This window comes from Meles meles, chromosome 14, assembly GCF_922984935.1.
Source record: "Meles meles chromosome 14, mMelMel3.1 paternal haplotype, whole genome shotgun sequence".
Lineage (NCBI taxonomy): Eukaryota > Metazoa > Chordata > Mammalia > Carnivora > Mustelidae > Meles > Meles meles.
Window position 1 is genome coordinate 53596436 of NC_060079.1, and position 272389 is coordinate 53868824.

The 272389-nt window shown below is 39.5% G+C and overlaps 2 protein-coding genes across 11 annotated transcripts; both read right to left on the minus strand.

The window, feature by feature from the left end:
- Positions 1-19831: 19831 nt before the first annotated feature.
- On the minus strand, positions 19832-214993 carry TBC1D4 (TBC1 domain family member 4). 7 transcript variants are annotated; one of them, XM_045978308.1, is made up of 22 exons: positions 213856-214993; positions 92112-92699; positions 90517-90606; positions 86561-86665; positions 78505-78637; positions 74570-74661; positions 74176-74286; positions 68495-68614; positions 62905-62979; positions 60916-61142; positions 58657-58821; positions 53624-53647; positions 46419-46576; positions 44033-44242; positions 42330-42332; positions 40955-41113; positions 36640-36798; positions 33834-34078; positions 29726-29885; positions 27188-27357; positions 24192-24368; positions 19832-22177 (listed from the first exon to the last, which is right to left on the minus strand). In XM_045978308.1, the coding sequence occupies exons 1-22, from the start codon at positions 214369-214371 to the stop codon at positions 21944-21946; spliced, it is 3921 nt and encodes a 1306-aa protein (XP_045834264.1). In that variant the 5' UTR covers positions 214372-214993; the 3' UTR covers positions 19832-21943. The 7 variants fall into 7 exon arrangements, with proteins under 7 accessions (XP_045834264.1, XP_045834259.1, XP_045834265.1 ...); XM_045978303.1 differs by lacking the exon at positions 58657-58821; XM_045978309.1 differs by lacking the exon at positions 42330-42332.
- A 25992-nt stretch (positions 214994-240985) lies between these two features.
- On the minus strand, positions 240986-260166 carry COMMD6 (COMM domain containing 6). 4 transcript variants are annotated; one of them, XM_045978478.1, is made up of 4 exons: positions 259221-260021; positions 259120-259131; positions 246100-246173; positions 240986-241314 (listed from the first exon to the last, which is right to left on the minus strand). In XM_045978478.1, exons 1-4 carry the CDS (start codon positions 259393-259395, stop codon positions 241264-241266), a joined length of 312 nt encoding a protein of 103 aa, XP_045834434.1. In that variant the 5' UTR covers positions 259396-260021; the 3' UTR covers positions 240986-241263. The 4 variants fall into 4 exon arrangements, with proteins under 4 accessions (XP_045834434.1, XP_045834436.1, XP_045834435.1 ...); XM_045978480.1 differs by having other exon boundaries at positions 246100-246252; positions 259221-259569; XM_045978479.1 differs by lacking the exon at positions 246100-246173 and having other exon boundaries at positions 259221-260166.
- Positions 260167-272389: the final 12223 nt, after the last annotated feature.

The window sequence follows — 272389 nt, forward strand, 5'->3', positions numbered from 1 at the left end:
ATCCTGTACGATGGAAAAGAACCTCTGAACTGGGCAGAAGGAGAGTTTTTAGAAAAAGCCAGAAATATTCTGAACCTCTGCTCTTTTGAGTGAAGTGCCGGGGCTACAGTGTGGGGAGGACAGGAGAACCTCTTTTAAATAAAAGGATTCAAAAGGAGAGAGAACCTGAGTGATGGTTCTCAGTTATCATTTGAGAAAATAGCAAGCCACAGAGAGATTCCCCACCTATACAGTGAAGAGTAGAATAGCGGAGGGCTTATCTAATCCTGGAAGAGTTAGAGATAATGCTTTGAATTTTATAAGACCTACAAATTCAAAACTTAAGTAGGATCTAGTTTTTAATGAGAGAGATTGAGCCAAAAGGGCTAGAGTGAAGCTAAAACAAGAGGAGGGTCCTGCAGAAGGATGCAGCTAGAACAGTCCTGTTAAGGACCAGCTAGCATAAGCTCATGCCAGAAGACTGCTGGCTGAAAGGAGCTGAGGAGAGCCCAGCCAAGATCTTTCTCATCTTAAAATGCATTCAAAACCCCACATTTCTGGGCGCCTGGGTGGCTCAGTGGGTTAAGCCGCTGCCTTCGGCTCAGGTCATGATCTCAGGGTCCTTGGGATCGAGTCCCGCGTCGGGCTCTCTGCTCAGCAGCGAGCCTGCTTCCCTCTCTCTCTCTCTGCCTGCCTCTCTGTCTACTTGTGGTCTCTCTCTGTCAAATAAATAAATAAAATCTTAAAAAAAAAAAACAACCCACATTTCCTGTGCTGAAGCCCAGAGGAAGAGGTCATAAGCTGGCACAGGACAGAGTCAGCACAGAGAAGAGGCAACCCTTCTCCCTCCACCACTGTGCTCTGTGTTGTCACCATAGAGTATAGCCATGGGGAAAAGGGAATAAAACCGAAAATGTTCTAACTGCAACTGGATTAAGTCTGAGGTGGCTGAGAAATCACTGAATATGACAGAAGTTCCCAGCAGGTTACCAGATTGAATTTTATGCTATGCTCAGATTGGGAGTTCAGAGCCCCAGAATAAAAGTTTATAGATAATAAAGTTATATTTTTGCACACTCAAGTTGGTGACTATAAAATATGTACCACTGCTGGGATAGGAAAGTCCCGGGACTGTCTAGAAGCCTAAGATTTTCCTACAGATAGAGATGGAGTTTCTTGCAGAAAAAGTAAGACTGAACTAAAGAGAAGGAACAATAGCCAATGGAAAAAAATTCTCCAGGAACTAGGAAATTGTCCTAGTTCAATCATCCCCCAAAACTGTATTAGAGGGGCGCCTGGGTGGCTCAGTGGATTAAGCCGCTGCCTTCGGCTCAGGTCATGATCTCAGGGTCCTGGGATCGAGCCCCGCATCAGGCTCTCTGCTCCGCAGGGAGCCTGCTTCCTCCTCTCCTCTGCCTGCCTCCCTGCCTACTTGTGATCTCTCTCTCTGTCAAATAAATAAATAAAATCTTTAAAAAAAAAAAAACTGTATTAGACATGGGCCTATGCTCATTGCATGGTTGTGAGCTTACTACAAAATGTCTGCAGCATAAAATCTAAGTAACAGCTGATGATTTTCATAGCATAGTTTCTTTCCTATGCATTTTAGCCACCACATCACAAACAAATGAGTTACAGAAAACAGACAGTCCAAGATTTTAATATATCGATTAAGTTTCAATCAGAAGAGTAAATCATTTATAAGTTCAATAACTGTTCACTGAGGGTCTTATGTGCTCAATGCTGATCTAGGCATTGGGAAAGAGCAGTAACAAATGAATTAACATTGCTCTCCTGATGTTTATGCTTTAGAAGGAGAGATAGGCATAATCCCCTAAAAACCAAACAAATATGTTATGTGATAGGTCCTATAAGAAAAACAGAGCAAGGTAAAGGGACACAGAGAGTAACATATGTTAGGTGAGTATTCAGGGAAGGCTTCCCAGATAAAGTGACTTTTGAACAGAGTCATGAATCAAGTGAAGGAACAAATTATTGGCTATTGGGAAAAGAGTGTTCTAGACAGAGGGAATAATAGGTCTGTGAAGGTGTGGGTGCGCTAGGTGTGGGTGTGGTAGGACTGTTTGAGGAACAGCAAGAAAGCCACTGGGGAAGAGCCGATGGTAGAAGGTTAAGGACAGAAAGGAAGGTGGGAGCAACGTTATATAGGTAAAGGACTTTTGGCCCTTATTCTGATGATATGAGAATCCACTGGAGAGATGTTGAAGAGAAACATGGAATAATCTGAAGTACTGGGGTGCCTGGGTGGCTCAGTGGGTTAAGCCTCTGCCTTGGCTCAGGTCATGATCTCAGGGTCTTGGGATCAAGTCCCGCATCGGGCTCTCTGCTCAGTGGGGAGCCTGTTTCCCCTCTCTCTCTGCCTGCCTTTCTGCCTACTTGTGATCTCTGTCTGTCAATAAAGAAAGATATTTATAAAAAATAATAATAATAATCTGAAGTACTGCTATACTGAAAATTGACTGTAAAAGTTACAAAAGGGAAACAAGGAGACTAGGTTATACAAGAGATCGGGTGGAATTAGTACAATAATGAGTTCCTAAGAAACTGTCATATTTAGGACACATTAGAAAGATAGAGTCAGGCAGAATTTGCTGATAGATTGAACATAAGATATGAAGGAAAGAGAGGAGTTAAAAATAACTCCTTATTTTTTTTTGGCCTAGAATTATCATTTATCAAAGACTAGGGAATAAACGGTTTAGCGGAAGAAACAGTAATTTGGAAATGTTCAGTAGACATTGGATATTCAAGTCTAGAATTCAGTAAACAGGTTAGGGCTAAACCTAATGCGTTTGTGGAAGTCATCAGCATATGGATGATATTTAAAGCCATACTTCTTTATGAGTTCCCCAAGAGTGTTTTTGTCTTGAGGACTCCCATATCTATGAAAAAAAAATGTTGTCAATTTGCTGCCTAAAATCCAAACTCATAGAATAAATTTTTTTTTCCATCCTTTACATCTGTCAAAGAAGGATCTCAGCCAGATAGGAAAAAATTATTTCTATCATGATAGATGGTACACCATCTAGGTTAGGTCAAAAACCTACATTTATAAAAGTTTTAAGACAAGAAATTATATGAGGATTTTGAGAAACAAGACAGAGGATCATAGGGGAAGGGAAGGAAAAATGAAACAAGATGAAACCAGAGAGGGAGACAAACCATAAGAGATTCTTAAACTCAGGAAACTGAGGGTTGCTGGAGGGGAGAGGAACAGGAAGGATGGGGTGGCTGGGTGATGGACATTGGGGAGGGCATGTGCTATGGTGAGAACAAAAAATAAAATTAAATTAAAAAAATAAAACAAGAGATTGACATTTCCCTTCTTATTGCTTTGTTCCATTGCACAATACATGTTGAAAATATGTATGCTTAGTTTTCTTAAGTGGACTTTATAAAAAGTGTCACAGATATAACTGTTAAAATCATTCAGTAAAAATCATTCAGTAAAATCAACTGATTAACCACTGTCAGTTAAAAGAATTATTACAATAAATAGTAGGCAACAGATTAAAAAATCATGGGTTCTTGGCTAAGGCCGTTTGTTCAAGTCATGGAAGCATTTATAAAATTTATTGTACTGTTAGTTCCTATTCAAGATTTTCTTGAAACAAAGAGAATATTTGCCAAATACTTAATAAACAAAGACAAAAAGGGGCAATGTGATTTATGATTTTTATAGATATCATATTGCATAGGAATGAGCTAAACTTGAAACACCAAAGAAAAAGATTATTTGTGACTTACCTAGACAAATATAAAAATTTATATTAAAATTAATTTTTTTCATAATACATACAAGTAATAATTTCACATATCTGTCAAACAAGAATCAACATGTAGGACATGTTAATTATAATTAGCACTGTTATTGAGTGTTATTGTGATTGGCTGTGAGAAGTATAAGAAAAATGTGAAGAACGGGGCGCCTGGGTGGCTCAGTGGGTTAAGCCGCTGCCTTCGGCTCAGGTCATGATCTCAGGATCCTGGGATCGAGTCCCGCATCGGGCTCTCTGCTCAGCGGAGAGCCTGCTTCCCTTCCTCTCTCTCTGCCTGCCTCTCTTGTGATTTCTCTCTGTCAAATAAATAAAATCTTTACAAAACAAAAAAAAAAAACTTGCTTGAGAAAAATGTGAAGAACACTTTGCTGGTATTGATAAACTTAGAATTGCTTTTCAATTTATGCCATATCCCTTTGAATTCAATGTTAACAAATACTGAATTGACACAGGAGTCAGTGAATTTACTTAAGTTGGACCAATGTAATTTCAAAACTCATTTGTGGCTTCAAAGTCAAATCGATGCTTTAAAAAAAATGAATCCATTTTGTCAATATGAAGAGGAATATAAGAGAACAATTACTTTTCCAGTTTTAATGTAATTATTGGAAAACTTATAAGTATTTTTGAAAAGCTTAGATATGTGAAACTACTTTTCAACTATAAATTTTACCAAATCTGAATGCAGATCAAGTATTCCCAATGAAAAGTCTATAGTTAATATCCAAATTGAGATGAGCTCTAAATGTAAAATACATACCAGATGTCAAAGACTTGGTAAGAAAAACAGAATGTAAAATATTTCATTAATACTTTTTACATGGTTGAAATTATAACATTTTGGCTATACTGGATTAAATAAAATATATTAGTGAAATGAATTTTACTCGTTTCTTTTTTTAATAGGGTTACCAGAAAATTTAAAATAACATTATACAGCCTACATTTGTTTCTATGGGTCAGTACCAGTCTGGGATAATGGAAGCAGTGAAAGTGCTTTCATATTGGAGGGTGCTGGTCAGAGAGAATGCTGCTATGTAGTCCATACTTACTGGATGCAAAATATCTAAATAAGAACACCTCCATTCTTTGGTATATTTTACAGGTGTTATATAAGAAGTCCATTTTTTTTTCTTTTAATACAATAAGACATTCATTTCCTGCTGAAGACCTTAAGCAGAAAGAAGTTCTTCCCACCCAAAAGATCAAACTCATCTGCTGACATTAGAGTTGATAAACTTGGCAGAGAGGTTGCAGAGAACAAAGAACACAGATATTGACTATTTGGATTAAAGAGTCAAAGAGCATATCCCCAATACTTTACAGTTAAGCACGCAACCAGCCTTTACAAAGCATTTCATAAAGAAATCAATGTACTTGGGGGCGCCTGGGTGGCTCAGTGGTTAAAGCCTCTGCCTTTGGCTCAGGTCATGATCCCGGGGTCCTGGAATCGAGGCCCGCATCCGGCTCTCTGCTCAGCGGAGAGCCTGCTTCCCCCCTCTCTCTGCCTGCCTCTCTACCTACTTGTGATCTCTCTGTCAAATAAATAAATAAAATCTTAAAAAAAAAAAGAAAGAAATCAATGTACTTGAAATAGATTTAATATGTAGATATTATACCTTGAACAAGTACATGAGTCAAGACCAACTTCTGTGAGTGCTGAAGCAGCCAGTCCAGCATAGATAGTGATGAATCTGCAGAATGCATCTATTAAGCCAGAAAGAAAAAGAGGCTGGCCAGACCAGTTATTCTTTCTGTTAGGCACCGTGAGTATTGCAAGCATTGACTTAATGAAAAAGAATTGGAAGCTAATGTTAAAGTTCACTATAAACTGTTCATGGTACATATTTTATGCATTTATTATCGATAAGGTAAAATGCAAAAAGGAAAAAGTCTGAATCAGTTAACTTTGAGTTCTTGAACTCACAACTTTTTATCATAATCACAAAAATCTACTTTAAACAACCCATCCAGAGACATTTATAGAAAGATACAGGGACTCAGTGGACCTGTCAAAACTAGATGCTGGTGCCATTAACAAGAAATCCCAAATGCATGATACCTGCTCAACAATTCGGCTTGCAGCCTGTTTCCATCTGAATATGCTACAGCTTGTCCTGATACCTTCACAAATCAGGAAGGTGCCAACATCATCCCATCAACCCCTGGATTCTATCTCCCAATTCTGAAAAAGAATACATAAAAGAGATAACCTGGAAGATGCAGTGTGAGAAGAGACCATGGAGAGAACGTGACACTGGTTGGCTGGTGAGTGGGACCCAGGCTTTGAGGCTCCTCACTTCTCCCAGGCTTGGAACGTACAGTCTGTCTCCACGTTAGGAGCCGCTAAATCGACGCAGCTCTGAGCGCACAGTAGGTCGCCGCGACCATTTCCTTATACAACCGAACTAGGTTAAGGCCTCTCTGTAAATTCGTAAGATTCTGGCCGGAAGGATGGATGGAATTCCAAGGATGGCATTCTCTGTTCTGACGGCACTCAAGCCAAGCCTCCTTTATCAGTTCCCTTGCTGTTAAACCCGCCGCCTTCCATGTCTTTCTCCAGTGTCTCCTTTCCCGCTTCGTACAAGGGCCAGGTTCAAATTCCACCCGAAGAGTTCCTGAGCCTGCTAAACCAGTATATAGTCATAGAGCACACCCCCCACTCATCTGCAGTTTCACTCTCGCAGTTTCGTTAACCGCGTGAACCACCGTTCGGAAGGCGATGATCTTCTTGGCGAATCATCAGAAGGTCAACAGTAGACTAACGCGACGTCATGGCGCTGCGTCATTTACCTTAAAACGTCGGCTCAGCACGTAAGTGTGTTATTATCTGGCATTGTTCCAAGAAGGGTGAGCGCGATATAATAAAATATTCTGAGAGAGACTACATTACATTATATAACTTTTATTATAGTATATTGTTATCATGGTTCGGTGTTACTATTCGTTACTCTTGTTAATATCTCACTCTCTGTAGGTGCAGGCCTCCGATGGGGGTTTTGGAACGAATCACCTGGGGATAAGGGGGGATTACTGTGACTAATATCTTCAATAGATTTTTTTAAAAGACTTATAGTTATTTATTTGACAGAGATCACAAGTAGGCAGAGAGGCAGGCAGAGACAGAGAGAGGGAAGCAGGCTCCCTGCTGAGCAGAGAGCCCGAGGCGGGGCTCGATCCCAGGACCCAGGGAACACGACCTGAGCCGAAGGCAGAGGCTTTAACCCACTGAGTCACCCAGGCGCCCCTTTTCAATAGATTTTTAAAGAGAAATGGCCTGTGAATGAGGTAGTGGCCTGTGAATTAAATGCCAGCCTTGATGTTATTGCAGGTGTGTTACTTTACCTCTCTGCAATTTTTCTTTTCTTTTCTCATTTTTTTTTCAATGTGAATAGGAAATTTTGGTTCTCAGGCGAAGGATCCTATCAGAATCCTCTAAGAAGTTTTTCTAAATATACATTCCCATTTTGGGGGGATTCTTCCCTGGCATGACTGAGGGGAGATTAGGGGTGGTCAGGAAAAGAGAGTTTGTCATATGGCTTTTGAAAAACAAAACAAAACAAAACAAAACAAAACAGCAACAACAAAACTCCAGGCTGAGTTCCATACACTGCTTGACTTGTGCACCCTATCCCCCACCACTGTCCCCAGCCAACTAAAACAATCCCTGATACTATGACTCATTGAATCATGAAATAATCTAATGGATATGGCATAATACAAGACATGTCTCACCCACTGAATTCTGTGACATTTGACTGCAAATAGCCTATGGAGGATAATGAAGTTCCTATGACTGAACACTCCCACGACCCTCCTTCCCCTCTCCTGTCCTCCCCCGCAAAAAAAAAAAAAAAAAAAAAAAAAAAGAACGAAAATTACCACCCTCCCTTTAATTTATTCAAATCAGTTTCACATGCAAACCAGAGCCAAATTAGAAAATTAAACCTAGCAGACAGAAGTGCACTAAACATTTGCAGAATAAGCACATGGAAAGTACAAAAATCAGTTTTTATTATGAAATTTGTAAAAGCAACTTGCTTCCAATTTGGAATCTTCTTCCTAATGAAATCATTTTTCTCATCCTCCCAGCTGTGCAGTCCCCACTGTTACAACTCAGTTCTGTGGAAGTCAGAGGGGCAGATGAGCTGCTCTCTTACCATATTGAATGGATGTCGGGGATTTTTAATTTTAGTCAGCTATTCTGCATATGTTGTCTGTCTCAAATGTTTCGACATCAGTTAGCTTATATGACAGGGTAACTGATGAATGACAAATCAACCAATAAATGATTTGAAGTGTTCCTTTATTCTGCTTTGCATTTAAAGAGTTAAGTGTTGCTCTAGTAGATTATTTTGTTCTAAGGATGTATTTTGAGATGAAATCAACTGCTAGCAATTGCATTTCTATATAATAATATGTGAAAGAGATTGCCTGAAAGACTTAGCTAGCCTTCCTGAAAAGATGTCAGTGCTTGAGCTATCTTCTTAGAAAATTTTAGGTTGACAGTAAAATGATATGTAAACACAAGTGGAGGTAACACTTTTGTTCTCTTTCTGCAATATATGTTTTAAAAATATTTTCCATTTATATGCTTTATGAAAAAATAATAAATTCCAATTGGAGGGTGAAATACAGTTAAAACGTATATTCAGAGTGCCATTAAAAAAAAAAAAAAAAACCAGAGCAAATGTCACTAAGTTGTACGCATGGCTTGTCACCAGCACCTGCATTTCAGAAAGTAAGCAAGTAGTGCAGGTGACTACATATTTTTATAAACTCACCTAAAATTGAGTGTGAATGAAACAGATAAAATCTGTAGACAGTGTAATGTTTTGTTTTCAAAGATATTGAAGCATATGTAGTTGGCATATGTAGTTGATATCTTTTTCTCTAAAGTTATGGAATTTTTTGCTTTATATTTCTTTATTATACTAACTTCTAATATTGTTCAAAAATATGTACTTTTGAGAAAAAATAAAAATGGAGTTAAGTTTTGCAATCTTATTCAAAGAGGGTTATTTTTAACACTCTCTGTGGACTTTAAGAGTATCTATGTATAGTTATTTACAGGTATGTGTATGCATATGCACGTGTGTGTGAGAAGAAATTTTAGGATAGCATTTATTCAAAAAACTCCTGCATCTTAAATGAAAGTAACAAGGCATCTTGGATCAAATTTTCCTTTTTCAGAGAAGAGTCACTTGACTGACCCCACTTACATAAAAGTAAGGGTAGCAGGCACCTAGTGCCTGGAGAAAGATACAGCAGAATTTTCTGGAGCTTGACAAAGTCCTGCCTTCTCTGCATCTCTTGATCTTCAGAGTCAGCATTTGTGGAAAAGGTGGACAAATTTACATTAAAGGTCTTCGAGCCTCCTGGGAGGAAAGAAAACTGAGAGTCATAGTTTCCCTTTTGAAGTTCAATGTTAGTAGAGTATTTGGGATGGTCCTGACAATGGCCTTATGGCAGGAAATGACCACAGGGGCTCCAGGAGGGTAAGGGAATTATGGGGCAATCCATTCTCTGAAGGAGAGGGCCTGAGGTTTAGGGAAAGGATGCAGTGGGTGGCTGAGCCCAGAAGAGCCTTGAGACCCAACCTCTTACGTGAATACAGGTAAATGCAAAAGAGGTAACCTTGGGATTCTGAGCATGGCGCTCCACGTGGCATATGTGGATATCTGAAACAGCCAACAGATTGCTGCCTCAATGCACCAAGAGGACAGAGACACATGAGATAGTACTCCCAGAACAGGGTGCCCCAGAGAGAGAACTCAATAAAGGATCAGGGAAGCAAGGCAAGCAAGAAAGCATAGGACCCAATCAATGAAAGCAATGACTACTGAAGACGCAGACCACCACTGAACCGGTCAGATTGTGCACATACACTTCTAGATTGAATAAGCCCCTGAAGTTCTTTAACAATTTGGGGTAGAATAGTCCTCAAGTAAGCCATGGAACTTTCTTTTAAAATAAAATCATGGAATCCCCAAAAATCTTTGAAAAAGGGATGTGACTGTATTTGTAACCCACTCTAGCAAAGTGACTATACCAGTACCTTATAAAAATATATATTTACTTTAAAACAGAGACACTTATGAAAAAAAAATTGTTATAAATTGCTCACATTCTCTTAGATTTATTAAATGTTGATTCAGATAGCCATTCATTCATTCAGTAAGCATTTATCAAACTCCTAATATGTGCCGGGCACTGTGCATACTTGTTGGGAAATGCATTTCCTAGCTTTCAAGGGTTTCATAGTTGAATAGGCAAGAATCATGCATTACAACACAATTTGGTAAGTACTATCATTGAGAAATAAACAAAGAATCATGGAAAGCCAGATTAATATTATATAGAAGTGGTTTTATTTCCTATCTTTATTTCCTGACCACTGTCTAATCTCCCTTCTTTTCTGCTTTGCCTGTGTGCAGGAAAGCCACAGAAGGAAAGAAAGCCAAGTAGACCATTCAGCATGTCAAGTGGTCAAGTCGGGTGAAAGTGATCACATCGTTAGAAGGTCAGTGGTGAATTACTCAAAAAACATTTTTAAAAATACTTCAATCTTTGCATTTCAGTAAGTTAGGACTCAAAATGAAGGTGCCTTTTGATAGACTTTGATAAATGAATGTTACTAATCTTTTAGAGTATTATACAAATGGCAGCTATTGGTATTCTGCATGAATGTTACTAATCTTTTAGAGTATTATACAAATGGCAGCTGTTGGTATTCCGCATTTGGATCTCTGTCACCTTCCCATTGGATTCAGAGCAAAGAGAATAACCTACTCCCTGCTTTTGGAAACATTGTCTGTTTCTCAAGACAAAGGTAGGAATGGCCATGCCTCACTCAGAGGATCCCACTTGCCCCCTGCTGTGCAGCCTTGACCCCCTTATCCCTGGTTAATGTATGTCACATCCATGAAAAAGGCTCTATCTATGGAGGTAAGGATTAAGAGAGATCATCCTTGAAAAAGACGAAGGGAATTTTTTTTTTCTTTACTTCATGTTATAACCACCCACTTTTCTCTCTGTCAGCTGCCACTCTGGGTTGTCCTCTCTGGCTTCTCTGATTCAATATGGTACTGAGGATGAGGAAGAGAAAGTCATCTGCAATTCCCTTGATTCTATCCTTACAAGAGATACTTCTACTCCTCTTCATTATTCTCAACTTCTTTTCCAAGGAGGCATTACAGAGACTTACAAATGGGAAGTTGGGCTTCAGAAACTTTAAGCTTTACAAGCAGATGATATATTTTTTGAATGTCACTTGATGGATACATTCACTTACCTAAATCTACCTGGTTGTAATTGTGGCTGCCCACTCAATTTCCCTTTAAAAACTCTCAAATGCGTGTGGCAATAATTGTAGGTCCACTGGCAGCTGGATCTGTTTTTACAAAGTGAAGGAGTCGCCTTCTAAAACCTATAAACTGTCACGGTCTGTCATCACTGCCAGGATGCGGCCATTATTTAAATTAGACTGTGAATGATTTTTTTTCCTCTGTGCTGGCTTTTCAGATGGTGATATGTCATAGGCAAGCCACAATAAAGTGGCCTGAAGCATTCTCAGCCCATTAGTCCTGCCTATAATTTGCTTTCAGGAAAGCATACAAATGATATAAAAAAAAGATCTTGTCAGTGCTTATGCCTGCCAGAAAAAAAAAATCCAAGGAAATGTTTTTGACATAACACCTGAATAAGAGTTGGGCATTATGACTGCTGCAGGTAGAAAAAAATAAACAAGTCTCATTTATTACTGGCTATGATATATCCTTGGTGAGAAGTCTCTCTTCAAATCAGGAGAAAAGTAATCATTCACATTTGTTTAGTGTTCAAGAATTCATAAAACTTTAAAGAGACACAATTTATTTAATTTTCCTGCAATAATGCTGTGCATTGGAAGAGCATGTGGTCTCATCAGTATTCTCATTTTATATTTGAGGAAACCAAGACTTGGGAAATTTTTGATGACTCACCCAGGTTACAGCAGAGTTAGTAAATGACAGAAAAATCTAAACCCAGGGCTTCTACCTTCAGAGTTCCTCCCCACTAAAGCCTGCTGTTGAGTGTTTTCTTGCTTTAACCTCTCTTTTGCATAATGAATTCATTTTCAAGTGTTTCAAAAACATGAACAGTCAAGTTCAAGAGGCAGAATCTTAGTGCAGTGGTTCTCACACTTCTCAAGCTGCTCATTAGAATTACTGGGGATATTTTAAAAATTCCGACTCCTAAACTACACCCCAGTCCAAATTAATCAGAATGTCTGGATGTGGGACCAAATGTCAGTTTTATTTTTTGGTTGGTGGTTTTTTGTTTTTGTTTTTGTTTTTTTAAACTCTCAAGAGATTAGAATGTGTAACCAAACGCACTGTTCCCAAAAATCTGTGGGCTTAGAATCTCTTGAGAAGCTTGTCAAACAACAGGTAGCCCATCCTACATGGAAGATGTGGTTCATTAAACAAAGGGAGAACTCAAGTGCCCATAGTCCCTGACTTATGATGGTTCAACTTAGGAGTTTTCGATTTTACAGTAGTGTGAAAGCAATACACATCTGCTAGAAACAACACTATGAATTTTGAATTTAGATCTTTTCCTGGGCTAGTAATAGGTGATATGATCCTCTCTTGACACAGGGCAGGGCCAGCAGCCTCAGCTCCCAGTCAGCCACATGATCACAAGGGCCAGCAACCAATATGCTTCTGTCCCTGTATAGCCGCTCTGTTTTTCACTTTCAGTACAGGGTTCAATACATTACATGAGATACTCAACACTATTTTTAAACATAGGCTTTGTACTAGATGATGTTGCTCAACTGTAGGCGAATGTAAATGATCTGAACATATTTAAGTTAGGCTAAGCTGAGCTATGAGATTTGGTAGGTTAGGTGTATTAAATGTATTTTTGATACAGTAACAAGTGAGTCAGCCATGAACAGAAACCCAAACCCCTTGGAGTATTTTGAATTCAGTTTGGATTCTAGATCTCATCAAAAATTAGGGAGAACGAAGGGTGAAAAAATGTGATGAAAACTTAAAAGAAATTATATTATTTTTGCCTTAAGGAAAAAAGATGAAAAGTAATTTTATATCAGTCTTCAATATTTGAAAGGCTCTTATATATAAGAAGATGATCTGTTTTTCCTCATCTCCATTGAGAACAGAAGAAGAGGAAATGTGTTTAAACAGCAGTATTAAAAATATAGGTTTGATATAAAACAATTTCTTGACAATAAAGAGAATTAAGTTTTAGGGATCTTACAAAGGGAGACTTAAGTAGTTTCCCTGAAGGCATTTCTAAATAAGCTAGATTTTCCTATATTGGAAATATTTTACCTGGAAGCAGAGTGGTGAACTATGTAATTTCTTCAAGTAGCTTGCTGTACTGTGAAGTCCTTTCCAAAGAAAGCAAAGATCAATGCAAACAAATTGAAACAACAGTGTCATCTAGTGGAATGCTCTGCAATTACATTTAATATACCTATCTATGATTGAATAAATCCCTATATACTTTTAAGTATTGAAACTAATTAATTTTCCTTTAAACCTAGATGCAAAACTGTTTCAAGATTATATTTTTCCATTCATGCCTTAGCCACATACACTTCAGGGAAAAACAAGCCTAAAATCATCAGGTCAATTGATGACTAAGCCCTCCAGAGGAAACTGGCAGATTATAAGTACTTCGATAGTCACAGTTTAAAGACTAAACCCAACAGAATTGGAACACTTTAATTAAATCCTTAACATCCTTAAATCCCAATGCACGTCTTGGATTTTCCAGATTTGAAGTACAAATTTCTGTTTCTGAGATAAAGGGTATTACTGATATGTAATCATCAGAAAGCTAAAATAACGTACAGGCCCTGTGGCTGTCCTCCCATTCGTCCCTTCTAGGTGATTTCTCTCAAACAAGGCCATTCCATTGTTTTAGGTGGTCTTCCTTACCATAGATCCAAAACTCCTGCTTTATTTTTTTTTCTTTTTTTAATGATTTCACCCATTTATTTGACAGACAGAAATCACATGTAGGCAGAGAGGTGGGGGGTGGGGGGTGGAAGCAGGCTCCCTGCTGAGCAGAGAGCCCAGTGTGGGCTCCATCCCACGACCCTGGGATCGTGACCTGACCCCAAGGCAGAGGCCTCAATCCTCCGAGCCACCCAGGTGCCCCCAAAACTCCTGCTTTATTGTTAGTCAGAAAAATAGGTTCATAAGGCTGGGTTACATGGTCTCCCTGTTTGCTTCAATAATGCTATCTTATTACATCTAGCATGATAGGTGTCCCTCTATATTATACTGGTTCTTCTTGTCTATATTCTCCATTTGACTGTGTTCTCAGCACTTAGCATACTGGCTGGAATATAGTGGTTTTTTTAATAAATGTCTTTAATAAATTTAATTTTAATAAATTTAATAAATGTCTTTTGAGTGAATAAAAAAAGGAATCTTGCAACTTACCCCTCAGGTGTGTATGCTATTTATGATTGTATAAATAAAAACATGGAGCACTGAGTATTATATGCAAACAATGAATCATGGAACACTACACCAAAAACTAATGATGTACTGTATGGTGAACTAACATGATGTAATTTAAAAAAATTTTTAAATTAAAAAAAAAAAAACATGCTTCTTCCCACTGACAAGAAGACAGATACAGCCAACACCCATAATGAAGAGGAAAGGACTTACTCATCTATTTCTTTTTAACAAGGCTAACCACACAGTTTCAACTTGACTTAGTACGACATAGCAAAAGGGGGAAAAGGCTGGGGGGGAGAAGAAAAAAAAAAGCTAGCAAAAAATATTTACTTGGTTCATTAGTTGTGTGGTATATTAAAAAAAAAAAAAACAAAAAACAAAAACCAACTATGAGATGAAGATGAATTATGGTAGTTAAATTGAAAAACAGAACTAGAATTCTCTTTCCATGTACCTTACTTAATTTATCTAGAGCTTTGGAAAATCAATTACCCCAGAAATCTTATAGCTAAACGGAGCCTTAGAGGTCTGGTATAAGCCCATCATTTGAAAGATAAGAAAATTAAGCTTTAATGAGTTTGGTCAGTGGCCTCAGGTCAACAAGCAATTAAGTAGGGGAGCCAGGACTCAGGCAGGCCCACATGTTGACAAACTTGTGCTCCTCACACTGGGGAATACGTCTCCTTGCCCACTCAGTGCGCCCCCTGAGGAGCCATACCAGGTTAAATGTTGTGTGTAATATTATTTAATTTATTGTCTCTCAAACTCATTTGCCCATAGAATCTTTTGGAAGCTTTAACATTCTCCAGGAATAAGTTTTAGAGAATTCTGAGGTAGTCTACCTATCCCTGCTACAGAGCCCTAACAACTGGGTCTCACCAATGCTACCAACAATTCATGTGGTTATCAATCAAAAAAACGCAGTGGTGAACCCAGTTCTTCCATGTAACTTGCCATATACACAAATAAGCGTGGGCTGATGACAACCTAGCTCAAAAATATGCCTACAAAAGCGTGAGAGTTTGCTCCTGCTGAGTGTGCCTGTCACAAAGTTATCCTGCATGGTAAAAAAGTGCACAGCTGTCATCCCTTCCAACAGTCCTTCCAACAGAAGATTGGTATAGTCTGTCAGGAAGTGGTGTTTTGTTTGCGATGGGGAGTCTATCTTGAAAGCAAGGGACTATGCTCTTAATAACTCCTCTGCCTACTTCCTCCAAGCTCAGGAAGAGCAGAGGAATAGAAAAATACAGTTACAAGCAAGCATATTTTCCAAGTGTGCACTAGTATTATGTCTTGCAATCCTGTCTTAGAAACAGCATGTAAAATGTATTCTTTTGACACTTCAAATTTGAGACAGTGTATCCAAGGGCATACATGATTGATAATAAGCTTAGCTTCAGGAGAATGGGGAAGAAAATCAAGCATATTAATTTCACTTGGGTTACTGGTACATCCCTTCCTGCCTTGTCCTGTGACTTTAAATATAAGTACTATTAAATTTACCAATGAATGATCTCATTACTAAGCTTTAAAGACTTATTAAACAACCAATGGTGATCTCTAAGTACCAGATTTGCCCCAGAATGGCTAAATTAGGGAATAGAGAGGACTCAGAGTAATTATTGACTAGATAAAATAGGACATAAATATATAAGGAAAATTGAATATGCCCAAGTTAGTGAAAGTCAACAAAGGAAATGCCCTCATTTCATTTTGTAAAGCCCCATGAGACACCCCTGAACATAGAGCATTAGCTGTATATTTAACTGAAGTTATTATTTCTGAACAATATCATTATATTAAAAATAGCATTAGTGAATTTGCAAATTAACTCAGTGTGAGAAGGGAAACAATATCAGACCACATGAGACTTTTACTTTATAAAAGAAAACGCAAATATTAGCAGTATTTTAGTATCTCTTAGAAAAAATATTCTCCTATGTTTGCAGAAGCAGTATTATTATTAAGAAAACCAATTTGCCCAACATCACATCTGTACAATCTAGGGTTTTTTCCATATAATCCAAAAAATTCACCCAAAAGATATCATTTACTCCAGTGAGTTTGCTCTAGTTCGGGCCTCAAAAACAAGAATATGATTTCTTCAGTACACAAACCACAGATTGATTTCTCATGGGTGGACTCAAAAAACTAGGCTCTGAGATTGATGTTTAAAATCAGAATCCCAAATAGATATTTGTATACATATCCCATTATTTTTCTAAGTCAAAAGGTCGAAGTAACCCAAGTATACACTGACAGATGAATGGATAAACAAAATCTGGTATACACATACAATACAATATTATTAAGCGTTAAGAAGGAAGCAAATTCTGATACATGCTATAACATGGATGATCCTCAATGACATTATGCTAAGCAAAATAAGCAGTATGATTCTATATATGTGAGGTACTAAAGTAGTCAAATTCATTCAATTCATTCAGATACCATTTAAAAGCAGAATGGTAGTTATCCCTGGCTGGGAGGAGGGGGGATTGGGAAGTTACTAATAGGACAGAGGTTCAGTTTTGCAAGATAAAAAGAGTTCATGGATGGATAGACAAGGTGAATATACTTAATGCCACTGAACTGTACACTTAAAATGATTAAGATAGCAAATTTTATTTTATGTGTATTTTACCACAATTTTTGAAAATTCAGAATTCTTGTTTCTAATTTTTAGAGCAACAGTACCATCACAGGGACTTAAATATTTGCTCTTTTTTAATTAGACTAGCCCCTATGACAGAGAAAAAAAAAAAACTAAATCATAAATGGAAGCCTGCTTTGAAGGCATACATTAAAAATAACAACAAGGGTGGTACAATGAATTGGACGTTTGAGACGTCTGTCCAACGCAGGTGACACAACAGTCTCACAAGGACAGATTTGTCAGAGGGACCAGAGCACTTGGATTCTGGAGGCCAGGACTTCCTGCATTCATTTTAACAATGAGGACAGACCTTGGCTAGGGTTCCCTCCACGGGATCTACCAAAGCTGCCTTGTTTTCTTTTCTCCTGTCTTTCCAAGACTAATTAATTCTCTTCTGATTACTCTAGCTGTTCTTCAGCGATGCAAATATATTTAATTAGATCACAGCTGAAGCTCGCAGATCCTGGTGCTATTCTATCTAAAGTGACCTTACAGATGAGAGTAAGATTGGTTGATTTTAAAGAATCTCATGATTCTTTAAAGAATCCTTTTTTTTTTTTTTTGGAGGTAACTGATGCTGTGATACTACTCCCTGGGCGGTAGTGAGGGTGGTCAGTTTGTCTTATTACACAGACCGAGAGGTATTCTGGAGGAGTAAGCTCGTTGGAAGGCAGGAAGAAAGGAACACTCTCGAGCTCTCTGGAAAAGGAGCAACCTGTCCAAAGCGAAAAGGAGGTAGACTTGAACCATTTGACTAGAGGAGGGGACAGGAGGGGGCCAGAGGCAGGAGACAAAGCTAGATGGGTTATCAAGGGCAAGCCCATAGAAGGCCAAATGTGCCATCTTAAAGACTGGATAATCCTGGGAAGAAAGAAGAGCCTGTGAACGGTTCTAAGCTGAAGATAAACTCAGGTGAGATTTATGTTTTTGGAAGGCCCCTCTGCCTGAGGTGAGGGGCAGGCCAGGTAGGAGAGGATAACCCACACTTGAGTAGGCGCACTTTGGCGTGCCCTTTGGTGCTGCTCATCCTGAAGTGGGGTTTGAGGTAAAACAAATCTAGTCCCATAATGGGGAACACCAAGAAAATGACACTGTATTACTTGGGTAGATGGGAGAATAGGCTTGCAGAGCAACCGGCGTGTCACTCCAAAAAGCCCCACTGACCATCACTGCTGTTGCTTTTTCCCTATGTCCCCAGCTGATTTCCTGTCTATCCTAGATTCTTTCCCTCTTTGACCCCACTTTCTGCTTCCATTTCTAAGTTAACAAAACCAAACAAAAACCAAGTAGTTCGATATCTGTGACATAGGACTGTCTGTCCCCAAAATGGGAAATTATCTCCGTTTAACCCACCAGAGCAAGGAGCTGAATGGAAGTAGCTGCAAGGAGCAGAAGTTGGAAAATGGGCAAATATTTTGCAGATAAAACTAGCAGGTTTCAGTGACTAACCCTGTCAGAGAGACAGAAGTCTGCACTGACTTGCTTCCCCAAAGGCCACTGCTCTAGATCGGGCTTTTACTATTTTTATTTATTTCTTTATTGATTTTGGCCTAGACTTTATGGAAATCACCAAACTGCAGTCTCCCATTTCCTAGTTTCTGTCCTATGTAGAAACTGGGTTTAAATTAGAGCAAATCCGATTGTGTCTCTCTCCAGGTTACTGGACTTTACTGGACTTTAACAGCTCCCCTTTCTCTCTAGGTAGAGGGCAAACTCTGTCACAAGGTCTACTAAGATCTTCAGGATAGAGTCTGTGTTTGTCAGGAGACTTGTCCCTTCCTCTCCCCATGGGAGCACTAACTGTACTTGAGGATTAATGAGTTGTGATTTCAGAAATATACCATCCTCTCTCATCCATCCCCTAATACAACTTACTCACCTTCTACTGGCTCTTCTAGATTCAGGTCAAGCATCACTTCCTCCACTTTTGACACCCATTTCTAGTGCTGCCAGTCCCTCCAGTCCAGGCTGAGTGAAGTAATTCTCTTCTGGATTACTTTGCGTACCTGTAACAGTATAAATTCTCTTGCTTCCTAATTATCCCCTTGCCACTAGTCTGCAAGCACATCAAGGACAAGGACTGTATCTTCTCCACCTCTCAATACTCAGCATCTAGCTTGGCTTACAAAAACTATTTGTTGAACGAATAAATAAAAGTGGTGGAACCAAGACTCAGATCTAAAACTTCCCACCTTAAATCCAGTGCTTTTCTCAATATATCACAGCCAGTAAGAGTGACACGTTATGGTAGAGGACCAAATACTTCAGCTGACAGATTTCCTATTCTTAATCTAGCACAGTGGAAAATTGGTGAGATGGTCATAAAATGGGGAAGTAAACACGTATATTCAGACACCATACTATGTAAGCCTACACCGACACTCAAAGTGTTTACTACCTGTAATGCAAATATCTCATAAAAGCTTTAGTCCTAGAGTTAGCAAGAAGATCCAGTATCCTTATGTTGGATTATAAACAAACTTGAGAATATTCTAAAGATATATATTATATGTAAACACATTCACATCATATCCATCAATAAGTATTTTTAATTATTTGGAAGCTAAGCCAATTTTTAAAAAATTATATTTTTTATCCTCTTTCTCTTCCTTGCTATCTATGAGGGGGCATAGAAAACAAAAGGAATAGAATGCAAATCTGTCAGTGTGGTGGGTCTTTTTCTTTTTACATTCAGCAGCAAAAGGCCCCACTGGGAAAGAAGTTAAAAATTGGTAACTAACAATAGACTTTCATAAATATTTCTATAAATTATCTTTGTTCTCTGATTCTTTAAAAGGAATTATCACTGAAGCAATTTTAAGTAGCAGTAATCCAGCCCATGCAGATTTTGTAAAGAACCCTAACCAAGAGCATCTTCTTTCCTATTACACACAAAAACCAAAACACCAAGGAAACCGTAGCAATATATTTATTGGAAATGAACTAGACATTACATTAATTGGATGAAGATGTAACAATGTGTAAGCATAACTGGTGCAACATTTAAAAAATCACAAAAGAAAAAGAAAATTCATTTTCAGAAGAAATACTGTATCCGAGACACTTTAATCTGTGAACACCATGACCCAACTCACGATGCCAACTTTGAATATCCAGAATCAAATTTACTTGAAACCAAACTGAAAGGTAGTTTCTTTCCCCAACTTAAAAATTCTTTGGCTACCACCTGTACAGCACACGCATAAGGTAATCTTCAGACCAGACAATAACCAGATATCTGTCATATTCCTCATAGGAAAAAACCTCTCCTACAAGTAGAGAAATTTGAGGGAATCCAAGCAACAAATCAGTTGGTGACCCCAACTTAATAGGGGACCTAGAATCTGCATTTCCTAAAGCTAGAAATTACATTAACTTTACTAATATGATTTTATTTTCTTTTTAAAAAAACTGCCTGGGTTAGAGGGCATGCTGATTTGTAACAAGGATCATTACATTTATACCATTTATGCTGAGTAATAGGGTAGAGGCAGGGGTTCAGATGCTTATCATCTGCCCCTCAAGATTCTCCCAAACCTTAAGAGCTTTGCCCTTCTATCCTCAATACACTGTAGCTAGTATATAAAAAACTCCCTCTGAAGAAAATTATCCCAAGTAATCCATCTGGGATAAGTACTGCAAAAAGCAGTGATGATAAATATTGTTTAAAGGCAAAAATGCTGCGTCATCCTTCCGAGGCACCATCACAGAATCATCTCTGAAATGGAGAACTGCATGGGTACTCTGAAAATTACTCTTCTTCCATACACCAGCATGCATGAGTGTCCTCTGATAAGCTATGGGCTGAGCAAGCTGGGAATTCAAACACAGATGTAGATCTTAGAAGGGCTTGGTGCCACTTTCCACTTCTCTCCAATGGATTTCAACAGTTTATTCTCAAACATTTCACAGTTCTCACAAACTTTCACATACGAGGGAAAGATGATTGAGAGCTTATTAAATTCAGTCAGCTGCCCCCCCCCAAAAAAGTGGTATCTTAACACAGCATATTATCTTTAGAAAACCAATCATAATTTCCCTATCTTTCATTTAAGGTAGAGAGAACTGAATTAGGAACTCCTGTAAGTGGGAAAATGACAAATCCTTGCCACCAACTATGGCACCAAGTAAAAGGGAGTCCATTAATGACTATAAGGAGTAATTTAAATAAGAAGTAGAAAGTTGATCTAGACAATTTTTGTCCTAAATTAAATTGTGGAGGCCTTATATTTTTAGTCTGAGTAACAGTGCTGGTCTAATTTGCTGGGAAATGAGCAACACTCTCTTTCACCCTGAGCTGGGTGCGTGGCCTCCACTACAATGTCTTGCTTTCTCCTTACACATGTCCAAAGTTAATGCCTAACCTGACTCAAAATGCATGTAGACACAACATGCTAGTTGGCACAAAGCAGGCAGGGGAGGAAGGCCCCCACCTTCCTGAAAAACCCATAGGAGCATGATTGGCAATTAGTCATTTTCGTCAGATATACATAATGTCAGTAGATTTTAAGACAGATATATATAAAGTTACACAACTGTTTCTACCTCTCCGCTGTTGAGTGAAACAAGCTGTTCTTTGGAGAAAAAAATACATTCATTTTTTTCAAGTATATTTCAATATAGAAAGATGCTCTAGTTTGTTTTACTACAAAGACAAAATGATTTCATCTATGTCCAAGGGGAATTTCATTTTAACTTCCCTTTGGTGTGGATTTCATGAAGTTTTGATTTAAAAAATTACTTTAAATATACATCTACTCCCTTGATCTGAAAGCATGAACTCTTTACGTCCATTGTATGTCTGTATGTACATAGTCAACAACAAAAAACCAGTCTACATATGTACAGTGGCTTAGGATTGGCATACTTTCACGAGAGCAAGGTCCTCCCTCCAGGACTAGGGCTCAGCACCAGACTCCAGTGGTTCCGCCAGCTCCAGTATCCAGCGTTGGGCCGGCCGCACGCAGACGCTCTCCTTCTTCACCATTCTAAGAGCATGTTCTGCTGACGTGGTGCTTCTTCAGTTATGGCTTGTTTCCTGTCTTGGCTTTGTTGTTAGGGTTGCAGTTGAGGTCTCTTAGCAGTGGTTCACAATTGGCAAGTGCATCGGCTGGCAGCAGCTTCCGGATTTGATCCACTGTCTTTTGATAAGCCATTTTTTCTTGTTCCAGAGTCCGGATTAAAGACTTCATTTTGGTCTCTCTGGTTAGAAGGTTTTCCAGATTGGATTCCAAGGTCTGGATTTTAGCATGAGCTATCTGTTTGGGGGAAAGGAAAAAAAAAAGGCAAATATTTCCAAGTCAAACATCTGAAGACACTGATTCCTCATCAGAACAGCCACCAGCCTTACCTATATTAGCTAATCATATTGTATTTCGTAGTAAAACAGTATGTGAAGCAAACATTTGGAACCATCTGTGACATGGAGATTTCCCAGTTTCGCAAAAATATAACTGGAGTACTGACAAAATATGTCTCGTTTCACTGAGTGCAACAAAGCCACAATTTTAAATCAGTATCCCACAGTGGTGGGGGCCTCACTGTAATCCCCTGTAGTGAGTGGATCTGGCTGAAGGAGAAACAGGAAACATTTCTGATGCTGCCCAGTGCTGAAAGAGGCTTTCCACCCACTGACTAGAAATACAGCGTTTTCAAAACACATAACTTGGGAGAATCCTATCAGTTTCAATGGGTGTCAGGGGTTCCACATAACTTGGGAACCCATACGTGATGATGACATTTAACTGTCAATGAAAAAGTTTGTAACTATTAATAAGTCATTATGACATAAAGCAGGTGCAAACCCATGTTCCCTAATAAGGAAGGGCTCAATTAATCACCACTGAAGGAAGCATCAAACAATAAGGGACAATGCCCAACTGTTTTTCTTTTTGAAAAGAGTTGACTCTTTGTTTGAACAGACATACAGTCCTCTGTGGGCAGGAGCTAATGTAAAGATGAAGTGTTCCTATCCTTGGGGAGCAATTACTCTGGAGACCCCTCATTTCGAAGCCTTTCTCTCCTAGCCATTCTGGTCAGGGGACTCACCACATCGAAGCAGACTTTTAGTATTCTGCAGTTTGGGAACAGGTGTCAGGCTGGGAGCTGCAACTCAGAACTCATCCCCCCACCTCCCAGAAGGTTCCCTTTCTAACCTCCCCTCCACTGATTACTCTTAAGCCCAGTCCCTTGGAGTTTCCGTACACAACTCACATCATACAAGCTGCAGGTGCAGAATATTAGATTGTACTAACTTGCTTATTGCATTTATAAATGTGCATTTATAAATAAATGCACAGTATTTTTTTTTAAGATTTTTATTTATTTATTTGACAGAGATCACAAGTAGGCAGAGAGGCAGGCAGAGAGAGAGGAGGAAGCAGGCTCCCTGCTAAGCAGAGAGCCGGATGCGGGGCTCGATCCCAGGACCCTAAGATCATGACCTGAGCCGAAGGCAGAGGCTTTAACCCACTGAGCCACCCAGGTGCGCCATAAATACGTAGTATTTTATATTCCCAAGTAATTGTAAACTCCTTGATGGCAGGGACTATGTGTTACATGTTTTTATTCGATTCTCTCAAAAATGCCTCCCTTTCTTTCTGTTTCAGTGAGTTTTACTCTAGACAATTCGCACTGTCCCCAGATTTCTGCAAGTGATTTCTAGCTAGTCCCCATATCTTCTCTCCCCATGCGAATCTGTGCTTATCAAGGTTTCCAGATTGATCTTTCTAACGTACAGCTCAAAAGTTCTGAGAGATTTCCCTCTCAACAGGACTAAAGCCATGCTCTTCTGCTTGACACCGAAAGTTATCTACAGTTCTGCCTCCATCACACTTATCCCACTTTCCCCAGCATAAATCTTAAACTGACCCCAAGCTTCCTCTGCTGCTCTGCCCCAACCCCCCACTCATTTCTCTCCCCAGTCCTTCAGAGTCCAGCTTAAGCCCCGGGTCCTCCAGAGCTTGCCCAGTTTTGCCTGTTCAACCCCTCCACCCCTGAACTTAGCTAACACATGTAACACCCCATAGGTATTTAACGAGATTCTGCTTAGAATTGCCATTTAAAGTTTTGTGAGTGTACATTTTCTCTCCCAAGTGAGATGTAGATTGATATGTGCATTTGTAGCCCCAGAACACGTGCACACGGTCTGACACACAGATCCTCTGTCGGCAATGGTTCACGCCACGTCACGTCTCTGTCATTCCTGGTAGAGTTCTGTGTATTCACGGGAGGCAGTCAGGAGTTTTTCTGAGCAAATCTTTATCTCTTTACCTGTAACTTCTCCAGGAGGTCCATGTTTTGTCTTTTCAGTTGGCTGTTGGCCCTCTCCAGCTTCTCCACAGGTTCACTCTCCTCACAGGCATATGAGGACTCCTGCAGCTCATCCTGCAGCACGTGATACTCCACCTCATAGGCATGTAACTGTTTAGAAATATCCATCTCAAACACCTGCCATGAAAACGCCGTGGGTTAGTCCGGCCTTTAGTCTGTATGCCAAAATACAGCCTACGGATTGGTGTGTTCCCTATAGATTTCCATATAATAATGAAGAAGGGTATGGCATACCAAAAGGAAGAAAAACAGGTTTGACTATATATGGACAAACAGTATTTCCACACAACGGAAACATTCTCATAATGAGGCCTAGATCACTAGAATAAGTTAATGCTCAAGGGTATTTTGCAACCAAAATATACATCATCTGGCAACTTTCTAAAAATGTAGCATATCAGGTAAATACCATTACTTACTGAGTAGTCCTTATCTGTGTTAGAAATAATCTTTGCTGATTAGCAAGCAAAATTGCATAGGGTATCTCTAGGATAAAGAAACCAAAAACACGTCTAATAATTCATCAAAAGGGCAGATAGGACTTCTACTAAATATTTTTGTCCTTTTGCTAATCCATGCGAGCTTCTTAGGAATAACATATTCTACCACACAGAGAATCTTCTGAGTACTGTGCAGAGCTGTAGGGTTTAATCAGGGCTGCCCCTCTCTCCCAAATTGCCACCAAGCAGAAAGACAGTTTGCTTAGAAGTTAGTGGACAGGTAATACTGCCTTAGTCTAAACTTGCAAGGGAAGGAGAGGCAGCAGCTGCCATTTAAGCAATCATGTGTACACTAACACTATGGGGAGAAAAGAGACCACAACAAGCCTGACTTACTTATTAATCCTACTACTATCAGAGGTGCTCAAATCTGAGAATTTAATTGAATTGTCTAGAGAAGCTAGTCATCCCTCTCAAACAAACATTACTTTTTACGTATCTAGTGGGAAACCATGGGCATAATGGACTGTGACCAACCACTAAAACTTATAGCATGGATCTATATTTATTGGTATGGAAAAATACCCAGTACTCCGTATATATTTTAATAAAACACCAAGTTAATAATAGCATGTATACTATGATTTCACTTAATATTTTTAATAAGCAAAGAGAGATGTGTTTAGTAGGCTTTCTTTTTTTTTTTTTTTTTGCTTTTATTTTTTCCTTTATGCTTTTCTACATTATTGGCATTTTTCAGTGACCATATTTTAAATAAAGCTCATTGAGGTCTCCTTTAATATCAACAGTTAATTCCATATTAAATCTGCTATAATTGTTAGAAAAATCTCTCTTATATCAAGTCCAAATCTAACGGCCTATAAATTCTATCCATTCATCCTAGCAGTAATCTCTAAAGCCAGGTGATTCCCTCCTTAATTTTAGAAGAGACGTGATCTGCCTTCCAATCAGTTTACCACTTCTCTAAAAGCACAATCTCTGACTGCTTGCCAGCCCAAAAAGCTATTTCTGAAGAATTAATAAACAAGTAGATAGGTAAATAAAAGCTCCAGTTTTCAGCTTACAGAGCATTTTAACAAATAAAAACTATTCATAAGTAGTTACAGAATAATCTGCTTGTGACTTAGATTCTATAAAAAGAAACTTCTATATGTCACAGAATAAGAGTTCATGCTATGGTGTGAAATATAGTATATAAAATTCTTCAACCTAATTGGTTAAATTTGCTCCTAAAAACAATATGGGAAAGGTAAGAGGATTATCCTTGTTATTCTCAGTTTGTCAGGGAGGAAGCTGAGACTTAAAGAGCTTGGAACTTGCCCAAAGTCACACAGCTAACAGGTAGCAAGGCACCAGAATACGATGTCAAATTCCCTTTCTCTTGCTCTAAACTCTTTCATCTGCTATCCCCAGTGCCTCTAGGAAAGTGGCAAATTTTATCAATGCTCCTAAAGTAGTCATGTAAGAATCTTAAGCTTGTTCATGTCATCTGAGTAACATCAGTATATAACTACCACTTAACCGAGTCCCTATGAAGAGCCAGGAACTAGATACATGGTGTACTGATGATTCTCCATTTGTTTCCCGGATCCGTTCTCTGCCCTCATCTAGTCTGCTGGACCTGGGAGACAGACCCTTGTGACCCACATCCCCCTTTCACACCTTCAGGTTGGGTATGGCCCAGAAGAGCAGCCAGCAGGAGATCAGAAAGAGAAGGAGAAAGGGGTTGATCTTTCTTCCTTGTTCCTTCCTTTCCTAGCTCACCAAAAGCACAAAACCCTCCAAAATCCCCTCCTGCATAGTTCTGGGACTCCCTGGGCCTCGTAACACTGTTAGATCCTTCCTCTGTTACTAGTTCCTGGACATGTAGGTATCCACATTTGGTTCTCTTAAGCCTGCCCAACCTCTAAAAAATGACGCCTTTGTTTGAACCATTGAAGACAGACTCTTTCCTGCGCTTCAGCCTCACAAAACCTCTGGAGGAGTAGTGTCCTATTTGGAAGGTAAGAACACTAGAGTTCAGAAGATTAGGGAGATGTGTATAAGCCCATCAACTAATAAAAGAGTTAGAACATGATACAAACCCAATATTAATTCCAAAGCCTGAGCTCTTGCCACGTGTTCTCCTTCTATATTTTAAGACAGAATTAGTATTGCAAAGGTCAGTGGGTCTCATTTTTGTTTATTAGGACTTCCTAATTCTGTTGGCTCTGCCTTCAGTCTTACCTTGGTATAAACTGAAAGACTCACCAAACATTCCTTATGTAGCACTGAACCACTTTTCCTGTGTATAGCCACTCAGACAATGTCACAATGTAGAAATTCCATGGTAATCTCATTTCCAAATAAAATATATCTGAGCAAATAAAAACTCTATCAAACAAAACTAAGTCTTCATGCTACTGCATTTAATACATAATTAATGGAGAAACTGCTGTGTGATTTTATATCTTATTGTTATCGTTTTAATCATACCTGGGTAATAATTTTTTCCATTTCAGATGTATTCATATCAGGTAGTGTGGTTTTGAGAAATTCGACAATACTTTCAAAGTTTTCACATTCCATTATAAGTGTCTCCTGGCTGCTCAGCAGACTGAGTGCAACCTTAAATATAACTTCAGTTCCCTGAAGAAAAATAATATCTAAAAAAAGAGATACAATTTCATGATCAAAATTATGCACCCACTATTGTTAAAAGTGTACTCTTTGTGCTAATGGCTTTTTGAATTTCTTGTGGTTGCTGTTGTTTTTAATTACTGCAGTGGAACCATGGAATATTCTGCAAAAAAATAATGGGTTGAGATCACCTAGATTTAAAAAAATAATAATAATATGACTGAAACAAATAAATAGATGTTTAAGTATTTTTCTTACTTATTTGGTAATCTCAGATAAGGCCAAGGTTAAGAGAAAAAAAGGTTAATTATATAGCTATTTGTCTATGTATTTATAATTTTAGTGACAAATTTAATGGAGACTAGGTAAACCTAAAGATGCTTATTCAACTGATACTTTGATTTTTCTTCACAAGGAGAATACAAAAACAAATCAACATAACCAATTAGTACAATTAAACTCTCATTACGATAATAAAAAATAAATGAACCAGTTAATATGCAGTTAAACCTATATCAGCAGGAAATTTAAAAAAACTTGAAAGAAAAATCAAAAGCAATCTATAACCTAAATCAGAAGTTAAAGAGAAAAATAGAAAAGCTACCCTGACTCTGAACTCCATTTCCTAACAAGTACAAATAGTCAATAATTTTGAAATTACCAAATGTTTCTATATGAAAGTTTCAATATTTGCCACTCTAGAATCAGTAATAAGTAAAAGTGAGTCTTTAAAAACTAGGAAACTGTGAACTTCTGCTCATGCATCTTTGCCTGTACTAAATTCAAAGAAAAGGACTGAGCAGCTACTGCGGAGCTGATGGCATCAGTTATAGTCTTACTGCAAAAAACAGAATAGTGCAGGTTTGTTTCTTGAATTCTAATATCATGCTCCAAAGCGTAAGTCAAAGAGAAATGCTTTCCAACATCGCTTTATCATTTTGATTTGATAAATTATTCTAAGAAAAAAATATATATGCTGAGAATAAATATATTTTATGTGTATATTATAAATGAAAGGATTTTAAAAGACCCAAGAATAGGAACCCAACTCCACCCAAAACTTAACTAAAGAGAAGCAATTGAGTATTTCGATAAAGAAGAGAAATTTGGTGAACATCTGATTCTGTGCAGCTTGATTTTGCTCTTTTGCTGCACTTTGTCTACAGATTATATTACACTAATACAGTGTTTAACTTTTTAAACCATAACCCCCATTAAGAAAGGCACCATTCATTGCATTCTGGTATATATAAACATATTACACACATATCTTCAAAACTGAAGCTTCTCCAAACATTTTTCCTTACTATTTGTTATATATACTATATATTTGTTTTATACACACACACACAGATATTTTCATTGTATTCCATTCTAGCTCTTTTTTTTTTTTTTTTTTTTTTAAGGCTGGTGATGACCTACAGTCAGGCCAATACTCACAATTTGACAAAAAGCTCCAATTTAACAAAGGCACAGTTACAAATATTGACTGCTTTCACCATGGATACCAGATAAGCAGGATGTAAAAACTGTGGGAGCCCTTTCTGAGGTCACAGAGATCCTAAACATCTTTAAGAACAAACCTCTAGTAAAGAGTTTTTTGGTTTTTTTTTAATTATTTTTGTTTTAAAATAATGGACTTAGATAAACCTAACCAACGACTTGTGAATAGATTTAAGGACCCCCAAAGGGTTCATAAACCACATCATAGTCTCTTTTTTATTCCTGGTGCCTAACACCGTGATGAAGCCAAATGGGAACTCAGTAACTTGCCCCAGGCCTAACTGCCTGTGCCTAGTGGTTTTTCCGTGAGCCACCCAGTCTTAGAGATTGGTGCCGCCACTGCACTGGATGGAAGGAGAGTCACTTAAGCAGTAAAACGGGAATTTCAGTTATCCTACTAACAAAAGTCAGATTTTTTTAAAAAGTCATTAGAAATCACACTGATACAGGTGCTTCCACTGACCCAACCAGAGAACATGTTGCTCTCTCTTTTGAATTAGTGTTGAAGGAGACAATAGGAAAAGAATAACAAAAATGAAAACTGAGCTAAGAGGGATGTGTATAAAAATCTGGAAAATTATACATAGTAAGTCCTTAGTTTAGATTTTTGAAAAAGTGTCTTCTGCTTTTGGGGTATAAATGAAAATAAGAGCTCCATCACAGCTCCCCAAATACAGGGCCCAATTCTTCTTTCCCTTTTAATGTCAATTTCATTTAAGACCAATATGGTTTTAAATTACTCTCCGAATAGAGCCAGACACATTTATTAAATTCCATTAGCAATTTGCTGTTCTGTGTAACACACGATAAAATAATTGGGCCACCACATGGCAAGAAGAATATTCCTTGGGATAAATAACACTGTTCCATTTGATCACAGGCATCTCTTACCAAAAACTCTGGCTACAAATCCTAGTGGAAACTGAGAGGCAAACAATGTGAGGAACCAGGGGGCAGCATAAAGACTGGGGCTGATTTCATTTTCTTCAAGATGATTGTAGAGATCTCTGTGATAATCATGAAGGAGCCTGGACAGCTGGTACATTTGAATCTAAAGTTAATTTGGAGAAGAAAAATAAAATATTATGCATTTATCTGTGCAAAAAAATAAACTAAATTTTATTACCTTAATATTTAATAACAAATTCACACATATTTAGTACATGAAAGTAGTATTATTTTATTTTTATTATGTAAAAGTCGATATTAAAGTCCAAATTCACTTAACGGAGGTCAGAAAGCGAGTCAGTAAGAGTCCATCTAAGACGACTGAGCAAGTTTGATATGGTCATCTTCTCTCGTGTAGGAAGGCATTGCTTTTGGAATTTAATCAGAACTGTCCTGGCCTAGGACTCTCATGGGAGGTCCATTCTAATTTCAGACCAATTCCAGAAAAGCTTCCATTCAAAAGGATCTACCACATCTAGTTCAGACGCAGAGGTTGTCTATCGGGGCTGGACCCAGCATCTGATTTATGATGGAGCTCTGGCTTAAACCCCACCAGGCACCTGTGGTGCTAGGACACTGCCTGGCTTAGAATGTAATGGGGCCAGAAGCTTGAGACAGGATTTCCAGTATCCAAGGTATTCCAGCAGCATATGTCTCTATGACAAAGGGGATTAAAGCAAAAAGTACAGTCCGGCTGTCTCTAGTATTAAAAGAAATTATTTCACTTGACTATGGCTTATTGGTATTTCAAAAAAAAATTATGAAGGCAGCATATGGCAATAAATAATAAACATATTTGTGAATTGTGCTTTAATTTACATTTTCATCCACAGAGTAACATACTGAGTAGTGGTTCCTTGATCAGTTCTATCAGTTTGACATTTTGGTTTGAAATGTACATGGTATTTTATTATAACTAACACAACTTCTTTCACTAGACGATATCATCAAAATACCACCTTTAAATAGTTAGCTTTACAAAATGCATTAAAGTAACCAATTATATTGTGAGTTGAGCTGTTGTTTCCAGAGCACAAAACTAAAAAAGTACTGTGCATAAATACGGCAAATTATTTGTTTGATCTTTATCTGTAACACATACCTGTGGAAACTAAGTTCCACACACACTGTAAAAGGAAAGAAAGTGCACAGGAAGTCACAATTACAAAACAAGAAGCTTAGCTTCAGTTAGACATAAAGGCTTAAAAGAATGTGATTATTATCTCTATCATGTTGGAAAAATCATATATTTCCCTTAGGCCTAAATTTACAATTAAGAAAGTAGACATACTGGGCTCTGTCAACAAAAGAATTAGTATTTTGGTAGCATAAAAATCAAAGAAGTCTAATTAGCAGAATAAAGAGAAACATTATAAATCGCATTCTGTTCTTGTTCATGGAGGATTGTGACACAGAAGGTATACTTCAATGTTTTGGTTTTTTTTTTTAAAGAACTTTTTCCTTTTCTACATTCTAAACTAGGGGTTTGGAACATTTCTTCCATCAAAGTAGATTTATATTAAATCTCTTTTTGGCAAACAAAACCACAAAGGAAACTCTAATGATAAAATGCCTCTGCTAAAAATAAATAATTCTTGAGTTTTACAGTGTAGATAACACGGCAAATCTTCTGTTGGAGGAGGCAGAACCGGAGGCGGGAGATGTGGAGAGAGATGAGAAGGGCAGAGAAGACGGGGAAAGGGGAGAGCAAAGACTCGAGATAAAAGACACAATGTTTTTACACTCAATACGAAAAACAGCAACCACAAAACATGAGGAGACAAAGTTAAAAGAGACCTCAACCCCCTCATGTCACACATAAGGGAACCGAGGCCAAGACCCAGCAGTACCTAAGCTCGCACCACGCAGATGGTCAGAAATCCCATCAAGTGATCCAAGCCCACTGCTGCTTCCACTTCTGGAAGTCATAGTGATTGGATAAAAACCCTTTCTGCTCCTGAAAGTGGAAAAGTGTTGTACCTCACTCTATGGAGCAAAAAGCTCTATCCTCCTGGAATAAGGCCCCCAGTCTTGCAGCCTCTACAAATGCTCTCAAAGATGAAAACAACTTCACTGTCATTATTACAGACATTAAATATTCCTTGGTAGATGCATACCATATAATTAGATTAATCCAATTTAAATTTTTTTATAGAAAATTGATGAGTTTTTAAATTCAAAAATCACTGCATTTTGGGGCGCCTGGGTGGCTCAGTCAGTTAAGCATCTGCCTTTCAGCTTAGGTCAGGATCTCAGTGTCCTGAGATGAGCTCAGCAGGGAGTCTGCTTCTCCCTCTCATTCTCTTCTGTGCTCTCTTTCTCTCTCACACAAACAAATACAAATTTAAGAAAAAAAGGAAAACCACTGCATTTTTAAAGTGATAATTACATCTATCTTTCTATTTATGGACCTAAATCGAACATGACTCACAGGTACTTTCCATCCTTTAAAATTTTTAATATGAGATATCAAACTTATTTCTGGAAATCAGAGCTACTTATTTCTTTACAAGGGCATCAATGCTTCCTATCCAACATGAGGTATAGATGAACATTAGAAATAAAATAAAAAATAAAGACTTCCATTGTCATTATTTGACTTGTGAAATGTTAACAGACCTATGAAGAGTCATCAGCTAGGAATCAAATCACTATATTTACATATCCTGATGAAAACCCTTCATACGAACTCATGCCTGGAAACCCAAAGCTGAGAGGAAAGCCCTGCCTATCTCCCTAGCAAAAATTTCATCTTAAAGAAGAAAAAGGGACCACTTCCTCTCCACTGATCTTCTCAAGAAAATACCACTTAACTATAATATTCAAGAGGTGAAAACCCACTCCTTTTCTGTCTATAGACTGGTACCTAAAATATGAAATGTAAAAACTGATCCTTGGGAGCCAAGGAAGAGAGCTTTTTTTAAATATTTTTTAAATATTTTACTTCTTATCTACAGCATAATATTATAATGAACCAAGCATCTTGCCTATCCCATTTGAAAGGAGGAGAACTGACATTCCTCTCTTTAAAGTCTTCCTTTATATTTTCACTACTAAAAGCTTTCCTTTGGAAGGTAGTGGCTGTTTGTGATATCATATCTATAGATAAAACCTAAACAGCTTGTTAGAAACCAATACATTAAGAAAAGTGGACTTTAACCTAGAAGGGAGGGGCACCTGGGTGGCTCAGTGGGTTAAAGCCTCTGCCCTTGGCTCAGGTCATGATCCCAGGGTCCTGGGATCAAGCCCCGCATCAGGCTCTCTACTCGGTGGGGAGCCTACTTGCCCCTCTCTCTCTGCCTGTCTCTCTGACTACTTGTGATCTCTGTCTGTCAAATAAAAATTTTTAAAAAAATATTTAAAAAAAAAAATGAATGAATAAACTAGAAGGGAGAGCTGTGTATACAGAGAGTCTGAAATCGGACGAAGATCGCAGCAGCAGCAGCGAATGCCCCACTTACATGACTAAAATGTGGTAACGGTGCTTCCTCAGTGTATGCGAAGGAAAGCAGACTGAAGAGAGCCACCGACTCTAGACTCTAGACACCTTTTCCTCTAGAAGAGCCTATCTGACATTAAGATAAAGGAGGGGAGACATTGTAAGTCCAGGAAGAACCATGACACAGCTATCTGCAATGGATGCGTTCACAGTAAAAGAAAAACCATTATATTTTTACATTGACCAAAAGATTTACGATCTTTCAGTTGACAGGTTGCGGAAAAGTGCAGTAAGAGGACTTGATTCTTTCTCCATCTCCACTTGCTGACTGAGGGGGGAGAGACGTAAATACCCACCCACTACCTTTCTAGAAATTGCTTATTTATTCACTTCAGGAGCTTCATGGAAGGGTTTTTCTGCAGAGACATTGTCATACACTTATAGGTTTAACCAAAGAGCAAATCACACATTAAAGCTGTTAACCTAAAACACGTTCTCTCCATTTATACGAATTCCAAGACAGTGAGTGCAAATCTCTTTCAGTCTTAACCATGAGGTAGGAGAGGGCTCCTACCGCCACGATTGCTCACAACAGCTCCCCGTGTGCCTCACCTGCAGTGACATCATGTCAGGCCTGTACTGCTTGCGGAAGCCCTGGTCATACATGAGGAATTTCAGCATTTCAAAGGCTTGCTCTTCGCTCATGTGCAGAAGCAGCACTCCAGCCACAAAGCTGATTCCCTGACAGTAACCCACTTCTTGGTCCAGCAGTGAGTAGGCTTTCAAGAGGTTGAAGAGTGAGAGCTGCCCTGCCCCAAGCTGTGCTGAAAAATAGGGGTGAGTAGGGAACGTTCTTCCTGCAGAGGAAGAGAAAAGAAATAGTTTTGAGATATCCGGAAGCTTGGGAGACAAAAGTGAAATTGCAATGCCGTGATTTCCAGGAAGAAACAAACATTCTTTTCTAGACCTGTGAGAGCTGCTTGGAGTACCCATCCACACATAAAAGGGAAGCAAACATTTGATGCTAACGAGCACGTCTTTCTAAAAAACATCATCAACAAATTCACAAAGAACCCAGGGCATGTCCAGGAGCGATCCCGGGAAAACAGAACATAAAATCTATTCTGGCTATAAATCAAGGCAAATTCTAAGTTCCCATAAAGTCCACCCTCGGGGAGCCTGGGTGGCTCAGTCAGTTAAGCGGCTGTCGTGCTCCTGATTTCAGCTCACATCCTAATCTCACGGTTGGGAGATGGAGCCCTGCGCCTCTCCCCCCCTCCCTCTGCACCACACCCACCTCTGCCCTGCTTGCACTCTCTCTCTCTCTCTCTCTAAAACAGAAAGGAAAAGAAAGAAAAGACCACTCTGACTGAAATCAGAATCTTATTAAAGGTCTCATATTATTTAAAAGGAAATCCTAGTAGTCCATAAGCAGATTTCGTCCTGCTTTCCTGTCCTATGACACTGCAGGAACTTTCTGAAATTGTTTTGTTTCATATTCAGTCTGTCTTTCATGAAATACTCCTCTTCTCAAATATCCTTTGTTCTCTTAAACCACCTCCATGAGCCATGTAGACCTCTTTCCTTTTTTCAATATATTAAAAAAGAGCAAGTAAAGCAGAAGGTCAAGCTGATTTCAAATAAATTCCCCTCTAAAATTCACCTCTGAGCATAAAATTACCATAGAGACAGCCCAGCAAGCAAACAAAATCAGTCCTGGATCACTGACAAGCCGGTACTAAACACTGAAACAAAGCCATCTTCCTCACCAAAGCTGTGTACACTGGCACGGGGCTTTCCTTCTGCCGCAGAAATGAAGGGGCTATCAGCTTGCTTGTGAAATGACTACTCTTGTCAGTGAGTACTTGTAAGAATGCCAGAGCTTTAAATGTTTTCCACCACATATGCTAAAAAGTGATCATGTTTTATTTTTTTCCCCAAGAACTGATAAGATTAATTCTGCAGAGCAAGAGGAAGACAGGAGAAAATAAGAACAGCCTAAGGAGACACAGATGGCTACAAGGAGAGTTAAATCAACGATTTTTTTTAAGTTACCATTTTATTTCATTACTTAAAATTGTTGTTAAAGACAACTACAAATGTACTCTCTATCCAAAACATTAATTCTAGTTCCTTTTTTTTTTTTCCTGACCAGCCTTCCTTATAATCTGATCTTCTTATCTCCTTCTCTTTATTAGGAGTCTTGACTGGCCCTAAATGAACCATCCCACTTTCTTTTCTGGTCATCAACTTCTAGTCACAGAACCAGAGATCTGCCGGCATCCATAGGGATTGCCCATTTAAATGAGAGGATTGAGACGCAGAAGTAGAGTAATTTGCCTAAAACCACAGCTCAGTCGTAAAATCAGACAAGACTGAAGTCTTTAGTTTCTCTGTAAAATTCCCCTTTTCAAAAATTATTGACTCAAAAAATATTAACTGAATCGGGTCCTTTCCCAGCAAAGTTGTTTATCATCCAAAGGGAATAGAGATCCAATTTTAGTATACGTGCAGCCGAAGCAAGCACGGGAACAGAGATCCAAACTAGGTTTTGGCCAGTGATTTTTTTTTACGTGCCCTAATAAAAGGTGACCCCCAAATATAAGGTAATCCCTTATTTTCCCAAATGGACTCAGGTAACATATTTGGCCACTTTAAATACATTAACTTCTGGGGATACAGATGAAATAGTCAAATGCCAACATACAATATTTAGTTCAATCAATTAGGTATTTTTAAATAATAAACTATATAGTATGCTAGAGAAAAACTAAAGACAATGTAATTTTTAAAAGCATACCATTTTTACTTACCATTAGTTATTTGAAATTCAGCATTTAAAAAGATAGCTTTACGATGCTGTCAATTCTCACAAGTACCCATTCACATAATATTAGGACGGTTCATTTTTTGTTTTCATCCTAAAGGGGTGTATTCATGGTTCCACAACATAGCCACTAATTGTATTGCTTTTTAAAGTGATATCCAAAGGCTTGTGTAATTTTTTGGTACCCCTTTTAATCTATTCTAGCCTATTTTAAAACCAGTGTTGATTGAGGAAAATAAATGTGTATCTCAAACAAAAGTCAGTTGTTCAAAATAGAGGAACTGATAGTATCCAATAACATGATCTTTATAATGATTCAGATATAACACCCTTTTCGGGGGGCAGGTTTGGGGATGAAAACTTCATTCTGTATTCGACACATATGGTATCTTCAACCAGACACAAAGCCAGCTTGCCCTCAAGAAAGGGCAATGTCAGCAGCTCTGCATAATTCAACACATCTTCTTCAGCAACACCAGAAAAAAACAAAACGATAAACAACAACAACAATAAAAAAAAAAAAAACAAGCAAAATCCCCCAAAAAAATCAACAAAACTAGTTCTGTACAATAATCAATGGAGCAGACATACCCAAATCCACAAGAATAGCGTGCTGCTGAGCAGTGAGCTGCTTGAGAAGTTCTTTATAAGATACGTCAGGAGGTTGTTGTTTATTGGGCAATCTGTGCCTTAGACGATACTGTAAAGCTAGGAACTGCCAAATTTCTCCTCGTCGACTTTTGGGAACACCTGCAAAGATTAAAAAAAGCAAGGTCTTGAACTCTGGGGTGAAGTTGTTCAAATGCAGAGGAAGAACTATGCAGGGCTTGAAAACAGGCTGCTGCGATGGCCTGCAGGCCACCCTCTGACCCACAGCATCATGTCCTGACAGAAGCGCGCTTTGACAAGTTTCATTCCATAACTGCCGATGTCTTGTGAAAGAAAACCCTCAGATAATAGTAACGGCAATGTTAACCTCAGCCAACAGTGCTTGGGCACCTAATACAACACTCATTGAGGGCGCCTTGCTACTCAGCGTTGTTCCCATGCTCAGAAAACCACCCAGTGAGACAGGCACTTACTAATCTCCCCACTTTCCAGATGGCCAAGCAGAGGCAGAAAGAAGCTAAGCAACTTGCCCAAGTTTGCGCAGCTGGTAAGTGGAAGTTTAGAACTGGAATTCCCCGAGTCTGGCTTCGGAGACCAAATTCTGCAATCATGAGACGTATCGCTGCCTAGTCCCATCTTTCATTTGGTTTGAAGCTAATAACAAATGTCAGTACTTACAATTTCTAAATGTTTGACATCAACAAGTAACCATGTAAAAGAGAATAAAATAGCATTTTTATATGGTCATACAGGAATGAACTAATAAGAATGGTCAGTACAGTATGAACGCATGACTGGAGTGCTCCAGAACACCCTCTGACAAGACAACATCCGGCCTGTATCATGAAACATGAACTCCATTATGCTTGAGAATCAAAGGGTATCACAAGCATCTCAGAGTATGCCAAAATTTTGTTGTGTTTTTGTTTGTTTTTTCTTTTATATATTTGAGAGAGAGAGAGCATGAGAGCAGGAGGGGCAGAGGGAAAGGGAGAAAGAATCCTGAGCAGACGCCATGCTGAGCGGGGAGACTGGTGCGGGGCTTGATCTCACCACCCGGAGATGATGACCTACGTTGAAACCTTAACCAGTTAGTTAAGGATCCAACTGACTCACCCAGGTGCACCCCCCCACCAAAAAACCTTTTGTTTATGCCAAAGAAAATGAAGTAGGCCCTGGGAGGGACAGAATTCAATTCTGTATAATACAGATATCCTACTTCACAAAGTATTTTGAGTTCAGGTAAACTGGATGGGGAATAGGTTTCTGAGTTCCCAGCTGATTAAGGAAGGTTTAATGGCACTGGTATTTTTGAACTTCAGTACCATTATTTGCATAAGCCAAAAGTATTATTGTCCAAAAAGGTATAACTCAGGCTCACTGACATAATTTATAAGGCCCTCCACAATACACTTCCAAACTTGTTCCTACTGTTGCCTTATGGACTTCCAAGTTTCCCCACTTGATTGCACAGTGTTTTCCTATTCCTCTTTTATGGCTGAGTCTGAATGCCATTCGTCTACTGCAGATCCTTCTCATATCTCTAGGAGTAATCACTCCCTTCTCACATATTCTTTGACACATCTAACATCACCATATTGGATTATCTCTACACTGCATGTTTGTCTGTTTTCCCTACTACCATGGTGAGCTTCTTGAGAATAGCAAGCAAATGTTCATCTCTGGATGATGAAAACCAAAAACATACCTTGCTATTTAAACATGTGTTAGGGGCGCCTGGGTGGCTCAGTGGGTTAAAGCCTCTGCCTTCGTCTCAGGTCATGATCTCAAGGTCCTGGGATTGACCCCTGCATCGGGGTCTCTGCTCAGTGGGGAGCCTGCTTCCCCCCTCTCTCTGCCTGCCTCTCTGCCTACTTGTGATCTCTGTCAAATAAATAAATAAAATCTTTAAAAACAAATTAATAAATAAATAAGCATGTGTTAGACGAATGAGTGAATGAATGATCACATGTCATTTTTTGGATAACTTTCATTAACCCATTAATGGAATCTCTAATATGTGAGTGGGCTGTTTTATTATCCATCCAATAACAATGTGGCAAGAAGGCAATTCACTTTAGCTAAAAAAGTATTTGTTGAACATCTAACATGTAGCAAAGTATAGAGAATGGTACTAAGGATACTGGGAGATGAATAAATCCATTCTCAGGAATGGATTCTCATTCGTTCATTCATTCAATGACTCATTCAGTAAATAACTTGTGCAAGATGCTTCTTAGGTGCTAGGCAGGCAGTGGTGGGGTGAGAAAAATATTAAACAAATATATACATAAACATAAAATTACAAATTATGATAAGCACAATTAAAGGGAAAGAAACATGAGAAAAAATAATAAAGTGAAACTAATTTGTTTTGGCGGAAGAGAAAAAGGGGCACATTACTTCTGAAGAAATGGTATTTGAACTGAGAACGAAAAGATAACAGGCTCCAGGCTGGGAATGTGGGCAGCAATCCCTTTGGGAAGAGGAATGTTAGGGTGCCTGGGGTGGCTCAGTCAGTTGTCTGCCTTCAGCTCAAGTCATGATTCTGGGATCCTGGGATTGAGCCCTGAGGGGGGCTCCCTGCCCAGGGGAGAGCCTGCTTATTCCTCTCCCTCTGCCCTTCCCCACTGCTTGAGATTCTCTCTCTCCCTCTCCCTCTGCTGCTCCCCCTGCTTATGCTCACTCTCTGTCAAATTAATAAATAAAATTGTTTTTATAAAGAAATTAATTATTTTAAAAAAGGAGAGGAATGTTTGAACACCCTCAGATGGGCAAGGATTGGGAAGAGAAAGGAAGAGTAAGAAGGATGAGGGGTGGAAAAAGGGATGATGGGAAATGGGGAGCAAGTAGAGCCGCAGGAAGAAGGAATGTAGGGAGAACTGGAGCATTCCATGCAAGAAACACCCTGGGACATACACTGGGACCCAGAGTAGTTCAGCCTCTCTGGAGCACAAGATACAATGAGCATCGAGCCTGCCTGAGATCTTTCCCTCCTCTCTCTGTCCCTCCCACTGCTCACGCACACACGCTCTCTCTCTCAAATAAATAAATAAATAAATATCTTTTTTAAAAAGTTTAAAATGTATTCTATATGAAATTGAAAGATGAGCACCCCAAAACGTCTGTGGAAGTCATTCCAAAGAACGCTGTGATCAACATCTCACACACATTCTATTAACCACTGTTTTATCCCAAATAATACGGTCAATGAAAATCTGTATAACTTCCATATCTTCAAGGGGAAAAAACCCATATATGAGGCTTGTAAATGTGGCATCTTACCAAATTATTTCCGAATTCAATTTAAACTTAATGATGCAACAGTTTCACACACTGATCATAAGCTTTTAAAAAAAGACTCATTATCAGATTTCTTTGGCTACTTTTGGATTTTTATTTTACACTCATCAGTTCATGCAGGCCATGGAGATTCTCATTTTAATATCTGGATCACAGAAATGCTAGTTTTAATTTTAAATCTGAGATGTTTAAATATCAGTCAGTTTATATGGTAGAGAAGCAATGCAGTATAATGGCTGATGAAAAGCAAGCTTTCCAAAATAAACGAACATATACATGGAAGAAAAACTGACTGATTAATAAAAATGTAAATCTGCTTATGTATATATATACATATAGGTGAAAATATACATATATAATACATTTACACATAAATATAAACATTTCTGACCAAATGATGGAAGTGGGTCAAGTTTATAAATCTAAATTATTTTTATGGATGTAATCCAAGGTATGTACCAATGCATTCACTCCTTCTTGGTAAACAACAACACAGGGCTAGCAAGCTGGTTGAAGAAGTCTGGACAATCTCTAGGAATGGTGTCTCCTAACTCCTCAGGGACAGTCTCTCCATTAAGCATAGTTTTCTTCCCAGTTGAGCCACTGACTACAGTCAAAAGCAAATTACTTCCCATTTTTTATAGGCAAAGCATATATGCCTGAGCTACACAATCAAAAAATCTCTAAATGTTTTATTTATAAAAGATTATCACATGGGCCCCTGAGTGGCTCAGTCACTTAAGTATTGGCCTTCAGCTCAAATCATGATCCCAGGGTCCTGGGATCGAGTCCCACATCCAGCTCCCTGCTCAGTGGGGAGTCTGCTTCTGCCTCTGCCCCTCACCCACTGCTTGTGCTTGCTCGCTCTCATTCTCTCTCCCAAACATATAAAATCTTAAAGAAAAAAAAATTATTACAACGATCCACCTGAAACTAATGTAACATCGTGCATCAACTGTAGTCAAAAAAAAAAAAAAAAAAGGATCCAGAATACCTTCTTTAAGAGAAACGTGAATATCTTCCATATCACATCTGATTTTAGCTCTGCAGTTCAACAGCTTCTTATCCCAGGTTATTAAGACCTCCTTCTGACACACACCAACTTCTTCATAGTCCAGTTTAACTTTTCTGGACTGGAGTTCATCTCTGCTTGCTAAGAAAAACAGAACAATTTATGTCAAATCCGTGCAGTCTTAAAACACAGGAAATTTTAACATTTTGTTTTATTTGTAAAATCATACCAAACGACTTTCAGGAATCATCCACTAACATCTGATCAAAAAGTAAACTTAAAAAAAAAAATTGAGGATACCTGAAAGGTTCCCAAATTTGAGTCATTTCATGTAAAAAAGTAACAGGAATAACCTCCTAAGGAGGTTTCACTCTGTATCTTACAGATGAGAACTCTGCTAAGCATAAAAAACGTTTGCTAGGCTATAAACTGCAATTTCTTTGACAAATGTGATAACCTCAGAAGTAACAACCTGTATCATTTTTAACACCATTAATATTTTATATATGACATATAGGAGAAAACAATGCCTCATGCTAACATTAATTAGAGATATATTTGACCATAAAACCCAACAAATTTTTATAACTATTTCCAGAGTTACCAATACTGCCTCTAAAAACACTAAGCCATGTGTCCCTGTGTTCATATTTAATAACCTTAAAGAGGAAACTTCATTTCGCTGAAATCAACACTATTTCCATTTTTTAAAATAGTACAGAATTCTCTCTCATTTGTTAGCCTAAAAGATAAGTCCAGAGCTCATTTTAAAAAAAGGCCTCTAATAGCAACTACTATCTTAATGTGTTCTTTATCTTTAATAATTGATTCCAAAAGGGAAAACGAAAAAAAAACATTTAGCTATTTTTTCTTCTCTTTCCTTAGGATCACTTTGAACAGGAGTCTCTCATCAACATATACTCATTCAAGCTCCCCGTGCTCAACCCCTTACCTTCTGCAACACAAATCTTTGTCAAGCATCCAAAGTCCTCGACAGCACAAAAACAATAGCAGAATGAGTATTACCCTTTACTTAGTGTGTTTGAAACCATTTCAAAGAATTTAAGTATCTTACAATACCGCTATTCAAGTAAGGCATAAAAGTTTCTACTTAGAAGTCCAGACATAATCAAAAGTAAGTTTCATTACAAAAATACTCCTCCTGGATACCACTAGATGGCTTTCTAGCAGAGTTTAGCTTTGTTTCTCAATATTTGCTTTATACTTCTCTATGATAATCAAATAATTTTTTTTCAAGAAGTGGGTTTATTAAAGCACATGATTAATATAACCCTATATGCAACTTTACTAATGAATTTTTTTTTACAGTGGACACATTTCCTTTTTCCCCTGCAACCTTCTCTAGATCATTATTCATTTAAAATAATAATCAAGATCTATGGGCCAACTGCAGGCCCTGAGGATAAAATGCTGAGGAAGAGCAGTCAATGTCTGTCCTCACCTGGTTAACTAGGCAAACAACAAAGAACCATCGATAAATGATTACTCACTGAATAGAATTTTAATCAGCTCAACTATTTTTTGTCTTTGTTACTTAAGAAATCCAGAACTAATAAGGGTTTCTTACCATATCTGCTAAATGTCATCTCTTGTCTTATCCTGAATAGGAATGCAATCCCTCTCAAAATCTATAAGAAAAGCTTGAGTGGGCATACCATTTATCACAACAACCTTTTAAAAGCTATATCAGTAACGATTAATTGGGTTTTTTTTTTAAGATTTTATTTATTTATTTGACAGACAGAGATCACAAGTAGGCAGAGAGGCAGGCAGAGAGAGAGGAGGAAGCAGGCTCCCTGCTGAGCAGAGAGCCCGATGTGGGGCTCGATCCCAGGACCCTGGGATCATGACCTGAGCCGAAGGCAGAGGCTTTAACCCACTGAGCCACCCAGGCGCCCCTAATTGGGGTTTTGATTTTAAAGAAAAGAAGATTCATTTGCTGGGGTTATTTAAAACCTCATATACTTTCCATCCTGCCAAGAAAACAACAATGAATAAAATACAGTGTTTCCTGGCAAACTAAATATTATTCAATTTAAAAACCAAATTGAACAGTAAGTGTAATAAGAAGAATCTTAAGATAGGTGATGAACACAGAAATGTGAATACCTGCACAAAAAAAGCTTTTTGGAAGATAACACAATAAAATCAAGCCGGAGAAAAACCTAGATTATACATTTCCCAATAATCTTGTAAGTCAAAGGGCCCACTTAAGCTAAATCATTCATTTTACAAATGTGAAAAACAAGGTCCTTTTTAGGTTAAGTGAACTGCCAAACATAATAACATGAATACATTTTTGGAGTCTGGGTACTATCTGCACATCTCTTATGTGTGGTTTGTATAGGCGTACATAACATTCTTTCAAAGTCTGGAGAACACATTCTAAAGCACTTGCTAGTCATAAACTAAGCCGTAAAGCATGAGAAATGGCACAGTAGGTATTGTAAATTATCCAATTATAAATTTAATAAAGATTTGAATATGATTTGTTAAATAGAAAATGTATAAAGCCAACAACAAAAAACAGGAACTTTGACTTGATAACAGGTAATTAGATAGTTGAACTGGTACAAAACAGAATTTATTTGAAATAGGCACATTTCTTCTATTATAAATATAATCAGCCTAAAATTTGAATCAATTTCAAAAAGAAGGGAATGTATTTTTTCACGTTTAAGGGTTTTTCTCCTAAGTTATGCACAACAACATGAAACTTGCAGTCATATCAAATACATTGACTCCACAGTACCCACATTCTCTACCATCCAATTACTATTTACCCATTTATCTATTTCCCATTACTCTAAAGGTGTCTGACATTTTGTCTAGTAAACAAAAATATAAATATTTTAAGGTGAACATTCCCACATCATAGCAACCTCACAAAATAATACTAAATGATTACAGCCAGTAAAATCCTAGTAAAAAAGTGTATTTACATTCTGAAAACGAGAGGGGGAGGCTGGGATTGGTTTTAACCTAAACCCTTCCGTTATCTATAGTATCATATTATTTAGTCCTGTTTGAATGGCTAACCTTCAAGTTTCTGGTTTTCCTTCTCCATTCGAAGCAACAAGATTTGTTGATGTATGGCTTTTTTCCACAAACTCCTCAGTTCTTCTGATTTCTTTCTTTCTTCAGCCTTCTCTGAGTCATCTTCCCCAGACATGAATATAACCAGCGGTTCCTCCTCCATGGTTGGAGCAAGAGGGGACAGTGGCAGCAGCTCGTTCCTGTCCAGTCCATCTGCAGAGAAGAAAACAGTGAGAGGCATTCCTGACTCGTAACCCGGACTACGGAAGCTTTGTCTAGAACTGGTGTTCTCTCATCCTATCTTCCACCTTTAAAGCTTTTTACAAAACCACTTTCCCAGTAACTGCATTTCTGGAACTAACGATTTAAGTAAATTCACTAGACTAAATTCCCCTGCCAGATTTCCCTCTCTCAGTGAAACGAAAGCACATGTAATTTCGCCACTTCTTCTTTCCATGCCAAATGACCTATAAGATAGGTGTTCTGAAGTGAACTGGCATTCCCCAGAGTCCAACACTTCTGCAATTTATCTCTGTACATTCTCTGACTGTGCAAAGCAAAAGAATTACATGAGCAGGTAACAGCAATCTCCTAAAGGTCTCCATCTACCATCAGAGACCAGCAGGAGGAGAGCCGCTGAGCAACACTGGGCATGTCTTGGCTCGGCACCTCTGCTCACTCCTGCAACATTCTCTTACCCAATCATGGACCTCACTCTCTCCCTCTGTTCCAGGCCATCTTTTGCACTCCTGCCAATTATTTTCCTATTACCAAACATGACTGTGTCTCTTAAAACATTTCAATGGTTGCTTGTATCCGAAAGCACAAAATCTAAATTACTGCAAATAGCATATAGACAGCTTCGGACTCTGGCCTCATGGAAACTTTCTGGCCTCTGTTTCTATCTCCCATCCCCTGCTCCCATCATGCTGAATTTCTCACGATTCTCTGACCTGCAAAGTTCTCTCCAATAACATCAGACCTTTGCTAGTCCCTTTTTCTGAAACATGCATCTCCCAGCAATGAGTTTAAATATAAATATCCAATATTTCTATGTAGATTTCTCTGGCCACCCTAGGCAGAGTTCATTTTTTCTCTAGGAATGTGAGTTATTTTGTTTTTTTTCTTTACTGACTGACTTCTGCCCCTACCCTTATTTATTTCCTTAATAAATACTTTTTAAAAATTTTACTCCTTTTCTAGTTTCTTGAATTGAATACTTAGTATATTTGACTTTTGTCTTTCCTGATTTTAGAAATGCCCTCTCAATACGCGCAATGTTGATGTATATGGCTCTGAGAGTATTTTATTTCTTCCAGTTACTGGTAGTTTTCAGTCTCCAAGACCATGAGATATTTTAGTTGTCTTCTAATTCTTGATTTCTTTTTTTTTTTTTGCACTGTAATCAGAGAATATAGTATGAATATTTATGACTGTGTCACTAAATTGCCTTTGTAGCCAAGTACATAATTAATTTTTAGGAATGTTCTATGTGTGCTAAGAATGAGTGAACTTACCCTATAGGGGGCAAAGCTCTGTATAAATATTAGATCAAGCTTGTTTAATTGTATTTCTCAAATATTATCTATATTTACCTTCTCTATATTTAATTTGCAGAGAGGAATAAGTTAAAATCTCCCATGAGAGCTACTGATTCACTTCTCCCAAACATTGTGTAAAATTCTATTTTCTGGCTTTCAGGGCTGTATAATTATGCATGTTCTCATTATTGTTGTATCTTTGATTATTGCTGTATTCACTTTGCCCTTTTGGATGTCTTTGCTTTAATTACTAATAGGTCTACTCTTTCAGTTGATATTTGCCTAGTGTATCTGTATCCATTCTCAATCATTCAACATTTCTATATCACTTTGTTTTATATGTGATTCTTACAAAAGTGTAGGTTACTTTTTTTTTTTAAGATTTTATTTATTTATTTGACAGACAGAGATCACAAGTAGGCAGAGAGGCAGGCAGAGAGAGAGGAATGGAAGCAGGCTCCCTGCTGGGCAAAGAGCCCCAAGTGGGGCTCGATCCCAGGACCCTGGGATCTTGACCTGAGCTGAAGGCAGAGGCTTTAACCCACTGAGCCACCCAGGCGCCCCAAGTGTAGGTTACTTTTCTAATAATGAAAAAATCTATGCTTTTGTAGCACTATCATAGTGCTTAGTCTGGGAAACGTACTCATTCACTCATTCACTGAACAAGCATTAACTGAATGTCTAATATGTTCTAATGATAACTGAGAAGTTTACCACTGTAACAGATACAGAAACAAGTTATTTCTCTACTGTAATCATTTAAATCTCTTTGTACCCAAAGCACTGCATTCCATCCCCTAGTTTATGATACCGGGAAGGCGTAATTGTTTCGTGAGTACCACACAGACCCTGCTGCATTGCTGAGGGAGATTTGTTCATGGGAGAAGCAACCCTGAGGAAAATGCGCTGCCGCCAGGAGATTCGACGAGGGGTGACAGGGGTTCCTCCAGCGTTTAGGGACTCATTGCTGCAAGTAGACGAGGTCCTTTTTCTCCCTTCTCCATCACTGTGGAAAGCAAATAAATACATAACTTGTAAGGAGAACTGCATAAGATGGATTTCACCACAATATGGGAGCAAAAGCCATTCACAAGTTCTGTCATGGGCAAGCACAAGCCTCAGGCAACATGGCGCAATGCGTCACCAGGCACACTGGTCACCCAGGCCTCCATATCCTAGGAAGAATGCAATCCAAGCCACAGCGCAGTCATGAGCAGCTCACCGGTTTCTACTCATTCCATAGAAGCCAACCATTTCAAGTCCTAACCTGAGGAATAGAAGTATGTATACAGAGGAGCAAAGGTTGTTTAAGTAATTAACTCATGCTTTGCTAAAAAATTTGAAAGTGTATTCTAAGCAATGGAAACATTCCATAGAAGGCTCATAAAGGGCTTTCCTTATACTCTTATGGAAAAGGCTGATAAAGATAGCTTCTCATAGCCTGTGGCTCTTAAGATCTGTCTACAAATTGTTAGCCACCAATATCTGGACCATGGCAGAAAGGAACCTGAATAAACATGGAACAGTCAACCTTGGGATTATTATCAGGTGATTTATCAATAAAAAACTGTGGTCAATAAGATTGGCTAGGTTAAGATAAAAAATATGCAACATTTCTTCATAGCAGGACTTCACAGAGACTGTATTATGCTGGTATGCATTAGGACACTCCAAGAGAGAAGTAATATACAGACACACCCTCACTTGTTTAAATTACTTGACCCCATAATCACCTTCTCCAATTTTGGGGGAGTTTGAGGGTGTGGCATCTTTCTACATCAGTGCTTTATGAAACAAACATGTGGAAATGCTGATCTCTAAAAATGTCATTTCCTAGGAAAGAACATTCTAAGTTATGCTTATGCTAGGCCTATCTGCAATAAAAGGTCATTATGGCTCAAACTCACTTCTGAGACCATTTCTGTTAGCAGCTGGAACACCGTGTAATAACTGTGACTGTTAGTGGTGGTAATATTAAGTTTCAAAGCCTCTGAGCTTTCCTGAGAAAATGATGAATATAATAATATTGACAGGTGGTGATACCACCAAGTGAAGATATGGGACCTTTTTTTTTAAGATTTTATTTATTTATTTGAAAGAGAGACAGTGAGAGAGAGCATGAGAGGCGAGAAGGTCAGAGGGAGAAGCAGACTCCCCATAGAGCTGGGAGCCCCATACAGGACTCGATCCTGGGACTCCAGGATTGTGACCTGAGCTGAAGGCAGGTGCTTAACCAACGGAGCCACCCAGGCACCCCAGATATGGGACTTTGATGGAGTCAAGAAGACTCAGTACTTAGAAAGGAAATGGAGATGGAAAAACCACAACCCTGCCTCAGTAGTGCTGAGGCCATCAACAGCCAGAAGAGCAATTCTGCACCTGCCTGTCATCATTGTTCTTATTTTATGTCCTCACGGACATCAGGTAATTCAGTTCTCTCTAATCTTGATCTATCTCCCTGGAAATATTCCTTCTGATTCGCTAAACTAAGGTGAAGTAAGAGACATATGCCCGGGCTGCTGCACAATTAGCAAGTGTCATGATTTGTTCTGATACTTCACGAAGTAGCTGATGCGTACATCTGGATACAGTCAAACCCCCTGTGTCATGTATCCTAGCTAAATCTATGACCCCACTACGTGTCTATGGTCCAAACTCCCTGCAATACTGAATAAGTATGTTCACCTTTACTTCCACTTTGGAAAGTTGTTGTATATAAGACTTGAATAACAGAATGCTTATAAAAGATAGACATTTCTTTGTAAATTTGCATATGACATTTGTTTTTTTCTTCATGGACTTTATGGACTGATTTTCGCTCCTCAAAATTCATATGCTAAAGTCCTAATTCCTAGTATACCTTACAAAGTGACTATATTTGGAGATTGTCCTTTAAGGAGATAATTTAATTAATTAATTTGTTTATTTATTTATTTTTATTTAATTAACATATAAGGTATTATTTGTTTCAGGGGTACAGGTCTGTGACTCATCAGTCTTACACAATTCATAGCACTCACCATAGCATAAACCCTCCCCAATGTCCATCACCCAGCTGTTCCCTCCCTCCCACCTCCATCCCCTCCAGCAACTCTCAGTTAGTTTCCTGAGAGTAAAAGTCTCCTATGGTTTGTCTCACTCCCCGGTCCCATCTTGTTTCATTTTTTCCCTTCCCTTCCCCCCACAAACACCCCCTGCCCCGTCCTGCCTTTCAAATTCCTCATATCAGAGAGATCATACGATAACCATCTTTCTCTGATTGACTTATTTCGCTTAGCATAATACCCTCTAGTTCCATCCTCGTTGTTGCAAATGGCAAGATTTCAGGTTTTTGGATGGCTATATAGTACTCCATTTTATATATATACCACATCTTCTTTATCCATTCATCTGTCAATGATAACATCTAGGCTCTTCACTTTGGAAACTTAATTGAAGTATTTCCCTTTTGGAAACTGTGAATCAAATGTTCTGTAAATAACAGTTATAGGGCACCTGGGTGGCTCAGTGGGTTAAAGTCTCTGCCTTCGGCTCAGGTCATAATCCCAGGGTCCTGGGATCGAGCCCCACATTGGGCTCTCTGCTCAGCAGGGAGCCTGCTTCCTCCTCTCTGCCTGCTTCTCTGCCTACTTGTGATCTCTGTAAATCAAATAAATAAATAAAAATTTTAATAAATAAATAAATAAATAACAGTTATATTCTGATAAATACCCCTGATGTACTCTGTATCATCATTCTGGTAACACTATCTTACTAGCAGTTAGTTACTAAATGTCCAGTATTCAAAATGTATTTCTAGCTCCTGGTACAGTTACTGGAAAACAATAGTGAGCACTTAACAAATTTCCATTGCATAAGTTAATATTGTAAAACCAGATGAAACATTAACTCAGAAGTTTAAGTAAAATGGACAAAAAAAGTCATATTGGCTAGGCTAACATGTCAGGAATACCATTTGAAAACCCTGTGTTGGTAGCGTGACTTTTAAGTCTTTCTGGCAAAAAGTTCTAATGGCTCTCTTTCCCAAACATACACACTGAGCCCTGGATGGCACTGGTAAGTATTAACAATGATAGCCGTGTTAGGAACCAACTTAAGGCATTTTTCTTCCAAGTAAGTGTGACTCCTGTCCTACAGGAGCATCTAAAAGCTAAATGAAAGACTTCTGAAGAAGTACCTATTTGAATATGCCTCATGGGGTAAATGTTCAGTAATTCCTCTTTCCTTCTTAGCAGCTCTAACAAAGAGAACTAGAGTAAACTAAACCAAAGGATTGTTAAATTTTTATATTTTAATGCTGGAATTAAAACATCTTTTAAAAATTGCCTTCCAAAAAAAAAAAAAAAAAAATCACAGGGCACCTGGGTGGCTCAGTGGGTTAAAGCCTCTGCCTTCGGTTCAGGTCATGATCCCAGGGTTCTGGGTTCAAGCCCTGCATCGGGTTCTCTGCTCGGCGGAAGCCTGCTTCTCCCTCTTTCTCTCTGCCTGCTTCTCTGCCTACTTGTGATTTCTGTCTGTCAAATAAACAAAAATCTTTAAAAAATAAAATAAAATAAATCACCTTCCAATTCACTGTTGATTACCCATCAAATGTCTGATAGTACTAAACATAAAACAGAAAAGTACCCCTATCAACTTCATTATTGTCTCTAAAATATGTGCTTTTGGGGGACTGGGTCAGAAAACAGGTCCATAAAGTACCCCTCCCATTAGCCCATTACAAAGTTGAAAGTTTCATAACATCTAAAATTTTATATCTTATAATCTAAATAGATTGCCAAATGACACATTTTTCTTCTTAGGTCTGGAATTTAATGGTCAGAATTTATAAGCCAAAAATTAGCAGTCAAAATATAAGATAATGATATACTTAAAAGAACTTACATAACAGATCCTTGATCCTTTATCTTGTACTAAAAAAGGGCATCCTGAAAAAGCAGGCTGGTGGCTGAGAGAAGGCAAAAGCCACCCTGCTTCACCTCATTAGAGAAACCCTGTCTCCAGAAGTCAGAGTCCAGATAAGGCTTTCAAAGTACGCAGCTCACCGCAGCTCGCCTTTTGATTTACATGTGCTCAGCAATCTGACTTTCCTAAGGTGGCAACTGCATTGTCCTAAGCATTTTACAAATATGAACTCACTTTATCCTCACAATGGGGTATGTGTTACTTCTGTTCCCATTTTTAGTGAGGAAGCTAAGGTCTGAGTATCTTGCCCCCAGCTGCGTGGGCAGTAAGTGGAGGAGCCAGGATTCAAATCCGGGCAGTCCAGAAGCCAGACACTTGGGCACTGCAGCTTATCATGCCAGTGTAAATACTCTGCATTAGTTCACACAAAGCACGATCAGACCATAAAAGTAAAGCTGTCCGGACCCCAGGGACCCTGTGTGCTCTAGTGAAAAAGAAGTCAGTCTCTAGCATGAAGTCTTTTGATCAGTATGCCTTTTTCCATCTTTTCAGGGAATAAAGTCATAACTTCAAAGAATTAGGTTTTCATTTATGCAGATGTCTCATTTCTTCTTTGCTTTTGAAATACCTCCATTCCAAAATGCAAATACTTCTTAAAATAACGGGATCAAATAAAAAACACATTAATATGGTAGACTAGACTTATATTAGTGTATGAATTATCTTTACATTTTTTTAAAATGATAAATTACAACAATTTCCTATTTTTTTATATAGCCTTTTCCCTCCTGTTTTCGCATTTTGGAACACCAACATGCACATTATGAAACTGCTTCCCAAGAGACATATTCAGAAAAAGTATTTTGTGCCAGAATTACCTGTACTAAAAATGTGTGATATTAAAATGAATAACTAGAAAGGGAAGAAAATGTGGAGAACTCCCACATATTTTTGTATTGGTGTATTCTATATATACGTCCTATTACCAGTCAGCAATTAATCAAGCAATTAATTAACCCAAAAGGCACCAATGAGAGCTTTACAAGGAGAAGAAACATCCTATCTTACATGTTATCACCCTGTAGGCTGGGAGGAATTTCCAAGTCCTTCTGGACACAGCATGAATCCAGAGCTATGGATATAATATGAACCCTCCCACAAAGCTTCAAGATAACTTTTTAATACATCTTTGGCCAAGAAGTTAGAAGCTTCACCACATCAACTGTTAAATTAACATTATACTTCTGTATTCATACGGAATTTTTAAAGCATACTTCTATGCTTTAATAACAATTAATTCACTGGATATTCTATATAAAATGAAGATGTTTTCGTGACCACTCACAGGGACTCTACTTTAAGGTTGCAGTCACATTTTACTCCCCCTGCCCTGACCCCCCCCCCCCCCCAGGGCAATACAGATACATTTTTCACAAAGGTCCTGGGCAAGGACCTCTTTACAAAGGGGTTATTCTGCTGAGCAGCAAACTGCCCCCCCCATCCTCCTGCCCTCTAACCCCCACTGAAAACTATCAGCATTATCAAGTCCAAAAAATGACTAGTACTGATTAAAGCTACATGGAAATTACAACGTTTTACAACTCAAGATAGAATCAAGACTTGATTAGCGTGATAGCAACTATGTGCCAGAAATCTGAAAAAGCCTTCTCTCTGTAAATACCTCAGGAAAAACTCATGGAACAACACCGTGATGAAACTTCAGCTTTTCCCACAGGATCCATAGTATAATTTAACTCATAGTCCCATCAGGTACACTAATAGGTTACCTAAGTCCTGGCTTTCAACTGGGGACAATCCTATCATTCTATGGAAAATATTTACTAATTAAATAAAATTGATATTGAAATATTCTAGTGGAAAACAATATGTAGCATCTAAGCTATGAATCAGAGATAGATTAATCAGCAGAGCAATGTGTAAAACAAACAAAAAGAATGAGAAAAACAAAGAGTTTTATTTCCTAAACTCTACATTGAATGCTAATTTTTAAAAGATCAAATTCTTTGCATTGGAATTTTAAGTATCTCTGCGTAGCAAGCTCATTTGCTTACTCACATCCCTAAAACCTAAAATTAAGAAAATAATATCAAGCAAGATACAAAACATCCCTGGGGTTCAATTTAACCCTATGTAAAGTAAGGAAATTACAGGCCAAATGATTTCTAAGGTAATAAACAGACCTACTTCTATGCCTATTGTAGAATCTACAAAGACACACAGTAAAACTAACATTTTCATTAGGCTTTAAAAAGTAGATTAAAAAGTATTATTTAAAGGTCTTACACCCAACCAGTAAAAAGTGCCTGTCAGTGAAAAGTCTCAGTCTTATCAATGTGGCCAAAATAATTTTCTTTTTTCTCCTTTCTCTTTTCTCCTTCTTTTTCATTCTAGTTCAGCCTTTAATGTGTGTTTTCACTCCAGCTGGAAAGAAATCTAAATGTTAGTGGCTCCAAACAGATGGGTATGTCTGTTTCACTGGATTCCTGATATAAGCTAAGTATAGAAACTAGAACAAAGCAAAAAATAATCATCTTCAATTAAGTTTTTCAGTGTTTACCAAAAAAACATGCGGATCAAGAGGAAGAAATGTCACTACAGATGTGGTCAGACTTCCATAATAAGGAAGTAGGTATTTTCCTTTGTCCGGATCTGTGGGAGGTCTGGCCCCCAGCAGTATCTCAAGGTAACCAATGAGTGAAGAATTAAGGTGAACTGAAATAGATTAACAATTCTCTTTGGGAGGATCTTTTAGGATGCTCATTTCTGCATCTTCTCAGGATTTAAAATAAATATCTTAGGTATACATATGTACCTCCAAATGAGCAAATTCATGTTTATTAATTCAAAATTCAAATTGGGCTTTGACTGAAGGCCACAGCACTGTACTAAGGAATTGTCAACATGGAATAGAGTAGAAACAGGATTTCTGTTTACAATCAACATTTTATATGATCATTTATGATCTCTGATTACACCAGGCATCACATTTTCCCTACTACATAACCATCAGAGTACTGGAATGTTGACATGCACTCAGGAGACAGCCAAAACTGCTTTTTAAAAGGAGTGATATTCAGTTGGGAGAAATTTTGAATGTTTATAAGAACATATTTAGACCTCAAATCACCTTGATTCTGAAGTGGTGTCCTGTCTAGTACAACAGGAAAAGAAGAAACAACATTAGCACACATAGAGAGATATATGTACAATACAGGATTTAGAATAAAAAGGCATTCCCATTAGTCATCAGTAAGGCATAGATAAGGCAATAATGAACCATGAGTTATGATAATACTATTTTTATCAGTGAACACAAGAGAACTACATGGAACCAAAACTGTACCACAAAGTACTTCTACAGCAAAAATCTTATTTTCTCACTGAAAAGTCTTATAAGTGAAGAGCAATAATGACGATCATTTTACTTTTGACCAATGAACTTCAATATAAATATTTTTTCAGTTACAGGCTTAAAAGCTAAGAAGCAATAAGGAGTGACAAAGATGATTGCTGATAGAAAGGATATTTCTGATAAATAAATATTATATAAATATACTATATCATTACAATTATAGTTTAGTCACTAAACGATGAAATAACATTAAATTTTTTAAAATTAATTCAAAGATAAATCAAAACACGCTTATTCCTCTTCCTTAATCATTTCAGTGCTGTGCAGATAAACCTACTTATCAATAAACCATGATAGTAAAAATATCTTGGCTCCGTTTTCTCAGCCTGCTTAAAAACAGTAATCTGACATGTTTTTAATAATTCAGGATAGAGGTCCTAGAGAAAGATGCCTAATCTGAGTTTCAAATTTCAAATTAATAGGCTTTTTAAAAAGTAGTATGGGTTAGCCTATATGTTAACCTGCTCTATGCTTTATTTGACTACGCATATTTAGAAATACAACTAATAAAATATGAGATACTCAAGTGAAAAGAAAATTATAATTTATGGTATTCTGAACATCCTCCCTTTAATATTCTGAATATTTCCAAATACTACAGTAATTACGTATGCATAATGTTCTCTCTGAAAGTAGTGATGAGAAATGTAGATTCAGAAATCACTGGGTTAGGGGCGCCTGGGTGGCTCAGTGGGTTAAGCCTCTGCCTTCGGCTTAGGTCATGATCTCAGGGTCCTGGGATTGAGCCCCACATCAGGCTCTCTGCTCAGCAGGGAGCCTGCTTCCCTGTCTCTCTCTGCCTGCCTCTCTGCCTACTTGTGATTTCTGTCTGTCAAAAAAATAAATAAAATCTTAAAAAAAAAAAAAAAAGAAATCACTGGGTTCAAACCACGCTCTTGACTATGCTTATTCTTAGGATATATAAGTATTCAGAGGGAAGGGACATGATATATGCAACTATTCACAAGTGGCTTAGAATAAAGATATATGTATGCATCTATTTACATACATACATACATGCATATATCTATTTACATATATACATTACATGTTTCTATATTTATATATATGTAAATGAACAGAGGAAATAATAAAGAAAATGTGGCAGTTTCTTTTTTTTTTTTTTTAAAGATTTTATTTTTTTATTTAACAGACAGAGATCACAAGTAGGCAGAGAGGCAGGCAGAGAGAGAGAGGAGGAAGCAGGCTCCCTGCGGAGCAGAGAGCCTGATGCGGGGCTCGATCCCAGGACCCTGGGATCATGACCTGACCCGAAGGCAGAGGCTTTAACCCACTGAACCACCCAGGCGCCCCGAAAATGTGGCAATTTATAAAAGTTGATGAATCTAGGTAAAACATTTGTAGGAGTTCTCCATAATATTTTTCAGATTTCTTGCAAATCTAAAATTATTTCCAAGTACAAAGTGAAAAAACACCCTCTCAAAAAAAAAGAAAAAAGAAAAAACACCCTCTCCAAGACTGTAACTAGTAAATTTATGTCCAAGTAAATTACTAGTTGAAATAAACCTATTAGAAATTTGTCCAACAATTTTACTATTGTGGATGTAGTCCTCAATAATGGATAGATATGCACAACTAATAATATACAGGATTACTATTTTTTAAAGATTTTATTTTGTTAAGTAATCTCTATACCCAACATGAAGCTCAAATTTACAACCCCAAGATCAAGAATAACACACTCTAAAAACTGAGCCAGCCAGATGCCCCAGCAGTACTCTTTGAATAACCAAAAACTAAGGCGCCTGGGTGTCTCAGTCGGCCAAGTGTCTGACTCTTGATTTTGGTTCAGGTCATGATCTCGGGGTTGTGATATCAAGCCCCATGTCGGGCTCTGTGGTGGGCACGGAGCTTGCTTTAGGATTCTCTCCGCCCCTCTCCTTCTGCTCTTCTCACTGCTCAAGCTCTCTCTAAATAAAAAAAATAAAATAAAATAAAATAAAATAAAAACAATCCATATGTCCAATGGCAAAAAACAAACAAATAAATTGTAACATTAGATGGAATACTATACAGCAATAAAAAATTAATGAAGTGCACATAAAAATCGGAATGAATCTCAGAAACTAATGTGCAATAAAAGAAACCAGAATCATTCCATTTATATAAAGTTCAAAACCAGGCAAATATGAACTATGTGGTCAGGAGGAGGGGAAGGAATTCAGTAGGAAATGGCAAGGAACTGTGGGAGTGCTGATAGCATTCCAGTTATTGATGGAGGGGGCACGGCAGGATTCACTCTGTGATAATCCAATGAGCTGTATTCTCATGACTGGTGTACTTTTCTATGAAAATAAAAATTTTAAGTCTCTTTTTGGCCTACTGATTCTAGGCTTGTCAAATTACAAAAATAAATAAAAAGTGTACAGAAGCAAAAGAAAAATGTACAAAAATGTGCTCTCTGGTTTTTAGATTTTCTCAGAGCCAAGAAAATATAACAAAGTACAGAAAACAGGATTATTTCTAATGATCCTACAAATTTAAAATTTTCCCAAGCGGGGCGCCTGGGTGGCTCAGTGGGTTAAGCCTCTGCCTTCGGTTCAGGTCATGGTCTTGGGGTCCTGGGATCGAGGCCTACATCAGGCTCTCTGCTCAGCGGGGAGCCTGTTTCCCCCTCTCTCTCCTGCCTCTCTGCCAACTTGGGATCTCTGCCTGTCAAATAAAGAAATAAAATCCTTAAAAAAATTAATTTAAAAAAATAAATAAAATGAAATTTTCCTACAGGTTTTAATATCACTTCAAGTAAGATAGCTACAAAAAGTAAAAATTTATAACGTAAAACTAACATATACTTGCCTCTGACTTCAATATCCCTCATTAGAATGAGGTACAGAGGACAAAGAAGTGATAAACAAGAAAAATGCCTACACTTACGCAAAACCACTAAAGATGAATATGTAATACTCTACACTATAAATAAACACTATAAATAATCTAAGAAAAAGTCACTGTTTGGGTATTCTGCATCCTGTTCACAGCTAACATTTGATCTTCTCAATGGCTTTTCCTAATTTTCACTTTCAGGCAGGCTTCTGTTTCCAGAAGAAAACTCGGACTGTCCAGATGCTCACTTGAACTAACAGAATAAGAAACTGCCCACGTGTTTCACTGAGAGTGTTGTATTCCTATTCATCGGCAGTGCTATAGAGATAAGGCAAACTGACATTTTTATACATGTATATTGTTGGTTCTCTCAATTCATGGCATATTCCATATATATTAGACTGCTTTTGTAGCCAATTTTGTTTAACTCTTCTTCCATAAGGTTGTCCCTGAAAAACCTCTTATTATTGTTTTTAATATTTATTTTTTTAAAGTAATCGCTATACCCAACGTGGGGCTCAAACTCATGACCCCAAGAGTCACACACTCTACTGACTAAGCCAGTCAGGCTCCCCTGTGGAAAAAAAACCCTTAAAATCGGTTCTTCAGGTTAACTTCCTTCACTAGAAACTCAATGTATGAACATGACTTTGTACCAATTCAGAAGAAATTCAGATTCAAATTGTTTTAAATCCAATATTAACTATCTTTCTTGGAGTGAAAACAGTTGGCACACGTAGACAGAAGATACTACTCAGAGATAATTCCAGGATTAGTCTAATGTAACCAGTTACTGAAGGTTACACAGTTAAATGCTAACTTTTAGGATATCTTAAGTCTGAAAAAAATGAGGCCAAAAGAATATCCAAGAAAATCTCAGTGGCACACAGGCTGATTGGTAACAGTCATTCCTCTCCTTGACTGCAAGAAGTGCCAAATAGCAAATGACTAGAACACCCAAATGTCTATCAGCAAGGGAGTGGGTAAACTGTGGTGTATGAAATGGAATACTTGAGATGGAAAAAAAAAAAAAAAAGAATGAGTCAATTGACACATAAAAACCAGAATGAATATCACAAACTTCTAAGCCAGCAACAGTTAATCCCTTCGAAAGAAATCCCAACTTAATGGACCACTTTCCAGAGGCTGTCAATATCCCACTAATAATTTGGATAATAGTAAGGTTTCATAACTTTAAATTTTTAAAAAAGACAATTCCCCCAAAATCACTCAATCTAATTTTGTGTAGCTAAAAGCACAAAGAAGATTTAAGAGGTTATTATATTTTCAATATTGGAAATGAACCAAAATCAAATATCTACAAGATTCAAGAAATCCTTCCTGCTCTCTGAAAGTTGTCATGAACAGGGTAGCACACGCATAATGTAATTACACCCAGTTTCAGAGAAGTAAGTCTGTGTCACTGAAAACTCAAAGAAATGCCTAGGATATATTCTATGTACTTAAAGATATATTGTATCCATCACTTAAGTACACTTGTTTAAATCAGTGGCTTTCAGATTCCATATCATATGCCCAGAGAGGCTAAGAAAAAAAGCACAACTGGGGCAGATTTGCTTAGTCTGTGTTAGCACCAAGGCTTGTTGTAAACAACACAAAGCTGAGACTCTGGAGCATACGGGGTAGAATCACACAGACAGTAGAAAAAGAGATGATTCAAAAAGTAAGATGATCATGTTGTTAAAAGCTTCAAAACACTGGTTTTAAAAGTTTGCTTGATAAAAGTCATCAGAATTAAAACTGACATATTAGAGATGGATTAGAACAAGCACAGCATACGGATGCACCAACGTCACTCCAAAATTCATCAGCCACTTTTTAGTAACATATCAGTATATCACTGCAGAAAACTTTGCTTTGCAAACAGAGGACACTGATCTCACCTGATTTCATTTTCATACTGTGGGGACAGTCTACCTGAATTCTGGTAAAAGCTTTTCAGGAAAGAGGGGGCAGTGAAGGAAGGGGCAGAGAAGGAAGTGTGTAGACTTGGAAGGCTGGAGGAAGAGATACTCTCCTTGGGCATGCGCCGCACTGAAGGAAGAATGCTGAGAAAACACCAAATTTGTCTTAATTTAGATTTCGACAAAATCTTCATTCACTATGAAAAAGCATATAAACTGGCTCTTGCTATCGATTTAAGCTTTTCTTTCAAAGGTCAGGACTGGAAAGAGGGGAGCATGCAGTTGTCTCTTTCAATGACCGTGACCTAGCTCACTCTTCACAAACTAACCTCCTCACTCAGCATGACCAACCAGACGTGTTGGTCTCTGAAAAATTCAAGATTTTAGGACAAACGGTGTTTGTTTTTACATGCAAAAGATACTTCAAGGGAAAAAAGTAGGAAAGCAGAAATAATTACAGGAAACACGTTCCTGTGAAAGATTATCAGTAGTTCAAAGACTTAGCTATTTTAAAGATATAAACCCTTCAAAAAATTTAGGAACAACATGTTTGGTTGTTGAAAGCCATCATAATACCTCTGGCTTAACAAACATTAATGTCCATGTGTTCCCTGTAGCCTGTGGGACTGTGTCCACAGTTTGCCCTGAATCCTTGAACCTCTTCCACTGACAGCTATTTTCAAAAGATTCCTTTCCTAGCAAGTTTTCACAATAGCACAAATAGCATCTTTTCATATTACAAGAATTATTTGAGCATCTACATTATAAGATGTAAGGAGAAATAGAGAAATCACTTATAATAAGTTTAAAATAATGTTTTAAGTTCTTGGTAACATTTCCTGCAAAAAACAGACTTATTGCTTTGTATAAATATAAATTTTAGTGGTCATTTTTAAAAAAACCCTTGATAGACACATGAATACTTAATCTTTTTTTAGAAAAGAAACTCTGAGAAAAATTAATTCTGTTAATCTCTTTTATTTTCATATATCTGAAATATCTATCTTATTTCTAAGTATCAAATCAGTCAAAAAACAACACTGAAGATAAAATAGTATCCTTAAAAGAAATGTGGGTAAATTTGATAACAACTAATTAATTAATTAATATAATTATTATATGTAGTTATAACTAATACAATTAATTAAGTAGTAATAAGTAATCAACAATTCATCTTCCCTTTTACTTAGAGTTCTGGATTTTCCTTCAACTGGGATGACTATCAGATTGTTTCCTGGATCAAACTCGCAGGCAAAGAAGGAAAACAAAATTAATTCTAGGATACCAATTCTGATATGTGCAACACAGGAAGAAGCAAAACCATGCTGCAATTCTGGATTTACGCCCTTTATTATATCTTACCAAATGCCAAACAATTCTGTTTAATTATTTCTTAAATACCATATCAGATCATTTCTAATGAACACTTCCTGTCAGTTATGAAATGTATATTCTTCTTTACAGACATCCTTTTGTTCTAGATAAAATTTCTATAATTTTCATTTGGGGCTTTAATTCATTATGAAATATAGCTAAATTTCATCACAGGTAGGAAGGTAAATTTGGTAATTTTTTTAACCCTTGTATTTTATTATAGGCTAACAGGACATTCTCCCGCTATGTAGGTGATTTTCAAATTTGCTGACTCTCTTTCATTAAAGCCACCATCAAGAGTCATTTATGGTTTGTCTCCCTCCCAATCCCATCTTGTTTCATTTATTCTTCTCCTATCCCCCTAAAAAGACACTGAGTAACATGTGTTGTCACCAAGTTTTTCAGAGAAAACAATTGCATAATATCTTGTTTTCCCCATTTTTCTGGGGAGGGGAGTGTCTTCACCCGAAATGTTTTAATTCTTCTCTTGGGGTGTACTTTAAATCTTGTCCTGTTTCCTTCAGTAATGAAGGTTTTTTATAATTCAATTCATTTTTCTGGTCTTTCTAAAACCAAAATGTTGACTCTATACTGATCAGAACAAGTGACAGAAGAACTGTATTTCAGGGCACCTGGGTGGCTCAGCGGGTTAAGCCTCTACCTTCGGCTCAGGTCATGATCTCAGGGTCCTGGGATCAAGCCACACAATTGGGCTCTCTGCTCAGCAGGGAGCCTGCTTTCCCCTCTCTCTGCCTGCCTCTCTGCCTACTTGTGATTTCTCTCTCTGTCAAATAAATAAATAAAATCTTAAAAAAAAAAAAAAAAAATTGTATTTCATCTTCCAGAAAGGAGGTTTGGACTCACCTGCACTGTTCGCTGGAGCTCTGCCTCAGAAGAGGGGAGCGGACACCGTGAGCTCTCCCATCCTGCAAATTCAGCTTTCTCTTTGTGCTTGAAGGTGGGTGGCTGAACGTGTGTGCCCGTCTTCGAAACTGTGGGGAGTCAGAATCCTCTTCGGGGAACGTTTGCCACGCTGAGGACAATGGGGAGGCTGGTGGTGTTCCCGGTGGAGAGTCTCCTGGTGAATAATCCTGAAAAGCAAGTTGAAGTGAAGTCTTTTTTTCCTACATGGGTCATGGCAGATCTGCTTCAACACACAGAGCTCAAAAGTGACAGGGCGCCTCTTCTTCCTCCTGAGTCATGACAAAACTTTTTTTTTTCTTCACTCAATCCATGCTGAAGGCTAATCAGTATCACCACAACCCATTTCTTCTGATAAGCAGCTGTAACCCAGCATCCGTAAAGATAGGCAGAAAGTGAAAGGAATGATAAGACAAGGTATTCTTTCCCCCTAACACTGTGTGGTAAAACGCTATGGCTACTGTACTTTTCTCACTGTTGCCAGAAAGATGAAAAGGCATCATGACCAAAAGAGGGTGGAGTCTGTGTTTACAAATCTACTGATTTCCGTGACATATCGGCTGCATGTTTCCTGTACTGTCAAAACAATATCACAGTGCTTGAGCGTCCAAGTTCCATGGCAAAGCCTTCAGGAAAGTAAAATAAAGCCTGTTAAGTATCTTCCCTCACTGTGGATGTTTCTCTCCAATGACATGTTCCCTGAGGTAAAATTTTTTAAAAGACATGAAAAACAGGAAATGAATGAAAACTGAGCTATGCCGGGATGCCTCTCATATTGCATGGGGAGACATCATAAATCTCTCAATTTAGACAGGTATGCTCTTTATGCTTTCCAAAACAGGCACCGCTGTAGAAATGTTGAGCTTGATAAACATGGCTTGGGGTTAACAGATTCAGAGCGAGACTGAGTCCTCAATTCTGTCGACACAAAGTTCAGCAAAAATATTTTAGTGTTTTCCATAAGAAAACTGGTTGCATAGACCTCAGGTTACATATTGCGTGATCCAGGAAGCAGGAAATCAAACCTACTGAGAACTGTCTATGAGATAAAGAGGAGCCTAATGCGACCATTAATATGGCGGGGCTTGGGGGGAGTTAGAAATGGAGGAAAGTAATGTGGAGATAGAACAAACCATAAAAAGATCGCTCTACCAGTGCTGTAATTACAGGGCTTTTTTTTCGGTGGCTTTGAATCAACAGTTGCCCAAACAACGGTCCTCCTAAGCCTACTATCTCCAAACAGTAAAAAGCCTGATAGAGCTCCAGGAGCCTGGAAGAGGGTGTGTTCTGTCCTAACACGAGAAAGGAGCAGCTAAGCAGAGAGCAACATACTTTCCTGACCCTTTTTATTTAAAACAATAGTATTTTTAATTTAGTTTAGCATCAATTCAATACCTTAAATTTAATTTTAAAGATTTTATTTATTTGACACAGAGAGAGAGATGATCACAAGTAGGCAGAGAGGCAGGCAGAGGGAGAGGGGGAAGCGGGCTCCCTGCTGAGCAGAAAGCCCATTGTGGGACTCAATCCCAGGACCCTGAGACCATGACCTGAGCTGAAGGCAGAGGCTTAATCCTCTGAGCCACCCAAGCGCCCACCTTAAATTTAATTTTCATAATAACGAGTATTTGTTAAAAGTCAGGGTGGCCTTCACACGATCTGCCTTCGGCTCGGGTCGTGATCTCAGGGTCCTGGGATTGAGGCCTGCGTCGTTGGGCTTTCTGCTCAGCAGGGAGCCTGCTTCCCCTCTCTCTGACTGACTCTCTGCCTACTTGTGATCTCTGTCTGTCAAATAAATAAATAAATAAATCTTTAAAAAAAAAAAGAAGTCATACAGGACTCAACACAAAATGACAGAGTTATATTACCCTATCAATGTCGTGTTTTGTCAAGCAGCAAGTAGTACTAAAAATGAGAACCGAGATGGGATACCTTCTCCGAAGCAAGGCTGTTGGACCGTTCGAAGCTGTCCATACTTCCAAGCCGACCTCTCATTCTGTTAGCTCCCTGAATGAAGAGAATAGAATTCAGTTGTTCATATGGTTTAAATTTTTACTTTAAAACTATAAAAGGCAGTCGCCTCCTTAGGTTAGCATTAAATGTATACTTCTGCGGTTCGCTCAAATTTGTCCGCAGTATTCACAGCCATGCCTGCAAGGTAAACAGAACCACGCGTTACCTACTTGCACTGCTTCTAAATCAGTCATTAGATAACTAGATACTCAGACCAAGCTTTTCGATGGTACTCTGGTTATAAGGTTAAACATCCTTCATCCGTAGGATCAGGAGAACAGAGTAAGATCAGAGAGTACCCCATTCGCTTCATGTCTCATACAGATAAACACAATCATGGAAGGCAGAGCATACAAACCACAACCGTTATAAAGAAAATGATTTAATACATGCAACAGAAGCTAGATGGCAAACATCATCCCTCATGTTGTAAGATTATAACAAACAGGTTTTTCAAAACTGTGTCATGAAATGCATAGATTTCGTTTCTTTCATTCTTCCATAATGCAAACTACAGCAAGAAAGTATTTCTCTCTAGAAGACTACACATCAGTCTGCTTCAATACTGGTTCTTGATTTCCTTTTTACGGTTGTTTGGTATGAAATTCATGGATGATCTGACAAAGAGGAACCAAAGCAATCATCTCATCTACTATATACTTTACTGTTATTACAACTCCTATCTTGTACAATCTGTTTTTCATGTAGTCAACAAGTTTCTGAGCAATCACAAATTTATTACAAAAGTCACCCACAGAACTCAGTGTGGTCAAACATCACATAATCCATCAATTGCAAAATTTTTCCTTCTTCGTTGAGTTTCCCATTCTAGAAACTGGTCTTTCTGCCCTACTCTAGACAGGTTGTAATTTAGACTTGCCCAGTATTTTTCTTTACTATCAACCTAGACATCTCCTTTAATACTACCCTATGTCGAAATTTGTGTCTTTGATCCCATGTCTTCCTTTTTTTTTTTTTTTTTTTTGTTTACTTCCTCATTTTGGTATAGAGTACATACTCCAGGTGCCTCCTGAGAAAGGGAGACTGGGGTATTTTCTCTTTCTGCAATTCCTACCACTCGGCTTTTAGATCTTTAGACTGATTCTTCAAGTTTTTCCTTTGTCCTATTTTCCATTTCTTTGTCATTTTGCTTTACTTTCTGGAATAGTTTTTCAACTCTTGCATCCCAGACTTCAATTGAATTTTTCTTTTTATGTCTACTACCAGAAAGTTCTTTCTTCTTCACCCAATTGACAGTTGATTCAATTGTTCACTCCAGTGACTGCTGTTGTCTCTCAATTGACTATTTTATATTGATGGTATCCCACACCAAGTTTTATAGAAGCAATCTTTATTTTTAGCTCTGTATATTAATTATGGTTTTCTATTTCTGATGGCACCATAAATAACAACTATACCAACAGTAAAATTAATAGCTGCATCAAATATTAATGAGTTCCTACAGTCTGCTATATACCGTGTTAAGCATTTTATAATGCATTATCTCATTTAATCCTCACAAAAATTCTATGAGGTAGGTATAGTTACATAGCTCAACTTTACCATTAATGAGACGGAAATTCTGATAGATTATGTTGCCAAAGTTTACACAGCTAGTTAAGGACAGGGCAGCAATTTGAACCCAGGAAGTTCAGCTTAACAGTGAAGCTCTTGAATTGGTACCCACATCTCCTAGAAACAGAGCTTTGTGAAAAGTGGAATTACTGATAAAACTAAGTAGCTGATGCTGGTAATTTTGCAAATGTCCTAGAACCTGGTCAAGGTTCTTTCAATTCTTCAGTTTTATGCAGAACAGAGATAGTTCCAGAATAAACTATATTTGTGGCTGCCTGCTTATCTTAAAACAGGTTATTTGGTCACAATCAAGTAACAAGTTGGACAGGTATCAAATCCTTGCCGTTATTAGAAAAGCACTTAAATCACACATTTTACTCATAGTAGTGTTTTTTTTTTAAAGATTTTATTTATTTATTTGACACAGAGAGAGATCACAAGTAGGCAGAGAGGCAGGCAGAGAGAGAGGAGGAAGCAGGCTCCCTGCGGAGCAGAGAGCCCTATGCGGGGCTTGATCCCAGGACCCTGAGATCATGACCTGAGCTGAAGGCAGCGGCTTAATCCACTGAGCCACCCAGGCGCCCTCATAGTAGTGTTTTATCTGTATGTTTGTGTGTGTGTATGTGCACAAAGAAAAACAAACTTTAAAATTATCCTCTACCACAGTCGTTAATTCACACATTTCATCAAGGAAGGAAAACGGATAGTAAGTACTCTGAGAGAAGCACAAAATGAGGGCTATTTTTGTACGATGCATGCTTTATACTGTAAATATCCCCCATTTGGAAATACATATCAATAAACATATAAGTAAAAATTTCCTTCTGGAGAACTCTGACTTCAGAAAAAGCAAGACAAACAAACAGAATACAAGACTGTCTTTTCACCTTTGAGCAGATAGCTTTTGCAGTTTAACTATATGATGATTTGGTAATACATGTGTCAAGCCTTTTCCCTTGGACCCACTTTTTAATGTTAATGAGCCGAGCTTCTAAGCATTTTTAAAAACACACCCTATTTCATAAACAATCATAGTTAGTTAAATAAACTGTCTAGACATTTTAAAATCGCAGCAATTAGGAGCCACACTCTATGATTGGAGTGTCAATTTTCTACTACGTAACTCAGAAAGAAAGAGCTAAACTAACCAGTTTTAGAAGTACACAAACCTCTTTTCTACGTAACCTTTAACACAACATGGGTAGCTGCCAACCTTCCCCTTAAGTCCGTTCTGTTGCACATGGCGCAAGCAAGATCTTGTTAGGTCACATAATTTATGGCACTTGGCAGCACTGTGCGACACCAGCCGCAGTCTCTGCCTTGACCAAAATAGACGGGCTGTGCCCTTGCTGAGATCACAGACGCTCAAGGCCAGGAGAGCGGCACTTCAAAGTCAGCCCTGCAGTGCTGTGCAAAACGCCAAGGTACTAAATGGGGGTAAGGAGAGTAACACTCTAAGTCCCCTTCGGTCATTGTGTAAAGGACAGAGTTTCCAGAGCTCACCACATATCATCTACAGTGGGATATTTTCTCAACAGACTGACATTTCATCCTCATAGTAACATGACGTAAGCACGTTATCAATATACACATCTCACAAATGGGAAAACTGGCAGGAAAGGTAAATAATTTGTCTGAGATCATAAATAGAAAGTCTACATCAATATAAAATCGAGATCATAAATATAAAGCCAGGTCTTGAATTCAGGTCCCCTGACCACCTACTTAAATGGCCTTTCCACTAAAATTCTCACTGAATACTATGGAAGAGAGGGGAGGGAGGGAAGGGAGAAGGGAAGGAAAGGGAGAGAAAGAAGGAACATGTAATTTATAAATACTGAAAAAAAAAAAAAGGATAAGAAAGTTTTATGAAATGTTGTGTTCACACACTTCTGATTCATCTCCTAGAATTTTCTTTTCCTCCATTCCGTCTTCTGCTGACAACAGTATTGATAACTGATCATGGTCGCTATAAGGCTTTTGCTAGAATCAGAAGAATTTCAATCATTAAGAGGAATACCCATTAAAGTAATTTGAGTTCTGGCAAAGAAATAAAAAATAAGTGCACCCTTTATCAGAAGGTACCGTCCTAATGTTCTATTGCACTTAACTTTCTGACCCTTTGGATCCTGACCCTTTGGAAGACAACAGGCTCACTATTTTGTAGACCATACCTCCATGCGGGTTTGCTGATGCCACCTCAGGATCTGATTCAAGTCCCTGCCCCTTTGGCAAGAATAGCACAGAAGTTCTGTATTCTCTGTATCAAGTGGCACCAGATTTCAATGTGTCCCGTTGCTGAGGACGTTCTACTGGATCGCTTGAATAAGGTGGTGTCCACCAGGCTTCTCTACTGTAAAGTTACTACTTTTGTCTTTGCAATTAATAAATATTAATTAAATCTAGTAAATATCCTGATCATGATCAAATTTCTAAGGTATGCATTCATTTTTCATATCAGAGTAAGTCCATCATTTCCCATTTTCCATAACAGTCCTTTGCTATCTTTATTTTGATGTTTACAGGTGAATGGTGAGAGCCCTTCAAGGTCTTTATGACATACCGCCGTCTTTCTTTGAGCATTCCCTTCCTAGCTACAACACCAGCATGCTCCGGGCTTACCCTGCACTTTCCCCTGCAGTCCTGGAATCAGACATTTCTCCCAGGATTCTAGTTCCTTCTTGTAGAATGATATACAGAAACCAAAATCTGGGTGTTTGGTGTCCCCAACCAGGCTTAATTTAATCTCTAGTATTTGCATAAAAGCTGTTTCCAGTTCCTATCAGTGAACAGAGCCAGGGACCCTAACACACACACACACACACACACACACACACACACACGTTAACATATATTTTAAAATAAATTAAAATATATTAACGATATTAAAAATAAATTCAAAAGTACAGAGACAGATAACCAGGATCATATACTGTTACCTCTGAGTTGAATCCAACAACATAGCATTTATTCTCATTTCTTCCCTCTTCATATTTGCAATTCCCTTTTCCCAGATCCTTAATACAGTTCCATATTTGACCAGTCCCCTGGGTGCAAAATTCTCCACAACTGTCACCTCACTGATGCTTTTCATCCTACTCGGGTTCCAAGCCCTGACCTCAAGGCCGCCATCCACACACACAATGCCATCCTCACCCTGCTCAAGGACTCGAACTCCTTATAACAGGCAACTTGAAAGCCTTCTCTCCTCCACTCACGCTGGCTGTGACACCCTGGACTGGGCCATCCTTCTGCAGGACGGGTTTCCTCGTTGGCTCTAGCTCTGACTTCCTGAACCAGGTTGCCCTCCTACATGGATATCCTCCCCACCACATTCTGGTTTCCACATGCTGCACCTCATGAGCCTCTGTATCCCCACTCTGAGCCATGTGGGTCCCCCACCCTCCAGCTCTAAGACATCTACCTCGCCTGGACTCATCTAAGAGCTTTAGGACTGAATTATTCAGGAAGAGAAAAATGAAGAGAAGAGAAATCACTTTTGATAGTAAAATAAAACACATAATAAAATAAATGGAATACATAAATTCTTATTAATATTATTTTAGTATTTCCTGTCAGCTCTTAATAATAGCAAAATGAAACTTACTTTATATGACAAATAAGTTCATATAATATTGGACATCAATATTCTATTTCCCCTTTTTTATATATATATCTCTACTACTAAGTCTCTTCTCAAACTTAGGTATTAGAGGCATCAGAATAAATCATGAGATTACTTAAAGTCAGTTAACTAAAAAATAAAAATAAAAAAAATAAAAATAAAGTCAGTTAACTACATTGAAGTTATCTTCAATGTAGTTTGTTGTTGTGTTTTTTTTTTAAAGGAAATTTTCCAGAGTCATTGAGCGTGAAGTAAAACAGCAAACACAGACATTAATATCTAATTGAAAGAGTCTCAGTTTAATCTTACCCTTGAGAAGATATTTTCCAGGGAGCTAGTTAAAGATCTCTTCGCTTTATTTTTCAGAATGTCAAGTTTAAACCTTCCACTGCTTGTTGCATTTTCCGGGATTGTACTATTTGAAATAGTCTATAGAAAGAAAAACAGATAAATTTTAGTTTAGAAATGCTCAAGGTTAAATGAGGCTTTAAATAGGGGCTTGACTAAGCCATTAAGAAGCACAAGAATTCTTCTGTAGCTCTATTAAGGAGTAATAATTTAGGTTCCACACTGTGAGCATACAGATTATAAGGGCAGGGGTTCACTTTTTAATATTATAAGTAATAAAAAACCACAGAAGATCTTTCCTTTATGCCTTTCTTTCTGCTAATATATTCCTATTGCATTTAACAAAAATTAAACTTGAGATGTCAATTTTTACTGCTATTCTGATTAACAACTATAATCATCCCTCTCCAAGCTGCACATTTTATATCCAAATTACCAAGGAAAACACAGAAAATCACTCTCAAAGAACACAGCATCTTCTAGTAAAACTGAATCTTGCTAATGCTTCTGTGACAATCCCATTTTCATTTGTGAGTGAGTCATTTATCTTTCAAATCAACAAGTACTCATTGATAGTACTAAGCTGAATGAAAATCTACAATACGTCCACTATACTAGGTTCTCTCTCTGTTTTTTTCTGTTGCACTAACAAGCTACTATGTTGGCAGTGCTAGAAAATTTCCAAGAGAGATACTTCATTATTTGTTTAAGAACAGAATATATATCATTAAACAGTAACACAAAGCAACATGTATCAAATCTGGAAGCATAAAAATTGGTTGTGGGTCTCAGTGGTCAGTAATAAAAAAAAATAGACAAGATTCTACAGGAAGAAAAAAAAAAAAATGGGGATAGAGAAGTTCCCAGCACAGGAGATGATGTTAGCAAAACCATGAAGACCAATGCTCATGGGGCAGGGAGTCAGTGCAGGTGTTTGGCTAAAACTAAGGAAAGGAGGTCAAGGTTAACTTGGAAAAGTGAGGCTGGAGATGAAATTTTAAATAGGAAGAAATCACTGATCAGAATTTATAAGCAGAGGGGCATCACTGTACAAGTAATATTTGGGGGGAGATTTATCTGAAAGGACTATTCAAAAATCACCTAAAGGACAGAAAAGCAGAAACTGAAAGACAGGTGAGAGAATTTAGCACAGTCCACACAGAAGGTAATAAAAGGTCCACATCAGAATTGGCTAACAGGGGGCGCCTGGGTGGCTCAGTGGTTTGGGCTGCTGCCTTCGGCTCGGGTCATGATCTCAGGGTCCTGGGATCGAGTCCCGCGTCGGGCTCTCTGCTTGGCAGGGAGCCTGCTTCCTCCTCTCTCTCTCTGCCTGCCTCTCTCCTTACTTGTGATCTCTATCTGTCAAATAAATAAATAAAATCTTTAAAAAAAAAAAAAAAAAAAAAAAAAAAAAAGAATTGGCTAACAGACCTAAGCTACTGATAAAAAGAAATACAACCCCCATTAAGAAAGGAAAGAAAACAATGAATGTGGATGTAGAATGGACTGGGCTCAGGTGTGGATAAAGGACTGAGAGGACATTCTTCTCAGGCTTTCAGGCAAAGAACATGACTAAAATAGGGAAATTGTATTGGGTACTTAGCACAGTGCCTGACATAGTAGCTTCTCAGTTAATACGAATAAATGAAAGGAAGAAAGGAAGGAGGGAGGGACATAGTGAGGGAAAGAGTTAGACTGAACTTAACTACTAGCAAGAAAACAATTTGTTAAGTCTCCTGTTCTGGCAAATAATCCAATCAAGAAATGGGCAGAAGATATGAACAGACATTTCTGTAAAGACGACATCCAGATGGCCAACAGACACATGAAAAAGTTCTCTACGTCACTCGGCATCAGGGAAATACAAATCAAAACCACCATGAAATACCACCTCACACCAGTCAGAATGGCTAAAATTAACAAGTCAGGAAACGACAGATGTTGGCGAGGATACAAAGAAAGGGGAACCCTCCTACACTGTTGGTGGGAATGCAAGCTGGGGCAGCCACTCTGGAAAACAGCATGGGAGGTTCCTCAAAAAGTTGAAACTAGAGCTACACTATGACCCAGCATTCGCACTACTGGGTATTTACCCTAAAGATACAAATGTAGTGATCCAAAGGGGCACGTGAACCCAAATGTTTATAGCAGAGATGTCCACAATAGCCAAACTACGGAAAGAATCTAGATGTCCATCAACAGATGAATGGATAAAGAAGATGATGTGGTGTGTGTGTGTATACACACACACACACCACACACACACACACACACACACACAGGAATACTATGCAGCCATCAAAAGAAATGAAATTTGCCATTTGCAATGAGGTAGATGGAACTAGAGAGTATTATGCTGAGCGAAATAAGTCAATTAGAGAAAGACAACTATCCCATGATCTCTCTGATATGAGGAATTTGAGAGGCAGAGTGGGGGCTTATGGGGGGTAGAGAAGGAAAAAATGAAACAAGATGGGATCAGGAGGGAGACAAACCATAAGAGAGTCTTAATCTCACAAGACAAACCGAGAGTTGCTGGGGGGTGACAGAGTAGGGAGAAGGTGGCTGGATTATAGACATTGGGGAGGGTATGTGCTATGGTGAGTGCTGTGAAATGTGTAAGCCTGATGATTCACAGACCTGTACCCCCGGGGCAAATAATACATTATATGTTAATAAAAATAATTTTTTTAAAAAAGACCACATCCCCACATTTTCAATAAATCAATTTCAATAAATCAGCCAACTTGTACTATACATTTAAAAAAAAAAAAATGTCTCCTATTCTGGGATCTTTAGTGCCCTCCATCACCAAGAATTTGCATATTCCTGCTTACACGCTGCTTTGGGCATCTAGTCAACATCACTATCACCACCAGTGACTAAAATCAGCAAGTCCATTAATAGATTTCAGTCTTTATGTTTCTTGACCTTCCTGTGTCACTGGACATGGCTTGATGTTCTAACTTGAACTTTTCCCCTACCTTGGTCACCCACCATAGCAAATCTCTTCTAGTCTCTTTCTACCCTATCATCCTCTTTTAGTCTTTTTTTGCTGGTACCATTTTAATTCGCTCGTTGCGTGAAATGCAAGGGTTCCTCAGTACCTCCACTTTGACTTCAAATCTATGCCAAAGCTCATTGTCTTCCATATTTACATCAACTCAAATACCTCTGTGAGCACCAAGTCCATTTTCTAATTAAATCTCAAACACATTCCTTTTGGGGGGGGGGGGTGGAGAGAGAGAGAGCACACATGGATGGGGGTAGGGCAGAAGGAGAGGGAGATAAAATCTTAAGCAGGATCTATGTCCAGCACAGAGCCTGATGCAGGGCTCGATCTCACCTCCCTGAGGTCATGAGATCATGACCGGAGCCGAAATCAAGAGTCAGACACTTAACTGCCTGAGCCACCCAGTCGTCCCTCAAACACACTTCTAACCCTTAACTCGTATTTCTTATTTCCACCCCTTGTCCCACACTTGTTACTGTATTTCCAGCTCAATTTCATCCACTTACCCCACATCTGACACTCTTAAGTGTCTCCCAGCAATCCCCTTTCCCTTCCTTGACACATGTTCCCGGGTCACACACAAAGTCCTGATGATCCTGCCTCCAAATAGCTCATCTCATTCCCCTCCCCACATCTCCTGTAGTGCTCTAGCTCAGCTTCTCTCCAAGACAAAATAAATTTTTAAAGACAGAATCATTCAATCTATTCATGTACCAGTGTTCTGTCTGTCTGGCGCATACTTGTATCATTATACCAATCCCACCATATCTCCATATTTTACTTTATTTGATTACATGTTGATTTTTCCTCCTCAACAATTCGATGGCAGAAAAGAGCGGTCATTATTCAACATCATTGCCTAGGGCACAGTATGCAACTTGATAAAAGTTTGTGCAATAATTACATGAATCACTTCTCGTATATTCTATTACAAAATTCTCCTGATTTGGAAATGTGACTTCAGCGCTAACACTGTCAACCCCCTCACCCATCAACCTGTCCCACAAATCAGCCATCACTATGACAACAGTATTATCTTTTATTTTTTTTTTAAGATTTTATTTATTTATTTGTCAGAGAGAGAGAGAGAGAGAGAGAGAGATCACAAGCAAGGGGAGCACCAGAGGGAGAAGCAGGCTCCCCGGTAAGCAAGGAGCCCGATGTGGGACTCAATCCCAGGACCCTGGGATCATGACCTGAACTGAAGGCAGACGCTCAACAGACTGAGCCACTCAGGCACCCCAGATTCATCTCCTTAAATTACAAATCTGATCTCATGCTCTTACCTTCAATGCCAAAGTCAGCCTTAGCACTTGAATTTCTTCATCATCTCGCCACTGCCTATCCTTCCAGCCATTATTTCCCCATCAATCCCAAGGGCATCCTAAAAACCCAGTAAGTATTCTGAAGGCCTGCATGGCGTATGTTCTGGTCAGTTACTGCATAACTTTGTGCTCAATGTCCCTTTCTTAAAAAACAATTCCTCGACTTTTTCCATTAACAAACTATCTTCCCGGGGAGCCTGGGTGGCTCAGTGGGTTAAGCCTCTGCCTTCGGCTCAGGTCATGATCCCAGGGTCCTGGGATTGAGCCCCACATCAGTTTTCCCACTCCGCAGGGAGCCTGCTTCCTCCTCTCTCTGCCTCTCTGCCTACTTGTGATCTCTGTCTGTCAGATAAATAAAATCTTTAAAACAAACAAACAAAAACAAACTATCTTCCCTAAAACTTTGGTCTCCTGTATCCCCACAAAAAAATTTCTTCCTCTTGAATTCTTGAATTCTTCCCTCCATCCTTACTCTGTATTCTGACCCTAAAGCAAGCACATAGCTACTTTTGAGCTCACTGCACAGTCTCTTAAGAAGCCCGACTGTTGCCTCTATTCTACGTGTCCATTTATCGATTTGCATTATTCCCCTTCCCAATATTTGAGCTCCTCCCTGGAGGACTCGTTCATCTCTTTTTGGTTCACCGTTATCACACAGCTTGGCTCAAAGAAGGTTCTCTCAAGGAGCTGGTTCGATGAATACAATTCAGGAATCACTAAAGTGATGTGTGCCTTCTTCTGAATAGAGTGAAATACAGTCTAACCTGACTGTGTGTTACTGAGAAGTAACAATGTCATCATCTCCTTACAAGGCTGTTGTTGGTGTCATGGGTTATCTAGATGCAGCTGGAAACACATTCTCAACCACGTGCATAAAAATACCAGACCTTCGTTTGCATCTAAAATGGCTATTTCCAAAATACTACTGCTTCTTGGGGTGTTTGCTATTTACCCTTCAAGGTTGTGTAAACTTGTAATGAAATAAAATGTTAGTATGAATTTGAAATAAAATGGATCAATATAACCAAAAGAGCATGTTCATTCTAAATCATGAACATTTGTTATTACCGTTTTTATACCAAGAACGCATTTTTTCACATTTTAAAACCCATCATTATTTTATGTCAATGTTAAAACCTCCTATAAAACTCCTAAGATGCTGAAAAATAAATCTGGCTGATAGAATTTTGGCCCTAAAAGTGAGAACACAAAGAAAAGAAACTCCTTTCACCTCTTCTGTGATACTTGGACCAAATATATAAACAAGACAAAAATAGGTCAAGGAAAAAAAAGCATCTCCTCACCGATGGGCCTTCTCCAATGTGAATGTGTGTCTTCTGCTTGGCTTCACACAGCTGCCTCAGATGTAAAATCACAAGTTCATTCTCCTCCTGGTCGCTGATGGGCTTCATTTTCTGTCCAACAGACAAACCAAGAGCACACGATGCAACACGGCTTCTCTCATTTTATTGTGTTCCCACTTGGTTTTATGTGTCTGGCAGACAGACATAAACAAAACTAAGTGTTTCACTGCTCTCAGAAGCAAGAATTACAGTGGCATTCTAGTTACTATCACATATAGTGCAATAGGATATTTATCTTTAGCTTCAGAGAGAGGAGTGAAAAAAAAAACCCTATAAAAACAGAATCCAATTCTCGTTTCTTATATCTTATTTGGGAGAATATAAATCATGCTACCTGAACTCGCTCAAAGATGTCCGCTTGCTCGTTATCTGTCAGTGATGAGAGATGCCTCTGTATGACCAGCTTGGCTCTCGGAGGGTAGAGACCTACGGAAAATGATGGGGATAAGTATTAAACAGAGCGTAACTGCAGAAATCAAAATGCATATATCATGCATGACAGCTTGTCCCTTTGCCAGCAGGCTCTGAGGTTAAATGTTCTCATGGAGAGGTGTTCCAGAAGAAGACCTTGAAGACCTTGGAACACACCTCAAAACACTACCATGAAATGATGAAGGCTAGATGGAACCCTTACCAAAATCAACGGCCCCCTGTCAGTCATCATGAAGTCAGAATTATTAACCAGAAGTTTCTAAAGGATACCAAATCACCACCATAACCAGGTGCCATATAGTATACGAACAAACACAGACACCACAGAAACTCATCGGTGAATACTAGCATTGCCCAAAATGTCTAAACTTAAACCATGATATAATACCAATTTAGTATTAATAATATTAAAAGGCAGAGCCACAGCATCAACAGCAATCTCTCCTCCTCATGCAGGTCTTGTTCCATGGTAACAAAATTTTGGGAATAGCAATAGTACCTAGTGATATAATTAGTTCTGTTATTCCACCATGAAATCATTATCTCTTTCAATCATGTTATTTTTGTATCTTTCACATCTTACACATAATTTATATCAAGTCCTTGGGCAAAAACATTTTCCATGAAAACATTTTTTTTTCACTTTTTTTTATTCATTTATAAGAGAAACAGAGAGAGCACAAGCAGGGGGAGAGGCAGAGGGAGAGGGAGAAGCAGACTCCCCCCTGAGCTGGGAGGCTAACATGGGGTTCTATCCCAGGACCCGGAGATCCAAGGACCCAGAGATCATGATAAGCCAAAGGTAGACAGAGAGTCAACCAACTGAGGCACTGAGGCGCCCCATAATTTTTTTTAAAAGAAAAGAGCTGGGGCGCCTGGGTGGCTCAGTGGTTTAGGCCTCTGCCTTCGGCTCAGGTCATGATCTCAGGGTCCTGGGATCGAGCCCCACATCGGGCTCTCTGCTCAGTGGGGAGCCTGTTTCTCCCTCTCTCTGCCTGCCTCTCTGCCTACTTGTGACCTCTCTCTGTCAAATAAATAAATAAATACTTAAAAAAAAAAAGAAAAGAGCTATTTTCCTCTGAGTAAGATAACAACACAAAATAACTGTGTTTATTTGCTTTATATTTTATTACCCAAGAGAAATTCTACATTTTTAAATATTTAAATATTATAGATAGAGCTAAATTTGCCCTTGACAGGTAGTAGAATCAGTGAGCAAAGCATAAGAAACAAGAAATTTGTGTAGATTCAAAGTATCATCCCTAAAATGTTTGTTGGCTTCAGGTGAAAGAGTAGTAATTTTACAGTGGAAATTTGCTGAGAGCACCTGGACCAAGTGATAAGGACAACAGGACCAGGAATAAACTCCTCAATATCATGAGCCCCTGACAGGAGGTGCTAGAAAGAGGCCGTGCCATTTCTATAGTGCGCTTGCTGGGAGGAGCGCCCTCAGTCCCAATGTAAGAAGACATCTAACAGGCTGAACTGAGGGACATCCAGCAAAGTAATCATGTAACCAGTCAAAGTTACCAAAGTAACCAGTCAAAGTCACGGAGGACAAAGAAAGACAGGGCAGGAGCCGCAGACTGCAGGAGACCAAGGTAAGGCAACAACCACACACAAGCTAGAATCCTGACTGGGATCAGAACGGAAAAGGACACGAATAAAATAACCGGTGAAGAGCAAATGAAATGTTTAGTTGGGATAATAACACTGTACCAATGTTAATTTCCTGTTCTGCACATTGCACTGGGCTATGTATGTTAAGAACTGGGGAGGATGGGGGTCAAACATTTGGAAACTCTGTGACTTTCCTGTAAATCTAAAAATAGACCATATTAAGTTTCTTTTAAATAGAAATGCAGGGTATTATTTTATGTATTTTTCCAAATATAACAAAGTGTGTGTTATTCAGCAAGTTATCATTTCACTCAATTATGTAATTTTGAGATGTATCCAAGTCGATAAACAATGGGAATTCGTTCTTATTAACTGTTCTGTTGTATGAACATACTTTAGTTATGCTATTGATATACATTTGAATTATTTCCAATTTTCCCTTATTTAAAAAGAATACAACTTTGAAAATGTCACCTTCTAAACATATATGAGTTTCTCCTATCAAGACAGGAAAGTGGTGGATAATTTTAGGTTAATAAATTTCTATCAACTGTACCCCAAAATGGCTATCCCAAGTCACAGTGCATTCAGCCTCACATAAATGTATCAATATCTCCACAATTTCACCAACAGTTAATCTGATAACTATCTTATTGTTGTTTCCATTTTCATGTCTCTAACATCTAAAGAGGTTGAAAAATCTTCTCATTTTTATTATTGGACCTTTTCATTTCCTTTTCATATGAGTGTTTTTAAATAGAAATTGTGTCATTTCCCACTGGTAGTTTCATCTTTCTCTTTCAAACAGTAAGAGTTCTAATACATTCTGGTTACCAATCTGCTATCTCCTCATTTAACTTCCTTGGAAGTTATGCAAAAATTGTTGTTATGTAAAAAATGTAAATTCTGATGAGGTCAAATCTGTCAATGACTTCTTTTAACAGCTTTTGCATTTTTGTATCTTCATAAAGGTTTCCTTGTTTAAGGACACCAGGATATTCTTATTTTCTTTTAATGATTTTAATATTTTGTTTACAGTGAGGGGTTTGATCCACCTAGAGAGTATCTTGAGCAGGAAAAGTGGAAGGAATCTTTCTCTCTTTGGATAACAAATTGATCCAACGCTATTCCTGAGCAATTCAGCCTTCTGCCACAGATTTATAATGTTCTCTTCACTGTACATCAAAGAATTTTCCATTTTTGTAAAGGTACAAATGCAAAAATAATATGCATTAGATAAATTATAAATTTTAAAATCTGAATATTACATTTAAGTACTCCTTGATCACATAGCTGAACGGATATTCAACAAACACTGCTATTCATCATCAGTTCTGCACTGTGCCTATGATCGTGCTGTCTACTGAACAGAAATCACAATTTGCATTTACACTGATGGGACCGTCCTCTGCCACGTTCTGGCACCTGCACTCTTCCCATCTATCGTAACAGCTGTCATCCTGAATTGCATGAACTGGCTTCCACTCTGGGCAGCAGGCTTCTGAAGGCAGAGCCCACAGCTCAACCATTTCTGTATCGCATAGTACCACAATGCTTGGCACATAGCAGATGCTTAACAAGAGTTTATCGAACTACGTTTCTTCTCCCGTGAAGTAGTTTCCAACCTTTTTTGTTAATAAGAGATAATGAGGAGAAAGGGGATGTGAGTCCCAGAGTCAATTCGTCCTCATTTCCCCTCCCCAGAACACTTCTTTAAAGAAAAAAAACCTGCTTTATGGTATCACACCCATGATCTCTCTCACTTTCAAATGTCCCTCAAAAGCCACACAAGGTTCATTCCAGTTCTACATTTTTAGGGAAAAGGAACACACCATCAAGTGAGAGGGGAATAAAAAGAGACTTCAGTAAATAGTTGACATTCTGGGATGCTTTTGCCTCTCTTCACCCGTTCGACAAATATTTGGTCAGTTCCCACTGAGTACACAGCAGTCTTAAGAACTGTGGGAAACACGACTCCCTTCCTTGAGTCTGCCTTCAGAGAAAAAGAATTAAAAATGAAAAAGAGAAAGAAAGAGGAGGCAAAAAGGCAAGCACCTCAGAGAGACTGCGGACGCAAATTTGACCAGAGGTGAGAAATGATTCTTTGGGCTCTGGTTTCACCTGGAAACCAAGACCCATCTGCCCACAGTAACGACTTTCTCATTTCCCAGATGCCAAAGCGAACTCCTCTTTTGCCCCCACCCAGTTCTACCGTACCTTCAATCCTTTCACAGAGCTTATGCAGAGAGTGCATAGGGCAGGCCTCGCATAGCTTAATCTGGGTCTTGGCACTCTGCAGGGCAGCCGCGGTGCTGAAGGCCTGTCTCAGAGTCAGCATTACCTCATCCACCTACAAGAAGGAACATAACGCAGGTCTCTAAAAAGTGTGGCTTCACAGGAACACATTAAAAGCCCAGCAGCAATAATGAGACTTTGTGGATGCAAACTAAATAATCAATAACAGAATTTGGTGACTTCAGAGCAAGGAGAGAGAAAATATCAGCTGTAAAGTTTGACCTTCAATTATACCATCCCTGAAAGCTGGATAGAGGAAGACCATTTTCGTGTGTAGAACACTGAGTACTTAGAGGCTAGTTTTAGATCTCACCAAGTGCGACACAATCACTGATGGTCTGACTGATAGTCAGATGGATCTTTGTTCCATTAAGTAGTGCATCCGATTTCTTTGGAAGTTCTGTCTGCGATATATAAGGAGCAACAGAATAGGTTTAATGTCCACTTTTGGTAATAGGTATCCTATTTACTTTATCCTTCTGGATCACTTTCAGAGTCAAAACAAAACATGGGTTTAAGCCAAGTTCTGTGGTGGAGGGGAATGAGTCCAATGTAACGAATGCTAAGGAAGTCAGTGAAGGTTGTCGGTCTTACCTCTCTGTCTGCTAATTTGTCATCATTTCCCTTCTGATGTGTGAAACTAAGAAGTTCTGACATTATGCTGTCCCACAGCTGGGTCTCACCACTAGGTCAGCAGTTTGAAAACTACCAGCTGGTTTCTCCCTAGCCTTTCCACTGACTCAATCAAGAAGTGTGAATCTAGCATTCTAGTTTCCTGCTTGCTTCTCTGGGGTCAACTATCAGCTCACCCTGCTGCACTGCTTACCCGACTTCAGGCCATGTCTCTGTGATGCCACCATCACTTGTAAGCTGTGGTTTTCCCAGGCTGCAGAACCGAGATCAAAGTCTCAAACCTTAATGCGGAGCTGTGGGGTACCAAGGGCCTCACCCCAGCTAGCTTTGATATTGAAAACCACCTTTTAAAAGTCTTTCTTTCCCCTCCCCCTTCAGCCTGGTTTAAGAATAAACTATTATTTAAAGGATTTAATCTATGTATGCATGTGAGGGGATGAGTTATCCACTTAGCTTTCACATGGATTTGTTATTTAGTAATACTACCTTGTAAAAGACCTCCAATGAAAATACTGAACTTTCACATTTTCTTCTCTATTTCTAGATGAAATAAGAGGCCATTTTAATGGTGTCTAATACGTGGCTACCAATTTCTTTCAGACACAAATAGTACTAAATTCTTTATTTGACTTTTTTTTTCCCCATTTTATTTATTTTTTCAGCGTAACAGTATTCATTCTTTTTGCACAACACCCAGTGCTCCATGCAAAACGTGCCCTCCCCATTACCCACCACCTGTTCCCCCAACCTCCCACCCCTGACCCTTCAAAACCCTCAGGTTGTTTTTCAGAGTCCATAGTCTCTTATGGTTCGCCTCCCCTTCCAAATTTTTTTTTTAATAAACATATAATGTATTTTTTTTATCCCCAGGGGTAAAGGTCTGTGAATCGCCAGGTTTACACACTTCACAGCACTCACGATAGCACTTACCCTCCCCAATGTCCATAGCCCCCTCCCCCTCTCCCAATCCCACCTCCCCCCAGCAACCCCCAGTTTGTTTTGTGAGATTAAGAGTCATTTATGGTTTGTCTCCCTCCCAATCCCATCTTGTTTCATTTATTCTTCTCCTATCCCCCTACCCCCCCATGTTGCTTCTCCATGTCCTCATATCAGGGAGATCATATGATAGTTGTCTTTCTCCGATTGACTTATTTCACTAAGCATGATACGCTCTAGTTCCATCCACGTCGTCGCAAATGGCATGATTTCATTTCTTTTGATGGCTGCATAGTATTCCATTGTGTATATATACCACATCTTCTTTATCCATTCATCTGTTGATGGACATCTAGGTTCTTTCCATAGTTTGGCTATTGTAGACATTGCTGCTATAAACATTCGGGTACACGTGCCCCTTCGGATCACTGTTTGTATCTTTAGGGTAAATACCCAGTAGTGCAATTGCTGGGTCATAGGGTAGTTCTATTTTCAACATTTTGAGGAACCTCCATGCTGTTTTCCAGAGTGGTTGCACCAGCTTGCATTCCCACCAACAGTGGAGGAGGGTTCCCCTTTCTCCACATCCTCTCCAGCATCTGTCATTTCCTGACTTGTTAATTTTAGCCATCCTGACTGGTGTGAGGTGATATCTCATTGTGGTTTTGATTTGTATTTCCCTGATGCCAAGTGACGTGGAGCACTTTTTCATGTGTCTGTTGGCCATCTGGATGTCTTCTTTGCAGAAATGTCTGTTCATGTCCTCTGCCCATTTCTTGATTGGATTGTTTGTTCTTTGGGTGTTGAGTTTGCTAAGTTCCTTATAGATTTTGGATACTAGCCCTTTATCTGATATGTCGTTTGCAAATATCTTCTCCCATTCTGTCAGTTGTCTTTTGGTTTTGTTAACTGTTTCCTTTGCTGTGCAAAAGCTTTTGATCTTGATGAAATCCCAATAGTTCATTTTTGCCCTTGCTTCCCTTGCCTTTGCCGTTGTTCCTAGGAAGATGTTGCTACGGCTGAGGTCGAAGAGGTTGCTGCCTGCATTCTCCTCAAGGATTTTGATGGATTCCTTTCTCACATTGAGGTCCTTCATCCATTTGGAGTCTATTTTCATGTGTGGTGTAAGGAAGTGGTCCAGTTTCATTTTTCTGCATGTGGCTGTCCAATTTTCCCAGCACCATTTATTGAAGAGGTTGTCTTTTTTCCATTGGACATTCTTTCCTGCTTTGTCGAAGATTAGTTGACCATAGAGTTGAGGGTCGATTTCTGGGCTCTCTATTCTGTTCCACTGATCTATGTGTCTGTTTTTGTGCCAGTACCATGCTGTCTTGATGATGACAGCTTTGTAATAGAGCTTGAAGTCCGGAATTGTGATGCCACCAACTTTGGCTTTCTTTTTCAATATTCCTTTGGCTATTCGAGGTCTTTTCTGGTTCCATATAAATTTGAGGATTATTTGTTCCATTTCTTTGAAAAAAATGGATGGTATTTTGATAGGGATTGCATTAAATGTGTAGATTGCTTTAGGTAGCATGGACATTTTCACAATATTTATTCTTCCAATCCAGGAGCATGGAACATTTTTCCATTTTTTTGTGTCTTCCTCAATTTCTTTCATGAGTACTTTATAATTTTCTGTGTATACATTCTTAGTCTCTTTGGTTAGGTTTATTCCTAGGTATCTTATAGTTTTGGGTACAATTGTAAATGGGATTGACTCCTTAATTTCTCTTTCTTCAGTCTTGTTGTTGGAAAAGCATTTGACAAAGTACAGCATCCCTTCCTGATCAAAACTCTTCAAAGTGTGGGGATAGAGGGCACATACCTCAATATTATCAAAGCCATCTATGAAAAACCCACCGCAAATATCATTCTCAATGGAGAAAAACTGAAAGCTTTTCCGTTAAGGTCAGGAACACGGCAGGGATGTCCATTATCACCACTGCTATTCAACATAGTACTAGAAGTCCTAGCCTCAGCAATCAGACAACAAAAAGAAATTAAAGGCATCCAAATTGGTAAAGAAGAAGTCAAACTATCACTCTTCGCAGATGATATGATACTATATGTGGAAAACCCAAAAGACTCCACTCCAAAACTGCTAGAACTTGTACAGGAATTCAGTAAAGTGTCAGGATATAAAATCAATGCACAGAAATCAGTTGCATTTCTGTACACCAACAACAAGACTGAAGAAAGAGAAATTTATTTGACTTTTAAAATATTAAATGTATTGCTTTTTAGATACATCAGGTTTTTTTTTAGACGGCCTATAAATTCTATCACAGGATCAGACCAACTAAAAGTTCAAATGCAGTATGAGTAACTTGTTTCATTCTAGATACAACAACAACAACAAAATCATAGGTCATGTTAAAAGGCTAAAAGTAAAGGAATGCACAAAGATAAATCAATCATATGTAAACAGAAGGTACGTATTCCTAGCATTACCATAAGGCAAAATTAAATTTCCAGTAAATCTCTACTTGAGATGGGACAGAAAAAGCCAATTTATGATATTAAGGTAAAAATCCATAATGAAGATAATGCTCAGGGGCGCCTGGGTGGCTCAGTGGGTTAAAGCCTCTGCCTTCGGCTCAGGTCATGATCCCAGGGTCCTGGGATCGAGTCCCGCATTGGGCTCTCTGCTCAGCAGGGAGCCTGCTTCCCCCTCTTTCTTTGCCTGCCTCTCTGCCTACTTGTGATCTCTGTCAAAGAAATAAATAAAATCTTAAAAAAAAAAAAAAAAGATAGTGCTTATAAGCACTTATGCACCAAACTTAGGTATTTTATGGCATTTAGGAATAAGCCTAAGAATCACAGAATGTGTAAGGACTTCACAGGATTACCTAGTTTAATTCTCTGGGAAAAAAATGTAAACTATTAAACCCTATAGAAATAGTGTGTCTCAGAAGCCTGAGTCATCTCTTTTCATACTTTTCTTGGATACCAATGTCTGCATCTGTGGGGTTTTATTTTTTCTTTGTCAATCAGCAGCAACTTCCATTTTTCCCCCACACCTTTTAAACCAATTTTGCAGAATGCAAAAGTGGTGTTTTCCACAAATCTCAAGGCTTATTTAAACCAGATGAAGTCAACTGCCAACAGCTATTTTACAAAGGAAGGAAGGAAGTCATACCGAGCATCTAAACTTGGAGTGTAACTCTTCAGGACTCATGAAAACACTACACTGTTCATCAATTCACAGCAATTGTTACAAAGATGTAAAAGAAAATGCTAGTGTATATTCTTTTTGTGCAGAGAAGATAAGTCAGCACGTGTGGTTTTCCAATACTTTGTCTTATACAACTGCCAAGCCACATCAGTCAAATACCCCTTAGACCTGTAATATTTAATTAACTGTTTTTCTCTGTTCCATATGACAGCTGCTTGGACCATCCCTTTTTCTACAGGAAATCTCATTAATTTTTCTTCTAGCCTGCACTTCTGATGCTCTGCTCTTCAATTAAGATGCTTACTGAAAAAACAAGAATCTAGAAGTTTTAAAAGATTCTAGGGAAGGCCTGCTGTCCTTCAATAACAGTGCCAAAAGGGAGAGTCTAACGGAGCCTCCGTGTGAGAGGAAGACATTCTCAGCCAGGCTGGTCTGTTGCCTTAGTCAGTGGAAAATACAACACGTTCCCAGACCTTCTACTCTGACTCCCTGTTTCAAAAACTCATTCCACATGTATGAGGAAGGAAAAAAAAAAAAAAAAAACCCTAAAACTACAAACAAAACAAAAGCTATAAATGAGGTTGCGAATAAGAAGGTTTTATGTAGTTTTCCTCTTAATGCAGGCTACACAGTAATGAGATTCACGGGCACCTAGACAGCCCTTGCCTGAAGTTAAGAGCAACACACTCCCTCACTCAAAATACACTTACCAAGCACCTGCTACTCTAGAAACGCTCCTGACCTTGTGGGATTCACAGTCTAGTGAACTAGAAAGCTATGTAAACAAGAAAGAGTGGGGATTCAGAGGAACTGCTAGAGACCTACAGGTACAATATGTGGCCAGAGCAGTGACAACAGAGCAACTAAAAAAAGTAAATTCCTGGGGCGCCTGGGTGGCTCAGCGGGTTAAGCCTCTGCCTTCGGCTCAGGTCATGATCTCAGGGTCCTGGGATCGAGTCCCGCATCAGGCTCTCTGCTCAGTGGGGAGCCTGTTTCTCCCTCTCTCTCTGCCTGCCTCTCTGCCTACTGCGACCTCTCTCTGTCAAATAAATAAATAAAATATTAAAAAAAAAAAAGTAAATTCCTACCAAAAAAAAAAAAAAAATCATCCAAAAAGGCTTCACTAGGATGTGTACAAATACACGGTAGAAAAGAAGAAGGGGATTCAAGTCACAAGAAAGCAAGGCCAGGCCTGCCTCACACAGTGCATGAAGCAGTAGAAGAAAGAATGTGAAAAACAGGTGATGAAAACACGGCATTGTCTCCTTGTTTCGCAGCAGGACAGCCCCTGAGACCCACGTGGCCACTTTCTCTGCCTGACGATCTAAACGTGGGAGCCCCAGCGCTGGTCTCTCTGACACAGTGGACTCCTTACTCTGTGCAACCAAGAACCTCGCATGAACCACTTGCGGCTCCGGTAGCGAACGAAAGGAAAGCTACACCACAGCGATCGTCACACCAGCCTCACTGTCCGGCCTAGGGACCAGCTGAGGAGATGGGGCCAGCCTGTGTGAGGACGCGGTCGTGAAAGGGAGAGGCATCCCCCTGGGACAATCTAGATTTGTCTCTTAACAAGAAGGCATAAAATGGTTCCTGGAAATTTTGTGAGAAATAAAGCTACAGCACGACGTGGAAAGTGGACAGATGACAGGTGAAGCTAGTGGCAGGGAGACTAATGAGCACACCAGCGTGGGAGTCTAAGTAGGGACGATGAATGCCCAGAATCAGGTAGAGAGGGAAAGGAGGAGAAACGGATAAGAAAACTTTGTCTTTGTGTTAATACACACGTGGATACAGAAGGTGAAAGAGAATGTGTTACGATATCTACATTGGGAAGCTGGGTAAATGGAGATGCCGAGATAAAACACGGAATACAGGATAAGTTTCAGAAAGGGATACAGAACGTGGAATAATCAGCCTTATCAAAGACAGTGGATGAAGGAAGGAGGGAGCGAGGCGTGAGCGGGCAGCAGGACAGCAGATTCTCCTGACCTTACTTTCTAACTACGTCTCACTTGGTTGGCACTTTCTAGTGCTAGGTCACTGGTTCTCTTGGGCTCTCTCCCCCTGCCTGTGCTCACTGCTCTATGACTTCAGCTGTCATTTACATAATAGCAACTCTCAAACTTCTATCTCGAATCCTGAATTGAAACTACGATACCAAGAACACCTGGATCTCAACATGTGGACTTTTCCTAGGTACAGCCAATTATCTAGCATGAGAATGAAAGACAAATGGAATTCTCTGGTAGAAACTTAGTGATGGGAGAGCTATATTCCCCAGAGAAAACAGGCTGCGACCCAGAGGGCCATAGTCAGAAAGTGCCTTCGAATCAATTCACTCCCATTTCGTCACCCATTTCGTCATTATTCCGACACTTCTGTATTCTTTCCACGTGGCGAATATGGAAGGCCAGAATTGAGCAGAAATGATGGCACCAAAGGAATGAGAGTGCTGCCTGGCTTGTTGTCTATGTCTAAGTGGTGTGTGTTTCCCCAGGAGAAATGTTTGCAGGAGGATTATATGCCCGAGGAAATGTTTTTCTTCAAAGCATGCCCACGGAGCTAAGGGTTGGTATTAAAATGGTTAGGAGAGAGAATATAAGTGGAAGAAGAAGTAAAAAATTTTAAGGGAAGATATTAAAATATGTTTAGTCACTCACGGGCACTTCTAAGTTTGCCTTAAATATTTCTTCAATTTCAACTGCTGTCATAAAGGGGCACGTGGAGGGAGTGAGGGAGGGTGCTGGAAAGAAGAATGGACTTTCAAATTCCGAAGAAAGAAAATGAAGGCTAAAATAAGACCATTAAAAAATAATTTTAAAAAAAATGAGAACAGTGGCTAATGAAATAAGGAAAGAAAACAAAATCCCTCTCCGGTCTGCTGATGAAAGAACTTCCTCCTCTAAGATGTTATAATAATTCAGGGAATAAGAGATCAGCGGGTCCTCCCTATCATCTTACATGAGCAATGGAAAAAATAACAGCTCTTCTCCTATTATTAGTCTTTTCCTACCTATTAAAAATAGTCCTGATAACATGACCGGATTCCTTAAAGTCAAGAAAGTATCTGCACTTAAAAATTACCAGGACAATTTGTTTTTCTTGTCTTACTGCTGCTTCAAAGAGCAGGAACCTGTTTCTGGATGCCCTCTTCTTTTTCCACGGGTAGCAGTTCTGCGAGGCCGGAGGCGTGGGCAGGCACACGCAGACGACAATCACGCCACTTACCAGAGACTCGCTGGCACACTGGAACACGTAACAGATATACTGGCCCAGTCCGGGCTCTGCTGACTCCCGACAGATGAAGCCAAAATGATCAACGTGCTTTATACCCTGCAAGGGGGAAGGAAGTACAGTGTTTACTGCAATAGGTCCTTCTAATCAGACTATGGAAATCGGCATCAGTCCTGCTACACTTTCACGCTTCCATGAATTTCTCCTTCTCAGCCTGGTGACAGGGGGACATAATGTCATAGCAAACTTAGGCGGTGGTCTTTTGACACGTAAAATAAAGGGAAACAGCAACTCAGATTGTTTGTTTCCCGCACACCGTGACTTTGGGCCACAGGAAGAAAAATGTGATGGCATAATTCATTGTCTCTTGTAATAAAATGGCTACTGAGTGTTTGTAAGTAATGGGGCTCTCAATTTATCCGTCTTGTTGGAACAAGCAGTCTGATGGGTTATCATAAAGCCTGCTCTTGTCTATATGAAGCTCAGAATCAGAATCAGAAAAACTACCACTAACGATGCTCTAATTAAATGGGAGGCAACCAACTCCTTAAAATGCGCATTCAACATACTAGAGTATCAGTCTTTATGGAGACATTTAAGGAGCCAAAGACATTAGAAAACTAATACATTAAAGAAATGACAGCAGATGTCAATTATCCAAATGAACAAATCACCGTACTTCCTGAACGTCAGCTAAAGAACCTCAGCTATACTTACTAAAAAATTCTGAATCATCTGTGAACTTCGGCCAGGCTGAATACATACATACCATTTAGTAGACGGCACCTTGTCATTTTAATAGCAAGCACAGTGCTTTAAAAAGCCAGGTAGACCAAAAAAAAAAAAATTAAAGTTGTCTTGGAATCACCTAAATCCCAGTGAAAAGAAAATAGGCTTTGGAGTCAGACAGATTTGTGCTTCATTCTTAGTTCAACCCATCTACAAGATATGAGCCATCGTGCTGGGTAACGATTTCTGAGGCTTCATTCTCATTAGAAACTAGCAGTAATGGCAACAACCTTGGCAATTTTTCAAATTTACAACTAAGAATTATCTATTATCGTTACTGGCACATAACTTCGATAAACAGTAACCACTACTCCTATAATGTGCTCAGTCGATCCAATGGATATGAATAAAGGAAATCGGTTCTGACCAAAAGTAAAAAGTCAGTAAGGAGGAGCAAGGTTGCCCTTCATGAGCTGAAAGTAAGCTCCATCTGGTACAATGCCTTAGTGACGATAAAAATCTCTTTTACTAGCTGAGTACTAAATGGGAAAAATTCGTAGGACCTCATTAGGTCAGGGAGTCCTCAAGCAGTGGCAAAGTTTCCAGGAAAGAAAACCACTCCCTGATTCCTCATGCTGCCAGGGACACAGTCCTGTAGATTTTGCATAAAGAAATGTTTATTGGCATGCATGTGTTAAAAAGCAGGCCTGCTGCTGGATGTGGTCATATTATATCAGTTCAAATCTGTGGGAAGAAGTAGTAAGAGCAGGACAGTGAGCAGCAGAGGTTAATTTGACAATTACTCTGATCAAAGGCCTCAACACAAATGTTTAATTCTTTTTCTGAACCAGAAGGTTAGGATACAAAGCTTTTTTTTTTTTTTTTTCAAGTTTTTATTTAAAGTTTAGTTAGTTAACATATATGGTAAAATTGGTTTCAGGAGTAAAATTCAATGATTCATCACTTACATACAACACCCAGTGCTCATCACAACTGCCCTCCTGAATCCCCACCCCCATTTAGCCCATCCCCCCACCCATCCACCTTCCAGCAACCCTCAGTTTGTTCTCTATCATTAAGAGTCTCTTATGGTTTTCTTCCCTTTCTCTTTTTTTTCACCCTTCCCCAATGTTCATCAGTTTTTTTCTTAAATTCCATGTATGAATGAAATCATAAGGTATTTATCTTTCTCGGATTAACTTATTTCACTTAGCCTAATACACTCTAGCTCTATCCATGTCATTGGAAATGGCAAGATTTCATTCTTTTTCATGGCTGAGTAATATTCCTGTGTGTGTGTCTCTGTGTGTGTGTACATGTGTGTATACCACACCTTCTTTATTCATTCATCAGTTGATGGCATTTGGGTGCTTTCCATAGTTTGGCTATTGTAGATAATGCTGCTATAAACATTGGGATGCATGTGCCCCTCCAAATTAGTATTTTGTACCTGTTGAGTAAATACCTAGTAGTGCAATTGCTGCATCATACGGTAGTTCTATTTTTAACTTTTTGAGAAACCTCCATAGTGTTTTCCACAGTGGCTGCACCAGTTTACATTCCCACCAGCAAGGCTCCTTTCTCCACATCCCCACTTTAAAAAAAGAGGGAAAAAAGCAAAAATCGTGTTTGAATTGCCAGTTTTATATATTAGGCTTGGTTGGTTCTTTTCTTCTTTTTTCCCCACTACTTTGTTTTTCCCCCTTTGGATGTTCAATGAGCATGGCTGTTTCCTCACTGGGAGGTTTGAGGAATGTGTGGGTGAGGGGCACAGCTTCTTAGGATGACTCTTTGCGGTGTGGGGGGCAGGAACTACACTGTTTGCACATCACTTTCTCCTCTGTACTTGGCACAAGGTCCCACACATAGAAATGTTCATTCAACATTTATTGAACACCTAAGTACTAAGCTCTATCTTAACATTTTATTCTGATGCCCTACAGGATGAATGCCCTACAGAAACACCACAAAATAAGATGCCTGCCCTCACAAAGCTTATGATCTTGCGAGGACTCCCCAACAAACAGGTAATTGCAGGAAGACTCAATAATTACTTTTTCAGTTCAAGTGAATATAATTTTTCTACACAACTTTTGGTCCCTTATATAGGAATTTAGAAAATTGTCATTTATCATTCCTATAATCAGATGCTGTGCCTCTCTTAGTTATTACAGTAGAAAGTTTTTATCTTTATGACATAATTTTATGATACCATTAATAGAACAAATACTAAAATATCAGAAGGGAAAAGGCATTAGCTGAGGCTGAGGTGAACAATTACAAGAGGTACAAAAGTTCATCATTTCTGAAAGGCAGAACATCTGAATATTATACCTAGGGCAACCCTAACTCTGAAATTTAAAAATAAATAGTCAGACTTCATTTTTCAACATCAAATAAAGAAGATGACTTTAGCAAGATTTAGGTCCCTAAAGGTGCCTTTAAGTCACTCTGCTAGGAAAGAAGTTAATCCTTCTCTATTCCAGAGACTTCCACAGAAGCATCCTTGCATTCTTAACTTTCCCATATTTAGATTTAGATATTCTCTCTACTCCCAACAACTTCAAAAATCCTTCTATGCTTACAATATGTTTAGGCGGCTCTAACTTTGGGATAGATATTCTAAATATCTGTGGTACTTAGAGGACACTGCTTTATGCCTACTATGACCTTGTAGATGTTTAGCTGTATCAATACTTTCAAAGCACTCAAATACACAGCTTGTGAATTAAAAATAAACCAAAGAACAAAAATATACCAACACTTTCTTTTCAGATTTTAGCATTTACATTAAAAGAAGTGGAAAGTGCTAGTTCTCCTTTTATTACCAATTTTGGCAAAAAGAGCAAACATGACTCAGTGATACCCACAAGTCCCACTGCCCAAGACTGAGGAACACTAACTGTGATGTATTTTCAAAAGAACTCACCACCACAAAAATTCCACCAGAGGAGAGAATGTGTTGAAGTGATGTTACGAGCAGAAAGAGTGATAAAAAGGAGGACCAGCTATTATGATACTGAGGGACCTGGACAGGATTTTGTTACCAGCAGAGACACAAACAAAGCAGCACTTTTCCTTAAGACAAATCCACTCAAAAAATGAAAATGGAAAAAAAAAATTAAAATTTGAAGGAGTTTAAGTGTAGTTGTTTTGTGGCTAATTTAAAAACAAGATTAAGTCAAGATTTCGTCAAACACATGACATACTTTAATACGTACCTGAGAACAAGAAGAGATATCTTTAAAATTCTTTTCAAGCACCACTGATTTAGTGTCTGGACTGATAAGGTTAATCTCAAACCGCCCAACCTTAAAATAAAAACATTCCAGTTAATTTCAACTCGCAAGGACCTAAGGTCTTACTTTACGATTATATATCCAACTAATAATACAGATTCAATTGCTATACATGTTCTTCAATATCCAATGTGCTTCAACACCCAAACCAACCAGTATTTCAACTCCAACTATCAGCAGCCTCCACATATTTCCTCCTTTTGTCTAAAAATCATGAAAATGAAGTTGATCTTAATTTATAAGATATAAGAAACCATTCTGTTCATTAAACACGATCGTCTTTTTAAAAACATGCTCCCTTTCTTCAAGATCTCTAAAAACACCAATTATTTAACCATAACTTATAATCATACTTCCTCCCAAATGGTCAACAAAAACATAATATTTGCAGTTGAGCAGATTAAACTTTTTGAAAATCCACAGCCAGGGAAATTAACATCAATCACTGTGGCAAGCTAAGAAAATGAATACATCTGAGAGCCTCAAAAAGAGAGGAAGCTCAGTCAGTGTATCACCCAAGAAAAGCCTATGGATACTTTCATTACATGCCTAGAGTTATCAAAAGCAAAACAGGACAAAACAAAAGAACTCACAGACTTCTGATAAGCAAGTATTACACACCAGGACTGTTTATCAAGGTACGCTGTGGAATTTCCTACTCAAGTCTCTTTACCACAGGATAAAAGGACGGTCCCTCATTTTTTTCCCCCCAAGAAAACTCAGACTTTACAAGCTGAGGACTTAAAGAACCTCTCCCGGGCATTGTTTTGACTTAAGTTCTTTAAGGTGGAACCTGACATTTTCTGTATCTTGCACAAACTCAAAAACTACTTTTTTAATTAAGATGTCTCTTTTAAACCTACAATACAGCTTGTACGCCATTATTTTAGCAACGGATCCTGTAAGTTGTCGGGCTCAGGGTGTTTCTTTAACTTTCTTCTTTTTGTGGAACAGCATCTGAAAATACACCTTGGAGTCTATAGTCTTTTCCTTCTATAAAGAAAACTTTCTCTTTCTCCTCCATGTCTATCACACTTTCCCAGATTATTCACGTCTTTAAATCCTCTGCAAGGCACATCTATTTACACATCTAGACACAACGCACATCTATTTAATAATCAACCTAAGGCGAATGCTGGTGATAGGGTAATCTATTTAATCGCTTCTTTCTCCATCTCTCCGTGCCCTGTTCCCCCACTTGCTAAAAATCCACTTTCTGGGTCTGCCTCTGGGCCCTTCCCTACTTTCCTTTGCTCTTCTCTCCATCTGCCTTCCCTGCTCGCCCTGGCCAGGGTTATGAGGTAGGGGGGCTGGACCCGTGCAGAGCGCGGGATGGGATGGGGAGGGGAGGGGCCGGCGCCGCCTGCATCTGACTAGCGATCCCTGCGCGCATGGAAACCACCCCCGCCAGCGCCCCGCCAGCGCCCCGCCAGCGCCCCGCCAGCGCCCCGCCAGCGCCCCGCCAGCGCCCCGCCAGCGCCCCGCCAGCGCCCCGCCAGCGCCCCGCCTGGCAGCACCTGGAACAGCATGGTCCTATTCTTCTCCGAATCCGAGGGCTGTACGTGACTCGGCGCGCTGGCGTGTCTTCTTCGCAGCAGTGGTTTTTGGCTGTTCTCGTGAACTTTCCTTTGCAAGACTCCGGTGACGCTGCTGCACCGAGACCGGAACTCCTGCTGTTCATCAAAGCCAGAATCTTCCAAAATCCGCTCTGGGAAGCCAGCTCGAGAGCTGGGCAGCCCGGGCTGGCTGGCTGTGGCCGGTAAGGTTGGCAGGATGTCAGGGACGCCATCCCCTTCCTCCGACAGGACGTCAGGGGCTGGGCCGGGGGCGGTGGCCTCGAAGACCCCTGGCTCATCACCCGCGTCCGCACCGCGCTGCTCGCCCTGGATCTTCAGGCGCTGCTGCTCGTGCAGGCTGAACTTCTCGATGCAGTCATCGATGAGGCTGGAAGGGGCCTTCTTGTGGGTCACCGTCACCTTCCCGCAGTACAGGACTTCGAACTTCTGAGAGTTGTAAAAGGCATCCTCGTTGTCTTTGCTGGCTTTGGCATCCTCTTTCATGGCAGCTTTCGATAACTGCCTTATGCTGCTGATCACATCGGGGACCTGGAAAAGAATTGAAATTCCACATTTCAGTTGACTGTTTAGAGATAATTTAGAGATAAATATTTAGAGATAATTTAGAGATAAACTTGCTGCTATCACACAGAATGCATTCTCGTCCTAAATGATAACATACAGAAAGTAAGAGTCAACCCCGTATAGGATAAAGGATAAACTTAAGTTACACTGTCAGACATAAATGACTTAAAGGTAAGATAGAAATTTAATGTAAGTATTATACTTCCCCATTTTAAATGCACTGGTTTCCCGAAAACAAAACTGTGAGGCTAAATAGGTCACTGCCAACCTTTAATAAATCATAATACATCCTTTCAGTACTTCGAAGAGCTGTTATAAGGAGTCAGAGGTCTTTAAAAAAAATTTAAGATTAAAATAAGTGTATGCTAACACATATCAACCAGGACTGAAAAAAATAAACACAAAAAATAAATAAAAGTTATTATAAGTGTCAGCTGAAAGGAACCAAAATTTCAACAACAAGGATAAAATAAACTTTCTAGATAAGGAAAATAAGATCCAGACACTCGTCATCTGCATTAGCCTTCAGAAAAAAATGCAAATGCAAACCACAGTAAGATACCATTACACACCTTTTAGAATGGCTAACATTAAGAAGACAAAGGCCTGCTGGGATATGGAGCAACTGGAACTTCCGTACATGGTATATGCAGAGATATGAAATGGCAAAACCACTTTAGAAATCTTTTGGGAGTTTTTCAGGAGATGAGCATAGATCTATCTCATGACCCAGTAATTCCACCCCTAGATATTTGCTAACAGCCCTGAAAACATATGTCCACACAAAAGCTAGTCCACAAATATTCACAGAAGCCTGAGTCACAATACTCAAAACAACCAACCCAAACGTTCATCAACACGTGAATACTCACTCACTAACCATCAGGGAAATGCAGATCAAAACCACAATGAGATATATCATCTAACCAAATGGTTATCATCAAAAAAGACCAGAAGTAAGTACTGGCAAAGATGTGGAGAAAAGGGAATCCCCATGTCGTGTCAGTGGGAACATAAACTGGTGCACTTAGTATGGGAAACAGTATGGCATTAACTCAAAATATTAAAAATAGAACTATGATATGATCCAGCAATTCCACTTCTGGATACATATCCAAAGGAAACAAAATTACTATCTCAAAAAAGGTATCTGGTCCCGCCTATTCACTGCAATATTGTTAACAATAGCCAAGACATGGAAACAACCTCAGTGTCCCTCCACAATGAACAGATAAAAAATATACAGATACACATAAGTGTACAATGCAATATTATTTAGTCATAAAAAAGGAAACCTGCTTTTTGCAACAACATGAATAGACCACAAGAGCATCATGCTAATTGAAATAAGTCAGAGAAAGGCCAATACTGCGTGACCTCAATTATACGTGGAATTTTTAAAAATTGAACTCGTAGATCGAGAAAACAGATCGGTGGTTGTCAGGGGCAAAGGAGGTGAGGGGGCTTCTAGAAATGGTCAAAAGGTACAAACTTCTAGTTATAAGTTAAGTTCTGGGAACTTCGTATACAGCGTGGTGTCTTTAATTAATAATACTACCTTGTTATTAGTTACTAAGCAAGTAGAAGTGAATTAACTGAAAGTTGCTAAGCAAGTAGATCTTAAAAGCTCTCATCACAAGAAAAATACCTGTAACTATGTGAGGTGAGTGATGTTAAACCGATTTTGTTAATCATTTCCCAATATGTACATGTATCAAATCATTATATTGTACACCTTGACCTAATACAACCTTGAATGTCAATTCTATCTCAATAAAACTGAAGGAAAAAGCAGACAGACAAAATGTGGTACATTCATACAATAGAATACAAATAATCATTTCTCACTTGGTTTGCTACATGAACATTTTAACTGGTGTCCCTTGCCTCCTTCAATCTACTCTCAAAAGCCAGAAGGAGCTTTTTTAAACTGAAGTAGAATCCTTCTTAAATGTCATGTTACAGGTAAATCCTCCAAGCCGCCCATTTCATTAAGAATAAAAGATCCTTACAATATCGTAAGGACCCATGCCATCTGCATTTGACATGTGTATATTAAATAAGCACCATGGGCCCATGTCCTCTATATGACCTCCAGTCAACCTTGATTTTCATCCTGTCATCCTAACTCCACTTCCTACGACTTTACTCCTAAACTCCTTCTCACTCTGTTGCAGCTACACTGGCCTCCTAACTATTCCTGGAACATGCCCCCACTCTCCTCCCTCAAGGGCTCTGAGCTCCACGCTCCTCTCCCCGTTCACTGCACGGCTCATTCCCTCATCTCATTCAATCCATGTTCTAAGGCCACCTTGTAAAGCAGCAAGCACTCTCCACCCAAAACACACACATAGCCAACATGCCCTGGGTTTTTCCCTACTTCATAACTCTCTACCAGCACTTACCTCTTTTAACATCTTGTATAATTTATTTGCCAGAAAGTAGGCCCTAGGAGGGCAGAGATTTCTGTCTTTTGTGTTTTGTTTTGTTTTCATTTTTTCCTTGTATCACAGAACCTAGAATGATTCCTGGTACAAAGTACATGCTTACGTTGGCCAAAGGGAAAAAAAAATTGGGGGAGGGGGGTAATTCTTATTTTTGGAAAAAAGATTATATTCAGGGTTGTTGTACATTTAGGCATATACGGTATATCTTCAAATCTTCTAGCATCAATTCTGAAGTGGGAACTTCTCTTTCTCGTAATTCTTTGAGATATACTGCCGGAACACTCACAGTTCAAAATCATAAGAATTTTAGCTTGCTGGTCGAGTACTTCATATGAAAGAATAAAGTCCAAATGCTGTAGTTTCAATGACTACCCTGAACACCTGACCTGTCTCGGGAAAGAAGTCAGATGTTTTGACTAACCCATGACCAGCAACCTTAGCCCTCTGTCACTTATTTATTTATTTAGCCTTAGTATCTGACAAGGGCCAAAGCTAAGGAGGGTGAGCTACATATGCAACCCTGCAAAAAGCAAAATGATTCTGGGGCTCTTGGGTGGCTCAGCTGGTTAACCGTCTGCCTTCAACTCTGGTTCTGATCCCAGGGTCCTGAGATCAAACTCTGTATCTGGCTCTCTGCTCAGCAGGGAGTCCACTTCTCAGTCTCCCTCTGCCTGCCACTCCCGCTGCTTGTTCTTCTTCTCTCTCTCTCTCTCTGTCAAATAAATAAGTAAAATCTTTAAAAAAAGGCAAATGATTCTAGTGGCTGTTAGGCAAAACCCTAAGATACCTGAATGCCTTCCCCTCGCTACCATATTTCATGAAATACTAATCTAATTTTGCAACCCAAGTGTTCCTAAATTTCCAAAGTGTCTCTGTAGACTGAAGAAGCATTCATTATCTGTAGGATTTTTTATGAACCTGCAGAATTTTGCTCTTGTTACAAATATGCAAACTATTATTAGAGTTATATTCTATCATCGAGACTACAAAGTTAATTCAACCTTCTGTGTGTCAGTTCCTCTGTATTCCACGTTTGTATGCTTTTCCTACCATTAGACTGAGAGCTCTCCTACATGAGGAACTGATTAGGCGTTGAATTTCTAGAGTCTTACTGACACCTCCCGTGACCACAGGCAAAGGCTTAGTACCTCAGTGTAATTCAGTTAATGACCCAGTTTACATAAGCAAAACTTATCATCTTGCCTCAGCTGGGTTGGTCATTTCATCTTCTAATAATCCGAGTTGTTAATTGTGCCATGACACCCTCCCTCAGGTCACGACCATCAATAGCTTTCAGTGACCAGGGATGCAGAGGGGTTCCACCTGCAGAACCGCAAGCTCCAGCTCTGTTTCTGAGTCTCATTACGGGGAAAGCACACATAAACATTATATGACCCCTGCCCCCACACCCGGAGCCCACACCAGGAGAGAGACACTGATAAAGTAAGGTCAGTAAAATATCCATCATGGGGAAGTGAGTTATTAGAGAAACATGAGAACCTATGAGGCATTTCATTTGAGGGGCCAGTCAGAAGCAGCACAAGAAAAACAAAACTCGGTCCAGTACTTACACATACACGTGATATTTTGGGAAAATGGCACTGTCCCCTAGGACAGTGTTAACTGACACATTTATATATACATTTCTATGTTTTTGAATGAATTTGAGTCTTTATATGTATTGCATCTTTCAACATCTCTTTTCTCCCCCTCTACTATTAGACTATAAACTCTTTTTTAAAAAAAAAAGATTTTATCTATTTATTTATTTGACAAAGAAAAAGAGAGAGAGAGAACACGAGAGAACAAGCAGGGGGAGCAACAGGCAGAGAAGAGGCAGACTCTCTGCTGAGCAAGGAGCCCGATGAGATGCAGGGCTTGATCCCAGGAACCCTGGAATCTTGACGTGAGCCAAAGGCGGATGCTTACCAGACTGAACCCCCCAGGCGCCCCCATACCACGAACTCTTAAGTGGAGGACTGAGTGGTGGTGATTTTGTCCTTATTAGAGCTCTTCCATGTGACTGCTGGGAAAGTATTCTATTCTCAGAAGAAACTGAGTGACTCTTGCAGGAAACAGAAGTATAAATGGCAGGTTTGATACAGGTTTAGAAAATTCCTGTTACTAACTTGAGATCTGGCATCCCCCAAAGACGGAAAGCCATACATTTCCACTCTGCTCAGTGCTCACCCAGCCAGGAAGTGAGTGTTCGTGTCAGGAATGTCTCTCCAGATGCCACGGAGCACCTCAAACTACACCCTGTAGGTACAGAATCTAGTTATTCACACTCTAGCTAGGCATAATGCCTTGGCTCAGAATCTGATTATGCCGCATGGTAATGCCAACTAAAGGCAAAGTTTTTGTTGTTGTTTTTAACAATATTATTTACTTACTTACTTACTTACTTACTTATCAGAGAGAGAGCACAAGCAGGGGGAGCAGCAGGCAGAAGGAGAGGGAGAAGCTGACTCCCTGTTGAGCAGAGAGCCCAATGTAGGACTCGATCCCAGGGGACTGGGATCATGACCTGAGCTGGAGGCAGATGCCTAACCTGCTGAGCCACCCAGGCATCCCTAAAGGCAAGGTTTTTATTCTGTAGCAGCACATAATCTTGAACACAAAACAACAACGATGAAAAAGACTCTACCAAATAAAAAATGAGAGGTTTGTGTTCCGTCCCCAGCTCTGCCAGCAATTTGTGCTATTCTGCATCCTAGAGCTTCATCACCAGTCAAAGGTGGGAGAGGGGGCTAGGGAGATGGTCAATAAGACCTCATCTAGACCCAAATTTCTGTGAGTTTATTTTTGCACCAACGTCAATACAGGAGCAAGGAGATGGAAAACTCACGCTGCTGTTAAACCAGAAATAGTGTAAGTCATTGAAATGATCCATTTTCATTAATGTACAATAGTCAATTCAACAAACAATAAATGAAAGGGCTTTTTTCAAATGTCTCATGATATTAAGAGAAAGCACAGTGCCACCTTAAGCCAGTATGCTGTTGTTACACCTTCAGTGACCTCACTGAGGAATTCAGATTCAAGTATCAAAAAGCAGACAACAGCAATTCCTCACTCTAGAGGCGGAAAAAAATTGCCGCTAGATCCCTGGATGTCAGCTGTGGTCTCTCATTAATTATCATAATTAATCATAATTATCAAATATCATCATTCAAGAAATCCAAGCATAGTATAAAAATTACACTCCACCTGACTTCAAAGGTAAACGAATTCTACAAGGACCACAAGTGATGTTTAGAGGTCTAAGTACACTCCAAAGAAAAATCTGGATAGTAAAAAAGCACTAGGGAAAAATACCTTTGGTCAGGAAGCCAGCTGAACGACGTTCTCCAAGAGCAGGGAGTATGCCAAACTGATGAAGTCCTGAGTAATTAGCTTTTTATCACACTTAAGAGGTTCTCTGTCTTTTTAAAGAAGCCAGCAATAATTCTGTTGTATTTGTTAAAGTCCGCGCTATCTCTATGCAGCCAATTATGAAAGTTCCCAGGAATAACCGTTATTGCTTCAAAAGTAAAGTATTTCCTGCCTCTGCAATCAGGAAACACACTGATTGTTCAGGACTAAAGAGCAGAAGTTTTAGCCTTCTTTAAAAAGAAATATTTAAGTTTAATAACCACTGTCTTTCTGACGCTGCTTAATCACAAGGGTCTCAGGCTTGTTAATGATGAAGAAAAGAAAAGATTACAGTATGATATCCTTTTTCCACAAAACATTGGCGACCCTCAGTAAACATTTAAAAATGGATAAAAATATGAACATGAAAATGAGCTTAAAAAATAAAGCAAAAAAATAACTGGGTAAATTCTTTCACAATCGATAGGAGCTTAACTCCTTGACTCATTATTGATTATTTTGTAATAGTTATAGTAGGCACAGAAAAATTTAGATAAGTACAAAAAAGAGGGTTAAGTACAAAAAAGAATTTTTTAAAAGTTGAGAAAAAACACTACCAAACATTTCAAGTAAACCGAAAAGGCTGCCTAATGAAAAGAACTAACGATTTAAACTAGTCTCAGTCCAAGAGAGACAGTATAGAAAAGAAACACATTTGCTTTGAAAGTAAGACATGCCTTTAGGAAGAGAGCAGATTTCCCTTTGTTTTATTTACAGTATTAAGGGGCACCCGGCTGGCTCAGTGGGAAGTGCATGCAACGCTTGACCTCAGGGTTGTGAGTTCAAGTCCCACGCTGGATAAAGAGGTTACTTAAATAAATAAAACAAGATCCGCTCCGCATTTTGAGAAAAAAACTAATTTGGTCATTTAATGTTATAATTTCCATTTGGCTTTCAAAATTCCCTCTTCAACCAATAGAAAGTGATCAGAAGATATGTCCATGCCATGAAATCACTTGTGTTAAAGAAACACTACCCATTACCTGAGGGCACAGGAGGTTTTTCCAGGACCCGTTACTTTCGAAGCATGGTCTGTGTTGTCATTTCTTTAAGGTGACATTGTCTGACTATCTCAATAAGAAATAAAACTGATTTTTTAAAACCATCTTAATTTTATCTGAAAGTACTTCAGCAATTCTTTGTATTTGGTTAAAAATATAAATTATTATTTTAAGGGAAATTTTGCACAGTAAAAAGAGGTCTGATTATCACTAGGTCTAGATTCAAAATCACTTGAGTAATGCAGGATTTTAAAATCACATAATCCTAAAACTAAAGGTCCCCTAACGGAATCACTGATCCCCACTATCTTGTTTTATAGAGGTGGAAACAAACTATTTACAACAAAAGTTACACGAATAAAGAACAACAGGACGAGATTACAGAATGGAGACTATTTAGAGCCAAAGAAAGCAGAATATCTCTGTGACTTAACACGACAGTCATCCAAGTTGTTTGGTTTCTGAGCCACATGGGCTCGAGTCAAGATAGTTTCCTCTCAGACCAGACTTTACTTCTTAGATATTCTTAGCCACTCTGCTCCAAACTCCTTTCTGGCTCAGCTTTTCTCTAACTGCAATTTCTTGGTGGTCTCCGAGTTAGCTGAAGCATCAAAGAGGGATTTTCTGCTAAATTCTCCCCTCCCATTCTGTCTCCCTGCTCCCGTCACTGAACACCGCTGTGGGAAGACAGGGTTTGTGCTTTTATGACCGTTCCAAATTTACAAATGTCCTCAATAGTGGCTGAGTTTGTGCTGGAGGGAAACAGCATGATAAGACAGAAGATGGGGTAGGGGGTAAGAATTGAGATGGTGAAGGATTGGCAAGGGCAGTCCTTTTCAAATTCCCTTTCAAAAAGTTAAATCATGGGACGCGTGGGTAGCTCAGTTGATTGAGCGTCTGCCTTCCGCCCAGGTCATGATCCCAGAGTCCTGGGACTGAGTCCCACATTGGTCTTCTTGCTCAGCAGGGAGCCTGCTTCTCACTCTGCCTGCTGACTCCCCTGCTTGTGCTCTCTGTCTCTCTGGCAAATAAATACATAAAATTAAAAAAAAAAAAAAGTTAAGTCATTACTGAAATGTAGATTTGTGCCTAGCGTGGTATATTAGAAAGTACATAACATGAAGTTAGGGGCCTTGAGTTTAAAGCCCCATTCCAATATCTATTATTATCTGTAGTAAAGACACTATACATCTTTCTCAGCATTTGGTTTTCCACTCATCTGTAAAATAGGAATCACAATGTTGATTTCAGAGATAAAGTGGGAAAATTCAATGTGAAAATGTGCCTGATCCTGCCCTTGGACAATGAAAGCATTCTATGATGTTTAATTACATCTACAATGCCAGCAGCATTTATACTGTAAAGAGACGAAGAAGTGGGGAGCTGCTGATAAATTGTGTGTATATACACATACACACATACACACACACACTCACACACACACACATTGCCTTCATGAAATTTAAATTGCAGTGGAGGGATATAATAAATAAGTAAAATATAAAGGTTTCTAGATAGTGAAAACGGCCAAGGAGGAAAACGGTGCAGGGAAAGGGGACAAAAAAAACTTGGAGCGGGAGGCAGAATAGTTGTAATTTCAGAGAAAGGACTCTCTATAAAATAGTTGAGTAAAAACCTGAAGTCAGCAAGGAGGTGAGCCATACCGATATCAAGGGGACGGACATTCCAGGCAGACAGAACACCAAGTACAAAGGCCCTGAAGAACAAATGTGCCTGGCGTGTTCAGGGAACGGAGAGGAGCCAGTGCGGCTGGATGGGAGGGAGATTATCAAAGAGGCCACTGTGGGGAACAGGAGGCATGTCAATCATGCAGGGCCCTGAAAGGACTTTGGCTTCCGCACTTGGTGAGACAGAAAGCCACTGTGGGGTGCTGAGTTAGAGGTTTAAAGGCTCCCATTGCTCTTATATGGAGAAGAGCTGGCCAGGTTGTTGATCAGGAGCCACTGTCTCCATCCAGGCTGAGCTAACAGTGGTTCACAGTGGAGGGACAGCAAGGGAAGTGGTGAGAAAATGGAAGTTTCTGGATATAATTTAAAAGGCACAGTCAAGATGATTTGTTGATGGATCTAATGTGGCATGTAGAGAAGGAAAGGAGACACAAATGAATTTTATGGGTTTTGGCCACAGGAACCAGAAAAAGAGAGCGGCAGTGAAACAGGCTGTGGGTGGGGGATGCTTCGGAGAGCAGGAGCTTCGTTTTAGACATGTGAGTTTTGAGCAGCTTATAGGCATCGAAGGGGAGATATATACGTGAATGTACATGTCCAAAGCTCAGGGAAGAGGACAAAGCAGATAAAGAAAAACTGGAAGACAGTGAGTCTAGATGTCAGAGCCAGGCATAGAGAGCTGGGCAAAGAGAGTATCTCTAGGGACCAAGCCCAGAGGCACACAGTGTTTACAGTCTGGGAAATGCAAAGATGTGAGCAAAGGAAAATACAAGACCCAGGGTCAAAACCAGGTGAGAAGGGTATCCCGAGCCAAGTAAGAAAAGTTTCTAAGAAGAAGGGAGTGAGCAACATTAAGAGGATAGGTGACTTTGACAATAAGTTTCTGGGGAGGACTTAGGGCAAAGTTCTTACTGGAGTAGGTTCCAAAGAAAACTCCAGGAACAGAATCCAAAACACTAGGTGCAGGAAACCTATCAGGGCAGCAGCTGGAGGTACAATAAGGGAGTCAAAAGAAGTTTTCTCATAGATGTAAGAAATGACAGCTCCGAGAGAGAACATCCTATAGTGAAAGGGAAGCAGATGACCTGGAGGAACAAGACAGAAGTGCTGGCCATGTCCTTGAGTAGGCAAGAGGAGGCAGCATCAAGGGCACAATGGAAGAGTCTGAACTGACCCAGGGACATGGACACCTCAAAGGGAAAGGCCAACTGTAAGGCACAGGTGCAGGAAGATGGGGTGGGGAGGCATGGAGAATTTCTCCTCTGACTGCCATTAAGTTCCTAAGTAAAATAGAAGGAATGACCATCGACTGAAGCCGTGATGGGGAGGAAGATCAGCCGTGTATGGAGCCACGATGCAACTGGAGGCTGACTATAGGCAAAACTGTGAAGTGAAAGTATCTTCAGACCTCTCAGGCTACCCTTTCTATGCTGATGATGTTGCATGTGACCCCTACAACTCCTTCATGGGAAAAACATGCCTTTTAATCTACGGTTGAACTTGAGAACTCACGTATCAGGTGAAATTCAGGAATGAGCCAGCAACTAGAAGAGAGTTTGTACCCTGAAGTGAAACCATGTAGGTAAACTGCTTTTTCTGCCTAGGATAAGATTGGAAGCTATCCTATAGAAGTAATATTTACATAAAGAATATATTTTGGGAGAAGTTTGCATATAATTAGTTAAAAATATATATATAATTATGTACCTTACCAAATAAGAGTAACAGAGATTATAAAGTGTTTGTATCACTTGTAAAATAATTTCATATTTCTTTTAGTGCATATGGATATTTATATGAAGATGACCAAAAAGGGAAAATAAGCAAAATCATTAACATAAGAAAGTCAAACTTCTTATACATATTTAATCTAGAAAGTTAATCTTCTTCTTTTTTTTTTTTTTTAACTGTAATGACCTAGAATAGGGGCATCTAAGAAGCAGAAGAAAGGTTTTGTTTTTTTTTTTTGAAAGTTTTTTTTTTTTTTTAAGCTCGCACGACTACACCTACAATTTCAAACGCAACATAGCCCTTTACCCAGTCACAGGTCACTCTCAATGTGAGATAAACTTACTACTGCTTTTCAACTGGATGCTTGCTAGTAATCAGATTAGTCCTATTATTTGCTTCATGCTCACATATTTAAAAGTGTATGGTTCAAAACTGATAACCCTCTAGCCAGCCTAACTAAGAAAAAGAGAGAACATAAATTACTATCAGAAATAAAAGAAGGGGGATTACTACAGATCCCATGAAAATTAAAAGGATAATAAAAGAATACTATGAATCACATAAATTTGATATCTTAAATGTAGTAGTCCTTGAATGACAAAACTCATATAAGAAATAGGTGATCTAAATAGTTCTATGTCTATTAAAGAAATTGTATCAATGATTAATAATTTTCCAAACAAGAGAACATCAAGCCCAGATATGTTCACTGGTGAATTCTATAAAACATTTAAGAAAGAAATTATACCAATTCTCTATACTCTCTTTCAGAGGAAAGAAACATAAAATTCTTCCTAAGTCATTCTATGAGGCCAGCATTAACCTAAAACCAAAACTAGACAATGATGTTACAAGAAAACCACAAACCAGTGTCTCTCATGAACATAGATATAAACATTCTTAATAAAATATTAGCAAATCAAATCCAACAAAGTATAAAAAGAATTATACACTATGACCACATGGGATTTATTTAAAGTATGTAGACTAATTCAGCATCTGAAAATCAATTAATGTAAATTTATCATATCAACAGACTAAAAAAGGAAAATCATACAGTCGTTCAATAGAAGCAGAAAAGGCATTTGACAAAATCCAACACCTATTCATACAAAAACTGAGCAAACTAGTAACAGCGGGGAACTTTCTCAACCTAATAAAGGATTTCTACAAAAAACTTAAACTTAACATCATAGTTACTGGAAAGTAACTCAAAACATTCCCACTAAGATCAAGCACAAGGCAAGGATGTCCCCTCCCACCACTCCTCTTTTTAATATCAGTCCTTGCTAATGCAATAGGGAAGAAAATGAAACAAAAGGTATAAATTTTGGGTAGGAAGAAATAAGACTGTCTTTGTCCTTAGATGACATAATTGTCAATGTAGAAAATCTGAAAGAATAAAAAAAAAAAGGAAAAAAAAAAAACAAACAGAAAACCTCACTCTCCCAGAATAAGTGATTATATCAAGGTTGTAGGATATAAGGTTCATATGCACAAGTCATTTGCTTTCCTATATGCCAGCAATGAACAAGGGGAATTTGAAATTAAAAGAAAATACTATCTACATTAGCAGTCCCCAAAATCAAACACCTAGGAATAAATCTAACAATATATGTGCAAAGTTTATATGGGAAAAACTACAAAACTCTGATGAATCTAATGAAAGAAAAACTAAATAAATGGAGAGATCATCCATACTTAAGATTAGAAAGACTCGGTATTGTCCAGAGGTCAGTTCTTCCCAACTTGATCTATAGATTCTATTCAATCCCAATCAAAATCCCAGAAACTTATTTTATGGACATTGATAAATTGATTCTAAAATTTATATGGATAATCAAACAACTCAGAATAGCCAAGACAATACTGAAGAAGAGCAAAATTGGAAGACTGACACTATCCAACTTCAATACTTACTATATAGATATAGTAATGAAGACAATGTAATGTTAGTGAAAGAATAGACGAATAGATCAATGGGACAAACAGACAGCTTAGAAATAAACCTACATAAATATAGTCAGATGATCTCTGACAAAGTAGTAAAGACAAAAGATGGATTCTTTAACATATGGTACTGGAATTGGACATGCAAAAAAAAAAAAATTCCTCTAGACACAGAATACACCCTTCCCAAACTCAAAGAACTCAAAATGGATTATATGCCTATATGCAAAATGCAAACATATAAAACTCCAAGAGGATAACATAGGAGATTTAGATGACATTGGGTATAGTGATACCTTTTTAGATACAACATGAAAGAAATAATAAGCTAGACTTCATTAAAATTAAAAACTTCTGTTCTACAAAAGACATTATTAGGAGAGCTATAGACTGGGAGAAAATAATTTGCCAAAGACATTCTGCTACAGGACTATCATCCAAAATATACAAAGAACTCTTAAAGCTTACCTATAAGAAACAAACGACCTGATTTAAAAATTGGCCAGAGACCTTAATAGACACCTCACTAAAAAAAGATAAATAGACGGATAACATGCATACAGAAAGATTTTTCCATACAGAAAGATTTCACTAGGGAAATGCAAATTACAACAACAGTGAGCTACCACTACCTAGACTAAATACCTAGTATTTAGAATGGCCAAAATCTGGAACACTACCAACACCAAATGCTGGTCAGGATGTGGAGCAAAAGAAATGCTCGTATACTGATGGTAAGAATGCAAAATGGTACAGTGGCTTTGGAAGAGTTTGGTGATTTTTTTTTACAAGCTAAAAATGCTAGTTTTTAACAAAACTAATCATACTCTTAACCTACTATACAGCAATCACTCTCCTTAGCATTTACTCAAAGGAGTTGAAAACATCTATGCACACAAAAACCTGTGCACAGATATTTATAGAAGCTTTATTCATTATTGAACTTGGAAGCAACCAAGATGTCCTTCAGTACATGAAAGGATATACTGTGGTACATCCAGACAATGGAACATTACTCATTGCCAAAAAGAAATGAGCTATTAAACCATGAAAAGACATGGAGAAACCTTAAAGGCATATTAATAAGTGAAAGAAGACAATCTGAAAAGGCTACATGCTGTATGATTCCAACTATATGACATCCTGGAAAAGGCAAAACTATGGAAACAATTAAAAAGGGTGGGAGGGGACAAGGATGGTAACTGGGCAGAGTACAGAGAATTTTAGGGCAGTGAAAATACTCTGTATGGTATTATAATGATGGATATATGTCAATATACACTTGTTCAAACCCAAAGAATGTACCACACCAAGAATGAACCCTAAAGTAAACTATCTACTTTGAGTCATCACGATGTGTCAATGCAGGTTCCTCCTACAGGTAATAAACACACAATTTTCACAAGTCACGCTGATAATGAGGATAGCTATATGCGTGACGAGCAAGGGCATGTGGAGAATCTCTGTACCTTCCTTTCAATTTTGTTCTGATCCCCAAATTAAAAAATTAAGTCTTCTAAAAAAAAAAAAAAAAGTCCAACACCATTTGTATTTGCTCTGGGAAACACTAGAGGGAGCTTTCCTACATGAACTCGTTTACCTAAGGTGGGGGATAAAAGGGAAAAAAAATATTAAGTCTTTTGTAATACTGAAAAAAATGCCACTGATTGTAAGACTACTGCTCCCATTCTGACTTACAAAACTAAACACTGGAAAATAAATTAACGGACACTTTAACTGACTGGAAAGTTTGGCAGTAAAATTAGTAAGTCTTCAAATAAAAGAATGAAAAAAGGAGAGTATATCAAAACCAGCACTTGATAACCTTGACTCTGTTATGTATTTTCAAACAAGACACAATAAACATAGGAATAAAGATAGGTTTTGGTCCATTATCATGATACATGAAAGTACAAAGCCATCTAAACAAAATGCTAAAACTAGACACTTAGTAAGTGATCTTAATTATGAAATGCCCGGACTAATGAAAAGAGGACTTTTTGAGCAAGGCTTAGTTGAGAAATGGAATTGGCCTGGGGAAAAGAGGGAAGGGAGCAAAGGCTAAACCCAGAGGGACCCGGACATGACAAGCTCTGGCTGAGATCGTTAGATAAAGCTGTAATATTATCAGGAAGAAGAAAAAAAAAAAAAAACCAGCATGCCTTTCTCAGAAACCTATTTTTGTCCTGGCCTTCTCTATGACTTCAGATATTTATACCACCGCATCAGAATTTTTCGCCTTGCAAATGAAAATATTATATCCTTGAACTTTTCTTCAGAGTCATCAGTTATTTATACTAAATGTGCATAGGTCTCCCTTCTTCAAAGAAGAAAAGCCCTAATTGCTGGCTACTCTAGGATAAAAAGGAAAACACACATTCACTTCTTTCCAATATTAGGTTGGAAAGAAGGGCAATAGGAAGCAACCAGAAGCCTAAGCCCTGACCTCAAGCAGCATTTCGGAGGGTGAGAGAAAGGAACTTGCGCACAGTGACTATTCACGCTGGAGTTCCAGACCGCACTACCCTAACCCCGGAGTAGAATTCAATTCCTACAAACAACGTAAGTGTAATGGAGGGGCCCCATACAGTTGCTCCTGGCACCATGAAAAATCAGTACTTCCAGCAATCTTCCAGCAACACTTGCATTGCTGGCCCTCCTTCTCTCTTCTGAGTTTGACTACGGTGAACGTCACGTGGAAATGTTTCTGATCGGAGAATATTTTTTTCCAGAGCTGACACTAGCTTTTTAAAGACACTCTTCTTTGTTCATTAAATTCAAAGACTCCCTTCCCATCCCCACCTCACGTGCCTTCTGTGGACTGGCTAAATGAAACCAAGAGGAAGAGCATATAATCACTGAGGTGACTCAACCTCATTTTTTTTTTTTTTTAAGATTTATTTTTTTGACAGATAGAGATTACAAGTAGGCAGAGAGCAGAGAGAGAGAGGAGGAAGCAGGCTCCCAGCCAAGCAGAGAGCCCGATGCGGGGCTCGATCCCAAGATCCTGGGATCATGACCTGAGCCGAATGCAGAGGCTTTAACCCGCTGAGCCACCCAGGCGCCCCCTCAACCTCATTTTTGACTGACTGTGGGAAACAACAGGAAGTTTGAGCCTTTGAGAATCTTGAAGAAAATACCCACTCTGTGCACCTCATGGACATTTGGTTGAAACCAGATTAATAAATACAGTACTTCCAAAGCAATAAACCTCTACCTTTGAAGTCTCCAAAACGTCACCATGTTGCCTAAAAGCCACCTGGAAGAGTGCCCTGTCATAACTAGCCTTTGCCCTAAAATGTGCCCTCTAGACAGAGATCGCCTATCCCCTTCAACACAACTCAATCACATGACACCATTACCTTTCAATTAACTGATCTTCCATGATTTTGTTAAGAATTCAACTTTGGGAACTCAATATATCAAAGCTCCCCCACTTCTCACCAAAACAAGTATTTTTACTTATCAAATTTCTTTATTTATTCTTATATCTTTATTTATATTTATATTTATTTATTTTTATTTTTTATTTTAGTTATATATAAGTATATATTTTATTTATTTATTTTTATATTTAATCTTGTATCTTATTATTTACTTATTCAAATTTTTACTTATTCAAATTTAAACATCTAACTGCCAAATATTAATTCCTTGAAGAAAACTCTCACTTTAGAATTTTAAATAGAATATGTGACACTGAAACCTTTTTCATGATAGAATAGTCTTCATTTTCTAATACTCAAAAGGCTTCCTCCTCTCTATTAAATGGATTTATGGGGGCACCTGGGTGGCTCAGTGGGTTAAAGCCTCTGCCTTCGGCTCAGGTCATGATCCCAGGGTCCTGGGATCAAGCCCCGCATCGGGCTCTCTGCTCAGCAGGGAGCCTGCCTCCCTTCCTCTCTCTCTGGCTGCCTCTCTGCCTACCTGTGATCTTTGTCTGTCAAATAAATAAATAAAATCTTTAAAAAAAAATAAATGGATTTATGATTACAGCCAATGCTTCAGTGCTGACATTATAATCAACATAATTGAGAATAAAAGAAATTCAGGAAATTTGTTCAAAGGCTACTAATAATTTGCCTGTATAGTATGATAATGTGGCCAGAATTCATTTTCATAAATACTCGAAAAAGGAAATCTGAGCTGTGTCTTGGCAAAATTTGTAACTTCAAAGTCAGAAAGCAAATTTAAAGCAAACTAGTGATCTTTGTTTTTTTCCATACATGGACTGCTTTCAAGAAAAGATAAGATGAGGGATACTTCGGTGGCTCAGTTGGTTAAGGGTCTGCCTTGGGCTCAGGTCATGATCCCAGGGTCCTGGAATTGAGCCTTGCATCAGGCTCCCTGTTCAGTGAGGAGCCTGCCTCTCCCTCTCCCTCTGCCTTCTGCTCTCCCTGCTTATGCTCACTCTCTCTCTCTCTCTCTGTCAAACAAATAAATAAAATCTTAAAAAAAAAAAGATAACATTATTCTTACCATAAGTCATTTATGAATGATCTATCAGCTGAATTAGGCATTGTTTTATCTAAATAGCACCAGCTTTAATTTAGGACAAATGGTTCTAGAGGATGCTGTCAATCCTTCCACCCTCCTGTTGGTCCAATCTCTCCACTCCCCCACAAAGTAGACCACAATGCAGGGCCTCTCACATTAAAATCCAGTGTATAGTACAGGTTTGTTTTAAAACATCATTACATCATTAAGTATCAAAGACGAAGGTTCCTTCTATCTTCTTGTTCTGAATTTGAGAGGCCTTGACCCTATGGTCCAAAATAGTGACAAATGAATCCCAGGCAGCAGGACATGAAGAAAGAATGAATAAGGAGGGGGAAAAAAAAAAGCAAGGGGGTATGGCCCCCCACAACACACACACACAAATAATGAACACTTTCATTAAAAAGCTGCCACACAAAACCCCTACTTACATCTCACTGGTCAAAACCAGAGGAATTCCTAGTAGCAAGAAAGGCTAAGAAATGTAGTCCTGACTCTGAATGGCCATGTACCTAGGGCAGAATTCTATTACTAAGGGATAACAGAAATCAGGAACAAAAGGCATTCCTGCCATAACTGTCAACGATCCATCAGAGAAAAAGCATCAGGCAGAGCTCTTCAACAAAGAACTACAGATAGATATGTCAGAGTATTTAAATCATGTAATCATTCTGAAAAGAAAGCGCTCACATCAAAGCTGCAGAAATAGGCCCTTAATAAAGAAAAGACTGATCTAGGGTGCCTGGGGGGCTCTATCAGTTAAGTGCCGGGCTTTGGCTCAAGTCATGATCCTGGGGTCCTGGGACCGAGCCCTGCTTTGGGCTCCCTGCTCAGTGGGGAACCTGCTTCACCCTCTACCCCTCTCCCTGCTGGTGCACGCACTCTCTCTCTCATGTAAATAAATTAAAAATCTTAAAAAAAAAAGAAAAAAAGATAAGGCTGGTTCAATTGTTCTAAAACTTTCCCAAGCTGAAGAAACCAAAACCCTTCTGATCAACCCTCAAAGACAGTCATAGGACTATAACTTCTACTCAAATATAATAAAGCACTTGTGATAATTGTATCAGTAAGCTGCATCTACGTTCCTCACTGAAACTTTTAAGTATTTTTTCCAAATATAGTCATGTTAGTCTGGTGGCCTTTATGTAAACTTTTATATGTCTATAGAGATAGCAATGGGACAGCAATCCACAAATAACCACAAAAAAACCTATTTCAAACTGTGATAGGCTCCCACCTGTATTAATCTGGTGCAAACACAAAGCAATCAAGACCAATTAATAAATAAAATTAATATAAAATAAATTCTTAATTATGTTTCATCTTGGAAAATATAGTCAATTGATTCCAGTGTAAGAGCACAGGGAACAGTTACCTTTTAAATCAGCATTTATCTCATTACAAGAATTTACTAAGCAGCTGGGGGTTAGCTGTGTTGTCTGTAACTCTGTATTTTAATTTTTTGGAGTATGTATTAGATAGCTGCCTGACTTCACAAGCAGTATACGGTAGGTATAATATAAACATTTGTGGCTGATTTAAAGTGTGAACATTATACCTTCATCGTAACACAGTAGGGTCTTCCTGTTCCTCCCCAGCTGCTAAACATCAAAAACTAATCCCAAGGCAGAGTGGAGCACCTTGAACTTCAAACAGAGTGAGGCAGCTCAATGTCAAACATGCCCCACATTGCCTCTGGGAAATACAGCACTTATGAGAGCTGAGGTCCTACAAGAATACCTGCTAAAGCCATTTGTTTTTGTGCTTTTTTCTACAACTCCCCAAAAAGGAGAGGTCTCTGCATGTGCTCTCTACCTACAAAAGCATTCTTTTCAATCATTTAGAACTGTCTAATCTCTATTGGTTATCTCCTTGTCACAAGTGGCTACTGGGTACCTGAGATGAGCCTAGGACAACAAAGGAAAAAATTTTAAAATATTAAGTAGTTTTAACTAATTTACGTGCAAATTTTAAAACAGATTCCCTATTCAGGTACTAGAAAACTTTAACATATGATTGGAACAAATTGTGTATGCCAATCTTTTTTCTCAACTTTTGAGAAATGAACTCTAATGAACTCTAAATATAGATCCAGTATTCCCAGTGCAAATTTAGCTTCTGAATTGAGATGTGCTGGAAGTGTAACATACCTAGTGAATTTCAAGGACTTTCTACCAAAATGTAATATATATCTCATTAATAATTTTTTGTTCTGATTACATGTCTAAATTATAACATTTTGGATATAATGGGTTAAAGAAAGTATATCAGAATTAATTTCATCTGTTTGTTTTGCCTTTTTTTTTTTTTTAATTTGACAGAGAGAGAGAGAGAGGTCACCAGTAGGCAGAGAGGCAGGCAGGGGCAGGTGGGGGGGGGGGGGGGGGGAAGCAGGCTCCCTGCTGAGCAGAGAGCCTGATGGAGGGCTCCATCCCAGGACCCTGAGATCATGACCTAAGCCAAAGGCAGAGAGGTTTAACCCACTGAGCTACCCAAGCACCCCTCTTTTTCCTTCTTTTAATACTGTCATTAGAACGCTTTAAATACATATATGGCTCACATTATATTTCAATTGAACAGCATTGCTTTCGAGTCTAGAATTCTAGTTCTGTTCTCCACATATCCTTCAAAGTCAAATTAAATGAAATTAACTCTATGCAAATCCTATCCTAAATTCTTTAAGTAGAAATGATCTCACTCCCACTCAATACCATACAGTAAGCACTAAATAAATATTTATTAGATGAACTGCTAAAACATTGTTTTTATCCTCATGATACTTATTACATTCTGACCTGTATATAATCCATCTTTTTGCTTTGTGTCCCCTATAAGATTCTAAATTCCTTGCCTAGTACTCTCTCTCATCTCATTATGTATTTCCTGGGCACACAGTCTGTCAACTTCCCTGAACTACTCTTTCTCATCTACTGCTCTCCATCATTTAAATCATTTCTAAACTTATCACCAGTGAACTGACATACTCCTTTCTGGACAGCCCCGAAGCACTGCATCAAATCAACCTGACAGGAACTTCCCAGTGTCTCAAATATTCGTCTCCAATTTGGCAAAATAAAAGATGAAGGAAAAAAAATAGTAATAACAACAATAAACAGAAACAAAACTCACTGCAAATCATGCAAATATGGGCCCAAAGATTTGAAAATCGAATTACAATACAAGACTCTCTTACACAGATACCCATTAAATGGTTTTCTTATGTTTCATCTACAAGTCTGTGGGTTGGCTCAGAAAAAAGAATTTAAGGAAGAATATTCCTTCAGGAATGCCTGGGTGGCTCAGGTGGTTAAGCGCCTGCCTTTGGCTCAAGTCATGATCCCAGGGTCCTGGGACTGAGTCCCACATCGGGCTCCCTGCTCAGCAGAGAGCCTGCTTCTCTCTTTGCCTGTTGCTTCTCCTGCTTGTGCTCTCTCTCTCTCTCTGGCAAATAGATGGAATCTTTAAAAAAAAAAAGAATATTCCTTCAACATTTCTGAAGTAAACAAACAAAATTAATGTTTAAATTTAAAAACAAGTTCTAGGGCGCCTGGGTGGCTTCCCCTCCTCTGTCTCTGCCTGCCTCTCTGCCTATTTGTGATCTTTCTCTCTCTGTCAAATAAATAAAATAAATTAAATTAAAAATAAAACAAATTCCAGTATGGTTAAAAGAACCTATGGAAAAATCTTCTGAAACCTCTTTGCCTTTATTAAATATTTCTATAAATTTTGATGACCTATAAATACTGGATAAATACATATGCTCTCTTTTAGACTAGTGAATAGAATGTGACGAACAAAATATAAAATCACTAATAAATCCTCTATGCAAACTGTCTCAAGGGCATATCAGCAGATGGCAAGGGGTCCTGAGAGAACGCGGAACAAAGTAGAAGAACTACGCCACTCTACTCTTTCAGTAGCCACTCATGACCATTGTCTAGGAGCCCTCTGGCCCAGTTTCCCCTAACTAACACAACTCTACTCAGTGACACTTCCCTCCCCTGCCCTTTCTGAGGAGTCCTTGACCCTTACAGCCCAGTAACAGCAACACACCCCTCCACATCACCCCCAGCACTCAGGGCTTCCCCGGGAAGAGCACTCAACAGTGCTATATTTACCATCCGAAGGCATCTCTCTCCCACAGCTGTGTCTCACACCTATCCAATCCCCAGCACGAGGCTTACCACATATGGCTCACGCTGAATATATGTTTGCAAAACGAATGAATAAATGGATAGATGAGCAAACAAATTATCAAAGAGAAAACGGTGATTCTGCTCACTTACCTAAATCAGAATACTAAACAGGCTCTTGCCTGAACCCAGAGTGTCTTCACTTGGGAAATCAGTATGAATCAAATTACAGAGGCCACCTGAGAAGCAAGTGCCCACTCCAAAAAGAAAAGCTGATAAGAGCCTTTGCATGACCATTGCGAATTTAACTACATGAACAATTTGTAACTGAATATCTGGGTATGTTAGCTCTTTCTAACTAATATTTGCTATGGAGTTACTTTCTGCACTTTCTAGTTAAGAATAGCTAACATTTATCAAGTACTTGTTATACGCCAAGCACTGTTCTAAATGCTTTATATATTTTATCTCCTTTAATCCTCAGAACCATCCTTTGAGATAATTCTATTATTATCCTCATTTTACTGATAAGAAACTGCCCTAGACTCTGCAAATGTACTTAACCCACTCACTAAATCATCTTCACTGAATCAAGAAAGTGAAATGACAATTTTCAATATTGCCAGAAGGATGAGATCAAAGACTGTGAGATTATCCTAAAAACTAGACATCAGAATGCTCACATCCATGAACTGGCTTGTGATGAACCACGTGCACCATAAAGCTTCCATGTCCTGCAATGGTCTTCAACAATCTACAGTATTTTTATAAACATCACTGTAATTCTGTCTTCCAAGGCTTATTCATAAATACCAGAAAGAAAACAAAAGGATTAGGAAAGCTGTCCCCATTGGGCTGAATTATCAAACATCTGATATCAACATCTACTCGGTCAAGTTACCAGTAACACATTCTTCAACAGGTAGGATTGAATGACCACATTAAAGCATCTGGCACTAAATTTATTTTTTTTTAATATTTTACTTATTTATTTGACAGAGATCACAAGCAGCCAAAGAGGCAGGAAGAGAGACAGGAAGCAAAGCAGGCTCCCTGATGAGCAAAGAGCCCAATGCGGGGCTCAATCCCAGGACCCCGGGATCATGACCCCAGCCGAAGTCAGAGGCTTTAACCCACTGAGCCAACCAGGCACTGGCACCAAATTTAAATCATAAATCATAACTATCATTTAGCATCTCTAAAAAAGAATGCACTATAAGAACAGTTTTTAAGAACACATTATATAGGTTGGGTTATGGACACTGGAGAAGGTATGTGCATGGGGAGTGCTGTGAAGTGTAAACCTGGCGATTCACAGACCTGTCCCCCTGGGGCTAATAATACATTATATGTTTATAAAATATTTTTAAAAAAAGAGCACATTATATACTTCTTATATAGTTTCACATGTTTTTATAAAAATGACACATGCTGTAAAATGATATGGTTTTTATGTTTTTTTTGTTTTTAATGACACAGCCTCCCTTTAAAAGAATAAAGTCATAATGACAAGTACATATAAGGAAATACCCAGGCAGAGATTACCACTACTGAAATTTTAGTGAACACTCCTCTAGACCACTCATGTGCACATGTAGTTAGTACAGGTATAAATTTTTTTTTATTTTATTTTGCTTTTAACTGAGAACTCTTAGTGATGAAGAATACAGTGACCACCAGTAGCGTTTGGTACCAGCAGGGGGTCTGGGTGGCTCAGTCCAATAAGCTTCTGCCTTAGGCTCAGGTCATGATCTCAGGGTCCCAGGATTGAGTCCCACATCCGGCTCCCTGCTCAGCAAGGAGTCGTGTTCTCCCTCTGCCCCTCCCCCCACTCCTGCTCTCGTTCTCCCTCTCTCTCTCTCTTTCTCGCAAAAATAAATTTTAAAAATCTTTAATTAAAAAAAAAAAAGAGTTTGGTGCCAGTACATTGATTCATAGTAAGGCACAGGCAGTTTTATCTACCACTGCTTTTGTACCAGCTGTGCAAATGTCAACATAGTGAGAAGAACATATAGTCTTCACATTACGAAGAAATTAGTTGGGAGTCCCACTGAGAGTACTGAACTCAGGGAGCCCCACAATTCTGCAAGCACATCTGAGACCCGTGGTAATAGAATATTCCACCATGCCCACAGTAATAAAGTACTTGACATTGACCTCATCTCCATTGCATTTAATTATCTACTAAACTTATGGATATATAAGCCATAATCAAGATACAGTGCCTTCCAAAATTGTTCAAGCAGGCTCCAATGTCTGCTCCTCAATTTACTAGCTGAATAGCCTTATTCAAATTTATAATTAACTTCTCTACAAATGTAGGTTTCTTTCCTGTAAAAAACGGTTTAATGACACCTATTCAAATGATTGCTGTAAGGATTAGAGAGTATATATTCTTGGTGCCTAATAAGTGCTCACCAAAGGTAGCCATTGTTGCTTACCATCTATTCTGGGTCCAACTATTTTGGATTTTTTTTTTTTTTTTTTTGCTTTTTTAATTGATAGACTGCAATAGGGCAGACTCTTCTCATCCTTCAAACAGGGCAGTGATATGCTTATTTGAATCCTATCTTTATGACAACTTGAACCATATGATAGATTGCCGCGAATATTCCCCCACCCCCCACAGCCTGGACCTGCTTCTGTCAGTTATCTACCCTGCAGCCGAAATGAATTGTAAACAACCTTGAAAGGAGATTTAGAAAAAAAGACAGAAGCATTAATCATAGTTTTTATGTTTCATATTAAAGTCACAACCACATCTTTTTCCTATGTACTTTTATTAATCTCAGAGGCTACTATCAGGATTTTTTTTTTTTTTTGCTTCTTCAGAAAAAGCAGTCTATAACACACTAGTTCATAGAAAAGCTTAGTTTTATTTTACTATTGTATTTCCAGAGTTGGTTTTCATTTTTTTCTTTATTTAGCATAGCTATTTTATTTATTTGTGATTTTTTTAATTTAAATTCTAGTTAGTTGATGGTTTTCATTTTTTTTAATGTTAGATTATGAGACACACTTAAGCAAACTAAATACTGTAGAATTAAAAATAGACTAAATCATTCCATAATTTTAAGAAGTCATTCAACAATTCAGGAATAACAAGTATTATAATTTATAAACCCAATTTTTAAAATGCAATCAATGACGTTATAATCTGATTAGACCAAATATAGGCTGAATACCAATTTTAGGCATCAAGACAATTGTGACAGATGGAGATACGGGATAGCAGAAAATGTGGGCAGAAAAGGTCTGAAAGTTAACAAATTATAACAGAAGACTGGAAAAGTTTTAGCAAATCAGAAATCTGGGCTCCTAGAAGTCACAAAAAGAATAAATCCAGAACATGATTGATTAAGCCAAAAACTTAGAATGAAAAGGTCCAAACAGAGGTGAAATGGAAGGTCAAGTCTAATGGTCAGAAGGCTCTGTATCCAGGAGATGAGAAACAAGTCTATGTCCAGAGAGATCAGAATGTGAAGCCAACTGAGGCATGGCTTTCTCTCACTAACCCAGCACAAGTTTCAAAAATGGTTTTAAGATGCTACCCATTCTGACACAGGGGACTCTTCTCCTGCCATCTTTTTTTTTTTTTTTTTTAAGATTTTATTTATTTATTTGACAGACAGAGATCACAAATAGGCAGAGAGGCAGGCAGAGAGAGAGGGGGAAGCAGGCTCTGCTTCCCCGCAGAGCAGAGAGCCGGATGTGGGGCTCCATCCCAGGACCCTGGGATCATAACCTGAGCCGAAGGCAGAGGCTTAACCCACTGAGCCATCCAGGTACCCCTTCTCCTGCATCTCTCTGCTGCATCTTCAGCAATCTCATTCACCTTTGGGATTTTCATCTCATTTACCAATGTCCCAGAGTTAATATGTAATCAGTCAACATGAACTAGAATTTAACTCTAACATTATGCCTTACTAACAGTAATCCCTCAAGGTTTGGTGTGAATGCTTAAGGATGTTGCATGTGAACTTCAGAGAGATTTGGTTAAGGCCACCCTCCCTCAACACACACACACACACACACACACACACACACACACACACACACACACACACCTTGAACTTCAAAATATCATTGCTTCTTACAAGGACAATGTTGTAACAATTCTCCCTCCCTTCTCCTGCATCAATTTTTCCTTCTCCACTTTATCTTCCCTATTTATTTATAAACATGCTATTTTTTTTCTCTCATCCCAAAAGAATTCTCTTGATCCCAGTTCTCTGGCTATCAATGCAAATTCTCTCCTCCAGTCATAGTTAAACTCCTTGGAAGAGTTAACAGCACTCACCCTCTATTCTCTCTTCTCCCTTTCCTTCTCCAACTCACATCAGTTTGACAACTGCTTCCCTCAACCCATCAGAACAGATGCTGTGGCTGCCACATTGCTGAACCCCATAGTTAATTCTCAGTCCTTCTCTTTTGAGACCCTGGTCATGTCTCCCCTTTTGGAATGCTTTCTTCCCTCGGTTTCCAGACACCACACTGTCCTTGTTTCCCTCCACTTCCAAGGCTCTCCTTTCCCAGTCTCCTTTGCTGATTCCTTCTCATCTCCCACAGCTCTGAACCTTGGATCTACTGAGGGCTCCGTGAAGGGTCCTCTTCTCTTTTCCGCTTATACCCACTCCACTTAGTATTTTCACCCGGTCTTGAAGCCTGCGAAACTCTACTCTACGTGATTCCTGCTCCCCTCTGAGCTCATCTCTTACCACTCCCCCGTATTCAGTTGGCTTCAGCCAAATGACCTCCTTAAGGCACCTTCAACAGACAGATAGGCTTCGTCCTCCGGTCAGTGGAACGCCTGCCCCTCCCCCACCTTCTTTAGCTCATCCCTCAGCGGTCATCTCAGTGAGAGCTTCGTGGGCCACACTCCCTGAAACTAATTCTCCTTTATCCTTTCTCCATTCCTTCCTCCCTACCCCCACTCTACATAATTTTTCTCCTTAATTATTATTGCTATTTAACATACTATGTATTTTGTTTCTTTCTTGTATTTGACTGTTGTATTTTTATCAGTCTTTCCACATTCAAATATAAGTCTCACGAAACCAAAGATTTTCCTTTTTTTCCCCCAAGGATTTTCAGCAAACAAGAAATTGTTGAATAAACGGAAGACCGTATTTTAATAGGCACGCCTAATGACCACAAAAATTGCCGTACTTAAAAATGGAAACCGTGGGTTCCAAATAGGACCATAAATATCACCACATCCTTCTTCACACTTTATTTCCATTTCATCACCAAAATTCATTCTCCATCACAACCCTCAGTGGACCATTTCCTATAGTTTCATTAATTCTCTGATAATCTTCATCCAAAGACAGAGGAGAAGGTTCCCTGCAGTGGACGATGCATTTTTAGCTTAATGGTACTTACAAGACCATCTAGCATAAATTCTTTTTTTTTTTTAAAGATTTTATTTATTTATTTGACAGAGAGAGATCACAAGTAGATAGAGAGGCAGGCAGAGAGAGAGAGAGAGAGAGAAGGAAGCAGGCTCACTGCTGAGCAGAGAGCCCGATGTGGGACTCGATCTCAGGACCCTGAGATCATGACCTGAGCCAAAGGCAGCAGCTTAACCCACTGGGCCACCCAGGCGCCCCAAGCATAAATTCTTAAATGTGCTTCTATTCCACTTCAATATCTCACTGTCCCTATATTTATCTGCTCATACTCTGCTCTAGCTACCAAAGACATTTCTCTCCCTTTCTCTAGAGTTAATCCTTCATTTTTACTGAGCTCCTAATCCATTTCTACTTCACTGGGACTCCAAATTTTACAATATATCCTCTTCGTTAGGATTTTCAGTCATTTCTTCCCTGTGGCCTTTATCTCTTTTATAATCACAAAATACATAGAAATTAAATTTAAAAAATAAACACACACCCAGCACATTTGTTTGATGTTAAGACTCAGGTGTTTTTTGTTTTTTGTTTTTTAAAGATTTTATTTATTTGATAGAGAGAGTGATCACAAGTAGGTAGAGTGGCAGGCAGGGGGTGGGGAGGGGAAGCAGGCTCCCCCACTGAGCAGAGAGCCCGACACGGGGCTCGATCCCAGGACCCCAAGATCATGACCCGAGCTGAAGGCAGAGGCTTAACCCACTGAGCCACCCAGGTGCCCCAAGACTCAGCTTTGAAAAAAAAAAAAAAAAAAAAAAAAAGACTCAGTGTTGGTTTTACTTCCCTGTGCTGCCAAGCTCTGAACACTCAGTGGATAGTCACCTCTCAGACACCACTCCAACACCTGCCTCCTGCTTTTGACCTCCAGTCTACTGCGTTAGTCCCTGTAATGTTCCACTTAACCGCCTTTTTACTATAGCAATATTTTCTTGGCTTTTAATATTTAAGTAATAAATATTATATAGGGTTTATTGTGTGCCAGGCTCTATTCTAAACATTTTTAAGTATAAATCGATGGATATTTTTTGCTCCACTAGAACTACCAGATAAAGACTACCCACTATCGGCCACTTGGCTTACGCTTCACAGGTCATCTTCCAGCACAACAACACAGCGGACTGGGTTGACCCTGACCTGTCCCAGTCCTTACTCCCAAAGTTATCCATATGCATGATGTGAAAAGGTTGTCAGGTTGTATTGTCAGCAGTGGCTTGATGACTTGCGGGGTGTTGGGAGTGGGGGGGCTGCTCATTTTTAAGTCTGAAAAATGTCTTGGAAACATTAGGTCAAATATTAGAGTGAATCTTACAATACAAAGAGGGAACAGACCAACAGAGAAATTTGTAGCTTTCTACATACTTGGGTAAAGTCCTTAAAAGGTATAAATAAGAGTCTTTCTACTTGCCTAGAAGATGAGTTAGTTTACTGAATTAAAGGGAAACAACAATAGGAACAGGACAATACCCAATTAATTTCATTCAACAAACATTATTGAGCAATTATACGTGCAAAGCCCTTGCTAGATTTGGCAGTAGAGGGGAGAAAACCACTGCTTTCAAAAAGATCACATCCAGTAGAAAACTTACCAAATACACATTGATAGAGTGTAGGCACTAAATACAGAGAGTTTGCCCATAGAATTGCATGAATTAAAGGATAATTTCATCAATTTTTAATATGCTTTTCAAAAAGAATACTGCCATTCCTTTAAGTGTAAAGTAGTCTTGTGAGACAAGTTTATGGACAAATGTAGAAGTTCCCTGAAATTCCAAGAAACTGCAACCCTGCAGGTACATTGCTGGTCTATATCTACTCAGTGGCGAATTAGACCTCAGAAGAATACATCTATTGTTCCTTCTCCCCACAGACTCCTCACCACAGAGGCTGTGGCTCTTAACTCTTGGAGAAGCTCAACGGGAATTGTGTAAAAAGCTAACTTCGAACTAAAAAACGCTTTTTGCATATTTTTTTAAAATATTTTTTTCAATATTTTATTTATTTGACAGAGAGAAGTCACAACTAGGCAGAGAGAGAGGAGGAAGCAGGCTCCCTGCGGAGCAGAGAGCCTGATGCGGGGCTCGATCCCAGGACCCTGAGATCATGACCTGAGCTAAAGGCAGAGGCTTTAACCCACTGAGCCACCCAGGCGCCCCTGCACATTTTTTTTAAGTAAGTAACAAAGTTTCCAGGTCACCATAAGAAATGCATTCTTGCAACGTTGCAGTAAAATACCTGTATACTAACAAAGACCATTTACAAAGATTTCTTGTATTACTTATTAAGTTACTAAACAGTTTATGAAGTTCATAAACAGTTTATGAAGTTCACAACCCACTAGAGGGGAAAAAATGACATTGGTAGGTAATGCGGCTCTGGAATCAGTTAATGTTTGTGTTCTTTCCGTTTTATTTATTTTTTTAAGATTTTATTTATTTACTTGACAGAAAGAGACACAGTGAGAGGGGGAGCACAAGCAGGGGGAGAGAGAGAAGCAGGTTCCCACTGATCAGGGAGCCCAACGCGGGGCTCAATCCCAGGACCCAGGGACCACAACCCGAGCCAAAGGCAGACGACTAATGACTGAGCCACCCAGGTGCCCCTGTTCTTTCCATTTTAATTGGTTGGTTTATATAAGCTTCCTCATTTATATACAGGATCAGGTTATTTTTGCAAACCACTGACTGGACTTCCTGACAGAGCGCCTCACTGGTCTCATGACCTGCTCTTAATGCAGTTCCTGCTCCCAAGCAATGTTTTCCACAGGGTTATTTCACAGGCTTATAATTTATGAAAATGGTGAATTCTTAATCCAGTTTCCTTCATTACAAACCACCAGTGCCAAATCTCATACCTTCAGAGGTGTACAAAAAACTCAGTAAAGCCTCACAGACAATGTCATTCATTATACTAAAATAATAAAGCACATTTTTTCTTCCAGGCATGATTACTATTAATGGAGTTTATAGCTCAACCTTTTATTATCTCAACAGCTGTTTCAAAGCAGGGGTGATAGAACTGACCTACGAGCACCACGGCTCTTACTGTGTTTTAAAAAGATAAATCTCAAGTTCACCTGCACAGAAAAACCTTCCTGAAACAAGAGTTTTGGCAATCCGACCATGACTCAGGAAAAGAGCAAAGAAGACCCTTAAACAGAAACTAAAGGAGGACACTCCAAACATTTTCATGGTTTTTCTTTTTCCTATAAGAGGACTACCTGTTGGTTTCATTCTAGGGAATGATTTCCATCTAGGGAAAATTTCACAAGTTTGTCACTTAATGGAATTAAATATCAATAGATAAACCCAATAACTAATATCTGAGTGCAATTTCTACAACTCAAAATTATGAATACCAAAAAGAAAAAATTAAAACAACAATCATGGAACAGACAAATGAAAGATCATAACATAGATGGGGGGAATTAACAAAAAAGAAGAAATCACATCCCTTACATGCATTTATGGCATAATTAGGAGACAATGCTCTGAGAACTTAGGTATTTCTTTTCCCACATTGTTTAAAAAAAAAAAAATTGTGGTCACCGAATGGACACATTTTAGATAAGAAAAGATTCAGAAGATTTACCTATATAAGGATTTTGGAGAAGTTATTTAAAGATATACTTGAGCAAAACAAGAGTAAAATAAGAAACAGGAAGTCATGAGATGGAGGAAATAGTGAATCCACCCGGAGGGCTGTGCCCCAGACAACAGCGCTACAGGGCCCAGGTGAAACAGGTTACCAGAGGCTCGAGCGGAGGGGTTTTCAGGAAACCAAAGGGCTTCAAGATTAGTTAGTATGGCTGAGATACAAGACCAATTTAAGGATAGGATTAAAACAGAGAAGGCAAAAAGAAAACATTGGTAGGGACTTAAAATTTGAAATGGTCACATTTTAAAATCAACCTGTGAGCATGAAATGAACTAGAGGCATGTCACAATGTAATGATCAATTTTAACAACATTAAGTAAAAAAGTAGAGTAAGTGGAAATGGAAGAAGAGATAAAGCCAAAGGTAGTAGAGCAGATATACACATGTGAAGAGATGTTGTCTACAGCTGACAGGAGAGAAAACTGAGGCAACAGGTAGAAGACATGAATATAATCACAGAACCAAACGGAGTGGAGGGGCACGGTCAGGGAAAGGAAGGCAGAACCAGTTTCCTGTCCTTTTACTTTCTTTCTTTCATTTTTGTTGTGTCTTGTTTTAGACTGAGTCTCTGAAATTTGGACTTGCTTTCTTTGAAACACACCCCTTAGTAAATGCTGACTTTTCCCCAAAAACTTGGTCCAAGTGAATAGTATCAGAATCTACCAGTTACCTAAACCAGAAACACTTAGGAATGACCCTAGTGCAGTGGATTTGAGACTGCCTCAAATTCTCAGTTGTTCTCTCATTGGGGGGTGAGGGTTATCTGCCTCTCTTTCAATCAGGGCTTGCCCTTGGACAGACAGAATGCAAAAGAAGTGGGAGAGCCATGGAACACCATGCTGTGAGGGAGCCCAAACCAGCCAGACACCATGGGGAGGGGAGATAAGCTGTTCTCACCAAGGAGAGCCCAAACTGCAAGGCAGTGAGTGGGTATGTGTTATTTGAAGCCACTAAGTTTGAGGGTGGTTCATTATGCAATGACTAATACAAAATCAGTATCTAGAAATGGGTGATGCCAAAATGATATGGGTTTGGCTTTGGGTGTGGGCATTGGAGGGTGGTATCAAGCCAAGTGCTCATAGGAGCTGAAAAGACAGTGAGAAAATTGTTGTCAAAGAGTGAAAAAAGAAGACAGGAGTTGTGATGAAACGTGTTTGTGGTCACGTGCACAGTTGAATGAGTACCTAATGAACCTGTGGGTCAGGCTGAAGAGATTCCAGGAAGAATGTTAGAAGTACAGCTGGACTCTTTTAGGTTCCTGTGATAAAATATGGGAGAAACAAGATAAACTAAAAAGACCCTGTTTGGTTCTCAAGCAGAAATTAAAGGAAATTTAAAGAATCTAGGACTTTTTGGGCCCAACAGTAAAACTGCTTCTCATTGGCAGTTTTCCTCAACAAAAGATTCAAAGTGAAAAACAGCCTCATAATCTCGGGGCAGAGACCAGAATTGGGGTCTGTCAGTATAAATGGCTTCAAGAAAGTAAGAACTCTTTTCTTTTTTAAAACCCCAAAGACCTGAGGGCCTGCTTCCTAGACTCCCTCAGCTAGGTGAAGGGCCTTCTGAGATCTTAAGGTGCTGTCCCAGGCCAACCTGACAGCTAGCATGAAGTAGAGAAGGGCCAGTCCATCGCAAAGATATTTCTGGGTGTGACTTTTGTCCAACAAGGTGTTCTGTAATTTGATATGCAGGGAGCCCTTAAAAATTTTGTAAGCTATACCAGCTCAGACTAAAATGAAATGAGACATTCCAAAATGAAAAGAAGCCCACTGGGCCCCCCAACTTCTCTGGACAGGAAGCAGTCTGAAAAAGCTATTCTCATCACACTGGAAAGAAAGGATGACCCAGAAGGTGGAGCCTGAGAACAACAAAAAATCATTCCTAGTGAGAATAGGGCCCTACTCGGGGAGCACTCCCTGCCCCCCAGGACAGGTGGAACGGATTGGATTTCAGAATTGCTAGAGACCGGGTTCTGAAATCTAGTCGCATATATCCTGCCACAAATTAACCATGTGAGCTTGGGCCAGTCACTTTAAACTGGCTTCAGTTTCCTTTCCATACAACATTAGTATTAGACAGGAACTAGATAATGTCTCGATCTCTCATTCACCTTACATAGGCTGTAATTCTCAAAATGCTTGTTAAAAATTGGGCAGTAAAAGTAGAGAAGGAATATATGTTTCAAAGGAGAAAGGACCCTTCTCCTGGTCCCAGCCCTATCTTCATGGCTGCTTGGCAATGACAGCTTGTCTCCAGATCACCTGGCCTCTTCTGTGCACAATTTGTCCCCTTTCTTCTTCACAGGTGACCAACCTTCACAAACCCCAAGCGTCCTTCTCATGATGGCTCCCAAGATGGGGGAGGCAAGCAGCGTTGGGGAGGACGCCTGCTGCAGTGTGTACCCATGAGCTATGTATGAGTTGGGGTCTTCACAGGCAAGGACAACCTCTCTAATATCTGCAGTAAGTGAATAATCCTAAATGGCCTCTACAGTAGGCAGCTTTTTTCAGTAGATAAAAGCGTGATTAGAAGAAACCCAGTACTTCATCTTCAGAGAACAATCAAATCTTTTCCATCAAGAGTTACGCAGAAAATTGAAAAATACAACACTCTGGCAATGAGAAATTCTCTTATCAATAATTAACAAGAATTTACAGATTATACATGTTCTCACCCATGGAATGCATAAGGGTTATTTCCCAGATAATGAAGTGTTGTGGGTTTTTTTGTACTTTAAGGTTTTTTTACCTGCTGACAAATAAAACAAACAAGTTCAAACTAGCGTTAGAATGTGTCTATGAAACTGGAAGCCATAAGAAAGACTACATTGTAATCTCCATGAAGACAGACAATTTTCAGTCCTGATAGCTAGATTATCTGTCAAATTAATAGATGAAATAATAAGAAGTGAACGTTAAAGCTCTGAGGTATTACTCAGCTCCTGAAAACCTGTCGACTTTGGTGGAAATGAACACTTCAAAGAAAAATCCTGACTCGCAACTCCTAAAACATGGAGATCTTGAGCTGTTCCTTCTCAATCTATTGCAAAGCTATTTAAATGACACCATGAGTACTCTGTAGGATGTGGAATAGTCAGCCAACGGCGTCCCAAAGTCAAGGTTATACAGAGCATGCTTTCTAGCAGACTCATTCTTACTTACAGATTGGAGAGAGGGAGTTAAGTAATTTTAATAGTGAACCATTTAGAACATTTTTATTCTTTTTTTAAATAATTTTTTAAGGTTTTATTTGTTTGACAGAGAGCGAGAGAAAGCCCAAGCTGGGGGAGCAGCAGGGGGTAGGGAGAAGCAGGCTCCCCACTGAGCAAGGAGCCCCATATGGGGCTCGATCCCAGGACCCTGAGATCATGACCTGAGCCAAAAGCAGAGGCTTTAACCCACGGAGCCACCCAGGTGCCCCAAATCTGCAATCATTCTTAATACACATCGAAGCTTCAAAGTAGTTCAGAGTGTGTGGCAGCTGCAAGGATGTCACTCTCATTCTCCCCAGGTGTACACCTTCCCTTTTCCCTTTTCTCTCCCTTAAGCTTTGTTGAAAAATTCAAAAGAAATGAATACAACATTTCACAGAACATTTCACCACTCTTTCCCTATAAGAACCAACCATTTACAAAATGACTGTAGCATAATTGCTTCCATTCTCAGGCAAGAGATTCAAAGAAAAAATACATACTATTTAAAGTATGTACTTTTTTTTTTTTAAGATTTTATTTATTTATTTGACAGAGAGAGAGATCACAAGTAGGCAGAGAGGCAGGCAGAGAGAGAGGAGGAAGCAGGCTCCCAGCGGAGCAGAGAGCCCGATGCGGGACCCAGGCGCCCCTAAAGTATGTACTTTAACTTCCTAATTCCATTTCCCATTTAAAAGGCCATTTGCCTACCTGACTCCATATATTTTATTTGGTATCTAGAACTTCTACTTTAAAAACTATTTTCCATGTGCTCTTCCACCCTTAATGTAGACACAGACACAGGTAACATGATCTGTGATGAAAAGATTTCCAATAAATTATTCAGTACATGCATTTTAATTCAGGTAAGCACAGAATAAGGGTAAAATTTATGAAGAATGTAAAAGAGAGAGACAGGGAAGATGTTTTACAGAAATAGGGCAGACACACACTGCTACCTTACTTTCAGGTGTACAACACAGCGTTGGCACAATTCTGCACATTACACCGTGCTCCCCAGCCTTTACCTGTAGTTACCATTGTCACCCCCCAAAGCCGTGTTAGTAGGTAGATTCCCCATGCTATGCTTCTTATCCTCATCCCCATGACTTATTTTCTACTTGGAAGTTTGTACCTTTTAATCCCCATACACTGCTGAAGCACTCAAGAGGAAAACAGAACTCAGTGTTATACACACACACACACACACACACACACACACACACATATACACCATGTGAACTTCTGTCACTGGCCAAAGCGAGAGGAAGCTGTGAAGCACACCAGCCATAATGCCCTGGGGGAATGAGGTCCACAGTCTAGTTTCACAGTATGTGTGGCATCTGTAGTCACGGGGAAAGGACACACAGACCCCCTGCCCCAGGGCCTTTCTCTTCAGGTCTGTTCCAAGCGGCAAGTCCCAAAATAAACCAAACCAGGAGACTGAGCTGCCTTTCACCCATGGGTGATGACCTACTCCTGGCCCACAGCCAGCTATCACAGATCCAAGGTCAATGCACTTCCAATTCCACATCTTCAACCGCATGTTCAGCTTTACATCCTCACTCATTTTGTTTTTCAGAGAAAAGTTTGTGGGTTTGGGAAGAGAGTATTACAATAATTATTGGTTTTAATTTCATAGAAGTAACAAAAATCATTTGCCAGCAAATAGCGTTTCATCATTAACTAAACAAAATATGACTACAGGCTCTATAATATTGTTCAAAGTACACTGTAAATGCTTTTGTGGGGTTTTTTTCGCATATTGTCACAGGGTGACAAAACTTACTAACTTTGGTCTGGTGGCTAGCTTAATGAATACTGGCAAGAAGTGTAAATAATTTTTTTAAAAGATTTTATTTATTTGACAGAGAGAGACACAGCGAGAGAGAGAACACAAGCAGGGGGAGTGGGAGAGGGAGAAGCAGGCTTCCTGTGGAGCAGGGAGCCTGATGTGGGGCTCGATCCCAGGACCCTGGGATCATGACCTGAGCCAAAGGCAGACACTTAACGACTGAGTCACCCAGACACCCCAAGAAGTGTAAATAACTTTGTTAAACACTCCAACATTTTCACAATTCACATGCTGTTCCAAAATAATTAACACATATACAAAGAAAATGATTTATTACTTGGTAGTATGTGTTTGTTTTCCCGTTTTATTGAGGCATATTTGACGTACATTATTGTATTACTTTTAGGCTTACAACATGATACTCTGATTACTTATTATTACTTATGTATCTCTTATGATACGAATTTTACATTAGATACCGGTGGTATAACTATAAATGAGAATAGGCTTTTGGGAAAACAACTGGGCAAAATGTTTAGTATTGTCATACAACTCAACCTGGTAAGTCTAGTTTTAGGAATCAATTCCCCCCACATCTCAACAAAATAAATACAGAAATATATTTACAAAAATTATTAAATTATTCTTAAAAATAAATTCTTTTTAGAGGCACGTGGGTGGCTCAGGGGTTAAGCCTCTGCCTTCGGCTCAGGTCATGATCTCAGGGTCCTGGGATCGAGTCCCGCATAGGGCTCTCTGCTCAGCAGGGAGCCTGCTTCTCCCTTTCTCTCCCTGCCTGCCTCTCTGCCTACTTGTGATCTCTGTCAAATAAATAAGTAAGTCTTTAAAAACAACAATAAATAAATTCTTTTTAAAAATCATTTTTAGATTTCTTTTTTTTAAATCCCCCCCCCCTTTTTTTAAGAGAGACAGAGAGAGAGAGGAGGGCAGAAGGAGACGGGGAGGGAGAAAGAATCCCAAGCAGGCTCAACACTCAGTGCAGATCCCAACATGGGGATTGATCCTACAACCCCAAGATCATGACCTGAGCTGAAAGTTGGACACTTAACCGACAGAGCCACCCAGATGCCCCTAAAAATCCCTTTAAAACAGGGATACATGGCTGCCTGGGTGGCTCAGTGGGTTAAAGCCTCTGCCTTCAGCTCAGGTCATGATCCCAGGGTCCTGGAATGGAGCCCAGCATTGGGCTCTCTGCTCAGCAGGAAGCCTGCTTCCTCCTCTCTCTCTGCCTGCCTCTCTGCCTACTTGTGATCTCTGTCAAATAAATAAATAAAATCTTTAAAAAAAGAATAATTAAATAAAATAAAACAGGAATACAAGTAAAGGATATAGCTGTTCATCAAAGCATTACTAATTATTAGAAACAATTTCTGTGATATATGTGTGTGTGACTATAAATACAGTATCTGTAGTGTATATATATATATATACGGTATATATATATATATATATATATATATATACACAGTATATACAGCATGTATATACACACACATATATATCCCACATGAAAGAGTTTCATGAATTATATAGCGTATTTATTCTGAGTAGTAAATAATCACTAATTGTTTAAAAGATGACACAATAAGAAACAATACAGAACTACATACGTAGTATTATTACAACATTTTAACTTTTTTTTTTAATTTATTTATTTAACAGACAGAGATCACAAGTAGGCAGAGAGGCAGACAGAGAGAGGGGGAAGCAGACTCCCTGCTGGGCAGAGAGCCCAATGGGGGGCTCGATCCCAGGACCCTGGGATCATGACCTGAGCTGAAGGCAGAGGCTTCAACCCACTGAGCCACCCAGGTGCCCCCATTTTAACATTTTTTCGAGTAGTTTTAGATTTACCGAAACGATATGAAGATAGTATAAAGAGTTTCTATATAATCCAAACCCAGTTTCTCCTATGGTTAACATTTTTCTTTGGCATGGTACATCTGTCACAATTAGTGAACCCATACTGATACATTATTATAAACTAAAGTTCGTGCTTTCTTCAGATGTCCTGAGCTTTTCAAAAACACCCTGTCCTGTTCCAGGACCTTGTCCAGGATACCACACAACACTTAGCCATCTTGTTTCCTTAAGCTCCCCTGGGCTATAATAGTTTCTCAGACTTCCCTTGTTATTGGTGGCCTTGATAGTTTCAAGGCATTCTCATCAACATTTTGTAGAATGTCCCACCATCAGGATTTTTCTGATGTTTTTCTCATGATTACCCTGGGATGATAGGTTTGGGGGCGGAAGATCACAGAAGTAAAGTGCTATTTCTAACAGTTCATGTAATAGAAGGCAGGAAAAAAAAAAGAAAATGTTGATCATTAACTGGGGTTATGAGAACCTGTGGATAATTTTTTTCTCCTCTACAATTTCTCCTCTACAGTTATTTAAATCACCTTTTAAAATATTTCATTAAAACCACTATTTATGACTGTATAAGGAAAACACCTAACGAGAAACCATGTAGTTAAAAATGGAACAACAGCAGAAATATGTTCATTTGGTGACCGCTTCCCCAGCTCAGGAACGGGGTGGCTGTCCTTGTCTCCCAGCTGCTGCAATTAGGTTGACAGCTGCTAAAGGGCTTCTAGGTACTGGCGCGTGTATTTAGGCTAGAGCTAGAGAGGGGGAAAGTGGTCGGGGAGGCTCGTCATTCTCCCTGACATCTTTCTTGCATATAGGCCAATGTCTAACACCCTTATATGAACACAAAAGGGAGAATTTGGCCCAGTAAATTCTCAGCTAGATGAAGGGAAGATGAGGAACTACCAGGTGGCACAATAAAGCTGAAGACGGGCATAAATAGTATGATGTGATTTTTACAAAAAGATACAACATATACATCTCCAGTAAAACATATATATGTATTTTTTTAAGTCTAGAAAGTATGCATTAGTCTATAATTTCCTGAGGGGAAGGAGAATTAAAAGGGAAGTTGTTTTTTGGTTGTTTTGTTTTTACTTTTTATACTAGCACAGTATAGAAACCTTACCATAGCATCTTTTATTATAAAAAAGAGTTGTAAAGTATAAATAAGAGTTTTAGATTATAGAAAAGCTTTAAGCCAAAAATTCATCCATTTAAGAGTGAAATCAAGCACTATATACAAAAGAAGGCATGGTTCCAAAGAGTGAACCAAAACATGGAAGTTTCGATAAGTTTCAAGCATGATGTACCAAGACTACAATTCTTCATTCACCTTTTAAGAACTTAAATGCCATATTTGTGTTGTTCCTTTTGTTGTTGTTGTTGTTGTTGTTGTTCCTTTTCTTAAGCTGAAGTTAAATGTAGCTGTCTACATTCCTTGCACATCTCTCTCTCCCGATCATCTTAAGCAGGGTATTCGTGACAAGCCTAACCTCAGGGTTAGTGCTCAGATTTCTCAGGCTTAACTGAATTAGTTCACTCAGGCCTTTCAAACAGCTGCGTGTCTAAAAGCATCCAAGCATGAGGGCTATATGCCTATGTGTTCCTTCGCTTTTTAACAAGCTAACTGGATACGCAATTTTCAGGAGAATCTGTTAAGAAACCCATCTAAGAGTCCAACCCAGAAACGTAACACTAATCATTTCCACAGAGGCTCAGAGAGTGAATACCGTGTTCCTTATAATCTTATTCACAAACCTTACTTATTTCCAAGATGACTGGGCATCCCTGGGATTTAAAAACTGGCAAGGGAATTCAAATTTCTACCCAACTTAACTTCTTGGACTCCAAGCACCACAGGCCTTTGTTCAAACACAAATAAATATGCTGATAGCGTATTTTATGCCTTTGTCCTTCCTTTCTGTCTCAGCATGATTTTATGAAACTGAGTGTAGCAAAACAGAGTACCAAGGAAATGAAACACTAGAGGGTAAGTGTTGATGAGGAGAAGCAGCTCAGGAAGGATTGAGTCCATGGCAGCGGCTGCCCAAGGCAACTCAAGCAATTTCAGAATACAGGGCCTTGAGAGAATTCATTTTTGTAAGATATATATAGCTCTATTTACTAACTTTTGATGGTTCCTAGAAGAGTGGAATAAATAAAAGTGATTTATTAGAGAAACAACAAAGCTCAGGAAAGAGCAGGCAGTTTTCTCCATATCAGACTGGAAGGTCCTGCATGACAAGGTATTATCTCATACACAGGATATGCCTGTTCATACGGAGGGTCTAGGGTAGTTCAGGGTTGGAAAAAAGAATCAGAGGCACTTGTGGGACATACGCCCAGTGTCTATGGGTCAATAACAGGTCTAACACATGCTCAGGTACGTGCAGAATCCGAGACACCTAGATCATCAATGTCCTAAGGGAACCTGACATGATAGTTATGAATCATTTCACATTTCACAAGTTCTTGATAAACTGAGGCAGATAAGACAACTGAATAGGTGACCAAAGCTTCAGAAGTACTTCTGATTTACACGTGAAGGAGGGGAAACTACCCATCCACATCGCCTAGACATCAACGCTCATAAGTCGGTCCTAGCTCTAAATTCCAGTTCATTCTCCTTCGTCTCTCTGCACTTCTGTTTATTCAACCAAAGTTCATCTGGGTGTTATCTGATACCAGCGCCTGTGCTGGGTGTGGGATTTAGTGAGATTAATAAACCGTGATCTCTTCCTTCAAAGATATTAACATCTCCAAGAGGATAGCCTCTGTTTGGCCAGACTAATACCTTCTAAATCTCTTCCTCAAATTGTCTGAAAGACTACGCTTCTGGATTCTACAAAAATGGCAGCAGCAATGGAAGTAGTTTTTGAAATCTTCCTGAATCTTTCCATGAAAACAGAACAAGAGATTACAAAACCCAAACTCGTGGCCCACATCCACAACAAAATAAGGTGAGAAAGCATCCTCTTGAATCCCAAAATGCAACAGGTTAGGTAAAGATCATATAGAGCTACAAGACTTGCATGGTCTCTGGGTGCCTGGGTGGCTCAGTCATTTAAGTGCCTGCCTTCGGCTCAGGTCATGATCTCAGGGTCCTGGGATCAAGTCCCGCTTTGGGCTCCCTGCTCAGCAGGGAGCCTGTTTCCCCCTCTCCCTCTCCTGTTCCCCTTGCTTGTTCTCTCTCTCACTCTCTCTTAAATAAATAAATCTTTAAAAAAGGAAAAAGAAAAAGAAGAAAAGATTTGCATGGTCTCTGTATCCTGGGGAAAGAAAGGGAAAGTAATGGGTAAGTAAGGAGCATGAAGATCAGAGTGGCCAGCATACTCACTAAAGCCTGGCTGGCCACTCTGAGAAAAGCAGTGACACAGGCAGTTTTCGGTCTATTCCAAAAGCAGGTAAGTGAGAGGGGCCCACTGCAAAGTCTAAGGGAAACTGCTCCCCCCAGGGTTCACATTCAAGATAGGAACCCAACCTGGGGCGCCTGCGTGGCTCAGTGGTTTAAAGCCTTTGCCTTCAGCTCCGGTCATGATCTCGGGGTCCTGGGGTCGAGCCCCGCATCGGACTCTCCGCTCAGCAGAGAGCCTGCTTCCCACACCCGCCCCCCCGCCTGCCTCTCTCTCTGCCTACTTGTGATCTCTGTCAAATAAATAAATAAAATCTTAAAAAAAAAAAAATAGGAACCCAACCTGATAAGAAACTACTGTACATGGAATCAAACTTGAACCATTGGTAAGAGAAGAAAAGAGAAGTTCAGATAAAAGAGAAATAGGGAATCCGGCAGGAAATCTTAGAAAATAAGCTAGTGCATTTTTTTTTAAGATTTTATTTATTTATTTGGCAGAGAGAGATCACAAGTTGGTAGAGAGGCAGGCAGAGAGAGAGAGAGAGAGGGAAGCAGGCTCCCCGCTGAGCAGAGAGCCAGATGCGGGGCTCGATCCCAGGACCCTGAGATCATGACCTGAGCCGAAGGCAGCGGCTTAACCCACTGAGCCACCCAGGCGCCCAAGCTAGTGCATTTTTTAACAGCTTTATGATGATATATAACTGACATAAACTCACCTTTTTTAAAGGTGTACAATTCACTACTTCTTAGTATATTTCTGACGTTGTGCAGCCATCACCATTACCCAATTTGGGAACAATTCCAACATCCCCCCAAAACAGTGGTACCTATTTCCAGTCACGCCTCCATGCCTCAACCTTCCCCCTATCTCCTCCAGCCCTACGAACCACTAATCTACTTTCTCTCGATGAACTTTCAACTATTTTAAACATGTTTATACAAATGGTGTTCTACACCATGTGGTCTTTTGTGACCGACTTCTTTCATGTTGCACTTTTTTTTTAATATTTTATGTATTTATTTCACAGACAGAGATCACAAGTAGGCACAGCAGCAGGCAGAGAGAGAGGGGAAAGCAGGCTCCCTGCTGAGCAGAGAGCCCTATGCGGAGCTCGATCCCAGGACCCTGGGATCATGACCTGAGCTGAAAGCAGAGGCTTTAACCCACTGAGCCACCCAGGCACCCCCATGTTGCACTTTTTGAGGTTTATCTATGTTGTAGTATGTACTAGTAACTCATCAACTCCATTCTTTTTTTTTTTTTTTTTTTTGCCAAATAAGATTCCATTGCATGGGTATACCACTTTTTTATCTGTTCATCACTTGATGGACATTTGGGTTGTTTCTACCTTTATGGCTATGATGAATAATGCTGCTATGATATTCGTGTGCAAGTTTCGTGTGCAATTTATGTTTTCATTTATCTCGGGTAAATACCTAGGAATGGAAATGTTGAGCCATATAATAACTCTATGTTTAACCTTTTGAGGAATTCCCAACTGTTTTCCATAGCGGCTGCACCATTTTACACTCCCACTAACAGTGTATGAGGGTTCCAATTAGTCCACTTCCTTATCAACACTGGTCATTGTCTTTTTTAAAATTTTTTTATTTTTTATTAACACATAATGTATTATTAGCCCCAGGAGTACAGGTTTTTATACACTTCATAGCACATAACCACCCCAGTGTTGCCAATGTCTTTTTTTTTTTTTTTTAATTTATTTGACAGAGAGAGATCACAAGTAGACAGAGAGGCAAGCAGAGAGAGAGAGAGGGAAGCAGGCTTGCCGCTGAGCAGAGAGCCTGATGCGGGACTCGATCCCAGGACCCTGAGATCATGACCTGAGCCGAAGGCAGCGGCTTAACCCACTGAGCCACCCAGGTGCCCCGCCAATGTCTTTTTTATTACAACTGTTCTCTGGTAGGTGTCAGATAATATCTCGTGGTTTTGATTTGCATTTCTCTAATGAGCATTACCAAAGTGCTTATTCGCCCTCTGCATATCTTTTTTGGGAAAATGTCTCTCAAATACTTTGTGCATTTTTTAATTGGATGATCTCTCTTTATTAATGAGTTGCAAGAATTCTTTATATACTGTGATTACAAGTCTCTTTAAATATATGATTTACATGGGTGCCCGGCTGGCTCGGTCACTGGAGTATGTGACCCTTGATTTCAGGCTTGTGAGTTTGAGCCCCACAATGGTTGTAGAGATTACTTTAAATAAATAAATAAACAAATAAAATCTTTAAATATATTATTTACAAACATTTTCTCTACATTTGTGAGTTGTTCTTTCACTTTCTTGATGGTAAAACCACACAGGGTTTTCTAATTCTTATGAAGTCCAACTTAATCAACCTTCCTGTTTGACCTTTGTATTTTGGGAGTCATACCTAAAGCCCTTTGGCGAAGCCATGAAGATTTGCTGCAATGTCTTCTACTAAGAATTTTATAGTTTTAATTCTTACATTTAAATCTATGATTTACTTTTTTTAAAAAGATTTTATTTATTTGAGAGAGAGAGAGAAAAAGAGAAAGCAAGGAGAGAAGAGAGAGCCTGTTTGTTGCCAGATGGAAATTTTAGGTCTTAATCATTTCACTGAGGGCAAAATCAACACACACACACACACACACACACACACACACACACACACACACACACAAATATATATATAAAATGTCAGTTTTTAAGAAAGAGCTATAGATCAGTTATCAGTCTTACCCTCAAGAAAACTTCCTGCGAAAGTACTTTGAGTGTATAAATGTGTGTGTATATACTTATACACAGATGTGTATTTTTGTAAGGCTAGGAATGTACATGCAGAATCTTACCATTGTTTATATTACAGTGATGACTAGTTATGGACATTTTTTTCCTCTTTGCTTAATTTATTTTTAATTTTTTCTGTAATGACCATGTACAATTTTTTTTTCTAATTTTAAATTTTTTATTCATTTTTAAACAGTGTGTCTTCCACATGAAAAAATGTTCATCATCACTAGCCATCAGGGAGATTCAAATTAAAACCACATTGAGATACCACCTTACACCAGTTAGAATGGCCAAAATTAGCAAGACAGGAAACAACATGTGTTGGAGAGGATGTGGAGAAAGGGGAACCCTCTTACACTGTTGGTGGGAATGCAAGCTGGTGCAGCCACTGGTGCAGCCACTTTGGAGGACAGTGCGGAGATTTCTCAAGAAATTAAAAATAGAGCTTCCCTATGACCCTGCAATTGCACTACTGGGTATTTACCCCAAAGATACAGATGTAGTGAAAAGAAGGGCTATCTGTACCCCAATGTTTATAGCAGCAATGGCCACGGTCGCCAAACTGTGGAAAGAACCAAGATGCCCTTCAATGGACGAATGGATAAGGAAGATGTGGTCCATATACACAATGGAGTATTACGCCTCCATCAGAAAGGATGAATACCCAACTTTTGTATCAACATGGATGGGACTGGAAGAGATTATGCTGCGTGAAATAAGTCAAGCAGAGAGAGTCAATTATCATATGGTTTCACTTATTTGTGGAGCATAACAAATAACATGGAGGACATGAGGAAATGGAGAGGAGAAGGGAGTTGAGGGAAATTGGAAGGGGAGATGAACCATGAGAGACTATGGACTCTGAAAAACAACCTGAGGGTTTTGAAGGGGTGGGGGGATGGGAGGTTGGGGGAACCAGGTGGTGGGTAATAGGGAGGGCACGTATTGCATGGAGCACTGGGTGTGGTGCAAAAACAATGAATACTGTTACGCTGAAAAGAAATTTTAAAAATTAAAAAAAAAACAGTGTGTCTTCACTTCTGTCTGGGAAGTTCATCACCTGCCTCAATTTAAGGCTAGAACATAAAGGCTGAGTTCACAATTACAGTGTTATCCAATTTAGCAGTTTTAAAATTTTATTTCTTTTCCAGTGTGGATTTATTAAAAAATACTCATTAAGGTTCTCCCCTGCTTCAAATATTGTGGTTGATAGATAATTTAAAGTATTTGGGCCCCTGTTGAATTTTCACAAGTTGGTTTAGTTCACTCCAGTTTGAAGTATACAGTTTGATTCAAAGTCATTTTTGGTGAAGTTGTATAGTAAAATGAAGAAAATCCTACATATGATTTTAAAACATTCAGCTGCCTGCAAAGACCTTCAAAGAGATCATGAACTTCTCTGCCATCTCAGCTTCTCTTTAGATATTTATGTAACCTCAATTAATAAATTTTGCAAACTCCTTTCTAGATAGCTATAAAAGTTCCTTCTAATCTTAGGATGTTAAATACTAGCATCGATTTATACTTGTCTTGCTGTATCGCCTCTGGAGGAAATGAATCCAATGGAAAACTTTTAAACATTTCGATCCACTTCACAGAAGCTAGAAAGAATTTACTCAGCACCAGGATTTTTAAATTTGTTCACCAAATCCATGCTCGTTTATTCTATCCTGATTTGCCACAGACCTAAAACCCAGTTGCCTACTCTGTACAAAGGAAATGCCAACCCTCTCAGAGTACTGTTGTGAGGTTTAAGTAAGCTAATACATATAATGCTTTTTCTTTTTTAGATTTATTTATTTATCTGACAGACAGAGATCACAAGTAGGCAGAGAGACAGGCAGAGACAGAGGGGGAAGCAGGCTCCCTGCTGAGCAGGGATCCCAATGTGGGGCTCGATCCCAGGACCCCGGGATCATGACGTGAGCCGAAGACAGAGGCTTAACCCACTGAGCCACCCAGGCGCCCCTAATATATATAATGCTCTTAACACAGTGCACACTAATGACAATCACTCAGTAAATGGTAGCTCCAATGAGTAATATTTAATACATGTTAAAGCCTTTCCAAATTATGCCTCTCTCCCCCTTTCAGACTAAAAGTTCCTAAGCTTTCGGTCTGTCTTCTACTGTGGTCTACCTAAACCACATACACCATGATGCGTAAGTAGCTCAGGTATGGACACTTCTCAGTATTATACACATCAAAGAACAATGTGTCTTTTGTCTCCTTCTCCTCAGCTGACCCTTAAATACTGCAACCCATAACCCTAGTGAATTATGCCCCAAATAAACTAAGTGCCAACCAAGATTAGAGGTCAAAACTATAAATAAACTCCACACTCATGCTATTTGCCTAAGTAGATGGGTGATGGCCCACGGCACAGGCAAACACCACCACGTGGTATGCAGAGCCATATTTAGTTACCAAAAACTTAAAACATGCTATTGTGTTTGTTTTTCAGAGACATCACACAGAAATCGAAACGGAAAATAACTACCTTAGAATTACTGAAGGAGGGGTGCCTAAGTGGCTTAGTGGGTTAAGCCTCTGCCATCAGTTCAGGTATGATGTCAGGGTCCTGGGATCCAGCCCCACATTGGGCTCCCTGCTCAGCAGGGAGCCTGCTTCCCCCTCCCCCTCTGCCTACTTGTGATCTCTCTCTCTCTCTGTCAAATAAATAAATAAAATCTTAAAAAAAAAAAAGAAATACTGAAGGAGGGGAAAAAAAAGGAAGAATGAAAGAGGAAATGCACAACCTACATTCCCTACACTCTAAGCATCAATATAAAATATTTTAACCAATTTCAAATGCCAAACACTTCACACCAGACCATGAATCCAAGTGGGAAACGCTATATCAAGCTATGGAGATAAAGAAGCCAGAAGTACCCTAACACCATGCCACATGTTTTACAACAAATGATATAAATTCTGTACTCCACAACTGTTCCTTTGCTTTACTGAGCCCAAAAGGCAAGCATATGGCAAATATGACAACTTGAATTCTAATGCAGATCATCAGAATGAAGTGAAATACACAATACCATTCTTTCCACTCTTACAGTATAACTTAACGAAATGGAACTAGTTACTACTCAGTATGAAATAGGCGTCCTTATGTAAAACCCAATTAATAGTACCAATATTATAGTTGGTACAATTATATATCAATATGTGATAATATACTATCAAGGTTTCTGCCCCATGGAGAGGCCTCACAAACCCACGAACATATGGGGGCAAGGATGTTTTCCAAAATGCTTCAGAGCTGGGACCATTTGGCTAGTGGTTCAAAGGAACAATAGTGAAATTGTATAAAACCACAATAACCACCCTACTTATTGAGCCAAGTGACTACAGGATGCTTATGATATCATTAAGACCCCTGGGGTTCAAAATGCACTGCCTCTAATGGCAATGATAAGTTTATTTAATCCTATAAATTTTCAGAAATCTAAGGATGAATCGGTTAGCTTGCCAGGGTATATACTTGGTATTTATGTGAGAGAGGAAGGATTCTAGGCCTAGGCCAATGGACAATCCCAACTGGGTTCTGGATAATGCCATAAAAATATCTGACTTTATGAAACAAAGACTAGCAGAAAGCCTCCATAGAAAATCTCAGTAAAGGGCACATAAATCTCTTCCTACATACAGAAATCCAGAGGCATCACAGAAGAGTTCTCAATACAGTAAGCTAAAAAGTGAATTGCTTACAAAGTCACACTGGGAAGTTCAGACCACAATCTATAAGTGCAAGGAACTACCCACTGAAAGTATTTGAGTATGCTGAATTGATGGAAGTACCTTAGGATCATTAAGCAGACCATGAGCTAGATCAACTAAACTGTGTGTGTGTGTTTACACAGACAGGATATGAAGAGGGCACTGGTATGTGAGTGTGGTGTGAGTGTGGTGTGGTCTCTGTGAGTGTAGAATTGTGCTCTGTGTGTGTGTGTTGGGGAAGAGAAAATAGAAGAAGTTAGACCAGTTAGGATGCCATGTCAATAACCAGATCTGAGGTGATCCAGCTTTGAGGTAACAACTCGGAGGTGGAAAGGAAGACATGCATACAGAGGCCATTCAAAGTCAACAATGCCAAGACTGTATGACTCCAGGGGTTGAAAGAAAGAAAAATCAAAGGTAAAGTATGAAACTTGAGATAGGTCATTGAACTATTACCATAATTTGAAAGGGGGATGTCAGGAGAAATAATCATGATTTTAAAAGATAAACTGGTTTGGGCACCTGGATGGCTCAGTCGGTTAAGCATCTACCTTTGACTCAGGTCATGACCCCAGGGTCCTGGGATCGAGTCCTACATTAGACTCCTTGCTCAGCGGGGAGTCTGCTTCTCCCTCTCCTTCTGCCTGCTGCTCCCCCTGCTTGTACACACACTCTCTCTCTCTCTCTCAAATAAATAAGTAAAATCTTTTTTAAAAAGATGAATGGTTTTAAAGATTTTATTTGTTGATGTATTTTGGGAGGTGGGGGGAGGAGCAGAGGAAGAAGGACAAGTAGACTCCATGGTGAGTGTGGAGCCCAATGCAGAGCTTGATCTCAAGACCCTGAGATCATGACCTGATCCACAATCAAGAGTCATCAGGTGCATAGCCACCCAGATGCCCCTAAAAGATGAGCTGGTTGCAGACATACCTAGGTTGGAGTGACATAAGACATCCAATCACCAGCACAGGAGGCAGGTGTGATGTAGAGTCCCAGTAACTACAGAACTGCTGAGAATCTCTGACACTTAAAAAAAAGTATTCAATAGATGACATTTCCATCACAGGTGATTAAACTGTCTGCAAAAACAAGCTCATCAAGCCATTTTGCATAGGCATACCACCTGAGAGTACAACTGACCCTTGAACAACACAGCTCTGAACTGTGTGGTTCACTTATACACAGATTTTTTTTTACAGGACAGTATTGCAAACATGTTTTCTCTTCCTTAGGGTTTTCTTAATAGCATTTTCTTTTCTCTAGCTTACATGGTATATGATAGATATACAAAATATGTGTTAATCGACTTTTTATTATTGGTAAGGTTTCTGGTCAACAATAGGCTATTAGTAGCTAATTTTGGAGGGAATCAAGAATTACATGTGTGGGGTGCCTGGGTGGCTCAGTCAGTTAAGCATCTGCCTTCAGCTCAGGTCGTGATCCCAGAGTCCCAGGATCGAGTCCCACATTGGGCTCCCAGGTCCACGGGGGTCTGCTTCTCCCTCTGACCTTCTCCCCTCTTATGCTCTCTCACTCTCTCTCAAATAAATAAATAAAGTCTTTAAAAAAAAAAAAAGGAAGTAGACTTTGTACAGATTAAAAAGTAACCACCACTGCATTAGCAGTGACAAATACACCATGCCAAAGTAAAAGTTTAACAACAGAGGAAGCTGGGCATGAAGTATGTAGGAAGTCTCTGTATTATTTCTGTCACTTTTCTATAAATCCAAAGCTAAAATCAAAAGTTTCTATTTAAAAAAGTAATCACTGTCTTTTTTTCTACTTTTTTTTTTAAAGATTTTATTTATTTATTTATTTGACAGAGAGAGACATACAGAGAGAGAGAGGGAACAGAAGTAGTGGGGGTGGGAGAGGGAGAAGCAGGCTTCCCACGAAGCAGGGAGCCCGATGCAGGGCTCGAGCCCAGGAGGCTGGGATCATGACCTGAGCCAAAGGCAGACACTTAACGACTGAGCCACCCAAGCACCCCCTTTCTTTTTTCTTTTTTTTTTTTTTTTGTTTTGCTTTTTTTGCTTTTTAATTAAAGATCACATTTTGCTTAATCTCACAAGAAACTATTTATTCAATACCTAGATGTCACACAAATGGATGTTTGGCTCTGTATGATTCCCAGAGATGACTAAGTTCTCTCAACTTGCCAAGCTCCCACACACAAGGAGCTCAAGAGAAGAGGGAGAGAAGACATAAGAACCAGGGCACTGAAAAAGCAATATGCAAAACCATAAAGCAACTTTTTTCCTCTTCTCAAGCACCCCTATAAATCCTTTCTGCCAGGCTAAATCTTCCTTGGGCCCTGGACTAAATCTAAGGTGGACCCCCCCCCCCCCCAAGTTGGGTGCCACATGTTGGATAATAAAAAGTCCCTAAAGCAGTCTCAGTTCTGTCATTAAACACCCAGTTCGTGTAAAAACCAAACTCACTAGAGCATCACAGCCAGCAGATCTCCCCAGCCCCCTACTGGCTCATGAGCAGTTGCTTCTAACCCCACTGGGAAGGTAAAGGGAGAAAGTTCTAATGCCCAGCAAGAATCTGCTCTGGTTTGCTGTGCACACGCTCAAAGCTGCCTACTCCAGCCACAGGTGGGTGCCCTGCCCCATCTCTGACCAGCATGAATGCACCTTCTCTCACTGGTCACCTACAGATTCCTCTGGCCCACTGTCAGCAGGGGAAAGAGTTACTTCCCATCTACTGTCTGCCACTGGTTGCATCACACAGCTTCTTCCCCTTTAGATTTCTCTGGCATGACTGATGCACGGTCCCCTCTGATCCCCCTACGCTCCAGGACACATTCATCAGGCTCTCCTTGCCACCCAGCTGCTGAGATAGGGCTCACAGCACACTAGCCACATCATTTCCCTCTAATTTCCAAATCTCCTACCACCGAGCCAGCCTCATCTACAGGCTAAAGGTGGGTGCTGTGCTGGGATTCCCAAACCTGTGTTCCACACCCCACCCTTAACAAGCCCTGCTTAGGTGCAGCTTTGGACCATGAGAGTAATGGGCACACAGGACCTCAGTCAAACAGAATGCCATTTTATCACCTTGTTAGAACGAGGATACTAGAGAGAAGTCAAGAGCTATGAAAACAAAAACCCTGTATGGTTTCAGAACAGGATGCTGCTTCTAGCTCAGGGAACTGAGAAAGACTTGACCAAAGGCCTACCTTTGAGGACAAGACTTTAAACTCATCGAGACCAGTAAGCGTAGAGGAGTAACAGTTAAGCACAGAGGAGACAGAAGACAGGAAGCATCCAATGAAAGTTAAGGCTTCCTTTGGGACACAACTGTGGCGCTTTTTTTTTTTTCCAGAAAGGTAAGAATTAATATATGGAAACATATTTTAACTGGTGGTATTTATGTTTATTCTAATGATTCATGTGTTACTAGGCCTTATAAATAAATACCACAGAAGGGTGCCTGGTTTGTTCACCTTTAGTTCCAACTCAGATTGACAGATAAACTCAGAAATCAGACCTAGGTTCAAATCTTGCCAATTACTAGTTATGTGACCTTGATTAAGTTACATAATCTCTTCCACAACCGTCAATATGATAATGACATTGACACCACAGGGCAGATACCAAAATTAAATGGGCATATGTATTAATCACCAACCCATGTATATGGGATGTATATGGGATATAATAAATTGCCTTGATATACTGACTACTGTATTTTTATTATTGTTATTATCATCATCATTATTGTTAAAGATACTAAAATTATATATTCCTTCTGGAATCATAAAATGTTAGACCTGGCGAGGACTAACCTAAAAATAATCGAGTAGGATTCATTGGAACTTATGTTAACCTAATTTCTAAATTTTAAAGATACAATCAAAAAAAATAATAAAAATTCAATGTTTGAGTGCTCAATTTTTGTCACTGTCAATACTGAGCCCAAGATATAATGTTGAAGATACCACAATATTTATCTTCACAGTCTTTTGGGAAGTCAAAATCGGAAAAACAAATTGTCCTGAAACAGTGGAAAGACTAAATGAGAATCCAGATGGAGGGACAATCGCTTCTCATGCAGGAAAGATGATAGGTCTGGGAGCAAGTGGCATCTGAGCTGGGGAGCTGGGCCCTAAAGCATCTGTAGGATTCTGCCAATGAGCAAAGGGGAGGATTGAATCCCTAGCAAAGGAAAACTCAGAAGCAATGAGACATATGTTTACCTATTAGGCCAAAATCTTGTTAATTAACCTTTCTGTTTCAAAAAAATCTGTATTTTTTAAATAGAATACATGCATGGTTTCCAATGGTGGGGGTAGGGAGGTGAGCAAAATGGATGAAGGTGATCAAAAGGTACAAACTTCCAGTTATGAAATAAATAAGTTTTGAGAGGTATAGCATGGTGACCATAGCTAGTAATACTGCATTGTCTATTTGAAAGCTGCCAAGAGAGCAAATCTTGAAAGTACCAATTACAAGGAAAAAAACCTGTAACTATATACAGTGCTGGATATTCAACTGGACTTATTGTGGTGATCATTTTATGATACATACAAATATCCTATCATGTTGTAAGCGTGAAACTACTATAATGTTATATGTCAATTATACCTCAATAAAAATAGGGAGAATACTTGCTATCTAAATAGATTTTTACTGGGGCATCTGGGTGGCTCAGTGGGTTAAGCCTCTGCCTTTGGCTCAGGTAATGATCTCAGGGTCCTAGGATCGAGCCCCACATCCGGCTCTCTGCTCAGCGGAGAGCCTGCTTCTCCCTCTCTCTCTGCCTGCCTCTCTGCCTACTTGTGATCTCTCTCTGTCAAATAAAAAAAAAAAACACACAGATATTTATTATTTCAAACAATGTGAAACATTGTGAAAGTGAAAAATAAAAGTAACACAAATACACAGCCTTATAACAAAATTGCTAAAAATTTGTCTCAGATGGGTCAGCTCTAACAGTTCCTTTCAAAAGCTCATCCTTCCTCCATTTTTGAACTCACAGAGGTTCTAAAATCTCCAGTGCTGTATCCAAATTATTTTATGTATTCCCTACCCCCTCTACACCCCCCACACTAATACACACATTGACCCTGTTTCCAGTAACCAGCAGTACTGGTTAGAGCCATAGTTGGCTAGAAGGCTGGGACGGGGTGAGCAGCCGCTCACACGTGGGGTCACTGGGTGGCATCACTCCAAAAGGGCTCAGGCTCCCTGACCTACAAGTTTGTATCTGAGAGCTTCTCGTTCTCTCTCCCTGTGTTTCCCTCTGCCTCTCTCTCCCATGCATGAACAGATAGTATAATTGTTAATAACTCAAGGCACTTTTATAGTAATTAAAGTTAAAATAGAACCTTTACTTCAGGAGCCCCTTTCCTATGCAATTAATTTTACAATTCGCTCAGATAATTGCTAAAGAAAGTTTTGCTAGAGCTTATTTTGCTAGTTAAGTTCTGGCGCAACCTAAGAAGTGATTTTAAGCAATCATCTGACCTCTTTACAGTTCTGCCCTCTTCCCATTCCAGCGCTGCCAGGAAAAAAAAAAAAAGTTAAAAAAAGTTAAAGTTTCGTACAACAACCTACATCCTATTCCTTGGATATTTCCTGAAAAACGTCTTTACCTACTTCAAATCACAGATTTTACCACCTTTTTAGTGTCAGCCACCTATCACTAGCAACAGACCAAAAGAAGGCAAGTACCTTAGCTCAGATTAAGCATACCTCCAAGTTATATGGGAAAAGCTACTAAAAATAACACTGAGGAAAAATACACTTCCAAATAATCTAATAGGTGTTTTCTTATATTACAATAGGAAATGAATGAGAATATAAAAGGGTTTATGACAATTGACAGTCTTCCGAAAGATGAGGCTGACACAGATCATACACTAACCTGGCCTACTGGCCAAGGCCCCCTTCTGTATGTTGGTACATTTGGGACATCACAAATTTCATTAAACCCAAAAATCTTTACTGAATGCTTACCATGTACATGATACTGCTACATGCTATGGGGAATATAAAAAATAAATGAAATGAATATACTGTCTCTCCTCAAGGGTAACAAAATCCATACAAATAATCACAGAATACCAAATGTGATAAGCACTAAAAGAACATTATGCCACTGGCAGAGATTTCTGGAAGGATGAGAAGACCTCATGCAGAAAGAGGCATGAGAGCTAGATTTTAAATAAAGAGCAGGACTTCACTGGGCAGAAATGGGAAGAAATCTGCATTAATGAATAGAAAGAAAGAGGAGAGGAAAGATACATTTGAAGAATGGCAAGTAACACATTTTGGCAGAAACAGGGTAGGCCAGGGAAGGTCAAAGGGCCTGGATCTGGAAAATTCCTTAGGAAGGGGTGGGCAGGGCAGTGGAAACCAGAATGGAGAAAAGACTTCTCTTATGTGAGAGACACTTGACCCCAGGCAAGTTCCAATGAATGAGGCTGCCACTGCTTACCAGCTGTAGCTAGCCTTTTCATTATGTGGCCTCTGCAAGTTGAAATAGTAGAAGTAGTCAAATATATGGGTTGATTTACAGTATGTAAATCATAAATATGGGGTCAGCATAAGTTTTAGATTTTTTTTTAAATATTTTATTTATTTATTTGACTGAGAGAGGTTACAAGTAGGCAGAGAGGCAGGCAGAGAGAGAGGGAGAAACAGGCTCCCCACTGAGCAGAGAGCCCGATGCGGGGCTGGATCCCAGGACCCTGAGATCATGACCTGAGCCGAAGGCAGAGGCTTAAACCACTGAGCCACCCAGGCGCCCCTAAGTTTTAGATTTTTTAAAGGTCTGAATTTCTTTTATTTTTTTTTATTGTTTTAAGATTTTATTTATTTGTTTATTTATTTATTTGAAGAGAGAGGGCGAGAGCCCAAGCAGGGTGAGGGTCAGAGTGAGAAGCAGACTCTCCACTGAGCAGGGAGCCCGATGTGGGACTCAGTATGGGGACTCTAGATCATGACCTGAGCTGAAGACAACGTTTACCGACTGCGCCACCCAGGCACCCCAGGTCTGAATTTCTTTTAGAGTACTGCTTTAGTGAGTCCTGGACAAGACCTACCTGCCCATCCTTCCTTTGAAACTATCAGGGTCTCAGGTAGGGATCTGGTGAGGCAAATAAGCAAGAAATGTGCCAGGGCCAAAAGCAACCCAAAACACAGATTTCAAGAAGTTAAGCAGGAATCCTAATCAGATTGCTATTAAAGCTTTTTTTTTTTTAAGATTTTATTTATTTATTAGACACACAGAGAGAGATCACAAGTAGGCAGAGAGGCAGGCAGAGAGAGAGGGGGAAGCAGACCCCCTGCTGAGCAGAGAGCCTGATGCGGGCCTCAATCCCAGGACCCTGAGATCATGACCTGAGCCAAAGGCAGAGGCTTAACCCACTGAGCCACCCAGGCACCCCGCTATTAAAGCTTCTTGAAACGTAATCAGAAATAACAAAGATTTTCAAATAATCCCACACAACTATGCCTTGTGAGATGGAGATGAATCCTACCCAACAATAATTTAATAAATTACATCTAATAGAGTGGAGGGTGCAAGATGCCATGGGGACAGGAAGACAAAGGCCCAAGAAAACATAAAAGCAGGAAATCTTTCAGAAGAAGAGAACACATTCTACAGAAGACAGGTAGCATATGTAAGAATTGAAGGAAACCTCTAGAAAATGGACCTTGAGGGCATACAACATGCAAAGCAGTTGTGAAAATTAATAATGATTTAAACAGATTTACACCTGGTAATCAAAAGTCCAATGTTATCCATTCCCACACTCAACAGATGAAAACATCTCTCTTCATTCAAAATCCGGATGTTTAATTAACAGAAACCATACCCACATATGCAAAACAAAGCACTAATAAAATCCTGGCAGTCTTTGCTTTTGGATCCCCAAGCTTCTTTCAGAGAAACGACAGAGAACAACCAGATGGCACCCCACACTGAGGCACTGAGCTGCTTCTGCAAATCCCACAGTGGCACGAATGGTGTCACAGAACGGTGACAATAAGATGAACCACTTTTTTCACAAAGCCTTTTCGGATGCTTCTGGCCAGCCGCGTAACTCTCCATCGTCGGGAATGTTGCTGTACTTGGTGGGGTCTCTCCGACCCTATTTCTAATCTAACTGTTTAATCTTAGTTCCCAACTGGGTTCACAAAAATCCTCAAGGACAGAAGCTGGGTCACACTCACCTCTACATGCTGTAAAAGCCTGGCACAGACTTCTCAGAAATTTCTCAGTGAATTGGAAGCCCTGTTACTAAATCTCTCTTTGGAGTATATTTATACATGCTTTCCTGTTACAAAATGTCCTGTATCAAGGACTCCAAAATAATTATTTTTGCTAAGAACAATGACACTTCAAAGGAACGCTAGCGATAAGTCTATTGGTAGGGCGTATGGTCTTGCAAGAAAAACATGATATGAATCAGCATATCATAGAGTAGTCAAAGAAAACTTCTCTAATAAATTGTGTTCTCAGTAAAACAATTTTGGGCTTCCAACACGCACCTCATTTCCTTCAGTATTTTTATTTTTTTTTAATATTTTATTTATTTGACAGAGAGAAATCACAACTAGGCAGAGAGGCAGGCAGAGAGAGAGGAGGAAGCAGGCTCCCCGCGGAGCAGCGAGCCCGATGTGGGGCTCGATCCCAGGACCCTGGGATTATGACCCAAGCGGAAGGCTGAGGCTTTAACCCACTGAGCCACCCAGGTGCCCCTCATTTCCTTCAGTATTAAAAACAAATAAGGAAGTACTTTGAAGGTGACAACTTTCAGGGCCCCTGGGTGGCTCAGTAGGTTAAGTCTCTGCCTTCAGCTCAGGTCATGATCTCAGGGTCCTGGGATTAAGCCCCCCATCGGGCTCTCTGCTTAGCGGGGAGCCTGCTTCCGCCTCTCTCTTCTCTGACTGCCTCTCTGCTACTTGTGATCTCTGTCAAATAAATAAATAAAATCTTTTAAAAATTTTAAAAAAATAATAATAATTCCGGCCTGAACTTGGAAGACCCTTGCTTCTGTGGCAGCCAAAGGATCACATCAGAGAGTATCCAGAACCCTTTCCTTCTCATAACCAAGATGAGACACTGAAACAAACAGCCCTAGATATGATTTCATTTATCTCTGTTTTACAATACTTTTGATAAGTACATTCCCTTTCTGTCAAGCAAGGATTCATTTAGTCACTTCAAATGGAAAATTCATTATTTTGCTATCAGAAAAAGTCTTGAGAATATTGAGAATCCCTGCCATTAAGCTTTTTACTATCAAAGAAAATTCTTTAAAAAAATTCAATCTTTTACAATACTTAAATCCATCTTTTCTTAAACCTGCTGTCCTTCTGTCACACATTTATTGAATCAACTTTCACAGCTGTGCCAGAAAGACTGTGCAAAGAATCTTCTCTGAACATTTATGTTAGAGAAGGTAACATCAAGGCAGTATGTCTCCTAATAAAAATAGTCACAGGGAAAAACTGCATTTTTCTAATAAAAATGGGGATGGGGGACTCCCCAATGTATTTTTAAATGTCACAGAATACTTAGCAGATCTTTACTTTGATCATTCGTTGATACAAACAAATAGTGAACTCCATCAAGTATTCAGGTACTTTTGGATTTTAAAATGGCTTTTTGCCATAGTTTTTCATTAGTTTGTATGTCTAGCCACCATCTATTTACCAATTCTCTGTTAATTTACCTTACAGTTTTTACTCAAATTAAACTTTAAAAAATCAGGCCAATTTTAGAGCTGCATTCTTGATTAGTTAGGATAAGTGACCCAGCTGACAAAAAAACATACTCTAATGGCATTATACCAGAGCCAATCTTGGCCAGGGGGCTGAGGGGTACATTTCAAAAAGCAACAAAACTCTTAATTGGAAATTAAAAACATCAGCCCAAAGTAATAACAAACTAGGTCTAAACAGAGAGCTGGTATTTGCCCTCTGTCAGTTGCTACAGTTTTATTGTCATGTACCCATATTAATGTTTAATGTATATAAATATCTCTATATTTGGGGCACTTGGGTGGCTCAGTTGGTGAAGCAACTGCCTTTGGCTCAGGTCATGATCCCAGGGTCCTGGGATCGAGCCCCATGTTGGGCTCCCTGCTCAGCAGGGAGCCTGCTTCTCCCTCTCCCTCTGCCTACTACTCTGCCTGCTTGTGCTTGCTCTCTTGGTCAAATAAATAAATAAAATTTAAATATATATATGTATATATATTTAAGTGTTTATCTCTTTGAGGCTAACTGATAAGTTTTGGGAAAATATCTCAGTAAATTTATATATAATTTATTTCTAAAAGAAATAACATGTGCTTCCAAAAGTAGAACATTCCTATAAAAGCTTTCCTACGTTGAAATGGTGTAAAGAAAAGAAGCAATTACCACTCATGTATATGGAAAAGTATATGAGTGTTCCCAGGCAAAACAATTAATCTCTCTCAGGTTTTCCTGATACCTTGGGACATATCTTGCCAGTAGATGCACACAATAAGTCAAGAAAAAGCACAGAAGCTCAGAGACACTGCTCAAAGTTGCAGCATCATGATGCTGAGATGCGGAGTGTGGTTTCCCAGGAAGGAGCCTGGGGGAATCATTGCTGCTCGGGGTACAGGCTGCCTCTAGGAGGGCTTCCTGCAGGACAGTGCTCAATGCCATTTTCCGTTTTTGCCTTTTGCCATGAAAACAAAAATCCTCTTCGGATTTCTTTCGGTTGGCAGAAACAGAGGCTCATGTAGGTCTTTCATAAAAGCAAAGAGGCATGATGGGATCTTTGGGAAAGTGGTCGATACCTCATATTTGCCCCCATTATGACATCAGTAAAAATACAAAAAGCGCTGCGTTTTTAACAAGAGGTGGTTTTTTAGGACTAACACCTTGCTGCTGAAGTTATAATTTAAGAGAGATTTAAGGAGATCTTAAATAATAATCTTAAATAATCTTAGTATTTAAGGAGAGAAAACGCAGTAAAGCTATAGAAAACAAGGAAGAGATTGAGTAACCAAGTTGGAGGGGGAACAAACCCAAGCAGGTGAACCCATCAATCAATTCCAGACGTTAACTGCTCTACTAATTCCAGGTACTAAAGGCTGAGAAAGGAAGTTTTCTCTATGAGACTCTACAGTAACTACATAGCTTCTATTTCTGTTTAATCTCCATCTGAAGGCCATTCTAGTATAATCCCTTTTTGGGGGGACATCTTCTCTGCTCTAGTCCTATACCACAAATGTTATGGTTCAAGCCATGCTGCAGAAAACACTTAATAAACTTTAAAACTTTCATTATATTGTTTTTAAGTCCTTTTTAAAAATTTTTAAAAGAGATTTCATTTCTTTATTTGTCAGAAAGCAAGCACGACGGGGGGGGGCGGGAGGGGGAACAGCAGAGGCAGAGGGAGAAGCAGACTCCCTGCTGAACAAGGAGCCTGGATTCGGGACTCATCCTAGGACCCTGGGATCATGACCTGAGTGTCAAAGGCAAACACTTAACCGACTAAAACACCCAGACGTCCCCTTTTAAGTGCTTTTTAAAAAATCATTTTAGGTGGGGCCCCTGGGTGGCTCAGTGGGTTAAATCCTCTGCCTTCGGCTCAGGTCATGATCCCAGGGTCCTGGGATCAAGCCCCGCATCCGGCTTTCTGCTCAGCGGGGAGCCTGCTTCCTCCTCTCTCTGCCTGCCTCTCTGCCTGCCTCTCTGCCTACTTGAGATCTCTGTCTGTCAAATAAATAAGTAAAAATTTTTTTAAAAAAATCATTTTAGGTAATGCTGAAGTCAAATTATGTTTTCAAAATTAACACTGTGAGTGATCCCTATTAACAATTTCACAGGAAGCATGGCTACAAGCCAATAACTGGGAAGGCATGTCAACTTTTTGTTATGACGGGCCACTATAACCCTGTGACTCTAGACCTATTAGGATAAATGCCTATAAATCGGAGCGTTCTTTTCTTTTTCACCTCCGATTTAAGCTCATTTATTGGCAACACCAGTATGAGAGTCTCAGAACCACCCGGGCACTGGCTCAGCTTCTCACCTGGTGGGGCAGACCCCTACACAGGCTTGGAAGTGGTCTCCAACAACCCAGTGTCTGGTGATAAACAAAAAAGGCTTTCGATGTCCCAAAACTAGAAAGTAGAAAGAACAAGTATCCACAAAACACTGACTTTTAGGTACATGTATATCAACATTATCAAAACAGACCTTCAGAGCACCTCGTGGACCTCACACTGCTGTCGTGCCCCACCCCCACTCCCACCCCCAGAGCTGGAGGCCCCGCCCCCATCCCCGAGCTGGAGGCCCCACCCCCACCCCAGAGCTGGAGGCAGGCTACTCCTGCATGGAGACCTCAGTCCCACTAGTTCCCCCCAGTCCTTCACACACTTGGCTTTCCCGCATGGCCCTTATTAGATTTGTCAGGGTTGGCACCACGGGTCTCCCTTGTCTTTGCGTCGGCCCCAGCATGTACACGAATGCTGTATTCACTCTTTAAGTGAAAAAAAGGCACTTCTGTTCTCTTTTGTTTTGAGTTGCTTAGGGAGCAAAAATAAAATGTCAAACTATTTCTCTCATAATAATTAATTTTGTGAACTATTATTAATCAACGTCTATGCACCGTAGGAAATATTCCTCTAAAGCTTTATCAACAGGAAAAGGGCTGAAGGAAAAACTAGACTGTAAGAGTATGAACCATAAAAATAAAGTCAGGAGGGGTGCCTGGTGCCTGGGTGGCTCAGTGTGTTAAGCATCCAACTCTTGATTTCCGGTCAGGTCATGATCTCAGGGTCGGGAGATCTTGGCTCACATGGGGCTCTGCTCGGGTGTGGAGCCTGCTGAAGGTTCTCTTTCTCCCTCTCCCTCTGCCCCCCTCCCTCCCTCTCTAAAATAAAGTCAAGAAATAAGTGTTTAATATTTGGTATTAAACATTAAGTGTTTATACCTTGTATTCTCTACAGGTACAAAACCTTGGAGGAGATCTAAAAATGCAACCTTTAGGGGCGCCTGGGTGGCTCAGTGGTTAAAGCCTCTGCCTTCAGCTCAGGTCATGATCTCGGGGTCCTGAGATCGAGCCCCGCATCGGGCTCTCTGCTTGGCAGGGAGCCTGCTTCCCCCCTCGCTCTCTGCCTGCTTCTCTGCCTACTTGTGATCTTTGTCTGTCAAATAAATAAATAAAAAATCTTTTAAAAAAAAATGCAGCCTTTAGTAATGGAGAGCTTAGGTACTGTGGGGTTTGTTTATTATGGCTTGGGAGGGGTTTGGGGGAAGGAGGCAACAGATAAAATAAGCACGTATACCTATACAGTATACATGCTTCATCTCAAGAGACAGATCTCAAACATATCTGCTTTATACCATTCTACACTAAGGCCCAATGTTAACTACCAAATCAGACTTGTGAGGAAAAAAAAAAATTGAAAATTTACCTAGAAAACCGTCATATGTTTTGTATACCCTTCCAGCACATTTGTATCCCGCCCTTACTTTTTAAAGTCATATATATAATCACTAAGAACTGGAAAACTGGTATAATAGTGTTTGTTGATCTGAATCTGTACTAGACTTTTCTAGAAAAACAAGGAATTAATGTATAATGGTTTCATTCAGCTGTTGTGAATAAAAATAATATCCCTGTAAGCTAAATCACCCCATGTGTAGAACCAGGGGACGAAACACAACAGAAAGGAAAAATATAATGGGCACACAGAGAACAATTTTCCTCCAAAGAGCATTCTGGTGACATAATTCCCTGGACTGGCCGATTTGTCCATTTAGAAATGCAGCCACACTGCACTGAGGCAGCATTACAAAACTCTGTGCCTTCTTGGACAAGGCTTGCCACAAACATCCTCAGGGAGATTGAGGGAGGGGTCAATCGGTGAACGCGAGTTGTCACTGAGACCCCCCCCATCCCACCTTTCCTATGGTTCCCACGCCTCCAACCACTGTAGCCTTAGTCTTTAATGGCTAACTTTCAGAGGAGTAATGATGAGGGGAGCCCCATTGCCTACAAACCCACACATCCTGGAGATAAGACTAAGCTAACTGTGGAAACTGCCACCTACTGAGCACCCCAACTATCACAACACCGCATGTCGAGATCACCATTACACAAAACCACAAGTGGTAACCATCATAGCTATGTGTGAGAAGTTTTTGTTCTTTATTTTTAAGCATCAGTGAGAAATTAAAACCATGACATTATGGTTTTTCTATAATAAAATTACCTGCCAGAAAAAAGAATGAAGCCTAAACAGACACCCAGCCCCTATTTATAGTTTATAAGTATCAAGAAATCTCACAATAGCAGTTTACTCAAACTTAGGATTTTATGCCTGTGCATGGGTGGATGTGTACGTAGACATGGGTATGTTTATATGAATGCATTCATAAATATAGGAGGAAACAATGCAAATAGGCATATGACATTTGCTCATATTAGAAGTCATATCCATTACCAATGATCATGAATTTAAAAAAAAAAAAGGAGACACGCATGCAACTTTATATTCTTTCTTTACCATTCACCATCACACAGAAGAAAAGACATACATTTGACTACCCAAATCTATCCAGTTTCTGGATCTGGATAAAGTTTATTTAGATAACTAGGGATACCTGCATTCCAGACCTCTGAAAAAAAAACACATCATCTTCAAAAGCCAGCCTTGCCATTGGAAAGCTCCCTCCTGTTACCAGCTATAAATTCCCTGCTTTGTGTTTTCCACCTTATGACCAATGAGGAATAGGTTCTACTTCACTGCGCCTGAGACTTCAGGCTGGCTTCTACAAAAACTGCACATAAAACATAAAAATCTAATATTTATTATTCTGTTTAATGGCCAATGCTCATTTTCCAATCCCATTTTTCATTTTAGTAAAAAGCATAGCGTGCAGAATATATCAAAAGCTATAATAATGCAAAAACAAAGCAAACTGAGAAGTTTGGGATAATTAAATTTTGATTCAGTATTACCTTTTTAAATTAATTGTCTGGTCATTAAAAACCTCAACTCTCAAAACTGAGGTATTCTAGGACTCTTCCGGGAGGGTCCACTAAGCATAAGTTTGGTGTTCACAGTTGTAAATTATAACTATTATAATAGCAATCCATGGGTTTTTTGAGCAACCTGAAATATTATTTTATTGTATTAAAGGGTAACTATGAGATAACTGGAAAAAATGACCTCAAGGGAAGATTATGACATCAAAATAAACTAAGCTGAAGGAGAATATTAAATAAATTGGAGGAATTATCAGATAAAAAATTAAGTGCTTTGGGAAGCCTAGGGGGCTCAGTCAGTTAAGCATCTGCCTTCAACTCAGGTCATGATCACGGGGTCCCGGGATCAAGCCCAGCATCCAGCTCCCTGGTCACTGGGGAGCCTGCTTCTCCCTCTTCCGCTCCCCCTGCTTGTGATCTCTCTCTCTGTCAAATAAATAGATAAAATATTTTTTAAAAATTAAGTGCTTTTTAAAGGGGATCAGTAAATGAATGAGAGAATCTCAGAGAACTCATTTAAAGTGAAGAAATGCACTTTAGCTAAAGTGCTACAGGACAGTGCCGGATGCCACACCAAAACTCTGCCATCCTGCACCAACGGGCTTTTGACCATTCTCTCCCATCCCCTGCTGTCATTAAGCAACAATCTTAAAACCCAAATCAAGTGTGGAGATCTACAAAACAAAAGGGACACATTTTCACTACGAACCCCACAACCACCCCAAGACCAACAGCGCCATCAACATGGCCTCCTAAAACTCCAATGTAAAATTGGTTATACTACCTTTTTACTTTTTTTAAGATGTATTTATTTACTTGGGACAAAAAGAGAGAGAGAGAGCACAAGCACAAGTCGGGGGAGGGGCAGAGGGACAGGAAGAGAGAACAGAAGAGAGAGTCCAGCAGACTCCCCACTGAGTGCAGAGCCCGACTCAGGACTTGATCCCATGACCCCAGATCATGACCTGTCCCAAACCCAAGAGTTGGACACTCAACTGACTGAGCCACCCAGGCACCCCTCTACGGCCCTTTTAATCAAATGTCAATTAATCAAGTTGTCAATGTTTATGGAAATTGGTTCTTTACAGAAGTCCTCTGTTGCAACTTATTATAAAATTTAATATCCTTCTATAAAATTAATAGCCTCCATTGCAGAGGGAACATCACTGCCAAAAAAACAAACCAAGGAATCTGTGTTACAATCCTAATTCTGTCACTAAAGCTACTGTAGGATCTTCAATACGATATTTAACTCTCTGACAAAAGCTTATTTTCATATCTGTAAAACTGAGATAAAGACATTTATCATGACTACTTACTAGGCAGTTGTGATATTCAAATGATGTGATTTTTGTGAAAGTGCTTTAAAAATCATATCCAAATAAATTAGCTACTACTTTCTTTTCCTTCTGGAATTAAAGCAGATTAAGACAAAAAAGAACAGATTAAGACAGACTGTCAAATAGAAATACTCCAATTTTAATGATGACTGGGTAAAATACTAAATTATTTTCCTATGCCCATCTCTAAAAAATATCACATTAAAGTAGAGCAAACAGATTCAGGAATCCACATTCCTGAAGGATCCATAAAGGCAATAAGTATCATGATGAAAAATAATATATTTTAACATTTTGCATTGTATGTTTTAAGTTCTTTATCATTAATATGTCATATCCATGATACCCTTATGCTTGATGATCTTTTTTCTTTTTTTCAGGGAATATCACAAAGGAAATATGTATAGATGTCTGATCCAACTTTCTAAAGTAAGTCCATGTGACAATAAACATGGAGAAGATGAAGCAAACCTCCTTCTATATAATCTCCATCACAGAAAGTAAATCTTATTTTTATCTAATCACAAGAAAGGGTCCAGTTTCACAGTCCAGTCAGTAAACTGAAGTCCTAATATGAAATAGAACTTCTGGGGTATGTTCATAAAACAGAAGGCCTGACACAGCCCTTTCAGGATCTTCTGGCTTGACCTTGAACATCTAAGGCTTCAGAGCTTGACAAATGTATTATTTTCCAAGAGGTCCATGCCCAGGCATTTATCTATCAGAGAGTTACACAATTTTCTTCCAAAAAATCCTTGGTAAAATAAAATAAAAGGTATCCATTTAAATGATTCCAAAAGGGGTGCCTGGGTGGCTCAGTCAGTTGAGGGTCTGATGCTTGGTTTCGGCTCAGGTCATGATCTCAGGATCTTGAGATCAAGATCCCCCGCATGAGGCTTCATGGTCAGCAGGGGGTCTGCTTAAGATTCTCTCTCTCCTCCTCCCCCTGTCCCTCCTCCTACCCCCTCTCTCTCAAATAAATAAATCTTTAAAAATAAATAAATAAATAAATGATCCCAAAATGCTTTTTAGGCTTATTTATGTAGAAAATGACACTAACATGATCCCAGGGTCCTGGGAACAAGTCCTGCATCAGGCTCCTTGCTCAGCAGGAAGCCTGCTTCTCCCGCTACTTGTGCTCTCTCTCTGCCAAATAGTAAATAAAATCTTTAAAAAAAAAAAAACAAAACAAAACAAAAAGAAAGTGACACTAAAAAGAATAAGGAGGGGTACCTTGGTCAGTTAAGCATCTGACTTAGACAGAGGTCATGATCTCAGGGTCCTGGGATGGAGCCCCATGTGGGATGCCGCACTCAGAGGGGAGACGCTTATCCTTCTCCTCTCCCCCCACTTATGATCTCTCTCTCTCTCAAAATAAATAAAAATCTTAAAAAAGAAAAGATAAAAGAAAACACCTAGGGCAAATCAGAAAATTAAAAAAAAAAAAAAAACCCGACAGCAACAACTTAAGATACTTGCTATAGACTGGTATTTGTGGCCTCCACCCAAAAAATTCATATGTTGAAACCTATTCCCTCAGTGTGCTGGCATCAGAGGTGGGGCCTTTGGGAGGTGACCAGGTCATGCAGGTGGAACCTCGAGAATGGGATTAGTGCTCTTAGAGACTCCTGAGACCCCTTCTCCCTCACACCAAGTGAGGCTATCTATGAACCAGAAAGCTGGTCCTCTTCAGACACAGAATCTAACAGCACCTTGACCATGGACTTCCCAGCCTCCAGACTGAGGAAAAACAATTTCTGTTGTTTATAAGCCACCCAATCTACTGCATTTTTGTTACAGCAACAGGAACAAATTCAGACAACACTGAAATGCAAAGAGGAATTCAAAAAAACCTTAATCTGAGAACTCACAGGACTTCAGAGCAGAAAGCAGTCCTGAAGAACTCGAACTGAATGAAGAGATTTTTAGATTAATGTTGTAATCTATGTAACAAAGTATTCCAAAACATACCCACGTAGAGAAGGAGGAAAACTGGAGTTAGTCCATTAGGAGCAAGAGTGGATAAAAGTGTTTCACTCTTTTTTTGTTGTTAGTTTTTCTTTTTTTTTTAATTTGAGAAAGAGAGAAAGGAAGGGAGGGAGGGAGGGATGGGAATGGGAAGAGGGAGAGAGAGATCTGGAGCAGGGAATCTGCAAGGCTCTATCTCCAGACCCTGAGATCACAACCTGAGTGTAAATCAAGAGTCAGATGTTCAACGAACTGAGCTTCCCAAGTGGCCCTGAAAGTATTACCTAATCATTCTTAATCTCCAACCAGATTGGGCAGAACAATGTATTCATTCACTATAGCAAGCACCCAGTGAACATGATAAAGGAAAATTACAACAAACACTTAAGACAGTTGAGAACCCAAGTTTTTATAGGGAATACAGTGCCTGTAGCTCTATCTCACCATTAAGTTGGTCTGTAACTGGAAATCACAAAATTTACTCTGTAATCTGGATAAAGAGATGACAAAAATTACATTTTAAGTTCAAAGACGTTCCTGTCTCACTGCAAAACACACACAGTTTTAAAGCATGACAACGTCCTACTCTGCAAAAAAGGAGCGCAGTTTAGCATTGTTTTACTGCTTCAAAATTGAGTACGTGGGATTGTACGAATTCTAAATTAAATAGGCTGCTTTTCAAAACAGTCTACATGGCTCCCTTACCACACCCCAAGCCCTCACTCTAAAATCTTTTCTTTCGTGTAGCCCCATCGTCTTCCCAGACATAGCTAAAGGGTAGCCACCAAGATTTAGGACACTGCATGAGAAACTGGCATCAATTGGAAAGAGGTCATTCCAAGGGCTTCTCTTGCGAAGAGTTGTTGCTTTACACCACTCCCACTCCTCAGGAGACAGATGGAGGAATCATAACTTACCAAATGTTTATGATAAGTGCAGATGGTTGTTTCTGTTTTGATTTTTCCATTCTTTTAGTTCTCATTTGATCAGTGTGGATATGAACACTTGCTCCCCCAAGGCTTTTTCCTGTGCAATGAGGGCTCGTCTGGCAGAGCACCTCACTCCCTTTCCACCCTCCTTTTAAAATGGCCACCATGGCCCCATCCTGGCTCTCTCTGTTTGCTCACGCTTGCCTTCCCACACAACTCCCCACAGTCCTGCCACCACAACTGAGAAAATCCTTGCCAATTCTCATTCAAAGACAAGGTGAACCAAAGGTCTGTGGCTTAAAAAGAGCTGAACTCAAACTCTGGTCCTGAGGGAACCCCAGCAAATGAACACCCACAGCAAACTTAAAGGAAGCTATTTCTGGGGGTGTCCCACAGAGACTAAAAAGGAAATGCGGCTGCAATGGGCTTTATAACAGCTTTTCTAAATATTCTAAATAATCAATTACAGAAGATGATCTAGAAATTACAACTGATTTTCTTATTGATTTGTAGAAACTAGTAATAATATATACTAGTTACTATGAGCAACTAAGTGTTGGCTTTGCTTCTATTCAATTCTCAGTCTTAAAAACACCGAGATTGGGACGCCTGGGTGGCTTGGCCAGTTAAGTATCTGCTTTCGGCTCAGGTCATGATGCCAGGGTTCTGGAATTGAGCCCGACATAGGGCTCCTTACTCAGCAGGGAGCCTTGCTTCTCTCTCTGTCTATCGCTCTCTTTCTCTCTCACTCTTGCTCTAGCTCTCTCTCCCTCTCTCTGACAAATAAATAAAATCTTTAAAAAAAAAAAAAGAACACTGAGGAAACAGATGTCATAAGTCTATCAAGCATATGGAAGCAGGGTTATAGCAAAGTTTTTTGTACATTTTCTCAATTTTCAAAATGATTTTCATTACTCTAAAGACCAGAGTTAGGCAGTAAGTATAATGATAAAATAAATAAAAGGAATTTTATACTGCATTCTTATTACCAAAAATCTTTATTAAAGAATGATTTGCATACAGTTAGAAGTAGCCAAATCCTTGCCTTGTCATTCAGAAATTAAACACACAATTATTGAGGATCTACAATGTGTCTGAATTTGTATTCATTTTAAGGGATCTGACTATTTCTATTCCAGAAGGCTTGTGTACATAGAAATTTCAAAAAGATTGTGCTAAAATGTCAAGAAAGCAGTATTAGAAGAACTAGGAAAAGAAAAGGGTAACTCAGTTGAGTCTAACAGTTAAGAACAGACCTTTTAACCCACTGAGCCACCCAGGCGCCCCAAGAACAGACCTTTCAGAAGAACTAAATTTGCTTGAACTGAGCCTACCAGATGAATAAAATTAGGTCAGCTGAAGTGGGAGAAGGATTCCAGGCAAACCACACATCTCTGGTGAAAAGTAGCAGAAACCCAACTCAAACTATCCCAAATGTCATAAGTCTGGATAAAGCAGATAAAGACAACTCCTTTTTCATGTGTAACCAGAAAGAACCAGGGCAAAACTGGCTTTACAAAAAAACCAGGGGCTCTCCGTCTCTATGCTCCCCCTGAGTTGGCTTCTTTCCCTCTTGGCTACGGGAGCATCTTCCAGGTTTGTCACAGAAAAGGATGGGCTCAAGTGTGAAATGCCCAGAGAAGGGCTCTGCCTGGTCTGGCCCATTCCGGGAGCAAGCACAGTAAATGAACCAACAGCCCAGAAAGGTCTACGGCCCCCAGGACCATGACTGCAAGCTTCACCGAAACCACAAGGTCTGAGGCATTGGTTTCCTATAGCTGACTGTGACCCCAAACAGACAAAACAGTAATGCCATGACACCTGAGGGATGTCAACAATCATCCAGAGAAACGAAACTTCATGAGCCAAGAGGACAAGAGTAGGAAGAATGAAAATAAGGCCTCTGCTGGCACAACGTGGGAAGCTAAAGTGTAACTGGGAAGTGTGGACACTTATAGTCTCTTTTAGATAAAAATTAAAATGGCACAGAGCAAGCAATTCAGAATGTGTACCTGATACTTACACAGAATAACTGTTTACAGGTCAAAAAAGCAGAAAAGGGTAAGTAATACTTAAGTCGGATATTCTTCCTCTATCCATCTGACCATACCATGTGGTAGATACAATCACCTTCATTCTACGGGTGAGTAAACAGACTGAACACTGAACCAGCCTGGAGAGGACACACGCAGCCAGAAGTGGAGTCAGAAGGAAAAACCACACCCGCCTCACCACAGTGCAGACAGTCTTCACGTGTTGCCTTGCAGAGCATTAGCACAAATAACGGAAAAAAATACAACACACTGGCACTTAATGCCTCACTTCTCACCTGCTACTCCATGCCATGCAATAAATACTGACTACCTTCTATGTGGGAACTGCTTTCCCTGTCATGCACAGTGACCTCCATTTTGCCTGCTGTTCACTGCTTCTGTCTCAGGTCCCAGTGGTACTTACTGCTCAGCCTCAGCCCCCCATACGCTCTGGGGAACACAGGAAGCTACTCCTGCCCACTTACCCAAAACAGTCTCTGAACTATACTGCCCTCATGTGAGGTACTTTTAGGTATGGGTGGAAGTGGGATTTTTGAAAGAACTTACAGACTCTTGGCACAATCTTTTCCCACATCTGTCTAATATTTTATCCAAAGCATGAAAATGCAGACAGGATAAGTCATAAAATAAAAACAACTGGGGCATGTGGGCGGCTCAGTTGGTTAAGCATTCTGACTCCCGGTTCCAGCTCAGGTCATGATCTCTGGGTCGTGAGATTAAGCCCTGTGTCGGGCTCCACGCTCAGTGGGAAGTCTGCTTGAGATTATCTTCCTCTCTCCTCTCCCTCTGCCCTTCCCCGCTCCCCTCCTCCCACTCTCATGCAAGCACGCACATGTGTGTTTTCTCTCTCTAAAATAAGTAAATCTTTAAAAAAAACAACAACAAAAAACCTACTTTCCCTTGTTAGGAAATAAAAATGCAAAATTCTTTTCCCTTGTACAAACATGGAAGCATAAAAGGTAGAGGCGACCAATGTTCTTTCATCTCGTCTATAAATTACCTGTAGAAGAGCTAGATCTTTCCTAATATAGTTGATACAAATATACCACATATGATACTCATATACTACTATATTACATCATCTCACACAAGAAGGTTAACAGAGACTCTGGCAAATTGAAAAGCTTCAAACAGATAATTTTTTAAATTTCTTATATATGATTTTAAAATACTTTAATAACGCAGATTTAACCTAACAAGGAGTAAGAGAAGTTGTAAAATTTTAAAACTATAAAATGAGGGGCACCTGGGTGGCTCAGTGGGTTAAGCCTCTGCCTTTGGCTCAGGTCATGATCTCAGGGTCCTGGGACCGAGCCCCGCATCGGGCTCTCTGCTTGGCGGGAAGCCCGCTTCCCTTCCTCTCTCTCTGCCTGCCTTTCTGCCTACTTGTGATCTCTCTCTCTGTGTCAAATAAATAAATAAAATCTTTTTAAAAAAAACTATAAAATGACCTGTACTCCTAGGGATAAAAATACATTATATGTTTATTAAAAAAAATAAGAAATAAATAAAAAATTTTTAAAAAACTATAAAATGAAAACGTTCAGATAATTTCACAAAGCTAAAAATTACTATTTCCATTACTTCTATATATTTACCACACAAAGAGGAGGGGAGAAAAGGTTTCAACTAAAACATACATATTATGACAACTAAAAGAAAAAAACAAAACTCTGATATCACTGATATAATCAAAACATCTTCAAATAGAGACATAACGTGATTACTCTGTGATAACTTCCCAAGAATACCTCATCAATAACAACTCTGTAATAGGAGTTTTTAATCTTTACAACTTTAAATATGAGTTAGTAAAATGCTAAGGCAAGCAGTAATCTCTATTGCAAGAACATTATATTGTTTCTACCACTTACCTTTAAAATGTGAGACTAAATAAAGTATCCCAACCCAAGTACTTTGAAGAGCCACAGAAAACAGTGATCATATCTCCCAACTCAGACATTTGCGCATCTATGTGAAGTTGCCAGGAGGACCCTCTATTTGGCTAGCATAACTGGCATGTTTGTTGGGGCTCGGGCTAAACCTCTGGCCACTCTGATTGTAACCAAGGAGGCACCAAGTTTGATCAATGCACTACCTGGTCAGCACTAATAAAATGATGAAATTTTTACAAGTAAGGAGACTGAGCAATTATGTAAATATTTATAAACATAAGTAGTTCAGGATAAGGGGAGGCAGGCTTCTCACTGATGCAATACAGAGTGATAAATTAATTGGTAGTCTAGAATCATCTGTGGTGTTGGGTTGGAATTAGAAGTATCAATGTGAAGGTATGATTTTAATGTCAATGGATAGTTTTTAAAATAACATTAAAACTCATGGTTTTTTAATATACAAGTAAGAGACTTACATAGGCACAGAAATAGTTGTAGATAAATGTGTATGCATGCTATGGATTGAATTCTGTCCCTCCAAAATTCATGTGTTGAAGCCCCAGTGTGATGGTATTTGGAGATGGTGGGGTTTGGGAGGTGATGAGGTTTAGATGAGGTTGTAAGGGTAGAGTCCTCATAATGGGATTAACACCTCTAAAGGGAAGCAAAGACGAGGCACATGTGTGGCTCAATTAGTTAAGCCTCTACCTTAGGCTTGGGTCATGATCCCAGTGTCCTGGGATCAAGCCCCACATCAGGCTCCCTGCTCAGCAGGGAGTCTGCCTCTCCCTCTTCCTTTGTGTGTGCTCTCTCTCTCTCCCTCTCAAATCAATTAATCTTTAAACAAAAAAATAAAAAATAAAGTAAAGAGGATAAAAGAGAGCACATGCTCTTTCTCTCTCCCTCTACCATGTAAGGATATAGCAAACCAGGAAGAGGGCTCTCATCAGAAACCAAATCTGCAAGCATCTGAACTTTGGGCTCCCCAGCCTCCAGAACTGTGACAAATAAATGTTTGTTGTTTAAGCCACCATGCTATGATATTTTATTAAAGCAGGAAAACACAAACATACATACATTTCATAAGTCTGTCCACTGAGAGATCCTAGGAGGTTTGACACCCAGGAGTAATGAGCACACCAAGCATCCAAATCTTGGTCTCTAAATACCATTCTTCACTACAAGAATCTGGGGATCCTTAAAGAAATGACTGATTTCCTAAGCGGGATAAAGGTAAGTAAAACAATGAGTCTGAAATATGTTTTTGTGCCAGAAGAAAGGGCAGAGAATGATGGGAGTATGTAAAAAGACACAGAAGTCAGTGTAAAAGAGTTTCTAATGGCCAAATCTGAAACAATCTAACCACCAAAATAATAATGACAGTAGCAGATTATAGCCCATTGACCAAAAGGGGAATCCATGAATCCACACTCATGAAAAGATAGAAAGATAAATAGAAGATTGGTAAATAAGGAATAGCCCTACTTTATACAGAAAGCTGGGTAATTCATGAAGGTGGAATGGTAGAATAGATTTTTTAAAGAATCACTATTTCACAACCATCAATATTAATAGATTCAGGTAAGAAATCATCAATGAATGCTAATGGGTGAAAGTACGAAAAGCTACCACCTCATACATTACTTAATTGACAAGTACAAAATTTTACACTGGAGAAGCCTGGCAGATACCATCTTAACCAAGTGGTAAAAATTAGCATCATTAAATGGGACAAATCAACATCTTGTGCCTCCTGATATGAAGCACTGGGAAGGACACATGTCTGTGGTATTCCTTCCAAAAAGCATAAACTGAATCTCATCATGAGGAAATATCAGTCAAACAACTGAGAGACATCCTCCAGAGTAACTGGCCTCTTTGAAAACTAATGGGTGCTCTTTAAAAATGTCAAGGGAATAAAAGAGAATAAAGATTAATAACTATTTCAGATTGAAGGAGACTAGAAACACTAGATATGGATCCTGGACCTATGAAGGGCAATATGGAGATCATTGACAAAATCTATGTGGTCTGAAGACTAAATGGTAATAACAGATCAATGTTACTTTCCTGTTTTGATGGTAGCATTGTCATTATATAACACTATCTTTGCTTTTAGGAAAAAAACACTTAAGTATTAATGGGGTAGTGGGGCATCACACATGCAGCATACCCTGAAATAGTTCAAAAAACTCATAAAAATATGTTTAAAATATATGAAGAGGGAATTATAAGGCAAATTTGGCAAAAAAAAATCTTAACAAATGGAAAATCTGTTAAAAGAGAATATAAGAGTTCTTTATAATGTTCTTTCAGTGTTTCTAGGAATCCAAAATTATTTCAAAATAAATAAAATAAAAACTGAAAATCTACTTCAGTTGACTGCAGTATACACATTTCTTGAGTTCAATAGGAAAATTATTCCCTTGGAGTAAATTCCTTAAAGTGATATTGTCATTACAGAAAGTCAAAATGCAGAGCTGTCCCTAGGTCCTACATAAAACACCACCACACAACTTTTCAGATTGGATACACTAAAAAAGTAGCTGACATCTTCTAAAGTTTGGCAGTTCTCCAGTGGATAACAGACTCTTTGAGAATAGCTAACCCACCAGCAGCAGCTAATTCCTCTATAAAACTGAGCAGGCTGTTAAGTGTCCTGACCTTCTCAGTGCGAAGTCACTGCTATTTACTGTGAAGTATTTGAAGATGACTTAACTCTTTCTGGTTGCTGGAAGAGGGCTGCCTAAAGAGTAGGGTTGTGCTTGAAATTAGTAATAAACCTGTTTTTAGAAGTTTTAGAGAAACTTTTAGAGAAAATGCACCTGCAATTATTGTAATTTGGGAGAAATGTTGTAAGTCAAGAAGATACTCAAAAAGCTAAACTAACGAATGTGGTAAAAAGAAAATTTACAGATTCTACCATCACACCCCAGTATTCTACAGTCATAAACTTCTTTTTGTCCATCTGCTCTATCCTAAAATTAAAACCATGGTAAATTGCTCCTTCAAAAGACAAATTCGGGGCGCCTGGGTGGCTCAGTGGGTTAAAGCCTCTGCCTTTGGCTCAGGTCATGATCCCAGGGTCCTGAGATCGAGCCCCGCATCGGTCTCTCTGCTCCGCCGGGAGCCTGCTTCCTCCTCTCTCTCTCTGCCTGCCTCTCTACCTGCTTGTGATCTCTGTCTGTCAAATAAATAAATAAAATCTTAAAAAAAAAAAAAATTCATCCTTTGAATTCTCAAACAAGCTTTCCTCTTGCGGTTGTCCCATTAAACAGATTTTTCTAGGACCTACTAGGAACTTCTTAACTGATAAAGAATAAAGTGAATAAGCATCTCTTTTGATCTGCCCATGCTTTAAAAAAAAAAAAATCCAAATAATTCATTTGAGTAATGTTTATGTTGTTTTCTTTTTTTTTTAAATAAGGTATACATTCTTTTACTGTTTTCTTTTTTACAGCAGAGGGAGCAGCAGGTGGAAGGAGAAGCAGTCTCCTCACTAAGCAGGGAGCGGGGCTCAATCCCAGGACCTGGGATCATGACCTGAGCCAAAGGTAGATGCTTAACAGACTGAGCCACCCAGAAGTCCCTATGTTTCTCTACAAGAATTTCATTAACTGTGCATTTGCATACTAGCTCTTCCTGAAATACCCACCTTAACAAAAGCCTAGTCAATTGTAAATGCCTACAGAGGGGAAAATGAAAGCGCTCCATCCTAGATGTGCAAAAAGGAGCAAATCCCATCGATGCCCTCCAGAGTACCTGCCCTTTTAGAGAGCACAGCCAACAAACTTGTGGCTGAATTCTGTAACAATGTGTATCTAAAGGCAATAACACTCAAGGCCATATAATACAGAAAATTTAAGTTACAATCAGTAAAACATTATAGAACACTTTCACAATACTAAGACTTTCATCCAGAAACATGCCATGTCTCTTCACTTATTCTTTGTAACAATGTAATGTCAACCTCACCCACTGCAGATAAACGTGGCTAATCCAATTGCCTTACACTCACATTTTAGAAAATGCATTAACAATTTCCTACAACTACACACCTGTACAGTAAAAAAAGGCATATGAGAGGAGATGAAAGTATTTACAGTTTAAGGTAATTTAAGTGGAGAGTTACACTTTTTATCTACCATGTAGTATTATGTGTACCACATATTTCGAGAGCGAAAAGGTTTAGTGCTACAGCCGAAGATAAGCGCAAGCAACAAGACTAGTGATGCTTTTCTCTGGAAGTTCTATAAGTGTTTTTATCATAAAGAAAATCCCCAGAAAAACTGCTTTGTTCCCCGTCCAAGAGATATTCCAGTTTTTCTGATGGAGACTTAAAGTAAAATTTGCCACATCTAAACATCTTTATGCTAAACTTCATATATAAACTTTAGCTCTTACAGTACTTGCGAGGATTTTTATTCATTGAAGGCCAAGTATTGTGATAAAGTTTATAATTTTTACTCTCAACAGTCCATATTTAATACTTTGCCATCGGCCTGGATATGTTACTTATAACTCCAGAAGCCTAAGACTGCTTGATCATTCAACCTTGTGTTCTTTCTCCAATTCAAATCATACTGCTCACTCAAAAGTATTCTATTAATTATACAAAATAGTAAGATCTGGTATGGAGAGTATGTAACAGAAATTATAAATCACGGACTATGTCTAAATCGTGGTATAAAAAAGATAGTCATTTGTGGTAGCTTAGAACACATCCCCTAATCTATGCTTTTTCCTGTCAGTTACTATATTTGTTTTGCTCACTGTTGAGGAAAACAAGTTAAGTTTTTTCAGAGAGTTTAATTGGTGTGGTAGGCAGAAAAATGTCCCATCTCAAAGATGCCCATATCCTAATCCATTACACCTTATAGGGCGAAAGTCATTTTTGCCTGTGTGATTAAGTTAAGGATCTTGAGATGCAGAGATTATCCTGAATTATCCCAGTGGGATTCCAATGTAATCGCCAGGGTCCTTATAAGGGAAAGAGAAAGACAAAGGCATCAGGAGGTATAGGGCCAAAACAGATGTCAGAGTGATGCAATTGCTGGAAAGGAGCCACAAGCCAATGAATGCATACAGCCTCCAGAAGCTGGAAGAGCCAAGGAAGGCCTTGCCAGGCTCCCCTAAAACCTCCAGAAGGAAAACAGCCCTGTCAATAGGCTGACTTTATGCCCATAACACCTACTGCAGACTTCTGACTTCCGGAACTGTACGGTAATAAATTTGACTTGTTTTAAACCACTAAATTTGTGGTAATTTATTACAGCAGCAGTCAGAAACTAATACAGTGCATTTATATTCATTATTAGCATAAGTTTTGTCAGTATGAAAATAAACTGGTGTATGTATAACATTCAAAACCCCTTCAAAAATTGTATACTAAATGTGAACATTCACATGACTTTAAACCGTTTATTTTACTAAAAGAGTCTTGTATAATGAGCATCATAATTACGAGGATGGTGTACAATCATGAGACAAGCATTTTTTTTTTTATGTACTATGTGTCAGAAACTGGTATTTAAAAGATGAGTATAAATATATCAAGACAGAAATCTCCATCTTCTAGTAGTTCCGAAGAGTCGTGTAAGTGAATGATATTTGCAATAAGGCATCTCAACTGGGAATGGAAGAAAAACCAATAAAATGGCTAAATCTTCAAGGGGGAACATATCCCTTGAGAAGTCTGAGGCAAAGTGGAGCCAGGTCGCATCATGAAGTGGGCAGTAAGCCACACACAAAATTGGACTTCATCTCTCAAATAATGAGAAACCAGATGGAGATTTTAAGTAGTAGAGTGACTGACACAATTAAATCTTAGAAGAAAAAAAAACAAAAAACAAAAAACACTGTGTGATGTGAAAGACGTGAAAAGCGGCCTGGAAACAAGAAACACATATTGAAGACAGAATCGAGGTTTAGGGGCACCTGGGTGGCTCAGTCGGTTAAGTGTCTGCCTTCGGCTCAGGTCATGATCCCAGGGTCCTGGGATCGAGTCCCACATCAGGCTCCCTGCTCAGCCAGGAGCCTGCTTCTCCCTCTGCCTGCTGCTCCCCCTGCTTGTGCTCTCTCTCATGCTCTCTCTGTGTCAAATAAATAAAAATCTTTAAAAAAAAAAAAAAGAATTGAGGTTTATATGCCATCATACTTGAATTTTACTTCACAAACATTCGGTGATCATTTACCTTCCATCAGGCAGGTGCTGTGCTAAATGTTAGGTGATAAAAAGGGGAGTAAGACATGATTAGTACCTTTTTGAGATAAACTAGAGCTGTGAATATGTAAACACTACACAAAATGTGCACAATGAAAGCAGTTCTCTGCTTTAGGGTACTCATCTAGAAACCACATTTCCAATAGTAGGCGTCAAATTCATATCATAAGAAACCACAGGTTAACATGAAAAAATAATTGTTATTTATTTATTTGAAAGAGACGGAGAGACATAGGGAAAGAGGGAACATAAGCAGGGGGAGTGGGAGAGGGAGAAGCAGGCTTTCCGCCAAACAGGGAGCCTGATGTGGGGCTCAGTCCCAGGATTCTGGGATCATGACCTGAGCCGAAGGCAGCAACTTAATGACTGAGGCACTCAGGCACCCCTATTTGGATAATTTTCAAAAATGCAATGTAATCAATTTCAAAAATAAAACTTGAGGAAATTGCATTCTTACTAAAGGAAAAAGAAATTGAACAGCTTCCACCACCCACAAGTACCTTAAGATCATTATATTTTTAATACCTGTAAGATTAAAAATGTAATTTCTTTGCTATAGTGCAGGAAAGTCTATGTACCACATACACAGAAGGCACACAGCACCTACTTTTTTGGAAAAGCATGTAGGCGTGATAATTTGAATTAATTTAAAATTGCAAGTTCTAAAAAAATGAAAATAAATAAAATTGTAAGTTTTAACAAGATCAGACAGAATGAAACTCTGTAGCCTGCTCAATCGAGCCAGTAAAAACCAATCATGAATTCTTTCCCAGTGCACGTTCCCCACTGAACTATCACAGCCCTCACTATCTGAGCGGTAATATGAAAACTAGACTCTCTGAGGACGCCTGGGTGGCTCAGTCAGTTAAGCGGCTGCCTTCGGCTCAGGTCATGATCCCAGGGTCCTGGGATTGAGTTCCAGTCGGGCTCCTTTCTCCTTGGGGAACCTGCTTCTCTCTCTGCCTCTGCCTGCCACTCTGCCTACTTGTGATCTCTCTCTCTCTCTCTGACAAATAAATAAATTTAAAAAAAAAAAAAAGGAAAGAAAAGAAAACTAGACTCTCCTACACTTCTTTGTACCCAATGGTATAGTATAACTATAGTCAATATTTAAGCTCAATCAATGTGTTGAAGAGAACTGAGGTAAATGTACTTAATAATGATTAGTCATAAGTTCTGTTTTAGGTCTATTCAAATAATTTCAGAAAACACTGAAATAACTTAAACATCATATTCTTTTTTTTTCAGCGTAACAGTATTCATTGTTTTTGCACAACACCCAGTGCTCCATGCAATACGTGCTCTCCCTATTACCCACCACCTGTTCCCCCAACCTCCCACCCCCGACCCTTCAAAACCCTCAGGTTGTTTTTCAGAGTCCATAGTCTTATGGTTCGCCTAAACATCATATTCTATTTGCGTACTTCTTTTCCTACTTCCTCAATTATATAATGACTCAAAACAAAAAATATCAGGTCTCAAAAAGGAGTAAATGGGGGGCGCCTGGTTGGCTCAGTGTGTTAAAGCCTTTGCCTTCGGCTCAGGTCATAATCTCAGGGTCCTGGGATGGGGCCCCGCATCGGGCTCTCAGCTCAGCAGGGAGCCTGCTTCCTCCTCTTTCTCTGCCTACTTGTGATCTCTGTCTGTCAAATAAATAAAATCTTAAAAAAAAAAAAAAAGGAGTAAGTGGTATTTAAGTTTTTGGCAAATGCCATTTTATATTTAACCTCTTAAAAACCTCGGTTTTATCAGCTGTGAAAGAGGGCTAATAATAAAACTTTCCTACAGAATCATCTTAGACCTGAATAAAATAAAACGTCCAGTGGAGAATCTAACACATAATCAGTGTTCAGTAAAGGCCAGTCATTGTAGTTGCTCTAACTAATCTTACTATTAAGAACCTAATGATCAGGGTGCCTGGGTGGCTCAGTGGGTTGGGCCTCTGCCTTCCGCTCCGGTCATGATCTCGGGGTCCTGGGATTGAGTCCTGCGTCTGGCTCTCTGCTCAGCGGGGAGCCTGCTTCCCCCTCTCTCTCTGCCTGCCTCTGCCTACTCGTAATCTCTCTGTGTCAAATAAATAAATAAAATCTTAAAAAAAAAAAAAACTAATGATCAACAGTAATGAATACAGTAAAGCTAAAATATCCCAAAATAGAACACAAGTATAAAATCACATTTGATTCTGGAATATAATCTAAAACTAATTATTTCAATTTGAGTGTGAATGAATTAGGGGGGAAAATGGTGAAAAGTCACAGAAAACAAACAAACAAACAAAAGAAACAAAAACAGAAAACAATACGGCTTCTCTGCTCCTGCCTGGGCTGAGAACTCTTCTCTGAGTCCTGGTCTATGCTAAAAACAGCATCACCATTCAACCTGATAAAAAGGACCATCGCCAATAGACTGCTACATGTATCATTGCCCTGTTTATTTTACGAAGTTTATCATAGCTCCTCTGGGCTTGTGTAGGTAATTAGTTACTTGAGTTTAGAGGCCCCTAGTTGAATGTGGGCAGATGGAAAAGTAAATGCAAACAATAGCCAGGGCTTGTCACTGACAAATAATGGTGTAATTGCTTTGTTCCCTATTAAGTTTAACCATAAAGAAATTAAAAAGCACGACTGGTCCTAGGGTTTCTAAAATTCACTAAAAGAACACAAAAATTAAAATTACATACACAGGGGCGCCTGGGTGGCTCAGTGGTTTAAAGCCTCTGCCTTCAGCTCGGGTCATGATCCCAGGGTGCTGGGATCGAGCCCCGTTTCGGACTCTGCTCAGTGGGGGAGCCTGCTTCCTCCTCTCTCTGCCTGCCTCTCCACCTACTTGTGATCTCTGTCAAATAAATAAATAAAATCTTTTAAAAAAAATATTACATACACAAAGGAGCTAGCTCTACCAGATATCTGGTTTCTATCCAGACAATGTTTAAACTTTCCATATGAATATACGAATCTATCAAGTGTTTCCATATTTTGGTTTTATAATCATAGGGAAGTTTTAAATACAGCATTACATAAAACAAAAACAAAATTATGTGTGAATCAAAGCACCGGCAGGAAGATTCATGCCAACTTCCCTTTCTCTACCCCCGTGATTCTCAATAAAGGGGAAGGAAGAATGCTCATCTCCAAGGAGGCTTTTTCCACGATCCTTCCTGCAAAACCAAGACATTCCATCCTCTCTTTCATACCTGAGAGCACCATTTGGTATTCGCCAGGAAGCCCTGTACCCACTTGGAATCACAGCCATCAGCAAGTACAAACAAGGAAAAATGAGGCTGAAACAATGACATGTCTTCACCTGCCTCGCCAAGCGCTTCAAACTACCAACAACTCCGAAACCCAGCTAATGGAAGGTAGAACACAGAGTCATGACAACAGGCTAACATTCATAGTTTGCTTGAAGCATTCTATAAGCAGATAAACTGGCAAAAAACAAAGACCTGAGAAAGGCAGTAGCTGCTGAATTAATTAGGAGCAAAGTCAAAGCAACCACTGATAGGAGACATTCCCAAATGCTCAAGAAAATGTATTTAGTTGCTGTGGGAAAGGTGAAAGATTATATTTGTATAAATCAAATGATGCTCTTCAGTATAAAAAAATACTGTGACCACCAATTTAGATAAGAGAATAATAACGCTGAAGCAAGTAGAAAAAAGTAGGTCAACAGTTTACTAATTTCACACTGTAAATAAGAAATCGATTTTTGCTCATGCCTTATGTTTTCGTTTTACTGAACACCTTGATGAAACTTGTAATGTAGGTTTAAATTAGACATGGTATATTCCTGAACTTTTCTATCAACCACCTTAAGACTTATAAAACACCTCAAGAGAGGAAGAATAAATAAGAAAAATAAAATAAAATAAAATACCTCTGGCTCTAGGATTGATCATTTATCCCTGCAATCTGGATATTTTTATAAACCTAATTTCAGGGCACCTGGATGGCTCCGTTAGTTAAGCATCTGTCTTCGGCTCAGGTCATGATCCTGAAGTCCCAGGGATCAAGTCCTGCATCAGGTTCCCTGCTCAGCGGGGAGTCTGCTTCTTCCTCTGACACAACCCCTCATGCTCTCTCTCTCTCACTCTCTCTCCCTCAAATAAATAAATAAAAATCTTTTTTTAAAAAAACCCTAATTTCAACTTTTGTGTTGGGTGTTGCATTAATACATTAATCTGAATGTGAGTTAATTATGATCTACAGGTTTTCACTTCTCTTTATTTCGATATTGGAAGGATATGATATCACTGACTATAATTTAGTGATTGCTTACTATGAGCCAGGCAATTTTCTAGGCCCTTTATATTAACTGATCCCATTTTACCTTCAAAAAATCTCTGTGAATAGGGGCGCCTGGGTGGCTCAGTGGGTTAAGCCGCTGCCTTCGGCTCAGGTCATGATCTCAGGGTCCTGGGATCGAGTCCCGCATCGGGCTCTCTGCTCAGCGGCGAGCCTGCTTCCCTCTCTCTCTCTCTCTCTCTGCCTGCCTCTCTGTCTACTTGTGATCTCTCTCTGTCAAATAAATAAATTTTTAAAAAAAATCTTAAAAAAAAAAAAATCTCTGTGAATAGATATAATCATCTCTATTTTCCGAACAACACTTGAAAAGAAGTCACAAGGTGCACGTGGGTGGCTCAGTCAGTTGAGTGGTCAACTCCTGATTTTGACTCAGGTCATGTCCTCAGAGTCCTAGGACTGAGCTCCACATCAGGCTCCATGCTCAGTGAGGAGTCTGCTTGAGGATTCTGTCTTTCTCTCTCTCCCCTCATCCTCTCATCATTCTTTAAAATAAATAAATAAATCTTAATAAAGAGAAAAAGAAGAAATCATGTGCCCAAGTTCACAGACACTTAGTCAGTGGAAGAGCTAAGTGGACTTAAGACTATGTAAACCTCAAAGTCCCTGCTTTTTCCTGATGCTATACTGAAACTAGTATTTTCTAATAATGTTATGCAGACATCAAGGAATATAACCACATGAATAATTATAATTTCTCAATTTCACATCTTCTCAGAATCTGGAAGAATCTACAGGTAGGTATCATACATCTCTGTATTTCGTAGAGCATATAGAACAAAGCATGGTGCTGTTCTTGAAAATGCTCAACTTGCTCTTGAATAATTAATATCTGCAAATGTGTAGAACAGAACACTTCTTTGTCTACATGACCTACTGGACTTCTTGTGGAGATGTGAATATGAACTAGCCATGGACCTTGCACACATTATTTCCTCATTTACCGAAAGGGATAATAATGTCTATTGTTCTATTTTTCTCAGAAACCATTGTAAGGATCCAATGAGAACACATATTCAAAATGCTTTCTCAACCAAAGTATTAGAAACTGTTTTCCCTGCAACTCTTGATTGCAGAGTTGTAAATTTGAGTCCCACAATGGGCGTGAAGATTACTTTAAATTTTTTTTTAAATCTTAACAAAATTTAAACACAGAAACTGCTTCCTAATTTTTGTGAAATCTTCTATAAACATAAACACTGAAATCAGCCGCTCACATGGTCCGGCACCTAGAGTAGTGGTGATATACACTTCATCTAATGTGTGATCCGTGACTGATACAAAAGCACAGAAAAAGAAATGTGAGTTGATAAACTTACAATTTACCAACATGCAACATACAATAGCACACTGATGGATGATACAAAATTTTCCTCAATGAAATTTGCCACTATTTCCCAGAAAGTATGAAGAATAAAAAGCTGTAAAAGACTACTGCCATTTTATCACCATATTTATAATCTAGCTCCATAAGCCTCATTCAAAGCTTAAAAACTTGTTTTTTAAAAAATTATTTCAAATAATTCTGCATCAGTTGATTTAAGAACCATTTTTCTAGCCTCTCCTTTATATCATCATTGTCCTTAATCACATCCAAGATGCTATAGATTTTAAGACACACCCAGATTGCAGAGATATTAAAAAAGTGAGGAGAAAATATGTATTTTTGAATTAATGAACTGCACTTAAATTGATAACTTGTACCTTTATTTTAAGTTGACCCAAACACTAGAATTTAGCAGCACGATGTCTATACCTGTGCAATCTACATATCCCTGAACAGTATGTAGTTAAAAAAAAAAAAAAACTGGGGCACCTGGGTGGCTCAGTGGGTTAAAGCCTCTGCCTTCAGCTCAGGTCATGATCCCAGGGTTCTGGGATCGAGCCCCGCATCAGTTTCTCTGCTTGGTGAGGAGCCTGCTTCCCCCTCTCTCTCTGCCTGTCTCTCTGCCTACCTGTGATCTCTGCCGAATAAATAAATAAATATTAAAAAAAAAAAACCAGAAAGAAACTTTGTATTTTTTACAATCAGATTAGGTTGCTGTAACTAGTTTTGCAAAAACACGTTATATTACATTGATTGTGCTGACAATCATCATTACCAAAATAAATAATCCTTTATAATATCAAAACAAGTTGGTCAGGCTTTGGAAGATTTTTTTTTTTTTAAGATTTTATTTATTTATTTGACAGACAGAGATCACAAGTAGGCAGAGAGGCAGGCAGAGAGAGAGGAAGGGAAGCAGGCTCCCCGCAGAGCAGAGAGCCCGACGTGGGGCTCGATCCCAGGACCCTGGGATAATGACCTGAGCTGAAGGCAGAGACTTTAACCCACTGAGCCATCCAGGCACCCCGGAAGATTTTTCTATATTCAAATTGGTTTTGGCCCAGGCCTCATTATGTAACCTTGAGAAAATCATCACACTTAAGTGATTGTTGTTTCATCTGTGAAGAGAAAGGATTGGGGTAGATTATTCTGAAAATTTCTTCTAGATTTAAAATTCTGTTTCTATGTCATTGTTCTTAAATTATTGCTCACACGTAATCTTTAGGCCTCCAAACAAACAATCAATTTCTTAATGATGACAACCTTAAATAACTTTCTCTATGGTATACACACACACACACACACACACACACACACACACACACACACACACACACAAAGTGCCTAGTATAATCCTGGGTTGTGGCACTGACTGGCAAGCACTCGCCTTTTCTTTTCATACTACCTGCTCCGCCACCTGGGATCTTGTCCTGCTGGGACATGAAAGTGCACATGCACCTTCCAGGCCCAACCAGAATTTTCTAGAACTCTCAATCACAGCCACAGTGGTGAGACAATATATGCAAACATCTAGTACTAACCCCTGATTTCTACTCTTCTAGGTTTTTGACAATAACTGATGTTGGGAAAACTGGATATCCACATGCAAAAGAATTGCACCCCTACCTTAACACCACTCACAAAAGTTAACTCAACATGGATTAAAGACTTAAATGTGAGACTTCAAACTATAGAACTCCTAAAACAAACCATAGGGGTAAAGCTCCTTGACATTAGTCTTAACAACAGTTTTTTTGGATATAACACAAAAAGCGAAAAGTAATAAAAGCAAAAATAAACAAGTGGGACTATCACAAACAAAGCTTCTGCACAGCAAAGGAACCATCAACAAAATGAAAAGACAACCTATAGGATGGGAGAAAAATTTTGCAAACCATGTATTTGATAAGGTTTAATAGCTAAAGTATATAAGGAACTCAGACAACTCAAAAGAAAAACAAGAAATGACCTTATTTTAAAAAGAGCAAAGAATATGAATAGACATCTTTCCAAAGAAACATACAAATGGCCAAAGGTAAGGTGTTAAATATCAGCAATTATCAGGGAAATGTAAATCAAAACCACAATGAGAGATCACCTCATCCCTGTTAGAATGGCCATTCTCAAAAAGACAAGCAGTAACAAATGTTGACAAAGATGTGGAGAAAAGGGAAACCATTTACACTGTTACTAGGGATGTAACTTGATACAGCTATGATGGAGGTTCCTCACAAATTAAAAATAGAACTTCCAAATGATCCAGAAATGCCCTTCTTGGTATACATCCAAAGGAAATGAAATCAGTATCTCAAGGAGATGGCTGCACTTCCATGTTCATGACAGCATAATTCTCAATAGCTAAGATATGGAAGCAACTTAAGTGTCCATCAACAGACGAACAGATTAAGAAAATGTGATCTATGCACCCACAAAGAAATGCTATTCAGACACAAAACAGAAAGAAATCTTGTCATTTGCTACAACATGGATGTCTGGAGGGCATTATGTTAAGTGAAATAAGCCAGACAAAGACAAATACTTTATGGTATCACTTATACATAGATCTGAAAAGAAAAAAAAAGTTGGAACTCATAGAAAAAGAGCACAGAATGGTGGCTCTTTTACCATTTCCAGGGTAAGGGAAATGGGGAAATGTTGACTAATAAGTTTTGAGGATCTAATGTATAGCATGGTAACTACAGTTAATATTATATTGTGTACTTGAATTTTGTGAAAGAGCAGATCTGAAGCATTCTCACCAAACACACAAAAGTAACTATGTACAGTAATTAATGTATTAATTAACTTGACTGAAGTACTCATTCCATAATGCATGCATATATTAAATCATCACACTGTATACTTCAAACATATACAATTTTATTTGTCAACTATATCTCAATAAAGCTGGAAAAAACAAAAGATAGGAAATAAATTTTCACTTAAAGTAAATCTAACATTGAATCTGACTTGAGAAAAAGAAAGCTGTGCCCCAGGTCATTCATTCACTTATTCAATAAACTTTTCTTATGCATTTATTCCATGCCAGGCCCTGTACCAGGTAGTGTGAATACAACAATGATTAAAATAGTCCCTGGGAGGGGTGCCTGGGTGGCTCAGTGGGTTAAAGCCTCTGCTTTCGGCTCATGTCATGATCCCAGAGTCCTGGGATCGAGCCCCACATCGGGCTCTCTGCTCTGTGGAGGGCCTGCTTCCTCCTCTCTTTCTGCCTGCCTCTCTGCCTAGTTGTGATTTCTCTGTCAAATAAATAAAATATTAAAAAAAAAATAGTCCCTGGGAATCTGCCTTCGGCTCAGGTCGTGTTCCCAGGGTCCTGGGATCAAGCCCCACATCGGGCTCCCTACTCGGCGGGAAGCCTGCTTCTCCCTTTTCCACCTCCCTTGCTTGTGTTCCCTCTCTGGCTGTCACTCTATGTCAAATAAATAAAATCTTAAAAAAATAAAAAATAAAAATAAAATGGTCTCTGAAAGCCATGATTCTGCAGACAGATATGGGAAGATAAAGGGAATGGGGAGGGAGCCTCCATAAGTGCTGGCCTGGGGAAAGTGAAATAACACAGGTGCGCAAAAGCATCCCCTACTGAGGATAAGCCACAGACTTGCAGAACAGTAGTGGCGGGAAAAGGACTTTAGGACAGCCCCCTCCCCCGACTGATACCTGGAGCTGCAGGGTGCATGTGTGAACTGAGGACAGCTGGTGGTTTTAGAAGTACAAAGGGCAGAGAGGAGCCTGGACCTGGAAGTGCTGAGTGGTATTTAGCAGTACAGACAAAAATGGAGTCAGTGTGATCTGGTGGGCTTTCTGGAGAACAGACTGTGATCTCTCTACTCTGAGACAAAGGATTGGATACAGTCACCTCTGCTCTGATTCTTGGAAGAGACACAAAAAGCTGCCAGGGAAAAGTACCAGAGATAAAAGCCCCCCAAAATCGGTTTTCACTGAGCCTATTCCCTACCACAAAAAGGGGCAGGGCAATTCTGCTCAAACAAGGTTGCCTGAGTAACAGCGCCAGAGTCCCCTCCCCCAGAAGACAGACTGAAAGAATAAGAGGCCAGCAACGCTAAGGTCCCTATAAAGCAGGTGCATCTTGCTTGGGTTGTGGCCAATAGTGTGGATTCTGTACATTCCCTCAACCACCTCTCAACAGAATGACCAAAAGGCGGAACTTCCAACACAGGAAAAATTCATAGACTATGACCTCTGCCACAGAACTAATGGATATGGACATAAGCAAGATGTCGGAAACAGACTTCAGGGTAACAGTCAGGCAGACAATAGCTAGGTTGGAGAAAACATTAACAGCAAGACAGATTCTCTAAGGGCAGAAGTGAGAGCTGATCTGGCAGCTATCAATGACATCCAATCTAATCTAGATACTCTAATAGCTAGGGTAAATGAGGGAGAAGAACAAATCAGTTATGCAGAAGACAAACTGATAGAAAGGGAGGATCAGGAGGAGGCCTGGACCAAACAGTTTAGAATCCTTGAAAACAGAATTAGATAAATAAATGATGCCATGAAAAGTTCCAATGTCAGAATTATTGGGAGCCCTGAGCAGATGGAGAGAGAGAGAGAGAACCAGAAAATATAGTTGAGCAAATCCTAGCTGAGAATTTCTCTAATCTGGGGAATGAAACAAGCATTCATGTCCAAGAGGCAGAAAGAATACCCACCCCCCAAGATCAAGAAGGGCAGACCGACCACCCTGACATGACAGTGAAACTCGTGAATCTTAAAACCAGGGAAAACATCTTACAGGCAGTTAGGGGAAAGAAATCCCTTACATACAGAGGGAGGAACATCAGAATAATGTCAGACCTGTCCACGGAAACCTGGCAAGCCAGAAAGAGATGACAAAACATATTCAGGGTACTAAATGAGAAGAACATGTATCCAAGAATTCTTTATCCAGCAAGGCTGTCATTTAGAATGCATAGAGAGATAAAGAGCTTCCAAGACCAGCAAAAACTGAAAGAATACGTGAACATTAAGTTGGCCCTGCAAGAAATATTAAGGGGGATTCTATAAAAGAAGAAAGACCCCAAGAGTATACAGAACAGAAATTCACAGAGGCAATCTATAAAAATGAGGACCTCACAAGCAACATGATGACAATAAAAACATTTTTCAATAATCACTCTTAACATGAATGGTCAAATGCTCCCATAAAATGGCACAGGTTGCAGACTGGATAAAAAGACAGGACCCATCAATATGCTGTCTACAGGAGACTCATTTTGAACCTAAAGATATATCCAGACTGAAAGTGAAGGAATGGAGAATCATTTTTCATGCCAACGGACCTCAAAACAAAACTGAGGTAGGAATTGTCACGTCAGACAATTAGATTTTAAAGACTGGAGTCAGAGATACAGGAGGACACTATATCATTCTTAAAGGGGCTATCCAACAAGAATATCTAACAATTGTAAATATCTATGCCCTCAACATGGGAGCAGCCAAATGCATAAGCCAACTGTTAATCAAAATAAAGGGACATATTGATAATAACACGTTAATTGCAGGGCATCTTAACACTCTCAGCAATACACAGATCATCTAAGCAGAAAATCAACCAAGAAACAAGGGCTTTGAATGACACACTGGACCAGATGGATCTCACAGATATATACATAACATTCTACCCTAAAACAACAGAATACTCATTCTTCTCAAGCACACATAGAACTTTCTCCAGAATAGACTACATACTGGGTTACAAATCTCTCAACTGATACTGAAAGATTGAGATTATTCCCTGCATATTCTCAGACTACAATGCTTTGAAACTGGAATTCAATCACAAGAAGAAGTTTGGAAGAAATTCAAACACTTGGAAGATAAAAACCATTCTGCTCAAGAATGTTTGGGGCAAAAAAAAAAAAAAAAAAAAAGAATGTTTGGAGCAACCAGAAATCAAAGAACTTAAACAATTCATGGAAATCAATGAGAATGAAAAACACACAAGTCCAAAACCTATGGGATACGGCAAAGGTGGTCCTAAGGGTGAAATACTTAGCCATCCAAGCCTCACTCAAAAAAACAGAAAAATCATGAATACATAGACTCTGTTTACACCTTAAAGAACTGGAGAATCAACAACAAATTAAGTCTAACCCATGCACAAGAAGGGAAATAACTAAAATTAGAGCAGAGATCAATGAATTAGAAACCAGAGAAAAAGCAGATCACATCAATGAAACTAGAAACTGGTTCTTTGAAAGAATTAATAAGATCATTAAAACACTGGCCAAACTAATCCAAAAGAAAAGAGAAAGGACTCAAATTGATAAAATTATGAATGAAAGGGGGAGATCATGACTAACACCAGGGAAATAGAAATAATCATCAGAAATTATTATCAACAGTTATATGCCAATAAGTTAAGCAACCTAGAAGAAATGGATGCATTCCTAGAAACCTATAAACTACCAAGACTGAAAAAGGAATTAACTGACAACCTGAATAGACCAATAACCAGTAACGAGATTGAAGCAGTGATCAAAAACCTCCCAAAAAATGAGTCCAGGACCTGATGGATTCCCGTAGGAATTCTACCAAACATTCAAAGAAATAATACCTAGTCTCCTGAAGCTGTTTCAAAAAATAGAAATAGAAGGAAAACTTCCAGATTCTTTCTATGAGGCCAGCATTACCTTGATCCCAAAACCAGGCAAAGACCCCATCAAAAAGGAGAATTTGAGACCAATATCCCTGATGAATGTGGATACCAAGATTCTCAACAAGATCCTAGCTAATAGGATCCAACAGCACTTTTAAAAGATTATTCACCATGACCAGGTGGGAATTATCCCTGGGATGCAAGGGTGGTTCAACATTCGCAAATCAATCAATGTGATAGAACAAGTTAATACAAGAAGAGAGAAAAACCATATGGTCCTCTCAATTGATGAAGATAAAGCATTTGACAAAATACAGCAACCTTCCCTAAATATAACTCTTCAGAGTATAAGGATAGAGAGAACATTCCTCAATTTCATAAAATCCGGCTATGAAAAACCCACAGTAAATATCATTCTCAATGTGGAAAAGCTGAGAGCCTTTCCCTTAAGATCAGGAATACGACAAGGATTCCTTCCCATTTCACCACTATTGTTCAACATAGCACTAGAAGTCCTAGCAACAGCAATCAGACAACAAAAAGAAATAAAATGTTTCAAACTGGCAAAGAAGTCAAACTCTCTCTCTTTGCAGATGACATGATAGTTTATGTGGAAAACCCAAAAGACTCCACCCCCAAATTACTCGAACTCATACAGCAGTTTAGTAATGTGGTAGGATAAAAAAAATCAATGCACAGAAATCAGTTGCTTTCTTATACACTAACAATGAAACTGTAAAAAGAGAACTTAGAGATTCGATTCCGTTTACAATAGTACCAAAAACCATAAGATACCTTAGAATAAACCTAACCAAAGAGGTAAAGGATCTATACTCTAGGAATTACAGAACACTCATGAAAGAAATTGAAGAAGACACAAAAAGATGGGGAAACATTCCATGTTCAGAAAAATAAACATTGTTAAAATGTCTATACTGCCCAGAGTAATCTATACTTTCAACACCATCCCAATCAAAATACCATCAGCATTTTTCAAAGTGCTGGAATAAATAATCCTAAAATTTGTATAGAACCAGAAAAGACCCCAAATCATCAAGGAAATGTTGAAAAAGAAAAACAAAGCTGGGGGCATCATGCTGCCTGATTTCAAGCTATATTACAAACCTGTGATCACGGGGCACCTGGGTGGCTCAGTGGTTTAAGCCTCTGCCTTCGGCTCAGGTCATGATCTCAGGGTCCTAGGATCGAGCCCCGCATCGGGCTCTCTGCTCAGTGGGGAGCCTGTTTCTCCCTCTCTCTCTGCCTGCCTCTCTGCCTACTTGTGACCTCTCTCTGTGTCAAATAAATAAATAAAATATTTAAAAAAAAAAAAAAAAAAAACCTGTGATCACCAAGACAGCATGGTACTGGCACAAAAACAGACACATAGACCAGTGGAACAGAGTACAGCGCCCAGAAATGGACCCTCAACTCTGTGGTCAAATAATCTTCCACAAAGCAGGAAAAAATATCCAATGTTAAAAAGACAGTCTCTTCAATAAACAGTGCTGGGAAAATTGAACAGTTATATACAGAAGAATGAAACTCGACCATTCTCTTACACCATACACAAAGATAAACTCAAAATGGATGAAAGACCTCAATGTGAGACAGGAATCCATCAGAATCCTAGAGAGAACATAGGCAGTAACCTCTTTGACACTGGCCGGAGCAGCTTCTTTCAAGACCCACTTCCAAAGGCAAAGGAAACAAACGCAAAAATGAACTTTTTGGACTTCATCAAAATAAAAAGTTTCTGCACAGGGGCGCCTGGGTGGCTCAGTGGGTTGGGCCACTGCCTTCGGCTCGGGTCATGATCTCAGGGTCCTGGGATCACGTCCCGCATGGGGCTCTCTGCTCAGCAGGGAGCCTGATTCCCTCTCTCTCTCTCTGCCTGCCTCTCTGCCTACTTGTGATCTCTCTTTCTGTCAAATAAATAAATAAAATCTTTTAAAAAAAAAAAGTTTCTGCACAGTAAAGGAAACAGTCAACAAAACAAAGAGGCAACCCACAGAATGGGAGAAGATACTTGCAAATGACACTACAAAGGGCTGATATCCAAGATCTGTAAAGAAATTCCTAAACTCAACACCCAAAAAACAGATAATCATATCAAAAAATTGGCAGAAGACATGAACAGGCACTTCTCCAATGAAGACATACAAATGGCTAACAGACACATGAAAAAATGTTCATCATCATTAGCCATCAGGGAAATTCAAATCAAAACCACATGGAGATACTATCTGACATCAGTTAGAAAGGCAAAAATTAACAAGGCAAGAAACAACAAATGTTGGAGAAGAGGTGGAGAAAGGAAAACTTTTACACTGTTAGTGGGAATGCAAGTTGGTGCAGCCACTTTGGAAAACAATGTGAAGGTTTCTCAAAAGATTAAAAATAGAGCTACCCTATGACCCGGCAGTTGCACTACTGGGTATTTAACCCAAAGATACAGATGTAGTGAAAAGAAGGGCCATATGCATCCCAGTGTTCACAGCAGCAATGTCCACAATAGCCAAAATGTGGAAATAGCAGAGAAGGCCTTCAACAGATGAATGGAATATTACTCAGCCATCAGAAAGGATGAATACCCAACTTTTGTATCAACATGGATGGGACTGGAGGAAGTTATGCTGAGTGAAATAAGTCAAACAGAGAAAGTAAATTATCATATGGTTTCACTTACTTGTGGAACATAAAGAATAGCATGGAAGACATTAGGAGAAGGGAAAAATGAAGGGGGGAAATCGGAATGGGAGACTATGGATTCCGGTAAACAAACTGAGGGCTTTAGAGGGGAGGGGGATGGGGGAATAGGTTGGCCAGGTGAGGGTATTAAGGAGGGCACATATTGCATGGAGCACTGGGTGTGGTGCATGAACAATGAATCTTGGAACACTACATTAAAAACTAATGACACACTATATGGTGATTAACCTAATAAAAAATAATGATAGAAAGAAAGAAAATAGTCCCTGAAAAGAATATGCACATACTTTCAAAGTATCTTTCCATAGTTCTCTATTAATTACAAAGGAGAAAAGTTACCTTGAGATGGAAGATCTGGCAATACCACCTTAACCTCCTTATCAAATGCAGCACCACCGAAAATAGAACCAATGACATTTACGCTTCTTGATATGATGAAATGGGAAGAACACAATCTCCCCTAGATAATATTCTTGCCATGATGTTTAACTTGAATCTAACAGGAAATACAATCAAACAAAACCAGACTGTGGGGCACTGTATAAGAAAAGGACCTGTACTCTTCAGAACTACCAGTATTATAAAAGATATAATGCATGTCAACCAAATGTCCCTTGACTGATAAAAGGCTTGTTCCTTGACTGAATCCTAGATTGGGGAGAAAAAAAAGAAAAGAAAAGAAAAACAGTTACAAAGGATATCTCTGGGACAACTGGGAAATCTGAATGTAGATTTTATCAGATTACTATATAAATGTTAACTGTCTAGGCTGTAATAATGATAGGCTAGCTGTGGATGAAAAGAAATATTCTTATTTTTTTTTAAGATTTATGTATTAAAAAAAAGATTTATATATTAATTTGATATAAAAGAGAGAAAGCATGTACATGTGCATGACAACTGGTTGAGGAGCAGAGGGAGAGGGAGAAAAAGAATCCTCAAGCGGACTCCCACTGAGCCCAGACCCAACATGGAGATCGATCTCACAGCCCTGAGATCATGCCCTGCCTGAGCTGAAATCAAGAGTCAGATGCTTAAGAAACTGAGCTACCCAGGTGCCCCCAAAATGTCCTTATTTTTTAAAGATACATTCTGAAATATCATGTCTACAACTCATTTTCATATACGGGCTCCTGAGTGGGTCAGCCAGTTGGGCATCAGCCTCTTGATTTCAGCTCAGGTCATTATCTCAGGGTTGTGAGCTCAAGCCCTGCATCAGGCTCTGCACTGAGCATGGAGGTGCTTGAGATTCTCTTTCTCCCTTCCCTCTGCCCCTCCACAATGCCTCCCGCCAATAAATAAATAAGTAAATCTTTAAAACAACAACATGAAATAGTTCAGCATTTAGCAAAGGAGATAACGTAAATGTCCCCAAATGTCAACAACCAGTTAACCTACATGAAGGGAATACCATGTCCATAGTATTGTTTTCCACATTTTATAGTTCTAAAATTATTTGAAAAAAGAAATTACCTGAAATAAACTTTGGGATTAAAAATATATGTACCATGCCCACCAGCTTATAGTCTGATGTCACTATGTCTTGATGACCTTTGGTTTCCTCTTCCATGAAAATAAAGTAACAGTAAGAATCCCTTTTTGTACTATACTGGGGGGAAAGTGTGAATGATTATACCCAGAGCTTACAAATATCCAATGAAACTGGAACTCTCTTAAACTGTTAGTTTCACCACAAATTAGCAAAAGCTTTAGGAAAATCCACTTGAAAGCAGGTCTACAGAACCAATAAAATCTACTTTAATCCGGGGCACCTAGGTGGCTCAGTGGGTTGAGCCTCTGCCTTCAGCTTGGGTCATTATCTCAGGGTCCTGGGATTGAGCACCGCATTGAGCTCTCTGCTCAGCAAGTCTGTCAAATAAATAGAAACTTTTTTTAAAAAATCTACTTTAATCCATCCATACTTCCACCATTGATGACAAATTAACCAAGTTTAAATGACAAAATATTTGCCTATAAATATCCTCTGATTATTTCTATGTTTGCCACCGACCAAGTCCACTGACTAAAACAAGCAACTTCTGTAAACATGTACGATAATTCTGTATTTTTGTGTAGAGTGAGGCTTATACTTGTATCACCTTCAACTCATTTCTTAAACACACAAAATAGATCTTATTCTTCAAATTCTATTTCACTATTAACTGCAAAACATACCCCTGGCCCACCCAATCAGGCTCCCATCTCCCTGGGAGCTGCTGACAAAGGTCTTCTTAAGGACTTCCTGCCTCACATTCCGCCTCTTTCTCGTTAAAAAAAAAATTATCTGAACTAATTTGAGATCAAACAAGTAGGACTCAAGTATTTGTGGTTTTGCTATATCTAAAATTCCTATCATTGCCTCACAGACTAAAATTGTGCCTTTAGCTTTTTATCGAAGGTTATCACAGAAAGAGCCATATTACAAATGTTCCAGTACCAAGTGTAAAACCGTAGTCACTCAGTGGGACAAGTCTCAAATGAGAAATTTCATTCAGAACCGAGTTGTAAGAAAAAATGTTTCCTCTGAGGAGCTGGTATTCTTCTAGGCTTTTAGATTACTTATCAGATGTACTTTCATGCTCCCTTACTGGGAAGCCTAAGAGTGAACCCTGACATTAAATAAAAATGACATTAACACTTGTAGATTACATATTAGTTCCCTTCTCCTTTCCTGGGTTCTGATCTTCCATTTCTATTTCATTAATCGTCTTGATTAGAAGCCACTTCCAGGCTCTTTGTAGAAAGAAATCCATATAAATACATTTACTAGATAACATTTTAAAGTACAACACAGTGATGAAAATTTTAAACCAGACAGAGGTGATAGCTGCACAGCATTATGAATGTACTAAATGCTAACGAATTCTACACTTTATCTAAAATAGTTCATTTCAGGGGCTCCGGGGTGGCTCGATTGGTTGAATGCCTGACTCTTGATTTCAGCTCAGCTCATGATCTCAGGGTCCTGAGATAGAGCCCCCACCCCCACTCGGGCCCAGACTCAACAGGGACTCTGCTAAAGTTTCTCTTTTTCCCTCTGCTCCTTCCGGTGTTTGTGTGCTCTCTCTCTCTCTCACTCTCATTCTCTCTAGTAAGTCTTTTTTAAAAAGTCGGGGCGCCTGGGTGGCTCAGTGGGTTAAGCCTCTGCCTTTGGCTCAGTTCATGATCCCAGGATCCTGGGTTCGAGCCCTGCATCCGGCTCTCTGCTCAGCGGGGAGCCTGCTTCCTCCTCTCTCTCTGCCTGCCTCTCTGCCTACTTGTGATCTCTGTCTGTCAAATAAATAAATAAAATCTTTAAGAAAAAAAAAGTTAACTTAATATTCTACAATTTTTTTCCTCAACAACAAAGAAAATACAGCATACTCCCACAAAGTAGCATATGTTTAGCAGCCAAATAATCCTATTACATTCTTCCCCATTTTCACTGTGGTATGTGGATAGACAACTAATCTGTTCTTTGCCATCTGTATTGTTTTTCCCTTGCTTCTCTATGTTCTGGTATAATTTCCAACTGCTCACTTTATGTTAAAAATCCTAAATATTCTCTTAGCAGCAGTTTCAAAACCAGCCTGGTTTTAGAGTTAAGTGAATTTTTTTTTTCTTCAAAAGTCATGTTTCATAGATTCCCAGTATACAACTCGAGTAAAACCAGTGGCTCTGCTTGCAGACTTAGGGTGAGAGGTCTCTGACTTCACACACTATGGCCCTGCGGTTCCCCTCAGATCTCCCCAGCACACCAACAGGCCACACAGAAAGCTGGAAACAGACACTTTTACAAAGAGGGAAAAAAAGACTTTCATATGCCATTTCTAGATCACACAATTAAAATGGTATCTTATCTCCTGTGATTCTGATAATTACTTCCCTTCTCCACTTCACTCACATAGAGGGATTAAAGTGTTCTAAGATAGAGCTCAACCTCTACCAGCTTCTATGGTGAAAATTACTTGTGGCTATTTGTAACAACTTTTATGAATTAGTTATGCAATAAAGTGTGGGTTAATACTTCATCATAAAAATTGATAAGTTCTTAGAAAACTGTGAAATAAAAATGATTTTTCTATAAACCACATACTCATTTTTATTGCTTTTATTATGACCATTAATAAATATTTCAAATTCTGTTTCACCCCTTTTCGATTGGTGTTTCATTTTAGCTTCATCAATCAGTATTACAAATTTATCATCTTTTCTACTTGTAATTTTCTGGGGGTTGAGGGCACTTTGTAATGTATGTGTTTGTTAAAAATTAAATATCAGAGGTACTATTGAAAGGCTTAACACAAAAGAGGTACACACTCCTTTCTGAAATTATGATGTAAATAAATAGGCAATACTAAAATTTGATACACACATATTTTCAGGAATGCTACTATTACATTAAACAAAGTATAATGTCTGGAGAGATGGAAATTCTGACAGTACATAATAATGAAAGAAAACAATGTATAAGAAATGAACAGCAACTCTGGCCACAATGACGTAAGGTAGGTGGCAATAAACACAGGTGTACTGAGCCCATACAATGACAATTATGAAAGTACTGGCATAGTAAATTTCAAAAAATAAGCAAAATTTCAAGAACTTCATTTTCAAATGTATTGAAAGTCTTACCAACTTGCACAAGTTTTATTCTTTTTTTTTTTTAAGATTTTATTTATTTGATACAGATCACAAGTAGGCAGAGAGGCAGGTAGAGAAAGAGAGGGGGAAACAGGCTCCCCGCCGAGCAGAGAGCCCGATGCGGGGCTTGATCCCAGGACCCTGGGACCATGACCTGAGCCGAAGGCAGAGGCTTTAACCCACTGAACCACCCAGGCGCCCCACAAGTTTTATTCTTAGGTCCAATATAGCTATAAATCAGCCACAATGAACATCTAAATTAATTAAATCTAATATTATACTGCTTTATAAATAATGTAAATAAGATCTCTAGGTAGAATGTTTTTGCTTCCAAGTATCCCCAAGCAGTTGGAAGCATACTTAGAGGAGTTAAGCTGGTTACAAGGCTTTCTTAGCTATTCAGCTAAAAATTTCCTAAGGATTTCTAACGAGTAATACATTTCATATAATCACCTTTAGTTTCAATATAATAATTAAATTATACAATTAAAACTTAAATTTGGATTTTTCAGCAATTCATATTTTCTTCCCCAAATATTGTGAAATAACTGGGTTCCATTCAGACATATTTAAACCAAGTTACTCAATTTCTTAAAACAAAATTAATTACAAGAATAGCAAAACATATGCTCCCACTCAGGAGAAAAAATATTTTCTACTTCAAAATATTCTTATTTTTAATAATGTTGAGTAAGAAAAGTCACATGTGGATCCTGGTACCTAAAACTGTCAACAACAAATAAAGCAAAAATAAAAATAAAGGACTATTTTGTGAAATACCACTATTTCTAATAACGCATCATAGAATAAATCTCAATTGCGATTTTTAAAAAAGTATATACTCTACCATTCTAAAACGTACCTTAAACCATCTACTCATATCTAATTGTAATTATTTAATAATAGTCTTTCCAGGCTTTTTAAAAAAAAAAAAAAGACTGAGACAAACGTTAGAGTAAATGTTCTCTTTTAAATTCTTACAAGACTTCTCCTAAAGTATATAAAACTGTTGTTCACGGGGCATTAAAAGCTGCATGCAAAAATTGTTTCCAACTAATTTTCAACTCAAAGATTTTAAGTAAAAGATAGTATCACTTCCAAAATTAAACACATTCTATCTCCAGCTTCTACAGAAAACATATAGGAGCTGCTAGATTTCAGTAAGCACCAGGCAACTTCAAGTTGGCAGACTGCTTTAGAAAAGAATGTACGGGGTGGAATTTGGCATGTTAGGACAAAGCCGACTCCAGATACAGACAAGCAAGACCAAACAAGAGCCTGTAAAGCCCCAGTACCTCTTCTCAGGATTTATATTGATCTGAATTAAAGGGATATACACATTGGAAAGGTCTTCAAATATCACCTTCTCTGGTTGTCAGGTCCCTCTGATTCCCAACTATTATTTTTGAATATGAAAGTTATGTACTCTAAGAAAAATGCAAACAGGAACATATAAATGTTTTCCCTGATTAAATATATTGTTACTCTTTTACCCACTTCTGATTCTTTTCAGAAAATATAAATTGGTGAAAAACCCAAATTTAAGTTTTAAATTGTGACATTTAGAGAAAATAATGAAAACAGAGACCATTTCTATATAACGCAACAAAAAGATCAAAAAATCTAGCTTTCCCTTCTTCCCTTCCTGTCTTTCAAACTACATGGCTCATTAAGAGCTAGAGAGGAGGGGTGCCTGGGTGGCTCAGTGGGTTAAGCCTCTGCCTACAGCTCAGGTCATGATCTCAGGGTCCTGGGATCGAGCCCAGCACTGGGCTCTCTGCTTGGCCTGCTTCCCCCTCCCCCTCTGCCTGCCTCTCTGCCTACTAGTGATCTCTCTCTGTGTCAAATAAATAAGATCTTTTTTAAAAAATAAAATATTAAAAAAAAAAAAAGAGCTGGAGAGGATTTCTTCATCCACCTTTCCTAAATGAGTTGATAAATTAACCCTTGATCTGAACTGCCTCCATGAAACATGCATACCCCACGTGCCTGCAGCCCACTGGCTACTAGCAGTTAGGGGCCCAGCCCGCCAAAAGGAAAGCTTATCTGTCCCCCCCATTGGAAATCTATGCTTGTTATTAGTCTACTGTGTTTTGCCCCAGTCCTCTTGGTACTCACTACATAGCTAATGTAATTACATTCATGTAACTAAATATAATGTAAACGGATAAAAATGAGTTTCCAAATAAAAAAGGAAATGTAAGTCTTACAAGACTAAGGTGAGGCACTAAAACAAAAAAACTTGTCAAATCAAGAACAGACAAAACAACCATACAGGAAAATGAGAAAAAAAATATAAAAATGTATAATGACTTTGTACTCAGACCAATTCACAAGTTTCTCTTCATTCTGACTCTACATTAAAGAAGTCTTTAAAAAAAGCGTGATTTTAGTGGAAAGACTCTACTCTCTCTAACATACCATCTGCAAACAAAGGTCCTTGACCTGGACCTACCTCAAAAGAGTAGTGAATGGTTGGCTGAAAATACTTCAGAAATGGGTCCTCTCTGATACTCTACTTTAAGCAAAATATTAGCCCCCAACTGCCCATCCCAACTTGTGAAGCAAAATTAATATATATATATGGATTAATATTATATAATATAGTAATCGGTATTATAATACTGTCATTATACTTATTAATATTACTAATATTAATATATTTTATCAGCCTCCTACTCATATAGGCTTTTTATAGAGCATCCAACTTAAACCAATTGCATTATATATATATTATATATATAATATATATACACACACACACACACACACACACACACACACATCTTAACCTCCTACAAATCAATAGTAAAAAGGGAGGGAAAAAATTATTAATGGGCAAAAGACTTGAACATGCACTTTGAAAGAGAATATCCAAAAACCCAGTTAAGTGGGGTGCCTGGGTGGCTCAGTGGGTTAAGCCTCTGCCTTCAACTCAGGTCATGGTCTCAGGGTCCTGGGATCGAGCCCCGCATCGGGCTCACTGCTCCGCGGGGAGCCTGCTTCCCCCCTCTCTCTCTCTGCCTGCCTCTCTGCCTACTTGTGATCTCTGTCTGTCAAATAAATAAATAAAATCGTTAAAAAAAAAAAACAAAAACCAGTTAAGTCATGCAGAAAGGAGCTTAGCACATCATTAGTCAGGTTGCAAATTCAAACCTCCATAAGATAACACTACACTCCCACAGAAATGGCTAAAATGTAAAAACTGACAATATCAGACACTCAGAAGGAAGCAGAGCTACTAGGAAGGTCACCCATCACTGGCAGGGTGTGACACTCTGGAAACCTGCTTGGTAGTTATCTGCTAAACCCAAACAAACTCTTGTCTTAAGATCCAACAATTCCATTCCTAGGAACGTACACAAGAGAATGAATGTCTATGTTCTTCAAAAGATTTCTACAAAGATATCCAGAGAAGCTGTCATCATAACAGCCCCAAACTAGACACAATACACGGCTGCCAGCGGTAAAACGGATAACTAAATTGTGGTAATACCGCAATGATTAAAAAAAAAAAAAAGACAAATTTCTGCCCTATGCAACAAGAACGTATCTCCCAGATACAACACGGAACAAAAGAAGCCACATATAAGTACATACTGTATGACTCTATTTATAGAAATATAGGCACAATCAAAACTTATCTATGGAGAAAGAAGTCAGAACAATGATTTCTGGAGGGGAAATGGGTATCTGCTGGAAGAAGGCACAAGACACCATTCTGAGTGATAGAATATTCTCCATCTTGGGGCACCTGGCTGGCTTAAGTTGAAGAGCATGTGACTCTTGATCTCGGGGTTGTGAGTTCAAGTCCCACACTTGGTATAGAGATCACTAAAAAAGATAAGCTTAAAAAAATGTTCTAGGGGCGCCTGGGTGGCTCAGTGGGTTAAAGCCTCTGCCTTTCGTTCAGGTCATGATCCCAGGGTCCTGGGATCGAGCCCCGCATCGGGCTCTCTGCTTGGCAGGGAGCCTGCTTCCTCCTCTCTCTCTCTCTGCCTGCCTCTCTCCCTACTTGTGATCTCTATCTGTCAAATAAATAAATAAAATCTTAAAAAAAAAAAAAGTTCTACATCGTAAAATGGATGGTGGTCATATGGGGTAGATATTATACCTCAATTTAAGACGTAGTTAATAAACTATTTATTAATTAATACAAAGAGAACTACCTTAGGGGCTAACCAGAGTTTCTAAACTCTGACACTATTGATAATTGGGGCTAGATAATTGTTTGTGGGAAGTGTCCTGTGCACTACACAATATTGAGCATTATTGAGGCACTTCGATGGCTCAGTTGGTTAAGTGCCCTACTCCTGATTTTGGCTCAGGTCATGACCTTGGTGTCCTGGGATCAAGTCCCCATCTCACATCTTGGGCTCTGTGCCCAGCAGGGAGTCTGCTTAAAGACCCTTTGTCTCTTCTCCCACTTGCACAAGCGCGCACTCACTCTAAAATAAATAAATCTTAAAAAACAAACAAACAAAAAAGAGTATTTAGCATTGTCTCTGGCCTCTCTACCCATTAGGTGCTTGTAATACCCACAGCATCAGCATGGCAGCCAAAAAAGTCTGTAAATAATGCCAAAGTTCCCCTAGTGATAAAATCCATGACCTCCCCCACCATTTGAGAACCATAGGTTAAATTCCTGGTCTAATCAGGAGAATACAGTAAAAATTCCTTATGACTTCTCAAAGTCGTAATCAGAATACAATCAGACCATGACTTACAAATCAAATACTAGAATCCTTGACCCACAAGGATAGAAGGATTCAGAAGTCTTTCATTTGACACAAGCAATATTTATCCAAGTTACCCGATCACAAGAAATAACCTGGGATGTTTACAAACATGAATTCCCAGATGCTTTCCATAGAAACTCAGTAGGTCTGGGGTGAGGTCCAGAAATCTATATTGTCTCACAAGCACCTGAGGGGATTTTTATAAACATGTAAGTCTGAGAATGGCACTCTCACAGCTATATTTAACATATACACCTTAGGTAGAAAATCCTTTGGCTATAAGGATGACAAAAAGCTCAATGTTTCTATAAGCACAACAAACAAGGCTTTCTTTTTTTATGCCATGCTTACAAAAATATACAATAAGATCAAGTCTATAGAAGTGGAGACCCTGGACATAGGATCTGCCTAATATTTCAAGAAAGAAGGGTCAAGCCAGAGAGTAGCTGTGGACTCCCCCAAGGGCCTATGAGACTGACACCATCTTCCGACTGATCGATTGATCGCATGACCTTGCCTTTCAAACCTTGAAGTAGAAAGAGAAAGCACTATGTCAGTTTTAACTGGGATCCTGTTTCCCATAAACCTTTCAGCCATTCTTTTAGCTCAAAAAGCTCTCTACTGACCTCCACCGCTACCCTATCTCTTGTCTCAATCTGCCCCTGCTGCAATTCCCTACTTTCCACAAGTCCCCCTAATTACCAGCTCACCCATTCAGCACACCAGCCCTTGCCAGCAGGCCCCGGGTTGGTCAGGCTCTGGGATTGCTCCAGGCCCAGCAGGAAGCAGATCAGATTTTTACCAGCCTAGGGTAAGCATTGCCTTCACTTCAAGGTCATCTTCATTTCCTTACTTTTCTGTGTTCAGTCCTCAGCTGGAAACTTCTCTGTGTTTCTTTCCTGTCCTCTAACACTGATGTGATACCAGTTCATTCCCAATTTCCTTTCGGCTAATCTGATACCTGATTCCTTATCTTCATCTTCTCCAAATACATTTCTTTTTTCTTCTTTTTTTTTTTTAAGATTTTATTGATTTATTTGACAGACAGAAACCACAAGTAGGCAGAGAGGCAGGCAGAGAGAGAGAGATGGGGAAGGAGGCTCCCTGTTGAGCAGAGAGCCCAACTCGGGGCTCAACCCCAGGACCCTGGGGATCACGACCCGAGCCGAAGGCAGAGGCTTTAACTCACTGAGCAACCCAGGTGCCCCTCCCCAAATACATTTCTGATTGATTGTTTGGCTTTGCTTTCTACGGTTCCCTCATGAAAGTGTGTGTTTATGCCTGGCCACCACAATGTAATGATAACAACTTAATAATAATAATAATGATAATGATAATAATAATAAATCATTACCCTGTGTTTCCTATGTTTGCATTATTTACCTTCTTTTCTTACCTATCCTGTCAGATAGGTACTAATATTATTCCTACTTTACAGGAGAGAACAAGAGATTTAGATTAAATAATTTGCTAATTCTCCCAATTCCATCTAGTCTATAGTCTGGCACTGCTTTCTTCCCCTGCTTTTTCTCCTCCCGAATATGTGCATACACTCTATCCCACTTCCCTTCTGTATAATTATAGCATTTTTTACCCAGTTTCCTACTGAAGACCTATCTCCTTTCTCTGGGTTCTTTTCTTCAAACAGTGGTAGAACAATTCCCTGTATTTAATTATTTAACATTTTCCCTGTGTGTCTTTTCTCTTCCAACTGCAGTATAAACCTCTTTAAGGTCCAGGTCAAATGTCACACTTCTTATACCCCTGGATACAAAGTACAGACCTACTCATGAAAACCCTTGGAAGAAACAACAACAAACACAACAAATATATATATTTTTTATATTTATATGAAATTATTTCAACAAAGCACCTAATGAATGCCCCATAATGGTCATTGTGCTAGATGCTCAAGATACCAAAAAGCCTGTCTCTACTTCCAACGAGCTTACAAACTAGTGGAGAGAGCCTTGCAAATAAACCAGAAGAATACCAGAGAACTGTTGGAATAAAGCTTTGTATAAGTACGGAGTGCAGAAGAAGCAACTTTCAAACGGGGGATGGAGACTGAGAGAGAAGATTTTATAGGAAAGGAAGTGACTTTTGAGGGCGTTTGTAAAGATTAGGACACCACACCACCAGGACGCTGGATAAAAGGACATTTCCCAACAAAAAGACCAGTTATGTGAACATAAAGATGTGAAAGGCCCAGTGGGCATGAGAAATGGTAAGAAGTTCAAAGAAGGCTGGAAGGCAGAGCTGGCATGGAGGAAGGAAGAAGAGGCAGAACTGCAGCCATGTTAAAAAGTTTGGGTGGGGGTGCCTGGGTGGCTCAGTGGGTTAACCCTCTGCCTTCAGCTCAGGTCATGATCTCAGGGTCCTGGGATCAAGCCCCGCAACGGGCTCTCTGCTCGGCAGGAAGCCTGCTTCCCACCCACCCACCCCGGCCAGCCTCTCTGCCTGCTTGTGATCTCTGTCAAATAAATAAATAAAATCTTAAAAAAAAGTTTGGGTGGAGCCAAATTCACCCCCTCTGTGACTACAGAGTCTTACAGACTGGCCACTGGCATTACATAATATTGAGGGAGCTGCACCGATTCATTCAGTTTCCATGAATAGGCAACATGGCTTTTCATCATCATCTTCAATGCTCACCACGATGACTTAAACCACCTAGCTTACAAGTACGCATCTAACACTGGGCTGTGTATTTGGGAGGCAAGTGTGTGTCTGTACCACAGGAAGTAAACAACAGAGCAATCAGGAGCCCCTGCTCAGTTTACCACTTTTTAAAACTTTTTTTTCCACACTTCTTAGAATCTATAATACATAATATAAAGAAATTTGAGTAGCAGCTTAGAATAAAAAGGGTTTAAAGACTGTTTGTTTGTATCATATTTCAGAAAGGACTCCAAGTGGACTTCAGAAGGACTATCTGTGGATGTCAATTACCATAAATTCTCAAACTCCCATTTCCATATATAATAGAGGTATAAATTTCTTTAATACTAAGTTTCCAAAATTACTAGGTGCTATAAACTTGCCAGCTCTTACCAAGATGTTCTTTCAAAGTGACATTACATTTCTGAGCAACTCAGAAATCACTATGAGGCCTTTTTTTTTTTTAAATTAACTTGGCTAAACCCACAAACGCCACGTCCTTTATAGGAATTTAGGAATGACACAAAAACCATTAAAATTTCCTAATCACTACGTTCTTTACCTCCTACATGTAAGTGGACATATTGACTTTAAAAAGTCAACAGATTAAGGCTGACACTGCATTAAAGAACAAAAACCTTACGTGTTTTTAATTAACCTTACGTGTGAATTATCGGTCCTTGTTCTCTAAACACTAGAACCAGGCCCTGAAGCTTCCACATTCCTAGAGACTCAGTGCAGACGCCATGTCGGGGAATATGGAATGCCTCACCAAATATGTGTTCTCTCGATAACTTCCCCTCATAATTAATGCCAGCGTATGCTACTCTCACTGTTTACCTGTTTCTGTAGAAATCACTTAAACCTCTTTCTCCCCAGCTGCTAACTGGCTAATCTTACACTTGACTGCCCTCCACCAATATTTGTGAATGGCCATGGCTGAGCTGATAACCACGGCAGTAACAAGGAACTTCAAACACTCTGACAACTACAAGACAGTCATGGCTTTGGCCATTGACACGCAACCAAAATTCATCCTCTAACAATCCTACACTGACACCATTATTTTTTTCTCAGATGACTAATTTTTTTTTTTTTAAGATTTTATTTATTCATTTGACAGAGAGAGTGATCACGAGTAGGCAGAGAGGCAGGCAGAGAGAGAGGAGGAAGCAGGCTCCCTGCGGAGCAGAGAGCCCGATGTGGGGCTCGATCCCAGGACCCTGGGATCACGACCTGAGCCGAAGGCAGAGGCCTTAACCCACTGAGCCACCCAGGCGCCCCTCAGATGACTAATTTTTAAATATAAAATCCACTCCAATTATGGAGAGCAAATTGAATCAAAGGAACAAATGCAAACGTGTCCCGTGTTCTAAAGTTTGGTATGATGACACCTAAGACAACTGCCAAAGTATGTATTACCTCAAAAATAAGTAAGCAAAGAAAAGAATGCTATCTTTAACCCTGCTCTCTTTCTGGAGAAGTCCAATCAGAAACCTCTTACTAGGTAGAAGAGTTAAAATGTTGCCGCCTTCCAGAACTGAATGTTCTCCTTCCTTCATTTATATACCTACAAAGGTGAAGGCTGGGGGAGGGGAGAGCAGGAGACATAGCAAAGCTAAGTTTCCCTCAAAATGCCTGAAGCATCATTTTCCAAAGCTGAGAGCATCATTACCACCTAGGGCCAATTGCCTGGCTGCCAATGCAGTCCCAAACAACCATAAATAAAGCCCAATTATATTAATTAGAGCAATTGCTTCCTGCTGACCATCTCATTATTTGGGGGCCCTGTCTCAGCGCTGGAGCCAGTACCCTCCTTGGCTCACCCCATCTCAGACATCTCACTTCTCCACTGCTTATAGCCCTGCTCCTAATTATGCTTCAGTGTGTCCTTGACCCATTTCCTCTCCAAGACCCCTCTCGCTATGCCAACAGAGGTCTACTACCATTATCTAGCGTTGACAGAGCACGGGTAGATGATGTCCATGCCAGGACTCTAGAACATGATCTATGATTAGAGGCTGGTCGACCACCTGATTTCTCATGGAATTTCCCCAGCTACTGATACGCAAAGTGTTATTTTAACAGCTGTTTAGATATTCTAATTACCCAAATATGTAAACATTGTGTAAACTGTTAAGACACTATATTGCCCATACGCCTGCCGTCGCAGACAGTGGGTGACTCTCACTGTCGAAAGAAAACATGTAACAATTTGACCAGAAGTGTTATCAAGAAACAGTATTGTCAGGATGGCCGCTGAGGCGTTTTAACAACACCAACGTGCTGAGGCTACTCCTACAGGTCCTGCTATGTCCTGAGCTTACAGTTAACGGTTACTGGTTCCTGGAGTTGTCATCAAAAGCCTGGCAGGGGAAGGGACCCTGCATCTCCATTAGCAGTGGTTTCCCAAATTCGCTGCACGCAGGGCCACGCTACCGCCAACCCAGTTACCAGCTCTTCAACAGATCCCACAACTCACCCCAGAGATTCTGATTCAACAGATGTGGGGAAGGGCCCAAGAATCTCGTAGACATGCCTACTTCTCTTAAACTCTGCAGGACGTTCTTATGTGCCATCAGGTTGAAAAACACCTGCGTAGCGCCCTCCCCACCCCTGCTGAGATGCTATTTTCGGTGGCCCCCTTGTTGGTGAAAATGGTTGGCAATGCTTGAGAAACCATAATTACTGATGGAAGGATGTCATTTCTCTCAGCTATCTTTAGTCAGAAAAAGAGTGCAAATCGCTAAGATCCAGCCCTCTCATTTTACAAATGAGAACTCTTGATTTTGCCCCTGAAACCTAGTTCTCCCCCACGCCTCCCACCAGCCTTCCTGACATCTATCAATGGTATCAAACGCACCCATTAGTTTTTAAAAAAAAAGGCGGGTGGTGGAAATCAGCAAACTTGGGAATCATCCTTAATCGTCACGTTCACAAGAGGCCTTCCCTGACTCATCTCTTGGTTTTGGTTATATGTAGCCGAAAGCTCAACTAAACTCACATAACAAGAAGTTACAAACAAGTCTGCAGGCAGGTGCTAAGCAGGCTTATTGCTATCAGTGTTCAGATGCAATTTTCCAGGCCTCTCCGGATTGCCCAGCTCGTTTTCATCGTCACTGTGGTAGTGAAATAACTATAACTACATTTCAGGTTTTAAATCTACATGTGACAGCCAGGAGAAAACTTTCTTAGAATCCCCAAGAAAATTTCTCTCCTCTTGCATTGGCACAAACTGTCACATTCCCTGGGACCACAGGAGCTGCAGGCACAAACTCATCACATGGCTTGGGCCTGGACAATGGATGGCATTTCTCACCTTGGGGCTGGGGCTGGGGCCAGCCTTCCCACAGATTCTAGACTGACTGGCAGAGGGAGGGTTAACTAGAAAAATATAAGATTTTAAATAGTAAAGAGACCTAGAGAATCTACCTACTGCACAACCCAACCTGGAGTAAGTTTTCTCCTACTCTCTCATAGCACCACATTCTTTTCCTTCACAGCCCTTTTTACAATTTGAAACTGGATACCTGTGGATATGCAGGTAACATTTCCGTAGTAGTTACCACATGGCACTGTTCTGCATGCTCTGAATGGATTCACTTAATCCTCACAACAATGCTCTCATCCCTATATTACAGATGAGGGGTTCAAGGTAAAGACAGGTGTGAGAACTTGCCCAGGACCATGGAGTCCAGCCACAGTGGAGCTTTGGGTCCCTGAGATCAGAGTACAGAGCCCAGGCGCTTGGCAATGACATTATGTAGTTCTTTTTACTTAATTTTGCCTCGCTTCTCCACAAAACTCTAAGATCCATGAAGCAGAGAAAGCATCTGTTTTACAAACCACTCCAGCGTGGTGTCTAGTACAACACCAGGCATACAGGAAACATTCCATTCACCTAGTAACTAAATAAATGAATAGACAGTTGAAGGAATAACTGAATGAATGAATGAATGAATGAAAGGAACAACTAGAAAAACCAAGACCCAGATTAACATTGCGCATATTATGACTACTTATGACTACTTATGGGGTCCAGAGCTTCAACTTTCTATGTCAGGTCTAGCTTCTCCAGCTGAAGGCTGTTATCTCTGTGTCCCCTGATCACACCTGCATCATCAATAATAAATGGACTTTTCTCCTTTGCAAATGAAAAATCGAGCAGGAGTTAGTCACGTCTTTTGAGATACATTATACATGAATATGTTCAAAAGAGAGAACAATACAAGAATGGGATTTTCCTGCATTTACCCTAACTGAAATAGACAAACATTTTGTTCACTGAGAAGAATCAAAACGGGAAATATGTACAAACCCCTTTGCAGTAGCAGGTACTGAGGAAATTTCATGAACATCTTTTTTAAATCAACAATTTTTAGTAAACTCATTGGTTGAAAGTCTCCCCTTGATTTATGGAGATCTAAGCATACATAAAGTGTTGCTATAATTCTCTTTCATGGTGGCAGCACGACATTTAAAAATAAATCATCTGGAAAATGTAAGCAGCTAAGAAAAAAATCACAGGGCATACATATGTCAGTTCCCACCATCAATGTCCAGAATTAATTCTGCTCTCCCAAGAGAAATCAGAGCAATATCATAGCAAACAAGGTTTCCGGAGAGACTATTAATTGGTATGATCACATGCACACAAAAGCTGTCAACCTGACTGGTTCCTAGGTAAATGGGGTAATGTATTATGACTCAAATCCAGTACTAACAAATATCAACTCCCATTCCCAGTATGTACAATACAGCTTTTCTCCCCCTACAGAAGTGACTAGACAGTTTGTTCTCCAGTCCAGGAGAAAAGAAAACCACCTCTGTAAATGGGCAAACATGTTGGGAAACTATATTTACCTTTTGCCTTAATAAGCAGCTACATTTACTGTTTCAAATAATGTACAGTTAGCAATGTCCATGTCTTACAATGAGCATACTAATGGAAAGCAGGTTTTTAAAGGTCATTCCAATCATGAATAAAGGACAATGACAAACTCCAGAAGCTCACTTAGAAAACACACAGCTTCACCAATGGAGCAAAATGGAATCTCCTACCCCATGGAAAGCTTCAAAAGTTGAAGAAAATCTGGAGAGAAGTAATGCTCAAAGAAAGTCATGATGGAAGGTAAGGAAGGAGGAAGGAGGAAATGCCCCTTCTGAGGAAGAGGCCGAGTGCCTATATTTATAAAAACCACATGACTGCAGCGCTTTTTAATTTTTCCTGGAAAAATAAAGCCGTCTTTCCTTGTGTTGTTCCCTTTAAAGTAGAACTCCAGGGGAACAGTGCAGAACGGGAATACCGTCCTACTGGTAGCTTGGTTCGTGCCCCAGAGGCCACTGAAAACTACAATCAACCTATCTAAGTGTCCTAATTATAAACATTACACAAAATGAATACAAGGTAATTACTCCCTCACAAGGGCACGCTGTTTAAGCAAATAAAGAAATCCAGAATACAATCCCACATCTTATTATCGGTCTAGAGTTCACTATGGACATTGGCCCTAGTGTTTTCCTTTTTCATCCCTGGCCACACCCTGGTGATCTCCTCTCCAGCCCCTCATTTCCGTTTTTGATTAAAATAAAAAGTTCTGAATATCTTTTAGGCTTCCCTGCCCTTTCTAGGATCAGGTTAAAAATCAGGGCCTTTGAAATTGGTTAGATTTGGGAGTAAAAACTTACAGAAGCCATCCAAAGCATTGTGTAACTAAATAGTTTACCAGATGAGATCATACTTGCACTGAGAAGCCTAAATAACTGAACTGGACTGAAAATGAAGAATTAATCCAATTACTGCAAGGATACTTTCACAATAGCACTCGCTGACCACCTTCCAGATGCCCGACAGCTTGACTCATGTCCTCCAGAGAAAAGGCCATGGAGACGCCTCTTCTTGTGTCGGCAGCTTCAGTAAACTTCCCATGTTTTGGTAGGGAAAAAAGCAGACCAACTTAAATTAGTCTAGAAATCTTTTTTTTTTTTTTTTTTCCAGAAATTACACAATGTTTATTTTTTTTTAACGCCTCTTGGGGTGCCTGGGTGGCTCAGGGGGTTAAGCCTCTGCTTTCAGCTCAGGTCATGACCTCAGGGTCCTGGGATCGAGCCCAACATCGGGCTCTCTGCTCAGAGGGGAGCCTGCTTCCCCCTCTCTGCCTACTTGTGATCTCTGTCTGTCAAATAAATAAATAAAATATTTTTTTAAAAAATTAATTTTAGGGGCGCCTGGCTGGCTCGGTTGGTAAATCATGCAACTCTTGATCTCAGAGTCATGAGTTCAAGTCCCACATTGGGTATGGAGCCCACTTAAAAAATAATAATAATAATAATTTTAAATGTACTCGTGTCAGAAGGAAAACAGGGCTGAGATAGAAGTGAAAAACTGGGCTACCTATCTACTTTAAATAGAGGGTCACCAGAGGCCAATTTGTGTAAGCAACATTTGTGATTTAGGCAAAGAACTGAGACCTGAGAAAAAGCCAATCTAGCAAGAATGGGGACCACACATGCAAAGGTTGTGAAGTGACCCCGGGGCTGGGCTTGTTCAAGGACAGCTGAAGTGTACAGCAGGAGCTGGAGAGCAGCAGTCTAGGCTGGATGGACCAACCCAACCGTAAGGGGAAATTTACATGTTATTCGGAGTGCAAAGGGAACCTGGTCTGTTTGTGTTTTATAAGCACCACTCCTGGGGCTCTGACAGGAGGGCAAGAGCAGAGCAGGGAGAACAGCTGAGAGGAGAACAGTCCCAACAAGAGATCGCCGGGTTATACCAGCATGATGGCAGGCATGGTGGAGAGATGTGACATGTTAAAACTAAGTTTTGGAGGCTGAATCAACAGGCCATCCCTCCAGAACTGTAACTGGGGAGTGAAAAGTAGGACTCCAGTATAATTCCTTGGTTTACCAGCATTAGTAACTACATCTATAAGTATAGGTATCAAGGAAGCATTTAGAAACTGAAAAAAAAGCTTGAGTTCAGAGAAAAGAGCTAGGCTACCTCGATAAATGTGGGGCCATCCATAAAAATTTACAAAGTGGGTTTTAGAAAATGCATAGGGTTTGGAATCCCAGATCCGCTCCTTGCTAGCTTGTGTCCTTAGGAAAATGACGGGCTTCATTTTCTCACCTGTAAAACGGAGATTAAAAAAAAAACATTTAAAAAGTGTTGTCTAGAGGGATGGCTGGGTGACTCAGTCATTAAGCATCTGCCTTCAGCTCAGGTCATAGTCCCAGCATCCTGAGATGGAGCCCCACATCAGGCTGCTTGCTCCATGGGAAGCCTGCTTCTCACTCTCTCACTCCCCCTGCTTGTGTTCCCTCTCTCGCTGTGCCTGTCTCTCTGACAAATAAATAAATAAAATCTTTAAAAAAATAAAAAATAAAAGTGTTGTCTAGAGCAGAAGTAAGCACTTTGTAAAGGGTCAAATAATAAAGATTTTAAGCTCAGTGGCCATAAAGTGTCTGTCCAAAATACTCAAAACTGCCATGAAGCACGAAAGCGGCCACAGATAGTATGTAAACAGGGGGGTAGAGCAGTGTTAAAAGAAAACTGTATTTCAAAAATAAAGGTCATAGTTTGCCAGCCGCTGGTTTAGAGCAGTAGTTGTCCAAGGTAATCCTGGACCAGGAGTATCAGCATCACCTGGGAACTTGTCACAGACACAAATTCTGGACATCACCCAATACTTTCACAACCAGCAGCTCTGGGGGTGGAGTCCAGCGACCAGTCGTTATCACAAACTTTCCAGGTGATGCATGTTAAAGTTTGAGAACCGCATGGTCAAGAAAATAAATGAATACAGACTGCTTAGAACTAGTATCATTATTATTATTACTATTATAACTGGCTCCTAGAAGTTTAGAGTATAATTCCCAAAGACAGAAGCAAATGCTGGATTTTTATGGTAGATCAAGCAAAAGAGAGACAAACTGTTAAAATCTAAGGTAGGCTTAGGTAAGACTACTTGAGAAATCAAAGATTTTTTTTATACTCTTTACTCTAAAGAACTCCTATATTTTCTCATATACTAATTAAGACATATTTTATTTAGTCTTGTTCACAATCCACTAGTCAAAACATATAATACAATCTCAAATATATATATATCTTCAATCTGACTTCTAAGAGAAACAGTTTTAGGGGCGCCTGGGTGGCTCAGTCATTAAGTGTCTGCCTCCAGCTCAGGTCGTGATCTCCAGGTCCTAGGATCGAGCCCCATGTCGGGTTCCCTGCTCAGCAGGGAGTCTGCTTCTCCCTCTGCCACCCACACTCCCACTCATGCTTGTGTGCTCTCTCTCTTCTCTCCCTCTCAAATAAATAAAATCTTTTTTAAGAAATTAAAGGAAAAAAGGGGCGCCTGGGTGGCTCAGTGGGTTAAGCCTCTGCCTTTGGCTCAGGTCATGATCCCAGGGTCCTGGGATTGAGCCCCACATCGGGCTCTCTGCTCCGCGGGGAACCTGCTTCTTCCTCTCTCTCTCTGCCTGCCTCTCTGCCTAGTTGTGATTTCTCTCTGTCAAATAAATAAAATATTTTTTAAAAAAAAGAAAAGAATTAAAGAAAAAAAAAAAAGAAACAGGTTTAATGCCAATTAACTAACTCCCAGATCCCTAACAGCCTATTATTCTCTGTTGCTATGACTAGTCTCTATTGCTATGACTAACACACTGTACTTATACAAGCACAGAATGAGCAAAGTTGTCAAATGTCATTTATTATTTTAACAGAATAATCTGACCTCTGGAAAAGGTTTAGAATCAGTGGGGAAGTTAAAATATAAAGGGTAGTATCAAGAAACAGCATGTAATACCATCCATTTTTACATTGTTTTTAATATTGGGATTAGAAACCAGAGATCTGCCTATTGAACATGCCTCAAATTAGATAAAAGAATTACAGATGAGCAGTGCCTGGCTGGCTCAGTTGGTAGAGCATGTGACTCTTGGTCTTGGGGTTGTGAGTTTGAGCCCCATGTTGGGTGTAGGTTACTTAAAAAATAAACTTAAAAAAAAAAAAGAATTATGGATGAACACAGAAGAGTCATGCCCACTATTACTATTAGGTTATGTTCATGTCAACAGACCTTTGCAAAATTCCATATGAAAACTAAAATAAAATCAGTACACAAGCTTCATAGACTTGGAAGAAGCCAACAGGAAAGGGCAAGGACCAGACAACAGATCATCTCTTAGAAGAGGGAAGACAAGCTTCCACAACTGGAAAACGATTCAATCAAGCAGACAGCACTCAATATTTAAAGAGCTAGGCAACAGGCACTGGAGGGTCTTCACAGTGAGCAGTCAGCACAGAGTGAAAAGATATCCCGACAGGCACAGAGCATGCTCCTGGGGACCTAATGGGAAGAGAGATTTAGAAAATCTACCAGGAAGGCCATCAGCTCAATTTTAGGTAAACTCACAAAAATCTCTCAGGCTGCCCAGCTAATGAGAATGAAGTGCCCGAAACCAGGGCAAGAGGTTAATTGAAAAAGCCAGAAGCCATCGAGGGCCTGAAAACAAAATTTGCCTGTTGGCTTGTAAAAGGCCTAGGTCATAAATGTATTTGTCCACATTATATAACCTGCTCCCGGAAATGTTTATGAAGGTACAATGGTGAGATGCCAAAGAATGCCTGATTTGCCCAGAAGTACAGTTTGACTTAGAAACTAAAACTGATAATGAACTCCTCCAAAGTGACATTGACAGTACAAAGTTCCATGGTTCTAACACTGAGAATTTTAGAAATTCATGTAAAAATTCAGAGCAGTTTCAAAGTGGAAACTATTGAACTAGTTAAGGGCAGCCACAACGTAGAAGAACGGGAGCAGCAAATTTAGGCTTCTATATTTAGCCGGGAAAATCCCATTACTTGGAGATCCTCTTTCGGACCCAACCTCTTACAAGAAATAAAACTTGGAAGAGATCAGTAATTTAAAAAATAGTAATGCCCCTATCTTCTTGGTGGGCTGCAGAAACCAGTGTTAAGATGATCTGAAATTAAACCAACCAAAATTTTAATCCCACATTTTTTCTCTTTCTATCATGTGATTATAGATTATCAGGGATCCATTAAGTAACATCTAAAAGTTTAAACCCAGAGTTTTCCAGACTTAGGATTGTTCAGTATCTTTTCAAAGGTAACTGAAGAAGCAGATATCGTTATTTCACTGTTAGTCTATTTAAATATGCTCACAAAAATCTAGACATAAACTTCATATGCTTATAGTGTTAGTTCTTAAACAACTCTAAAGACAAAATCAATTTACAAAATAGTCACAAACACAAGTATAAAACCAGTACTATTTATACTAACAACCTAAATTCAATGTAATAAAAGATGTTATTTTCCCAAACAACAGGACTGACACAGCATGGGAAACAGCATGCCAGTATCACTATTGTCCTTGTGATTTTTTTTTCTAAACCACTTTTTTCTACTTGAACTCCTACAAAAGCATACATAAGCCCATCAAGTCACTGAGCTTTATTTTGACTTCAAATTTTACATTTTCTGGGGTGCCTGGGTGGCTCAGTCATTTAAGCATCTGCCTTTGGCTCAGGTTGTGATCCCAGTGTCTTGGGATGGACACATCGAAATCCCTGCTGAGTAGAGAGCTGGCCTCTCCCTTTGCCTGATGCTCCCTATGCTTGTGCTCACTCTCTCTCTCTAACAAATAAATAAATAAAACCTTTAATTTAAAAAAAAAAAAAAAGCATCTGTCTTTGGCTCAGGTCAGGATCTCAGGGTCCCAGGATGGAGCCCGGAGTCCAGCTCTCTGCTCAGCACAGACTCTGCTTCCCCTCTATCCCTCCTCCACACTGGTGTTCTTCCTCTCCACCCAAATAAATAAATAAAATCTTTTTTAAAAATTTACATATTCCTTTGTCCTTAACTTAAGGTAATTATGATAGGACAACTTGGTTCCAGTACTTCTTGCTTGATCATATATATTTTATAATGATGGTAAGTGTACTATTTTTATATTTTATAATTTTATACTTTATGCTATATAATTGTATAGTTTCATATTATAATAAATAGTTTAATAGTTTATACTTCATATTTTCTTTTTTTTTTTAAAGATTTTATTTATTTATTTGACAGACAGAGATCACAAGTAGGCAGAGAGGCAGGTAGAGAAAGAGGAAGGGAAGCAGGCTCCCTGCCGAGCAGAGAGCCCGATGTGGGGCTCGATCCCAGGACCCCGGGATCATGACCCGAGCCGAAGGCAGAGGCTTTAACCCCCTGAGCCACTCAGGCGCCCCGATATACTTCAGTATACTTCAGTATACTTCAGTATACTTTCTTATACTTTATAATGTTTATGTACTTTATATTACTTGATATGATGCATAGTTGTACCTGTTCTTAAATACACATCCTAAAGCCTTATATTCTTTTCCAAAATTATTCTAAATTTTTATTCTAAACTGTAGTTACAGAGGTTACAGAGAGACTGTCATAGTTTACTTCCCTGCCTTCCTAAGGGCACTACATAAAAGATGCACCAGAGTTCAACTTCCCCAGCCTAAGATACCATGTAGACCTTTTACTTCTCATTAAAACAAATATATAAAAATATATTTGTTATAATAAATATACATATATAGGTATAACTATATCCAAGAATGCACTAAACAATTATTTTACAAATTTAATGAGCATATTTAACTATGGCTATTTTTAATATAAACATGGGGAAAAGTAGACAATAGTGCATAATCTCATTCACATATGGTACCTAAAAAGTCAAACTCATAAATGCACAGAGTAGAATTGTGGTTTCCAGGAGCTGGGGGATGGTAGAAATGGAAAGATGTTGGTCGAACGGTACCAACCGTCAGTTATGCAGGATGACTAAGTTCTGAAGATCTAATGAGCAGGCAGCCCAGTGACTATCATTAACAAAATACTACATTGTATACTTGAAATTTGCTAAGAGTAGGTTTTAAGTTTTCTCAACACACACACAAAAGATAGCCATGTGAGCAATAATTATTCAGAATGGTCATCATCTTATTCACCAAAATGTCAACTCCATTTCTTTTAGTCTGATTTTTTTGTTTTTAAGATTTATTTATTTTAGAGGATACAGAGTGCAAGTGGTGGGGAGGGGCAGAGGAGGGGGAGAAAGAGAATCCCAAGCAGACCCGTAGCTGAGCACAGAATTCAAAGCGGTGCTCGAGCCCAGGACCTTGAGATCATGAGCTGAGCTGAAATCAAGAGTTAGACGTCCAGGGGCGCCTGGGTCGCTCAGTGTGCTAAAGCCTCTGCCTTCGGCGCAGGTCATGATCCCAGGGTCCTGGGATCGAGCCCCGCATCAGGCTCTCTGCTCGGTGGGGAGCCTGCCTCCCCCTCTCTCTCTGCCTGCCTCTCTGCCTGCTTGTGATTTCTGTCTGTCAAATAAATAAATAAAGATCTTTAAAAAAAAAAAAAAAAAAGTCAGACGTCCAACCAACTAAACCACCCAGGCACCCCTGCTTGATTTTCTTAAGAGCCAGTGTACCAAACATGCAGAATGCTGTTATTTCTCTGGATGCAAATTAATAAATCTTTTATTTTTTGCAAAATCTTATCATAACCGAACATTGTGACATACTCCTAAGAAACTGTTTATCCCAGCTGTAAAACTTAAAATTTTGTCTTGAAAGGTAAAGTTTTTATTCAACATATGGATAGTCCTAGGATGCCCAGCAGAATAACATCTATCTAGGGAAGATGTGCAAAGCCATTTAGCTAGAAATTGAAGATTTTCTTTAAAAATCTTCTGTATTCAGATATTACTCCTCCTCACACTCACCTTGAACTTCTAAGTCTGAGAACTGCAAAAATAACTAAGAGGACAAAAGTGGTCATATAACCCAACAAATGAATAAAATCACTGAGGGCAGTGGATCTCGATTTGTGGTCCCCAGACCAGTAGACTGCGCATCATCATTGGGGGAGCATGTTAACATCAGAAATTGGGGGGGGGGGGTGGATAGCCATGTGTTTTAACAAGCAGGTAATTCTGATACATACTCAAGTTTGAGAACCAGAACTCTGGCTTATGATAAACAAGCCCAGATACTGAACAGTCTCGGTCTTCACTATAACTAACACTGCCTCACAACTGGGAGGCTCTAGGCACACATTTTTTACCTTTCCCCCAGATATCAAGGTCAAGATTCTACCACGGAGTAGAGCCAGGGCAAATCAACCTCCAACTCAAATCAGGACAGGGGGGTTGGGGGACGACAAAAAAGCAACTACAGCAAACATGAAGGGAGAGATCTAGAATGTCTAGAATGGCACAGACTATTCCAGAAGCAGAAAGAGAAAATGAAAACTTTCAGATTTCCATTTCTTTAGTTTCCTGACTAGTATAGCCCCATTGGCAATGAGTAAGAACTTATGAGAAACGATCCCTTTTGAAAGCTATCAACAGAACTAAATTGAAAATTGGTTACCTGAATAAAGCTCAGAAAATACTGAATATTTTAAGAGGAACAAAAAACATTACAAATTTAGAGAATTTAGAGCTCAAATAAACTGGTGTCAAGTTCATCTTTAAGAATTTTAAGAACACAATTTATAAAGTCTCTGAAATTACATTCTTGCAAGCTTCAAGAAATACATAAACAAAATCAGCAAAAATCATAGTAATCATGTTTTTGTTTTTTAAATGATTGCTCATTCTGTAATTTTGAAATATAATTTTCATGCAGTCTCATGCAAATGATAATTAACACCTTTAATCTCCAACAATATTTATCAACACTAACAACTCTTGCTTTTTTTTCATATGGTAAAATAGACATAACTTGGAATAATTTCTGCTTTTCATTTGGGAAATTGAGATAATGCTACACAGTCTCTTTCTGAAAGTAGATAAAGATAAAAATTTGAAAAATAAAAGTGACCTACCCTAGATCTTAGATAGAGAATCAGATATTCTTGGTTCCTCAACCAGTTTTAAGTCTATAACTCAATTTATGCCAGTGTTGGTTTTTTTTTTAATTATGTACAGTTAAGTACTTTTACTAATTCAAATATCTAAGTTTGGCTGAAATGTACTAAGCCTGACATTCCTCCTGTGCAGGACCACACAGTCTTGAATAAATGGGAACCACTCTGCACAGGCATATATTTGATCTGGAACTGGTTCGTTTGCTCCTGACCCCCACCTCTCTTTGCACCTGGGACAAACAGCTCCTCATTAGGCCATTCTGGCTGAGAGCTCCTTTAGGCCCATATGCTTAAGTTGACTCTGATCCACCCATAGAGGAGAGGGGGATCCAGAGGGCATATCAAAACGGCAACTCCCCACAACAGACCCAAGCTACTAGCACAGTGCTCCCATCTTAGAGGCTACCTGTAGATCCAGCCCCCAAAACAGATGAGCAGATACTCTGCAAAACCTTAACATTTCTTATGTGGAAAGTACAATCCCCCATCTCAGTGGCTAGGTATGAACACAAACTTTTCCATTTAGCTGTGGTCACCGCATTTCTGTGCCCTACACGGTCCAGGTTTATCCTTGTTATGTCTGTGTAATTAGCGGTGCCCCTGTTCTCAATAAAAATTGCCCTAGATTAGAGGCGCCTGGGTGGCTCAGTCAGTTAACCCTCTGACTCTTGATTCTGGCTCAGGTCGTGATCTCAGGGTCCTGAAATCAAGCCCCAGGTTGGGCTCCACTCTGAGTGGAGAGCCTGCTTAAATTTTCTCTCTCCTCCCTCACACGTACTCTTTCTCTCTCTCTCAAATAAATAAATCTTTAAAAAAGATCATCCTAGGGGCGCCTGGGTGGCTCAGTGGGTTAAAGCCTCTGCCTTCAGCTTGGGTCATAATCCCAGGGTCCTAGGATCGAGCCCCGCATCGGGCTCTCTGCTTGGCGGGGAGCCTGCTTCCTCCTCTCCCTCTGCACCCTCTCTGCCTACTTGTGATCTCTAGCTGTCAAATAAATTAAAAAAAAAAAAAAAACTTAAAAAAATAAAAAATGAAAAAAAATAAAAAAGATCATCCTAGATGATTCATTGAACAATTCATCAAATATCCTAGATTCATTAAACAATGAATTATATGGCCGTCCTACACAAAGGCCTATTTCAGCAAAGGGACAGGCATGAGAGACAAACCAGAGGCAAAGTTATTTGTGGATGTTTGCCGGCGTACTCCTCTAGGCTACTTTCCATACTTTATTCAGTGACTGGAGACTCTTAACAATGATCTTAACGTCCAACTAAATAATTCTCATGGACAAAGCAGACAGTAGGTCTTTTTCCTTCTGATTTCAAAGGTGCCTCGAACCATCCAGAGCCTCCTCTGGAGTATGAAGCATACCCCTAGATGATAACAATGTAAATGTAATGTAATGTAAATCCCTTTAACCAGTTCAGCTGTAGAAACATCACTTTTGAGAATATTACTTATAAATTCTTCCCCCAAAATGGCCCTATGCCTACTATGAGAGCCATATTAAGTGAATCCAGATGCCCAAACAGAAAGTGGCAAAAAGCAACAGAGCCTGATGATTGCACTCGTCCATTCAACAAATATTTATGAAAAACAAAGTGGGGGCACCTGGGTGGCTCAGTGGGTTAAACCTCTGTCTTCAGCTCGGGTCATGATCTCAGGGTCCTGGGATCGAGCCTCGCATTGGGCTCTCTGCTCAGCAGGGAGTCTGCTTCCCTCAATCTCTGCCTGCCTCTCTGCCCACTTGTGCTCTCTGTCAAATAAATAAAAAATCTAAAAAAAAAAAAAAAACAAAGTGGCAGCCTTTATATCTCTGAAGCCAAACCTCAGATGTGTTTTGTTTGGTCCAAACAGGAATCTCAAATGTTTAAAGTATTTGCTAATACTTTGAAATATGAAGTCATACAAAAAATCCAGACTTCCACTCTTAGGAACCCAGAAGCTCTGACAACACCGGACTTGTATCTTGTTAATGCAATTTGCAACTGGTGCTGAGTAACTCCCTGAGAAATGAGCATCACTCATGGTCCTTGGTCCTTACTCAATCTCCACCTCACTCAACAAAATCCCATGCATTTGAGTTTGCAACCCTGCTATATGGCTGGAGAAAATCCTTCATGGAACAACATCTGGCCTTTCAATTTAAGGATCCTCTACCAGGGATTCTCTAGGGTCAAAGTAAACTGGAATCCATATCTTTAGACCAAAGACTCAACAGGGAAATGGCAATAAACAGGAAAAGTTAGGGTTTTTTTTTTTTCTCTTTTATCAAACGGGTATATGGTTGCCAGTGTTCCTACAGGATCAAAAGGAAGAAATGAGCCTAAGCCCATTGTTATTTGTAAAATAATAGCACATTCAGCTCAAACACTTAAATACATAATTAAGGTAAAAAAGGGGGGGGGGCATGTTTTTAATTGATCCTGTAACAAGGAATCTGGGAAGGACACAACAGTTACTGTCAAGAATTCTAAGTGCTTTGACCCTAAAGAAACTTTGACCATCAATGACATTAGCCATGATGTATCAGATCTGAAGAAAATAACTTTAACACAAGCTACCCAAAATCATAAAACATTCCTTACAGTCCTGGGAAAATGCAATTTCTTCCTCCTTACTGAGAGAACCAAAAAAATCTTAATACAATAAAATTAGTGATAATTTTCAGATATAAAGAACATACTGCACTCCCATTTCAACAGAGGTAAAAGCTAAAAATAAGCTTTGAAAAAATAAGCACCAAGTGAAATGCATTTTAATCATGGATTTAAATGTTGAGATCATTTGTAAAAAGATATTTTAACAGCGGTCATATTAGTTAAAGCTGTTCTCTTCATACTGGGAGTTCTGAATGTTAAGGTATTAATCTAGCTTACAAAATAACTGATGAAATCTAAGACAATGAGCTTTTATTTTCTTCAATTCAGCTACAGGCCTTTTGTGAAAAACTCTTTCAATGACAGATACTAAAATAATGAATTAAGAAAAAACAAGCCTATTTGCAGGATGTTTTTCTGCCTTGACTACTATTAATTTCCCAGCTACCCAAGGAACAGCCACATGTTGCAACTGAGACTTTGTTTACATTTAGAGAACATTATTTTTCTAAAGAATCTAAAGCACTTTGCAAACATTAAAGAGCTGTTTTTAGAATAGCGTTTCAGGGGCTTAGCACATGATAAGAACTCCTTACACTTTTATTTTAAAACGAGTTTTCAAAGACTTAATCACTGTTACAAAGTTTTGTTTAAATTCCTCCAACCATTGGTGAAGGGGCTTGCCTGTTTTTAAGGAAGTAAAAATGCACTGTTTGGTAACAGACACCTCAATTTAGTAGACTTTGGAGAAATATTAGAAAATAGATCTTGGTCTCTTTTACGAAATGGCTTTTTAAATCACCCAAGCTGGTATCTGTCTCCAATTAGTGCGGGGGGGGGGGGGGAACACTGTTTAAAGAAAAAAAGGCAAAACGAAACAAAAAGTTTTCTTTCCACTCAAAATCTAAACGCAGATTCCTACTTGGTGACATCGTTGTCGACTAGCTTTTCCCTAAACTCCACTCCCAAATAGCCTCACAGCTCCCAGACACGCAGGTGCTGCCGTTACTAGGGCTCCACGTTCCACGTGGGTTAAGGTGCAACACTCCACCAAGGCCGAGAGTGAGCGCAGGGCCTCGAGGACCCCAACTCTCCAGTGTCTGGTCTCACGGACACGTACAGACGCAAGCCAAGACCAGGCTTCCCTCCTCCAGGCACACCCCAAACACCGCAGTCCTCCCGAGACGCGCGCTGCTCGCCGCGTCCTCCTGGGGCGCACCGGCTCCTCCACCACCCCGGGACCACTCTCCGCCTCCCTCTCTCCAGCTCCCGCGTAGCGTCCGCTCCTGCCACCCCGCCCACCCCCGAACGCTAGCTCCAACACTTCTGGTCTTCCCGACCCGAGGAGTGGACGCTGGAGCGCGCCACGTGGAGGGCGCGCGCTAGCAGCCCGACCACAGTCGGTCAGCCCTTCCTCAGGGGTCCCAGCGCCTCCAGCCCCGCTACTCCGCCCCAAGGCGCCGGACCCTCCCCCGCGCCTCGAGCCGCCGTCTTGCCTGATTGGGGTCTGTGGCGCGGAAAACGTGGCAGGCCATCTGGGACTCGGGGTCGTCTGGCTGCGCCTTGATCAGGTAGGCAAAGTAGGTGAGATCGTGGCTGTTGTGAATGAAGCGCGAGATGTGCTGTGCCTTGTGCTCGAAGATGAACACCGCCGGGTTGGGCTGCGCCGCCGCGGGGCCGATGCCCCCCGCGGCCCCGATGCCCCCCGCGGCCCCGACGCCGGGTGCGGGGACACAGCGCAGGAAGGGCGCGCTAAGCACCAGGAGCACCTCGCGGGGGGCCGGCGCCCCGCAGCCGCCCGCCTCCGGCTTCTGGCTGCGCCGGCGGATCTCAGCCATGAGCCAGGGCAGCATGGGCAGCGTGGTCCTGCGGTCCAGGCACGACCCCCCCACGTACCACAGCCGAAACCGTTTGTCGCCCGGCTTCCCGGGGCCCGGCTGCGCAGGGGCGCCCGGCTCGGGCTCCAGAGGGTGCGGGAACGGCTCATCCTGAATGCAGCTGGGGGGCTCCATAACTCGCGCCTCACGAAGACACCGAGGCGGCAGGGTTAGGCGCGCGCGCCCCCGATTCCCGCGCTGAAGGCGCCGCCGAAACCTTGCCAACTGCCGCACCCGGCCCCCGCGCCCTCTCTGGCACGGCAAGACCACGAACTCCGCGCTTCAGCGGCCCTGCCCCAAGCGGCACTCCCCCCGGCGCGGCTCGGAGGCTCGGGCGGCGGGCACCCCGGGGGCGCCCAGCAGCCGGACTGGCAGGAGAGGGCGGCTTAAATCGTCATCCTCCTTCCTCGCGCTAGCGCCTAGGGACCGCACTTCTCCCTTCCTGCGCCGCGGAACCCGCGCCGCTGCCCCTCCCCGCCTGCTCCAGCGCTGCAGAGCTGCTGCGGCCGCCGCGCTCGCCCCGGGCAGGCAGACGGAGGCTGGGCGGGGAATGGGCTGTGGGCGGGCGGGGTGACTTGGGGCGGAGCTGACTCCTACCAGGGTGACCGGCTGTCACCTGGAAGGTCGGGGCCGCCGTGCTTCGGCGCGATCAGCCCTACGGAAAGGGCCTGCGAGAACTGTCCCACTGGAAAACAACAATACCAAAACGTGGCCACGCTGGGCCGCTCCCCCTAGCTGTCGCCGTGGCCCAGCTCGCTGCTCCTCCTCCCAACGGTTCCCGTCCCTCCCTCGCTCCTTCCTTCCTTCCAGGCTGCTACTTTAATCGGGCTGCTACCCCGCCTCCCGCCAGGCGGGCGGAGAGCTTCGCCTGTAAAAGCTTTTCTGTGAAGTCGCCTCTCCGCCTCTTCCTTCGGCCCCTGTCCCAGCCCGCCCCCTCAATCCGCTGCTGGGGCAGCAGTCCTACTGCTGGCGCGGGCACTGCCTGGATCTACACCGTCTCTCCCGGCTCGCCGACTCTCCGTCCCCTCGCGCGTCTCTGCTGCCCCCTGGAGAGGGGGCCCTCTTCATTGGGCGTGGGGACTTCTTTTTTATGAACAACATTTGCATGGTTTCAGTTTTTTCTGAAGACTGCCTAACAATTTCTGAATCTTATTTCCAAATACTACCCAAAAGAATCCTGTTTTATCCATTTTTTTGTACCCAGTTCAGAGGCAGTGTAGAGATTTCTCACCTTTTATATATTTCAGAGGTACACAGAAGACATTTTAGGGATAATTTGATTATTCTAACTTTAGAGAAAGAAGTTGTTTCGTTTTGTTTTTCATTTTAGCAATTAGATTCTCATTCTTTTTGCTCTTACTGAATTATAATGAAGAATTCGATAAGTAAACAAAATAAATGGGAAACACACAGCAAGTTTCCAATTTTCCCCAAAGTACCTACACGGAGAATGAAAACCCAAACCCCAAAGGTTTCTCACTGTTTTTAGTTTAATGGTATGCTCACTTTCTGTAAAATCCTGGAGTTATTTTTTTATCCTATTTATGTAAGATGGTTATGATCAGTTGCCCTTAATTACTCCTATACTGAATTTCTGGGTGCACTGATGGTTCTCTTGTAAAAAAGCGTCTAGGTTCCAAGAGACCTTATTAATTGTTTAGGTTTAGTCACTTGATTTATAACTACTCCACCTCACCTTTGTGCAAAATGTATTCAAGAAGCAGTGACAAGTTCTCAGAATGTAGACTGAAACCTTCTAGAACCTTATCAGTAACTTTCTTCTACAAATTCCCTAGGCCATTTATGGCCATTTCTCTAGGCCACATAAGCCAGATCCAAAAAGGGGGAGAAAAGAACAAAGAACCTGGGAGAGCTTGAAAATCTTGTGGGTTCTACCAAGTCAACCAGCTTGGGAGCTAGGACTGAATTTGGAGCCCAGCAGACTATTTCCTAGTGGTTAAAGAAAATGAAGCAATAAACTTTCACTCGTTGACAGAAAAACAGAATTGTCTTTTATCATGTGACATCCTGTCATTGCCTCTTGTTCTAAAAGCCTTAGCCTTTTCTTTGTAACATTTTGCCATGTTTATCTTACTATGCAGTGAGTGTTATTATTGTCTACCAATATCTGATCTTCTCTGCATCCTGATACCTGGAAGATAGCTCTTCTCTGCCCCCTTAAATTTACGCATGGGTCATAAGACTTGTTTTGGCAGTGAAGTAACTTGGGTCACATCTTAAGTAGAAGCATTAAATTGCCAGTAGTTGTCACTCCAGCCCACTGTTCCCCTCCAGTGGTCATCACGGAAACGTGTCCATAAAGAGTTTGCTTGTGATCAAAGCTCAGAAAGCTGAGCCAACACAAGGAGGACAGCTGTTCTGAAGAATCTCCTGGGCCCACAGCACACTGCTTATGAGTGAAAAATAAACTTTCTTGTTCTCTTAAGCCACTGAGATTATGGAGTTGTTTGCTACCCTGTTGTTAATCTTATCCTGTCCGATAAAATTATTATACTATAGTATATTTATATAACTTATTTTATTATCATTTATATATTTGGATTTATTACATGCAGGAACTAGATGGTAAGTTATTCTTACCACTATTGTAACACCTGTAGGGCTTTACAGAGTTGCACACACATGAAAAGTACTCTATTATATCTTTGATCACTGAATTTTTAAAAAGATAAGAGGACAAGACATGATTTTAAAATGTTCGGTAGGAATTACAAAGAATATGCAAGTCTGTGATGTTTACTAAATGGTGGAGGGACAAATCAACCTCTGACCCCCAACCCTTCCATTCTCAATCCCACCCCACCCCCAATAAAGGGCTAAAGAATATGTTCAGAAAAGTATTTCCAATAATCTGCAAGAAATCTCTCTTGAATAGTCTTATAGGCACCACCACCTGTGATACCCAAAAGTGACCTCTTACATTAAACCAAAAAAAATAGTGCTCTTCTAACATCCCAATCTAAATCAGTGGTGTCACGGTTAATTAGAAGTGGTAAGACCTGGTCAAATCCCAGTTTAAAAATGTATACCACATGAGAATTGTAAGTGCCTGAGCTGGTGTGGTGGTGTAAGCCTGGAAAGGTTTGTTGCAATCTCTTAGCTTGTTTCCTTGGTGCTAAGCCCTTGTCTCTGTCTCTCTGACTCGCTTTCTCTCTCTTCCATTCAGCGTCCCCGTCCAACATCTACATTTCTTCTCTGCTTAAAAATCTCAAAATGAAGATACATTTTTTTGAAGCTCAAAACACAAATCTTTCTAGTTTAGTATCTGTGACTCCTGTCTTTCCTATATCCAGACAGCCTCTCCATCCACAACCACACGGGTGCTCACTCTCTGGGCCTTCATAGGCACCTTCCTCTCCCAATTGCTCTTCTTCCTATCACCCCACCCCCAACTCTGAAATTCCCCCTCCTGCACTGGTCCTTCTTTACTTGAATATCCATTCATTGTTCAAGACCCAACTCAAAACTCTCTCTTCTGTGAAGCTGTTTCTCATCTCCCCAGAGTTAGTGACCCTCTCTTCTTTGCTCTTTTTATTTTTTTATTTTTTATTTTTTTTAAAGATTTTATTTATTTATTTGACAGAGAGATCACAAGCAGGCAGAGAGTCATGCAGAGAGAGAGGGGGAAGCAGGCTCCCCGCTGAGCAGAGAGCCCGATGTGGGGCTCCATCCCAGCACCCTGAGATCATGACCCGAGCCAGAAGGCAGCAGCTTAATCCATGAGCCACCCAGGTGCCCCTTCTTTGCTCTTTTTAAATGCATTCCACGATTATAGCTCTTAAGGAGTTTCTTTGTAATTACCCGGTGATTTGTCTGTGTCACCCCACTACAAAGAGGGCACTTTGAGAAAAGGATGATTTTTGTTGTTATTGTTCCATATTTTCCTCCAGCGAGGTAGCTGACATGTAATAGGTTCTTAATAAATATTGACTGAATGAATGAATTGAATAGCAAGTTCAAATTGAAGAGACCAAAGATTATAAAGAGAGGGGTTTTTTTTTAATATTTTATTTATTTGACAGAGAGAAATCACAACTAGGCAGAGAGGCAGGCAGAGAGAAAGAGGAGGAAACAGGCTCCCTGCTGAGCAGAGAGCCTGATGCGGGGTTCAATCCCAGGACCCTGGGATCATGACCTGAGCCGAAGGCAGAGGCTTTAACCCACTGAGCCACCCAGGCGCCCCATAAAGAGAGTTCTAATATCACAGAAGGAATATACCAAATGATATAATTAGCTTATTTCATAAACATACTAAATATATCTACCAGCTAACTATGAAGTACTAGAAAATAACGGGATGCCTGCCAACAATTGTAATGAATCTGAATGGAGTGGCAGGTAAAGCCCAAGTGTTTGTGACTGAATAAGATTTTGAGATAATAATCCGGTTTTTCCTCCATTGTTCCTTTGTTCCCTGTGACCTTCCCTCAGCCCAGACAGCCAAGGCAGTGCATCTTCTCTGCTCCAGGGGAAGGATGACACAGCAAAATACAGATAACAAAAGAGTCCATTCTTAGCCTTGAGGTCCCAAAAGCTAAGGACCTGGCAAAGGCAAAGGATTTAGAGTATGCTAGCCGCGTCATTTTCTCCTGCTCTAGAAACTTTTAAAAAAGTTTTCCCAAACTTGGGAAATGGAGATGAAGAAGAAATAAATAAGAGGTAACTACTGGGAAACCAAAATACAAATGTATGACTTTTTTTTTTTAATTTATCCATCCAGTGAAAAGAAAAGGGAATAAGAAAGAGAAAAAAAGAAAACAAAACTAAAGTATGATAATAGAAAAAAATAGTATGGCTAAAGTTACTCCAAATAGTAACTATAATAAATGGCAATTTTTTAGTTTAACCCACCAAAAGATAACAACTTAAAGATCCAGGAACTTGCTGTTTAAAGAATCACTTTAAAAACACAACCATACAGAAACTGTGCAATAAATAGAAAAAAAAAAAATATCCGGCACAGATTAATGAAAAGAAAGCCCGAGTAGTGGTTTCAATATCCAATTAAATAGAAATTGAGGCTAATGAAGGGGAGATCACAAAGATTTTCCACGGAAAGCACTAAGAAGATATTATTTTTTAAACACATATGCACTAAGGAAATTGCTTTCAAATACATAAAACAACTAAGAGAGTGACAGGAAAAATAAATACATCAACATTTTTTTATGGTGATTTTAAAAAATCATTCTCAGGGGTGCCTGGGTAGCTCAGTGGGTTAAAGCCTCCTGCTTTTGGCTCAGGTCATGATCCCAGGGTCCTGGGATCAAGCTCTGCATCAGGCTCTCTGTTCAGCAGGGAGCCTGTTTCCCCCCCTCTCTCTGCCTGCCTCTCTGCCTACTTGTGATCTCTGCCTGTCAAATAAATAAGTAAAATCTTAAAAAAAAAAAAAAAAACATTCTCAGATACAGTGAGATTAAATAAACTAAGTATAATCAAGTCTATAAATTTGATGAATAGAAAATGCAAAATTTTTATACAGTACCTGTGGAAGAAACAAAAATTGACGAGGCACTGTGTCATACAAGAAACCCATAAATTCCAAAGAATTGCCATCATATAGATGTTTTCTGATTATTCAAGGTAAATTAAAACCAAAAACATAGATCTAAAAATAACTACATCTGGAGAATAGAAATATAATATTCAATATTCCTGATTAAAAAAATTATAAAGGAAAATTTTAATACATGGAATTATTTTTTTAAGATTTTATTTATTTGAGAAAGAGAGGATGAGTGCGGGCAGGTGCAGAGGAAAAGGGAGAAGCAGACTCCTGCTGACCAGGGAGCCAGACCAGTCCATGGGGTTCGATTCTTGGCCCCTGACAATATGACCTAAGCCAAAGGCAGACCCTAAACCTACTGAGCCAGGCAGGCACCCCTTAATACATGGAATTAAATGATAAAAGTAATTTAATGTCAAAACTTGTCAAATATAGGTAAATGTAGCGATTAAAATAAATAATAAAATCAAAAATTGGAAAAAAAATTTTATTGGGGATTTTTTTCTTTTTTGGGGGGGGCTTAGTCTGTTAAGCTCTTGATCCAGGGTCCTAGGATTGAGTCCTGCATTGGGCTCCTTGCTCAGCCAGGAGCCCACTTCTCCCACCTGCCACTCCCCACTGCTTGTGTTATCTCTCTCTCTCTGACAAATAAAATCTTTAAGAAAAAAAAAAGAATGAACATAAATGAACAAAAATTCAACTTAAAAAAATAGGAAAAAATGTCATAGAGAAGCCCAAAGAAATATTAAGGGAGAAAGTAATAGAGATAAGTTTAGAAATTAGGAAAATAAAAAATGGGAAAACAATAGAAGGGAATAACAAATAATAGTCTCTTCATGTCTATTGATCAATCATTTGTATTTCTCCTTGAAGGATTTGATGTTCATATCTTTTGTCTTTTTTTTTTTTTTAAACCAGGGTCAACTTACAGAATTGTCCTGTATTAAGGTATTAGGGATAGTAACATTTTGTCCAAAATACATTTCGTATGTTTTTCCCAGTTTATCATTTTATCTTTTTTGAACATAACAAAAAGAGAGAATACAGATTTTTTTCCAAACATTCATGGAATATTCGAAGAAATTACATCTGCCTTTTGACATTGTTTAAGATGTCTTGACAAAATGAATGGAATGAATAGCAACTGATTGCTAATTAAATGCACAGTGCTTTGCAAACAGAAGGTGATTAATAAATGTCTGGTGAATGAATGGATTTACAGCTCTCTCAAATGCCAAAGAGCAGAATCAGTTAGTTTCACAAGTTAAAAATCTCTACAGAGGAAACAGATTTTTCTTCTACCATAAGGCTGAGATAATTTTACGATACCTATTTTTGTCTGACTGTATAATTCAGAAGTGTCTCAAGTGATCTAAAAAACTCTGTTGTCATAAAACCAGTTTGAGAGGTGAAAAGAAGCAGGATTAAAATGAACATTTATTTAATGCATGCCCTCAAGTCAAAGAGCTCCATCTCAACAAAGCATATGAAATCAGCCATACGTTGGGAAGTACTGTATATTTGAGTGAAGATACTAGTGTAGCGAGATTAGATATTTTCCCCACTAAACACTCCTTTATCATTGAATGAAATTTCACATTTATGCTCTTCAAAATTGTGGGGATTTACATTGGTATTATTGAACTTAATGGAATTTTTTTAACCTAGTGGAATTTTTTGCCACCAAAACTATCTTGATACCACCAAAAAAAAAAACTGTCTCCCTGTCAGAAAACTTCTTGTTTACTTACTATTTCTAATGAGCTTTTTTTTTTTTAATTTTATTATTTATTTGACAGACAGAAATCACAAGTAGGCAAAGAGGCAGGCAGAGAGAGACGGGGGAAGCAGGCTCCCCACCGAGCAGAGAGCCCGATGCAGGGCTCAATCCCAGGACCCTGGGACCATGACCTGAGCTGAAGACAGAGGCTTTAACCCACTGGGCCACACAGGCGCCCCTCTAATGGGCCCTAAGAATCTTAAGAAGGAATCTATTTAAAGTCTCTCACGGATGAACTGTTTCATATATTCCTCGATGATTTTAAGATGCAACTTTCAAGCTTCTAATAAAATAGGGATTAAAAGGAACAAATATACAAGTAGTATTTTTAACACCCATTATTGTTTGGAATAGGTGACATATGTAGATGATAGAAAATTCCAGAAGTTACAAAAAATAGGGGTGCATGAGTGGCTCAGTTGGTTAAGCATCCAACCCTTGATTTCGGCTCAGGTAATGATCTCAGGGTCCTGAGATCAAATCTTGTGTGAGGCTCTACACTCAGCAGGGAGTCTGCTTGAAGATTCTCTCCTGCCCCTTCCCCAGCTCACTCTCTCTCTTAAAAAAAGTAAGGTTACAAAAAATAATAAGATTACCAAAAAAAACATAAATACAGCAAAATAAAAGCCTTCCTTCTACTCCTTTCCCCAGCAACCCATTTTCTTTCTGGAAGCAGCTGTTTTTACAAATTTTTATGTATGGATCTAAAAGTGAATTAATAATAGCCACCATTTGTTGAGAACTTACTCTGTACAAATGATCCTCAGGACAATCATGTGGATTTAGTAGTACTGGCTTTTTTTTTTCTTTTTTTAAGGAGATATATGCCATTTTTGCTGTGGCCTCTTCTCTAGGATTAGCTGTGAAGAGTCTCTTCTGCCGGTCTTGGATCATTCTCTGGATTATTTACACTGATGTGGGTGTTATCTAGGTTTATCTGTGGAACAAGGAGAGCATGGACATCCTGTGAGTTGGTTCTACCAACGCAACCTGCTTGGGAGCTGGTACTGAATTTGGAACCCCTGCAGACGATTTCCTAATGGTAAAAAAAAAAAAAAAGTGAAGCAATTAACTTTCCCTCCTGGACAGAAAAACAGAAGAATTGTCTTTTACATCATGTGATACCCTAATTGTGATTGTCTCCTGCTCTAAGAGCCTTTAGCATTTTCTTTGTAACTTTTTTTGTGATGTTTATCTTACTATGCATTGAGTATCATTACCATTTACCAATATCTGATCTTCTCGGCATCCTGACACATGGGAAGATAGCTCTTCTCTGCCCCCACTTAAATTTAGGCGTGATCATAAGACTTGTTTTGGCAGTGAGGGGCGCCTGAGTGGCTCGGTGGGTTAAGCCTCTGCCTTCTGCTTATGTCATGATCTCAAGGTCCTGGGATCCAGCCCTGCATGGGGCTCTCTGCTCAGCAGGGAGCCTGCTACCCCCACTCTCTCTGCCTGTCTCTCTGCCTACTTGTGATCTCTCTCTCTCTATCTCTCTCTCTGTCAGATAACTAAAAAAATAAAATCTTAAAAAAAAAAAAAAGACTTGTTTTGGCAGTGAAATTATTTGGGTCACGTCTTAAGTAGATGTACTGAGAGGCTAGAACCTGCCAGTCTGGAATATAAACTATCTCTTATTTACAGTTTCTTAAGCAAATAAGGTTCTCAAATTAAGACATGGCATAAGGATAAAGGTCAAATCAAAGGTTTGGCCCTAGGACACTTTTTTAAGGCTTCTAAGGATTTTAAATTGGTGCTTTCTCAGCTAAACTAAATGGCATTTTGAAAGCACAAAGATAAGGTCCCACAGAAGCCTGATACCAAAGTAGCAATAAATCAGTCTCAAAGGAGAAAACTGTTTTGAAAACAATTGCGGCTTTGGCTTCTAGAGCATAGAGTGAGCTTTGATCTCAAATATAGAAAACCCCCAGAGTTCTTAAGGGAATTGTATTAGCAAAAGTACTGTCAGGCTAGACTCATAGGGACCGTGACTGTTCAAATTGTAAAGAGGTTCCTGGACCCCTAACTTAACCCAGACAGGAACAGGCTGAGAAGTTGTTCAAAGGATATGTAAGGAGATACAATGGAATCAAGCATTTGGAATTTTATGTAACTGTGGGATAGCAGAGCAGAGGAATCAGAAGAGTCGAACATATCGTTCTGAATCTTAGGAGACATGTACGGGCTAAATATACAAGTCTGTGAGTCTTTAGTACATAGTAAAAATACAGAAGTACAAATATAAGCTTTCAGCCTTGAATGAAGTATAGGTGAAATTTTAGGACCCCACATCACATTCAATGAGAATATTAAATAGAATTGTTGACACAAGTGCTTTTGATAATGCAAGGCACTGGGCTAATTTTACAACATTGTCGTATCAGTCAGGTTCTTGGAAAGAAAAAAAAAATCCCCTAAATGAGTTCAAATTAACACTTGAATCAGGGGCACCTGGGTGGCTCAGTCGTTGGGCATCTGCCTTCAGCTCAGGTCATGATCCCAGGGTACCAGGATCAAGCCCGGCATCAGGCTCCCTGCTCCGCAGGAAACCTGTTCTCCCTCTCCCACTCCCCCGCTTATGTTCCTTCTCTTGCTGTGACTCTGTAAAAAAAAAAATGAATAAAATCTTGAAAAAAAAAAAAACTTCAGTGGAAGGATTACAGAGGTTTGGAAGGTATGGTTGGAAAAAAACACAATATCGAGGGATTTGAGAGACTTGCAACCATGGGAAACCATTATGACACCTAGGACCAAAAAGTCAAGAGTAAAAAATTGTTAATGGAACCTCATGGGAGGCACAGCCCGGCAGAACCTTTCACTGGGGAGGGACACAGATACTGCCAGAGATATAGCACAGAGCAAGACAGGAGCAGAGAAGAAATACCCTGACCTTGCTGTCCTCCTGTGTTCCATCTGCAGCTGGTGTATCTCCCACCAGAAAAGCCAAAAGAGCACAGGTGATACAGTTCTCAAAGAACAATATTCCAGGGCATAAAGCAAAGGAGATAAGCGCAGACAATGTATCTAGGTAAGTAAATAGAGAATAACCCAAGTGTTAAGGTAAAGGAGAAGATTTAATAATACTGATAAATCACGTATTGTAAACCCACAAAGAATATGTAGCATGAGCCAGCATGAATAAGAAGGTCATGTTCAATTTGCACATACAGGTTCTGTCCCTTATAAATATCCATCACTGGACAGTTTACTGAAAAGGACAAAAAGAACCTTCTTTGTGATAGTCTACTTTTTAATTATAAAAGGATTACTGTCATCATATTCTTTGGGATGGAACATTAACTCAAGGCAATAGATACTGTAAAGTTTGTTTTCCATTTTGTTATGGTACTGTATTTTTGCACTACATCAGTATTGCATAAAAGTTCATTACAAAAATTGCCCTTACACATCTACATTGTAAAATATACCCAGCACTGGGATGACTAAGGTCCTACTATAAACCTAGGAACTTTCTTTTGTCACTCCACTGGTATTTAATTGGCATGAGATAGATTGCTAATCAGGCCATTTATTTTGGCCTTCTCCTTATTTAAACAAATATTTAAACAAAATATTTAAACAAAACAGTCTTTGAGAGTCTCACATCTTCATGTCAACACAATGGCAAGTATCTTTCCTACATGATATGGATGATAATTACAGTCTTAGAAGCTGATGACATCAACCATAACGTGCTGACAAAGGAAAGATTGCCCAGGAAACCCTGAGGAACATCAACACTTAAGAGAAATACAGACCAAAATGTAGCCTGCAAAAAGATGGAGAAGGATGAACCAGACACTAGGGAGGATGTGGTATTATAGAAATCTTGTGAAAGAAGAAGTAGTCCACATGTTTAAATGCTGCCTACAGATCAAAGTGAGAACTGAAGTCGTTCCATGCATTTCAGCCACAAGCTGGTTATTGGTGACCACAATGAAAGCACTTTGATTGGGAGCCATGAGAGCGGTAGCTAGAAATCTATGTGTTGCAGACTGAATAAGACAGGCAGACATGAAAACACCAAGTACAGACAATGTTTTGAGATGTTTGGCTGTGTAGAGGAGAATGACAAGCTAGTAGCTGAGGAAGGAGTTACGGTGAAAGATTTTTTTTTTTGGCCTGGTTGGTTTTTCACTGGGAGAGCATTGAGCATGGCTAAAGGCTATTGGGAAGGAGGCAGTAGTGTGAGAGCAGCTGACTCTACAAAAGAGAGAATGGATGGAGCATGGTGTCTGTTAAAAAGTAGATGCTCAGTTAAGTGTGTATTAAATAAATGAGTATATTCCTTGACAAGACAGGAAGGCATTTAATCCAGAAACCAGGTGAAGAAATTATCCTAAACCAAGAGGTGGGATATCTCTTCCATCAGAAAAGCCAAGAAAAGGAAATAAGGGTGGATACAGCTTATTTGGTAGACGTTGTGTGAAGAAACTTCCATCAGATGACTTCTATTTTCTCTGTGAAATGAAAGATGGGATCATCTGATGGAAATAAAGGTATATTGGAGTCACCGAAAAGAATGAAAAAGGTTGATGAAATAGTTTCGTGTTCTGGAAAGAAGCTTCAGAGGAAAGCCCCTTGAAACACCTGCCAGTCTCCACTGTACGTGTGGAGGCTCATGAAAGGGGTTGACCCACATATACCCCCCATCCTGGGCCTCCATATTGAATCAGATCTTCTGGCACCTTTACCTGTTCCTTAAAACTTAAAACTCTAGGCCACAAACTTCAATATTTGTTTTCTCTTTTCTTTTCTCTTTTTTTTTAAGATTTTATTTATTTATTTCACAGAGAGAGACACAGCGAGAGAGGGAACACAAGCAGGGGGAGGGGGAGTGGGAGAGGGGGGAGCAAGCTTCCCACTGAGCAGGGAGCCCAAAGTGGGGCTCGATCCCAGGACCCTGGGATCATGACCTGAGCTGAAGGCAGGTGCTTAACAACTGAGCCGCCCAGGTGCCCCTATTTTCTCCTTTATTTTCTTGGCAGTGCTCCAGCAGATTTGAAACATGATGGCTCCTGAGAGTCCACAGCCTTTCACAGTTCTGTCTCCCCACCTGGACAGTGTTTCATCATTCAATCTTGAGGACATTTCTTAAAGCTCACTACAGTTCTGACAACCTGGCTGCCCAGATACTGAAACAACCATCCAGGCACCCACCAGTCTTCAAAGGAGTAAACTGAGCATGAGATGTATGAAGTAAGATAGAACTATTTCACTGTCTACATTGTCCCTTCTCACAGAACTTGAGTCATCTTTGGGCAGGGAAGCAAGGGCTCCAGAAGCCTGACCTTAAGCCCCTGCCTAACCCGGCTTAACCCCTCCAGTCTTCCATGTGGCCGATGGTGGAAAGGACTTCTCCCTCCAAGAAGAGATCCTACTTCAAAATCTACAGCACTCTGACCTTAGACCATGGCATCAAGGAAACCCTATCAGGACATAACACAGAAAACCTAGCACTCCCCTAAAGGAGACAATAGTCGTAAGACCAGGGAGTTTGTTACACAATCAGAAGAACTGCCAAATCTGTATAAGGATAAATACTACAACCCAACATGAAATCCAACAGGAGACTGAATGAACTATATGTTGATTTGTAGTCATTGCCTAACCAATAGATAATATTATATAATGTATTTTTTAAACAAACTCGAGGGACTTTTAAATCAGTTCTCCACAAAATTTAGCTTCATAGAGAACTTGGCCAAAATAACGGATTATCTAGTAGTGAGATTGCTTAACAGTGAAAAAGGTGGCCTAGAGAATTCATTTTTAAGCAAATGGGTGAAGGGAAGGGATGAAAGAAAGAAAAAAACAATGGCTGAAGGGTTAAAAACACCCTGAGAAGTTGTGAGACTGCTTCTGGATTAGTTCTTAAATTGTGCAATAGGTTATTTAGACAAGGCCATTTTTGTTTTCAGGGTTATGGGTATAAATCTAGAGAAGAATTACTAATCTCTACTTTGGATTATTAAACTCCATACATACCTTTTATTAAAATTCCACTGCTTTCTCAGCTACTGATTGTGATAATCACTGTTTTAAAGTAATTCTCCTTTGTTAAGTGATCCATTGCTTTCCTTAAAAGGGGGAGGGGGCAATGAGAGGCAGATCTCTGAAAGAGATCTATTTCTTCCTCTTCTTCTTCTTCTTTTTCTTGTTACTTTGCAAAAACAACAGAAGGATTCCTGGAATAAGGGAAAATCTATCTTTTTGGACCTCCCCCATTAAAAAAGTGTGGGAAAACTTACTTCATCTTCAAAATAAGCAATAAAAAGAATTGCAGCCAAATTTCATGCAAAATTATTGTAAGAAGAAAAGGAATAAGGGGCGGGATAAAAATCCCCACACACTATGATGAAAACACTTCAGGAAGACATGCCAACAAATTGGGAAACTGTAAAATCTAGTATTTCAAAATAAGTTAAAATTTTTTAACAAAAGTATAAAAGCCATTAAAATCACATAAATTAGCATTAGAAAAACTCAAAAAGTGCCAAGCAAAAACCTGGGGTTTTATTTTATTTGTCTTTTTAAAGTTTTATTTATTTATAAATAAAATAAAATTCTAAAAATAGAGAGAGTGGAGGGGGGAAGAGCAGGGGAAACAGAAAGAGGATGAATCCCCAAGCAGACTTCCTGCTGAGCACGGAGCTGGTTGCTGGGCTTAATCCCATGACCCTGAGATCATGACCCCAAATTCAAAATCAAGAGTAGGACACGTAACCAACTGAGCCACCCAGGCGCCCCAGGATCTGGGGCTTTAAAGCAAAGATGCCAAGAATTTTGCTAAATTTCTTTCCTCTGTCCCACCAAAGATCAGCTTGAGCCAACTTTCAGACTTTGCATGGCCCTCAGCAATGTGGACACACAATAGCAGATAGGCATGATAGTTCTCATTGAACAAGAAAACAATGGGAAAGCAGAAGGAACAGAGACAAAGGCCAAGAAAATGCAAAACATTTGAAAGGTTCTCTTGTGCAAACAAAAAGGTTCTCTTGTGCAAACAAAAAACAAAAAAGACCAGAATATCATGAAAGGAAAAAAATGCAGATTGTGCAGCAGAAGGAAATTTAAATGCCCAACTTGAAGCAAGCACATTTTAAAAAGTCTTCTGAGCCAAAAATGACCTTATTATGACTCACAAGAAGCAAAACACATTCTCAACAAGGTGGTGAAGGTATGACCAGACGCTGAGTGCTGGAAGCACTGCCCTCTTGCTATAGCTTCCAATGACTGTTCATTGCAGGAATCAGGACTTCCTTCTAGTAAAGGCTGAGGTGCAAAAGAATGATCCCTTAAGTCAAAACTGCTGAAGTCTAAATTGATCAGGAGGCCCACCTGTCTGAGCCAATAGCCAGGAGTGTTGAAATCCATAATGGAGGTCACAAAATGAAGTTTTCCAATACTCTAAAATGCCAGCTGGATCTCTTAGTTCAGGAATGATGCCAGAGTATGGTGAGCCTTGTTTGGTATGAATAGCAACAGAAAGTTTTTGGATTAAGCCTATGGGAGGTAGAGTTTTCTTCACTGCATATGACTATATTACGAAAGCAACTGATATTTGGAAAGACAAGATTTTCTATGTCACCCCCTCTTTGTTCTGATATAGTTCTGTATTTACCAGTGGAATACCTCTTCCGTAGCTATTGCCTTTGTCCTCACCATTAACATAGGGAGAAAATGCACTTGAACAAATAGGAACACGCTTCCAGTTCTAGAAGTAATACAACTTTTGAGCCGGAGGTAGAGGGGATCAGACAATGGTTGTATGACTTACCTAGTCTTCTCCCTATTCTCTAGCTCCAGATATCTAATTTAGAGAGTTTTAAGTAAGGCTGACCAGAGACTGGACTCGAGTCTCCTCAATCCCGACCACAAAACACGGTGTTTGGTGCTAAAACCTGTGCCTCTGGAGTAGCACGCCCTATAGGACTGCAGAAGGGGGATGCTTACCAAAGGAGGGACTCCACTACGAAGACTGGCAAAAACCAAACCAAACCAGTCTGTGAACCCCAAGGCTGACCTTTCACTGACTTGTTCCCTCATTATAATACTAAGAATCACAGCCAGGGGTGGGGATTTAACATACTAATGAGACATTGACAAAACGTGTTCTGTCCACTGAAACTGTGTGCCCAACTTCCTGTACCTCCCTGCCCCTACATGCTTAGATATCCCTCCTTTCCTACCTCAGTCTCTAAAAATTTTCCCCAGCCTTTGTCTGGAGAGCCAGCAGGAAGGACTTTTTCCTTTGTGCTGTCTCCTTTGTGCTCCAGCATAAGCCCAGATAAAAGCCTTGCCTGGAACTTCCAGCTTGGCCTCTAGGAAATTTCAATTGCTTGGAGAGCGCAAGGTCCAGAGTGGGTAACTTAGGCCCCGGTAAGTCTCTGCTCTTTTGATTTACTATGCAGGAGGCAAGCAATCATTATAGCCTTAGTAGCTTCTGCTGTTTGGGCCTAGTCGTTTTCCTCGTATGTGAATGTGCTTTATTTAATAAAACAAAAGGTGGTTGTGAGGAAAAAAATGAGGAAACTCAGAACATAAACTTTTTAAAATGTTAAGGAAGCATAAACAAGAAACACAAGAGCATATAACAGTAACAAATAATGTTTTAGCAGAAATCGAAGATTAAGAGGAGAAAAATGTTAAAAATCAAAAAGAAATGAATAAGAAGGTAAAACGGTTTTGAGAGAAAGTGACAGATAAAGGACACGTTCCTACATATGTAGGCCAGAAGTACCCCAGGGAGAGAACCAGAGCAACAGAACAGAACAAAATAATCAAAGAAAAATTTCTTGAAGGAAAGAAACAAAACAGAAAAATCTGGAAAATATACCGAAAAGCATACCTGGAAACACTGACACCAAAATGGCCAATGCCAAGAATTATTCTAGTAAAACAAATGAATTTTTTTAAGATTTTATTTATTTATTTGACAGATAAAGATCACAAGTAGGCAGAGAGGCAGGCAGAGAGAGGAGGAAGCAGGCTCCCCACTGAACAGAGAGCTCGATGCCAGCTCAAACTCAGGACCCTGGGATCATGACCTAAGCGGAAGGCAGAGGCTTTAACCTACTGAGCCACCCAGGTGCCCCCAAACAAATGAATTTTAAAGATTAAATATTCAATTGTATCAAGGCAAACTACAACAGCTCATCACTTAATGAGAGAAAAGATATCAATTGCCAGATCTTTCTACCTCAACGCTTTATGGGTTGAAGATAATAGAATGCAATACTTACCACACTCAAGGCAAGAAAAAGCGATCGAAGGGTCTTGTACCATGCAAACATATTCAAGAATAAAGACCATAGACAAACAGTTATAAACATTCATGAACAAAAGAAATACTGTTTCCTGCCCCTAAGATTATCTACTAAAGAATGAGCTTCGAACCACCAAAATGGCTGGACAGACTTCAATATCTTGACCTATGGAACTAAGACTAAATAATGATATAAAGGAGAGAATATAATGTTATTGGTCATATGGTCTAATAAAGTAGACCACAACGATCAAACATAGGAGGAGTAGGTGTGAGATGGGGAGAACATATGAAAAGTAGAAGAAGCTACCTGATTATCTTATAGCTATTCCCTAGAAATAAGAGGATATTACTTCACATCAGATGCTGGGAGACAGAAAGAGAAGGAAGGAAGAAGAGGTGGGTGGCCAATTTCAATTATTTCTCATAGTAGAGAACAAATAGAAAGTTCCTAAGGGTATGGTTTAAAGGTATTAGTATACAAGCAGACATCCAAGCAAAAATACAAATTTTACCAGTAAAAGAAATGCTGAGAGAAAGAGAGAAGGACGGTGGGAGTAAGGAGGGAGGAAACAAAGATTCTTTAGTATAAAACACCACATATGTGTAAATGTAATCTGAAAACAACATGGCAGTATGGAAGTCCTAGCTAGAGCAATTACACAAGAAAAAGAAAAGGCATCGAAATTGGGAGGAAATAAGTAAAACTGTCACTATTTGCAGATGGCATGATATCATATACAGAAAATCCTAAAGACGCCATCAAAAAACTGTTAAAACTGAAAAACGGCAGGGCACCTAGGTGGCTCAGTCAGTTAAGCTTCTGCTTTCAACTCAGGTCAATGTTCCAGGGTCCTGGAGTAGAGCCCCACATGAGGCTCCCAGCTCAGCAGGGATCCTGATTCTCTCTCTCCCTCTGCTGCTCCCCTGCTCATTCTCTCTCTCTATTTAAAACTAAAAAAAATAAATAAATAAGAATTAACAAAAGAGTTCAGTAAACTTGCAGGATACAAAAGTAACATACAAATATACACAAAACTCTGTTGGGTTTTTATGCATTAATAATGAACTATCAGAAAGAGAACTTAAGAAACAATCACATTTGCTGGGCGCCTGGGTGGCTCAGTGGGTTAAGCCGCTGCCTTCGGCTCAGGTCATGATCTCGGGGTCCTGGGATTGAGTCCCGCATTGGGCTCTCTGCTCAGCAGGGAGCCTGCTTCCCTCTCTCTCTCTCTGCCTGCCTCTCTATCTACTTGTGATCTCTCTCTGTCAAATAGATAAATAAAATCTTTAAAAAAAAAAAAAAAGAAAACAATCACATTTGCAATTGTATCAAAAAGAATCAAATACCTAGGGATAAATTTATCCAAGGAGGTGATAGATTTATACACAGAGAACTGTAAGACATTAATGAAAAAATTTGAAGAAGACACAAATATATGGGATGATTTCCATGCTCATGGATTAGAATAATTAACATCATTAAAATGTATATACCAACCAAAGCAATCTATAGATTCAATGCAATTTTTTTAATCAAAATTCCAATGGCATTTTCCACAGAAATAGAACAAATAATCCTAAAATTTGGTGTGGAACCACAAAAGACCCTTCATCAAAATAATATTGAGAAAGAGCAAAGTTGGAGGCATCATGTTCCTGATTTCAAACTGTACTATAAAGCTGTAGTAATCAAAACAGTATGATATTATCATAAATATAGCACATAGATCAAAGAAACAGAATAGGAAGCCCAGAAATAAACCCACACATATATGGTCAATTAATATACAACACAGGCAAGAATATACAATGAGGGAAGGACTGTCTGTTCAATAAATGGTACTGGGAAAACTGGACAGTCACATTAAAAGAATAAAACTGAACCAGTGTCTTGGAGCGCCTGGGTGGCTCAGTGTGTTGAGGCCTCTGCCCTGGGCTCAGGTCGTGGTCCCAGGGTTCTGGGAAACTCTCTGCTCGGCAGGGAGCCTGCTTCCCCTTCTCTCTCTTCCTGCCTCTCTGCCTACTTGTCATCTCTCTTTCTATGTCAAATAAATAAATAAAAATCTTAAAAAAAACAACAACCCTGAACCAGTGTCCTTTTTTTGTTGTTTTTATTTGACAGAGAGAGAGAGATCACAAGTAGGCAGAGAGAGAGGGAAGCAGGCTCCCGCTGAGCAGAGAGCCTGATGCCAAGCTCGATCCCAGGACCCTGAGATCATGACCTGAGCTGAAGGCAGAGGATTAACCCACTGAGCCACCCAGGCGCCCCTGAACCAGTGTCTTATACCACCACAAAACTGAACTCATAATGGAGTGAAGAGTTGAACATAAGGCCTGAAACCATAAACCTAATCCTTCTGGAAAAAAACATAGATGGTACGTCTCTGTGGTTATTTTCTTGATAATAACAGTTCTTTAATAGTACATCTTAAATATTTCTTTCCCCTTTCCATTGGCACAGAAATGGGAAACACAGTAAGACATGTAAGTGCCTTTCCTTAATCAGTGTTCTTCATATGCTGAAATTGTAACTAGCCAAAGCTTAATAGCTACTTTCTCTGAATTCAAAAGAACATAAATCAAAATCAAGTTAATCAAGCTATGCAATCTGTTATATTTAGTATTTCTTCATGCTATGAAATGTTGGTTAAATCCATAGATGGAATATTCCCCTTATCAAACAAAGGCCCTAGTAAAATCAGCAGTCTTGTTTGAGAATGATATATGAAATTATATAATTCCATTTAATCAATTTCACACGTAAGAAGTTTCTTATTCAAATTTGAAAACATGTAATACTTAAATTCTGAAGTTTCTTAATACGTGAATTCTTAATCAGCTTAATAGGGTGTATAGGCTAAATTTACACGGACATCATTCATCACATGAGATTAAATGAAATTAATACCAATGAACTAGCACTAACACAGGTAGGTTCTTTCTTTAGACAATATATAAGAAACTATTTAGTAAGTTATCTCCAGAATTTTTAAATAAGTTTAGTCATCCGGGTGCAGAAAAAATTAACATAGTTAAGTCCTAACTTAAAAAGCTTAAGTCCTTACTTAAAAAGTCTGCCCTTAGCTGGCATCTGGGAACATGGATTTCTGGAATGTTCGTACTATTAACCCATATAAGTGTCTCACAGTATCTAAACTGTTTGTACAAACATTATAATTTCTGCAAACCCCTGCTTTTCTTCTAAGAATCTGAAATTTGGGTATATGCCAGACAAAGGGTCCCTGTATGATCAGACCCCAATGAAAACCTTGGGTGTTCAGTCTCTAATGAACTTTCCTGTTGACAACATTTCCTATTCGTCGCAGCTTTTTTTCTTGAGAAATTAAGCACATCTTGTGTGACTCCACTGGAAAAGGAATCTTAGAAGCTTACATCTGGTTTACCTGGGACTGGGCCCCATGGACCTCTTCTGTTTGCTTGTTATGCTTTTTATCCTTTCACTATAATAAATTGTAACCATGTGTATGACTACATGCTGAGTCGTGTGAGTTCTAAAGACTTCCCAAAACTCAGAATGGTCTTGAGGACTCCCAACACAATCTCCTAATCTACTTCTACAAGAATCACTTAATTTGGGGCGCCTGGGTGGCTCAGTGGATTAAGCCGCTGCCTTCGGCTCGGGTCATGATCTCAGGGTCCTGGGATCCAGCCCCGCATCGGGCTCTTTGCTCCACAGGGAGCCTGCCTCCTCCTCTCTCTCTGCCTGCCTCTCTGCCTACTTGTGATCTCTCTCTGTCAAATAAATAAATAAAAAATCTTTAAAAAAAAAAAAAAGAATCACTTAATTTGAGGATTAGTTGTTAGCATCTCAAGATAGGAAATGACATCTAAACGCATTACTAATGAAAATTTTAGGAATTCTGTTAAACAAAAAATCTACAACAATTGATTATAATTGTAACTTGTGATTTTGATTACAGTGGTGTAACTGATATTACAAAGCATTGGTAGGAAATTATATTTCAGTTGTTGTCAGGATGTTATCCAAAATGACATCTGAGTCATTGTAGAGTGCCCTCTGTATTAGGCAGGAACCCTGGGCAAAATTCAGATCTCTTTTGACTAAATTAGGCTTACCTTGAAGTATATGTTTTGCTTTTATATTACAGTGACTCTTAACGACTGCTTGAGGGTTTTAGGGGTTTTTTTCTAAACTTTAGAAAACTAACAGTTAAATTGCAACCCAATCTAATCTACTGTACAAGATGTTTGTACATGTTTCTCTATATATGTTCCTCTGCACTAAGAAACACGCACTATACATGTTTCTCTGCACTAAACTCATTTTAGCTATTGTATTTTCTGACTTGTAGTTTGTTTGTTTGTTTTAGAGAGAGAGCATGCACAAGTGTGGGGGAGGGGCAGGGGCAAGGGAGCCAGAGAATCTTAGGCAGGCTCCACGTCCATCATGGAGCCTGACACAGGGCTCAATCTCAGGATCCCAAGATCATGACCTGAGCCAAAATCAGGAGTCAGATACTTAACCAACTGAGCTGCCCTGGCGCCCCTACTCACATTTTTAATGTGTCCTAACTTCCTCAGTATTTTTCTCTTTTGTTGTCTGTATTGTTGCCAGACATTTCAAAACTTTTCAGATGAGCCATACTGGAAGGAAGAAAAGGAGTACTGAATCGATAACATCTGAGAAAAGAATAGTGAAAAAAAAAAAAAGGTAAACAGTTAATACAGGAAAATGAGAACGAAAGAGTGAGAATTCTAGGGGCGAAGCACTTTTAAAATCAAGGCAGTATGTTGGAAGTTTCAATTCCTTTAAATAAATGTGGCTATTTTGCCTTCTTTCCTCATAAATCTGATACTTAAGTTAACTCGTCTCAGTAGCTGAATATATGAAAACACTGGGGTTTTGCTTGATGAGTTCAAGGGCAATTTATTCCATTTTGGAAACTAAAAGCTCATTAATATCTTTTCAACTTAAGAATAAGTTTTCTTTTTCCCAAAAGTTTACATTTAAAAGCAAGTGTTTAAAACTTGAAACATATTTTCCCACAGAAAAGTTATTACAGTGGTTAACTGTCAGGCCATCCCAGTGAACTCATTAAACTAATAAAAAGTCAAAGTAGACATTTGCAATGAATATAATATAAAACTATACTATGGAAAAAAAAAAGCCCTTGCCTTTCAAATGCAAAGGGTTAAATTTCCACATGCAGTTTATTTTTTTTTTAAGATTTTATTTATTTGACAGACAGAGATCACAAGTAGGCAGAGAGGCAGGCAGAGAGAAAGGAGGGGAAGCAGGCTCCCTGCTGAGCAGCGATGCTGATGTGGGGCTCAATCCCAGGACCCCGAGATCATGACCTGAGCCAAAGGCAGAGGCTTAACCCACTGAGCCACCCAGGCGCCCCTCCACATGCAGTTTAAATGTATTCTAATCAGATCCATTACCACAGTGTCCGAGCCAGGACCTCACTTTGGAACTTTTTGCATAACCACTGCAAATGGAGAGGGAAGAGTGAACTTGGGTGGGTGGGACCTGGAGAGACCCTGTGCACAGTCTTGGAAGGTAAGTATGTTGCATTTACCCAGACTGGGGTAGGGATGGTTTCTACTCTCATTTCTGGGAGTACAATGAAGTTGGTACCCCACAAGATAGAAAAGGGATGGAAAGGGGACTTGCCTTCTCAGAATCCTAGAATCATTAATATGCTACTATCCATAGGGTGGGTAATAGGGTATATCTCTGGGCAGCTGGTAAGCATGAATGACCATCTCAGTAACTCTTTAAGCAGGTGGGTTCTGAGTACCATAGGCCGGCAGCAACAGGCAGTGGACCCAGGCTCCTCTTAGCAGTGTGCTTCCTGGCAGAGGAGAAAGAAACAAAATGGATTCAGGGGCGCCTTGGTGGCTCAGTGGGTTAAAGCCTCTGCCTTCGGCTCAGGTCATGATTCCAGGGTCCTGGGATAGAGCCCCGCATCGGGCTTTCTGCTCCGCGGGGAGCCTGCTTCCTCCTCCTCTCTCTCTCTGCCTGCTGCTCTCTCTAGTTGTGATTTCTGTCTGTCAAATAAATAAAATATTAAAAAAAAAAAGAAAGAAAATGGATTCACATGGGGGACCTGTGGAAATGCCAATGGTGTGAAGAAGATATAAATTTCCAACATGGAAGAACAGAAGAGGTGCTCGCTTCGGCAGCACATATACTAAAATTGGAAGAACAGAAGAGGAAACAAAGGTATAAGATGTGTTTCTTGTAGCAGTGCTAGCCAAAATGTTAGACCCAACTGGGCTCACCATTTCTAAAGCATGGCTAGGCCTACATTTGACATATTTCAGGTTTGTCTATCCTGGTTTGGGGAGGCACTTCCCAAATAATCCTGCTTCTAAACACTACACATTTGTTAACTTAAAATAAGTAAAATATTATACCATAAAAAGAACCATAAGAACTTTTCAAAAGCATACTTAAGTATTTTTAAAAATCAAGGATTTTCAGGATTTTTTTAAAACTATACTTATTTATCATGAATCATGAACTTCAACAAAAGAAATTTTTTAACCTGCTCCTCCACCCCTGCCCCAGACAAACTCTCCACTATTGGCTTAGAAGCTGGTAGACATCCTTCCATACAATTGTAATTTTCCATTAAGTATTCAAATACATATGAATGCATTTTTACATCATTTTGTGAGACACAAAAATGTGTAATGATAATATCTCAAAGGCAAATCTTAGTAGGTGTATGATATGTTATAGCATAGATAGGCCAAGTTTATTCAACCATTCATTTATTGATAGGTATTCACTCTTTCCTTTATTTTGTATTTTTGTCACTGGAAATGCTACAATAACAATCTTCATTCATGTATCTTGTGTTATTCAACTTCATGCTCACTTGTGTTATGACAAACACTCCAAGTATCTCACCAGCTCACCACGATAAAAGTTTGCTTCTAGTTTGCACCACTGTCCAGTGCAAGTTAGGCTATCACTGCAAGGTGTCTTCCTCCAATAGTGATTCCGGGATCCATATTATGCTTTTGTTCTTTGAGACCTTCATTTCCAGCAGCAAGGATGTGAGAGAGCTTGGAACATGAGAAGGATTTTTTTTTTTTTTAAAGACTTTACTTATTTATTTGACAGACAGAGATCACAAGTAGACAGAGAGGCAGGCAGAGAGAGAAGGGAAGCAGGCTCCCTGCTGAGCAGAGAGCCCGGCGTGGGGCTCCATCCCACGACCCTGAGATCATGACCTGAGCTGAAGGCAGAGGCCTTAACCCACTGAGCCACCCAGGCACCCCAAGAAGGATGTTTTTAACTAAAAGTTTTTAAAAAGATTTTATTTATTTGTCAGAGAGAGAGAGAGCATGCAAGAGAGCGAGCACAAGCAGGGAGAACAGCAGGCAGAGGCAGAAGCAGGATCCCCACTAAGCAAGGAGCCTGATGTGGGACTCAATCCCAGGACCCTGAGAGCATAACCTGAGCCGAAGGCAGATGCTCAACCGACTGAGCCACCCAGGCGTCCCTTAACTAAAATTTTTAATTTCAGTGTATTTGACACACAACATAACTTTAGTTTCAGGTGTACAACACAGTGATTTGACAAGTCTCTATGCTATGGAATGCTCACAAGTATAACTGTCATGTTAGCATGCAATATCGTTGACTTTATTCCCTGTGCTGTGCCTTTTATTCCTGTGACGTATTCATTCTGTAACTGGAAACCTGTATCTTCTAGGCATCTTCACCCATTTTGCCCACCCCCGTACACACACAACTCCCTTCCCCTCTGGCAACCATCAGATTGTTCCCTGTAGTCACAGGTCTGATTCTGCTCTTGTTTTTTGGATTCCACAAGAATGAAATGATGTATTTGTTTTAGTCTGACTTACTTCACTTGGCATAATATCCTCTAGGTCTATCCACATTGTCACAAATGGCAAAGTCTCCTTTTTATGGATGCATATTCATGTGGGTGTGTGTACATACTACATCTTACTTATCCATTCATCTATTGATGGACCCTTGGGTTGCTTCCGTATCTTTATCGTAAATAATCTTGCAATAAACATATGGGTACATGTTTTCAAATTAGTGTTTTCATTTTCTTTGGGTAAATACCCAGGAGTGAAATTATTGGAACATGTGCTCCTATTTTAAAATTTTTTGAGGAATTTCCGTACTGTTTTCCACAGTGGCCTTCCCAGTTTGCATTCCTACCAACAGTGCATGAGGCTGCCTTTTTCTCCATATCTTTGTCACTTGTTATTCCTTGTCTTTTGATTTTAGCCATTCTGACAGGTGTAAGGTGATACCTCATTGTGATTTTGATTTACATTTCCCTGATGACTAGTGATTTTGAGCATTTTCTCATATGTCTACTGGCCAGAAGATGAGAGGGATTTATGACGCAAACTGGATATGGCTTAGGATGCTTCTGCCCAGATTTCACTGGCTATAGCCCAATCATGAAGTCCTTACCTTACTGCAAGGAAGGCTGGAAAATGAGTCTTCCTGTGGGGCCCAAACAGAGGAAATGGATGACAGTCCACCAATTTTGCCAATATCTTTATGTACTGTAGCTTTATTTCAAAGGATGTTATTTCTGGACTATGAAATTTCTATATCGTGTGTCATCACTTTGCATAATGACCATAAGAACTTCTATTTCTTCAGCAGAGTAAGAATATTTGGCACCATATTTGCTTTTTGAAATCTCCCTTCTGAGAGAAGAGTAGAAACTGATAGTCAGCAGGGTCCTGGTTTAACTTCCACCAAAAAGAAGCATTCTCGCTGTGCAACTAGGAAGGGCAAAGAAACCAAGCAGCCTTTATTTCATTACGCATGTTGACGGACGGCGGAAATGGCGCACACGGTGGCCCCCAGGTATGTCCTGCATTTTGTAGAGATTATTGGCTGTGGTTTTCCCTGACATTCCTGCACCACTGGATTTCTAAAAGCCAGCAAGAATTTCTAGTGACTTTTTCCTTCAGTCTGACAGGTTAGTGAGCATCTCATTTCTTGTATAAAACCTCTTCCTACTCGAAATATTTAAAGCAATTTTTTCCCCAGACCAAGACTAACTTACATATCAACCTAGCATTTGTCTTTAGTGACCTGTTTTTCTCCAAATATAATTTTTTAGTTCTTGTATTTCAAATATATGTGTTCTATGTTATAGCTATGGAGCTGCTACCTGCCTCAGCCTTAATGAACATAAATATTCTATAAAACTTCTAATTTTTATATTTTATTTTTATTTTCTATTTATTTTTTAAAAAAGATTTTATTTATTTGACAGAGATCACAGTAGGCAGAGAGGCAGGCGGGGGGGAGGGGAGCAGGCTCCCCGCTGAGCAGGGAGCCCGATGCGGGGCTCTATCCCACGGACCCTGAGATCATGACCCGAGCCGAAGGCAGAGGCTTTAATCCACTGAGCTACCCAGGTGCCCCTAGTTTTTATATTTTAAAGGCATTAATCCATCTGGAATTTATTTTTGCATATGTTGTGAGTGCTAGTATAATTTATTAAATAAGTCACATTTCCCCACCCAACTGAAATACATCCTTGTCCCAAGTGGCTGGATCAGTTTCTAGACCACCTAGTCTATTCCAGTGATTTGTTTATTTCTAAGCAATGCCATATAGTATTCTTTGCTGTGGTTCTATAACATAGTTTAATAACAGTTTATAAATTTAAATTCAATGGAAACCATCTAACACAATAATTAGTGCTACCAGATTAACTCAGTTATATATAGAACTCAAGATAAATCATATAGTTCTATCTCCGTGCATGTATTTGAACTTCCCACAAATATTAATAAGAGTAACACCTAAGTGCTTGGGTAATAGAAGGCATCAATGGTCAGTCCCAACCTGATCCAAATGCATGAGAAGGAGCAGGCTCAGTCTTCTCACTGATTGCTGTTATCCTAAGTGAATATTAAAATATTAAAATTTAATTTTATTAAATTAAATATATATTTTATTAAAAATAAAAAAATTAAGAGTATCAAAAATTGAATTTGTAATGTTATTGCAGTCAAATGCTACTTTTAAAGTTTATATATAGTTTATGTATAGGATTCCATAAGAGATTCTGTTTATAAAATGGGTACAATTATTGGTAAGTTTTAAAATTATTGGTCTAAATATAAACTTGTGGTGCCTCCAATATCAATCATTCAACTGTTTGTCTGATTTTTTTATTGAGATAAAATTTACATAACATAGAATTCACCCTTTAGAGCATTCAATTCAGCACCTTTTAGTACATTCACAAAGTTTTACATTGATCACCATTATCTAATTCCTGTTTGTCTAATTTTTTTTATTATTAAAAAATGGAAAAACAAACGTACAATTTTTATTCAATAAATACCATTTGACCCTTATACAGTTTTGTTACAGGAAGTGAAGTCCATGATTTTAGGATGATGGTAGTAATTTATCAGCCAAGTAATCAGTTTTCACACAGTTTCTATAACTGCAGCAATTTCCTTGAACTGTCTGTAGAAATTCTGGAGAGAAAAAGGAAAAATAATATTAACTTAGCTTTTAGAGGATATGTAAGTAGTTCTTTAACTTATTACACCTGACCTTTAAAGACCATATGACATATTAAATTTGTTATGTTAAGTTTATATCGCTATTATTATTAGAGAGCTATTAAAAAAAAAAAAACAGGTACAATTTGGTACCACAAGCAAAAATACTATTATAGAGTTGGATTATTATCTCACAACTAAAATATTTTAAATCACACACAAAAAAGTTCTTTTGAGATCATACCAGAAAGAGTTATTAAATACCCAACACTGTACTAGGCAATGAAGATAAAAACAAAAATGACAGTGTGGGGGGCACCTGGCTGGCTTAGTTGGTAGAGTGTGCAATTCTTTTTTTTTTTTTTAAGATTTTATTTATGTACTGATTTTAGAGAGGGAGAGCAGGTGGAGGGGCAGAAGGGAAGGCAGAGGGACAAGCAGACTGTGTGCTGAGTATGGAGTCTGATATGGGGCTCAATCTCATGACCGTGAGATCATGACCTGAGCAGAAATCAAGAGTCAGATACTCAAGCGACTGAACCACCCAGGCACACACAATGTGCAGCTCTTTTTTTTTTTTTTTTTTTTTTTAAAGATTTTTTATTTATTTATTTGACAGCGCGCGCGAGAGAGAGATCACAAGTAGGCAGAGAGGCAGGCAGAGAGAGAGAGAGAGGGAAGCAGGCTCCCTGCCGAGCAGAGCGCCCGATGCGGGACTCGATCCCAGGACCCTGAGATCATGACCTGAGCCGAAGGCAGCGGCTTAACCCACTGAGCCACCCAGGCGCCCCTGTGCAGCTCTTAAAAAAAAAAAAAAAAAAAAAAAAAAATCAGTTTCCAGGCTTTAAACCACTTTAAATCTAGTGAAAGACTTTTTCAGGATGATAGGAGCTGTCTTCTTTAAGATACGGGTTTAGTTACAGTAAGAAAGACCAAATACTAGGGCACCTGGGTGGCTCAGTAGGTTAGCGTCTGCCTTTGGCTCTTGTCATGGTCCTGAGTCCTAGGATAGTGCCTGAAGTTAAGCTCCCTGCTTGGCGGGGAGCCTTCTTCTCCCTCTTCTCCCTACTCAGGCTCTCTGTCAGTATTTCTGTCTCTCTTTCTCTCAAATAAATCTTTAAAAATCTTAAAAAAAAAAAAAAAAAGACCCAACACTGACAATGACTTATATAGTAGAAGGATAGTTTCCTTTCATTTAAACATTAAGCTGGTATGTTTGTTCTCCTATAAAAGTCATCTTTTTTTCCATCTCCCAAATCTCCAAGAGAGGAAGTAAACAAATTCTGTTTTCCTTTCTTCTCTACCTGCTAGGAACTAGGAGGCAAATCTGAAACTTAACCTCAGCAATTAGGATATGCTCTAATGATTTCTGCATTTCCTTCTTATTTGGTCTTAAGTCTCTTTTTGCTACTTAAAAGTATATATATTTCATTTTAGTTTATATGTAATGAAGCCAGATGTAACTATTTCTTTGAGACTATATACTGACTGTCCAAATTTCAGCTATAAGAGTTCTTTTTTTTTAAAAATATTTTATTTATTTGACAGAGAGAAATCACAACTAAGCAGAGAGGCAGGCAGAGAGAGGAGGAAGCAGGCTCCCTGCAGAGCAGAAAGCCCGATGTGGGGCTCGATCCCAGGACTCTGGGATCATGACCTGAGCCGAAGGCAGAGGCTTTAACCCACTGAGCCACCCAGGTGCCCCAAAATTTCAGCTATAAGAAAGATACAAATTAAAAGCTCAAAAAATGTTCCTATGCTCTCAGTTCTGCTCTGTTTTTGGTTAAAAGCCATGCAAAAAACAACCTTTAAAAGATCTATCCCATTTGTGATTCTTTTCTATAGGAAAAAAAAAATTCTTAGAGGTAGAATCAGAGAGCATGAATACTATATAGAAAAATAAGAATTGGGTCAAGATTGTGAATTATATAAAGGAATGAAACCTGTTTTTTTTTTAATTGATTTGGTCCTTATATTCAATTGAAGGCTACTCACATATCATAATATACTATATTTCCTTTTAGACAAGTCTTAATTCTTTCCACGATGCTACTTAGCATAATGTTGAATCTGTGACCATAGGTTTTTGTTTGAAAGCAGGAGTACCTATTCTATTTTATTTTATTTTTAAAGATTTTTATTTATTTATTTGACAGACAGAGATCACAAGTAGGCAGAGAGGCAGGCAGAGAGAGACAGAGAAGCAGGCTCCTTGCTGAGCAGAGAGCACGACGTGGGACTCGATCCCAGGACCCTGGGATCATGACCCGAGCGGAAGGCAGAGGCCTTAACCCACTGAGCCACTCAGGAGCCCAGCAGTACCTATTTTAAAAGAAAGAAATCAAAGGGAAAAAAACCCTTAAAGTGTAATTTGTAAAACAGAACTACCATATGATCCAGCAATCCTACTTCTGGGTATATATCCAAAGAAAATAAAATCACTACCTCAAAAAGGTATCTGCACTCCCATGTTCTTTGCAACATTACTCACAGTAGCTAAGGTATGGAAACAATCTAACTGTATGTTGACAGATGAATGCATTAAAAATGTGGTGTGTGTCTGTATATATACACACACAATAGGATAGCATTCATCCTTATAAAGAAAGAAATCCTGCTATTTTTGACAACATGAATTAACTAGGAGGACATTATGCTAAATGAAATAAGCCAAACACAGACAAATTAATATTGCATGATCTCACTTATCTGTGGGATCTAAAAAGTAGAACTCATAGTAACAAGAGAGTACACAGTGGTTACCAGGGTTGGGGAATAAGAGAAATGAGGAAATGTTGGTTCAAAAGTACAAACTTTCAGTTGTAAGATGTATAAGTTCTAGAGACCTAAGGTAGAGTATGGTGACTATAGTTAATAATAATGTATTGTGGAGTAGCTGCAGCCACTCTGGAAAACAGCATGAAGGTTCCTCAAAAAGTTGAAAATAGAGCTACCCTACGACCCAGCAATCACACTACTGGGTATTTACCCCAAAGATACAAATGTAGTGATCTGAAGGGACACCTGCACATCAATGTTTATAGCAGCAATGTCCACAATAGTCAAACTATGGAAGGAGCCCAGATGTCCATTAACAGATGAATGGATAGAGACAATGTGGTTCATATATATACATCAAAAAATGAAATCTTGCCATTTGCAACAACATGAATGGAACTCTAGAGGGTATTATGCTAAATGAAATAAGTCAACCAGAGAAAGATAATTATCCTATGATCTCACTGATATGTGAAATTTGAGAAAAAAAGCAAAGGATCATAAGGGAAGAGAGGAAAAAATGAAACAAGATGAAACCAGAGAGGGAGACAAATCATTAAGGGACTCAATCCTGGGAAACAATGTGAGGGTTGCTGGAATGGAGAGGGGTGGAAGGGATGGGTTGCCTGGGTGATAGACACTGGGGAGGTATATGTTGTGGTGAGTGCTCTGTATTGTGTAAGACTGATGAATCACAGATCTTACCCCTAAACAAATAATACATTATATGTTAATAATAAAAACAATAATGTATTGTGTACTTGAAAGTTGCTAAGAGAGTAGATACCACACAGACACATATAAAAGGTAGCCATACAAGATGGTGAATTATGTTAATTAACTTGATTGTGTTAATCATTTCACAATGTACACGTAATACCAAAACATCACATCATATACCTTAAATATATGTAATTTTTATTTGGCAGCTATACCTTAAAAAAGCTAAGGAAAGAGTGTAGTTTGTTAAAGAAGAAATCAAAAGCATCCTTTGGCCCATGAGAAGTTTTTTTTTTTTTTAAGATTTTATGATTTTATTTATTTATTGGACAGAGAGAGAGATCACAAGTAGGCAGAGAGGCAGGCAGAGAGAAGGGAAGGGAAGCAGGCTCCCCGCTGAGCAGAGAGCCCAGGACCCTGAGATCATAACCTGAGCCGAAGGCAGAGGCTTAACCCACTGAGCCACCCAGGTGCCCCTCATGAGAAGCTTTTCTTAAGAAGGAAGCCTAGAATCAGCATATTTTTAGTTTTACAAAGAATTCTCATTATATTTCCATTGCATTCACTTGATTGTTGTTTTTAGAGTACTTTTTCTTAGAGTACTAATTACTGTGAGGAGTCTTAAGTATTCAAGCAATCAAAACAAACAAAAACAAACTCTAAGGCCAATTAAAGCAGTCAATGATAAAACATTTCCTTGAATGTACCTTGAAGAAAATCTAATTTTTCACTCGTCCCTTTTTCTTCGTTGCTTATAGAAAAGAGGTAGAAATGATAATATGAATAAGATGACTCTACATATAAACCATTGAGTTACTCAAATCTCTGATAAAACTATCATCATGTACTGGTACACTGATCAGAATTTTATAAACATTTTTAGTCAGAAAATTCAGGGTCAACGCTGTTCAAAGATAAGATTTATTTAGCTATCATTCTTGAATATTAAGCCTAAAATAGTTAAATGCAAAGTTCATCTTCCTGCCAAAGAAGATGAAAATTCCCTAAATATATTCACAGAGGAGTACTGTGAAAGTGATCAAATATGATAGTATACCAGTTCAGCATTATACTGAAAATAGTGAAATTTATCAAATTCCCACAGAAAACAAGTTTAGGTCTTTTGTGTGTACTAATAAATGTAAAGCACATCAAAATTGTAAGTAAAAACAATTAAAATTTTCTTTAAGAAAAATTTTATACATTTTTAAGTAGCAATTACAGAACAATGAACTACAACTGAATGGTAAAATCACAAACCTGAAATTGTGGAATTGTCATTTCAAAGGACTTGTTCTTTACTTGGCCTGAATGATCTGCCACTTTCAGCAACACTGCAACATAAGGATACTTAAGAGATCTGCAACTGTCCGAGCTCACGGCCATACCCAGCTTCCACTGAAAATCTACAAGCTGTAATGAAACATTACAGAACAATACATGGGTAATAACACTGCCATGAATGCAGATATTTATTCAATTTTACTGCTCTCACACTGAACTTGTAGTTTCAATGCCAGTCACAGTAAAAGAAAATATCTTCATTTTAATATTGCTAGGGGAACAATAATCAAATGAAAATGGAGAGAGGCAATGTGGGACAGAAACAGAGCTGGAAAACAACACTGTCATCACTACAATAATAAAACACACATAGAACCATCTTTACCAGATGTACAATGGAAGTAGAAGGAAGATGTGGTACGACTGCTGGTTTTCCCTTCATTTTGCTCCTGCATTTAATGGGACCACAAATGCTTCGTAGCCTCTCTCACCTCACTCTCCTGTTCCATATATGCTTTCTCCCATTCCATGACCCAAAATCCTAAAATGGAAGATGAGCTACCTATCATCTTCATATGTGACTAGGACCCACATGGGAACCATTCCAGTTTCCTTGCTCACCAGTTCTTGACCTGAAGCTATATGTGAGCATAAGCACTTGGTGACAAGGTGGTTTTAGATTTCATCACTGCTAATGATGAACACCTGTCAGGTGATGTGCTATGTAGTTTATATGTATTAAATGCCTCACTGAATCATCATAACATTATAGGCTATTATTTTCATTTTGCGGATGACAAAACTGAATTTCAGAGAGCTTAGATCATGTGTGCAAGGTTACACGTTTCTGTGATCAGAACTGAAACCAAAGTCTGCTTGACTCCAAAGACTATAAGCTTATTGACTACTGGTTGCCTTAATACTTTTAATCTAATTTCTGTTGATGATCGCTCAGTGTTCTGGGCATAAAACAGGATTGGATAAATGCAGCTCTTAATACTGACTAAAACCTAAGACGGTGAGTAGAAGGATTTTGTTTCTTGTTTTCAAAGCTTTAACAAGTAAATAGTACACAGCAGGCACTTACAAAAAATATTTGTTGATAGATCAATACATTTTGCTATCAAATGAGTGCTGATAGGGCAAAAAGCTTTGCTTATTAATAAGCCTCTTTTTATAAAACTTAGGATGTTTTATAAACAAGACTCATCTGTATACTGCATACGAGAGACATGCTAATAGACTACAAATGAAAGGATGGAAAAAGTATTCCATGTAAATGGAAACCAAAGAAAGCTGGGGTAGCTACACTTAATATCAGACAAAATAGACTTTAAAATGACTGTGATAAGAAACATAAAAGCAAGTTACATAATGAAAAAGGGTTCAATCCAATAAGAAGATACAACATGTAAATATTCATGCACCCAACACAGAAGTACCTAAATAGACAAAGCAAATATTAACAGACCTAGAGGAAGAAACAGACAGCAGTACAATAATAGCAGAAGACTTTAATACCAGTCTTACATCAATGGATAGAACATCCAGACAGAAAATCAATAAGGAAACATCAGCCTTAAACAATATGTTAGATCAGATGGACTTAACAGATATTTACAGAACATTCCGTCCAAAAGCGAGAGAATACACATCTTCCCAAGTGCACACGTAACATTTGCCAAGACATATCATTTGTTAGGACAAAGAAAGTCTTAATATAAGAGTACTGAAATCCAATCAAGCATCTTTTCTGACCACAATGGTATGAAACTAGACATTAATTACAAGGCGAAAAACGAGAAAATTCATAAATATGTGGAGACCTAACAATGTGCTACTGAATAATCAATGGGTCAAAGAAGAACTCAAAAAAAATACCTTGAGACAAAGGAAAATGAACATGTAATATAACAAAATTTAAGGGATACAGCAAAAGTTGTTCTCAGATGAAGTTCACAGCGATAAATGCCCACCTACCTCAAGAAACAAGAAAAGTCTTAACTAAACAAGCTAACTTTACACCTCAAGAAATAGAGGGGCACCTGGGTGGCTCAGTCAGTAAAGCATCTGACTCAATTTCAGCTCAGGTCACAATCCCAGAACCCTAGAATCCAGACCTCCCTCAGCCAACCTGCATGGCTAGGAGTCTGCTTCTTCCCTTCCCTCTTCTCTCCAACCTCCCTTCCCCTCCTCACCCCCAGCTTGTGCTCTCTCTCTCAAATAAATAAATAAGATCTTAAAAAAAAAAAATTAGAGACACAAATAAATGGAAAGATATCCTGTGTTCATGGATTGGAAGAATTAATGTTGTTAAAATATTGTCCATATTCAACGTGGATGGAACTAGAGGGTATTATGCTTAGCGAAGTGAGTCAGTCGGAGAAAGACAACTATCATATGATCTCCCTGATATGAGGAAGTGGAGATGCAACATGGGGGGTTTGGGAGGGTAGGAAAAGAAAAAATGAAAGAAGATGGGATCAGGAGGGAGGCAAACCATAAAAGACTCAATCTCAAAAAACAGACTGAGGGTTGCTGGGGGGAGTAGGGACAGGATAGGGTGGTGGAGATATGGACATTGGGGAGGGTATGTGCTATGATGAGTATTGTGAAATGTGTAAACCTGGTGAGTCACAGACCTGTACCCCTGGGGATAAAAACATATATGTTTATTTTAAAATTTAAAAATAAAAATTAAAAAATATATTGTCCATACTACTGAAAGCAATCTATAGATTCAAACCAACCCCTATCAAAATTCCAAAGATATTCTCTACAGAAATAGAAAAAATCCAAATAGCCAAAGCAAATTCTGAGAAAGAACAAAGCTGGAGATGTCATGCTCTCTGGTTTCAAATTATGTTACAAAGTTATAATAATTTTAAAAGTATATCACTAGCATGAAAAGAGACAAATAGATTAATGGAACACAACAGAGAGCCCCAAAATAAACCCATGCATATATGGTCAATTAACTTATGACAAGGAGGCAAGAATATACAGTGGTGAAAGGACAGTATCTTCAATAAATACTGGCAAACTGAACAGCCGCATGCAAAAGAAGGAAACTTGACTACTATCTTATACCATATACAAAAACTTACTCAAAATGGATTAACGACTTGGAAGTAAGATCTGAAACCATAAAACTCCTAGAAGAAAATGTAGGCAGTAAGCTCCTTGGTGATGATTTTTCCAGAAATCTTGGTGATGATTTTTTGAATATGATACCAAAAGCAAAAAAAGCAAAAGTAAGCAAGTGGGACTACATTAAACTCAAAGCTTCTGCACAGCAATATTCATAATAGTCCTAAATTGAAACCACCCAAATGTTCAGCAGTCGTAAGAAAGATAAATATGTACAGCAATGAGCTTCAGCTACGCTAACACCAAAATGTTGAAAGAAATGAGTCAAAAGATACATGATTCCATTCACTTAAACTTGAGAAACAGGAAATACAGTATTGTTTAAGGCTGCATACACAGGTAGGAAAACTGTATATAGAGGCAAGAATATGATTACCAAAGGATCATCATTACCTCCAGGGAGAAGAGAAGGGAGAGGTTTGATTGGGGAAGGGCATGTGGTGGGTTTCTGGGGTACCAGTAATACTCTAGTTCTTGAATTAGATTATGGTTACAAAGGTGTTCACTTTAAAATTATTCATTAAGCTGGCCACAGTAATGCACTTTTTTGGCATATGTTATCGTGTAGATATCAGATGGGGGGAGTGAATATAAATCACTGAATACAAAACACATTTCTGGTCGAATGGAAAAACTTATTGTAGGCTACAGTGATCAAAGGAATGCTTTACAGAGAACATAAGCTTTCAGCTCAGTTTTGAAGATTAAACAGAACTGAAATTGAGATGAGAATGTGTCTTCTTTATATATTCCAGAAATATACACCTAACAGAGAATAAATGGTTACTAAATATTAAGCTGAACCAACCAGAGATGCAGAGAGTCAATATCTGGTACAAGAGAGCATTTAACTGCCTTAAAGTGGACGGCTCCTCTAAGGAAGTATGGAAGATAAAGCTGAAAAAAAGAGATGAAGAAGCCAATAATTATTTTCAAATTGTGGGTTTTCAGAGGTTTTTAAAGTATTCTCATATACTTTATCTTACGGAAAATATGTTAAATCATTTAAACTTTTTCAGTATGCAATGGAGACTCACTGAATTTTTTTCAGTAAAGGCAAGGATATGAAAGTATTGATTAAAAAATATTCATCTGGTGATGGCATAATTCAATAATCCAGGAATGAGGTTTTAAAGATTTTATTTATTTATTTGACAGAGAGAGATCACAAGTAGACAGAGAGGCAGGCAGAGAGAGAGAGGGAAGCAGGCTCGCTGCTGAGCAGAGAGCCCGATGCGGGACTCGATCCCAGGACCCTGAGATCATGACCTGAGCCGAAGGCAGCGGCTTAACCCACTGAGCCACCCAGGCGCCCTAGGAATGAGGTTTTAAATGCTGGAACTAAGGTGGTAACTAGCAGGATTAAACTGATCCTTAAAGAATGAATCAGTAGGTCCTGATGTTTTTCTTCACAATTATGGGAGATCAAAGACAACTATGCAAATCTGAGTACAGAGGATAGGGAGAATGTTGATATCATGTTACCAATCAGACTTGGTATATTTTAAGATTACCAAGTGGGGATACAGGATATTTAAATAGGAATGTTCAGTAAGTGGCTAAAAATCCAAGAACAGAATCTAAGAGAGTTCATGATTAGAGATACAGTTTTTATATTAGATTAATGGGGATACCCAAAAATTTAATTCAGAGTACTTCTTAAACTTATTCAGCCTGTACAATTTCTTTTTTTCTTTTTTCTTTTTAAAGATTTATTTATTTGACAGACAGAGATCATAAGTAGACAGAGAGGCAGGCAGAGAGAGAGGAGGAAGCAGGCTCCCCGCTGAGCAGAGAGCCCCATTTGGGGCTCAATCCCAGGACCCTGAGATCATGACCTGAGCCGAAGGCAGAGGCTTTAACCCACTGAGCCACCCAGGTGCCCCAGCCTATACAATTTCTTGATGCTTTACTGTCTACAGGAAAATGGTAAAGAAAATCATTACTCATCTGACTCTGAGTCCAAAATAAAACTCTGGATTATTTAGAACGTTTCAAACAGAAAATCAATAAAGGAACACAATGTTGGAATCCGCTGACAATGGTGAACTCTCAAGTGACAAAACAGGGAGAGCTACCATCCAGACACTCACTGTGCAAAATGAATACTCATGAATAAAAGAAAGATGGTATTCAGTTTATGATTCTAAAACTGAACATGTAAATGCTAATTAAAAGCAAATTTTCGGGGCACCTGGGTGGCTCAGTGGGTTAAGCCGCTGCCTTCGGCTCAGGTCATGATCTCAGGGTCCTGGGATCGAGCCCCACGTTGGGTTCTCTACTCAGCAGGGAGCCTGCATCCCCCTCTCTCTCTGCCTGCCTCTCTACTTGTGATCTCTCTCTCTCTCTCTCTGTCAAATAAATAAATAAAACCTTTAAAAAAAAAAAAGCAAATTTTCTAGTAAACGTGGTTTAGCCTTAACCAGGAATTAACTGCACTGGAGATTTTAACAAGAAAAGAATAAAAGAAAAATCAGAACAGAGCACACATCATTATGGAGGATATTAAGAATGAAATAATACAGTCTCTAAACTATTGTAGAATTAAGAAAAGGAAAATGTACAAAGAAAAAAAAGGAAAATGTACAAAGAAAAAAAACTACTAGTGAAAAAACAAAAAAAAAATCCCCAAGTAAAATGAATAGAAAGAGGGACACCTGGGTGGCTTGGTCAGTTAAGTGTCTGCCTTCGGCTCAGGTCATAATCCCAGAGTCCCGGGATTGAGTCTCAAATTGGTCTCCTTGCTCAGGGGGGAGGCTGTTTCTCCCTCTGCCTACCCCTCTCTCTCACTCTCTCTCTGGCAAACAAATATATAAAATCTTTTAAAAAAATACAAGAAAAGTAATCTCAAAACAAATACAGATTAAAAGGAAAACAAAGAAATTAGCTATAGTCAGTCACGGTTTTAGTGTGACTAAAAATTTAATTGATCTAGGGGCTCCTGGGTGGCTGGGTTGAGTGCCTGACTTCAGCTCAGGTCATGATCTCGGTCCTGGGACAGAGCTCCATGTCCATTCAGCTCCACACTCAGCAGGGAGTCTGTTTCTCCCTCATCCTGTGACCTTCCCCCTATTCGTGTGCATGCGCGTGCACACATACACACACACACACACACTCTCTCTCTCTCAAATAAATAAAATCTTTAAAAATTAATTGATAGGTACCTGCAGTTATTAATGTAAAAACATCATGTAAAAACATCATATAAAATCTATGAAGAAAAATATTGATAAACACCATTTCAGTTTAAATTTACATTTCAGTTTAAATTTAGCTTTTATTTTTTCAAAATACAACATATAATATTTTTTTTAAAGTTTTTATCTATTTATTTGACAGAGAGAGAGATCACAAGTAGGGAGAGAGGCAGGCAGAGAGAGAGGAAGAAGCAGGCTCCCCGCGGAGCAGAGAGCCCGATGCGGGGCTCGATCCCAGGACCCTGAGATCATGACCTGAGCCAAAGGCAGCGGCTTAATCCACTGAGCCACCCAGGCGCCCCATACAACATATAATATTAGAAAAGCAATCATGCACTACTCTATCTTAACTACTATTTTCTTATTTCTAGTCTTTGCATGTATTTTTTAAAGCTCGAGTCATAAAATACATACTTTTGTGTTCTCTCCTTTTTAAAATGAAAGTCTGCCAACAGAAGGAATGTTAGGTATTTTCCACACATTAACCTCTCTCAAAACTATGAGGAAAATACGACCAAATAACTCACCCAACGATACAAAACTTGTATAGTTGCTATTCCAACCCTAATCTGTCTGATTCCATATTCTATGCAATTTTCATTATACCTAACTGCAACATTACTATTTGGAATTAAATTAAGTTCTAGTAGGTCAAAGTAAACAGGCCTAGGATGGCATGAGAATATCATCTTCTACATGCTAGACTTGAGCTGTCCAATACAATAGCCATTACCCATATGTGACTACTTAAATTAATAAAAAATTTCACTTCCTCAGTTGCACTAGTCACATTTCAAGTGCTCCAGAGTACATCTGCTAGTGCTACCATACTGGACAGTGCCAACAGAGAACATTTCCACCATCACAGAAAATTCGATTGGACAGCGCTAACACTAAGCCACACTTAGTGTTTGTGTGTGAAAATTGATTAAGGCATGAGTTATTAGCAAATTTCTACTTGAGAAGTCATATTACTCTAGTCCAAGTATACGACATTTGCTAAGTTATTAGCCTTCCTCACCTTGTTTATTGGTACCTTCATCCATTCTCTGCTTTTTAATTTTCTCAATAGCACTCATCATTATCTGAAATTATCATGCTTACTTATTACCTGTACCCCAAGGAAATTCAAACTTCCTAAGAGGAAGAGCATTATCCATCTAGTTTATTACTGAATCTATTACAACAATACTTGGTACAAAGTGAATGTTCAAATAAATATTTGTTGAACTATTATGTTTGTAACTTTTGGAGCTTGGGGTAACTGGTCTCCAAAGATAGATTCCAACAAATAGTGTCACCGCTCCCTGTACATACATGTCACTCCTCACATTAAGTGGAGCTTATTTGCCCTCTGCACCAATATGAGCTGTCCCTGTGATTGCTCTGACCAGCAGAATATGGCAGAAGAGGCTTTCTGGAATCCTTGAGCCCAGGCCTTAGGAGAAATGGAAGTGTCCGACTCTTTCTTTATGCAATGCTGGCTCTTGGGACTTTCCCTCTTGAAACCCAGCTACCCTAAGGTGAACAGCCATGTAGGGAGAAGCAAGCCACTCCAATGATCAGCTCTAGCTGAGCTCTTAGCCAACGTCATCACTAGCCATGTGGGTAAGCCCTCTGGGTTTCTGGCTCAATCAGGGAGTAGAAGTAGATGATAGGGAGTAGAAGCTACCACCTAGCTAAGCCTGGATAACGCACGAGAGTCCTGAAAGGTCACTCAACTGTTATTTCAAGTCACTAAGTTTTGCATAGTTTATTACACAGCCAATACATAACTAAAGTTGATAAACATAACTGGCTGAAAATAACTTTGTCAGTAAACTTTAACATATGACATCAAAAAGGTATTCTCTTAACTGTTTAATCTGAAATATACCAGTTTCTAGAAATTTTAGCAAAAACAACTAAAAGATATTTCAGATTTAGCTTGTTTAACCTATTACCTCTGAGAGATGCTAATTCTTCTAATAAAAGTACTACAGAAAAAATAAAGCCTTTCCCAATAAACACATTCGCTACTAAAAAATTCATAGTACATATACATCTAACACCAGACATACATCATCTTCCCTCAAAAATGTTTCTCATCCTCATTTCATTTCTACTGATGACCCCCATTCCCTGTGACACGGGTTTGAAAAGTTGGTCAACTTTGATTTTTCTCAAAATATGTAACAACTGATAGGCATTCAAGATTTTGTTAGCCAATGCCAACATTTATTCCCTTCTTCCCAATCTCATAGCCCCAGACCTACACAAATTGCTTTTGTTTTTAAATCTTATCTTAAATTTTACTGCAGCCTCTTAATTAGTTTCTTAACTAGTTTCCTAGGTCTTTGTTGGTTCTAATCCAGACTATGGTCTCTAAATAGTTTATAGATTAACCAAATTTAGTATCACAGGTCAAAACTTGTAAGGTTACTGGCTCATGAGGTAGATACCAAGTACCTGAGTTATCTTGCAGCACAGACCCCATTTTCCCATTCATCCTCAAACAGGACTGATCCCTTCTTTAAATCTGCTTTCAGCCTTTATACCTTGGCTCATACTGCTCATTCCCCTTGTAGCAGAATTCTCAAACATCTACTTAAAATTCCTCTCAAATTCTACTTGCTCTGTGAAGTCTTTCCTAGTTTATTCAAACTTTCTTTTTTTTTTTTAAAGATTTTATTTATTTATTTGACGGACAGATCAGAAGTAGGCAGAGGCAGGCAGAGAGGGGAGGGGGAGAAGCAGGCTCCCTGCTGAGCAGAGAGCCTGATGCGGGACCCGATCCCAGGACTCTGGGATCATGACCCGAGCCAAAGGCAGTGGCTTAACCAACTGAGCCACCCAGGCACCCTTTATTCAAACTTTCTATGGATATTCATATTTCTTACACCCTACCAACTAGAACATTCTGCCTTGTATAGATGGATCTGTCTCCCACCCCCACATCCACTAAACTGTAAACTCCTTGAGGGCAGTTTATACACCCACACATGTACATAGAAAAACAAACATAAGCATTTATGAACCACTATATAAAATGTACAAGTTTAAGTCATTATGTCTCATATATGAGAAAAGAAAAAGACTGCACAAGATATTGTCAATGGAACATCTTACCTTTTTTTTTTTTCAATGTATTTATTTGAGAGAGAGAGGATGAGAGAGAGAAAGAGAGAGCATGAGAGGGCCAAGGGTCAGAGGGAGAAGCAGACTCCCCGCTGAGCAGCAAGCCCGATGCAGGACTTGATCGGGAGACTCCAGGATCATGACCTGAGCCAAAGGCAGTCACTTAACCAACTGAGCCACCCAGGCAGCCTGGAACATCTCACTTTTTACTTCTACCATAAAACTGGCAAGGAAAGCCATAACAGTGGTAGCGGTAGGAATAATCATTCATCTATGATGATGTGTTCTAGTTAGACATCTGTAAGAAATCATAAGCTACTTCAAAACAATGATTGTAAGTATCAGAACCATGTAGCAATGAGTAATCTGAGACCTCTGGTGCTGGGTAAGATAGCACTATGATTTGTTCAATGTAACAAGCTCAAATTCTGAAGTCAGACCATCTGATTTGAATCTCAGCTCCCCTACCTTTTAACAATGTGGCCATGGACAAGTCACAATATGCTCCAATATTCAATAAAAATTTACTAAAGAATACTGTGGTCTAGGCATTGGGGATATAAAAAAAGAATTAAAAAAAGTTCCTGACCTCAGGCCTCAGGACCTTACCTTCTAGTGGGGAAGACAAACAATAAACAAATACAAAAAGTGTAAAAAAAAAAAAAAAAATGCAGGGTAAGGGATAGAGTGACCAGGAAGGCTATTTAGGTAGAATCTAGAGAGACTTCTTTGAGGAGTGGCTTCTGAGTAGAAATGGAACAGAATAAAGGAAAGGAAAAAGCCACATGGACCGCTGGAAAAAAGAACAGTCTAGACAAAGGGAGAAGCATGCCTGACATGAACAGGGAACAACGAGGCCCATGTAATTGGACTGGCATGAACCAGAAGAGGAGTCAGGGATGAGGAATCAGTTTTTGAAGAGCCTTGCAGGCCATGTCTATGACTTTTTTCTAGTGTGACAAGAATCACTTAAAAAAGACTGAGCAGGAGAAAGACATGGTCTAACTTAGACTTGCAAATGGCTCATCCAAATTGCTGGATAGAGCATTAAGTTTAAGAAGAAAAGCAAGGAGACTCAATTAAGAGCCCACTGCAAAGTAGTGTAGACAAGACAATGGAGGGTTGCACTTAGGTGGTAGCAAGGCAAGATGAATTTAGAGTATAGTTTAAAGGTAGAGAAAAGTTAGTATGCTGATGGGTAATATGGGGGGTTGTGAACTCTCACTGGAGCTATCATCTCAATTAACCTGGCTAATTCATACACTCATGAGAAATATTTAAAGACAGAAGGTGTTACAGGTCAGGCCTAAACACTAGTTTTATCTGGAGCATTTTAAAGAGCATATACTGCAAACATAAATGACTTAAAGCTGGGTAATGGATTTTCTCCCCCCCTCAACAATACTCTTGAATAATCATTTTTTTTCCCAGCAGCACATTTAAAACTGCATCGTGAACTATGAATAAAAATGTTCTATTTAGGAGTTCCTGGTGGTAAAACTCATGGAAGCGCGCAGGTGCTTCCCACCCTTCCTCCCCCAGTGACTAAGTCCTCGAGGTTTTCGCTCTCAGACTTATCCACAGTTCCTCTAAGCACTTTACCAATTATAGTTTAGGTTTTCCTACCCTGGCACTGGTTTCCACAGATTTCTATTCTGGTGACTTGTAATTCTCTGTATTCACCTCTGTCTCTCCAATTTGAAGGCAGCAGTTTGCCTTGCGACTTCACTTCTCTGATGGATCCAAGAGTTGTTAGCTCTTCAGTTTGTTCAGCTTTTTACTTGTTTTTATGATGAAGTGATGTCTTCCACATTCCAAGCTCCTTATATGCCAGACTGGAAACCGGATGTCTAGCACTTATTGCCATTTTCCTCATAAAGGCTTAGCACAATCTTTTGTTAGATGATTGTAAGGTTTATAATTTATGTTGTAAATGTCTTTTACAAAAATATTTTTCAGCCTGTCTGAATTAGATAAACAATTGAATCAATCACCTTGCTAAAGTCTCGTACATTCTAATGTTTTTAAATTATCTTGGGCTCTATTTTTTTTTTTTTTTTTTGCCTTGGCTTTTTCCGTGTAAATAATCCTATAGCCTGTGAATGATTCCATGGAAGGATTGGGTAGTTGGCTCAAAACAGCTCCTCTTTCACCCAACCAAATGTCCACATTCCAACCCCTGAAATCTGTGAATATGTTAGCTTATATGGCAAAAGAGACTTTGTAGATTCAACTAAATTAAGGATCTTAAGGTTGGAAGATTTTTCTGGATTTATCCAGGTAGGTCCAACATAATGAGGGTCCTTATCAGGAGGCAAAAGGTTCAAAGTCACAGAAAGAGTTGTGGTGATCGGAACAGAACAAGAAGTGATGATGTGAGGACGGAAGCAAAGGTTGGAATGCTGTGCTTCGAAGAAAGGAGAAGCCACAAGCCAAGGAATGCAGACGGCCTCTACAAGCTGGAAAGAACAGGAAATAAAATCTTCCCTAGAGCTTCCAGAAGGAACACAGCCTGGGCAACACTCTGATTTGAGTCCCACAAAACTGATTTTGGACTTCTAACCTTCAGAACAGAGATAATAAATCTGTGTTGTTTTAAACACTGCCCCTCCCAAAACAGGCTCAATTTTTAAAAAACCTATAATCAACATAATTCAGTTTCAGGATATCTTGCTGAAATAAACATACTACTTAGTGTAAGTGAATAGATAAAAATGATTTGAGAGATTTAATCAAAGTGTACTAACTCAATTAACTCTGAGCAAAGCCAGGTAAGGGGGGTTGATTAATCTATTTTAGTTCCCCCTACCTCCCAGGAATCCTCAAAAGCCAACAGCAGCTGGAGACAGTTGACAGGGAGCAGCCAGTGGGCTCTCCATTGTACTCCTGTTTGTTTATCTCAGCCCTTCCTTATGTTTTGTTCGGACTTGGGAAACTCCTGACCTAAAACGCTCTAGTTTTCATACTCTTCTTCTGGGAAATGTATTATTAAGTCGTTCGTCTGAAAGTAAGTTATTACCTGAAACAGGACAGGAACACTTAGAACAAAGAGGCATAAAATAAACTTTAAAATTCGAACTCTTATTTTCTGGCATAAAATATGTAGCCATTGAAAGGTTCAAGAGGTATACTTTATTTCTTCAAAATAACTTTTTTAAAGTCTAAGGAAATGTTTGCAGGGCTATCTTTGTAGATTTTAAAAAATTTCTTCTATTTATCACATTCTAAAATACCGTGTACCCAGTTTTGAATAAACGGTCACCAAGAATAAGAATTGCTCGGTACTCTTCGTGCTGGAGTGGGTGGAAGAGGTTCAACTACAACCGCAGCGGCTACTGTAGCAGGTGCAAAGTGAAAGGAGCAATGCAGGGTGGCGGGACGAAAGAGATTCGGTGACACTGGCATTGGATTGGGGGATTGCTGGGGAGGGTTCACGGTGACATCGTCCCCCGCGGCAGGGGGCGGGCCAGGTGCTACCGCCCGCCCCTTGCCCAGCTGACACTCGCTGAGGGCGGGGCGGTCATTCACTCACCTGGTTGGTGACCTGAAATGAAGGCAGAAAACACAATTTAGGGAAACATCCTTCCAGCTCCAGAGCCCCACTGCCCCGGATCCTCTCAGGCCAGGACTTACCTCGGACTGAGCATCCAGTCGCGGCTCGCTGCAGCCCTCCATAGCAGGGGACGAGGGCTCGGACCACCGACTGACCAGGTGACCTGCCCCGGCGGCCACTAACACTTCCGCTTCCTTCTCCCGCCCCTCGCGGCCTGGCGCACGCAGCGGAAGTGGGGGGAGCGGAAACAAACATATTTGTGCAACTCACCCTTACTGTCAATTAAAAATCAGTTTCAAGGAGATATTCATCCGTAAGGACATTTATGTGAGGAAAGGTCCGAAGGTTATGGAGATACCTTGTGAGGGGAAGGACCGATTAACTTCAGGATGCCATCTTCCCCTTCTAACCTGGAGACGTGGACTCTTCCCGTCTGCGCTCCCCCGCTCACTCCCAGCGCTCTGTACGCTCGCGCGCAGACTGGCGGCTGCCGGAGGAATTGATCCCCACCAAATTTAAAAACAGCTGGAGACCACGCCTGTTTCGCTGTAGAAGTCGTTGGGCTGGAAGATGCCATTGGAAACTATAGTTGTGTGATTGGCTTTTGTCACTCGGATTACTTCACTGGCGTAGCTGCGGGTGGGGTGGAGATGCTTTCCTTTATCCCGCTGCCACTGACCAACGCTGGCTCTCAGCGTGACTACGGGATACCTTCTCATCTGGTCTTCCTTCTTTCCCCCTCCGCACCTCACATGCCTTCTCGCAGTATCTAAAGCCATTTTTTTTTTCCTCGCCAACTTTTTATTTTGAAAAACTTGGAATTTTTTGGAGAAGAGTTGCAAAAGTGTAAGAGCCTATTCAGCCAGAGCAGCCCCACCCCGTTGAACTGTCATTTTGTTGTAAAACTTGGATTGACCTTGCCCCCCCAGGGGAACTTGCTTAGAGGCAAGTCCGGGAAACCGGTCCCACATAACAAAGTCCAAGTACAAGGGTGGGTAAGGCCAGGTGGAGATTTTCAGTCAGTGGGGGTGCATACTGTCTCCTAGCTACCAAGGTGATGGGCTAGTTTCCATGGCTACTGGGGGGTGAATTGTAATTCAATTAGCCACCTGTGTGTGGTCAGGCCCAACCATGTGGCCTTTGCTCTATAAAAGTTAGTCTGGAAAGCAGGGAGGGGTCGTCCTCTGTAAGGGGCGACCCCGACGGGTCTGTTTGACAGTCGGTCTGATTGGCGTGAAATAAAGCTTTGCTTGACCTTCGCTTTGTATCAGTCTAGCTCCTTTAATCACGGACCCATTATTGGGGTACCCAATTTTGGGGACCCAACGAAAGTAGTTCAATGAACATCCGTGTACCTTTCATCTAGATTCATTAACTTAACATTTTATCCATTTGCTTTATCTCTAGCTACATATGCGGTAATGACGGCGCTTCATCTCTAAATACTTGAGCATATAGCGCCTAAAAACAAACACATTTCCTAAATTATCACAATACTACGACTACATTCAGGAGATTTAACATTGACAAAATACTGTGATCTAACATGTGGGCCAAATTCAAATATCCCCAGTGGTCTCAATATTCTTTAGAACTGTTACCCATGTTAACCCATTGCCAGAATCTAATCAAGAACTACCCGTTGAATTTGGTTATCATTTCTGCTCTATCTCTTTCAATCTAGAACTGCACTGGCGAAATGTCCTTGGGACTGCATTGGTTCTTTGTTGGAGGCTCTCCAGGAGGATCCGTTTTCCACTTGTTGCTAGAACTCAGTTCTATGCAGGTCCCACTTCCTTGCTGGCTTTTGGATGTGGGGTTCTTTGTGTCAGAGGACATCAGCATTCCTTGTGGTCCTCTTAATCTTCAAAACCATTAATAGCAGGTTAACCCTCCTCAAACTTTGAATCTCTGATCTCCCCTTCTGCATCATCTCTCCTCTGCTGTCTTCTCACTAGTCTCTGAGTCCAGCTTGAGAATGTTCTGTTCTTAAGGTCTTAAATCATTATATTGAGCATTCTCAGATAATCCAGGATAATCTCTACCTCTTAAGGTCCGTAATCATAATTATATCTGCAAAATCATTGTAGAGAAGTACCCAGATTAGTACTTGATTAAATAATCAGTGGATGAGACTCTTGGGGGGAACAAGCATCTTTAAAATTCTGCCACTGAACACACCTCACAGGATTGTTGGAGAACTACATTATTTTAATGCATGTAAAACTTCTAGAATCATGCCTGGCATGTAACACTGAGAATCTGTGCCAAAAAGCCACTGACTCGAGGTTATTGGACAAAATTAAAAGTACTAACTGGAAAAAAAAAAAAAGTACTAACTGGCTTGGGAACATAGTTCCTGAATTAATCCGGTGATTTCTTTCTTATGAAAGAAAGTCTGGAAAGATAGAACACTGTGATGCATCCCACTGGTATGTCAATTCCATTTGTCAGGGATTATTTCTCTGAAGCTCTTGGTTGCCATCAGATTATGCTCCCTGGCGGCATTATGCTTCATACAGGGCTGCGCGCGCACACACACATCCCCCTTAATTACATTAAAATGTTTCTGAAAGGTGAAAAGATGACATATATTAAAAAGTTAATTATTTTGTTTTTCTGCATCTTTCCTGCATTCCTTTTATTTTTTAAAAAGTTTTTAAAAATTTATTAATTTGACAGAGAGAGAAAGAGAGCATGCACAAGCAGTGGGGAGTGGGAGAGTAAGAGGCAAGCTCCCCACTGAGCAGGGAGCCCAATGTGCAGCTTGATCCCAGGGCTCTGGGATCATGACCTGAGCTGAAGGCCCATGCTTAATGGAGTGAGCCACCCAGACTCCCCTTTCATGAATTTCTTTTAGAACTGTTTTTTGTTTTTTGTTTTTTCTTATTTAGACATTAGTGCCCCTTTTCAAAAATTGAAAAATTGGGGGAGAGTAAAATGTCTATGGTGTTTAGGCCAATGTCTGCCAGTTGTTAATCTCGTTATTGTGCTCCTGACACTTCAGCACATATGATCAACTGTTTACTTTTAAGACCTCCACCTTATTCAAGATCAGAACTTATGCAAGTTTCAGACTTGGAGAACACAGATTTTATGAATAGAGTCAAAAATGCTAAAATTCAAGATGTATAGCCATAACTTCTGTTTTATTTATATTTATTTTTTATGATTACATGTTAAGTAGGACCTGTAAGTAAGAAAACATGTTTTGGAGCTCCTAGCCAAACAAACAAAACAACAAACCAACACTGACAGATGTGTAGGAGGATGTCCCCAAAATTATGGCATGAACTCTGACCTCTGTATGTGTAATGGAGAAAACAAAACAGATATACATGAAGCAAGCAGTACTTCAATCGAAGCTTTTATTTTAGGGCTCTTCCGTGCCAAGTGACATTAACCCAGCTCAAACTAGCCTGAGCAAAATAGCAAAATCATCCTGTCACAGGGGTGACCTCTGAAATGCAGGGGTGGAGCCAAGTGCAGGAATCTCACAGAATTGTGAGATTTTAATAGCAAAAGGGCCCAATCTCTGTTTTTCAGCTGTGGTCTGACTCAGTTTGTCTGTCTGTTGGCTTATTCTCTTGGGTTTTTCCATATGTTGTAGAAGAGGGTATCTGCCCATAGATATATGACTGCTAGCACCACGAGGTCATAGCCTGTGGCTCAGGATCCAAAGGGAAAGAGGAAGCTGCTCTTCTGTCTCAATTATTTTTTTTAAGATTTTATTTTATTTTAGAGTGAGAGCACACATGCACACATGTGCAAGGGAGGGGGTACAAGGCACACAGAGGAGGAGGGAAAGGCAGTGAGGGAAGACTCTCCAGCACACAGACCCCCACACGGGGCTCAATCTCACAACCCTGGATCATGGCCCGAGCCAAAACCAGGAGTCAGAAACTTAACTGACAGAACTCCCGGGCACCCCTTTCATCTCAATTCTTTTTTTTTTTTTTAATATAATGTATTATTTGCCCCAGGAGTACAGGTCTATGACTCATCAGGCTTACACATTTCACAGCACTCACCACAGCACATGCCCTCCTCAATGTCCATAACCCAGCCACCCTAACCTACCTCCCCACGCCCCAGCAACCCTCAGTTTGTTTCATGAGATTAAGAGTCTCTTATGGTTTGTCTCCCTCCTAATCCCATCTTATTTCATTTTTTTCCTTCCCTAACCCCCATGACGCCCCACCCTGCTTCTCAAGTTCCTCATATCAGCGAGTCCATCTCAATTCTTTTTTTTAATTTTTTTTTTAAGATTTTATTTATCCATTTGACAGAGAGAGATCACAAGTAGATAGAAAGGCAGGCAGAGAAAGAGAGAGGGAAGCAGGCTCCCTGCTGAGCAGAGAGCCCGATGCGGGACTTGATCCCAGGACCCTGAGATCACGACCTGAGCCAAAGGCAGCGGCCTAACCCACTGAGCCACCCAGGCGCCCCCTTTTTTAAAATTTTTTAAAAGATTTTTTTTTATTTATTTGACAGAGAGAGATCACAAGTAGACAGAGAGGCAGGCAGAGAGAGAGAGAGGGAAGCAGGCTCCCCGCCGAGCGGAGAGCCCAATGCGGGACTCGATCCCAGGACCCTGAAATCATGATCTGAGCTGAAGGCAGCGGCTTAACCCACTGAGCCACCCAGGCGCCCTCCATCTCAATTCTTAAAGGAAGACTTTGATTTGCCTATTTGGGTCATATGCCCACCCCTTGGACCAATACTCTGTCTAGAGTGATGCATTACTATTTTTTCCCTCTGCCCCCTATTGTGGCCACGAGAAGTAGAACTCTGTAACTGGTGGTCAGTAGCAACAGAAGGGATAAGAACACATCCCGTTCAGGAGACAGAGGTGAGGATGATGCAACAAAACTTAGATGAAAAGGTACTGAAGGAACAAAAACAATAGATGTCCACTAAATACATTTACTAACGCTATACTATACAATCGGTAGATATGGTAGGCAAAATAATGCCCCCCAAAGATGTGTTAAAAGATAAACTAAGGCCTGTTAAAAATTTTTAGAGTTTATTTGAACAAAAAAATCAATTCCTGTCAGGCAGTGCCAAACCAGAAATAGTTAGGAACGCTCCACTCACAGGAACTCAAGAAGAGATTTCATAGAGAAATGGGAGAAGCAAAGTAAGGAAGATATTGATTGGCAATGGCTTAAAGCCTAGTTGGCTGTGCGTGATTTGATTGTCCGTAGCGTTTTGACCTTGTAAACTTGAGGCATTTAGAGGTGTGGATTTTGGTTTGCTTCACAGAGGCCACCACACATTAGAGCCATCCCAGGCAAATGGGTTAATTTGTTTATTAACAAATAGTCACTTCCCAAATAATATGTTACATAGCAAGGAAGGATTAAATTTATGTTGGAATTAAGTTTGCTAATCCCCGAATCTTAAAATCAGAAGGTGTTCCTGGATTGCTGAGATGGGCCCCATGTCATCACAAGGATCCTAATATGTGGAAGATGGTGACAAAGGGGTTAGAGTCACAGAGAAAGTGTCAGTAGTGGAGGACAACATTTAAGGAAAGCAGGCAGCTTCTAGAAGCTGGAAAAGGAATGGACATGGATTCTCTTATCCAAGAGCACAACCCCGCTGCCACCTTGATTTTAGCCCAGTACAACCCATTTTGGATTTCTGACCTTCAGACTGTAAGATAACAAGTTTACATTGTTTTAAGCCACAAAGTTTGTGGTTGTTTGTTCCAGCAGCAGTGGGAAACTAGGACAGCACCGGAGGCTTTAGAGTTACATAGGCCTGAATCTAAATCTGTCTTCTACCACTCAGCTGTGTGACTTCAGTAAAGGCGGGCTTCCTGAACAACAACTTTCTAATCCGTAAAAATGAGGCTATTCATATTTGACTTAGATGGTTTTTACTATTAACTGAGATCACAACATAGTGAAGTCCCTGAACATGGTTAAGTACTTAATAAATACTGGTTCCTATTATAACCATCATGATATTCAATCCTCAAAAGAAGACCGTAAGTGATCTTTAGCATACATTGTTTCCATTTTAAAGATGAGAAAACTAAAGTTCATAGGGCGTCTAAGTGGTTCAGTGTGTTGACCATCTGACTCCTGATTTCCGTTCGGGTCATGACCTCAGGGTCATGAGACAGAGCCCAACGTTGGGCTCCGCATTCAGTGGGGAACCTGCTAGGGATTCTCTCTCTTCCTCTCCTCCTGCTCCTTTCCCCAGCTTCTCACTCTCTCTCCCTCTCTCTCCTGCTCAAATGAATAAATAAAACTTAAAAAGAAGAAAACTAAAGCTTTAGAACGTTCAGCAACATCACCTAGCTATTAGGGAAAACTTCAAACTCTGGTATTAATTTACAGTATGCACAGAGAACTCCAGAGGGATTCAGAACTCCCAGAGTACATACTGAAATCCTTCTCAGCTGCCTTGTGCTAACGGAATGTTCGACTTGTACTCCAGGCTGTTCAAGAATATGAGTGATTGTGTGTGTGTCTGTGTATTTTGGTGCAGGGGTGGGGGCTGTGGGAGATAGTGGTAGTACTGGATGGGCAACATAAGCAAAGAGGCAGGACGGGGAATAAGCCATGATCATTGATCCTAGACTATAGTAGATTTTAGAGCATATAGTGGATTATATGAATTTCTTAGTCTTTGCACCAAACCTGGCCTACCCACATATTTAAAACCAAACAAAGAAAACAAGATGAGCTACATCAAAAACTGAGTCAGAATGCATTTAGACAGGTTTTACGTTTTCCAGTTTGTCTCTATCCCGGCATTCTACTTTTCAATTCTCCTGGCATGTTCAATTTGCATGTTTATCTGAAACCTGCAGGATATAGGTTTCAACTTTGGCTTAAAGGGACCGTGTAGTCTATTTAAAAGGAGACCTAAGTCGGTTAAGTGCCTGGCTTATAGAAACATGGCTGGATTATGGTAGTCATGACTTCTGATCAAGTGGGGAGACATATTAAGCCATCACACAGGCAGATGAGGTCAAATTATGTAAGGGTTGGATATGTTCTTTTCATTAAAAAATATTTATTTATTTGAGAGAGAGAGAGAGAGTGTGTGTGTGTGTGTGTGTGTGCACGCATAGGGAGGGGAGCAACAGGAGAGGGAGAAGCAGACTCCCCACTGAGCAGGGAGTCGATGATACAGTGCTTCATCTCAAGACCCTGGGATCGTGATCTGAGTTGAAGGCAGCTGCCCAAGGGACTGAACCACCCAGGCATCCTGGATATGTTCTTAAGCATTGCAAAGAGACTGTGTTTTAGAATGACGGTTTGGCAATGCAATGCAGCCTCAACAGAATACAGACACATACAGTAGGAAGACAGCTAGACATAGTCCTATAAAGATAAATGGTATAAGACAGCGAGTAGTCATGGTGGTGCACCACGAAAGAGTTACCGGTGTATGGAGAAATTGATCCCCATAGCTCCAGGGAAAACTGGGTGGGCCTGAGCCTGGAAGATTCCCTGAGCTGGTTGACACTGTGACGAGAACCTTATTGGGTTGTCAGGTGTTATACAAACACTGCATAACAATAACAACCATTGTTAGATTCTTATTTCTTTTCACATTTAACATCTCAGCAATTGCCCTGCTTCTTACAGTGAGAAGGTAAGGTAGCCAGGTAGCCAGACAGTAGTTGTGACTCAGTTGTTTTTTCAAGTGCATGCATGAACTTAGTCATAGCCAATCAACACTTCTATTGAATTATGGGTATTGTTGACTGTATACTTACTATGTTTAACTGCCACTTCAGATGTCTTTAAAAAGATTATGCTTTATTTAGCATAAAGTTACTCGGTATGGAAATAGAACAACTACTTGGCAAAAAGTTACTAAGTATGGAAATAGAACAACGGGTGTAAACTTGTATCAGTAGGGCAAATATGGCTTATTAGAGCAATGACCAAAAATTCATGTTTTCTCACAAAACAGCCAAATAATTTATTGCTCCTTTAAAAAGTAAATAGTCTTGAGTATATAAAACAAAAAGGTAGCTTATTCCAGTTCAAGGTTGGATAAATTACCAAATCCCTCAGAGTATAAGAAAGAAATTTATGAGGATGAGAGAGTGCAGTTTTGAGAAGAAACTATTTTTGTTAAGACATCAAACACCACTTTGTTAGAAACATACTGCTGTTTTTGAATAAAAGCTGTTGAATTTTCTTTAGTGGGTGAGAAAATGATACCATGAGTTTAGTCAAGTAGGAAATGGTGACAAACCTTGATATTCTTTGACAACTCCCAAAATCAATCTGTTGGTGTTAAAGTCAATAAAAGAACATGAAATATATTGTTTATCTGTGTGTATCACGTGGGAGAAAGGTTGGGAAGCACTGGAATAGATAATAAATGCTACAGGAGCTTTAAGAAAGAACTTTAGGATGAGGTGCCTGGGTGGCTCAGTGGGTTAAGGCCTCTGCCTTCGGCTCAGGTCATGGTCCCAGGGTCCTGGGATCGAGCCCCGCATCGGGCTCTCTGCTCTGCGGGGAGCCTGCTTCCTCCTCTCTCTCTGCCTGCCTCTCTGCCTAGTTGTGATTTCTCTCCATCAAATAAATAAAAAATTAAAAAAAAAAAAAAGAAAGAACTTTAGGATGGATCTGTGATGAAAAGATGTGAAGTTATAGCCCATAACAACTTGAAAAATGTCCAAACTCATTCATCAGCAGTGAAAACAAAATCAAATACCCTGACATCCACTAAGTTCTAGGATTTTTCTCCCTTATAAGGCTCCTCTCTCAAGCTCCTCACTTACCTCCCTTTTTTATCCCCTCCTTTTCATCTCTCTCTCTCTCCTTCTTCCTTCCCCACCTTCTCTAACCCTCCTCAGACTCTCCTCTCACGAAGAGAGGTGTAATAATGACTTTCTGTTGCTTGTACTCCTGCTGAATTGGATGTCCTTGGGGCTCAGTCTCCAACCCAAGTGGTTTGTCACTGGTGTGAAATTTTTCTGAAGAGACAGTGCAGAGGAATTCTGGAACTGCTGTTGCAACAATACTTTTTATCTTCCTCCAATCCCCAGCTTATCTTCTGAGTACCCTTCCCTGGCTTGTCAACGTCTTCACTGCTCCTGCCTCCTTCCTGCTTTGAAAAGAATTCTAGATCTACTGCAGGAAATCTAGGTTGAAGTCTCATTCTGCCACTTGGGCAACCATGGGAAACAACTTACACTCTCCAAGCCACAGCTACCGTGTTTGTAATATGGTGACAACCTTATCTCACCTGCCTACTTGACAGACTGTGGTGAGGATTCAACGAACATATGAGAAATGTCAAAGTTTCCATTAAGAGTAAAGACTGGGGGCACCTGGGTGGCTCAGTTCTTGGTTGTCTGCCTTTGGCTCAGGTCATGATCCTGGGGTCCTGGGATCGAGCCCCACATGGGGTTCCCTGCTCGGCAAGGAGCCTGCTTCTCTCTCTCCCACTCCCCCTGTTTGTGCTACCTTTCTCGCTGTGTCTCTCTCTGGCAAATAAATAAAATCTTAAAAAAAAATAAAAAAAGGAAAGCCTGAATCAAGTCTGAATACATATTACTGCTTCATTTCTAACATAACATCTCACTTAGTAAACATAGTTCAATAGTTCATTAATAAATTAAAGTTGCGGGGCGCCTGGGTGGCTCAGTGGGTTAAAGCCTCTGCCTTCAGCTCAGGTCATGATCTCAGGGTCCTGGGATCTGAGCCCCTGCTCAGCAGGAAGCCTGATTCCTCCTCTCTCTCTGTCTGCCTCTCTGTCTACTTGTGACTTCTGTCTGTCAAATAAATAAATAAAATCTTTAAAAAAAATAAAAAATAAATAAATTAAAGTTGCATTACCATATACATTTTTTTTTTAAATTTCTGGAGGTAAAACTTCACAATTTTACTTGGCTCTTAGAATTTGGGGCAAGTTGGGGCACCTGGTGGCTCAGTGGGTTAAGCCTCTGCCTTCAGCTCAGGTCGCGATCCCAGGGTCTTGGGATCAAGCCCCGCATCGGGCTCTCTACTGGGCAGGGAGCCTGCTTCTCCCTCTCTCTCTGCCTGCCTATCTGCATACTTGTGATATCTGTCTGTCAAATACATAAATAAAATCTTTAAAAAAAAAAAGAATTTGGGGCAAGTGTATCAATTACCTGGCTATTCCTTTTAACTTGATTATTTGAAGTTTTGGCAGGCATAGCAATTAGCTGATGCTATGTAAAAACAAACCAATGCGCCATCCCCAACAAACACAAATTCCCAATGTCCTGCTACAAGCAAATGTTAATCTAGCTTACAATTCTCAAGGGTTAACAATGTGTTGGCTAGTCTAGCTTGAGCCTAGGTAAGGTGGTTCTGCTGTGCTCTTGGTATCTTTTACTGTGTTTCTGGGACCAGCAGGCTAGCCCAAACACATTTTCTCAAGGCAACAGTAGAAGTGCAAGACAACAAGCAGAAACACAAGCTTGTTAAGGCCTAGACTTGGAACAGGCACACCATTATTTCTGCACTACTTTATTGACCAGAACAAGTACATGGCTGAACTCGGTGTCAGGGAGTGAGGAAATACACAGTTGATTCTCATTATTTGTGATAGTTATGCTTTATAAAGTCACCATGAATACTGCATTACTAAATACAAAACCACTGCTCCCAGCAGAAATAGAGGCTTTGTTCCTGTGAGCCTCTGATCACAGTTTTAACAGATCAATACATAACCTTGTTTAAAGTGTTTCTTTTTAGAGACATCTCACTTAATATATATTGTTGACTCATTAACACTAAACTTCTGACCAACAATACCATAACTCAGGCTTGAAGGAACTTACCTAACACATGCATTTTCTGTGTAAGGCTCATCACAGTCTTCTTGTGTTTGGAACACTGGAAAGAACATTTACACAATGCTTGGGGCCATATGTACTCTGCAATCATCAACAAACAAAAATGCAAAAACAAAATGTGGCATTGCAAAAAGGACATTTGTTTCTAGTATGAGACCTAAAACAAGAAGGAAGACTATTGCCTGCTCAGCCTCAGCTGGGAACTCAAGTTCTTTTTGCCACTGTGCATGTCTGCAAATGACGGTGGAAGTGACATGAGTATGACTTTGGGGGTTACAAATAATGTTAGCAAGTAGGCAAATTCAAAATGCAGAATCCATGAAAAACAAGGATCAACACTGATCCTGCCCCTTACTGGGAAAAAGTTCAAAGTTATATGGCAAAAGAGGTAGGTGAAAGGAGGGTGAAAAAAGTCAGGACCAATAATGCAGAATCTGGAGTTCCATCTCAGACTTACTGAATCAAAAATCTGCATTTCAGATTCCCCAGATGTTTGTGTGCACATTCAAGTTTGAAAAGTACCGTCTTCAATAGGATGATGGGTACATTCATGCCAGAATGTGGAAGTTAAACCCTACAGAGATTAGAGGCCTACTACATAATATTTGTATGAGTTTTTATGAGTCTGGGGGCATACTGGGACAGCCTCTCTAAGGTGAGGAATAATTTACTTCATCTTGCAATTCCTAGTAATAGGGAAGAGGCAGAGGACTTGAGCCTTTTTGGCTTTCTGAGAGCAGCATATGCCGCACTTGAAAATATAGCTGCAACACATTTATTGGGCAACATGGATGGCTGCCAGTTTGAGTGGGTCCCCGAGCAAGATAGTGCTCTGTAGCAAGTCTATGCTGAAATGCAAGCTGCTCGCTGTTTGGCCCTATGTCTCAGCAGATCCGATGGTACTAGAGAGGTCCACGGTCAGTAAGGATGCTATGTGGAGTGTTAGGTAATCCTAACAAGAGAATCACAGTGCAGAACTTCAAGGCTCTGGAGCAAGGCCATTTGCTGACAGTCTGTCATTTGAAAAGCAGCCCCTGGCACACTGCTGAAAGCCTGGCCATACAACTCAGTATTATGCAACGATGACTGCTTATCATTAGCTGGACATTTCAAATTTACCAAGTGACTTATGGGTAGGTATAACAGCAATCTATCAGATAGATAAGGAGAGAAAGGACTCAAAAGATTGAAAATTCCTTGGAGGTCAAACAACAGTGGCCAGAAGAACATGAATGGGAGAGTTGGAAGTTCCTCAAGAAAGACAAACTCAGTATAATAAATTTACCTTTTTCCCACTTTTTTTTTTTTGACATTTTATTTATTTATTTATTTGTCAGAGAAAGAGAGAGAACCCAAGCAGGCAGGGAGAGCAAGTAGAAAAGGCAGAGGGAGAAACAGGCTCCACTGAGCGAGGAGCCTGACACTGGACTGACTCAATTCCAGGGCCCAGAGTCATGACCTGAGCCAAAGGCAGTCACTTAACTGACTGAGCCACCCAGGCGCCCCTCTTTTTTCTCACTTCTAAATTCTTCCCTGAAATGCCCTCTACTGGGTGCAGAGTAGCAATATACACTGGACCCCAGGTCAGATCTATGGAGTTACCATTGACAATTCCTGCTCATCCAAGGGAGACCTCCTTAAAGCAGTTTCTCTTTAATCTGTGCCTACCTCTCCATCTCCATGGTTATTGCCTTAATTCTCTCATCATTTCACTCTTACACATATCCTACATTATTGACAAATTCTATTCATTCCTCAAGTATTTATCGAGTATCTGCTATGTATCAGACAGTGGGTGAGGCTTTAGGGAAACAATGTGAAGAATTTAAAAAGACACTCATGCAGACCTCATGGAATTTACAGATTGGTGGAGGAGAGAGATGAAAATCCTGTGTAAAATCCTTCCATGGTCCCTGCTGTTTTCAGAATGAAGCCTGGATGTCCGGATGGGCTTGTCCCTTCTTACCTCTCCAGCATCACCTCTAACCTCAGCCCTTCAGTCTTTCTGGGTCTACAGCCACAGTGCATACTTTCCCTTCTTCAGAGCATCCTCCTCTCTGCCTGACTAAAGTCTTAAGAGTTCACTATGTCTTTTGTTTTGTTTTGTTTTATTTAAGATTTTTATTTATTTATTTGACAGAGATCACAAGTAGGCAGAGAAGCAGGCAGAAAGAGAAGAGGAAGCAGGCTCCCCACCGAGCAGAAAGCCTGATGCGGGGCTCGATCCCAGAACTCTGGGATCATGACATGAGCTGAAGGCAGAGGCTTTAACCCACTGAGCTACCCAGGCCCCCCAAGAGTTCACTGTGCCTTAAGAGTTCACTCCAGGGGTGCCTGGGTGGCTCAGTGGGTTAAGCCTCTGCCTTTGGCTCAGGTCATGATCTCAGTCAGGGTCCTGGGATCCAGCCCGCACTGGGCTCTCTGCTTGGCAGGGAGCCT

Coding starts and splice junctions, on each gene's coding strand:
- TBC1D4 (XM_045978308.1), bottom strand. CDS start 214,371: ATGGAGCCCCCCAGCTGCATTCAGGATGAGCCGTTCCCGCACCCTCTG. Junction 90,607..92,111: donor ATAGGACCATGCTGTTCCAG/GTGCTGCCAGGC, acceptor TTTTATTTTAAG/GTTGGGCGGTTTGAGATTAA. Junction 61,143..62,904: donor ACAGCCTTGCTTCGGAGAAG/GTATCCCATCTC, acceptor CTTGCTTTTCAG/GATTATTCACCAGGAGACTC.
- COMMD6 (XM_045978478.1), bottom strand. CDS start 259,395: ATGTTTGTTTCCGCTCCCCCCACTTCCGCTGCGTGCGCCAGGCCGCGA. Junction 241,315..246,099: donor TGACAATTCCACAATTTCAG/GTTTGTGATTTT, acceptor TTTTCTCTCCAG/AATTTCTACAGACAGTTCAA.